The sequence below is a fragment of the Scyliorhinus canicula genome, chromosome 7 (assembly GCF_902713615.1).
Source record: "Scyliorhinus canicula chromosome 7, sScyCan1.1, whole genome shotgun sequence".
NCBI lineage: Eukaryota > Metazoa > Chordata > Chondrichthyes > Carcharhiniformes > Scyliorhinidae > Scyliorhinus > Scyliorhinus canicula.
In genome coordinates this window covers 147,280,507-147,568,864 of record NC_052152.1, presented here as the reverse complement: position 1 = coordinate 147,568,864, position 288,358 = coordinate 147,280,507, and the positions used below count along the sequence as shown (strand labels likewise).

At 48.5% G+C, this 288,358-nt stretch overlaps 2 protein-coding genes and 2 long non-coding RNA genes across 6 annotated transcripts; 3 read left to right on the top strand and 1 right to left on the bottom strand.

The window, feature by feature from the left end:
- The first annotated feature begins 2,927 nt into the window (after positions 1-2,927).
- Positions 2,928-6,963, top strand: LOC119969446. Its single transcript, XR_005461363.1, has 2 exons — positions 2,928-3,437; positions 6,750-6,963. It is a non-coding gene; the product is annotated as an uncharacterized LOC119969446 (long non-coding RNA).
- A 49,871-nt stretch (positions 6,964-56,834) lies between these two features.
- On the top strand, positions 56,835-207,189 carry LOC119969145 (protein-glutamine gamma-glutamyltransferase 2-like). The gene is made up of 4 exons (XM_038802361.1): positions 56,835-57,006; positions 58,363-58,596; positions 79,427-79,587; positions 207,056-207,189. The coding sequence occupies exons 1-4, from the start codon at positions 56,835-56,837 to the stop codon at positions 207,164-207,166; spliced, it is 678 nt and encodes a 225-aa protein (XP_038658289.1). The 3' UTR covers positions 207,167-207,189.
- LOC119969444 (protein-glutamine gamma-glutamyltransferase 2-like) lies at positions 207,151-277,615 on the top strand. Of its 3 annotated transcripts, none has more exons than XM_038803082.1 (13): positions 207,151-207,263; positions 229,427-229,606; positions 231,994-232,227; positions 249,847-249,965; positions 252,452-252,580; positions 254,669-254,846; positions 258,377-258,512; positions 259,549-259,652; positions 261,944-262,186; positions 262,621-262,893; positions 268,694-268,854; positions 270,423-270,556; positions 275,614-277,615. In XM_038803082.1, exons 2-13 carry the CDS (start codon positions 229,435-229,437, stop codon positions 275,768-275,770), a joined length of 2,040 nt encoding a protein of 679 aa, XP_038659010.1. In that variant the 5' UTR covers positions 207,151-207,263; positions 229,427-229,434; the 3' UTR covers positions 275,771-277,615. The 3 variants fall into 3 exon arrangements, with proteins under 3 accessions (XP_038659010.1, XP_038659009.1, XP_038659011.1); XM_038803081.1 differs by lacking the exon at positions 207,151-207,263 and adding an exon at positions 208,463-208,507; XM_038803083.1 differs by lacking the exon at positions 207,151-207,263 and adding an exon at positions 229,158-229,176.
- LOC119969445 lies at positions 240,825-248,807 on the bottom strand. Its single transcript, XR_005461362.1, has 3 exons — positions 248,419-248,807; positions 244,314-245,313; positions 240,825-241,212 (listed from the first exon to the last, which is right to left on the bottom strand). It is a non-coding gene; the product is annotated as an uncharacterized LOC119969445 (long non-coding RNA).
- Positions 277,616-288,358: the final 10,743 nt, after the last annotated feature.

Sequence of the window (288,358 nt, the reverse complement as noted above, 5' to 3'; positions counted from 1 at the left end):
TTTTGGTTGTGTGTAACATGATCCCACATTTCCTGGTTCTCTCCAAAGCTTCATGGGGATTGTAGTCATCTGCACCACAGTTAGGATTTTTAAAATGGTGGGGTTTCCCTTCCAGCTGCCTCAACCCATGGTGGTCAACCCATAGTTACTGGAATTGGCTGCCCCAAATTGGCTGGAAGTGGGACTTGTGCACCCTCATCTTGGAGGAAGTTGTGCCTCAGAGAGCTGCCAATCAAATTATTTGGCTGGCTGCTTTCCAGTCCCATGAGCGCCAGAGGCTGCTGGATTCAGCATGTCGGAAGATCCGGGAGTCCAGGTGGGGAGAAAGGCCGATGTATTGTCCTTTGCCTCCCTGATAGCCTGGAGACGGATCTTGTGCTGGTGGGACTTGGAACTGCTGAAGGTGGGGGTGTGGGTGAGTGACCTGGCAGAATTCCGGTGATTGGAGAAGTCAAGTTCGTCATGTGCGGGGCGGAGGAGGGGTTCACACGGATATGGAAACCATTCATTGGTTGTCTTCAAGGTGAATTGAGGAGTCAGCAGGCTGGGAAAGGTGGGGGGAGGGGGAGATAATGGGGGGCAAAAATTAGGAAGGCAGTGTGTATTGGTATTGGTAGTGGGGATGTTGGCGGGGTCTTTTTTTGTTCCTGTTGATGTTTGGTCTTCTGAGATGTTTATGTACATACGCAAAATGCCTTTAATAAAAATATTTTAAAAAAAGTTTGAATAGGTAGCTACAACAACAAATTGATCGAGTGCATTAAGGATAGTTTCCCAGAGCAATATGTCACAGAGCCAACCAGGAAACAGGCTAGCTTGCATTTGGTAATGGGTAATGAAGTTGGTTTAATAAATGATCTGAAAGTAAAAGATCCCCAAGGAAGTAGTGATCATAACTTGCTAGAATTTATTATCCTGTTTGAAAGTGAGGAACTTGGTTCATAAACAACTGTGCAACTGTGTTTAACTTAACTAAGGGGAATTTCAATGAAATGAGGATACAGTTTGCTAAAGAGGACAGGGCAGATAGATTAGCAGTAAACATGCAATAGCAGCCATTTAAGGAGGTAATTCGTGACTCTCATAAAAAATATATCCCAATAAGGATGAAAGATGGAAATATCCTAAGAGAGGGATAAACCAACCAATGCTAACCAAGGAAGTTAAGGAGTCAGTGTTAGCCCCGAAGACTGGGATAAATTCAGAATTCAGCAAAGGAGGACTAAAAAGTTAATAAAGAAAGAGAAAATAATCTACGAGGGCAAATGTGTGGGGAAAATAAAAAACTGACAATAAGTGCGTCTTTAAGTATACAAAAAGGAAGAGAGGTCAAAGTGAACATAGGCCCCTTAGAAAATGAATCTGAGGAGATAGTTATGGGGAACAAGGAAATGGCAGAGGAGTTAAATAAATATTTTGCATCAATCTTTATGGTGGAAGATACTTCTAAAACCCAATCATACTAAAGAGTACAGGGGAGGAATTAAATATCATCACCATCATTAGAGAAGTAGTAATACACAAACTAATGGGCTAAAGGCAGATAATTACCCTGACCCTGATGGCTTGCATCCTAGGATCCTAAAAGAAGTAGCTATAGAGATGGTGGATGAATATACAATGAAGAAGGAGGCTATTCGGCCCATCTAGTCTGCACCGACCCACTTAAGCCCCCACCACCACCCTATCCCTGTAACCCAATAACCCCTCCTAACCTTTTTGGTCACTAAGGGCAATTTACATTGGCCAATCCACCTAACTCACACATCTTTGGACTGTGGGAGGAAACTGGAGCACCTGGAAGAAACCCACGCAGACATGGGGAAAACATGCAGACTCCGCACAGACTCAGCAGGGAATCAAACCTGGGACCCTGGTGCTGTGAAGCCACAGTGTTATCCACTTGTGCTACCTTGCTGCCCAACTTGCTTGACAGCTGCATTGGATAGATTGGTTGTAATTTTCTAAAAGTCCTTAACTTCTGGAGAAGTACTGGAGGATTTGAAAACTACCAAATTGACACCCCTATTCAAAAAGGGAGGGAGGCAATTAAAAGCTGATTAGCCTCACGTCTATTATTGGAAAAATGTTGGAATTAACTTTGAGGAAGTAATAGCAGCATATTAAAAAACTTATAATCTAATCATGCAGAGCCAGCATGGCTTCATGAAATGGAAATCATGTTTGACTAATTTAATAGAGTCTTTCGAGGAAGTTTCAACAAGAATAAATAGAGGGGAACCGGGAGATGTGTTGTATTTGGACTTTCAGAAGGCATTTGACAAGGTACCTCACAAAAGGTACCTTTTTTTTTGTTTGAAAATCTTTTTATTGGCTTTACTCATATTTATAAGCAGTTGTTACTTATATACATTACATTTTTCTTGCCTGTGCTAATTTGCTTTATTTTACAGAAAGGTTTGTTTTGTCCTTCATTTGACTAACTGTAGGTACATTTTTCTTCCCTCTGGATCGGTCTATGATATTCCCCCTTCTTCCTCCCCCCCCCCCCCCCCCCATTGGTTTCAGCACCCTTCCTCTTCTCTTGTGGTTTCCCCATTTTTCTCCCCCTCCCACCCCCCCCGGGTTGCGCAGTCCTATGGTTCTTCATCTTTTTTTTCCCTGGCTTACTCCTCGTTGCTTGCCTCGAATAGGTTTTGGGACAGGCCGACGAACTGCCCCCAAGTATCCAGGAAACCTTCCTCTGACCCTTGGAAGGCGTACTTAATCTTCTCCAGGTGGAGAAATTCTGAGAGGTCAGTGAGCCAGTCTGCAGCTGTGGGCGGTGCTGCCGATCGCCAGCCGAGCAGGATTCTCCGGCGTGCGATTAGGGAAGTGAAAGCAAGGGCGTTGGCCCCCTTCCCCATGTGTAGCTCTGGCTGCTCTGATACCCCGTAGATTGCCATTATTGGCATGGCTTCTGTAAGGTATATTTCTGCAGCTGCTTCTAGCTCTGACTAAGGAGGGCGATGGGGGTGGCGGTTTAGATAACATTTAGGTTAGCAACAGTACTGTGAGTGGGCAGCTATGTAACCCGCCCAAGGCCATTGCGCGCGGAACAACCTTTATCAGTGTGTGTAACTTGAGGCTCGGCAGAATGCGCCTTCTCCAGCCATGACTTGATGGCTGTACGTGTTACAATCCTAGAGTAAAAAACTATTTGATTGAAGCCTTACTGTGTCGACTCACTCATTGAACTGAGATTTAGCCTAACAAATTGGTGACCCCGACGTTGGGGGGGAGTCGAACACAACTCCGTTTAAGATCGCAGAGACAATTAAAAGCCGGCTAAAAAGAAGGTACGGAGTCAAACCTGTTAAATCAAAACTCCAAAATTGAAATTTTAAATTGTGTAATAATTGTCTCAGTGATTGAAAAAGGAGACAAAAATAGAAGACGACCATAGCCGGACGTCAAACGCCTTGGGATTGTGACACGTAAGTGTTAAGTTGAACTTAAAAGTCCTTAAGGTGTAAGATTAATGATTTCCTTCGACCAAATATTAGTGATAATATTTACCTAAAGTCTTTACTTAAAAAACTGTCAGATATCAGAAGTAGAGTGAGAAGGAAATAGAATTATTACCTTCGACCAAATATTAGTGATAATATTTACTCAAAGTCTTTACTTAAAAAACTGTCAGATCTCAGAAGTAGAGTGAGAAGGAAGTAGAGGACATGTTATTACCTTCGACCAAATATTAGTGATAATATTTACTCAAAGTCTTTACTTAAAAAACTGTCAGATATCAGAAGTAGAGTGAGAAGGAAATAGAATTATTACCTTCGACCAAATATTAGTGATAATATTTACTCAAAGTCTTTACTTAAAAAACTGTCAGATCTCAGAAGTAGAGTGAGAAGGAAGTAGAGTTTTAGAATCGGAAAATTGTTTTGTTGCCTTGTGACAAGAGGACATTACCTTCGACCAAATATTAGTGATAATATTTACTCAAAGTCTTTACTTAAAAAACTGTCAGATATCAGAAGTAGAGTGAGAAGGAAATAGAATTATTACCTTCGACCAAATATTAGTGATAATATTTACTCAAAGTCTTTACTTAAAAAACTGTCAGATCTCAGAAGTAGAGTGAGAAGGAAGTAGAGTTTTAGAATCGGATAATTGTTTTGTTGCCTGAGAGATCTGTCACGTGAAGGTCGGGCATTGAAAACAAAACAGTTTTGGATCTATTATCACCGGTTCATAAGAGACTTGAAATATAAATGTCCGCATTTGAAAACAAAACAGTTTTGGATCTATTATCACCGGTTCATAAGAGACTTGAAATATAAATGTCCGGTAACATTAGCGCGCGAAAAGAGCATAAAAATTTAGAAGGAAAATGGCCACTGGGGGAAAACTAATGCATTAAAATTGGGTATAAAATTGACAGAGAAAGAAATAGTTAAAACAGCCAACGTCTTAAAAAAAAAAGAGGACGGTACATATGGGAAAAGAACCAAGTCATTAGGCTATCCGCCTTGAATCTGTATATTAATCCATGTGAGTTTAAGCTTAAGTGAGATAAGGTGCTGTCAGGGACTGCGGAGTTCCCAAATCTTATCTACCAGAATTCTGACATAGTAAACTGCTTTGTTACTGATATTCAGGCCTTTGTGTGAATATTTTCACCCCTAACATTTAGTGTAAGTCTGGAAGGATTTGCTGAGCTGGACGCCGCTCGAGCCGGTGGACAAGGCGAGTAGTCAAACCTTTGACCGCCTAAAATTAGAATCACTTGGCAAGGCGGACAGACGGTGAGGTAACATCCAATAAATCTAGTATCAAGGCCAAATGAGTAAAAAAGTCAGTTTAAAACATTTTTTTTGGTTTTTGAAGAGCAAAGTACTCTGGTAAAAAAAACAATGATAAAAGATGGGTGTGATTTCTGTGGAACAGAGAAAAATGGTGAGATACACAGAAGTAAAGATAAGACAAATAAAGTTCTAAGCACAAATGATAAATTAAACCTTCATACCATTTGGAAGACAGGCTGGTTTAAAGGAATTGAGCTCTAACTCCTTTAAGCATGTCAATAAAACGAGTAAAGATACTGCAGTAGGTTCTGCAAACTAGCATAAAGACCTCACAAAACTGCCAACAATTACGGCTAACGACTGTCCCAGAATGTCTCAAGGAGAGAAAAAAAAATCAAATTAAGTGAAGTCCAAAAGATCAGAAAGGGGCTAAAGCACTCAATTAGTTTTGTTCAGGAATGTCTGAGGATGACTAACCCCCCTCCCAAAACAAAAAAATGGGGAGGAAAATCAATACAAGGTTACGGTTAGAAACTTAAGAATGGATACATGTCGAGAATAACTTCAGATCGTTTCAAGCCGTCCAGATAAATTCAGCAGTAATTCAACTCACTTGAAATAAAAGAAAAATAAACATCCAGTAATGTCTCTTTCCAAAAACCAGTTAAATAACGAACATTGAAAATTGAAAGAAAGGATGGGTAATGTCTAAGGTCGCATAACGGATGGAGATGGCATCATGCCAAGTTCTCCACCACTTTTGATTCTGTACAAAAATTTAACCATTTCAGCAAGCAGGTCATCTGCACAAAGAAATATACATCTCTAAGAAAAGCTAATGCCTCTAAAATTAATCAGTAGAAATTGACTTAAATGGAATGACACAGATAAAGTTTTTGAAGGAGAATGAAAAATTTTGTTCAGTATTTTAATTTTGTTCCATTTTAGAGAAAGAGAGACTGATAGAGACAGCGAAAGTTGAGAGAGCGAAAAAGAGCGAGTCAGGGAGAGACAGAGAAGGGCAGGGGTAGTTAGATAAAGGTAAAGAGAAAGAGCGACAAGAGTTCCAGAGACAGACACAGAGAAAGAGAGAGAGAGAGTTTTAGGCATCTAAACTTTGTTCTGAACTATTCACAGTCTTTGTATTCAGATTTTGACTTCAGACCTTGACTTGTTACGAGCTGTGATTATTTGAAAGCTTCAAATTGTCTACGCATTGTCTTTAAAGATTATAGTTTGAGTACAGTTAACAATTTTTTTTTCTTTTCAAAGGCTATAATTTTAATCAGGGTGCAAAATCACGTATGTAAAAATAAGAAAATATTAGTTTTATGGTGTTCAGTGGAGGTTAGGATAGTTGAAATACATATGACAAATATGATCAAGCCGGTGTTTCATTAGTTCAGGGTTAAAACTTCCCTGACACAAAAAATCATCAGTAGGGTGAAACTAAACTGTCCCACAACGCAGATGTTTTAATTATGAGATTGCAGAATGACTTATAAACAACAGATGGGTAAATGAAATATGTCCATGAGTTTCAATAACATATTGTGTTCCCTGAAAAACTTGATAACGGGAATTTGGCAGCACTCCAACTTTTACTCCCAGCCATTTGAGTGAAAAATTTAAAAACAAGTTTCGAGATGCGAATGGCATCATTCCAATTTATGCACCCACTATACGCCCCTTTTTGTCTCTGCAAGACAGTCAACCCTTTCAACAAGCTTTTGTGTGTAATCCAGAAGATGTCTTGACACTCCCATGCTGGTTTGCCTGCGAGTTCTGGCCTTTTAAATTCTGATAAAGTAATGAACAGTCCACACAGCTGAAGATGCTTTTTAATTGGAACTTACAAATCTTAAGTTTTGAATTTTCACCCTCTTAACGACCCAGGACCCAAGACCAACCCGGAGTGGGTGCAAACATGGGAAGATAGGGAAATTGAAATGAGTCAATATATCAAAATGCTCGGTAACATGGTCACTTTAGTTTCGCAACAGGTGAACAACGCGGCCGGTGACGGAGAAGAAGGACAGGAGAGTCCGATAAAAGAAGGGGACCTGGTGTGTATCAGAAAACCCGGAAAAATCCCGTGGGCTGAGGGCATTCGCCAACCGGGAGGAACTACCTCCTAAATACCAGGACATGAAGATATTTTTGACCAAGAAGAGTACTTAGAAGCTGAAATGTGAAACTGGGGGGGGGAAGGGAACGAAAGAAAAACGCGCGGGTTATAAGGGGCAAGGCAAAAATTGTATATAATGTACACCGCCCCTGGGAAGGACTTGAGACTCCGGCGGGTCGAGCCAAGAGGATGGGGGGGTCCTCACCTACCAGAGACCTCAAGACCCAACCAGGCGGTATAGAACGCTTGGCAAAAAGGGTTTTTTATTTTCTTTTTGCGCGCGTTTCAAAACATAGGGGGCGCGGGAAGTAATTGTTGTCCTCATAAGAGGACAAAGGAGGGATTGTAAGGTATATTTCTGCAGCTGCTTCTAGCTCTGACTAAGGAGGGCGATGGGGGTGGCGGTTTAGATAACATTTATGTTAGCAACAGTACTGTGAGTGGGCAGCTATGTAACCCGCCCAAGGCCATTGCGCGCGGAACAACCTTTATCAGTGTGTGTAACTTGAGGCTCGGCAGAATGCGCCTTCTCCAGCCATGACTTGATGGCTGTACGTGTTACAATCCTAGAGTAAAAAACTATTTGATTGAAGCCTTACTGTGTCGACTCACTCATTGAACTGAGATTTAGCCTAGCAAATCACCCTCACCCCTACAACTTTGGACATTGCCTCGGAGAAGACTATCCAGAACCCAGCAAACTTGGGGCAAGCCCAAAACATGTGGGTGTGTTTTGCCCACACCCTCTGGCATCGCTCACATTTGTCCTCCACCTCCTGGAAGAACCTGCTCATTCGGGTGCGTTCAGTGCACCACCTTGAGCTGCATTAGGCTGAGCCTTGCGCAGGAGGAGGTGGAGCTCACCCTGCTCAGTGCTTCGCTCCAGAGTCCCCATCCTACCTCTGTCCCCAGTTCATCCTCCCATTTTTGTCTGGTCCCATCCAGTGGTGTTCGTGCTCTGTCCAGTAGCTGTCCGTATATTTCTCCACATAGACCCCCTTCTCGCTGCTTGTGCCTATCAGGTCCTTTAGTAGTGTGCTTTCTGGGGCCCCGGGGTACCCCACTATCTCTTTGCGGAGGAAGTGTTTTATTTGGAGGTGTCTCAATTTCTGTCCTCTTGCGAGTTTCCACTTCCTTTTCAGTTCGTCCAGTGTCGCCAGTCTGCGCCCTACGTAGAAGTCCCCGACTGTCAGTGTGCCCCCACCCCACCTCCATCTTTTGAAGGTGGTATCTAGCATGGCTGGGGAGAATCTGTGATTGCCGCAGATGGGGGCCATAAGGAACATTTTGGTTATCCCGAAGTGCTCTCTCAACTGGGTCCATGTTCTCAGCGTGGCTGCTACCACTGGCCTCGTTGTGTACCTTGTTGAGGAGGATGGGAGTGCTGCTCTGGGGCCTGGAGGGTTGTTCCTTTACAACTCCAGAATCTTTTTTTCTGCGCCTTCACTTCCCATTCCAGGTCTTCGTTGGTCTGCTGCATTTTGTGCGTTGTCTCCTTCATCATTGTTTGGAGCTCTGACCAGACCGCCTCCTTTATGCTGGTCGCTGCATCCTGCTCACGCTCTGCTGCTTGGTCCGCCATCGTTTTCCCTTTCAAGCTCGCCTGTACCTCTGTCTTGTCTTGTCTGCCTGCGCGCCCGTCGCTCATGCGCCTTACCCTCGCTGTTGTTGCTGCTTGCGTCTCGCTGTCCCTTCGCCTTGGTGTTCATCTTTCCTCGAGCCATCTGTCTGTCTCTCTTTCTTTCCCCGCTGCTGTTCCTTACCCTGAGGTTGCTCTCACTTCCCCCGCTCCGCTCCTCTACTCTCGCTGGGTCTGCCTCGAGCTTTGGGTTTACCTTTTTATTGTTGTGGGGGAGGGTTGTGGTTTGTTCCCTTCCTCCCTTCCTTACTTTCTCTTCCCATGTCTCTTTATTTATTTATTTATTCACTTTTATTTCTCCCCCTTCTTCTTCTCTACCCCCCCCCCCCCCCCCCCCCTCCCCCCCTTCTCACTGGGTCAGGAGGGTTTGGGAGAGAAGTTTTGTGGTGCGGACCGGAGTCCCTCTTTGTCTCGGTGCTCACCACGTGGTCGCTGCCGGCCCGTTGTGGGGGGGGGGGGCTCTCTTTTTCTCTCTCTTCTGCCCATTGGCCCCGCTCACGAACGCTTCTGTCTCTGGCTTCGTGGTCCGGGCTGCTGCTTCTCTTCAGCCGCCCATGTTCTGCTGTGCGGGGCGGGGGGGGGGGGGGGGGGGGGGGGGCGAGGGCGGGGCTCGGTCGGGCAGGCTCACAGGCTTGTGCTAGTTCTGTTTGGGGACACGACTCTCCTCGGCTGCTTCTGAGCCTCTGGCTCCGGTTCATCCCGCACCCTTTTCCTTTTCCTTCTTTTTTATATTCTCCGGCTCCTCTCACACGCTTATTTCTCCCACGGGCCTTAGCTTACCGTCGGTCCGGTCCCTTGCAGCTTTTTTTTTCCCTGTTTGTACCTTCGGGGGAGCGCTGCATGGGTTCTTTCTTTTGGAATAAAAATACCCCCGGGACTAAACAAACAAAAAAAAACCCTGAAAGTTTTGTCCGTTAGCGGGACCTGCCCTGTTTACACATGGAGGTGGCTCAGAGAAGGTTCACCAGGATGATGCCGAGTTTGGAGGGATTGTCTTATGGGCAAAGATTAAACAAGTTGGGAGTCTTTTGTACTTCTTGCCACAGAGATCTTTGGGGGAAGAGTCCTTTTGTATATTTAAGGCTGAGAAAGATTCTTGATCAGTGAGGGAATCAAGAGTTACAGGGAAAGGGCAGGAAAGTGGAAGTGTGGAATGTCGGATCGGCCATGATCCTATTGAATGGCAGAGCAGGCTTGAGAGGCTGGAAAGCCTACTCCTATTCTTATTTCTTATAGTCTTAACATGAGAGTTTGTGCTCCAGGAGAACCTAATGCTACCTTTGTGATGAACCTGAAACAACTCACTGAGTACTGCGCGTTTGGGTATGTATTGAATGATATGCTGCTGGACAGACTGGTTTGCAGGATGAACGACAACGCTATGCAGCGCCGTTTGTTTCCTGAATGAGATATTAATTTCAAACGTGCTTTGGAACTTTCTCTCGCTATAGAGAGTGCCTCAAGAGGTTGTCAGAATCTGTAGTACGTAAACAATGGAGCAGTGCACCATGGCAGGCAGAAGCCTGCCACTGAGAATAGCGGTGGCACAAACATTAACACTGCTGCTTCACAGCGCCAGGGACCTGGGGTCAATTCTGGCCTTTGGTGACTGTCTGTGTGGAGTTTACACTTTCTCCCCATGTCTGTTTGGGTTTCCTCCACGTTTTCTGGTTTCCTCAAACAGTCCAAAGATTAGCTGGATAGTTGTGGTGAAGGGGATAGGGCGGGGAAGTGGGCCAAGGTTAGGGTGCTCTTTTGCAGTGTTGGTCTGGACTCGATGGGCCGAATGGCATCCTTCTGCAGGTATTCTATGATTTCCTGTCAACCAAATGATGAGTCAGAAAAAACAAATTACAATGCATCAGCTGACAAGGTACACATTTGCTAAAGGGGTGGAGGGATCATGGAACAGACACATACAGATTTAGAGATGCTACTATTGCCACACAAGAGAGGGCAGTGCAAAACAAAACAATAAACAAATATCAGAGCAGACAATGAATCTGATGAAGTCAACTGACACTGCGGAAGCTGATCCTGCTGCATACTCTCTGATTCAGCTGACTGTTGTTTCCCACGCAACACCACGAGTCTTCAAGGCCCGCCTTACTCACTAAGTGAAAAAGTGAAAGCAGAGTTCTGTAGGTTGGAAAACCTGGCAATAATTAAACCTGTCCAGTTTTCTGAGTGGGCCACACCCATCACCCCAGCTGTCAAGCAAGACCAGACCAATATGTCTGTGCAATGACTACAAACTGATGGTCAACAAAGCAGCAAAGTTAGACAAGTAACCCATTCCCAGCATTGATGACTTTGTTCACTAAGTTAGCAGGAGGCACATCATTCACCAAGCTAGATATGGGCCATGTCTATCAGCAGTTGGAATAAGGCAGCAATCTAAGTGAATATGTGTCAATCAATACTCACAGCGGCTCTACCAATACACCCGGTTGCTTTCGGAATTTAATCCGCCTGTGCCATTTATCAGTGAACTGTAGAGAGTCTCCTGTAAGGCCTTCCATGTGCGGTTGTGAGCCTAGATGACATCCTCATCACTGGAACAAATTAAGCTGAACATTTAGCCAACCCCGAGGAAGCACTAAAAAGATTTATGGAAGCAGGATTGCATTTGAAGTGAGAGAAATGCACATTCCAGGCACCTGAGGAAACCTACCTGGGCCACAGTGTGGACACTATGGGGTTGCATCCGGTTGAAGGCAAGGTTCAAGCCACTAAAGATACACCCTTACCCTGTAACGTAACTGTGGCAGTCACCACTGTTGTATATATATCGCATATGAGGTGTATTCCAGTGAGGCTCCTGTACTACAGGTACGGGGATAGATCCCTGCCTGCTGGCTCCGCCCAGTAGGCGGAGTATAAATGTGTGTGCTCTCCGAGCTGCAGCCATTTCGGCAGCAGCTGCAGGAGGCTACACATCTCTGCGCAATAAAGCCTGGATTACACTCTACTCTCATCGTGTCGTAATTGATAGTGCATCAATTTATTACGCAGAGATTTTACAACGATGGATCTCCGCATCAAGCCTGATTGCCTGCAGCTGCACCCTCAAGCAGACAATGCCAAGTTGGCTTTCGCACATTGGCTAGCTTGCTTTGAAGCCTACATCGGATCTGCGATAGAACCCCCTCAGAGGCACAGAAGCTCCAGATCCTGTACACGCGGCTGAGCTCTGATATCTTTCCCCTCATCCGGGATGCGCCTACCTACGCTGAGGCCATGGAGCTACTGAAGGAGAACTACACTCAGCAGATCACCACTCTATGCCAGGCACCTCCTATCCACGCGACATCAACTCTCGGGTGGGTCTGTGGAAGATTTCTGCCCTGCACGCCCTGGCGAGGCACTGCGATTGCCAGGCCCTTTCGGTCATTCCATTCTGAACTTCTAATTAAAGGCGCTTTCGTTCCGGGCATAGTGTCAGCTTACATCCACCAGCGCCTCTTAGAAGGGGCTACCCGCAACCTCGCAGCGACAAAGAAACACGCGATCTCACTCACAGTCACCTCCCGCAATGTACAGGCGTACGCATCCGACAGCACTGCACCGCCACCCTCACCATCCATGGCGTAGAGTTCAGCGGCTTCCAGCACAACATCCTACCCAACCTCTGCGCTGCCTTGCTACTTGGCCTGGACTTCCTGTGCAACCTCCAGAGCCTAACCCTAAAATTTGGTGGGCCCCTACCACCCCTTACTGTCTGTGGTCTCATGACCCTTAAGGTCGACCCGCCTTCTCTGTTTGCAGACCTCACGTCGGATTGCAAACCCGTCGCCACCGGGAGCAGGCAGTACAGCGCCCAGGACAGGACCTTCATCAGGTCTGAGGTCCAGCGGCTGCTACGTGAAGGTATTATCGAACAGCCCCTGGAGAGCCCAAGTGGTAGTTGTGAAAAATGGGGAGAAAAACAGCTCATGTGAAAATGTTTTCTGGAGGCACTTTGGAATCTCGGGCTGGATTCTCCGACCCCCCCCGTCGGGTCAGAGAATCGCTGGGGGGCACGTGAAACTCTCCCCCGCCGGCTGCCGAATTCTCCGGCACCGGAGATTCGGCGGGGGCGGGAATCGTGCCGCGCCAGTCGGCGGCGCCACCCAGGCGATTCTCCGGCCCGCGATGGGCTGAAGTCCCACTGTTGTAATGCTGACCCCACCTGCGTGAATTAAACCACCTCCCTTACCGGCGGGACCAGGTGGGACCAGGCGGCGCGGGCGGGCTCCGGGGTCCTGGGGGGGCGCTAGGTGATCTGGCCCCGGGGGTGCCCCCTCGGCGGCCTGGCCCGCGATCGTGGCCCACCGATCCGTGGGCGGGCCTGTGCCGCGGGGACACTATTTCCCCTCCGCGTCGGCCGTGTCAGCCTCCGCGATGGCCGACATGGAGGTGGCCCTACCCCGCGCATGCGCGGGGATGACGTTAGCAGCCGCTGACACTCCCGCGCATGTGTGGATTTCCGCTGGCCGGTGGAGTTCCTTCGGCCCAGGCTGGCGGCGCGCCAACCACTCCGGCGCGGGCCTAGCCCCTAAAGGTGAGGGCTTGACCCGTAAAGGTGCGGAGGATTCACGCTACTCCATCCCACTTCGGAGTGGTTCACGCTACTCCATCCCACCGGGACCCCCTGCCTCGCCGGGTAGGGTAGAATCACGCCCCTCATTTTTTCAGATACCTTCTGAGTTACTGCACAGCACCACAGGTTATTACACACAGTGGTTAGCACTGTTGCTTCACAGCACCAGGGACCCGGTTTTGATTCCCACTTTGGGTCACTGTCTGTGCAGAGTCTGCACGTTCTCTCTGTGTCTGTGTGGATTTCCTCCGGATGCTCCGGTTTCCTCCCACATGTCCCGTAAGATATGGGCCGGGTTCTCCCTTCTGGGGACGAAGTACCCACGCCGGCGGGAGATCCGGCGCCAACAATTCCGGCATCAACAGCCCTCGAAAGTGCAGAATTCTCCGCACTTTCGGGGGACTAGGTGGACAGTGGAGGGCTTGTTGGCGCTGCCAACGCCGAAGGGCCGGCATGATCTCACGCAGAGCGGCTTGCGTATTGTGACGCATGCGCAGGGGTTTCTCTTCTACGCACTGGCCATGGCGGAGTCCCAAAGTGACTGGCGCGGAAGGAAGAAGTGGACCCATGGAACAGGCCCTCCCGCAGATCGGTGGGACGGACACACAGGGGACAGAGACACAGGGGACGGACACACAGGGGACAGAGACACAGGGGACGGACACACAGGGGACAGAGACACAGGGGACAGACACACAGGGGACAGAGACACAGGGGACGGACACACAGGGGACAGAGACACGGGACGGACACACAGGGGACAGAGACACAGGAGACCATGACCCAGGGGAGAGACACACGGGGGACAAACACACCGGAGACCGCAACCCAGGGGACAAACACACAGGGACAGACACACAGGGGACCACGACCCAGGGGACAGAGACACAGGTGACCACAACACAGGGGACAAACACACAGGGGACAGACACACAGGGGACAGACACACAGGGGTCAGACACACAGGGGACAGACACACAGGGGACAGACACACAGGGGACAGACACACAGGGGACGCACACACAGGGGACAGACATACAGGGGACAGACACACAGGGGTCAGACACACAGGGGACAGACACACAGGGGACAGACACACAGGGGACAGACACACAGGGGACGCACACACAGGGGACAGACATACAGGGGTCAGACACACAGTGGACAGACACACAGGGGTCAGACACAGAGGGGACAGACACACAGGGACAGACACACAGGGTACAGACACACGGGACGCACACACAGGGGTCAGACACACAGTGGACAGACACACAGGGGACAGACACACAGGGGACAGACACACAGGAGACCGCAACCCAGGGGACAAACACACAGGGACAGACACACAGGGGACCACGACCCAGGGGACAGAGACACAGGTGACCACAACACAGGGGACAAACACACAGGGGACAGACATACAGGGGACAGACACACAGTGGACAGACACATAGGGGACAAACACACAGGGGGCATACACACAGGGGACAGACACACAGGGGACAGACACACAGGGGACGCACACACAGGGGTCAGAAACACAGTGGACAGACACACAGGGGACAGACACACAGGGGTCAGACACACAGGGGACAGACACACAGGGGACGCACACACAGGGGACAGACACACAGGGGACAGACACACGGGACAGACACACAAGGGTCAGACAGACAGGGGACAGACACACAAGGGTCAGACACACAGGGGACAGGCACACAGGGGACAGGCACACAAGGGTCAGACACACAGGGGACAGACACACAGGAGACAAGCACACAGGGGACAGACACACAGGGGACAGACACACAAGAGACCAGGACCCAGGGGACAGACACACAGGGGACAGACACACAGGGGACCAACACCCAGGAGACAAGCACACAGGGGACATATACACAGGAGACAAGCACCCAGGGGACAGACACACAGGGGACAGAGACACAGGGGACAGAAACACGGGAGACAGACACACAGGAAACCACGACCCAGGGGGCAGACACACAGGGGACAGAGACACAGGAGACAAGCACCCAGGAGACAAGCACACAGGAGACCCCGGAGCTCGGGTCGGATGAGGACATTGACATTCCGTCACTGCTATCTCCAACACCCACCACCATATCAGAGACTATCACCTCGGTTGGGCAAATTCGTGAGGAGTCTTCTGAGACACTCACTGGTGCACATCACACAGTTGTTCCGGTACAACAGCTGGAGTTAGGAGCAGCCAAGGGGCCAGACTGTCGGAGGGCAACTCGGCCCCAGCAAGCAGCTGCCGCCCAGGCGGGTCCCGGGTTCCTGGAATAACCAGTCTCACCCACAGGGCAGGTGCAGGTAGAGACCCAGGGACCAGAGGAGGAGATGATAGCCAGCTTCCAGAACCTGCAGACGCAGGTAGAGGAGTCCAACCGTCTGCAGGAGCAGGGAGTGGTGCCGGTCATGCATGCTACCCAGGCCGAAACTGCACAGGTGGCGTTCGCGGTGGATGCAATGGGGGGGCGACGGTGTCAGACATGGGTCAGGTTCTGCAAGGCCTGGGGCATTCTGTGCAGGCAGGGGCTGTGGCCCAGGACAGGGCTGCCCAATCATAGGCACCAATGTGCCGGAGCCACCTGGACATTGCAACGGTGCTCCACAGTGTGGCCCAGTCACAGCAGGCCATTGCTGAGAGCATTGGCGGCATTGCCCAGGTGCTGGCTGACATTGCACAGACACAGAGGGAGATGGTCCAGTCCCAGAGGGAGGTGGCCGCTCCCTATGCTCCATGGCCGCTAACTTTCAGACCCTTGTCGATACCAGAGCGGGCATCCAGGATTGGCAGTGCCAGGTGTCAGGGAGGGCCCCGGGGTTAGCTCCATTCATGCCCCCATCCCATGGAGAGGCCTGGGGGCCATCAGGCACCCCAAGGGAGGAGGAGATGCTGGATCCCGTGCCGGTGACTACAGCAGGGGAAGTCCCGGAACACCGCAGCATCCCTCCTGTCCCTGGTGCATCTGGTGGGCAGCGGGCAAAACAGGGCAGCACAATGCCAGCCGGGGCACCCGAGGAGCAGCCGAACCCGCCCAGGCCGGGCTGCCCCAGGAGACGTGCGCCAATAGGGACCCTAATCACAGGGCAGGAGTCGCAGCAGTCCACCTCTACTCCTGCTGTACCGTCTGGGGAGCCACAAAGACGTAGTGGTAGGACCCGTAAGGCCAGAAAGTTAGACATCAGTCAAGTTGATACGAGTGCAGGGCACAGTTTAGTTATAGGGGCGAGGACACAGACTGTATATACCTCGTCACATTAAACACCTGTTAAAACCATTGAAACCTGCCTCTGTGCCCTGTCTGATGGGTGTGGGGGTGGGGTGATCAGTGACGGCCACTGGCAGTGAAGGGTAGTGGATGAGTGAGGCCCAGTGGGCGAATACAGACCCCTCCTCACCCACCCCCCCCCCCCCCCCCCCCCCCCCGAGCGTCCCCATCACTCTGTCCCCAGCTATTCGACAGGACCGTGTGATGAACTGACCAGCCCGCATGCAGGGATCACCCAGGTGGAAGGTGCTATTGTGGGCATTGTCGTGTTAGGTACACTGGTCTAAAACTGGCTGCAACTGGATGCAGCTTAGATCAGAAAGATACTCCAGACCTTGAAGTTAGTTCAATCAGGTTTATTAAACTAATAGCAGTTAGCACAGTTCTCTGTGAGTTCGATTCTCTGCTGACCTTAGAGTGGTTACTCTGTCTGCCTGAACCAGACTAGCTCTTAGCCACGTGGTGGAGGTGTGAGATTGTAACAACTCCCTTGACTGACTCTCTAGATGTTCATCAGGGGAAAGAAGCGGAGCGTGTCTTTTATAGTCAGATCCCACCCCTGAGTGTCCTGCCTACTTATTGGTCATGTCCTGTTCTCTGTGTACATTAGCTGCTTGTCTGTATATCATTATGTGTGTCTGCATATCATGACATCTCCCCTTTTTTATGTTTGGATGACATATGTGAATGTATTTACAAAAATATTAACATATATACATGCAGTGGATGTGAACATATGTACATGTGAAAACAGCTGTCTAATGCGAGAACACAGAACATAGCAAACAGAACAAATATTCATAAGTCCAGTCTCTGTGGCTTGCGTCTGATTCTGGTCAACGGCCAGAGAGGTGGTGGTGGGGATGACAGCGCCTTGATGGGCGGGATTGAAGCCTGACTGGTGGCCTTGTGAGTCAAGGTATCAGGAGGTGGCAAAACAACAGAAGGAAATGGAGAAGAATGTGGTTGCGGGCAGGCAACTTTGTGCAGTGCCCGCCTGTTTCATCGCACAACAGAACCATCAGCCAGACGCACAACGTACAAGCGGTGGGCAGCCTGTCGAACAACGACAGCTGGAGCTGACCAGCCTCCATCAGGGATCTTGACCCGAACATTGTCTGACGGGGATAACATGGGCAAATCGGTGGCTTGAGCATCATACCCTGTTTTTGCCGGTCTTGGATTTGCTGCAGCACCGGGGGGTGATCCAGGTTGGCCACGTGTCATCCGCAGGTCCCTGTTCATCAGGAGTTGAGCCGGTGACATGCCAGTGGACAGTGGGGTCGCCCTGTACGCAAGCAGCGCAAGGTGAATGTAAGACACAGAATCTGCGGCCTTGCAGATGAGCTGCTTCACTATGTGCACCCCTTTCTCAACTTTTCCGTTTGACTGCGGATAGTGTGGGCTGGAAGTGACGTGTTTGAACTGATACGACTGGGCAAACAGGGACCATTCATGGCTGCTGAAACACGGTCCATTGTCACTCATGACAGTGAGTGGGATACCATGCCTGGAGAACGTCTCCTTACAGGCCTTGATGGCGGTCCGAGATGTGAGGTCTGAGAGCTTCCCAACTTCAGGGTAATTGGAAAAGTAATCAATGATTAACATGTAATCACGACCATTTGCATGAAAGAGGTCGATGCCAACCTTGGACCATGGAGAGGTTTCGAGTTCATGCTGCTGAAGTGCCTCCTTTCTCTGCGCTGGCTGGAAGCGTTGACAGGTTGTACAGTTAAGGACCATGTTCGCGATGTCATGGCTGATCCCTGGCCAGTAGACAGCCTGCCTGGCTCTGTTTTCTGCACTTTTCCACACCCAGGTGGCCCTCATGGATTTGACGGAGCACTAAGCTCTGCAGATTGTCTAGAATTACAATACGGTCCAATTTGAGGAGGATACCATCAACCACCGTCAGGTCGTCCTTTACATTGAAAAATTGAGGGCACTGCCCTTTTTGCCAGCCATTGGTTAGGTGTTGCATAACATGCTGCAAGAGGGGGTCTTTGGCTGTCTCCTCATGGATATGAATCACCTTCTCATCAGATGCCAGGAGGATGCTAGCTCACAGCTGCACCTGTGACTCAACCTGTGACTCAATTTGCCGGATGACGTTCAGTGGTTCACTAGGCATGGTGATGGAGCGGGACAGAGTATCGGCAATGATGAGCTCCTTGCCAGACGTGTAGACCAGGTCAAAGTCATACCTTCTGAGTTTGAGGAGGATGCGCTGCAACCGAGGCGCCATGTCATGAAGGTCCTTGTGGATAATGTGGACCAGGGGCCTGGGATCCATCTCGACTGTGAATGTTGGAAGGCCATAGACATAGTTGTGAAACTTGAGAATGCCAGTGAGAAGGCCCAGGCATTCCTTCTCGATTTGCACGTCATTGCCCTTGATGCGTAGGCAACTGATGCCCAGGATGAAGTGTCATCGCGTTGCAGCATGACCGCACTGATGCCATCCTGGCTCGCATCTGTCAAGATTTTCGTTTCCCTGTCTGGGTCGAAAAATGCCAATACGTGTGCAGTGGTGAGCTTGGCTTTCAGCTCCAACCACTTTGCCTGATGGGCCACCTTCCATTCAAAGGCAGTGAACCTCTTCATTAGGCTTCGTAGGGCCGTGGTGTGTGAGGCCATGTTTGGGATGAACTTGCCCAGAAAATTGACCATGCCCAGGAAGCGCAACACCGCCTTCTTGTCTTCCGGGACCTTCATGGCTGCGATAGCCTTGACCTTGTCTGTGTCGGGGCACACGCCCTGCTGAGAGATCTGATCTCCTGGGAACTTGAGTGTCGCATGCCAAAGCAACATTTGGCCCTGTTCAGATTCAGGCCATTGGCGTGGACACGGTAGAATATCTGCTGGAGACGGGAAACATGCTCCTCAGAGGTCGTGGACCATATGATGACGTCGTCCATGTACACACGAACCCCTTCGATGCCCTCCATCATCTGCTCCATGATGCGATGAAATATCTCCGATGCACAGGCGATGCCGAGCGACATACGGTTAAAGCAGTACCTGCCAAACGGTGTGTTGAAGATGCAGAGCCTTCTGCTGGACTCATCCAGCTGCATTTGCCAGAATCCATGTGACGCATCTAACTTTGTGAAAAACTGTGCATGTGCCATCTCACTGGTGAGTTCCTCCCGCTTCGGGATGGGGTAGTGTTCTCGCATTATATTCTGGTTGAGATCTTTGGGATCAATACAGATACGCAGGTCTCCAGAGGGTTTTTAAACCACCACCATCGATTTAACCCAGTCAGTCGGTTCGGTTACCCTGGAAATGATCCCCTGCTGCTGCAGTTCCTTGAGCTGTTCCTTCAGGCGTTCCTTCAGCGGAGCTGGGACCTGGCGTGGTGCATGGACCATTGGCTTGGCAGCAGGTCGCAGTAGGATCTTGTATCGATGTGGAAAAGTGTCCATCCCGTCAAACACATCTGATTACTGAGCAAGGATGTCATCAGTGCCAGCTTGAAGATCCACGTTGGAGGATGTCATGAATAAACCCGCTGCAACAGGTTTAGCTTTTTGCAGGCATGTGTGCCCAGTCGGGATGACATTTTCAAACCTTAGCCGTTCATGGGTGCTCCGATTGGAGACGAGTAGATGGCCGTGATGGCATTACCATTATAGTCCAGGAGCTGGCAGGCTGCTGTAAGGACCATGGAAGGCTTCCTGATGGGTTTGAAGTCTGCCTGTGAGAGGAGGTTGGCAGAAGCACCTGTGTCCAGCTTGAACTGGATGGAGCAGCAGTTGACCTGCATCACCGCACGCCATTTGTCCGCAGAATCCATAACGAGGATGGACTGAATGAGAGATGAGTTAGGTGTGGCATGTTCACGTGTGGTAATGATGCCCACTCGCTAGGCGGACTCCAGGCACTTGTCCTCTGGATCCGTTGTACTGCCAGGATCAGAATCCTGTAATCGTCTTTGCACATTCTGGACACGCCGTCGTCGGAATTGGGAGCGCTGGCCTCCGACTAGTGGTGCAGACCTGCACAAGGCTGCATTGTGTCCAGGCTTCCCGCATTTTAACATCGCCTGCCTCTTGCAGGGCAGTATCCCTTTAAGTGGGCATTACCACAGTTCGAGCACGTCATGACATCGGTGTCGTGACGTGGTGTACGTCATCGCACATGTGCAGTGCAGTCGGCAGACGTCTGCACCTGTGCAGTGTGGGTGTCAGCCGCTTCGTTATCCCGTTCGCATCGCGCATGCGTGGGGCTCCGGGAAAAGTGCACAAAATGGCCGCTGTCTTCAATGCTGAGGCGCTGCATCCGGGAGATGGCCTGCACACTCACTGCCTCGTGGGAGGCAAGTTTCTCATTTTCAGCCGATTTGTATTGGGAATACCGATTTTTTGCGTTCTCATGCACTGTACATGTTTCAATCACGACTGGCAGGGTCATATGCTTGACTTTTAAGAGCTGCTCTCTCAGAGGATCAGAGTGAACTCCAAACATGATTTGCTCTCTGATCATGCAGTCAGCAATATCACCAAAGTTGCAGGACAGCGCTAGCAGGCGGAGGCTAGTTTAGAAGGCATTGCAAGATTCATCTTTACCTTGAAGACGTTGTTTGAATATGTAGCACTCGAAGATTTCATTGGTGTCCACTTCACAGTGACTATCAAACTTGTCCAGGATGGTCTGAAACTTTGTCTTGTACTGGCCTTCAGTGAAATTAAACGAGTTGAAGAGTTCGATGATTTGAGAGGAGAAGCGCAATCTTTCTTGCATCAGACGCACCCTCGCGGTCTGAGGCTTCGATGCACAGCAGAAACTTGCTTGAATATCCGCCAGTTGGCACTGAGATTGCTGGAGAGCTTGAGCTGGTGAGGAGCCTAAATCTTCTCCATGGTGCCGCGAAACATTTGCTGGTCATCACGGTACAGACTGAGGTAAGCTACCTTAAATTAGTAGTCGCCTGGTACCATGTCGTGTTAGGTATACTGGTCTAACACTGGCTGCAACTGGATGCAGCTTAGATCAGAAAGATACTCCAGACCTTGAAGTTAGTTCAATCAGGTTTATTGAACTAATAGCACAGTTAGCACAGTTCTCTGTGAGTTCGACTCTCTGCTAATTTAAGTGTGGTTACTCTGTCTGACTGAAGCAGACTATCTCTTAGCCCATGGTGGAGGTGTGAGATTGTAACAACACCCTTGACTGACTCTCTGGATGTTCTTCAGTGGAAAGAGGCGGAGTGTGAGTGCCTCGTGTCTTTTATAGTTGGATCCCACCCCTGAGTGTCCTGCCTGCTTATTGGTCATGTCCTGTTCTCTGTGTCCATTATCTGCTTGTCTGTATATCATTATGCGTGTGCCTGCATATCATGACAGGCATGAGTCAGACATTGTCTAACAATCTGGAGCACGGAGCTCATCGCAGAGTGGGTTGTCACCATCCTCCATCCCATGGACCAGACCCACTGTCATTGTCAACCCAATGCCCCCAGCTCGTTGTGCCGTAGGTATATATAATGGAGGGGGATTGTCCATGCGGGTGGTTCAGTGATGTGGGTGGTGAGGATGTTCAATGGTGTGGGAGGTGAGGGTGTTCAGTGGTGTGGGAGGTGGGGGTGCTCGGTGGTGCGGGAGGTGAGGGAGGTTCGGTGATGAAGGGGTGTAGTAATGTGGTGTCTGTGCCCCTGCCGAGCAACCCCCCCCCCCCCCCCCCCCCAGTTCATGAAACACGTGTCGACTAAAGCATCCCGTGCTCGCTGGCCCTGCCGATAGCATAGTGCAGCCTCCCGTGCCTGGCCAGCCCCCATGTCCAGCCCATTGTCCTCCTCCCCCTCATCCTCTTCTTCTGACAAGGCCTGCCCTTGCTCCTCATCCTCCTCCAGCACATCGCCCATCTGTTGGGCTATATTGTGGAGGACGCAGCAGACAATAATGATGTGGCTGATCCCCCCTTGCCTTGTACTGGAGGGTGCCCTCCAGAGGGGTCCAGGCACCTGGAGCGCATTTTCAGGACCCCAAAGCACCTCTCAACCACACCCCTGGACGCACAATGGGCATCATTGTAGCGGTTATCCGCGTAGGTCTGTGACCTCTGTATAGGCGTCATCAGCCATGACCGCAACGGGTAACCCCTGTCGCCCAACAACCAGCCCTGCAGCTGGGGAGGGCGTCCCTTGAACATGCCGGGACCATGGATAGTGCCAACACGAACGCATCATGTACACTGCCCGGGTATCGAGCGCAGACATGCAGGATCCTCATCTGGTCGTCATAGACCACCTGAACATTCATTGAATCGTACCATTTACGGTTGGTGAACAGGGGCCTGTTATTGTCCGGTGGCTATAGGGCAACGCACACCCCATCAATTACCCCCCTGGACCCGGGGCATCCCGGTGATGGCAGCGAACCCCGCTGCCCGGGCATCCTAGTGGGCGCGGTCCACAGGGAACTCGATGTAGCAGTCCATTAGGGCATACAGGGCATCCATCATGGCGCGGATGCACCTGTGCGGCGATGCCTGGGAGATGATGGAAAGTTCCCCACTCGGCGACTGGAATGACCCAGTGGCATAAAAGTTCAGGGATACCATCACCTTGACAGCCAACGGTAACAGGTTTCCTCCCCCACTCCCACACGGTGCCAGCTGTGCCATCATGTGGCAGGTATGTCATACACTCTCCCGGCTCATCCACGGTTTCCTCCTGCATGCCTGATCTGGGAGGTCCTCAAAGAACATGCGGAGCCGGTACATGCGGGGCCTCATCTGGCGTCTCCTTGGCACCATAACCACCTCCTCCTCCTCCTCGTCCTGTTCCTTCTCCTCCTCGGCCTGTTGGGCAGGCGGCCCTCCAGTCAGAGCGGCTGCCACCTGGCCCTCCGTAGCCCGCCGCAGTCTCCACCTCCTCTCTGCGCTGCTTCCGCTGACATTGCCACAGGGCTGCATGCAGGACAGCAGCCCGACCACGGCGGCCAACGTTGCTCGTTGGTGACCAAACGTGATAATCTGCAAGAGGTGAAGGGAGAAAATGTTATAATGGCACATACACCCATGCACAACCAGGTGCCATGGGCTACATGGTCACCCCGGTTGGCACCGTGCGCCCCAGCAAAGCAGGCCCTTCACCCCCCCCCCCCCCCCCCCACCCTGTCGGTGACCCACTCCTGGCGCATATCCCTCCTGTCAGGGCCATCGTTTCATGGCACTACTCTCACTGGGGGGATGTCATCGGCGTGGCCCTGGGTGTCACCGGTTGAGTGTGGGGGAGGGGGGCGGCACCCACACATACGGCCGTTAACCCTGCGTTCACCCAGGGACCGGGGTGGGTAGCCAACAATGTGGCCAGATTAATGGGCCTCGGTGCATGGGCACTGCCCTGTCATGTCGGGGGCTCCCTGACTGCTCGGCATGTTCCCCCTCCTTCCCCTCGCCTCCCCAGCCCTGGTAGGGCCCGGCCCCGCCCCCCCTCCCCACAATGGCCAGTGTCCGTTACGCGAGCCCACAGACCCCCCTCCCCCACGCCAACTCCGACCTCCTCGCGCAGCTGCACGCCGGTATCACAACTTTTTACAGGTGGTTAGAACCACGCCATCGGGAAATTGGCCCATCTGGGCCGCAGAATCGCTGAGGCCCTGGAAAATCGGTCGTTGGGGCAGATAATAAGATGCATACTGTACTTCTGAGCTGCGCGGCGGGCACCGCGATTTCGTCGAGTTCGAGGATCCAGAGAATCCAAAAATCGGGGAGAAACCGGCGTCAAACCCAATTGTGGCGTCGGAGCTGATTCTCCAGCCAATCACGTTTCGCGATTTTGGCACGATGTCTCAGAGAATCCAGCCCATGCTTATGAGGTGAATCGGACATTCTGAATTATCCCTCAGTGTACCCCAACAGATGCCAGAGTTTGGCAACTAGGGGATTTTCACAGTAACATCATTGCAGTGTTAATGTAAGCCTACTTGTGATACTAATAAAGATGATTATTATTACTTGCTCCATATCATAAGAGCTGTTGTGAAATGCCGGTTACGCACGTGTCTGTGGCTCCCTGCGTTCTGACGTTCGGTTCATACGCAAGTTCCAAATGAACGCACACTTTAAACATTGACTGAATGCGTGTGCTTCCAACACAGAAATTCATCAACTATCTAAACAAACTCTTGTTTCGAATGCTTCACCCCACCATGACAAATGGCATCCAACAATTTTAGTGCCGGGGAGTCTGGAAAAGTCAAGCTTCTTGTGAGCTTATGGGTTTGGGTATCGCAGGCTGTTAACAGTATTATCCTCTGCTTCTCCTCCCTCCATTTTGTTTGCTTTGAAGAAATATCACAAATGTTCATTGTATTGAACCCAATTCTCTGAATTAGGGTTGAATGGCTTTTAAAGTTTTTTTGTTATTCATTTGCGGGATGTGGTGTCGCTGGTTAGGCCAGCATTTCGTGCCCATTCCTAGTTGCCCTTCAGAAGGTGGTAGTAAGTTGCCTTTTCGAACTGCTGCAGTCCTTGAAGTGTAGGTACGCCTACTGTGCTGTTAGGGAGGGAGTTCAAGGATGTTGCCCCAGCAACAGTAAAGGAACGACAATATATTTCCAACTCAGGGTGGTGAGTGACTTGAGGAGAACCTCTGGATGGTTGAGTTCCCAGGTATCTGCTACTCTTGTCCGTCTAGATGGTAGTGGTCGTGGGTTTGGAAGGTATTGTCTAAGGAATCTTGGTGAGTTACTGCAGTGCATCTTGTAGATGGTACACATGGCTGCCACTGCTCATTGGTAATGGAGGGTCTGAATGTTTGTGGAAGGGGAAGCAATCAAGGGGACTGCTTTGTCTTGGATAGTGTTAAGCTTCTTGAGGGTTGTTGGAGCTGCACTCATCCAGGCAAGTGGAGAGTATTCCATTATACTCCTGATTTGTGCTTTGTAGGTGGTGGACAGGCTTTTGGGGTGGATAAGAAGGTGAGTTACTCGCCGTAGGATTCCTAGCCTTTGACCAGCCCTGGTAGTCACAGTATTAATATGGCTAGTCCAGTTCTGTTTCTGATAAATGGTAACCCTCAGGAATGTTTATTGTGGGGGATCAGTGATGGTAATGTCATTGAATGTCAAGGGGTGGTGGTTAGATCATCTCCTGTAGGAGATGGTCATTGCTTTCACTTGTGTGGCGCGAATGTAACTTGATACTTGTCAGCCCAAGCCTGGATATTGTCTAAGTCTTGCTGCATTTGGACATGGACTGCTTCATTATCTGAGGAGGAGCGAATGATGCTGAACATGTTCCCCACTTCTGACCTTATGATGGAAGGGAAGTCACTGATGAAGCAGCTGAAGGTGGTTGGGCCTAGAACACTACCCTGAGGAACTCCTGAAGTGATGCCCTGAAGTTGAGATGATTGACTCCCAACCACACAATCATCTTCCTTTCTGCCAGGTATGACTCCAACCAGAGAGAGTTTTCCACCTGATTCCCATTGACTCCATTTTAGCTAGGGCTCCTCGATGCCATGTTCGGTCAAATGCTGCCTGGATATCAAGAGCAGTCACTCTCACCTCATCTCTGACATTCAGCTCTCATGTCCATGTTTGAACCAAGGCTGTAATGAGGTCAGGAGCTGAGTTACCCTGGCTGAATCCAAACAGAACAGGTTATTACTCAGTAAATGCCACTTGATAGCACTGTTGATAACGCCATCCGTCACTTTGCTGATGATGGATTGAAGACTCAAAGGGCAGTAATTGGCGGGGTTGGATTTGTCCTGTTCTTGTGTACAGGACACACCTGTGCAATTTTCCACATTGCCGGGTAGATGCCAGTGTTGTAGCTGTACTGGAAGCTTGGCTAGAGGTGCAGCAAGTTCTGGAGCACAAGTCTTCAGTACTATTGCCAGGATATTGTCAGGGCCCATTGCCTATGCAGTATCCAGTGCCTTCAGCCATTTCTTGATATCATGTGGAGTGAATCGTATTGGCTGATGACTGACATCTGTGATGCTGTGGACCTCCGGAGGAGATCGAGATGGATCATCCGCTCAGCACTTTTGGCTGAAGATTATTGCGAATGCCTTGACTTTTGCAATGATGTGGTGGGCTCCTCCATCATTGAGGATGGGGATATTTGTGGAGCCTCCTCCTCCAGTGAGTTGTTTAATTGTCCACCATCATTAACCGCTGGATGCGGCAGGACAGCAGAGCTTAGATCTGATGCGTTCATTGTGGAATCGCTTAGTATGTCTATTACCTGCTGCTTATGACTCCCCGCCTCCCCGAACAGGCGCCGGAATGTGACGACTAGGGGCTTTTCACAGTAACTTCATTGAAGCCTACTCGTGACAATAAGCGATTTTCATTTCATTTTCATTATGCTGTTTGTCACACAGGTAGTCCTGTGTTGTAGCTTCACCAGCTTGACACCTCATTATCGGTGTCCCTGATGTTGGCCCTGGCACGCTCTCCTGCACTCTTCATTGAACCAGGTTGAGATCCTGGCTTGGTGGTAATGGTAGAGTGGGGGATATGTCGGGCCATGAGGTTGCAGATAGTGGTTGAATACAATTCTGCTGCTGCTGATGGCCCACAGTGCCTCATGGATGCCCATTGTTGAGTTGCTAAATCTGTTTGAAGTGTATCCCATTTAGCACGGAGGTCGTGCCACACAACACGATGGAGGGTATCCTCAGTGTGAAGACGGGACTTTGTCTCCTCAAGGACTGTGCGGTAGTCACTTCTACTGATACTGTCATGGACAGATGCATCTGCAGCAGGATGTGGTCAAGTTTGTTTTTTTCCCTCTTGTTGGTTCCTTACCACCTGGTTGCAGTACCAGTCTCGCAGATATTTCCTTTTACGACCCGGCCAGCTTGGCCTGTGGTGGTACTACCGAACCACTCTTGGTGATGGACATTGAAGTCCCCCACCCAGACCATATTCTGCACCTGCACCACCCTCAGTGCTTACTCCAAGTGGTTCAACATAGAGAAGAACTGACTCATCAGCTGATGATGGCTGGTACATGGTAATCAGCAGGTTGTTTCCTTGCCTGTGTTTAACCTGAAGCCGTGAGACTTCATGGGGTCCAGAGCCAATGTTGGGGACTCCCAGGGCAACTTCATCCCAATTGTATCCCAATGTGCCGCCACCTCTGCTGGGCCTGTCTTGTCGGTGAGACAGGACATACCCAGGAATGGTGATAGCGGTATCTGGGAGATTACAATGTGTCTGTAAGGAATGGTTCTGTGAGTATGGCTATATCAGGTTGTTGATTAACTAGACTGTGAGACAGCTCTCCCAACTTTGACACAAGCCCCCAGATATAAGCAGGGTCGGCAAGGGCTGTGTTTGCCGTTGTCATTTTCAGTGCCTGGTTCCATGCCAGGTGGTTCTTCCTGTTTCAACCCTTTTGTGTTTTCGCAGAGGTTGAATACAACTGAGTAGCTTGCTAGGCCGTTTCAGAGGGCATTTAGGAGTCAACCACATTGCTTTGGGTCTGGAGTCACACGTAGGCCGTGTTAGACGTTTAGCTGCTGTTGTATAAAGCATCAAAGGTTGTTCTCCATTTCACTAACACCTTTATTTCACTCTAATAGACTCTGCACAAAACTCTATCTTAGGCCACCTGAAGCCTCTTTACATATCAGTGTCAATTATTGGATACTTAACATAAATTGGGGGCAGCACGGTAGCATGGTGGTTAGCATAAATGCTTCACAGCTCCAGGGGTCCCCGGTTCGGTTCCCAGCTGGGTCACTGTCTGTGTGGAGTCTGCACTTCCTCCCCGTGTGTGCGTGGGTTTCCTCCGGGTGCTCCGGTTTCCTCCCACAGTCCAAAGATGTGCGGGTTAGGTGGATTGACCATGATAAATTGCCCGTAGTGCCCTAAAAAGTAAGGTTAAGTGGGGGGGTTGTTGGGTTACGGGTATAGGGTGGACACGTGGGTTTGAGTAGGGTGATCATTGCTCGGCACAACATCGAGGGCCGGAGGGCCTGTTCTGTGCTGTACTGTTCTATGTTCTATGTTCTAAATGAGACAACTAATTGGAATGTCTCTTAACCCATTACTTAACAGTCTCCCCATCCTTGGAGAAAAAAAATAATTAGGTGAAAACAAAATTACAAGAAACTCAAAAACACACACGTAATTTCCCTCCATTTTTTCATTTTGTGGAAGAAAAAACAGTCACAGAAACAGGGGCCCTTCATTAACAATATCCAAAAGTTTCTGTGAACTATCCCCTCTTTTTTTAAAACAGTCTGACAATTGATAACTGCTGTCAACCCATTTAATTCTTGCTCTTTCCCTTCTGTCCAACATCTGCTTCAAACTTGCGATGTCTATCCTTAACCTTTTTTCATTGACACTTTTTTGCAGAGTGCACATTTTCCCACAGGGATTTATTGTCAATGTGCAATCAATAGGTATATTACCCAAATCCCCTAATCCCCAAATATCTGTCAATATCTGAGATACATAAAAGGCCATATCCACCACCTCTACAAGGCTTAACGTCTCAGCAGCCAAAGTGCTTTTGACTACTCTCCTTATTTTCTTTGTTTCCCACACAAGAGGGTAACATTTACCATTGTTCCCCAAAAGGAAAATTATAAAACTTCCTGCGCTTGAAACCACATCACATAAATTTGCGTAGGACGCATCACTTTAAGCTATGAGTTTCAAGTGCCAAAGGTCACCTAAAACCGGGAACCTCAAAACACACTCCTGCATTTTTAGTTTGACCAACACTTTATTTGCTCTTATCATGTCTTCCACTTTGGGATCATTAATTTTTGTACTCAATTCTAAGACATCAAAACTGACGTCCGGTCTAGTCTGTCTACCTAACCAATTCAGTTGCCCAATTAAACTTTGCAGTTGCTCTTTTTCCATCTTTGAAACCATTGCGTCTTTTTGTGAAACCCAGCCACGACTAATTGCGATTGGGCTGATGCTTTCCAAGTAAGATTGCTGACATAAAGTTGCCCCTAACTTAGTCTGTCCGATTTCCAGTCCAATATATTTAAATGCACCGGAAGCCTGACTTCCAACCCTGAATTCTTTTGTCAAACCAGAGATTACAATAGCTTCGAAATTACTAGTCCCACCCCACAAAAAATCATCGACATGCATCATAAAGATGCCAGAAAGATTTCCTTTAAAGTGCCAGTAAAACATTGCTGGATCTGCTTTCAACTGGCAACGGCCTAACTTTAACAAAACTGACCTTACCGAAAAGTACCAGACTTTAGATGCATCATTCAATCCATATACACATTTGTTCAACTTCCAGAGTACCCTTCTGTGTTAGCTGCTTCTTTAGGAGGACGGAGAAAAATGTCACTCTGGAACTGATGCCCCTGCAAAAAAGCAGTTTTTATATCTATAGATTTGCATTCCCATGCCTTTGTGGCTAATAGAGCCAAGAAGATCTTTACAATCACCTTTCCCGCTGTAGGTGAATCTACCCTTAAACCCTGATCTTCTAAGTTTTCTTCAAATCCCTTTGCCACAAGCCTCACCTTTGCCTTCTAAGTTCCATCCGGAAGAACCTTTTCCATGCAAATCCATTATATAGTCTTCCATGGAGAATTCCTATATTTTATGGAACCTATCAAAATCTGACCATGCTTCATATGCACTTAACAAGTCATCCTTTTTATAAATCTTATCCATATCATGTGATAGAGTCTCCAGACCTTCTTCTGAGTCTAACTCTTCCAATTCAAGCTCAGAAAACACTTTGCTTCGGATTTTACAGTCATAAGGTAGAGAAAGAGCCAATGCCATACTTGTTTTCTCTTTCCCAAGGCAGTTACCTTAGTCCACATAACTACTGCACTTCTCTCTTGATCGTACGATCCCGTTTCAGGAAATAAGTGGTGGTGGGGGGGGGGGGGGGGGGGGGGGGGGGGGGGGGGGGGGGGGGGGGGGGTAGTCATATCTGGCCATCTTTATCCTAGGTTCAGCCATATATCGTTTTTGTTTTCTCTTCTCACTCACTCCTTGGTTTGGTCTGGAAAAGTTGTATTTTTCAACCTTTCACATTTGCACAGCAACCGTCCTCTGCTACCATTTGTTAGATGTTTAGCTGCTTTTGTATAAAGAGTCAAAGGTTCTTCTCCTTCTCATAAACACATTTATTTCACTCTAACAGACTCTGCACAAAACTATATCTTCACACCACCTGACACAAAGGCCACCTGAAGCTTCTTTACATAATCAATGTCAATTATTGGATACTTAACATAAATGTGACAACTAATTGGAATGTCTCTTAACCCATTACTTAACAAGCCAGACCAGGTAAAGATGGAAGATTTCCTTCCCTGAAGGACATTAGTGAACCAGAGGGGTTTTTATGGCAATCGACAATGGTTTCATGGTCATCATTAGACTTTTAATTCCAGATATTTTACTGAGTTTCAATTCCACCTACCATGGTGGGATTCAAATCCGGGATCCCAGATCATTGTCCTGGGTCTGTGGATTATGAGTCCAGCGCCAATACCACTATTAAAAGCATTATGATAACTCACTGACTGCTGAATGGACATGCTTCCAATGACCTGTTCACCGTGTCTGCTCTGCCGTTCTCCGTGCCAATGAAAAGCGCGCCGTTGTTCCTTCTCGTCCAATGTAGTATCTTGGAATGAGTGGTGACCACAAAGCAGAGTAACTATAGAACAATCCATTAACAGAATAACTATTTACAGAGAATGGCAATGATGCTTCGACTCCAGTGTCTGTTCTGCCCAGGAGAGCCCACACTCAGCCTCAGGATTTGCGCACTTTGCACCGATAGGCACAATTGGTCACCTAATGCTCCGAAACCTCTTCTCTTAAAGGGGCTCACTAGTACTAGTGCTTCTCAGTATTAAATTCCAGTAATGCATGTACTATCCCTCAGACCCACTTATTTATGAGCGCTTCATGCCTTGCTGGGGTCCAGCTTCCCTCCCCGTCATCTTCCCTCTGCCTTCCATTGTTTGCCCTCTTCCACCATCTCCTTCCTTCCAGGAGGGTCCAACAACATGGCATTTTTCATGAAGACCAGCTCGGCATGGAGATGGAGGGCAGGTGCCTGTCTGCCCTGGCGGAGTCATGTTCAGTACATCAGGAGTAGTGCAGCAGTATGGCAGGTAGTGCAATCACCTCAAAGTCTCTGGCGAACAGAGGGCCACCTTGTGCATGCTCTTAACCCTTTACTTAACAGGCCAGACCAGGTAAGGATGGAAGATTTCCTTCCCTAAAGGACATTAGTGAACCAGAGGGGTTCCATTCCGGCGGCATTTCAAATGAGCATTCATGACAAGCAAATGCCGTTCACACCACGGTCCAGTGGGATGACAGACCCGCCATTTAACATAGACATAGACATAGAACAGTACAGCACAGAACAGGCCCTTCGGCCCTCGATGTTGTGCCGAGCAATGATCACCCTACTTAAACCCACGTAACCCACGTAACCCGTATTCCCGTAACCCAACAATCCCCCCATTAACCTTACACTACGGGCAATTTAGCATGGCCAATCCACCTAACCCGCACATCTTTGGACTGTGGGAGGAAACCGGAGCACCCGGAGGAAACCCACGCACACACGGGGAGGACGTGCAGACTCCACACAGACAGTGACCCAGCCGGGAATCGAACCTGGGACCCTGGAGCTGTGAAGCATTGATGCTAACCACCATGCTACCGTGAGAACCCGCCGCTTGGAGAACTGCAAAGTGATTTCCTGCTGGTGTGTTTCCGACTTTTTGGCGCCTGCCAGATTCCCCACACCCTTTCACTACCAAAGGAACTGCGGGCAGGTTGGGAGAATTTCACCCATAGCCGTTTCTGTATAAAGACAAATACAACCAGACTAAAAACACATCATCAATCAACAAATGGATTCCAACAAAGGGAATAGATCACTCCCTGAAATAAAAACAGAAAGCGCTGTAAAAACTCAACTGACTTGGCAGCATCTGTGAAAGACAAACAGATTTAATGTTTTGAGTCCAATATGACTCATCGGCGGAACTGAAGAAAGACAAAGATGTGATGAGTTTATATTGTTGGAAAAGCGGGGCGGGGGCATCAGGTTCAGCAAAAGGGAAGGTGAGCATGGATTAGAGGGTGGGGGGGATTAAATGATAAAGATATCACGGAACATAAAAAAAGCGAGTGGAAATGATAGTAGTAAAAGGGAAAAGTATTGGTCCTGGGTAGGATTAATAGCATAATAAAGGTCAGTTTGAACTGAAAGCTAAAACATGGGAATACGATACAAATCAGAATGGGGGGAAATTACAACATGCATGACAAGGCTCATAGACTGAAGTTGTTAAACTTGGTGTTACATCGAGAAACATAGAAAATAGGTGCAGGAGGAGGCCATTCAGCCCTTCGAACCTGTTCTGCCATTCATTATGATCATCGCTGATCATCCAACTCAATAGCCTGATCATATCTTCTTCCCATATTCTTTGATCCCCTTCATCCCAAGAACCAAATCTGTTCTAAGTGTGGTTCGCAAACAGGAAATGCCGGGTGTTTCTCGACAGCCAACCCGAGTTAATTTGGGCATCTAGTGAGGCCCCACAGGCTTTACACCACAAATGACTTTCCTGCTAGCTGATTCACTGGGGTTGTGCCCGGCAGCTTTCCGGAAAAGAGCGGGAACAGCACTTAAACCAATTCCGCGGAGCAAATCCCGACAGCACACAGCTATTCCAGCATGCAGACCAGCTCCACGATTCAGGGATGCCAACCTGGCCAGATTGATGGTTGCGGTAGAGTCCAGTTGGGATACCCTGTTCCCCCAAAGGACTTGAAGGGTCAACCATTGATCAGCCAGTGCTGCCCAGTAGGAAGTGGCAGCAGCCATCAGCTCAGGGAGTGTCACCAGGAGAATCGCCACACAGTGCCGCAAGAAGATCAACCACCAAGCTGCATGTGTGAGTTATCATTGGCCCCCTGGCACTGGTCCAGTCACGGTGCCAACAACCCTGTATCTAACACCACCTCCCATCCTCCCTCTGCCCCTCCAGCATAATACCGCAGCGTGGCCCAGTGCACTCTGGCATCCACCAGCACACCCCACCCATGCCCAACAGTGCTGCACTCGCCTGTCTCCCTCCATACCCACCCACCACCCCTGATGCTTGAAGCATGTGGTTCACGATGCCCCCTCTGGGTCCCCGCAGGAGAGGTTGTCCCACAACTGATGGCGAAGAGCCCAGACGATGTGCTGGACCACAGGGTCCTCATTCCCTCCATGGAACGAGCGTTGGAGGTCACGTGTGTGGTTGAGGACAGATCGGTGACCGGTGTTGCCGATTGGCCTGCGCCACAGAGGTGAGTATCCACTGACCCCGACCCAGATGGGACAGTTGGGTACAGAGGGTGATGGGCCAAATGCGTGCAATTGGGACCAGCTTAGTGGATAAACTGGGCTGCATGGACAAGTTTGGCCGAAGGGCCTAATTTCATGCTGCAAACCTCTATAACTCTATGAGATGACATGTCACACATGAGTTGTTCATGCCAGCATATGATGGTGCCAATCCATCCCCTAACCCACCCCCCACCCCGCCATCCATGAGAACATCTCAGCTGAGAGCTCCGAGGAAGCCCATCTATGCATCAAGACTGTCATCCCCACACAGCACCAGTGCAGGGACACACACGGTGGGTGAAATTAGTGGACAGGCCTATGGAGCACATTCTGGTGGACACCATACAGTTGCAGATACACATCAGGTGGAGGCAGGAACATCCAGGGGATCCATAGCAATGGAGGAGTCCAAAAGACTACAGGTGCAGGGGATTGTACTGACAATGTATGAGACTGAGGCCAACATTGCTAGGGTGGTGAACGCAGTGGAAAGCCTGGAGCACAATGTCAGCACCATGAGTGGTGATGTCTAAGGCGTTGCTCAGTCAGTGACAGCCATGGCTGAGTGCCTAGACAGCATGCCTGAGTCATTAGGGAAAGTGTGCCTGACACAGGTGGACCTTTCTGAGGCGCTGCGGACATGTCCCAGTCTCAGGTGGACATTGCCGATGCGTTGAGGAGCATGTCCCAGTCGCTGGGGGACGAGTCCCAGTCTCAGGTGCACCTTACCAGAGTCTTGTAGAGCATGACACAGTCGCAGGTAGGCATCGCTGAGGCACTCAACAGCAGGCCCCAGTTGCTGAGGACCATTTCCTCGATGGAGGTGGACATTGGCGAGGCACTGCAAAGCATGGCCTGCTCACATCCACACCATGGTGCAGACATTGGGGAGTCGCCAAGGCTGACAGAGCCAGATGACACAGGGGCATCCAGAGCTGAATCCAGCTGCCCTTCATCCTGAGGAGACCCCCAGAGTCCTATGGGCACGATTGGGAGGACGGAGTACTGAAGGCCGACCCGGAACCTCTCTATGGGGTGACGATGGTGGTCACCAGCTCTCTCGAGCCCACCGCCTGACAATGGCGTGTCACGGGGTCAGCATGTGGAGTAGGGTGGCAAAGCAAGGCATGTGTCACCGCCAAGTCGGATGGGTCCGTCCGGCCCCAAGTCCTCCAGATGATGCCCGCCAGGGTCATCAAAGGCCACGGAACGTGGTAATCAGCAGGCTGCCCCCACCCCAGATATGCATTCTTGAGACACACCTAGATGTAACGGGAGAGCATGGAGGGCTAGGCAGATAGAGGGTCACTGAGAGGGCATTGGGTGACGGTGGGCGGCACCATCGTGAGCTGGGGACGGTTGGGGTCACGATTGTACACCATTAAAAAATGTTACACGCGAGACATGCAAAGCCTCTGACACATTATTCCACAATATGGGCTGGCCTACAGCCCCCTTCCCCAGTAGTCCTCTGCCCTCCCCAGGCCCCAGCCCCTGGGTTCTCAGCTACAAGACATGCATAACAACCTCCCCTGACCCCTCAAGGTTCATAGGAGATTGGTGTTAGCGTGCACTCAGCAGACTGACAGGCGATAGAGTATGGCATAGATTGAGGAGCAGCAGAACTCAGCTCACAGGGTTACGATTACTCTCCTGCCTTGAATATTGACCCGTTGACAGTGTCAACACATGCCCACCACCCTGAAGTGATGTAACACAGACCCTGGGAGGTGGAACAGGCCGATTGAGGTGTGGGGGTAGGTAATGCATGCTTGAGGGGCTTTGGAAGGGAGGGGTCATGTGAGGTATGGGGGGTGCACAGGTGGGGGGGAGCAGTGGGAAGGGGGAGGGAGCGGTGAGTGGGAAAGGGGGAGAGGGGGCATAAGTGAGTGGGAAAGGGGAGGGGGAGAGATGACGGGTGAAGTTACGTACTGTGTGAAGTGGGTGAGGAGAAAACTTCCCTGATCCTCCCGGTATGCCGGACGCTTGGTGCCTGTCCTCCACCCTCCCGCTGGTACCGCAGCTCCTCCCCAGGCACGTCTTCCAGCCCTTCCTGGTCCGACTCTTCCTCGTGCTCCTCCTCCTTGGGGCCGCATATTCCTCCTCCTCCACTTCCACTTCCAGCATGTCATGCCACTGCTGTGCCAGGTTGTGAAGGCCACAAAGCAGGCGATCCTCCACGGGTTTACTGCAGTGCACCAGCAGAGCGGTCAAGGCATCGGAACTGCATCTTCAGCAGTCCAATGCACCACTCAATGACAGCCCGGGTGGCCACATGAGCCTCATTATATCGGGTCTCCGCATTGGTCACCAGCCTCCGTACTGGCATCATTAGCCAGGTCCCAAGAGCCGGCCAGTCACCTTGGAGTGTATCGAAGTCGCACACAAGTTGAACGTTCCTTTCCTGTTAATGAAGAGTGGTCTCGGACTGCCCGGTGCGCGCAAGGCGAAATGCATGCTATCTATTACCCCACTGGCCTGGGCATCCCAGCGATGCCGGAGAATCCTGCTAGCTGGGCATGTTGATGGGCTTGGCCCAGATCAAACTTTATATAGTCGGCTGCGTGGCAAACAGAGCATCTGTGACTTCACAGATGTACTTGTGGGCTGTTTGTTGGAATATGCCGTACAAGTCCCCGTTTGTGCCCTGGAATGAACCTGGGACATGGAAGTTCAGAATTGCAGTGACTTTGAAGGTCACGGAGAGCAGGCTGCCTGGCCTGCCAACACCCGCGAGGGCAGCTTCCGCAGGGTCCAAGATATCATCCAGTTTAGCTCACTGAGCTAAATCGCTGGCTTTTTAAGCAGACCAAGCAGGACAGCAGCATGGTTCGATTCCCGTATCAGCCTCCCCGGACAGGCGCCGGAATGTGGCGACTAGGGACTTTTCACAGTAACTTCATTGAAGCCTACTCGTGACAATAAGCAATTTTCATTTCATTTTTCATAATGTAATATTTGTAAGGAATTGGAGAGGGTGTGAGGCTGACAATCAGCTATGGCGTCTACCCCAATATCCTTTGATCCCCAAGCGTCCCCAACCTCACATCTCCTGCCATCCCTCAGGGTGCCATCTGAAGTGTTGGGCAGTGTAGACTTGTGAAGCTAACAGATGACGCCAACACTGAAGACTGTTCAACTCTATTTTATTAACTTCTTATAAAATAAAAGACATACGAGAACTGTGGGTCTAAGCAATGCTAGTTTAACTAGAGACCTGTGCCTGCCTGAACCAGTTGAATCTCTCAGCACGTGGTGTGAGTCTGGACTAAACTTGATGAGCTCTTGTGCTTCTGAGAGGCAGCATCCAGAATGAGCGGGAAAAGTGATACCCTCTGCCTTTATAGTGTGTGTGTTCTAACTGGTGATTGGCTGCGGTGTTTGTTCATGTTGATTGGTCCGAGTGTATGTCCATCAGTATGTGTCTGCACCATGATATACTAGTGTGTATTATGACACCATCCAACCCGCCCTACACATGCAACCCCAGCCGTAGCAGTGGCCCCTGGACACCAGACCCCAGGCACCTGCAGGCAACATCACCTGGACCGGGCGCTGGTTCCTTCCCCAGTCCACACACACAACCAAGGTTAAGGGTTACGGGTATAGGGTGGATAGGGTATAGGGTTTGAGTAGGGAGATCATTGCTCGGCACAACATCGAGGGCCGAAGGGCCTGTTCTGTGCTGTACTGTTCTATGTTCTATGTTCTAACCTCTGGTCACGGGAATGTCCCCAGTGTTAAGGCTCAGTCTTGGGTGTTTGAATGCTGGCTGCTACCACAATGGTGTTCATGCCTCCCGAGGACCGGATAAGTGTTCAGGCCTGCTGGTGATGCTAGACAGTAACAACCACCTGCTTCATGGTATGTTTACCCACGGCGATACACTTGGGAATATTTTGTTATTTTGTAATAATAATAATCTTTATTATTGTCACAAGTAGGCTTACATTAACACTGCAATGGAGTTACAGTGAAAATCCCCTCGTCTCCATTCTGGCACCTGTTCGGTACACTGAGGGAGAACTCAGAATGTCCAATTCACCTAACAAGCACCTCTTTCAGGACTTGGGAGGAAACCGGAGCACCCGAAGGAAATGCACACAGACACGGGGAGAACGTGCAGACTCCTCACAGACAGTGACCCAAGCCCGGAATTGAACGTGGCAACAACCACTGTGCTATCGTGCGATCCCCTTGGGAGGTATGAAATGTTTGCGCATTGCCAATTCCCCATTACAAGGAGCCTTCAATTGTGTGGCCAGCGGCTGCCATAGTCCGTGGAATTTAAGTAACCATGACCTTATTACCACGGACGAGGCTCTGTCACAGGGGTGTTCATGGGACAAACAAGCAGCAGCTAGAGCTGCCCCTGTTATGGGTATACACGACCCAGGGGTGGCATGGCAGACCCATGTGTGCTGCACCCTCTTGCCCCACCGCGGAGCATTGAAGAACCCCCAATGATGGCAGTCCATACCTCCCCACTGAGCCCAACCCCCCCCCCCCCCCCCCCCCCCCCCCCCCCCCCCCCCCCCCCCCCCCGGGGCTCCCCCACTCACCCAAGTACTGGGGCAGCATCACTGGTGCCACTAGGTTGACTGCCTGATTTCCAAGATGGCTACTCACCTCTTCGGATCCCCACAGCAGCCAGTTCACGAGCTTCACATTTTTAAATAGGTGTACTAAACAGCACCGGCATTACCTATGGCTGAGGAGTTGGTTAGATCATCGGAGGCCTTTTGATAGGGGTTCTTCCCATTAACGGGATGGAGATTGGTGTTAATTGGTGATTCTTGGTTTCGCTCCATGGCGGGAGCCGAATCTCACCAAGGGGAGCAGGGAGTTTAGATCAGAAATCAATTGGTGCCCCCGATTTCGGCCTCTCCCACTCTCTAATCGGCACGCTCGTTCATGCTCGTTTTCATGCCCGGCACGACATGGCTTGTAGCTTGTGCCCACAGTGTTTTGGCCTCCATAACTTTTTGTGGTAGCGAATTCCACAGGCTGACCACGCGCTGAATGAAGAAATTTCTGCTCATCTCAGATCTAAATGGTCTACCCCATATCATGAGACTGTGACCCCTGGTTATGGACACCCGCACCATCGGGAACATCATTATTGCATCTACCCTTGTCCAGTCCTGACAGAATTTTATAGATTTCTATGAGCCCAGTCCCCCCCCCCCCTGTTCTCCAGAACTGCAGCAAATAAAATCCTAACCCAGTTGATATCTTCCATGTCCTGCCATCCCAGGAATCAGTTTGGTAAACCTTTTTCTGCATCACCTCTGTAGCAGGAACATCTTTCCTCAGATAAGGAAGCCAAAACTGCACACAATATTCAAGGTGTGACCTCAGCAAGGTGCTTTATAGTTGCAGAACTACATCCCTGCTCCTGTATTCAAATCCTGTCGCTATGAAGGCCAACGTATCATTTGCATTCTTTACTGCACACCCAGGTCTCATTACACATTCCCCTCTCAATTTATGGCCGCTCAGATAATAATCTGCCTTCTCATTTTTGCTACCAAAGTGGATCTGTTCACATTTATCCAAATTATACTGCATTGACCATTCATTTTCCGTTCACTCATATTGTCCAAATCACACCGAAGGATCTCTGCATCCTTTTCAAAGCTCACCCTCTTACCCAGAGGGTAAATCTGCAAATTTGGAGATATTCATTTCATTCCCTCATCTAAATTATTCAAATATAATGTAAATGTCTGGGGACCCAGCACTGATCCATACAGTGCCCCATTAGTCACTGTCTGGCATATGGAAAAGACCCATTTATTCCTACGTTTTGTTTTCTATCTTCCAACCAGTTTTCTATCCATCTCAATACACTACTCCCAATCCCATGCGCTTTCATTTTACATTTTACACTAATCTCTTGTGTGGGATATGACAAAACCCTTCTGAAAGTTCAAATAAACCACATTTGCTGGTTCCCCTTCATCAACTCCTCCAGTTCCATCCTCAAACAATTCCAGTAAATTTGTTGAGCATGATTTTCCCTACATAAATCCATGCTGACTGTCTGATCCTGCCACTGTTTTCCAAGTGCTCTGCTAGAAAATCTTTGACAAAGGATTCTAGAATTTTGCTCATGACTGACGTCAGGCTTACTGGACTATCAACTATATTTTAACTAGTGGGGTTGCATTGACTGCCCTCCAATCTGTAGGAAGTGCTCCAGATACTATAGAATCTTGGAAGCTGACCAATAAGGCATCTATTACTTCTAGAGCCATTTCCTTAAGTGCTCTGGGATGTAGGTTATCAGGCCCTGTGGAATTATCAGCCTTCAATCCCATCAATTTGCCTACTAATATCTCTCTACTAATACTGATCTCTTTTTAGAGATCTTTTTAGAGGGCTGTTTAGCACAGGGCTAAATCGCTGGCTTTGAAAGCAGACCAAGCAGGCCAGCAGCACGGTTCGATTCCCGTAACAGCCTCCCAGAACAGGTGCCGGAATGTGGCGACTAGGGGCTTTTCACAGTAACTTCATTTGAAGCCTACTCGTGACAATAAGCGATTTTCAATTTTTCAATTTCAATTTTTAGTTCCTCCCTCTCACTAAACCCAATTTTGGTGTGTTATTTGTGTCCTCCTTTGTGAAGACAGAACTTAAGTATATATTTAAGTGGTCAGTCATTTCTTTGTTGCCTATTATTAATTCCCCTGCTTCTGACTGTAAGGGAACTACATTTGTCTCCACCAATCTTTTTCTCTTCATTTACCTATATAGGCCGGGATTCTCCCCTACCCGGCAGGGCAGGGGGTCCCGGCGTACCGGAATGGCGAGAACCACTCCAGCGTCGGGCCTCCCCAAAGGTGCGGAATGCTAGGCCCACGCCGGAGTGGTTGGCGCCCCGCCGACCGACGCGAATGGCCTTTGGTGCCCGACCGACCGGCGCCACGGCTGGCCGAAAGGCCTTCGCCGTTCGGCGTGAGTCCACGCATGCGCCGGAGCATCAGCGGCCGCTGACGTCACACCGACGCATGCGCGGTGGAGGGGGTCTCTTCCGCCTCCACTATGATGGAGGCCGTGGCGGCGGCGGAAGAAAAAGAGTGCCCCCACAGCACAGGCCCACCGGCTGATCGGTGGTCAGATCGCCCCCGCGCCCCCCCCCCCCCCCCTAGGACCCCTGGGCCCGCTCGAGTCACCTGCTCCCACCGGCACCTGAGGTGGTTTAAACCATGTCGGCGGGAGAGGCCTTACAGCGGCGGGACTTCGGCCCATCGCGGGCTGGAGAATCGCCGTGGGGGGCCCGCTGATTCCTGGGTGGCAGAGAATTCCGGCCACGCCGGGGGCGGGATTTACGCTAGCCCCGGGCGATTCTCCGACCCTGCGGGGATCAGAGAATTCCACCCATATTCTTTAACACTGCAATTAACTTATCGTGAAAAACCCCTAGTCGCCATATTCCAGAACATGTTCGGGTACATAGAGGGAGAATTCAGAATGTCCAATCCACCTAACTGCATGTCTTTCGGGACTTGTGGGAGGAAACCTGAGCACAGGGAGACCGTGCAGACTCAGCACAGCCAGTGACCCAAGCCGGGAATCGAACCTGGGACCTTGGCGCTGTGAATCAGCAGTGTTAACCACTGTACTATCGTGCTGCCCACTTTTACAGTCAGTTTTATCTTCTCCGCATGCATATTCTCATACGCTATTTTTCCCTACTTAATTAATCTCTGGATTCACTTTTACTGAATTTTAAACTGCTCCAATTCCTTGGGTCTGTTGTTTTCCTTAGCCAATTTGTATGCTCCTTCCTTGGATCTAATACTATCTCTAATTTCCCTTGTAAGCCAAGGCCTGGCCACCTTTTCTGCTAGGCAGCAGGGTAGCATGGTGGTTAGCATAAATGATTCACAGCTCCAGGGTCCCAGGTTCGATTCCCGGCTGGGTCACTGTCTGTGTGGAGTCTGCACGTCCTCCCCCTGTGTGCGTGGGTTTCCTCCGGGTGCTCCGGTTTCCTCCCACAGTCCAAAGATGTGCGGGTTAGGTGGATTGGCCATGCTAAATTGCCCGTAGTGTCCTAAAAAAAAGTAAGGTTAAGGGGGGGGGGGTTGTTGGGTTACGGGTATAGGGTGGATACGTGGGTTTGAGTAGGGTGATCATGGCTCGGCACAACATTGAGGGCCGAAGGGCCTGTTCTGTTCTGTGCTGTACTGTTCTGTGCTGTACTGTTCTATGTTCTATTTTACTTTTGCAACAGACAGGAATAAACAAATGTTGGAGTTCACTCATGTACTCCTTGAATGTTTGCCATTGCCTATCCCCAGTCATCCCTTTAAGTAACGTTTCTCAATCCACCATAGCCAACTCACACTTCATATCATCATAGTTTCCTTTATTTACATTCAGGACCCGAGTCTCAGAATCAACTATGTCATTCTCCATCTTGATGAACAATTCTATCATAATATGGTCGCTCATCCCCAAAGGGTCTCACCCAACTAGATTGCCAATGATTCCTTTCTCATGCACCATATCCAGTATAGGATGGTCTGTTCTCCAGTTGATTCCTCAACATATTGATCCAGAAAACCAGCCTGTATATGCTCCTGGAATTCCTACCCTATGGTATTGTTCGAAATTTGATTTGGCCAATCTATATGCAGATTAAAATAGCCCACAATTACAAGTGTTCCTTTATCGCATGCATCACTAATTTCCTGTTTAATGCCATGCCCAACATCACCAATGCAGTTTGGGGATCTATGTACAACCCCCAATAAGGTTTTTTGTGTTTTCCATCTCTACCCATACAGACTTCACATTGTCGAAGCTAATATCTTTCCTCCCTGTTGCGTTAATGCCCTCTTGAACAAGCAATGCAAATCCACCACCTTTTCATTTTTGTCTGTCCTTCCAAAATACTGAATGCCCTCAAATCTTCTCCCATCCCTGGTCACCTTGCAGCCATGTCTCCATAATCCAAAGCATATAATACCCATTTACATCTATTTGCTCCCTATCCACCCTGTCCATGTCCCTCATAATCTTGTACTCCTCGATCAGTCTTCTCTGCTCCACCAAAAACAACCCAAGACTATCCAACCTCTCTTCGTAATTTAAATATTCTATCGCAGGCGTAACCCTGGTGAATCGCCTCTGCACCACCTCCAGTGCAATCACACCCTTCCTACAATTTAGCGACCAGAATTGCACACAGCACTCCAGCTGTGGCCTCTCTAAAGTTCTATACAACTCAAACATGACCTCCCTGCTTTTGTAATATATGCCTCGAATGATAATGGCAAGTGGGAATAAAGGGGTCTTTTCCAGGATGGCAGCCGGTGACTCGTGGTCTGCTTCAGGGGTCGGGGTGCTGGGGCCACAACTTTTCACAATATACATGAATGATCTGGAAGAAGGAACTGAGGGCACCGTTGCTAAGTTTGCAGATGGTACAAAGATCTGTAGAGGGACAGGTAGTATCGAGGAAGCAAGGGGGCTGCAGAAGGATTTGGACAGGCTGGGAGAGTGGGCAATGAAGTAGCAAATGGAATACAATGTGGAAAAGTGTGAGGTTATGCACTTTGGAAGGAGAAATGGAGCATAGATTATTTTCTAAATGGAGAAATGCTTAGGAAATCAGAAGCACAAAGGGACTTGGGAATCCTTGTTCACGATTCACTTAAGATTAACGTGCAGGTTCAGTTGGCAGTTAGGAAGGCAAATGCAATGTTAGCATTCATGTCGAGAGGGCTAAAATACAAGAACAGGGATGTACTTCTGAGGCTGTATAAGGCTCTGGTCAGACCCCGTTTGGAGTATTGTGAGCAGTTTTGAGCCCCCCCCCCCCCATCTAAGGAAAGATGTGTCGGCCCTGGAAAGGCTCCAGAGGAGGTTCACAAGAATAATCCCTGGAATGAAGAGCTTGTCGTATGAGGAATGGTTGAGGACTCTGGGTCTGTACTCGTTGGAGTTTAGAAAGATGAGGGGGGATCTTATTGAAACTTACAGGATACTGCGAGGCCTGGAGAGAGTGATGTGGAGAGGATGTTTCCACTTGTAGGAACAACTAGAAGCAGAGGACTCAATCTCAGACTAAATGAACAATCCTTTAAAACAGAGATGAGGAGGAACTTCTTCAGCCAGAGGGTGGTGAATCTGTAGAACTCTTTGTTTTAGAAGGCTGTGGGGCCAAATCACAGAGTATCTTTAAGGCAGTGATACATAGGTTCTTCCTTAATAAGGGGATCAGGGGTTATGGGGAGAAGGCAAGAGAATGGGGCTGAGAATAATATCAGCCATGATTGAATGGTGGAGCAGAGTCGATGGGCCAAGTGGCCTAACTCTGTTCCAATGTCTTATGGTCTTCTGGTCCCAAATGCCTTTTTCACCACCCTATTAACTTGCGATTCTGCCTTCAGAGATCTATGAACAAATGCGCTAAGGTCCCTTTGTTCCTCGGAACTTCCCAGTGTCAGGCCTTTCATTGAATACTACTTTGTTACATTACTCCTTCCAAAGGGTATCACCTTCCACTTTTCAGGGTTAAATTCCATCTGCCACTTTTCTGCCCATTTGATGATCTTGTCTATATCTTCTTGTTACCCAAAACACTCAACCTCACTGTTAATCACTCAGCCAATCTTTGTGTCATCCGCAAACTTACTAATCCTACCCTCCACATAGTCATCTATGTCATTTATATAAATCCGGTCCTGACCCACCAGAGTGACAGCGAAAAACATTCACACCGATTATCTTCTGGCAAGCTGTCAGAAGACCTGAACAAAACCTTGGTTGTGTTCCTGGGGTAAAACACACCGGTTCTCAGTCAGTACCTGACACATTGCTATTTTTTCAGAAAATTCCACCCTTTGTTTCTGGTGCCGAGGTCAATGTTGGGTTTTCTATCCAATTTCATTCCTTTTAATTGATGCTTTATCAGCTTGATGCAACTGAGTGGCTTGCTAGGCTATTTCTGAGGGCATTTGAGAGTCACCCAAATTACTGAGGATCTGGAGTGATATGTAGGCCAGACCAGGTGAGGATGACAGGTTTCCTTCCCTAAAGGACTTTAGAGAACAGATGGGTTTTTCTGACAATCACCTCATGGTCATCATTAGACTTTTAATTCCAGATGCATATAAAGTGCAGATCCAATGCCATGGATAGACTTCGAGAGACACTGCAAATTGTCTTAGCTGGTGTTTAAAAATGACTCCAGCCTGTGTAATCCCAGCATCTGTGGACACAACTTCCACCTTCTAGCTCACAACAACACATGATTCGATGGGCCACTGGCATTCACCTTTTAATTGGCCAACTGCCACATATTCACTTTCATACAGCTGCTTCTGCTCCCAATGGCATTGCCACCCACTTCTGGGTCCATCACAGGAACCTCCATATCCACCATTAAATTCTGTCCATTGTCTGTGGTAGAATACCAGTTTCATAATTACATAGAATTTTTACATAGAATTTACAGTGCAGAAGGAGGCCATTCGGCCCATCGAGTCTGCACCGGCTCCTGGAAAGAGCATCCTACCCAAGGTTAACACCACCACCCTAATCCCATAACCCAGTAACACCACCCAACAATAAGGGCAATTTTGGACACTAAGGGCAATTTTGGACACTAAGGGCAATTTATCATGGCCAATCCACCTAACCTGCACATCTTTGGACTGTGGGAGGAAACCGGAGCACCCGGAGGAAACCCACGCACACACGGGGAGGATGTGCAGATTCCGCACAGACAGTGACCCAAGCCGGAATCGAACCTGGGACCCTGGAGCTGTGAAGCGATTGTGCTATCCACAATGCTATCGTGCTGCCCCTAATGATGATGGAATGTAATCTCTTTCTGTTCTGGAAAGTAGTCAAGTTGAATACATTGAATAGCATGCTGTGCCTTCACGAAGTCTTCAATCCATATAAAACCACTTGCTTGTTGCTGGCAAGGAAGGAGTGCAACATAATGTATGTAGAGAACCTAAATATTATTGCACTTGATGTGATGGCCATTTTTCAATTTTTGTCATGATCTTTCAGATATTTGTCCAATAAAGTATATTTTTGCAAAAACAAAAGCTTAAATACTGAACTGAGGGGCTGGGAATCGTATAGAACCTCCTCTGGCTAGAAGACTCACGTAAAATGTATACAGTGAATATTAAATGTATCACAATTGTACTGAAGCACCTGAGAGCACAACTTGATTGAGATGAACAACTTAAATACCTTTGCACCATTTTGAAATGTCTGTAATGTTTCTTTGACTGTTTTGAAGAACTTCAAGAGTGTAACATGCTGTATGTAGGGAAGCTAAATCTCATTTCACTTTATGTGATGGCCATTTTGAAATGTCTGTAATGTTCTTTCAGATATTTTACAAAATAAAGTATATTTCTGCAAATTAAAAGGCAAAAGGAAATTAGATGAAGCTGTATCTTGATATAAAGCGTATCAATGTTCTCCCTTGTACAGCAGTGTATTGCAAATTGCAAGCTGTAATCCTGAAGCCTGAAGGAGCCAGCTGAATAAACATTCAGAACAACAATGACCTTGACAGTCCTTGCGCTGGTCTGAAGAAGTAATTGTGGCTGGAACAGTTTGCAGGTTTCAGTCAAGACCTTTGAGCGAAGCATGTACGTTACAAATATTGGTTCTCGCTGAAAGTCAGGGAAGAAAATTGCTCCCTAAATTCTCTGATCATGTCTACATGCTTAGAACCCTTCTCCTCACTTTTCCTCCTTCCTTTTCCAATACTTTGCCTTGCTCTGTTTGATTCCTCTTCATTCTCCTGGTTATACTCATTTTTGAGAGGAGGGCCTACCAGGATACATATGTGAAAGCAAATTAATTCAGCCCAAACTTTTAAATCACCAAAATATGCAATTCATCAAGAACCAGACAGCTTTCTGTAGACTATTGATGACATAGCCAAGTTTGAAAAAGTAGAAAATGTAAGAACCTGAAGGAATAATCCAGCAACCCAGCTGTAAGCAGTAATGGCAGACTCCTCACTGTTCAATCATGATCAAGCTGTGTATGATTTCAATGATCACACTGCTAAATCTATGCTAAGGAACTTGATTATTGTGAAGGAACAGTGCATGCAGCTGCCTCCAGTCTTTTTTCATATAATCAAGGAGCAGGGAGCATCTAAAACGCCAAGGTAGCTTGGCAGCTATATCACCATGGGGCAAGTTAAATGGGTAGCCTGGACAAATTACTTGGCAAAAAGATTGAAATTGTGCTTTTGATATTATTCTGTCCTGGTGAGTGGGAGCTTCATGTTGTTTGAAATAGTATTTGGCCGTGTGAGATTAAAGTGTCTAGGCTGCAGCGTGGAGCTCAAAAATACATGCAAATTGATGCCATGTCCCAGCTGCTCTACAGGTGGTCATCAGATGTGCACAAATACAAAATCACTTTTGGACATCCTGAGTTAATGAATAAGGATGTATAAACGTATGGCTTAATTTTAAATATTCTTACTATCTATGAACTATATAAGATATTTGGTATTATGTTTATATTTGAACTTCAAATAATTTGATGTGGAGATGCCAGCGTTGGACTGGGGTGAGCACAGTAAGAAGTCTTACAACATAATTTAGTTAAATACTGAATTACATGAATGCATGAGAGAGGGAAGGGTGTATCATTGGGATGGTGCAGATCTCATGATGTGAGTTCCTGCAGTGCATCTTGTAGATGGTACACACTATTGCCACTGTGCATCAGTGGTGGAGGGTTTGAATGTTTGTGGAAGGGGTGCCAATTAAGCGTGCTGCTTTGTCCTGGATGGTGTAAAGTTTCTTCAGTGTTGAGGGAGCTGTACTCATCCAGGAAAGTGGATAAATATTGATCACCTCCAATTGCATAATCCCAATTCAATTGCTTCCTTTCCTTGATATTGCATCTTTATATCAGTGTGTCTTTTTTTTAACTTTCCTTTGCTTTTCTAGTGATAAGGGATAGTTCTGTGTCTTTGTTGCTGAATTCCTAATTGATAATTTTACATTTTTTCTTTGTTTTATTTTCCACTTCTAAGCCTCTCCTCATCCTGTTCTTTGTCCTAGCCTCTTCCAATGAAAAAGTAGGCAAAGAGCCTCTTCCAGTGAAAAAGTAGGCAAAGAGCTACATTAACTTTTAGTTTGTGGTGGCTGCAAAGTGTAGCATTCTGCCAAGTTTCCAAGAGCCAATTTTATTTTAAATTTATGGGGCTAGAAGAGGCTCAAAAAGTAGGAATTTAGAGCTGGGTTTGGTACTTTTACTGGTGGGCTGCCATTGGTTGAGGGGGGGTTCGGAGCAGACAGGGTGGCCGTCCATTGGCTGGGCTGGGAGGGGGAGGGCAAGATGGGTGTCTCAATGCCCGTGGGTCTGCCATGCCAACTCCTGGATCATGTGGTTCTGTTCCAGCCAGTGCTCTCCAGCCCTACTGACCACCCATAACTCCCACTGACTGCAGGGGCCTCTGGTCGTGCGGCTGAAGGCTTTAGCTAATTGGGAATTGGCAATTGAAGTTAAGTGGGCACTCCCAAGTGGATTCTCATGGGTAGGCATGCCATGTAGTATGTGGGGGTGAATACCTAGCATCCCAAGCAGACCGTGTTGCTTGGATACTGTGCTTGAACACTGCGGGATGAAATACCATGGACACAGCCGGCAACATCCGAACACCCAGGGGCTGGGCCCCAGGACCAGGACATTTCCGCGACCAGAGAGTGGATGTGTGCACCAGAGAGGGAACCAGCGGCCGGTCCAGGTAACATTACGTGCAGGTGTCTGGGGAACAGGGTGTGCGATCCGGTGCGCAGGGTCCCCTGCTGTGACCATGGGTGCATGCGCAGGGCATGTTGTACAAGTACATTTTCATTCTCAAACGTAGTGATCTCAGGCCTTCATAAAGGAAGACATGAATAATGTACCTAAGGTTCTGAGAAACCTAAGTTTTAGTGTGGAGCTGAAGTAAATTGTTTGGGGGAAATTAATGGGATTGAAGGTGGACAAATCTCCAGTATTGATAACCTTCACCCTAGAGAAGTGGCCCTAGAAATAGTAGATCCATTGGTGGTCATTTTCCAAAATTCTTTTGACTCAGGAATAGTTCCTGCAGATTGGAGGATAGCTAATATTACCCCACTATTAAAAAAGGGAGGTAGAGAGAAAACTGGGAATTGTAGGCCAGTGAGCCTAATATCGGTGCTCGGGAAGTTGCCAGAGTCCATTGTCAAGGATTTCATAGCACAGCATTTGGAAAGCAGTGGTGTAATCACACAAAGTCAGCATGAATTTACGAAAAGAAAATCATGCTTTACAAATCTACTAGAATTCTTTGAAGCTGGAACTAGTAGAGGGAGAACTGGTGGCTGTGGTTTCTTTAGATTTTCAGAAGGCTTTTGACAAGGTCTCACATAGCAGATTATTATGTAAAGTTAAAGCACACGGAATTACAAGTAGCGTCTTGAGATGGATAGAAAGCTGGTTAGCAAACAGGAAGCAAAAAGCTGGAATAAATGAGTCTTTTGCTGATTGGCAGGCAGTGACTAGTGGGGCACCGCAGGGATTAATGCTAGGACCCCAACTGTTCAAATTATATATTAATGATTTGGACAAGGGAACTAAATGTGTTGGGCTGGATTTTTCCGCCCCGCCCTCTGCAAGGACGCCGCAGGCGAGTCGCCGACAATGGAGAAATCCATTGACCTCGGGCGGGATTCTCCAGTTGCTGGACAGATGTGGCTGGAGAACCCTGCCCATTATCTCTAAATTTACAGATAATATAAAAGTTGAGTGGGAGAGCAAGCTGTGAAGATGATGCAGAGATGCATAAGCAAAATTTGGCCAGGCTAAGTGAGTGGGCATAGGCATGGCAGATGCAGTATGATGTAGATAAATATATACAGTAATCTATGTATCACAGTTAATGAATTCCCCCTTAACTGTTCCAATTCAGAAACAAAATCCCATAAACCAAAAATCCCTTTTCAAGGACGTGGCCACGCACTCTGCATTCTCACTTGAATAAAACTGGCTTTTCCTGAGATTCTGACCCCATATTTTTTAAGTTTCCAAAGCAGGTAGCTATAATGAATGATTTTTTTCCTGGAACAGCTCTTTAAAATGAAAATACAAAGACAGGAACAAAACACTTATTTCTCCCTGAGTTCACAGCAGTCAAATCTGAAAATGAAACTAAGAAAAACTCACAGCCACAGCTCAGCTCCACCCACAAAATGACATCAATGAAGCCATGTGATAAGACAAAGACCTTTCTGAAAGGGACAATCCCATGACAAGAGTGAGAAGGGATCTCATAGAAACCTACAAAATTTTAACAGGATTTGACAGAGTAGGTTCAGAAGAATGTTTCCCAATGGTGTGAGAGTCCAGAACTAGGGTCATCGTTTGAGGATAAACCTTTTCGAACTGAGGTGAGGAGATATTTCTTCACACAGAGTGGTGAATCTGTGGAATTCACTACCACAGAACGTAGTTGAGGCCAAAGTATTGTGTAATTTCAAGAAGGAATTAGGTATAGCTCTGAGGGCTAAAGAGATCAATGGATTGGGTGGGGGGGGGGGGGGCAGGATCAGGGTTGAACTTGATAATCTGCCATGATCATAATGAATGGCGGTGCAGGCTTGAAGTGCCAAATGGCCTCCTCCTGCTTCTATTTTCTATGTATGTTTCTATGTAGGTCCTTGAAGGTTGGTGAGTTAAATGCTGACCTTCACCATCCCTTATGTACTTAGTAACAGTCACAGAGTCTCTCTCTGCAAATACACTTTGAATGAAGATCAGCCCTGATTATATTTAATGGTGGAGCCAGATCAACTGGCTAGATAGTCTGACTCCACTCCTATGGCTTGTGTTCTTGTTCACAGTGAAGTCCAACTTGATGCTAACTAGAACATTGTGAAAATCAATCGGCGGGATTCTCCGCCCTGGGATGGCCTGATAACATTCCCCAATGGGACGTAGAATCAGGCGCAGGACAAAATTGGGATTTACGCTGGGCGCAAAACTGAATGCGATGATCCAGTCCCCCCAGAAATGAGGTCCATGCCGCACGCGAGTGGGGCATGTAAATTAATGTAAATGGGTCTTAATGGCCCATTTGCGTCCATTTAGTGGGCCCGGTGCCCTATGCTCCAGCCCTCCGTGATTTTCCGGTCCCTGCATAGAGGGTGTCTGTCACCTCCCTAATACATTTGTATGCGGCTGACTGGGAAATGCCCCATAGATCACAGGTGCTGCACTGAAATGAGTCGTTGGCATACAGGTTCAGGGCTGTAGTGACTTTAAGGGGATGGGTGTCCATGAGGTTCCAGCTCTTGCAGGATTCGGCAAAGGTAGTTCACCGTCCCCCGGGACAGGCGCAATCTTATCTGTAGATAGGAAGATGGACTCGGAAGACCCTTGGCCGGTAGAAACAGGCTGTTCCCCTCCAGGATGCACCCTGAAGCCAAAAGTGGATGCAAACTGTTTGGAGCATTGGTGTTAATCCACCCGCTACAATTTGCAGATTGGGTGGTGCCGTTGGTATCAGTGATAAAACCTGACAGCGCTATCCGGTTATGCAGGGATTACAAAATGACTGTGAATCGCGCGTCCCGTTTGGACCATTATTCAATTCCCTGGATCGAAGATCTATACACTCAGCTCAGAGGGGCACGCACTTTTACCAAGCTCGAGATGAGCCATGCTTATTTACAACTGGTTCTAGATCCTAACTCCCGAAATTACGTGACGGTAAATACACATCGCGGCCTTTATGAGTAAACCTGATTGTTTTTTGAGTTTCGTCTGCCTGTGCCATATTTCAGAGGATAATGGAAAACATACTCCGGGAGTTGCCACAGGTTGCGGTTGACCTGGACTTTGTTTTAATCACCGGGTCATCCGAGGTTGAACACATGAAAAACCTTGGGGATGTACTTAGTCGCTTCAAGGAAGTAGGGATCCGGCTGTGCAAGGGAAAGTATGTTTTCTACGCCCCAGAAGTGATCTACCTGAGCTACAGAGTGGACCAGAATGGGTTGCACCCAGTCGATGACCAAGTACAGCCAATCCGGCAGGTCCCGGTGCCAAAGGGCCCGACAACATTCCGTTCTTTTTTGGGCCTGATCAGTTGGCATCGGGGCTGTTCTGGCACACACATGGACAATAGCATGGAGCGGCCCATCGCATTTGCCTCCCGCTACGTGGTGGCGGTACAAAACTACGCACAAACAGAAACAAAAAAAGAAGGTTTGGCGGTGTTATTCAGAATAATAATCGCTTATTGTCACAAGTAGGCTTCAATGAAGTTACTGTGAAAAGCCCCTAGTCGCCACATTCCGGCGCCTGTTCGGGGAGGCCAGTACGGGAATTGAGCCCACGCTGCTGGCTTTGTTCTGCATTACAAACCAGCTGTTAGCCCATTGTGCTAAACCAGCTTTCATGGTGAAACAGTTCCACCAGTGTACAGTTACACTTTCACGGTCCTTACGGACCACAAACTCCTGGGGTTGTTTAAAGAGGACCCGCCTGTGACATCTGCTTGGATTCAACGCTGAGCGTTACTTTTGGCGACGTACGAATATGTTTTGGAGCACTGGCCAGCGATGAAGATTTTGCATGCAGCGCCCGCAGCCGACTTCCATCGCCTACCAGACCGCCGACAACCGCCGTTTCCGATGAAGTATTTGCGGCTTCGCACTTCATGGACTTATTGCCAGTCACAGCGACTCAGATCCAGGCAGGAAGCAGACGGACCGGGTGTTGGTCAGAGTCCTTCATATTGTTCTATACAGGGCTCAGCATCGGGTACTCGCGGATGACCTAAAGGGGTTCACCATGAAGGTAGTGGTACACAGTTTGGTGGATGGTATTCTGCGATGGGAATCCCGCTTGGTTGTGCCTGAAGGAGGCTGTGGGACCATCCGACAGGGCCTACTCAACTTTGGGCCAACTTCTTCATTTTTGAGACCCCTGGTTGACTGTTACACCTGGTGGCTCAGGATCAACCTGGAAATCGAGACCCTGGCAAGACAATGTACCCGGTGCCAGGAGCACCAGACGCTTCTGCCTGCAGCACCACTGGGAGTGGCCTGACCAACCGTGGTCCCGTCTCCCTGGTGATTTGGCAGGAATTTTTCTTTTTTTATTACAAACATGCATCAAAGCAGGTTACAGCATATAAACACCCGGGAAACATAGTTCCCAGCAATAAACTATGCAATCTCTGCAGATTTTCCCCCTTTTTCACCCTCTCCCACCCCTGCGATGAACAGCTCCTCAAACACGGTCACAAACATCCCTCACCTTTCCTCAAACACCCCTGCTGATCCCCTGAACTCACACCTTATCTTCTCTAACCGCAGGAAGTCGTATAGGTCATCCAATCATGCTGCTACCCCGGTGGCAATGCCAACCGCCACTCCAGCAAAGTTTGCTGCTGTGCAATCAGGGAGACAAAGGCCACAATATCATCCTTCCTCCTCTCCATGAGCTTCTCTGAAACCCCAAGAATCGCCACCAAAGGGTCCAGGTCCACCTCTTCCTCCACTATCCTGGCTAAGACCGCGAACACTTCTGCCCAGAATCTCTCCAATTTTTTGCAACCCAAAAACAAGTACGCGTGATTTTCTGGTCCCCACCCACACCTCTCACACTTATCTGCTATGCTCTGAAAGAACCCACTCATTCTCGCCCGAGTCATTTGCACCCTGTGAACCACCTTAACTATATCAGACTCATTCTTCCACAAGAGGAGATCCCATTTGTCCTACACAGTGCCTCACTCCATACTCACCAATTGATCTTTCCTCCCAACTCTGCTTCCCATTTCTCCTTGGTCTCCACCATCCGCTTGCCTCCCTGCTCCCCCAGCCACTTATATATATCCCCAATTCTTCCCTCCCCTTCCACATCCAGAAGCAACAGTCGCTCCAGGAGGGTGTATCCCGGCAATCTCGGGAACCCCCTCCAGTCCTTTCGCGCAAAGTCCCGAACCTGCAGATACCTGAACTCACTACCCCTCGGCAGCTCTACCCTCTCCCTTAGCTCCTCCAGACTGGTGAACTCTTCCTCCAAATATAAATCCCTCACCTTGACCAGCTCCACTTCCCTCCACCTCCTGTATACACTATCCATCCCCCCGGCTCAAACGCATGATTCTCGCACAGTGGTGTTAGCACCAACATCCCTTCCACCCTAAAATGCCTCCTCAGCTGATTCCATATCTTCACCGTGGACTGCACCACTGGGCTCCCTGAATACCTACTCGGAGCTATTGGCAATGCTACCGTCACCATAGCCCTCAAACTAGACCCCTGACACAATTCCTCCTCCATCCTAACCCACTCTACCACTTCTCCTTCCCACCACCGCCGCACCTTGTCCACATTCGGCGCCCAATAATAATAAAGCAAGTTCGGCAACGCCAACCCCCTGGCCAACCCCCTGGCTGCCTCTGCCTCTGTAGCAGGGTCCTTCCCACCCTCAGAACCTTCCCCTCCATAAAAAAGTCTGAGATGATCATGTCCACTTTCCAAAAAAGCCCTTTGGTATAAACATCGGGAGAGCCTGTAAGATAAACAAGAACCTCAGCAGAATATTCATTTTCACCACTTGGACCCTCCCCGCCAATGTTAAGTGCAGTGTATCCCACCTCCTAAGATCCTCCCTTGCCTCCTCCACCAGCTTTGTTAAGTTCCACTTATGAAGGCCCGTCCATTCCCTTGCTACCTGAATCCCCAAATACCGAAACCTATCCCTCGCTGCCGTAAATGACATCCCCCCTAAATTAGTCCGCTGTGCCAGCTCATTCACTGGGAACACCTCGCTTTTCCCTCCATTCAGTTTGTACCCCGAGAACCCTCCAAACCTCCCCAACAGGCCCATAATCCTTCCCATACTTCCAACGGATTCGAAACATACAGCAAGTGGTCATCAGCATAGAGTGACACCCGATGCTCCCTCTGTCCCCTCATAAACCCCCGCCACTTCGCCGACCCCCTGAGAGCCATCGTCAACACCTCTCTGGCCAGTGCAAACAGCAATGGTGACAATGGGCACCCCTGCCTAGTACCCCTGTGTGAGTCAAAGCTTTATGAGCTCATATCATTCATCCTCACCCTCACCCTTGGTGCCACATACAGCAACCACACCCATGCCACAAATCTCAGTCCAAACCCAAACCTTCCCAAAACTTCAAACAAGTACCGCCACTCCACCTGATCAAATGCTTTCTCCGCATCCATGGACACCACCACCTCCGGTACCAGAGCCCCCGACGGATACATCACCATATTCAACAGCCGTCTTATATTACTCGCGAGCTGCCTGCCCTTAACGATCCTCTGCAACCACCCCCAGGACACAGTCCTCTATCCTTCCCGCCAAGAACTTAGCAAATACTTTCACATCCATGTTCAATAGTGATATGGGTCTATGCGACCCACATTCCACAGGATCCTTCCCTTTTTTGGGGATTAGTGTGATTGCAGCCTGCGTCATCGACTCCGACAACTCCCCCTTCTCCAGTGCTTCATTAAATGCCCCCAACAAATGTCGTGCCAGGTCCGCCGCAAATTCCTTATAAAATTCCGCTGGGTATCCATCCAGCCAAGGGGCCTTCCCCGACTTCTGCAGGACCTTTTCAAGGAGCAATGTTTCTGTTCATTGTGGACGCCCATTCTAAGTGGTTAGACATCCACCGAATGACAATGACGACATCGCCGGCCACGAGCGAGAAACTCCGCCAGACTTTCAGTATTCATAGAATCCGGAGGATTTAGAGTCGGACAATAGCACGGCTTTCAGCAGTGTGGAGTTTGGGGATTTTTTGCGACTGAACGGGGTCTTTGTCATCTGGTTCCCCATGGCCTCACCTGAGTATGACATCCCTCGATGAAGGGGCGAGGCTGAACCCTTAACCAGGGGTACCCTAGGACATAAATAACCCGGCTTGAGTGTGGGCTGGACGTGGCAGAACCTTTGGGGAGTAGTGAGTGTATTGAGTAAGTTTATTAAATCCTTTTGTTTCTTATCCATCATCGTGGTCATGGTCACTCGCCTGGACCTTACAATATGATTCTAGACTTCAACACTTCTGTTAAGTGAATATAACTCAGATGTCCAAAATTCAGAGTTGCCTGAAAACCGGATATATTTAAAATGTGTCATGCAGCAGTTTTAATTGAGTAAAAGAAAAACTTACCTGGACAATTCAGCCAGCTACTGCATTGGTCAGGATTGGTGCATGACTAGTTATCCCTACTGCTTGAGCACCGGTCTATTCCCGCTCCAAACGACCCTTGATCCCATCCCAACTGAGCATGAACTGAACCACCCATGGCTCAAACCACCAATCCCCAAAATCCAGCAAGGATTGAAATCCGACATGACCTCAGGCTCGGGCTTTCCAGTTTTCAGATACTTTGTATATAATCATTTGCTGAGCACATTTTATTAATTCTCTAAGGTGAATAAATTTGGCTGCAATTTCCTTATTCACCAAAATAATTCCAGTAAAGAATTTCATCAACTTAAAAGTAGACTCAACCACTTGTTGTCAACTGCTGCCATCTATAGAAGATCAACCTGTAATGCAGACAAACTGCAGTTGATCTGGAATGTATAGCAATATGCTTAACAAACCCTTATTCAAAATGTTGGACACACAACCATCATTTTTCTTAAAGGTTACCAGAATAGAAAGCAGTCCCATTGTTAATAATTCTCGCACCATTCTATTTAGGGAGCACCAGTCTTTTTGAAAGAAAGTGGTAAAATATTGAAGATAATTGTATTCCAGGAATATCTAAATTCATCCACCCAGGAATCTTGTTTCCAAACCTCAGTCTGGAAGTCCTTTCCCAGTGTTGATGGCTCTATGGGACACATTCTGACTTGATGCAATAGTGTAAAGCGAGTTACAGTGAAAATGCAGCCCTTTTTACCAGTCTGTAACCAATTGTGACATTGAAGACTTTTACACAGCTGGAAACTATTTTCTCTCAGCACAAAGTTAAACAGTAAAGTTAGTGGTTTTATTTTGTAATCTGAATATCTTGTGGTTTCTGTTACAGTTGCCGAAATGAATTTCACCGTTGATTTGCAATGTGAGGAGAACAACCAAAAGCACAGGACAGCTGAGATCGGCACCAAACGACTGATAATCAGGAGGGGACAGCTCTTCTACATCAAACTGCAGACCGACACAGATGAGAATATAGACCACAGCACAATTGTACTCACCGCTGAGAAAGGTAGTCTGTCATGAATGAATCTGGAAGGTCTAAATAACTTTGGAAGGTTAAACTTTTCTATAGTTACTGACTTGTTCAATTTATTAATATGTGTGTGAATAGTATAGTTTGTGTTTCTTGATAAAGAGAAGTTATACATAATGGGATGAACACATGTGATGCACTGTTAGATGGGACCAATGGTTCTTGTGGAAATTGCAATGATGACTACATATTTGAGGGCTAAAACACTCCTTTGAAAGCAATTACAATAACCAAGTGTGAAGTCAGAAAGCAATTCTTCATACAAATTAACAATAGTAATTTGATAGAAAGACATCTGAACCTTGGGGTTCTTTCCCTTTCAAGGCTGAGATGAGTAGGTAAGGATGTCAAAGTTTATGGAACATAAATGGGATTGAAATACATATCAACCATGATCGATTTGAATTGCGAACTGATTCAGGCGGCTGGATTGTCTACTTATGTTCCTATCTTTCTATATATCGTATGCTTTATACAACCAGTGATAATGTCAACTTGTGAAGCCTACATCTGTTTTCTTCTTAGATATAGTTAGAAAACAAGTTATCCCTGCTACTTAACATTTATCTTCAATATCACCGACACAGTCACCTGAAAAAAACCCCATAGATTTGTTCAGGAGAGATGACTGACGCTCTTAGGAGATACAAGTCACAGGCATTGAATTAACTCTCATTCTACATCTGGAAAATGTAACGGTTAAGTAATGGGTTGCAATGGGTGAATTTCATAAAGTTAATTCCATGGGAATTTGGCACATATTAATGTCGTAATTGTGGCAGTTGAGTGAGCAAAAGAAGTGAGAATAAAAATAATTATACAAATCATATTAGTTTGAAAGATTGTCACTACCTATCCCCGATCCCCACCATCAAAAGCTACAATGCCAAGTGGCTTAAATATGTTCAAAAGATATGAACGGATAGTACCTATGTTATCCCCTTCCTCCAGCCTGCTCTTGTCTGTTTTGTACACAAATAGACCTTGATGGTCAGCACTATCTTGGATGCTGAGGAAATTCACTTTAGTGAATGGAATAGTTCCTGAAGCAATCTTTGCAGATGTTGAGAGGTCTTAAGCTGCTTTCTGACTTCCAAACTCTTTTCTTCCTATGGGTTTCTGCACTGAGATGTGTAGCCATGTCCTGCCAGGCACCCAACACTATATTTCTGTGGTTATATGTTCCAGATATTGGAACACTGGGTAGCTTTCCAATCTCAAGACTGTGTACAAACAAATCAATGGGATGACACCCACTGTAACAACTTATTCCCTGACCGATTGCAGTCTGGTTGGATGTGAGCTTGATTACATGTTCTTTTCTTATTTTAGGGCCAAGGCCTTCAACAGCATCTGGAACCAATGTCCAGGTTGCATTGAATTCAATTAATGCAAAGCGTTGGAGCGGACATGTTTCCATCACCGGAACCAGAATGAACTTGGCCATCTCTGCATCTCCAAATGCCAAGATTGGACGATATCGTTTATCGCTTCTAACTACCGAGGACAAGATCAGAAGCTGCAATCTTGGGGAGTTCATCCTCCTCTTCAACCCATGGTGCATTGGTATGGATCCTTTTGATACATTTAGAGTCTTAGAACCAGGCCACTAATGAGAAAAGGCCGATAGTAATTGAAAACTGGCAGACTTTGTTGAATCTACTTGCAATTTGTACCATGGTCAGAAATAAATGTTACCACATGTGGGGAGCCCAAAGCTAAAGGTCCGGATCTTCCAATCAACGGTGAAGCAGAGATGTACACCCCCGGCAGCGTTTTAAAGTTGACCTATACCTTATATGTTGACTTCCTGTCCTGCAGCAGAATGACACAATCAGTGAAGGGTTTCATGAGGCCCAGTGCTGAAGTGCAGATGGGTTGAAGCCACACTCTCTAATAGTCACTGGAGAAAGGCACACCACATGTTAGAGCAGTGCTCAAATGTTCTGCTAGAATCATCATCATTATTTAAAAAACACTTTTAACTATTTCAACTTTTTCAAACACCTATTGCTTTTGTAAGTTTGCTTTTAAGCGCCTGCAAATATTTACAGCTGATTTCAAGTGACGACAGGTATTTTCTGGTGGGATCATCAGCATGGGTTCCATCTGCCCGCTGCACATGTGATGTGCCAGGATGAGGAGGTGGAAGTCACTGGCACGGGCCCCATTACCTCCTCCTCTCTCGTGGTCTCCATTAGCCCCTGTACTACTCCATGGGACGGGGGAGCGGGCGGAGCTAACCCCTGAGGCTCCCCCACCACCTGGCACTACCAGTGCTGGAGGCCCATTCTCACCTCAACTGTGGTTCAAATGCTCACAGTCACGGAGCAGAGGGAGTGGACCATCTCCCGCTGGGGCTGCGCCACATCACACTGTGACTATGCCACGACCTTCTGGGTCTGTGCCACATCAGCCAGTGACTGTGCCAACCCCCTCTGGGACTGGGCCACCTCCCTCTGTGTCTGTGCCACGTCACCCAGCACCTGCTGCTGATGCTCTCAGCCATTTCCCACTGTGTCTGGGTCATGCTCTGAACTGCCGCTGCGATGTCCAGGTGGCTCTGGTAAATGGCTGCCTGATTGTCTCAGGTCATGGACATCTTGACCCATGGCTGAAACCTTCGCCTTAAAGGCCTCGCCGGCTGATGCCATCCATGTGGTGTTGGCCATGCATGCATGGTCGGCACCACCTCCTGCTCGTGAACGCGGTTGGACTCCTCCACCCGCGCCTGTAGGTGTTGGATGCTCGCCGACAACCCCTCATGCAGTCCCTAGCTCTGTGACTGCATCTCCATGATTGATCGGACAGTCCATTCCAGAAGCCCTAAGCCCTTCTGACAGGTAGCTAGTCCCTGGGTTCAGCGTGCCATCCATACATCCGCTTTCATGCATCCTTTCTTATTCCTTTGTTCCTATTCATGTTTCATTATTTTTTTCCCGCTGTGCTTGCTTAACTCTTTCGATAACGGCATTCAAACAGAAGTAAGAAAGTCTGATGTGGAAAATGGCCACACATACCATCAAATTCACTTCTTTACTGGAGATTCTTTTTTTTTCTAAGTTTAGAGTACCCAATTATTTTTCCCAATTAAGCGGCAATTTAGCATGGCCAATCCACCTATCCTGCACATCTTTTGGGTTGTGGGGGTGAAACCCAAGCAAATACGGGGAGAATGCGCAAACTCCACACAGACAGTGACCCAGGGCCGGGATTCGAACCCGGGTCCTCAGCGCCGTAAGCAGCAATGCTAACCACTGTGCCGCCGTGCTGCCCATTTTACTGCAGATGCTGATTTAATTGCATTACTGTGTGTAACCCAATTTTTATAAAAATGAATGGAAGATTCATTCAACATAATGTAATTCAGCATCATTGTATCTTATTACAATGCTTACGGCCACTCTTTTAGAGAATATATAAAGGGGAACCAGGGAATGTGGTTTATTTAAATTTTCAGAAGACTTTCGAATAAGTCCCACACAATACGTTAGTAAATAAAGTTAGAGTACAATGGAGTGAGAGTATCAAACTCGCAAGGATACAGAATTGGATCACTGACAGGAAACATAGAATAGGAATAATCAAGTCATTCTCAGGTTGGCAGACTGTGGGAGGGATTTTCCTCTCCCACTTTTGTGGGGTGGGATCGGTGGCAGGAGAATAAAATCCGACAGGAATCCAAAATTGCGGTTTATGCCGGCAGGATCCCCCATAGCAATTGTCCCCACCCACTGACAATAATACGACTGGAATACAGACGTTCAAAGTCGGCATCCCCATTAGAATAAATTTAAATGCCATTATCAAGCCTTCACACCTGATAATTCCCCCTCCCCTGTTAAACTGTCCATTCGTGTCGGCGTGTGAATCAGGGTGTGCAGCCGGTGAGCAGATCATACCAGAGGAGTTCAGGTGAGTTTATTTTGGTTCAAAATTGCTCAGGTGGAGAGGGCCATGCCCCTAGCACTGCCCCCCCAGCACTTCCCAGGCACTACTCCCGAAACGGGGGTGGGTGTGTTCATTGGGAAGGATGGCTGTTCGGTGGGGAGGCGGGGGGGGAGGGGGGGGGGGGGGGGGGTTCCCTTTTAAAAAATTTTGCATCGGGGCGCCCTTTAAGACTCACCCAATCTTTTAAAACATATGTTGCTGGTGGGGCGGGTTCAATCAGCGCCCACCCTGTCAATGTGACGTTGTGGGACTTGCATCTTTGATTTTTTTTTATTCCAAGTTCCTAATTCTATGCCCCGGCGGTTGCCACACTCTGAACGAAAATGAGAATATTCTGCCCTGTGACTGGTGAGCTACTGCAAGGATCAGTGCTTGGACCGAGCGATTTACAATCCAGGGGTAGGATTCTCCCGCAACTGGCCGAATGGCCTGACACCGGCGCCAAGAGCGGCGCGAACCACTCCAACGTCGGGCCACCTGGAAGTTGCGGACTCCTCTGCACTTCCGGGGTCTAGGCTGGAGGGGTTGGCGCCGTGCCAACCAGCGGCGAAGGGCCACCGTGGGCTGGCCCGAGTTGGCGCATGCCGCAGAACCACCAGCGTGCGTCCTGCGTGTGCGCAGGGGGTTTCTTCTCTGCGCCGGCCATGGCAGAGTCCTGCAGAGGCCTGCGCGGAGGGAAAGAGTGCCCGCACATAACAGGCCTGCCTGCAGATCGGTGGGCCCCAATCGCAGTCCAGGCCACTGTAGCCACCCCGCCCCCCCCCCCCCCCATCCCCCCAGGGACCAGATCCTGTTGCCCCCATCGAGAACTCCGGTAGCCGCCCTCCGAGCCAGGTCCCGCCAGGGTGGGTCATGTGCAGTTCACGCCGATGGGACTGGCCGAAAAAGGGTGGCCGCTCGGCCCATCAAGGCCTGAAGAATCGGCAGGGGGTCCGCTGCCAACGGCCCCTGACCGGCGCAGCGTGATCCCCGCTCCTGCCTGAAATCCGACACCGGAGAATTCGGCAGCCGGCGTCGGAGCGGCGGGGCGGGATTCACGCTGCCCCCTGCAATTCTCCGACCCGGCGGAAGATCGGAGAATCACACCCTATGTCAATGATTTGAATTTGGGGATCAAATGTAATATTGTTTGCTGATGACACAAAACTGGGTGAGAATGTCAGTTGTGGAGAGAATCCAAAAAAGGCTTCTCGTGGTTTTATAAAGGTTAAGTGAGTGGGTAAGAAGATGACGGATGGAAGAAAATGTGGGAAAAAAATGTGAAGTTATCCACTTTGGTCTGAAATAACAGAATGCAGGGCATGTTTTAGTGAGAGGTTGAGAAGAGTTTGATGCCCTTCCTGAGTCACTGAAAGTTAGCAATTAGGGTGCAGCCAGCAATTAGGAAGTTAAATGGTACATGACCTTTGTTGCAAGAGGATTTGAGTACAGGAGTAAAGATGTCATGCTACAATTGTACAGAGCCTGGGAGAGGCCACACCTGGAATATTGTGTACAGATTTTATGAAAATATGCATTAGGAGCAAGAGTAGGCCACTCGGCCCATCGAGTCTGCTCCACCAATTCAATCAGACCATGGTTGATTTGATCGTAACTTCATCCCCACATTCTGCCCCAGTAACCTTTCACCCCCTTGCAAATCAAGAATCTATCTAGCTCAACCTTAAAAAAATTAAAAGATTCTGCTTCTACTGCCCTTGAGGAAGAGACTCACCACCCTCGGAGAGAAATAAATTCTCCTCATCTCTGTCTTAGGGGAGTGACGCCTTATTTTTAAAACTGACCCCTAGTTCTAGAATATCCCACATCCTAAACGACCTAAACGACCCTCTTATGGATGGACCCCATTAACACTGCACCCCTGTATGCTTCATCCGATGCCGGTGTTTATGTAGTTACATTGCGTACCTTGTGTTGCCCTATTACGTATTTTCTTTTCTTTTCTTTTCTTTTCATGTACTTTATGATCTGTTGAGCTGCTCGCAGAAAAATACTTTTCACTGTACCTCGGTACACATGACAATAAACAAAAATCAAAAATCAAATCAAATCATCCTCTCTAAATCTATGCTGTCAATACCCCTCACGATCTTAAAGGTTTCGATCAAGTCACCTCTTACTTTTCTAAACTCTAGTGAATATAAACCTTACCTCTCCAACCTTTCCTCATAAGACAACCCGCCCATTCCTGGTATTCGTCGAGTAAACCTTCCCTGAACAGCTTCTAATATATTTTCATCTATCCTTAAACAAGGAGACCAAAACTGTACACAATACTCCAATTCCTTGTACATAATCTCTCTATTTTTGTAATCAATTCCCCTCACAATAAACAATAACATTTTATTAGCTTTCCTAATTACTTGCTGCACCTGCATACTAGCCTTTTGTGATTCATGCACTCGGACACCCGGATCCTTCAACACCTCAGAGGTTTGCAATCTGTCACCCATTTAGATAGTAAGCTTCTTTTTTATTCGTCCTGCCAAAATGGACAATTTCACATGCACCCACATTATACTCCATTTGCCAAATTTTTGTCCATTCACTTAACTCATCTATGTCCCTTTTAAGCCACAGCTCTTCACAGTTTATTTTATGACCTATCTTCAACCATACCTTCAGCCCCTTCATCCAAGTCATTTATATTAATTGCAAAAAATTGAGGCCCCGGTACTGATTCCTGTGGCACACGATTCGTCACATCCTGTCAGGGAAGGATATATTTGCCAGAGAGGGAGTGCAATGAAGGTTCATCAGACTGGCTCCTGGAATGGCAGGATTGCCCAATAAGGGGCTGGTTTAGCTCACTGGGCTAAATCACTGGCTTTTAAAGCAGACCAAGCAGGCCAGCAGCACGGTTCGATTCCCGTACCAGCCTCCCCGGACAGGCGCCGGAATGTGGCGACTAGGGGCTTTTCACAGTAACTTCATTGAAGCCTACTCTTGACAATAAGCGATTTTCATTTTCATTTCATTTTCATAAGGTGAGACTGAGGAGATTGGGCCTGTATTCTCCAGAGTTTAGAAGAATGAGGGGTGACCTCATTGAAACAGGCGTAATTCTTGCATGGCTCAACGAGGCAGAAAGAATGTTTTCCTTGGCCAGGGGTGGTGGCAGGGGAGGGAGTGGGGTGTTCTAGAACAAGGGGACAGAGTCTCAGAATCAGGGGTTGGACACTGAGGATTGAGATGAGGATGAATTCTTTCATTCAGCGGGTGGTAGATCTTTGGAAATCTCTACCTAATCACTATTAGTACTAATCACCATAGAAAGCATCCTATCGGGCTGCATCACAGCCTGAACAAAGAACAAATAACAAAGAAAATTACAGCACAGGAACAGGCCCTTCGGCCCTCCCAGCCTGCGCCGATCCAGATCCTTTATCTAAACCTGTCTCCTATTTTCCAAGGTCTACTTCCCTCTGTTCCCGCCCATTCATATACCTGTCTAGATGCTTCTTAAATGATGCTATCGTGCCCGCCTCTACCACCTCCGCTGGTAAAGCGTTCCAGGCACCCACCACCCTCTGTGTAAAAAACTTTCCACGCACATCTCCCTTAAACTTTCCCCCTCTCACCTTGAAATCGTGACCCCTTGTAACTGACACCCCCACTCTTGGGAAAAGCTTGTTGCTATCCACCCTGTCCATACCTCTCATAATTATGTATACCTCAATCAGGTCCCCCCTCAACCTCCGTCTTTCCAACGAAAACAATCCTAATCTACTCAACCTTTCTTCATAGCTAGCACCCTCCATACCAGGCAACATCCTGGTGAACCTCCTCTGCACCCTCTCCAAGGCATCCACATCCTTCTGGTAATGTGGCGACCAGAACTGCACGCAGTATTCCAAATGTGGCCGAACCAAAGTCCTATACAACTGTAACATGACCTGCCAACTCTTGTACTCAATACCCCGTCCGATGAAGGCAAGCATGCTGTATGCCTTCTTAACCACTCTATCAACCTGCGTTGCCACCTTCAGGGTACAATGGACCTGAACTCCCAGATCTCTCTGCACATCAATTTTACCCAAGACCCTTCCATTGACCATATAGTCCGCTCTTGAATTTGATCTTCCAAAATGCATCACCTCGCATTTACCTGGATTGAACTCCATCTGCCATTTCTCTGCCCAACTCTCCAATCTATCTATATTTTGTTGTATTCTCTGACAGTACTCCTCGCTATCAGCAACTCCACCAATCTTAGTATCATCTGCAAACTTGCTAATCAGACCACCTATACCTTCCTCCAGGTCATTTATGTAGATCATAAACAACAGTGGTCCGAGCACGGATCCCTGTGGAACACCACTAGTCACCCTTCTCCATTTTGAGACACTCCCTTCCACCACTACTCTCTGTCTCCTGTTGCCCAGCCAGTTATTTATCCATCTAGCTAGTACACCCTGAACCCCATACGACTTCACTTTTTCCATCAACCTTCCATGGGAAACCTTATCATACGCATTACTAAAGTCCATGTATATGACATTTACAGCCCTTCCCTCATCAATTAACTTTGTCACTTCCTCAAAGAATTCTATTAGGTGTGTAAGACATGACCTTCCCTCCACAAAACCATGCTGCCTATCACTGATAAGTATATTTTCTTCCAGATGTGATCCCTCAGTATCTTCTCCAACAGTTTGCCTACCACTGACGTCAAGCTCACAGGTCTATAATTCCCTGGATTATCCCTGCTACCCTTCTTAAACAAAGGGACAACATTAGCAATTCTCCAGTCCTCCGGGACCTCACCCGTGCTCAAGGATGCTGCAAAGATATCTGTTAAGGCCCCAGCTATTTCGACCCTCGCTTCCCTCAGTAACCTGGGATAGATCCCATCCAGTCCTGGGGACTTGTCCACCTTAATGTCTTTTAGAATACCCAAAACTTCCCCCTTCTGTATGACAACTTGACCGAGAGTATTTAAACATCCATCCCTAGCCTCAACATCCGTCTTGTCCCTCTCCTTTGTGCATACCGATGGTATGGCAACTGCTCGGCCCAGGACCGCAAGGAACTTCAGAGAGTCGTGAATACCGCCCAGTCCATCACACGAACCTGCCTCCCATCCATGGACTCCATCTACACCTCCCGCTGCCGGGGGAAAGCGGGCAGCATAATCAAGGATCCCTCCCACCTGGCTTACTCACTTTTCCAACTTCTTCCATTGGGCAGGAGATTCAGAAATCTGAGAACACGCACGAACAGACTCAAAAACAGCTTCTTCCCCACTGCCACCAGACTCCTAAATGACCCTCTTATTGACTGACCTCATTAACACTACACCCTGTAAGCTTCAACCGATGCCAATGCTTATGTAGTTCCATTGTATATCTTGTGTTGCCCTATTATGTATTCTCATGTATTTTCTTGAATTTTGTTTAATTCCCTTTTCTTCCATGTACTGAATGATCTGTTGAGCTGCTTGCAGAAAAATACTTTTCACTGTACCTCGGTATGTAGTATTGTGTGAAGCAAATAATGGCATGATGGGAAAACTAGTCAAGTCTTCTTGGTACAAGTGAATTTAAACTGATTTTCATATAACCTAAGGCCCAGAATACAGAGACAGCCGAGGTCAGCATGTCTTGGGAACTGGGTGACTCTGAGAGTCTAGATAAGGCTTGGAGCTAGTAGTCTTAATACATAACAAGCTGAACAACTGTCTCCTTCTGTATGTAAACAACTTCTTCCCTTTCTTAAAACAAAGACAAGATAATGATATGAAACTCAAGTCCCCTAACGGTCCGCAAGGTGACGCCATTGTAACGATTATTACTTATGTTTTACTTTCGATCAAATTCCTGACCAAGCTGTATTCATGTTATCTTGATCCTATAATGTATAAGAATCGCCTTCTTTTCTGTACTATCGCAGACTTGAGACGGACTCAGCAGTTTGTACTTGACTGCTTTCCGACTCCAAGTATCAGCCATATACTGCTAGCAGTCAGTTCAAATTCGGAAATAAAGTTCAGTTTTGCTTTTCTAATGAATGCTGTTTGAATTTCTCTATCACAGTCAGGACGCGGGGAAAATATAAAATACAACATTTGGCGCTGCGAGAAAAAATCCAATATCCTGAAGTGAGCTTCCATGAGGGACTGAGAAAAAGTGATCAAAGCCATGACCGGAGTAAAGAGACGGACGCCGGCACAAGGTAAGATTGACCTTGGTCTCTCTCTCTCTCGGATCTGTGCTGCGACCCCTCATCCCTGACAGAAGTAACTAAACAGGTGACGGTTCTCGAATCTAAATTTGACTGTGAGTACATTTTTTTTGTGTAATTAGCAGCAGGTCAGGGACCTTGTTGATCTCGTTTTTCATCCGCATCAGATTTATACAGGCTGTCAATAAATTTGGGTCCGGGACCCTTTGAATAAGTTTTGGGGTCAGGGACCCTCTCAGTAATGTTTTCGGGTCAGGGACCCTGTCAGTAATTTTTTGGGGTCGGGGACCCTCCAATTTGATTTGGTACCAGAAATTTTGTTTGAGCGTTTTTTTTGCCTGGGGCACATTTTACTGACATTATGCGACAAACTTTAGACAAAACTAGCGGCAATTCCCCTCTATTTTTCATGTGTTTAGAAACCCCTTCTCAAGAACGTAATATTCGAAGATTGGCTGCAGCGCTGCTTTAAACAATAAATTAGGTAACGATATCTGGCCAGTAGGTAACACAGGGATCTTGGAACTTTGACAATAGCATTGATGCAGGAAAAAAAAAAGCAATCTGGAAAAAAAAAATGCCGGTTTCAAATTGTTTAATTTTACAGTGGAAAGAAACAGTCCACTTAACGCAACGAACAATCACAATGAGTTGGAGAGATAAAGCCCGCAAAAGAGATATTAATGAGTGTGTGAACGGTAAATTGAAAAATTGGGAGACTTTAAAATTGTAATGTGAACTTTGGGATAGAAAACAGTCAAAATGATAAAAAGCAATTCGGCAATAACAAATCTCCTGCCGGCAGAAAAGTAGGACTGGCCAATCAGATTATAGGAAAGGAGGATCCTCCCAGTTGCTCTGGCATGCCGATGTTCCCATATTCAAGCGATACGGAAGACGAGGAGAATTTGAACCCTGGACCCCACCCTCATTTTGCGCTCCCCGATTTTACAATTCCACTTTCCCAAGTCCTGACTCCCACTTCTGATCCCATTACCAATGAAACTCCTGCTAACGTATCCCCCTTAGCGACACGCACTCGGTCACAGACGCAAGCCGTAAATATCGAACAGCCTTCTCTACGGAAGACATGATAATTGACTAAAAGGTATTGATTAAAAGATCCACAATAAGGAAATTATAGAAGTGAAGTTAATAAGTTATCAATTTAGAAGCATGCTGGCAATAATGACTAAAGTTTAACATTGTTTTTGCATGAAATTTAGATGATCAGATGATGTTAACTAACTACTGCTTGGAATGTTGTACTGGCCTTATTATGATAACAAGTGGTTCTTCTAAAGGACAACAATATGCATATTCGAATTGTTTTTAAACTAATGGCAAAACATTCATATTTCCTCTTGCAAATGTTCCCAAGCTTCCCAAAATGTTTCCAAAGTTGTTCAGTTCACACTATATCAGTTTAAAAGAAAGTAACTTTACGAATAAGAGTAATTGAAATATGAATAAGTTTTTAGATTGCGTGAAAAGACGTAAATGGCATCACGCCAAGTTCTCCACCCCTTAGATTCTGCAGGAAACATTAACCATTTCAACAGACAGTTGGTATTTTTTGAATTGATAAAGAAAAAATACATCTCAAAGAATAGCTAATACCTCTAAAATTAATCAGTGCAAATTGACTTAAATGGAATAACACAGAAAGTTTTCGAAAGAGAATGAAAAATCTTTGTTCAAAATTTGTCCGCAAGGACAAGGGCTGAATCCAAGAGAGAGAAAGAGAGACAGAGGAAGAGATTGAAGGAGAGAGAGCCAGCGACAAGAGACAGGAACTGTTAGAGATAGCGAAAGAGAGCGAGCCCGGGAGAGGCAGAGATGGAGAGGTAGGCAGATAAAGAGAAAGAGCAACAAGAGTTCCAAAGACAGACAGAGTTATGTAGAGAGGGAGAGAGATAGATAAGAGAGAGAGGGAAAGAATTCATATTTCATTTTTCAGACTTTGACTTTAAAAATTATGTTTCAAGCTGTGATTATTTGAAAGAGGTAGAGATATCGATGCCAACATGGTCCTTGTTATTACTTGAAACCTTCGCGATAAAAGGTTCCCCTTAACTTTGTAAGGCGGGTGGCATAGAATCTTTACAGTGTCACCTTCGAGCTGTTAATTGGTTTGCATGGAGCGCGATTACTCCGTGATTTAAATTTTAATCTCCTGCAGATGCGGATAACTCTGCTCAACAACACATAAACAGGGCAAAAAGCGTGCGGACCCTGACATAAAACATCACACACGTAATTTCCTTTATCAATTGTTAAAATTGTAATCGGAAGGACCATCTGGCATCAGACAAAGTGTACAATGGGTAAAACTTTAGATACAACTTTTTAAAATGGCAGCGTACTGCAAACGCTGTGTAAACAACTAAAAGCCTATCAACAGTAATAGAAGCTCAACAAGTGATTTAGGAAAATAATAGGGCGTCAACTGCTAAAAAGTTAGTTGCTCTATGGAGGGAATATTGTCCAAAATTGAAGGATGCTTCCTTGTTAGCCAGCTGGCAGGATAAAGAATAAAAATTGAGTATAGAATTGACAGGTCTTGAAAACGGAATGCGCATATGGAAAAGAACCAAGTTAGGCTATCCACCTTGATTAGAAAGTTGCTGATTAGACACTGCAAATTCGGAGCGGTAATACAGTGCATTGATAATGGTATGTTTATAGAACTGTCTCAAATACGAGGTCACCAGCTGCAGAATTTAATAACTTCTGTGCCTGCGCCTGATTGCTCTGTGTTCTATGCTGGCAGCTAATGTTAACCCTGAGTACCACTGTTTAAAACACCCGATAGAGTCCAGATGAGAGAATATAGTGACCCAAGCCTTGATAACCGCATTACCATATCACCTATCCCGCAGGCCCAGCTTTGAAACTTTCCCCTATTCACTACTCCACAATGGTGGTCGATTGATTTTGATCCCTCACACTTTTCACCTCCCTTAGATATTCCCAATCCACATGTCACTCTTTGCTACGATCATACAGTAACCTCGCCCGATTTGGAGAGCATTTACCAAGACAAAAGAAGGGTCTGCCTTTCTTGTCGATTTACCCCACAGCCTATGGCATCAGTCGAGACTTGTATCACCCCACGTGACCCTTTCTGTCAACGAAGGCTACAATGCCAAGTCCTTGGGATTTCTGGCAGATGCACTACGAGGACAAGCTGATCCTTTCCTTAATGATAGTCAAACCCATTTGTCCACATTGGCACACTGCACCATCATCATTCAACCCGATCTACAACTCCTGAACTACCCGCAGATTTATGGGCAGCCTCCAAACATGAAGTTGTTCTAACTAATGTCCCTCCTGTTGTTATTAGAGTCAAACCTGATATGCCCTTACCCTCTATTTCACAGTACCCTTTGCGTCCCGAGGCTGAAGAAGGAGTCTCGGTCATGATTCAATCGTTCCTTCAACAGGGAATTCTGATACCGTGCCAATCGCCCGGTAATACCCCGATTCTTCCACTTCCTAAGATAGGAAGACCATCCGAATAGCGTTTAGTCCAAGACCTCCGGCTTATTAATCAGATAGTTGAACCCTTACATCCTATTGTCCCAAATCCAGCGACAATCCTTAGCAATGTCCCACCGGAAGCGACTATTTTTACCCTTCTTGATTTGCAACATGCCTTTTTTGCTATACCCCTCGCCCCTGAATCACAGTATTTGTTTGCCTTTACATTTAAGAAGACGCAATACACTTGGACTCGACTTCCACAGGGCTTCATTCATTCTCCAACCCTTTTCTCACAGGCATTGCACTCCCAGTTAGCGACATTAGCACCTCCTGGTGGCTCCACCATCATTCAATATGTTGATGACTTACTCCTTGCCAGCCCTGATTTCATCACTAACCAGCGTGACACCTGCTCATCCGTCTCCATTTATGGGGATATGTGATCCCGCCCGCTAAAGTTCATAAAGGCCAACGACAGGTCAAATTTTTGGATGTCCTAATTAGTACTACTGATCGCTCCCTTACTCAAGAACGCATTACTCCTATATTGCAGACCCCATTTCCTACATCGCCCAAGCAGGTGCAAGCTTTTTTAGGATTAGTGAACTTTTGCAGACAATGGATTCCTAATGTTACTGTACATACTAAAGAATTAACTCCGTACTCCTTTCAAAATGCTCCTCTTAAGTTTGATCTACCTGATTCAGCAAAGCAATCTTTTATTACCCTGAAAAACGCCCTGGCTACCGCCCCAGCACACGACCTATGTATGACAGACCTTTTCACCCAAATTCTTACTGCTGTCCATTTGTTAGTCCAGGCAGCCTCTAATCTAACCCTTCACCAGCAAGTACAAGTGCATACTTCACATTCTATCGTGGCTCTCCTAACGTCTCAGCAAACCCAGCATCTGACTCAAGCGCGATTGAGCCGCTATGATGTTTCACTATTGCAAAACCCCTACATCTCTTTTCATTATTGTTCAACCTTAAATCCAGCTGTGTTCCTTGATCAGCCCCCCGATAACCTTGAAGACCCAACACACGATTGTTTACTTCGGAATCACTTCCTTACCGCACCTCGCCCGGATTTAACAGACAGGCCTATTGATAATCCAGATCTAATTTTTTATGTTGATGGCAGTTCTTCCATTTCCCCATTTCCCGTCCCACAGTCGAAATATGCCGTGGTAACCGACACCGACGTGCAGGAAGCAGCAGCCTTCCAGACCCCTGTCTCTGCACAAAAAGCCGAACTATTCGCCCTTACTCGAGCATGTATTTTGGCCACAGACAAAAGTACTAATGTTTACACTGATTCTAGATATGCCTTTGGCATGACCCCATGATTTCGGCCGCCTCTGGCAACAGCGAGGTTTTCTCACCTCTGTGGGAACTCCCATTCAAAATGCTCTTTGGGTTAAAAATCTCCTCGATGCTATTCAGCTTCCCCGTCAATTGGCAGTTATTAAATGCGTTGCGCACACGAAGGGTGACACTCCTGTTCAATTAGGAAATGCCCGTGCTGATTCAGCTGCTACAACTGCAGCTTCATCAACCTCTTTAATTGTTCCCAGTGGGGCTAATCAGGCTCTAAACCAGGTACCTGCATTACGGACGAAGGGCATGCCAGAGATAGCTGAAGTTCAAAATTTACAGAGGGACGCCTCTGATTCTGAGTGAACACTATGGAAGTCAATGAGGTGTTCGCACTCCTTGACATGAGACCTCTGGCTGACTCCAGTTGGTCAAGTTTGTATTCCGAATTCTTTATTACCGTTACTTGTTGATTATTTGCATTCTTGTACCCATCTTGGTAAGGAGGGAGTGGTACAGCTACTCCTAAAAGCTTGGTGGCACCCAGATTTGAATACAGCAGCGCACACGCCGCTGGATCGATGCGTCATTTGCAAGAAACATAATAAGAGTAAAGGTATTAAAGGTCCTCCGGGACCACCCCCTTGCTAGATGATCCTTTTGCTTGTATACAGCTTGATTTTATCGAATTGCCAAAAGCACAGTGTTATAAATATTGTTTAGTAATAATTGATGTGTTTAGTAAATGGATTGAAGCCTTCCCCACCACTAATTGTACGGCACATACAGTAGTGAAGTTGTTGTTAACGGAAGTCATTCCTTGTTTTGGGGTACCCAAAATGGTGAGCTCAGATAATGGACCACATTTTGTAGCTCGGATCAATACTGAATTGTGCAAAGCCCTTGTAATTAAACAGCAACTGCACTGCGAGTATCACCCGCAGGCAGCAGGAATTCTGGAAAGAGCCAACGGGACTTGAAAAGAAAAATTATCTAAATTAACTGAAGAAACTGGATTAAATTGGCTAAAAGTATTACCCTTGGCACTGTTTCACATGCGAGTGACTCCCCATTCGCGGACCGGACTGTCAGCTGCAGAGATAGTCTATGGTCGGCCAATGAGGACTCCCTGGGATGCCCATGAAAAACCCCTAGAGGGAGTAGACCTCCATGTGATGGGGGAACAAATGCAGAACTATTTGAATCAATTAACACTTTCTTTGAAGTTTCTTCACTCACAGGTAAAACAGGTACATCTACCAGTAATGACAGGGACAGCCGTCCCTCGATATCCAGTGGTCAAACCCGGAGACCTCGTGTTGGTAGAAAAACTGGGACAGAAAGAAACTAGGACAACGCTGGAGCGGACCATTCCTCGTACTACTGACGACGCCAACATCGGTCAAACTTGAAGGACGTTCAAGTTGGATACATCTATCCGATTGCAAGAAGATAGTCTCCAACCCAGACGAGAACACAGGATGAAGATCTTCAGTATAATTTTTGGACTTTCTGGACTACTTAGCCTTGATGGCCACTCGGTAGTAAAAAAACGAACTAAACGAGACCTGCCTTCCAATACCTATTTACATATGTCATATCTTTACCCCGAAAAATTGAATATTAGCAAGTGTTGGGTTTGCACCCACATCCCTGTCCATTCAAGGGAAGGAATACCTCTCCAATCCCCCCCTTTCATACCGCAGAGACAGTTCAATGGATTTAACAACAAAATCAAACAGGAATCAGGGGAGATAGGGGGAATATGAAAATATGGAGATCTGTTGGCTATGACATGACTAAATTTTCAGCTTCATATCAACCTAACTATAATCATGCCTTAACTCCACCCTCCCTCACTGTCCACTCATATAATGTTCAAGGTTCCGTATGTTTTAATAAATCAGGGAAAGGAAAGTTAATGGGGCAAAGTAGGTGCAACCTACCAATACAATCCCCTGGATGACATCAGCTGATGATTTTACAGCCTATAATGGAACCTATTTCATATGCGGCACTAAAGCATATCCGTGGCTCCCCATTGATTGGACAGGATCCTGCTTTTTGGGATATGTCATACCCCAAATGCATCACCGACCCATCCTTAAGCACTCCCCCTCGCGAGCAAAAAGAACAATTTCTAAAACGGAACGGGCAAGGCATGAACGAACTGATCTACATGGCCTCAGCATTGGAACATCTGGCAAACATAACTGCAACAGAAGCCAGGGACACTGGACAGGCACTGGCCGAGGTCTCAGCTGAGCTAGTGGCTGTCCGGACCGTGGCATTACAGAATCGACTGGCTTTGGATTATCTGTTAGCCTCGCAGGGAGGAATGTGCGCTATCATAGGCCAAGACTGCTGTACTTACATTCCAGATGGCTCTGAAAATATCACTGACCTGGCCGACCATATTAAGAAACAGGCTGCTCAAATTCAGGAAATTGGCAGTGAATTTCACGACTATAACCCGCCGGGTTGGCTAGGGTGGTTGGGTCATGGATTATTTGACTGGATCTTTAAGGCCTTTTTTCTACTTCTACTAATGCTATTAGGGATAGGATTGCTTTCCTGCTTGTGTAAATGCATTTTCAAACGAATCATGGATATACCTATTTAGCTAGTTGTCATGATATGACAAAAGGGGGGAGTGTAGTATTGTGTGAAGCAAATAATGGCATGATGGGAAAACTAGTCAAGTCTTCTTGGTACAAGTGAATTTAAACTGATTTTCATATAACCTAAGGCCCAGAATACAGAGACAGCCGAGGTCAGCATGTCTTGGGAACTGGGTGACTCTGAGAGTCTAGATAAGGCTTGGAGCTAGTAGTCTTAATACATAACAAGCTGAACAACTGTCTCCTTCTGTATGTAAACAACTTCTTCCCTTTCTTAAAACAAAGACAAGATAATGATATGAAACTCAAGTCCCCTAACGGTCCGCAAGGTGACGCCATTGTAACGATTATTACTTATGTTTTACTTTCGATCAAATTCCTGACCAAGCTGTATTCATGTTATCTTGATCCTATAATGTATAAGAATCGCCTTCTTTTCTGTACTATCGCAGACTTGAGACGGACTCAGCAGTTTGTACTTGACTGCTTTCCGACTCCAAGTATCAGCCATATACTGCTAGCAGTCAGTTCAAATTCGGAAATAAAGTTCAGTTTTGCTTTTCTAATGAATGCTGTTTGAATTTCTCTATCACAGTCAAGACGCGGGGAAAATATAAAATACAACAGGTACACGTGACAATAAACAAATTCAATCCAATCCAATCCGCAGAGGGCTGTGGAGCTTCAGTCATTTAGTATGTTATGGCCAGAGATCAACAGATTTCGAGGTAATGAAGACATCAAGGGACATATGGATAATTTGAGAAAATGGCATTGAGGTAAAATATCAGAAATCATTTAATTGAATGGCAAACTCGAGGGGCCAAATGGTCTACCCCGCTCCCATTTCCTAGGGCGTCATAACAGCAGCTTTGATAAGAACCTATCAAATGAAGAAATGTGTAGTTATCCCTTCACATCAAGGTGGCAAATGAAGGAAAAACTAGAGCAATTTTAATAAAGGTTTTTGATGAAAGGTTGTATTATTTCTATTACAATGACCTTATGATTACATTGTGTAATCGATTCCTTTGATAAGAATACCAAAGGGCGGGTTTTACCGAGCAACCCGCCGCCATGTGTTTTTCGGCAGCAGAGGCAGTCAACCTTTGGTATTTTCTAGTCCCGCCATTGTCAACGGGATTTCCCGTTGATCGAACCATTCGCCATTGGTGGGACCGGAATCTCCCGGTAAATTCTGCCCAATGCAAATATACATTCACTCTTCTAACTTTTACAGGTGAATTGTGAAGATGACGGCGGGGTGCTTGAAGGCAGATGGAAGTTCCCATACAATGCAGGGGTGTTCCCTTGGTGTTGGAATAGCAGTGTTACCATCCTAAATTGTTGGAACAATTCTGGCGGTCAGCCAGTTTGCTATGGACAGTGCTGGCTGTTTTCAGGGGTGGCCTGTACAGGTACTGAGGAGAAGGGGGAAAAGGGACTTTGTTCTGAAATGGAACCTAATTTGAAACCTCGATATGTCGATGGATTGAAATTTCACATACTTATCCATAAAATATTGTTAAATCCAAAAAGTATTTGAAGTATATTAATACAGCTGACTTAGATCTTTAGACATATTTACATGTCTTGGGGTATATGTTTATTCCAAAAATATTTGTAATTCTTTTCATGAGGAGTTAATCATTAGTGGTTATTTATTGCTCTTTTGATTTTTTGATCAGTGCCATTTCAACATATGAGCCAGGATTTTGTTCCAGCAATGGGGATACTCCTGATTGGTTGGGAACCCATGTTCTTCTGCGGTGGGTGCACAATGCTATTTAAAGGCCCTCAGGCACTTAACCTGCTGGTGCTGTGCCTCCCACAGGATTGTGGACCCCAGGGGTGTAAATCCCACCCTCAAGACCAGCCGAAGGCCAGTAGCTCTCCAAAGCCGGCGGCATCACCAGGGTCGGTGGCTGCTATCAGTCATTCTTCAAGGCCAGCCCAAGGATCTCCACTGGATACCTGATCAGTTAGTTAGGATGGAGATCACATGGAGGGAGTCACTGGAGAAAGAAGGTAGGGGGTCGGAGGCAAGAGCAGGGTGTTGGCATTCAGTGTCCCCCCATTCCATGATGCTGGATCCCTTAATCAAGCACTGAGTACTTGTCAAATGTGAGGAACATGATGCCACTCTTGAAAGAGATGGGCTCATCCATTTTGAACACAAAGGTTCACACTGCCTCTGGACGTTCTGACAACCGACCACACATTTCACATTACTGCCCCAGAAGAACACACTTGTTGTGCAATCCCAACTGGTGCTAAACACCCCCCACCCCCGCTCCATTCTCTGCAGAAGTCTCTTAGGCATCCTTGCATTCTTCCCTCAGGGGAGCGAGGGTGGGGGGTTGGGGGCACCCATAAGGCCAGGGACACTCTGCAGAACCAGGGGCCAAGGTCGACAATCAGTGGGGTGCATAGCAAGATGGCTGCCCTGCAGGACCACTCTAGTCACCGACCGAGTCCCATAGGGGGTCACCCCGGCCACACAGCCTTTCCCCCACATCACCTCCCCCCCCACACCCGGCCCTGGTCGGGCTCCCCCCACGCCACCCAACCCCGTCAGGGTCAAGACCGGCAGCCCACGGTCGCTCCTCTCTGAGTCCCACCTCCTCTCTCTCGCTCATCAGCCACCATGCCGGTTTCACGATTTTTAAAAGCGCTAATTAACTGCGCCATTGAGGACTCGGCCCATTGGAGGCGGAGAATCACGGAAGCCCCAAAGAATACTGGATTGAGCCTGATAATGATATGCAAACAGTGTTTACTGTACGTGTATTCAGGAATGCATTAACACCGCTGTCAAGGTGATGGAGAATTGCGATTTGGCCTCAAATCGGTTCCTGCTGCAATTTTGGCATCTGTACCTAATCTCCACCCAATTGCGTTTCCAGATTTTGGCATCAGCCAATGAAGAATCCCACCCAACAAGGTGCAATTTCCATAGCCAACCCACCTAACCTGTATATCTTTGGACTGTGGGGGGGAAACCAGATCACCTGGAGAAAACCCACCCAGATATGGGGAGAAAGTGCAAACTCCACACAGTCACCCAAGGCCTGAATTGAACCCGAGTCCCTGGCGCTGTGATGCAGCAGTATTACCATTGAAAATTAGCACTTTGTTCTCCTTATCTTCACCAATGCAGAAATCCTTATTCATGCATTGTCATCTCCTTCAAGAATCTAGCCTGTTCCACCCAGTTCCAACCTAACCTGCCTCCAAATATTCCTCCTTACTGAAATTCCACAAATCTCTGCCAGTCATATCTTAGCCCATGGCAACCTCTACTGCTTCAGTGCATTGAATTTCTCACACATTCCTCCACAGCTTCACTCCACCTTATCTTTGCAACTTGCATCAACATTATGCATAAGCTCACATCCTATGATCTTTAGAGTGTGAATTCCCCCTTCTTGCCCTCCTCCTTGCTCTCCACCCAACCCTCCTCCTCCTCATACCACCTCTGGTGAATGCCAATCTCTTCAACCTTAGTTATCTCTTGATGCAGTGCCAGGTCCTCCTCCCCTTTGCAGAGTATTTTGGGTCTTTAAAGACATTGGGCGGGACCTAACTAAAAAAATAACAGAATCCGGTTGTGGGCATGTTTAGCGGGGTGTTTCCCGGTGTTTGCAGCGCCGAGAATGACCCTGCTATTAAAAGGGACTACTGTATTCTTTTTCTGGGCCTTAGCAAAGAAGGCCCTGCCAAAGCCAAATTTTCCTTCATTTCCTGCGCTGAGGAACTCAGCTAGCCAGTGCAGGAAGACATGATGCCCTGATCTCTGAAGCACCCAATATGACCCAGGATCTAACCCCTAACCAATGCCTCAACTTACCACTTAGGGAATCCTCAAGTCCCTCTCAACCGACCTGTGAAGGACAGGGCACCCCCAGGCCCAATCCCTGGCACAATGTCACCTGGGCACTGTCAACCTCCCTGACAGCTTGGCAATGACACCTGGGCACACTGCCAGGGCCAGGGTGGCACTCGGGTGGCACTGCCAAGGTGTCCAATGGCGTCAGCAGTGCCTGGAAAGCACCCTGACCAGAGGCCGACCACCCAGGGGTCTCTGATCGCCTGGGAGATCCCCCCATTCCACTTGGTCTATGTATAATTTGAGGTGTCAAGGGTTAACAAGATGACGTTCATGTATCTCAACACTAGATGGCATCATGGAGTAGGCTTATAAAAGGCTGACCTCTAAGCATTCTAGAAAAAGGTGAAGGAGAAGGAGAATGAGAGTTTGAGATAGAGTGTTAGTTGTACTTGAAATACATTATAGATTACTGCAGCATAGATATAATACTGTTGTTTAATTAGCTATTATTTAGTAAAGTGTGCGAATCATTTAAAGTAGTGTAAAATAAACCAGTTTTGTTTTAAATACATAGCTTGGTGTTCTTTGTCAACACTACGGCTTTTAGCTATCTTGGCGAACTATACAAGGAACATTACAGTCCATATTTGTGGAGACTGATGCTAAACGGCATCCGGCCGGGGTTTCTGAGGTGAAGGGTTTCGATCACGTGCGCTGGATACATCTTGTATAGACATATTCAAGTGAGGCTAACTACTCACGTGAATGTGCAAATCTGGATTCTGTCTATTGTGTTCTCTCGCAAAATCCCGTTGGATCTCGCGAGATGGAACAAACTGGGTAAAACTCACGAGAGAGGGTTTTACCGCCCGCCTAGCATCCTGAGTCGGCACGGTTGTTAGATTGTTAGATTGGCTGATTGTATACATATTAGAAAACACCATTCCATTGAAACCTATAGTGATTTTTTTAACTTGTTCTTTGTTCTAAAATTGTTCTTTCAGATGAAACAGTGACTCGTGAAGTGTTTTACTCAGACTATGGTGATTACCTTGGAGAACATCATTTGATCAAGCTGACTGCTTTAGCAGTTGACACTCTGACAAAAGAAAGTGCATTGGCAATGAAGGATCTTTATGTGGTCAATCCTGATATCACAATTCAGGTAATAAACTCCATCAATTCCATCTTCATTGTAGAAACCAGTAACGGAACTGCCAAACTATGGAGATGTTTCACTTTTTAGATCACATTGAGTGATCCCCCCTGTACTTACCTTCTACTAAGGGGAGAATGATTTTTCAAATATTACCATCCAGGATGCAATAAAACCTTTGAGCTATTATAATGTTGAATTGGATTATTTTCATGAATGGGCATTGAAAAGAGAATAAGACCGTAGTGCTAAATTGTGGTTTCCATTGGGGCAGGAGGAACTCCAAGGAATTTTCCAGTTCTTTGTTTCCTCCAATTTTTCCAGTTCATTCTGGCATTCTTTTCCATTGTTCCCATAAATTCAATGTGGCATTCTTCTCCGCTTCCAACATGGTTTAAGCTGACCTTCTTTAAACTTCAATCTCTCCTCTTGTCCTTAGTTAATACTAAAGTGATCCTTCCTTCACCCCAATGCAGTTCCAGCTTCTCCCCTCCTTCCGCTTATCAATGTACTGGCTAAACCTGTGACCCTTTTCTTCATTCTCTTCCTCCATTACCTTGCTTCCTCCTTCCCATCTCCCTTAGTGCCATTCATCTGCATCCAACGTCAAGTCTAGTTGCTTTCTACTGTATGTCAAAACTTCAGTTCTTGCATGAGTTCCTACCTACAGTATACAGTGATGACTAGAAGAGGAAAGCATTCACTTTTGGGACAATTTAAAGACAATTTTGTTCCACTTGAAATCAGCAAATATGGTGGCACAGTAGTTAGCATTGCTGCTTCACAGTACCAGGGCTCCGGGTTCAATTCCAATCTTGGGTGGCTCTGTGGAGTTTGCACATTCTCCCCGTGTCGGAGTTGGTTTCCTCCAAGTGCTCCAATTTCCTCCCAGACCAAATATGTGCAGGTCAGCTGGATTGGTCATGAGAAATTGCCCCTATGTGTGGTTATGGAGTTACGGAGATAGGGCGGAAGGGTGGGCCTGGGTAGCGTGTTCTTTCAGAGGGTCAGTGTAGACTTGATGGGCCAAATGGCCTCGTTATGCACTGCAGGGACTCTATGATTCTATTCAGCTCCAACCACACCGCTTTAATAAACATGAGTCTGACTGATTTTAAAAGTCTGGAGTAATAATGGTAAATTGTGGCATTCCTCAGATCCATGGTGATCCTGTTGAACACTATACACTGACAGCAGAAATCCATTATGTGAATCCTTTACCAGTGCCATTGAACCAATGTGTCTTCACCTTTGAAGCCCCAGGACTAATTCAAGGGATGCACCAAAGAGAGTACGTGGGAAGAAAAATGATTGCTAAAAATATAAAATTCAGACAACAGAGCAAACAGTATTCATTTTTGATATACATGAGTCTCCATCATTTGCATTCCGTCACACATTAGTACATTCTTTCTGTAACTTTATGAATAGGATTAGAAATACAGGTTCACTTACTGGGGGAAGAATGCAGACTGTTTTGACAATCAACAGGACCCAGTAGAGCTGTAAAATTTAACAGTGCTGGGTGTGTAAAATGGGTGGTGGAAAATCCAAACCTGGTTAGAATAGGCGGCTGATCCACCAGAGGTGGTTTCACTCATCTTCCATCGTTAAATTTTACTCCCGTTATTCCTGTGACAAATTTTAGAAGAAGTGGTCTAGTCTTCGATGTATCTCCAAGAATATTTTGTGCTATATTTGAATATATATTTGATTGGCAGTTTTATTTGAGTTTAAGAGATACCAGTAAACATTTCCTTTGTCCCGATTAAATTGTGAAAGTCAGAGTGTAAAGTCAGATATCCAGTCCAGGGAAGTCTTTGGCCTTCAGTAGTCGGAGAAGATCATGTGCGGGCACAAGACATAACAAGTATCTGAAACAGAGTGATGAGGGCCTTCCATTTACAGCAATCACTTAAAATGGAATGATCAGATCAGCAGTTAAACATTTTAACAGGGAACAGTACCCGACATTACGGTACTGTCCCAGCAATCCAGAAGTTGTAAGCTTAAATCTATTCATGGCAATTTGTGAAATGCTTCAGAGACTTTGCCAGTTTACAGCAGGCACCTCGAAGGACAATAATAATAATCTTTTTTTAGTGTCACAAGTAGGCTTACATTAACACTGCAATTAAGTTACTGTGAAAAGTCCCTAGTCGCCGCACACCGGCGCCTGTTCGGGTACACAGAGGGAGAATTCAAAATGTCCAATTCACTTGACAAGCATGCCTTTTGGGACTTTGTGGGAGGAAACCGGAGCACCAGGAGGAAACCCACGCAGACACGGGGAGAACGTGCAGACTCCACACAGACAGAGACCCAAGCCAGGAATCGAACCCGGGTCCCTGACGTTGTGAAGCAACAGCGCTAATCACTGTGCTACCGTGAAGTACCATCAGCAGTGCCTTTGTAAGAAATTCTAAATCCAGTAGTAAAAAAGGCAGGCCCAACAGTAGTATCATCTCCCAAACAAAATTGCCCAGCATCAAGATTCTAATCACTTAAAACTTACTCTACTGGGTGGGATATGTTTTTCACATGCCTGACGCCGGACTACCATGGCAACTGCTCTACCTGGAATTGGGCCATGGCAGGAGACTCCTAGGAAATGGAAACACTTTAGGAATATCATCAAAGCTAACAAGCATCCCTGACAACCTATGGAAAAGCCTGGCTTGTGACTGACCAAAACGGAGAAGATTCATTTGGGAGAGCACTGAACACATTGAGCGAATTCATCAGGAACATGCAGAGGCAATGGTGAAGCATCAAATGAAAGGCTTTGAATGAATTCTTTCTAATGCTGAGACACACTTCCCAACTTTTCACCACTTTTCAATACCTCTGTCAACATTCAGATACAAAACGTAACTCTTTGCTACTGCTTTCATGTGGAATATCCTTGTGTGCTTTTGATAAAGTTCCTTTAACAATCCGTCTCTAAACATTGGTGAAATACTGATTCTTGAATCCAATCGGAGAAAGCCCTGATCTACATTCAGTTCATTTCTATGTGAAATACTCTTGTAATTTATCATTATCGCACTCTTTAGGTCAGCCATTGCTGACATAATTGAGCATTTTACTGAGCACGGCATCTTTGAAAATTTCTTTACTCATTTCTCTGGCAAACACTGGCATACGGTTTGTGTGTGAAAAGTAATTCACAGATCACTCAGTGGCTAAAAATTAATCAGTATTCACAAAACCTTGAAATAACATCCAGTTTAGCAGGATCTGCTGACTTACAATGCTATTGAACTGATGGGCCATCAAATTTAATGCCTGCCCTGAAGCCATGCTGTTGCTAGCGATGTTACTCCCTTCTTGGAAACCAATGTAAATGTGAGACCACACCCTCCACCTGCCTATTCTTTGCAGCTTTCCAGGCCTACACCCCCCTCTCATTCCTCACCCCGACCCTCCGACTCCCCTCAACCACCCTGCCAACTGGCCCAATAGACATCCTACCTAACCAAATCATCCTACCACCCTACCCACCTTGCCATACAACCCTGTTACTCCACCCACACTGCCACCTCCCTCCCTATCCACCCCTATGACAACTGCAAGCAATGCGGTTGAGTTTTTTACAGGCTTTATATGAGCTGTCAGTGTAGATTCCTAGTTAATTTGCTGTCAGTCTAGATTCAATAAAATCTGAGATGGATTTGCAGGTATCATATAATTTAATAATAACCAACTTGCAAGGCTGACTCAATCCATAGGACCTCAGGACACACACACTGTCTTCTGAGAGCCCAGAATAAAGAGAGACAGAATACAAAGAAGCTTCTGCTGATATATTCAAAATCACAGTAAGATTCACATATAAGCTTCCCATTGGTCATTCTATACACCTCCTGACCTGGCCCTATATCCAGATTGGTCGCTTTGCATTTGTAATCCCATCATCCTTTGCACCATGCTCACCACGAGGCAAAGCTCCCCTCCCCCGAGCTATGAAACTTCTGCTTTCCTTTGTTCTGTCTGTGAACACAGTACCCTCATGGTCCTAAAGTCCACCCTGTTCGTTTGTTCACTTCCTCATTCCCTCCTTTTATCATTTCATGATAACCCATCATTCCTACCTGCAGTTATGGCCCCTCAACTAAGAAAACGTGTTGCTGCACTTCTAAATCCTACTGCAGCAACTCATCGGCCACTGTATGCTCGTAGATCCTAACAGTCAAGACTCTAGGGGCGGCTATCTGTTCCACGGCACCCTGCATTTTACCTATCATGCATTTAAGGATGATCGTGCCCACAAAGATGCAGGCGAGATAGTCAAGAGCATAACGGTTCTGCATGACAAACAACCTGAGTTGAGATAATTCCCTGGTTAGTGCCCCAAGGGCCCCTAAGGTCTCGTTTCCCAGGATGGTAAGGCCGCAAATAAAATACTTCCTATCGTTGACCGCCAAGGAACCCCCCATACCCCCCAGTGTCAAGGCGTTCAGAATTCCCCATCCGGCTGAGTGGCCCCGGTTGGGTGCTGGAACATGAGGTTTCTTCCAACCTTCGCAGAATTCGGCTGAGACTGACCGACGCGCCTGTTTATGGTGCAGTATCCACTCAGTGGGGCAGGGGACTGTGGTGGGGACTAGAGTCCCGATAGCAATTTGGCGGGGAAATGGGAGTGACTAAACATTGGTCACTGTACCATTAAAGAAAAAGTAGTATCCTTGCTCCGTGTACCGGCTAGCATCACAATCAGTGTATTGGTTGAGCAGGGAACCCCCAGTAGCCCATTTCATCCAGCTTTGGAACGCCCATTCGGGCCTCATAGCAATGCGGAACGCCCTAGACTCAACAGTGATATGAGAGACATTCGCCCAGCTACAAAGGAGCTGGATGCCTAGCGTCAACGGGACACAAGTGCCATTGTAACAGGCACATTGACCTGATGTCAGGGTTATGCAACACCTTGGATCAGTACAAGTGGAGGACAGACATGTTATATTCATTTTCATCTCTACCAGCAAACAGCCGTACCTCTCACTGCTGAAACAATTCTCATATGACCGGGAATCTCTATTGGGAGTGAAGGGGCTAGGTATATATGCCCTCCACCGTTGAAGCTTATCCTAGTGAGAGTGGGAATTATCCCCAGGAAGGGGAAGGCGAATAGCCGGTGGGCCGAACCTGGATCGTAAGGAAGAGTAACTTGCGCGGGCGGTGGCTCGGAACTCTGACAATGAACCACAGTTGGGAGAGTGCCCCAAAGCGGTGAAACAGAACATAACCTAGACACCGATGTGGGGTTTGGGTAGCAGACAACCCTCCCCTGGCCATACAAGCGGTGGTAAATCTAGAAGAGATTCATACCGTCCAGGTTTCCCTCATTCCGGATCCTAAATAAATTAAGTACATCTCCTGATAATCTACGTCTGGTTGTACCTCCCCTCTTACACAGCCCTTCCTCTGTCTAGTCCCTCTTTCTCTCTCACAACCTCTTCCTACCCCCTCCTCATAGTCTGATTTTACCTGTAAGGCATCAAGGTTAACACATCCAAAATCAAATTTACATATGCTCCAAAAACAAGGCAATGTCCATGCAGTCTTCCCTTCCCATCGTTGGGACCGGTGCAATTGCGTCATAAGTCCTGAATGGTCCGTTAACCGGATGACCTTCCATGAGTCGATACCACGTCCTCGTATATGGGGGCAGCGAAGAACTTCATCTTTGCAGAGGTGGAATGTCCGGGTACTTCGGTTGGGGTTACAGATGTAGATGATATTCCCCTGTTCCATTACCGCCGCCGATGTCACTCTAAGCGAGGCGTTGCCGAAGATCACACAGGCGGCGTGTAGCCACCCCATCATGCTTCACACCTGTAAAATAGCGCTGGGGAAGGGAGGCAGGTTAGTGACCGACCTTTTACAGTGGTGGAGGTAGACCCAAACACTCCACCCCTCCACTTTAACTGCAGTGGGGGTGGTAAGGAGAACTTGGAAAGGCCCCTCCCATCGTGGCTCTAACCCTTTCCGAGTCCAATTTTTGACCATGACATAACGACCAGGCTGCACTGAGAGCGAGCTATGTAATAGGGACGGTGATGAGTGAGCTGCGCGGACCTGGCCATGGAGGGCTAGAACATAGTTAGTCCTTTCTTTAGTCAGATGGTGAAACTGGACCAATCTGGGAACAGGCAGGTTCCCGGGAGTTCTAATGGGCCTGCCGGAAAAGACTCGGCAGGAGAGAGCCAGGCCGATCCTGCAGGTGTGACCTACAGCTGAATGAGGACACCGGAGAGCAACTTAAGCCATGTCGGCCCCGTGTCCGCTCTTAATTTAGCCAATTTAGTTTTGAGGGTCTGATTATGTCTCTCAACCAACCCGGCTGACTGCGGTCTGTCCACACAGTCTAACTGCTAACATATCCCCAACTGGGAGCAGAACTCCTTGTTAATCTGTCCAATCAAATGAGGCCCGTTAACAGAACTTAACTGAGCCGGTATTCCGTACATAAACACCTCATCACATTTTTACAGCCTTTGGCTCTCCGTCCTCTTCCGTCTGGTGTCATGGTCACCAGTGACGAGATGTCATCTTTGGTGAATAATGATGGGCCAAGCCTATCGGCAGCATCCGAGCCCTAGCCAGCGTACAACACATATTAAAGCATCCAATGATTGTGCAGTCTACAATTATAATAACAAGTATTATCAATCCATGCAGCAGGTAAATCCCCATGACCAAGCTATGAGAGATAACCCCGAACTGAATCTGACTAGATAGATAGCCATCCTCAATACTACTGTGTTTCCCTTAGGATTTAAATCCTTCTGATAGTTATACTGACTAGCAACTATCCCTCAGCCTTGTCATTCGTGTTTACATGTCAGGATTTGTAAACTGTGCAGGAAAATCAATGGTAAATGCATCCATCTTGCAGACCAGTGTCAATAGACCCTTTGTGAGGTGCTTTCCTCAAGTCCAATCACCGTGAACCATAGCTGGCGCCACTCAGGAAGGTAACACAATAGCCATTCCGGTTGTTCCACTACCTCCAAGGCATCTGACTACCTCGGGGCAGTAGCACCATAAAAGCGTCCTCATGTCCCTTAGAAGCATCCCACAACTCAGTCCATCAGCGACCAAAAGGTCCTTATCCCTCACTGGGATTTTTTGTAGGAAGTGCTTTCCGTTTCCCATAGGAATGGTAATTGCTGATATTTTGTATCATGCACTGATTATCTTGCTTTATTAATTGCAGGAGCGTCAACCAATCCTGTTTCTCTCCTTCTGACTTCCTGACTCTGACGTCAAACATTGTACTGAATCATGTAGCCCGCCAGCCCTGGCTTACTTGAGACAATAGCTCCGTTTTCTTCAACCCCCTGTTGTCTGTTATCATTTTCCTTACCGCATGGAGTGTATACTTGCCATTATTTGTTTTTTCTTAAACACCACTCATGCACTTAGTACAGGTAACTTCTTGTGGTTACAACCCAATTGAATTTATACATAACATTCCCAAACAACTTATAGGACATTTAGTCTGTAACAACTGTTATACTCTCCAATGCTATATTGGTTACAAATTTCCCCTCGCGGCAGCAAGCTGCTAATATTCTAGACCAGTGCCTCTCAAAGTGTGGTACGTGTACGCACCGGTACGTGGAGTGTTTCCAGAAAAGAAAGAGACAGTAATCCTGGATTGGCTTGTTTCGCTCACCGGTCCCTGGCACATTGGGAAAAAAACTGCCGGTACGCCACATCAGATAGTTTGAGATGCACAGTTCCAGACTACTGTCATTTAAAATACAGGGGTTCCTCGTAAGTCACTGCTGTCTGCCGAGACCCTTAATAACTCCTCCGCGTAATACGTCCCTCCTGGAGACCACAGATCACCCATCAGCTAACGTCCCGTTAGAGATGTCTGACCGGAGGTTTCAGTATTCAGTAATAATTTGATATTTTGATTTGTTGCTAACCCGTAAGGTTTTTCTTCCGGGCTCTATCATTCAATTCCCTCAAACATGTAGCCAATTGTATCATTAGATTTTTCCCATACTGTCTGAAACATTCTTCTGCAGAGTGTTGTTCAGGTTCTTCATCGGTATGATCGTTGCTTGATCTGAAACTAAAACGAACAGGTCAAAGGCGGAGAGGGCCCTATTTCTTAATTTGTATCTTCCTATCCGTGCTTGGATATTCCAGAAGTACCATCTAGCATAGCCCACGTACTGCCTCACAAATCGATACCATAAGTCTGTCACTTGTCTACAAGATTGCACAGCCTTTTAAAGTCACATTGTTGTCGGCCAAATTATCCTTGCAGTAATTGCACATTGTCATTAATCTATCCCACTTACACTGACACTTATGTAGCATGGTGGTTAGCACAAATGCTTCACAGCTCCAGGATCCCAGGCTCGACTCCCGGCTGGGTCACTGTCTGTGCGGAGTCCGTACGTCCCCCCCCCGGTGTGCGTGGGTTTCCTCCCACAGTCCAAAGATGTGCGGGGTTACGTGGATTGGCCATGCTAAATTGCCCGTAGTGTCCCAACAGCAAGGCCAAGGGGGAGGGGAAGCCGTTGGGCCACGGGTATAGGGTGGATACGTGGGTCCGAGCGGGGCGATCATTGCTTGGCACAACATCGAGGGCCGAAGGGCCTGCCCTGTGCTGCACTGCTCCATGCTCTTGGATTCAAAATCCCCTCTGTGGTCACAAACCTCAATCATTAAAGTTGCCTGATATTCCACAAAACAATCAGGACAAACCTGAATGCCCCAAATCTCCCTGGGGGCTGCAGCATCCCATCGCTGTCTTTGCAAATGCATTATCCATTCTCCTGAATACTCAGTATCTGACCGTCTCCTGGGTTTCATATGACTACTACCAGTCCAAACAATCGGGCTACAGAATGCCCCACAATCCTGACTTGTGGTTTCCTGATACTCACTGTGAACCATTTTAAACTGAGGGCCATTAATCACCGCCCTTGTGGCCTGTTAAGCCTCCTCCTTCTGATATTGCACCCCTGGGTGAGATGCGAAGAATCTCAAACTCCTCCCCTTTTGCTCACCCAGTGATCCAATCTGGTAAAAACCTTCCCTTGATACATTCCTGATAGTGCTACTGCATTTACTTTAATTACTTTATGCTGATGACGACCGGATTTGTATGAAAGTAAGATCCAAACATGACATTTGAACTTTATCAGCTGTCCAATCAATGCTGCTAACAGGTTTTAATTCACTGTCTTCTCCCCCATCGGATCATTTGTTTTAAATGTGATACAATTTCATTTGCTCCAGACACCATGCTGCCCTAATTCAATTGTATGTGTACTCAGAATCTGAACTAATCTTGTCTTCACATCTTACAGCTTCACGGATGATGTTCCCTGAAGTCTTAGTTGGTAGCTTCACCCAAACTTCCTCTAAATTAGCAATTGGTTTTAATATCTTAATTTTTCTGCATCAATTTTTTCATTAAATATTTCCCTGCAATCAGATTCTCATTTCCTGATACTGCAATTAATTCTCTTAATCTAACTTCTGGTCCAATATCTTTATTCTCCAAATCTCCTTCTTCAATGTCTATAACATGCTAAACATCATTATTTCTGCAAGTGACTTTTCATGCTCGTCGGGCACTAGGACCCTGCGGAGCCATGCAGTACAGCTTACACAAACATTGTCTGCTTGAAATCTCTTTGTCCGGAGCACATTGCTGTGCCGGCCATTTATAACTTCTAATTGATATGAAACTATTGTATTTATTTCCTTCATTTTATTTATTATTTTTTTTTAGCCAAGACTATGCCGAGTTGCAACTAATCATTTACAAATCCCAATTTATACAGTTTGATTTCACTTTTTGTTTTCTTCTTGAGAATTATGTTTAATTAACATCATTATTGCTAAGGTTCTGAAGAAATTTCAAATACTTACTCCGTTTTAACTCTCACTTTAATACCTCCTAAAACACAACATTTCACAAAACTAGGAACAGAGGTTATCACATTCTTATCAAACAGACTCATTCATTCATTGGAGATCTCCATTCAGACAAAGGAATTCACATTCGTATACGTTCATTCATCAACACACAAGTCATTTATAACCCAATTCTGTTTCATTCAAACAACCCATATCTTCGCGAAGCTATAGTTGAACGGAATTGAACTGTCCGCAAACATCCCATCAGCGGTCCTTCACTGAACTGTTTCGCGACATCACATCAACCCGGTACGGACCTTAACCAATTTTTTAATCAAATTAGAATAGAACGGAATTGAACTGTGCGCCAACATCCCATCAGCGGTCTTTTACTGAACTGTTGCGCGACATCACATCAATCCGTTAAAGACCTTAACCGAATTAAAGTATAATTTAATAGAGCCAATTTTTAATTTGCTACTCACATGCAACGGAGTAACCAGGCAACATCCCATCAGACACCAACTGAACTGTTCGCCTCATGCAACTGAGGAACCAGGCAACATCCCATCAGACACCAACTGAACTGTTCGCCTCATTCCAAAACTTAACCAAACCTGCAATGACTGAAATAAAATCTTTGAATCCATCAGACTGACCTTTGATTTCGTCGAGGCAATCGAACCTAATCAAATGCGAGTGATAAGACTGTTAGCAGAATACGAGACAGAGGAAAAGCGATATAAAGATATCGTGGGCCCATAATTCCTCTCTCGCCGTCTGAAAGCATTCCAATTCTGATTTCGCAGATGAAAGGCAAGATAGTCGAGAAATCCCGGGTTTCGGCACCAAATGTAGATTCCTAGTTAATTTGCTGTCAGTCTAGATTCAATAAAATCTGAGATGGATTTGCAGGTATCATATCATTTAATAATAACCAACTTGCAAGGCTGACTCAATCCATAGGACCTCAGGACACACACACTGTCTTCTGAGAGCCCAGAAAAAAGAGAGACAGAATACAAAGAAGCTTCTGCTGATATATTCAAAATCACAGTAAGATTCACATATAAGCTTCCCATTGGTCATTCTATACACCTCCTGACCTGGCCCTATATCCAGATTGGTCGCTTTGCATTTGTAATCCCATCATCCTTTGCACCATGCTCACCACGAGGCAAAGCTCCCCTCCCCCGAGCTATGAAACTTCTGCTTTCCTTTGTTCTGTCTGTGAACACAGTACCCTCATGGTCCTAAAGTCCACCCTGTTCGTTTGTTCACTTCCTCATCAGTAGCAGGACACTGTCTGATATGGAAAAGCACAGCCACAGTGAGAACATTCTTTGGACGTCACAACTCTGTGAGACTGCTGCAGTTAATTTGCAGGTGATTTTGTGGCATGTGAGCAATGAACAGTGTAGAACAGATGTTGAACTTGGATTATGGTAGCTACTGTTGGCAGCCTCAACTTCAATACTGCTGGACTCTGAAGTGGATAGCGGCCTTACTAATTCCAGCACCTCTGATGGTGTCCTGTCTTTCTCAAGAGCCTTTCTACGGCCATCCTATTCCCCCAACATCCTACCACCTACCACTCTGCCATTTACCACCCTGGCATCCCATCCATCCTGCCACCCAACACCCTACCCACCCTGTCACCTACCACTCTACTGCTCTACTCTTCAATCCTACCCACCCTACCATCCTGCCACTTACCATCCAACTCACAATGCTTACATAGCTGCCACCCGATAACCCTGCCACTTTACCCTCCCTACTCATTTATCACACTCACACTCATTTACTAACACAATGAAAGGCTATTTAAATGTCCCAATGTCATGAATGAAGACTGAGCAAATTGCAATAACTAGTGCCATAAAAAGAAGACATGGCATGGCTTCCCCACGATGATCTTGCACGATAAAGAAGGACTCCCAGAACAATCACTTCATGCAAGACATGGCTGTCCGTATGCCTTAGGTGGCTAATGATTTCTCACAGACCCCTGTGAGTGTAAATGTTCAGAAACCCAACCTCCTGAGAGAAATATGACCCCTTGAGCATTCATGATCAAAAGACAGTAATTGTGTCTGAAGAAATCAGTGCCTGCAGGATCTGGATAAAAAAAGAGAGACAAAGGAGCCCCCAGAATGACAACAACCATGAAGGAGCTGCATCCTGGGTCTGGGACTCAGAGTGGACATCGGACTCCACCAAGAGGGAAACTGATCACTTCACCTCTTAACAAGGCCCAAGCCTTGATACCTTTTCCAGAACAGAGTTTTGATATTTTCTGTAATAGAGCTTTTGATACCCTTAATAGTGGAGTTCTGATACTTCTGTGGTAACCTGGTAAGGTACAACAAAGGAGATTGGTGTATGATAATTTGAGAGTTTGAATGTTTTGCCCATGACATTAGTTGACCGTTCCAAGATGCAACACTGGTGTTCATAGTGTCAGAGTCATTTGTGGCACAGATCATTCAGCCCATCAGGTTTCCCAATCCAGTCAGTCCCTCTCTCAACTCAATGCTCACCTCTTTCAATTGCCCATCCAATTTCCTTCCAAAATAATTAATTGTTTCTACTCCCACCATCCTGGTGGGAAATGAGTTCCATGTTATTACCACTCACTGCGTACATCTCTTGTCTAAAGCTTTAACCCTGTGTTCAGTAGTCCCTTTGCCAGTGGTTAATGGGGACACTTTTCTCTCTATCTACCTTATCCAAACAGATCACAATCTTGTACAACCAAAAGAGAAAATGCTGGAAAATCTCAACAGGTCTGGCAGCATCTGTAGGGAGAGAAAAGAGCTAATGTTTCAAGTCCAGGTGACCCTTTCTCAAAGCTAAAAGACGTAGAAAGTGGGAGATATTTATACTGTAGGGTGGGGGAATGAAAGATGAGTCATAGCCACAGAAACCAAGGAAAACGAGTGCTACTGGCAATCTCCAGCGAGAATGAAAGGTGTGAAAGGCCAGACAGCAGAGAAACTAAGATCAGAGGGTAAACTGTGACAGATGTAGATGTGGGAAAGCAAAGGGGAGAAAAGGTAAGGAAAGGGGGGGTACGATAGGGAGAAATATGTATAAAGAAAGACAAAATAGAAATAAATGGTAAAAGACAGTTAAAATGAAATGGAATGAAAACAAAGGGGTTGAGGTGGTAAAATCTTGTACACTTCTCTCAAATCTCTCCACAGTCTATTTTTGCTACAAGGCTACCAACAGCTGCTTTTCCAACCTAACCTTGTAAGTAAAATCCCCCATCACTGGAACTATTTTAGTAAATCTCTTCTGCACCCTCTCAAGGACCCTCATATCCTTTGTAAAGTATGGTGTCCAGTACTTGGGGCCCAATCAGATCTCTGTAAAAGTTCAGCATAACTTCTGTGCTTTTGTGTTCTTTAGAACTGTATCATAATATCTATATTGCATCACACTACCCCATCTGCCAAATTGCACCAACTCACACTTCTGTCTATTAAATTTCATCTGCCACTTGCCTGCCCATTCTACTAGCCTATCAATTTCATGTTGCAGATTATCTCTATCGTCCTGGGTTTTAAATGATTCCTTGAAATGAGGAATCATCGACAAATTTTAAAATTCTGCTCTGTATTCCAAGTCGTTCATATACATCAGAAAAAGCAATAGTCCTAGAATTGACCCTTGGGGCACACGGGTATTTACCATCCTCCAGGTTGAAAGTTAACTATTTACTATGACTCACAGTTTTCTTAACCAATTTTTGAAGTCAATGCTTTTTTATCCTCCTTCAACATAAGCATCAGTTTTGTTTACCAGTATTTACTGTGTGGTACGATCCCCATAGATACCAATGACTTCTAAAAAATATGAGTTTTCCAGTGACCGATAGAAAGAATCAAAAGATAAAAAAGTTATGTATTTAAAAAAAATAAATTTAGAGTACCCAATTAATTTTTTCCAATTAAGGGGCAATTTAGCGTGGCCAATCCACCTACTCTGCACATATTTGGGTTGTGGGGGCGAAACCCACGCAGACACGGGAAGAATGTGCAAACTCCACACAACTGTGACCCAGAGCCGGGATTGAGCTAGGCATTGTGAGGCAGCCGTGCTAACCACTGTGCCACTGTGCTGCCCAAAAATTTTATGTATTAAGACTTTTACTGTAACAAACAAACTAAACTCAATCAGATCAAACTTTACTTCATCCACAAAACTGAAGAAAAGTCATTTTTATATTCACTAATATAATAATTGAAAACCTTTTGCTCTGCAATGCATGTTTAGCAGCTATGGAGCATTACAGAAACAGTTCCTATGTAACGCCAAGCCGTCCAGCAAACTCACTTCTCCCTTCAGGAGTACAACAACTACACCTCACCAGCTTGGGACGTGGTTGCATTAGAGGCCAGCTAAATGGGCAACCACCAAAGAAATGCGATCCAGTGCAGGAAGACAATGAATGACCTCATCTGCTCGCCTGAGTAAGTCAACATTGCTCAGAAAGTTAGACACCAGTTAAGTTCTGAAGTCCATCAACTTCAGGTCATGAAAAGCAGACATGTTAGTATGGTGCTTAACCCCTGTGCCCAACCAGGTCCAACAGGCTACAAGGTGTCCCGGCCTGCACTGCAGCCCTGCCCCCGCATGTCCATCTCCCTCCTCACCCACACCCTGGTCATTGCTCTGGCACTCTGCCCTCCACGCTGCACCACTGGCCCTGTCGGTGGCCGGCACCGATGGGGCCAGCATGGGTACCGGTGGTTGGCACTACCTATGCCAGCTGTATGCTCTATAGAGCCCATTCAGCGCCGTCCTGTAGGGGCTACCATGGGCTTTTCCCTTGGATGGGCCACATGATGGCCCATCAGTGGATAGCCCCCAGTTGTGGGTGGGGAGGGCGGGGGTTTGGTGGGTGGAGGTGGAGTGGCAGGAACAGTTGGTGATGGGGTGGGTGCATCCATACAGCCGGTGTCGCTCTGTGCAACCACATGCTACGGGGGACAGTCAGTGTGGTGACCAGCAAGATGGTTGCCTTGCAGGCCACGGCAATGGCGATCTGTGCCACGGACCATCCGCTGGTCACCCCCTACTACTCCCCCGGCCCTGAGAGAATAACAACCCCCTAGCCAGCCACGATAGCAGCAGGACCAGCAGCCCACAGTTCTGCCTCTGGGAACATGTCCTACAAGTGAACCTCGCCATCGGTAATTCCTCCTGGCGGAGGCAGAGCATCGTGGAGGCCCTGGAGAATACTGGGATGGGCTCGTTAATGATATACCAATGGCGTTTACTATACATGTGGCGTAGAGTGCATTTGTGCCGCTGTCAAAGCGCCAGAGTATGGAATTTCGTCGGTCACCTGTCGCCAGCCTCCATTTTCGGCTGATGCGTGATTCTCCACCCAATCGTGTTTTTCGATTCCAGCGTCTGCCGATGGAGAATCCCGCCCATAGTCTTTGGTAATTTTGTTCGTATTTATGTGTGTTGGGCATGAGCTAGCATTAAATTTAATCTAATAAGCATTATGGTGCCCCTTGAAAGTGCCCCTGAATCCAGCCATGGGCTCCTCCCACACTGCCTCAAACCCCTCCTGCTGTGATATTTTTCCACTTTTAAACAACATTATTATTGCTTTGGGGTTTCAAGATGATTGATGCTGCATGTCTACTCCCAGATGAGGTTTGAATCTCCTCTGTCATCGGTCGCATTCCTCTGACCATCCTGGAACACTACAATGCAGATAAACTTCCCTTTGCTAACTCTCCAGCACCCCCAAGTAACTCTGGAGCCAATAGTTATTATTGTGGACATTCCTGCCCTCCTCTCTGAAACCATTACTGTGGATGTCTCCATGCTCCATGTGGACCTCCCTCCTCCCTGTCTTGAGGATGTGTGCGCGGTGATATGCAGAGGTGACTCCCACGCACGCACCCCCCCAATGAATGTTTCAAATACCCCCACCCCAAACTTTAATATATTTTCGCTATTTATAGACTGTAGATTCCTTCCTTTCACAATGACTGAAAGGGAGCTGAAAGGGTTAAAAATCATATAGGTTTAAAATAGACCTGAAAGACGAACACTGGGCTGTTGTACACTGTAGCTGGTGGATTCCCACAGACAGAAACCAGTTGCCATAGCAACAGATAAGCATTCAAGGATTTTTAACACCAACAAGGACATAGACACACAACCTGAACACAAATATTCAATTATTCAATTGACCAATCAGTATGCTGCTGCCACCCGTGTGTTCCTTACAAAACACAGGACAATGGAATGGAAGCCGAGGTATGACAGCTCAGGCAGATACTGTATTTCATATATGTCTAGCAGCTTGTAGATCTGATGGTAGCCATGATGTGGAGATGCCGGTGTTGGACTGGGCTGATCACAGTAAGAAGTCTTGCAACACCAGGTTAATGTCCAACAGGTTTATTTGGAATCACGAGTTTTCGGAGTGTATCTCCTTCATCCAAGGATCCAAAAAAGGTTCTACAATGGAAAAGAAGTATGGGAATCCTGGCCATTCCAAACCTACAATTTTACCACTGAGCGACCACAGCAGAAAGAGTGAGGGGATGGGTGAAGGAACCGGGAGCAGAGTGGGTGAGGATGGAGAAGGGTTCCAAGCCCTAGTCACGACCGCACTCCTATCCATGCCAAACTCAAAAAGCCCAGTGCTAGTAGCCATGCTCTGAATGGTACTAGTTGAGGCAACACTGAAATGAAATGAAAATCGCTTATTGTCACAAGTAGGCTTCAAATGAAGTTACTGTGAAAAGCCCCTAGTCGCCACATTCCGGCGCCTGTTCGGGGAGGCTGGTACGGGAATTAAACCGTGCTGCTGGCTTGCCTTGGTCAGATTTCAAAGCCAGCGATTTAGCCCTGTGCTAAACCAGACCCTTACTTTGGCCTGACCAAAATGTCCACCATGGCAGCAATCTGTAACAACCACAGGTTCAAGCCAGCAACAATGGACACCACCTTCAAAAGGTGGGAACAGGATGAGGGGACACTGACAGCGACATGTACACAGATGATAGAATAGTGTTTTTTGAGGAACTGACAGAGAGATTCCAGCTGCCCAAAGGGAATGAATTAAGGTACATATAAATCAAAAACCTCTTCCATAGGGAAACAACGACATATCCATAGATGCCGGGACACTCACTGGTAGAGGAACTGTTGAATGCGGGCGACTAGGGGAAAGTGAATTCTACGGACAACTGTTGGAGGAGATATGTACCCCGCTGGATGAGACGAGAAAAAAAATGGAGAGAATAAATAGGCATAGATGTGGGGGGTGGGGGGTAACGTTGAATCAAAGCACTAAATAGGGTGAACTCCACTGCATCTAATGCAGCTGAGAGTGGTGCACAGAGTGCACCTAATCAGAACCCGAATGAACAGGTTCTTCCTGGAGGTGGAGGGCAAATGTAAACGGCGCCAGGGAGACCTGGCCAACCATGTCCATAAGCTCCTGGCTGCCCCAAACTTGCTGGGTTCTGTGCAATCTTTTTTGATGCAATGTCCAAGGTGGTGGGGGTGGAGCTATAACCAGAAGTGGCAGTCTTCAGGATCTCTGAACAGCCAGAACTCTTTATGGGTGGGGGGGGGGGGGGGGGGGGGGGGGCTTTGCCTCCCTAATCGGCCGCAGACGAATCCTGCTTGGCTGGCGACTGCCAAAACTGCAGACTGGCTGTTCGACCTGCTGGGATTTCTCCAACTGCAGAAAATAAGATTCACCATCCGCGGGTCAGAAGAGGGCTTCCATAAGATGTGGAAATCCTTCAACTTGTTCCAAGACCTCTTTGTGTCCAGCAACCAATAAAGCAGGGGGAAGGGAGGAGGTACAGGCGAGCTACAAAATGCGATGAGCCGCCCCTCCAAAGTGACATACTCTAGGAGTACACCGCACGCCTTTATCAAAGGCCTCAGGACGTTGCTTGAGGCAACCCCGTGATGCTCCGTCCCTGACTGGCCAATTTCCCCACGTCGTGGGTCTCTCATGCTATTACTTGTCGGGAACTCGGCGTGGCGGCTGCTGATTCAGTCCAGCGCAGCCACAGTCCGGGGAGAGCCGATCTGCGGCAGCGGAGACTTTTGGCAGGGCCTGGGGCACTGTTGAGGGGTGGCCAAAGAGGGGGCCACTATTTGTTAGGCTGGGTCCGTGCGTGGCCGGCGCCATGCACGGCCATGGACCCGACAATTCTCTGGCCCTATCAGCAGCTAGAGCCGGGTGCTCTACGTTGCCTGTCTGCTAGCCCCCCACCAAACAGAGGATCTGTGGCTATTTTGCGCTGAATATTCAGTCATTAAACGCCACCGTTCCCACGCCGGCGTTAGGACATAGCCAGAAAATCGGAGAACCCAGCCCAATGTCATTGAGGAGGTCCATCTTCGAGCCTCATACTGTTCCTGGAGATCCATCTTCATTTTCAGGGGCTCTATCTTCTTTCTTCAATAATGGTCAATGATGTTGGCGCCTTTTCAATATGGCATCCAAAAATGATGGTGGAATTCGTGCCATCATGCCTGATGCACCAGAGAATACAGTGCTAAACCCCCGGGTGCATATTTAATAAGGTTGGGGCCGGAGGATATAGCTTAGTTTCCCACTGCCCTCTGCAATGTTAAAGCATCCCGTTTCTGGCCTGGCACGGGGCTTAGGGCATAATTCATCCAAAAAATTAATAAGTGTCATTTTGGGCAAGTGTGGCAGAGTGTTTCCCATTGGCTTTTTGGGTGAGATCCAGACCTGGATTCATTCACAATTAATCATTTTTTGGGGGCCTTGGGGAGTTTCTCCCCGATCTAGCTGCCACTAAGAAATATTTTCGGTAGTGGGGAGCTGAACCCACCAGCGAGACCAGCTCCTCAGAGATCAGGGTGCCATTTTGGAAGAGTGCCCCAATCTCTAAGTGAGGTTTAAGATATCCCACAGCATCTTAGACCAAGTGCTCTCCCTTTCAAACTGAATGTAGAAATTCAATCATATAATGGTTGCTGCTACCAAGAGGTGTCTTTATTCCGAGATCAGTAATTAACCTTGTCACATGACACAATACCCAGCCTAATATAACCTGTTCCTTGGTTGGTTCCAGAATGCGCTGCTCGAATAAATTACGTCAAAAGCATTCTATGAACTTGCTGTGGTAAAAACAACCCCCTCGAATCTGTGAGCTTTTGAGTGAATAAGGGCTATATTTTACAAGCATACATTGGAGAGAGAGAACCGTAACATGCTATGGTGCCTCTCTCAGTGATGCAGGGTTAGTAACACAAATTTATAGTTTTTACCTTCCTATTTTTCCTATTGTGGTGTATCTCATTAATTTCTTAACTAACCATCAACAGATATTCCCACTGTCTCTCTGCTCAGCCTTGGGTATAGCTTTCAGTTCCGTCTTATCTCCCTCTTGTCCTTCTCAGCAATGAATGCCTTTGAAAGCTGTCTTTGTTATAATTACTGGGCTAGCTGCTTCTGGAACAATCCTTGCCAAAGTTTCCCATCATGCCTACATTATTGGTTAGATTTCCCATCATGCCTAGAAAGACCTCTCATAACTACATTTGCCTATTCTAAAATGTTGTGATGGATACTGAGGTATATCCTTTATTTGCCAACATTATCATTTACACCACTTGGGATACCAACAATCTCTGGAAGCAGTAAATATAGAGACTGATGAACAGGGCTGCAATGGATGCAATGACCACTGGTATCCACCCCATTTCCCTTCAGTTACACTGCATTCTTGCCATCCGGCCCTTTGAGCAGCAGGAGAATTAGATGGCCGAGGTGAGATGCAGAATGTAAAATGATGACTGTTGCAACCTGAGAGGCAGACCTTTTGAAATTGTTTTATCGCAACTTTCCTGCTCTGTGGAGCTGAGCTTGCCAGCGGAACCAGCTCCTCGCAGATCTCTGCAGCCCCCCCATTCCAGATCCACCGCCTTCACCTCCCCAACCTTTGTGTGGCCCCTCAAATCCCCCTCACCCCTCCTTTCATGGTCGTGGTCCTCCTCGCCCGACCCTTGGCAGTGCCAACCTGGCACCAAGGCACCTTGGTACGGACATTATGGCACCCTGATAAAGCAACTGGCACCATGGCAGTGCCAAGCAGGAACCCTGGCAATGTCAGGTTGGCACTGCCTGTGTGCCAGGTGGCACTGCCAGGCTCACAGTGCCAAGGTGCCCAGTTGCCAGAGGGAGTGCCAGTGTACTACCCTGCCCTGTTCCAGACAACCCAAGGGGCTCTAATGGCTTGCAAGATCCCCCGAGGTGCCATTACATCTGGTCCATGATTGTGGAAACCAGTGCTGAACGGCGCCCGGTTGAGACGTTGCCAACACAGCCATTGACTCACGGGCATCAGGAGAATGGAGTCTTTGGAAAATTGAAATGAGCCTAATCGCTGGGCGGGATCCTTATCACGCTGGGCACTGCATGTTGGGTGACTCATGTGAGATTTTGTGCCCGGCGCGGAGCCCGTTTTGTGGCTTCCCTGCAATTCGACCAGCATGGAGCCAGGCCCGATATGGTGGGAAAATCGCACCCCAGGTGTTGCCACCAGTACTGAATAGCGTGCGATCCGCATTTCCATTGGGAGCGCTATCCGATAAACAAGTGAGGACACGCACATGGGCCAGCACTCAACCGACACAAATTGAGAGCAATTCTCAGCCCAACAGGTGTTATAACCACTGGGCCGGAACTAGCTCCAAAGAGCCTAACGGCTGGAGCTATTTTTCAGCACTCCTTTTACCACACATTCACCGCAGCCACCAAGATGGCTCACAGAAGACCTGCCCGCGAGTTCAGGAGTCCGAGCTGGATTACCTGCTCCATGCCAATGGGGAGAGGAGGGACACCTTTTTCCCCAAGGTGGGACGCAGATTCAAGCCTCTCCTCCTGAACAGTGCCTGGGAGATGGTGGCAGAGACAGTCAGCGCTGCCAACCTCACCAGGCGGAAACAGCTGGTGATCCTGTGGAGTGGGTGATCAGCGGTGAGGTTTCTGCCATGAGGGGTTTCCAAAGGCCACGGTGCAGGTGTCCTCTGGTTGGCGTGAGCTCTGCTGATCCCCTGCTTCCTCTGCAGTGGGGCGGCGCTTCTAAGGATTGCCAACACCTGATGGGCCCCGATTGAGCTTGGCCACACCCATCTCGTTAATGTAACAGCTGGGATATGAGGGTGTCCAGAGGGGCAGCCTAGGTGGACTCCCAGATGACCAGTGGCTCTCTGTGCATTCACAGGACAAAGTGAGCAGTCAGCAGTGTGAGCAGCCAGGAGCCTGTAAGTAGCACCAGAGATGAGCACTTAAAAGCGGCAGCAATGGTGGTCTGAGCCAGGCCACTCTGATCCCAAGGGGCTGTCGGGATCAAAGGCAATAGCATCGCCAGTGGTCTCAGAGAAGCCTACCAATATCAGTTAGCTAGATCAGCTGCAGGAGAAAGTGCTGACATATTCCCTGACTGTGTAGTACCCTGGTCTATGGCCAGACCAGCTCGGTCAGAGGAAGCTGAAGTGGCACTGCAGACATGATACACTATGATCTGGTTATCTAGAATATTTTTCAAGAGTTTAGAAGACCTTAAGAAGGTAATAACTAGATCTTCTCTGGTAGTGGCTCAGCAAGCTGACCCACAGTTAAAAACAGTTTTGATTGCCCACACCGCAGTTGAGGCAGGAGCAGTCCCAGAATGTTACTACATTAAAAATAAGGTGGTCATGAGGAAATGAAGACCTCATCATGTAAATAAGGGACAGTAATCCTCCAGGTGGTGTTGTCACCAGAGTACCACAGTGAAATATTGCGGCTAGTTCAAAAAATTTCACTAGCTGGGTTTGTCAGTCTATGCGAAACCCAAGCCTGCATCAGTCAGCATTTTTACTGGCCACACCTTCACAAGAATGTAGTAAAGTTTTGCAGAACTTGCCACACTTGCCAGGCATGGGAAAACCCCAGCCTGCAAAAAAAAAATCTGCACCTATAATTCCTATGCCGGCTTTCAGGATCATGTGGGACGCCTGCCCAAAGTAAAAGGGGGCTTCAGGTATATCGTGACATCGTGGATGTGGTGTAGTACCCTCAATATCGACACAAAAGAGTAGAATGGTAAAAGAAGGCTTTAATAAGTAGAGAACTAGCCTGTTGCCGAGACGGGTGCTTACTGGGTCCCGCCTACAGGGTGGCCCCTTATATACGGCTCCCTGGAGGGCGGAGTCAGAGGCGGAGTCTCCCAGAGTTCCAAACCTGGTCTTAAAGGGTCATCACCTACATGATAATAAGGGTACAATAAACGTTCATCACATGTAGCTACTCACTTCCCAGAGGCTGTGTACCTGCAAGCTTTATCGGTCAATACAGAACTGGATTCTTTACCAGGTATGGACTGCCCACCAAAATGCCCAAGATATTTCAGGAAGTCGTGGGTAACCTGGCTGTGAGCCAACTGAAGTCTTCAGCCTATCCCTTGGAGACACAGGAGGTGAATACTCAGGGATATAAGTACCACCTTGCCCTAAAAACGATGCATATTGCCACGAGTACCCCATGACTGGGATAAAGGACCAGCTTTAAATCACTCTCTACCAGGGGCTTGCCAATGAGTCCATTGGTTTTACTCTGTTTGAATTAGTTTATGGACACCAATTGTGAGGGCCTCTGGAACTAATCAAGAAGGATTTTTTACAACCGAAGGAGGAGGTTCTCCATGTTAGACAACATTCAGAAGCACTTCACAATGTGAATGTGCCTCTAATTCACTTGTCTCTCAGTCCGGAGGAAACAGTCTCGAACACGTTCGTACTTCAGAGTATTCTTTATTGCGATCGGGGCAGCCCTCTAGGTATTCTAAAGAACCACCTCTGAGAGTGCCCAAATATTGCTCAAAACATCCTTCTTTTATAGATATCATTAGGGGGGGGAGGGGGGGGGTCCCTTACATTCACATGAGCTCACCCCCATTACAAAACATAAATTTGTTATGATTTCACAGACTTTGAGGTTATCTATTGGCACATGAGTATATCTTAATCAGCAGGTGTTAGCCATAATTGCAAGCGGCTCCCACATTTCATATTCCGTCATCCAGCCATCTTCCTTGTTTCTCAAGGTTATTCGGCTTCCAGTCATTCATGAATCGGCTCACGAATTCAGATATCAACTCCCTTATCTCAACAAGTTCATTCTCCCTTAATAGCTTCAGTAACAAACTCCTCCACTGGTGATTTTCCACTAATGTATCTCATTCATTCTGGCTCGTTCTAGCTATTAACCCTTGCTTCACATCCTCAATGAGAGCCTGTGATGTGGACTGAGAATGCGTAAACTTTGGGCTGAATTTTCAGATTTTGAGGCTATGTCCAGAGGAAGTGTCTAGTTTTATGGTGGGTTGTTAGTTCCACCCGGTGGGGGGCTAACAGCCGTGCCACATTAAACCCCGACAGAAACGTCCGGGGAATTGCCGGGTCTGTGGTTACACATGCTTACGCCGACGACTTGCAGCATTCGCGCGGACCTGGCCTGCCAGATAGTGCCCCCTGTAACCCCCTTCGACCCTACCAGTCCCCCAACCCCCTGCCGAAGCTCCCCTGGCCCGCGGAATGGATACCTCCCCCAACTGTGGTGGCGCTGGGCACAGTCCACAGCCACCACGAGAGGCTGACGCAAACTCAGAGCACAAGTGATCCATCGGGGGTGGAGCATCGGGGGAGGGTCTTCAGGTGACCCAACGGCGTGCAGCGTACTCACCAATGATGCCGTTTTGGAGAGGGCGGAGCATCCGGAAACAGGCGCCGCCCTCGATTTCGGCGTCAAAAGGGATTCTCCGCCCGATCACCAAATACGATTTGGGAGTTGGCAAGCGGAGAAGCCTGCCCTTTATCTCCCAGCTAGCTTTATCGGAACAAGCAGTCAAACATGTCAGAGACCACTTGTTAGTGCTTCAACCATTACCAGGCGAACCCCTAAAAGCCCAGACATCCATCTAAGGGGGAAGGAGCATTGCAGAGGGGTTGAACATTAAGTGTCCAAGCTGTTAATGATATTAAAATCCACGCAAATGACCATTTTGATGGTCCCCTGGCATGGTGCACAAACCTCGATATTGCTGCCAGCGAGGGACTGGAGCATAGCGTTGGAATTGGCGCCGGGTGCCAAATGGATTCTTTCTATTTCGTGCGGTTCTGCACCTGATTGTGATTTCGGTTCAGTAGCCGGAGAATCCAGCCCAAGATTGCCTGAACAGAGTGGCCCAGCATAACAAGTTGCAAAGTGTGATGTCTGCATGTATAGCAGCCAAGGGTTGAACAGCTAGCACTTCCAAGACATCAAATCAATTGGAAGATCATGCAGAACCGGCCCAGAAGAATTGTTGCTGGCCGTTCAGAGGCTGGTGGCAAAGAAGGCAGCCCTGCAACATAAACTGGGCTAACTTCCTGATGTAAGCAGAGGCCTCCTGAAAAAGTTCAAGGAACTATCGAGAATCAACTGACAACTGCAGGAACAATTCCTCAATGCCTACACACAGCCTACTTTTTTAAAACTTCCTGTTGCAGCCCAAGGACATCAGCAAACAATTGTGCGGAGATGCAGTCCCTGATGCCTCAAGCTCCAACCCCACCCAGACCTGCACAGAATGAAGTCACACCCATCCACACCCACATCCCTTTGAACAATTGGCATTCTCACTGTTCCAGATAAAAAGTGTCAGTTCACACACAAAGCATTCTGAAGAGCGATAGAAACCACAGGAATGATATCATCTGCTTTTGTGTAGAGGTCTGTATGCTAATCTGCTCATAGATCACTGATATGTTCTTTTTTGGAGCTCATTGAGTGGCAGTGGACAAACGTTAAAGGTTTAGAGGACTAATTTGCTATTTGTGAAGTCCCTGACGACAGCTGTGTGGGGCTCTGACATGCTCAGAGGCAGCTCTATATATGGACATGTCTGCCCAACATTCATCAACAGTAGCACACAGCCAACAGCTCAGTCTCCAATCTCACCCAGAAAGACGAGTGCTGTCAAAGATAGTTATGTTCACAAGCTCTGTACACTTATATTGTATTCACTGATGTCACACATATTGCTGTTTTTGTCTCACTGTGATATAATTGTTATACAGCTGACTTGCAACTTTAATGGTTTAAATGAGGCAATGTTTCCTCTCTTCTTTCCACGTGTGTAGCACGTTTCATTCATCATTTGAAAAATAAGGGCCAGAGCGAGGAAGATTTCTCAAAGGAGCAAACAAAGTCCAACAGCTAAATATCAGAGAACATTATGGACTTAAACCGAAAGGCCAAATTGACCCAAAATGCGAAAATATAACATGTGCATGGGTTCCCCTTCTGGAATTTCTAATTATCATTGTTTTTAACGGATTTTTATTGAAATTTTTAAAATGAATACAGAACAATAAAATAAAACCAAACACACCTGCAATCAAAACCACAACCTCCCAGCCCCCGTCTCCCAAATAGCTGACGGTAACTAGCTCTTTCAAAAGGAATTTTATGAAATCCCTCCAGTGCATCCCTTAACCTTTACTTCATTTTCTCAAGATTCAAAAACTCCATAAGATCCCCCAGCCATCCCGAGGCACTGGGCGGAGAAGCTGACCTCCACTCCAACAGCACGCGCCTACGAGCAATCAGCGAGGAGAAGGCTAAGGCAGCTGCCTCTGCACCCATCTGCAGCTCCAACAAGCCTAACACCCCAAATATGGCCCCCAGGGCACTAGGCTCCAATTCCATCTGTAGAATCCACGATATGGTGCTGAAGAAGGAACCCGAAAATCTCACCAGTTTGGGACATGCCCTGAACATGTGCATATGATTTGCCAGGCCCCTCCCACAGCACTCACACTTATCTTCCACCCCCTCAAACAACCAACTAATTCTAGCCCTAGTTAAGTGCGCTCGGTGTACCACCTACGACTGTATTAACCCCAGTCTCGCACACGACGAAGAAGCTTTCACCCAAGGCAAGGCCTTAGTCACCACCAAGAATGCAGTATGCTCTGCCATTATCCTCCTCTAAATTCCCGAGGTGCCCCCCTCCTCTATCCCAGCGAGTGACAAACCCTTTCCAACAATGAGACTGGCGGAACTACCAGGAACAACGGGAAGACCTTCCCTACAAAATCCCACTCCTGCAGATATCTAAAGTTCTCCGACTGTGAAAGCCCAAACTTAGCTGATAGCTCCTTTGAAGTCACAAACTACCCCGCCACAAACAAATCCCTCAAACCTTCCACTCCCTTGTCCACCCAGCCTCGAAGCCTGGCATCCAATCTTGCTGGCTCAAACATGTGGCTATCACAATCGGCACCAGCTTCGACATCCAACTTCATTTAAAATTCTGCCAGAATTGCTGCCATATTTTCAATGCCCCCCCCACCACTGGGTTACACAAAAATATCCCTGGACAGAACGGAAGCGGGGCCCTCGCCAGCACCTGCAGCCTCGACTCCCAACAAGAATCCGATTCCATCCTCACCCAAACTACCTCCTGGTCCCCACACCACCCCAACATCTTCTCCGGATTCGCCACCCAATAATAAGGTATCACCAAGTCCCCAGATTGCCGGACCCTCTGCAGGACCTTACGCTGAATCCTATCAACCTTACCCATAAAGGACAAAATCAGTCCCTCTTCCCTCACAAAAATTGCTTTTGCCAAAAAAATGGCAAGCATTTGAATAGGAACAGAAACCGTGGCATTCTTTTCACGCACCCTCCATGCCTCCAAAATTCGGCACTCCTCCACCGAGAAGGAGGCCAATGCCATCGTAGAAGCTGTGCGACATTGGAGGCATTATCTGGCCGGCAGGAGATTCACTCTCCTCACTGACCAACGGTCGGTTGCCTTCATGTTCAACAACACACAGCGGGGCAAGATCAAAAATGATAAAATCTTGAGGTGGAGGATCGTGCTCGCCACCTACAATTACGAGATTTTGTATCGCCCCGGTAAGCTCAAGGAGCCCCCCGATGCCCTATCCTGAGGTACATGTGCCAGCGCACAAGTGGACCGACTCCGGACCGGACACGACGCTCTCTGTTACCCGTGAGTCACCCGGTTCTTTCACTTCATAAAGGCCCGCAATCTGCCCTACTGCATTGAGGAGGTCAGGGCTATCACCAGAGACTGCCAGGTCTGCGCGGAGTGCAAACCTCACTTCTACCGGCCCGACCGTGCGCATCTAGTGAAGGCCTCCCGCCCCTTTGAACGCCTCAGCGTTTCCTTTATTTGGAAAGGCCGACGTGTCTGGGACAATGATAGCTAGGACCCGCCCAGCCACCGAGGTATCTACCCTTAATTGGCCAGGATCAATGAGGGTGATGGAAACCCTATCGATCCATTGGATCTAGAGTTAGGACCACCCAAAAGGGCACGAAAGAGAAGAAGGATAAGAAGCCCTGTGCAATAGGGATTGGCCTCTTTTGGACCGGCCTCTGTGCGGCAGCATATCAACCAGCCAAGTTCAAGGACACGCGATCGCTACCTGAAGGACGAGCCCAGCTGAGACGAACCTGAAGACTTCCAACCAACCCACGTGGACACAGATAAAGGCCTTATCTCCCGCACAGAGCCGGTCATACCGAAGTTCAGTAAAGATCATCTTATTTATTAGGTTTCATTTAGTGCCTAGCTGCATGAATCATTGCATATAAAACAAGTGTGTTTGTTAATAAACTGTCTTTTGAACTAATATATGGTATGGGTCAGGGTTTAAAGAATCCCAAAGTGTATCATGGAGTTCACCTGACCCACAACTTTTAATAGATTGCGATATGGGGAGCACACGGCTCACTCTACAGGTATGGTACAGCAGAAATGGACGAGTATTTTTTAAAAACAAAACAATGTTTATTCTATGAAATCAAGTTAACCTTTTTAAAACAAACAGTGAATATCTTAGCAACCATTAATTCAAATACACCCCCCAAAGGATACAACACTAAGTAATCTGTATGCTGTTCTTTTAACATCCAAAAGACTTAACAAACCTCCAAACAGAAGCACATCAGGGTTTACATTCAATACTGAAACCTTTTACAATTCTGGGTTCACCAAATGATCCATAGATAGTCTTTGGATGGCAGACTTCAGATGCAACTCACTGAAAAACACAGACACACCCAAGCTTTTTCTCAAACTGAAACTAAAAAGCAGAAGTAGAGCTCAGCTCCGTCCACACTCTGACATCACTCCAGTAACATGAGCAGAATCATTTCTTAAAGGTACATTTCCTAAACACCCATTTCTTAAAGGTACTCTCACATGACATATACTGGTTCTGTGGTCATTCGGTCAATATAAGAAACAGCTTGTGGTTCACATAGAAATAAAGAAGTCAACAGGTTGGGAGAAGTATTGTTGACTTTCAAGGCAAAAATCATTGTTGTGGCAAGTAAACGCACCTCTTGAGTAAAATCTTGGACACTATACTGTTTGTATCGAGGCATTGGTGAATCATCTGCTTGATCGCGAAAGCTGCTAGTGCAAGTAAAAGGGTTTTCAGAAAAAAAAGCTATTGCGCACTACAAGTTACTGGGGCTTACTTCAAACAGAGGATCAAAGTTTTCAGTACACTTACCATTGTAGTAGGTAGAGCTGCGGAGACTGCGCTGAACTGAAATGGGCCATGGGAACGCAAAACTGCGAGGCCGCCAACTCTGCTACTGTCCGTGAATCAATAGAAGGGCACAGAAACAGCTAGCCTGCTCATGCGCTGTGAGTTGGTGTGCTTTAAACAGAGAGAAAATAAATGGGAGGGAAGGCAGGCTGAAGTCTGTCTAGCACAGATCAGGGAGCTGCCATCCAAAAATGATGGGAAGGAAAAGCACCATGGATGAGTCTGATGAGGAGAAACTCATATGAGAAAAGGTTCCAGTCATTCCTGAAAGCCAATCAGACACCAGAAGACCTGCACAGTGAGATCTTTCTCAGCTCAGTTGGGAGGAAAGCCTTCATGTTGCTACAGAATTTATTACACCCAGCTAAACCTGGAGACAAGATATATGAAACGTTAATGACTGTCTTGCACTGACTGAATGTGCAGTAACCCTAAAAGCTGCTATAAAGATCACAACGTCCATGGAATTCGCTGCGAGGGAAGCTTTGCTGATTGGAGTTCTCCATAAGATGGAGTCTGTGAGATATAAGTCCACCAAGACCCTACCATGCCATCGCTGCAACTAAGTGGGGCATATGGATGGAGATTGTTTGAGCAAGGAGAACAAATGCAAACATTGTGGTAACGTTGTTCACATTGCCAAGGCATGTTGGTCACACCAACCTTCATCAATTCAAAAGAAGTGTACCAAGAAAAGTCTACAGGGCAAATTTACCAGTTAAGTAATCCAACTGAAGACTCAGCAAATATCAAACATCAAGTCAGTTTAAGGAATTTAAGTTTGGTATTCTAACAGTAAAAGGAGACTAACAACCATTTTGGGTCTATTCAAAATTAAATTGGAATTCTAGAAATATGGGAGTGGATATATGAATGCTGCATTATCACTTCCACCTGAATTGATAAACCATCAGAAATTGAAGTATCTACCATTGCAACCACCTGATGTGGTCTTGAAGACATATACTGAAGAGGTCATGCTGCTGAAGGAGGATGCTTCAGCACAAATATGCAGGGATTTCACAACAACTATCAACTATTATGTACCGATCGGTACCCTCTACCACTTATTGAAAATCTTTTTCAGGTCTCTCAGCTGGCTAAAATTTAGCAAAACTGATCTCTCCCAAATTTATTTGCAAATTAACATAGCTATTTAGTCCCAACCATTACTGACACTATCAAGAGGCTGTTTTGGTATCGGAGGCTTCTTTAATGGTCCAGGGTTTAGAGATCACCAAAGTATATCATGGAGTTCACCTGACCCACAACTTTTAATAGATTTTGTTTATGAGGAGCACAAGGGCCCACTTTCCAAGTGTTATGCAAAAGTATGTTTAAACAATTCAGTTAACACTTTATAACACACAGTAAACATCTTATCAACTACCAACACTTATAACTCCCACAGATATAGTACTCTATATGTAACCCTTAACATCTTTCCGAACAACATCCATAAGCCAAATACCCTTTTTAACAAAGATAGTGGCCGGATTCTCCGCTGGCAGGATTCTCCGTTATTCCGGCGCCCGGGTGTTTCTCCGTTATGATTCTCCGTTATGACGGCGTGGAGCTGCCCCACAATGGGAAACCCCATTGACCGGCTGGCGCAACGAAGAATCCCGCCGGCTGGTCGTGACAGAAATGTGGCCAGGCAGGGCGGAGAATCCCGCCCCCAAGGTTTGAATTCTCTACAGAGAACAGTTATCATTTTTAAATTATCAAGTGATCTGAACACCTTTTTAACATACAGAGAGAGACCAAAAATACACCTGCTTTGGCTGAGTGCAGCTCCCCGACTGCAAACCGAAAGTAAAACTCAGAGTCACAAACAGCTTCCAGGTCAAAACTAAAGTAAAAAGCAGACCCAGAGCCAAGCTCCACCCACATGATGACATCACTGCAGCCATTTGAGAAAACAAACATTTCTTGAGGTGACATGCTACCTGGACGACATTTTGATTATAGATCCGATCATCACACTCCTGACTTGTGTTTTGTTATCAGGTTCTGGGAGACAAGAGGTGAGGGAGATGTTGATGTGGTAATAACATCATTGGACACCCAGACTGTCACTCGAGGGACAAGTTTAAAATCCAACCACGGCAGCTGGTGGAATTTAAATTCAATCAATAAATTTGGAATTGGAAAGCTACTCTCAGTAATGATGACCATGCTTGATCATTGATTGTTATGTAAACCCATCTGGTTCACCAGAGCCATATGGGGAAAGATATATACAAAGTATAATTATACAAAGTAATAAATTAATTAACTAATCAGAGATGGCTGGGCAGGTGATGTGCTGCAGCTGTATGATGTGGGAGCTGGCTGTTCCCCTTGTGAATGGCAATGACCACATCTGCAGCAAGTGTTGGTTGCTGGAAGAACTCCGGCTCAGAGTTGATGATCTGGAATCTGAGCTTCAAACACTGCGGCACATCCGGGAGGGGGAGAGTTACCTGGACACTTTGTTTCAGGAGGCAGTCACACCTGGGAGATTAAGTAATTCACATTCAGTAAGTGATCAGGGACTTCAGAGTGTGACTGTTAGTGAGGCAGGCAGGGGGAACCTGAGTTCAGGAGTGCAGGAGCCTCAGCCCTTGACCTTGTCCAACAGGTATGAGACCCTTGCTCCCTGTATGGATGAGGAAAAGGGCTCTGGACAGGATGAGCCAGCTGACCACGGTACCATGGTGCAGAAGGCCATTCAAGAGGGGGGAGTAAAAAGACAAGTAGTTGTTATAGGGGATTCTATAATTAGGGGGACAGATAGTATCCTATGCAAGCCGGATCGGGAGTCTCTCATGGTGTGTTGCCTGCCCGGTGCCAGGGTGCGGGACATCTCTGACCGGCTTGAAAGGATATTGGAGCGGGAGGGGGAGGATCCAGTTGTTGTGGTCCACGTTGGGACTAACAACATAGGTAAAGCTAGGGTGGAGGACCTGTTCGGGGACTATCAGGCACTAGGGAGAAAATTGAAATACAGGTCCTCAAGGGTCATAATCTCTGGATTATTGCCCGAGCCACGTGCCAATTGGCATAGGGACAAGAAAATTAGGGAAGTAAACACGTGGCTAAGGGATTGGTGTGGGAAAGAGGGATTCCACTTCATGGGACATTGGCATCAGTTTTGGAACCGGGGGGATCTGTACCGTTGGGACGGTCTCCACCTGAACCGATCTGGAACCAGTGTTCTAGCGAAGAGGATAAATAGGGTGGTCAGTAGGACTTTAAACTTCTGAGTTGGGGGGAAGGGAAAGTGAAAGCGACAGGGAGCATGGAGTTAAATGGCAAGATACGCAGGAGGATAACATGTAGGCAGGTGGATTTAAGCTTGAGGCAGACTAGGAATTCAACAAAAAGGAAGGATAACTTTGGACATCTTAGGACTTCCAATATCTGTAATGATAAGAAAGTTAGCATTAAGGCACTTTACCTGAATGCTCGTAGCATTTGTAACAAAGTAGACGAACTAATGGCACAGATCATCGTGAATGATTATGATGTGGTAGGCATCACAGAGACATGGCTGCAGGGGGTTCAGGACTGGCAGTTAAACATCCAAGGATATACAACCTATCAAAAAGACAGGGAGGTGGGCCGAGGGGGTGGGGTTGCCTTGTTAGTTAAGAACAAAATTAAATCTATGGCACTAAACGACATAGGGTCGGATGATGTGAAGTCTGTGTGGGTAGAATTGAAGAACCACAAAGGCAAAAAAACCATAATGGGAGTTATGTACAGACCTCCTAACAGTGGTCAGGACCAGGGGCGCAACATGTACCGGGAAATAGAAAAGGCATGTCAGAAAGGCAAGGTCACGGTGATCATGGGGGACTTCAATATGCAGGTGGATTGGGTAAATAACGTAGCCAGTGGATCCAAAGAAAAGGAATTAATGGAATGCTTACAAGATGGCTTTTTGGAACAGCTTGTCATGGAGCCCACAAGGGAGCAGGCTATTCTGGACCTAGTGCTATGTAATGAACCAGACTTTATAAAAGATCTTAAAGTAAGGGAACACTTAGGAAGCTGCGATCATAATATGGTTGAGTTCAGTCTGCAGTTTGAAAGAGAGAAGGCAAAATCGGATGTAATGGTGTTACAGTTAAATAAAGGTAATTACGAGGGCATGAGAGAGGAACTGGCGAAAATCGACTGGAAGCAGACCCTAGTGGGGAAGACAGCAGAGCAAAAATGGCAGGAGTTTGTATGCATAATTGAGGACACTGTACAGAGGTTCATCCCCAAGAAAAGAAAGATTATTCGGGGAGGGATTAGACAGCCATGGCTGACAAAGGAGGTCAGGAAATGTATCAAAGAAAAAGAGAGATCCTATAAAGTGGCCAAAAGCACTGGGAAATCAGAAGATTGGGAAGGCTACAAAAACAAACAGAGGTTAACAAAGAGACAAATAAGGAAGGAGAGGATCAAATATGAAGGCAGGCTAGCCAGTAATATAAGAAATGATAGTAAAAGTTTCTTTCAATACATAAGAAACAAACGACAGGCCAAAGTAGACATTGGGCCAATTCAAACTGATTCCGGAAGGCTAGTGATGGGAGACAAGGAAATGGCTGGAGAACTTAATAAGTACTTTGCGTCTGTCTTCACAGTGGAAGACATGAGTAATATCCCAAAAATTATAGAGGGCCAGGGGGCTGAGTTGAGTATGGTTGCCATTACAAAAGAGATGGTGCTAAAAAAGCTAAAAGGTCTTAAAATTGACAAATCTCCTGGCCCCGATGGGCTACACCCTAGAGTTCTGAGGGAGGTGGCTGAAGAAATAGCGGAAGCGTTGGTTGAGATCTTTCAAAAATCACTGGAGTCAGGGAAAGTCCCGGACGATTGGAAGATCGCTGTTGTAACCCCCTTGTTCAAGAAAGGATCAAGACAAAAGATGGAAAATTATAGGCCAATTAACCTAACCTCGGTTGTTGGTAAAATTCTAGAATCGATCGTTAAAGATGAGATTTCTAAATTCTTGGAAGAGCAGGGTCGGATTAGAACAAGTCAACATGGATTTAGTAAGGGGAGGTCGTGGCTGACGAACCTGTTAGAATTCTTTGAGGAGGTGACAAGTAGGTTAGACCAGGGAAACCCAGTGGATGTGGTCTATCTGGATTTCCAAAAGGCCTTTGATAAGGTGCCACACAGGAGGATGCTGAGTAAGGTGAGGGCCCATGGTGTTCGAGGTGAGCTACTGGCATGGGTTGAGGATTGGCTGTCTGACAGAAGGCAGAGAGTTGGGATAAAAGGTTCTTTTTCGGAATGGCAGCCGGTGACCAGCGGTGCCCCACAGGGTTCAGTTTTGGGGCCGCAGCTGTTCACCATATATATTAATGATCTGGATGAAGGGACTGGGGGCATTCTAGCAAAGTTTGCCGATGATACGAAGTTAGGTGGTCAGGCAGGTAGTGCTGAGGAAGTGGGGAGGCTGCAGAAGGATCTAGACAGTTTGGGAGAGTGGTGCAGGAAATGGCTGATGCAATTCAACGTGAGAAAATGTGAGGTCTTGCACTTTGGAAAAAAGAATCCAAGCATAGACTACTTTCTAAATGGTGAGAAAATTCATAATGCCAAAGTACAAAGGGATCTGGGAGTGCTAGTCGAGGATTCCCTAAAGGTAAACATGCAGGTTGAATCTGTGATTAAGAAAGCGAATGCAATGTTGTCATTTATCTCAAGAGGGTTGGAATATAAAAGCAGCGAATTGCTACTGAGCCTTTATAAGGCTCTGGTTAGGCCCCATTTGGAGTACTGTGTCCAGTTTTGGGCCCCACATCTCAGGAAGGACATACTGGCACTGGAGCGTGTCCAGCGGAGATTCACACGGATGATCCCTGGAATGGCGGGTCTAACATATGATGAACGGCTGAGGATCCTGGGATTGTATTCATTGGAGTTTAGAAGGTTAAGGGGAGATCTAATAGAAACTTACAAGATAATACATGGCTTAGAAAGGGTGGACGCAAAGAAACTGTTTCCGTTAGGCGAGGAGACGAGGACCCGTGGGCACAGCCTTAGAATTAGAGGGGGTAAATTCAGAACAGAAATGCGGAGACATTTCTTCAGCCAGAGAGTGGTGGGCCTGTGGAATTCATTGCCGCGGAGTGCAGTGGAGGCCGGGACGCTAAATGGCTTCAAGGCAGATATAGATAAATTCTTGATGTCGCGAGGAATTAAGGGCTACGGGGAGAATGCTGGTAGGTGGAGTTGAAATGCCCATCAGCCAGGATTGAATGGCGGAGTGGACTCGATGGGCCAAATGGCCTTACTTTCACTCCTATGTCTTATGGTCTTATGGTCTTATATCTGCCGTCCTTACCTGGTCTGGCAGACATGTGATTCCTGACCCACAGCAATGTGGTTGACTCTTAACATACCTCTGAAATGGCCGGGCGAGCCACATACATCAAGGGAAATTAGGGGTGGGCAATAAATGCTGACCTTGCCTGAAGTATTCACACCCCCTGAAAGAATAAATTCATAAAAAGTTATTCACCACAGTATTCCCAGCCTCTGATTTGCTCATATAGTCGTAGTATTTACATGGCCTGTCTAGTTAATTTTATCACCAATAGTAACCCTCAGGATGTTGACTGTGGGAGATTCAGCAATGGTGAGTTGGATTTAATGAAGGCATTGAGAGTCTCGCGAGCTGTCGTGATCTCTGTATTGCCTCTTTTGGGGAAGGCTCAGCAAATTAAGTGCCTATCGGGCATTTGATAGACCAGTAGTGGGCTCTCTGCTGGGATCAAGGTCCGAGGGAGTAGACATCTCATCACAAGAGCTGCCGGCCAACCTGAGGCGGGGGGTTAGTGGCCACTGCTAGGACCACAAGGGCCTCTCCAGGGAACCTGCAAATAAAGACACCAGGGTTTTCTTACCATGCTCCCCACATGATAAACCTCTTCTGGTTGCTGAAACAATACCAGCAGCGACAGGATGAGGTCCTGAAGTGGGCATTAATTGGTACTTAAATGCCTCAGTTCGTGGTAAGGTGGGAAAGCCATCCACAGGCCTTTCCACTTGGAATTAATCAGGGTGGAAGCAGGATGGTGGCAGGGCGCCCATCAACCACCTTCCGAACCATTAAATGCCTCCCTACCTCCAAGTTTACCTCAGGAAAGGGCATTAAACCCAACCGATAATGCTATCGAATGTCTAGGCAGATGGTTAGATTCTCTTTTGTTGGAGATGGCCATTGCCTGGCATTTGTGTGTTGCTTACCACTCCAAGCCTGAATGTTGTCTCACTCTTTGTACGCGCAAACATGACCTACTTCGGCATCTAAGAAGCTGCATATGATATTGAGCATTGTGCAATCATGAGCAGACATCCTCACTTCTGGCTTTATATCAAAGGGCAATGATGAATCAGCTAGTTTTTTTATCAGCAATACCACGTTCCATGAACGAAGAAAATAAATATATTCCACCCAAAACTTGTCTACCAACATTCCTAATCAATCACAACACATGCCTAACATTCATTGTTTAACCTCAAGCTTGCACAGGGTCAGCACGCCTCACACTCCCTATTGACATCTCACACACATTGGGCTGGTTCCTCTGTATGGGTGATTAGGGGCGCAATTTAACGGCCTTGTGCAATTTGCATTTCCATTGAGGGCACTATCCCTTCCATGCTTCAGGACATGTGAATGGGCCAGCACTTTGCTGCCGTGAATTGGAAGCAATTCTTAGACCGGCAGGCATTGTAACCGCTGGGGCCGAGTATTTGAGAAACCCAAGAATGGGAACCTGTTCAGGCAGTGAGGAAAAATAGGAAGAGAGTAAGAATGAAGATACATCATCATTTTGCTTCACCATAAGCTGAATGAACCATCAACTCAGAGACAGACATTGCATGTATTTTAGAGATGAGCACAGTAAGAAGTCTTACGACACCAGGTTAAAGGCCAACAGGTTTGTTTCAAATCACTAGCTTTCGGAGCACTGCTCCTTCCTCAGGTGAGTGGTTGAGAATAGAGGAGGCATTTGCACATGGTGATCCATCAGGCACAAGTACAAAGGAGTCAGGGAGGGGGTAAGGTAGAACAAGTGCCAGATTGCCAGAGGTTAAGGTCACACACTAATTCTGCTGAAGAGGTTTTGCGATCTGCCAGGCTACAGAACGAGGTTGATGGGGGCACACATCCAAGTGCTTGATGCTGTGCGAATCCTGCGAGGAAACCTGTCCATCAAATTGGCAGAGGAATTTGCAGCGTGGTGCAGGTTGTCACCCACATCAGCACACCTGAGGAACCAGCCAATCTCCAACATCTGACAGTCAATATATCAGTTCCAGCTGCAGCAGAAGCCGGTTTCATCAAAAGCCTGAATGCTGCTGTGGAAACTGAGACTGCTGCTATTACGGTTCCAATTACCAAACGGTCATCAGATTATCCTCACACTCCAGCAATCTGTATTAGGTGCAAGCAAATGACAACAGTATGGCCTTTGAAAGCAAGCACATGTCAAAAGTAATGTTTAGCCACATATATGGGCAGCACGGTAGCATGGTGGTTAGCATAAATGCTTCACAGCTCCAGGGTCCCAGGTTCGGTTCCCGGCTGGGTCACTGTCTGTGCGGAGTCTGCACGTCCTCCCCGTGTGTGCGTGGGTTTCCTCCGGGTGCTCCGGTTTCTTCCCACAGTCCAAAGATGTGCGGGTTAGGTGGATTGGCCATGCTAAATTGCCCGTAGTGTCCTTAATAAGTAAGGTTAAGGGGGGAGGGGGTTGTTGGGTTACGGGTATGGGGTGGATACGTGGGTTTGAGTAGGGTGATCATTGCTCGGCACAACATGGAGGGCCGAAGGGCCTGTTCTGTGCTGTACTGTTCTATGTTCTATGTTCTATATACTGTGGCTAAAGAGCAGGTCAGAGGCTAGGAATCATGTAGCGAGTAACTCACCTCCCGATTCCCCAAAGCCTGTCCATCATTTGCAACGCACAAGTCAGCAGTGTGATGGTATGTTCCCCACTTGCCTGGATGAGTGCAGCTCCAACAACACTCAAGAAGCTCGACACCATCCAGGACAAAGCAATACACTTGATTGACACCCCTTTGACACACATTTACTCCCCTCACCACTAATACACAGTAGCAGCAGTGTATACCATCTACAAGATGCACTGTAGGAATTCACCAAGGCTCCTTAAATAGCATCTTCCAAACCCACAACCACTATCATCTAGAAGGACAAGTGCAGCAGGAACATGGGAACACCACCACCTGGAGGTTCCACTCCAAGTCACTCACCATCATGACTTGGAAATATATCACTTCATTTCACTGTTACTTGGTCAAAATCCTGGAATTCCCTCCCTAATAACCTGTGGTGTACCTGCACAACATGGACTGTAGTGGTTCAAGAAGGCAGCCCACCACCACCTTCTCAAGGGCTAACCACGGAATCCACATCCCCTAAAAATAAATAAATAAAAAAGAAGCAAGAAAATATGAAGCAAGGAGAGGAAGTCCCAAACCAGCAACTCATCCAAAACTCAATTCCATTTGCTATCCTGTCCCAGATTGTTCAGGACCTTCCAAACGCAGGTCAGTCTTAGGAATTACCTACATAACCAGTGGAAAGTTATCAAACATGCCAGATGATGATAATGATCAACTTCGCTTCGAAAGACAAACAAGAGAGAGATGTAAAGGCTACTTCTTTATAATAGCCAGTATTAAGATGTACTCCAGGAAGCTTCTATAGCTGAAAAAATGAATTTTATTTACAAGGCCACTTCACGAGCTGCGTGCTTCCAGCTATTCCACTGTAAACTCTACGACTGGGACAACTCATCCCAGATTTCCCACACTGCGTGGTGATTGGTTGTTCAGACCAATGTGACCCTCGGTAAGGCTGCTCTTGAATTGAGAATCACACCAGCCAGGTTGTACAGCATGTGGCATACCACCACAAATTGTGAGGCACATTCAGTTGAATATTCAGGCATTCTCCAGTGTGCGCAAGGCAGTACAAACATTACTTCATGATGCCAATCATATGTGCTAAAATATTCCTGTGGAAGCATGCCTGCTATGTACATGTACATGGGTTCCAGACTGGAGAAGCCGTGTCATCAGTGGCCAACATTTGACTTACTGCGCAATTTAAACCCAGCTGGTATAGGGAACTGCAGCAGAATGAAGGAATTGTGACTGTCACACAACAAATAGGCATTGATCAGCACAGCCGCACAAAAGCCAATCATTTTGGTTGCGAAATCCCTTTCAGTTGAAAAATATGCCTGGGTTGAGAGGGGGCAAATGGAAGGCAATGAGCATAAAATCAATGATACCCTGCATCATGGGAACCCAGCCCCCCCATCGGAGCAAAACCTTAAGGAATCAGATGCATAAATATTCAGAGCCATGGTCACCTTGACACCTACAGGCAATATTTTTCTCGCCCTGCTCTGAGTTTGGAGCTGTGGCTGCCGCAGTTGGCAGATTTTAGTCATGTCTGTGTGGGTTTCCTCCGGTTTCTTCCCACAGTCGAAAGACGTGCAGGTTAGGTGGATTGGCCATGCTAAATTGCCCTTAGTGTCCAAAAAGGATAGCTGGGGTTACTGGGATACGGGGATAGGTTGGAAGTGTGGGTTTAAATGGGGTGCTCTTTTCAAAGGCCGGTGCAGACTCAATGGGCCGTATGGCCTCCTTCTGCGCTGTAAATTCTATGAAAAAAATTCTATGAGTGAAGCATCCAAGTCTCAAGCTTTGGTCCTTGTTAAAATTCAGAGGAGAGAGTTGCTCCCTGAAGGCTCTGAGTGGATAGTTCACAAAGCTGTGACTTCGAGTTTGAAAACAAAAATGGAAATGAAGTCAAGCAAAGTTTTTTTTAAAAAAGAGAAAAGAAATGAGTGTACAGAGTGCTGTGTTTTGGATGGAAATGGGAAATTGCCCCAAGGTACAGCTGCGTTGTCTCCAGAAGCGAGGGATCACTAAGAGCCTGAAAATGCCTGGCTTCTGATCCGAGCAGAGACTGAGGGAGATTTGGGTACCAATCCCTGCACTGAGGGACTGCAGGCAGCCAAGTTCCAAAGTTTTAAAAAGTAGTCCTCAACCTGTTTAGAAGAGAATTTTAAGACAGTCTAGATCAGGCATTGTCAAACTCGGGGGCGCGACCCGCGGGTGGGTCGCGGGCGGGTGTCGGGAGGGTCGCGGAGCCGTCTGTCACAGCACTCCCGATCACCCAAATCCGCATGCAACAGCCGCAGCAGCCGGCTTTTAATAACGCTGGCTGCAAGTGCCTTCAAAATGGCCGCGAACATGTTCAGAAAATGTGGTTGCGCTGCTCATGCATGGCAGATCATCGGTGCGCATGCGCAAAACTATTGGGGGCGATTCTCCGCGCTGCGGACCAAGTGCCTGTGAGGAAGTGAACAAACGAATATGATAGACAGTAGGACCCTGAGGGTAATGAGTTCACAGACAGAGAACAAAGGGATGAGTACAGCATGGCTAGGAAGGGGGGGGGGGAGCTTTGCCTCGTGGAGAGAATGGTGAAAAGGATGCTGGGTAACAAGAAGCACAGGATTGGGAAATGTGAAGTGAGCCAATCAGGATATATGGCCAGGTCAGAAGGTGTATAGAATGACCAATGGGAAGCTTGTATGCGAATCTTGATGTGATTCAATCTATATGTGCTGTGATTTCTTTGTTCTCTCCCTCACTAACTTTTGGGAGCTCTAGAAGACAGCTGCGTGTTCTAAGGTCCCACAAGTGAGTCAGCCTTGCAAGCTGGTGGAAATAAAACAATAATTGATACCTGCAGATCCGTCTCAGAATTTATTGAGCCCAGACTGGCAGCAAAAGGAATCAGGGATTATCATTTGGTGCCAAAATCGGGGATTTCTCCAGATGCTCACCCCTCATCTGCGAAATCAGAATTGGGCTGCTCTCGGAAGGGGAAAAAGGAAATGGGCCCATGATATAGGTAGATAAAACTCGCCATATCGATTTTCCTCTCTCTTGTATTCTGCTAACAGTCTAATCACTCGCATTTGATCAGGTAAGATCGTCTCGACGAAATCAAAGGTCAGTCTGGTGGATTAGAAGAATCGATTTCAGTCAATGCAGGTACGACTGAGGGTTGGAATGAGGTAACAATTCAGCTGGTGACTGATGGAATGTTGCCTGGTCAGTCAGTTGCATGTGAGTAGAAAATTAAAATTGGTTATATTAAATTACACTTTAATTAAGGTTAAGGTCTTTAACGGGTTGATGGGATGTAGCAGAAACAGTTCAGTAAAAGACCGCTGATGAGATGTTTGCAGACAGTTCAATTCCGTACAATTATAATTGGCTAAGTTAAAATCTATTGTTGGAAGATATGGTTTTTTTTGAGTGAAACAAAGAATTGGGAGATGAATGGCCACTAGGGGAAACCAGAAACAAGGGGACATTTGGGGGCAGCAGGGTAGCATGGTGGTTAGCATAAATGCTTCACAGCTCCAGGGTCCCAGTTTCAATTCCCGGCTGGGTCACTGTCTGTGTGGAGTCTGCACGTCCTCCCCCTGTGTGCGTGGGTTTCCTTCGGGTGCTCCGGTTTCCTCCCACAGTCCAAAGATGTGCGGGTTAGGTGGATTGACCATGCTAAATTGCCCGTAGTGTCCTAATAAAAAGTAAGGTTAAGGGGGGGTTGTTGGGTTACGGGTATAGGGTGGATACGTGGGTTGAGTAGGGTGATCATGGCTCAGCACAACATTGAGGGCCGAAGGGCCTGTTCTGTGCTGTACTGTTCTATGTTCTATGTTCTATTTTGAATTGTGTCAGAGAGCTCTCAGCAAAATAAAAAAGAGATTCTGTTTTAATTCTTTGAACAATTCCAATTTGTATTGTTTGGTTTGTTGAGATGAATGAAAGTATAATGATTTGAATTCCTTTTGGTTGAATGGAGATCTCCAATGAATGAATGAGTCCGTTTAATAAGAATTCGTGCATTCCTAGTTTTTTTTAATGTTGTGTTTTGCAAAACGCAGTTGAACATCAATTAGGAGGTTTTAAAGTGAGATTTAAAACGGGGTAAGTATTTGAAAGTTCTTTAGAAAATCAATAATAATGATTAATATTGTGGGAGTTAATTAGAACATAATTCTCAGGGAGCAAACAAAAAGCGAAATCCAAATGTATAAATTGGGATTTGTAAATGATTAGTTGCAACTCAGCATAGTCTTGGCTGCAAAAAAATTAATTATGGAATAATAGAACAATGAAATCTAAATTGAAATGTGAAGACGAGGCACTCGGGGCGCGATTCTCCGCCCCCCACGACGGGTCGGAGAATAGCGGGAGGGCCTTCCCGACATTTTTCCCGCCCTCCCGCTATTCTCCCCCCCCACCGCCCAACTCCCGACACGAATCGCTGCCGCCGTTTTTTTACGGCCGGCAGCGATTCACAGCTGATAGATGGGCCAAAGTCCCAGCCCTTTACGCTGTTTTTACGAACGGCAAACACACCTGGTCTGGCCGTTCGTAAAAACGGCGGGAACAACTCGCTTTTTATAACCATGGCACCGATTGGCACGGCAGTACCACGGCCGTGCCAAGGGTGCCATGGGCCCACGATCGGTGGGCACTGATCGCGGGCAGCGGGCCCGCTGCCCGCGCACTATTTCTCCTTCTGCCGCCCCGCAGTATCCATTCGCGGGGCGGCTGAGGGGCATCCCGGCCCGCGCATGCGCGGGTTTCGCGCAAATACGCGATGACGTCATCCGCGCATGCGCTGGTTGGAGTCTTCCAATCCACGCATGCGCGGCTGACGTCATATGACGCGTCAGCCGGCGCTAACTCCGGCAAGCGGGCTTAACGAAATTCGTTAAGCCCATGATGCCGGAGCTTATGGCGTCGGGCTGCTAGCCCCGACCGGGGACCAGAATGGGTTCCCGGTCGGGAAGGGGCGCGCTGGCGTCAAACCCGCCCGGGTTTGACGCCAGCCTTACGATTTCTCCCGTTTTGGGAGAATCGCGCCCTCGGTGTCCACCATGTGCTCCTTTATTTGTTTGGTGTGTTCCAAATTTGTTGAGATTTCAGTATTTTCTCTGGAAACTCACTACACCTCAAATTTACTGATCGGGGATTTTCATACAGCAAAGGTTATGCATTTTTTTTTCTCTCTTTTTTCACTTGGGTCACTGTGGGAGGAAACCGGAGCACCTGGAGGAAACCCACGCACACTGAGAGGATGTGCAGACTCCGCACAGACAGTGACCCAAGCCGGAATCGAACCTGGGACCCTGGAGCTGTGAAGGCATTGTGCTATCCACAATGCTACCGTGCTGCATTTGCAAAGACAGCGATGGGGCGATGCTGCCATTGCAGAAGGCGCTTTAAGGAATAAAGATATTAGACCAGAAGTTAGAGATTGCATTATAGAGGGGGTATTAGGCAATAGAAACGTTAGACCCGAAGTTAGATTAGGAGAATTACTTGCAGTATCAGGAAATAAGAATCTGACGACAGGGAAAGATTTAATAAAATTAAGGTGATGCAGGAAAAATTAGGATATTAAAACCAATTAATAACAGAGAGGAAGTGTGGGTGAAACTGCCGAATAAAACCACAGGAAAAGTAATCAGTGAGGCTGTGACAGGTACAGACAAAATCATAAAAAATTTGGGTGAACATACAATTGAATTTGTAGCCATCTAAGATGGACACTGGGCTACAAAATGGAGAACTGCTAAGACTGCAGGGAAAAACAGTCATAGTGAGGACAAACAGCTTGCAGAAGACTGTTTTGCATTCTGCACGTACAGAAACCAGTTTCTGGCCAGGTGCAGAGTTTCAGCCAAAGGTGCAAATGGAAAACAGATCTGCATAGTAATGAGGTGATCCAGATCCAGACCCCGGACAATAGAAACATTTAAGTATCAATGGATACTTTTCCATAGATGCCCAGACAGAATGGCGCCAAAGCAACCAACACAAAGAGCCGTCCCACCCATCGAGGAATGACCCTCAGATTGGGGAGTTTGAAAGATATCGATTGGGAGAGACCCAATCGATACCTGGCAGGTGAAAGAACCCGCCCCAAGGGGCACGGACTTCTAGGACCTATAAGAGTAGGTCCCGCACATGGTTCGGTCTGTTTTGCTCCGGCCCAGATCTGCTGTTGCTTCCAGACTCCGGCCCAGACCTGTCTCCAGTTTCATCACCGGCCGTTGAGCATCAGCCATCGAACTGTAAGTGCCAACACAACGATCGCTACGTGATCCAGACCTTGCTAGATCTTGACAACTTTGCCAATCAGAAAGTTACAGACCAAGAATGGGACGAAGGCCTTGCTCCCTGACCTTGCCTGTTCCTGTCTAGATAAGTATTTAGTTGTTTAGTATTAGAAGTAAGTTAGTCTCTTTAGCGTATGCATGTGTATTTATTATATTTGTTATAATAAACACCAGTCGTTTGGACTTACTAATCGGTGTACGGATTTATTACTTTGAACCTGACCTTGATATACTTGTGACGGTGTCTCAATACGGCACCTGGCGACTCCGAGCATAATTACACATACAGAGCCATAGTAGTGTTAAGCACACGGCCTTTAAACAGAGGCGTGTTAATCACACTCCAGTAAAACGAGCAACAAATTAGAGAACCATGGCGTCTGGAGCAAAAGAAATTGTGTCAGAATTTAAAAATCTGGTCAAATTGAACAATAACATAGGAATTATGATACTCCATAGGCAGCCTATGGGCAATGAGCGTAGGAACGTAATCAGTAAAGAATTAAATGTATGGAATAATAGATCAAGGGCGGTGATTAATGGCCCTAAGTTTAAAATGATTCACAGTGAGCATGAGGAAACAACATGTCAGGGCTGTGGGGCATTCTGTAGCCCGATTGTTTGGACAGGTAGTAGTTATATGAAACTCAGGAGACTGTCAGATACTGGGTATTCAGGAGAATTGATAATCATAGATCATAGAATTTACAGTGCAGAAGGAGGCTATTTGGCCCATCGAGTCTGCACCGGCTCTTGGAAAGAGCACCCTACCCAAGGTCAACACCTCCACCCTATCCCAATAACCCAGTAACCCCACCCAACACTAAGGGCAACTTTGGACACTAAGGGCAATTTATCATGGCCAATCCACCTAACCTGCACATCTTTGGACTGTGGGAGGAAACCGGAGCACCCGGAGGAAACCCACGCACACGGGGAGGATGTGCAGACTCCGCACAGACAGTGACCCAAGCCGGAATCGAACCTGGGACCCTGGAGCTGTGAAGGCATTGTGCTATCCACAATGCTACCGTGCTGCATTTGCAAAGACAGCGATGGGGCGATGCTGCAGCCCCCAGGGAGATTTGGGGCATTCAGTTTTGCCATGATTGTTTTGTGAAATATCAGGCAACTTTAACGATTGAGGTTTGTGACCACAGGGTGGATTTTGAATCCAAGAAGTGTCAGTGTAAGTGGGATGGTAGATTAATGACAACGTGCAATTACTGCAAGGATAATTTGGCCGACAACAATGTGACTCTAAAAGGCTGTGCAAGCTTGTGGACAAGTGACATCGATTCGTGAGGAAGTACGTAGTTTATGCTGTTGAGAGACCTGGGGACGTAAAATTAGCCTAACAGTGTTAGAGACTGTATCACTGCAATGATGCCGTGCCGCAGGATAGATCATATCCCCAATTCGCTCAGACAAGGGAAAAAGGAATGTTTGGGGATGGGTGTCAGGATGCCAGTGAACTGAAACCTGTTAGCAGCATCAATAGGACAGATGATACAGTGAAAATATTATGTTCAGAACTTATCCTGTCACAATCAGAATTAAAACATTGAAGTAGATGCAGTAGCAGTATCCAAAATGTATCAGGGAAAGTTTTGACCTGATTGAATCACTGAGTTAGAAAAAGTGGAATGGTGGCAATAGAAATCCGGAGGTCCTGGAGATGGTACTTCTGGAATATCCTAGCAAGGATAGGAAGATACAAACCAAGAAATAGGGCCCTCTCCGCCTTTGACCTGTTCATTTGAGTTTCAGATGAAGCAACAATAATACAGATGAAGAACCTGAACAACACTCTGAAGAAGAATGTTTCAGACAGTATGGGGGGGGAAAACAAATGATGCAATTGGCCACATATTTGAGGGTATTAAATGATAGAGCCCAGAAGAAAAACCTTACGGGTTAGCAACAAATCAAAATATCAAATTATTACTGAATAGTGAAACCTCCGGTCAGACATCTCTGACTGGACATTAGCTGATGGGTGATCTGTGGTCTCCAGGAGGGGCGTATTACGCGGTGGAGTTATTAAGGGTCTCGGCAGACAGCAGCAACTGACGAGGAACCCCCGTATTTTAAATGACAATAGTTTAAGAATCTTGGCAGCTTGCTGCCGCGAGGGGAAATTGTAACCAATGCAGCAACCAATATAGCATTGGAGAGTATAACAGTTATTACAGATGAAATGTCCTGTAAGTTGTTAGGGACTGTTATGTATGGATTCAATTGGGTTGTAACCACAAAACGTTAACTGTAGTAAGTGTGCGAGTGGTGTTATTAAAAAAAACAAATGAATAATGGCAAGTATACACTTCATGCTGTAAGGAAAATGATAACGGATAAAAGGGGTTTGAAGAAAACTGAGCTATTGTCTTAAGTAAGCCAGGGCTGGCAAGCTACATGGTTCAGTACAATATTCGACGTTAGTGTAAGGAAGTCAGGAATAGAAACAGGATTGGTTGAAGCTCCTGCAATTAATAAAGCAAGATAATCAGTGGATGATACATGATGTCATAATTTACTATTCCCATGAGAAACGGCAAACACTTTCTACATAAAAAAAACCCAGTGAGGGATAAAAACCTTTTGGTCGCTGATGGACTGAGTTGTGTGCTGTTTCTAAGGGACATGAGGAAGCTTTTTACGGTGCTGCACGCCAAGGTAGTCAGATGCCTTGGAGGTAGTGGAACAACCGGAAATAACTATTGTGTTACCTTCCTGAGCGGCGACATCTATGGTTCACGGTGATTGGACTTGAGGAAAGCACATCACAAAGGGTCTATCGACACTGGTCTGCGAGATGGATGCATTTACCATTGATTTCCGTGCACAGTTTACAAATCATGGCATGTATACGAATGACAAGGCTGAGGGATAGTTGCTAGTCAGTACAACTATAAGAAGGATAAATCCTAAGGGCAACACGGTAGCATTGTGGATGGCTATCTATATAGTCGGATTCAGCTCAGAGTTATCTCTCATAGCTCGGTCATGGGGTTTTACCTGATGCATGGATTGATAATAATTGTTATTATAATTGTATACTGTATAATCATTGGATGCCTTAATATGTGTTGTACGCTGGCTATGGCTCGGATGATGCCGATAGGTTTGGCCCTCATTATTCACCAAAGATGACATCCCGTTTCTGGTGACTATCACACCAGACGGAAGCTGGATGGAGAGCCAGAGGCTGTAAAAATGTGATGAGGTGTTTATGTACAGAATACCAGCTCAGTTAAGTTCTGATAATGGGCCTCATTTTATTGGACAGATTAACAAGGGGTTCTGCTCCCAGTTGGGCATACGCCGGCAGTTACACTGTGCGTACTGACCGCAGGCGGCCGGGTTGGTTGAGAGACACAATCAGACCCTCAAAACTAAATTGGCTAAATTAAGAGCGGACACGGGGCTGACATGGCTAAAGTTGCTCCCCGTTGCACTCTTCCAGCTGTGGGTCACACCTGCAGGATCGGCCTGGCTCTCTCCTGCCGAGATCTTTTACGGCAGGTGATGTACCATCAATTGGACTCGAGACACGATTAAGATCCGAACTGTGGCTTTAATCAGCTAGTTGTTAGCCCGGTGGTCGACTACAGAGTAAGGCCAACCGCCGGGAACTCTGGGTACTTATACCCCACCTCAGAGGCAGGGTCTACTTGACTCTCGACCAATTGGTGAGCAGTCACATGACTAGTCCCAGCCAATCGGACGAGAGGCACATGACCAGCCAGAGCCAATGGGGAACCCATGCTCTGCACCAATGGCAGTGCTCACATTCATACCACCACATTCACCCCTTGTGGAGAAAGAAGGTGGGGGGGGGGTGTGTAAGTGGAAGAGAGAGGGGGGAAGGGGGGGGGCAAGGACTGGTGGCATGAGCAGCGAAAATCGAGAAAGGTGGGCTGCCCACTGGCTCGTGGCAAAAAACAAGAATACTACTACTACTTAAGGTGCAACAGAATAACCCATGACCGCATCAGATGGACACGATCAGCCTATCGGGTGCCCGTCGTGTTCTAGAGGACCGTCGCAGTGGAGCCGGTGAAGTCGGGCCGGTGGTCGTCCTTGACTCCGGGAGTGTCAGTGGGAGAGGGGGCATGTGCGCTGGGTCGTGGGGGCGCGGGGGGCGCTGGGGGGAATTGGGGTTGTGGGGGGTGTTGATGTAGGGGAAGAAGGCCGCACGCCGGCAGGTGCCAGGTCCCGAAGCGAGACCGTATCCTGCCGACCGTCGGGATATTCCACGTATGCATACTGCGAGTTGGCGTGGAGTAACTGGACTCGCTTAACCAACGGGTCGGACTTGTGCACCCGCACATGCTTCCTGAGCAAAATGGGCCCGGGGGTGGCCAGCCAGGTCGGGAGAGGGGATCCTGAGGATGACTTCCTGGGGAAAACAAGAAGACGTTCATGAGGTGTTTGATTAGTGGTAGTACAGAGGAGAGACTGGATTGAATGCAGGGCGTCAGGGATGACTGCTTGCCAATGGGGAATAGGGAAATCTCTGGACCGTAGGGCCAGCAGGATGGTCTTCCAAATGGTGCCATTGTCCTGCTCGACCTGACCGTTACCCAGAGGGTTATAACTGGTCATCCTGCTAGAGGCTATGCCCCTGCTGAGCAGGAACTGACGCAGTTCGTCGCTCATAAAGGAGGACCCCCGGTCGCAGTGGATGTGCGCGGGGTAACCGAACAGGGAGAAGGTGGATAAGAGGGCCTTTATGACGGTTATTGTGGTCATGTCGGGACAGGGAATGGCGAAAGGGAAGCGGGAGTATTCGTCGATAACACTCAAGAAATATGTGTTACGGTTGTTGGAGGGGAGGGGACCCTTGAAGTCTATACTGAGACGTTCAAAGGGGCGGGATGCCTTGATCAGATGCGCTCGTTCGGGACGGTAGAAGTGCGGTTTGCACTCGGCGCAGACGTGGCAGTCCCTGGTGACGGTCCTGACCTCCTCAACGGAGTAGGGCAGGTTGCGGGTCTTAATAAAATGGTAAAAACGGGTGACTCCTGGATGGCAGAGGTCCGTGTGGAGGGAGCGGAGGCGGTCAATCTGCGCGCTGGCGCAGGCACCGCGGGATATGACATCGGGAGGCTCGTTGAGCTTCCCAGGACGATACAAGATATCGTAGTTGTACGTGGATAAGTCGATCCGCCACTGCAAGATCTTGTCGTTCTTGATCTTGCCCCTCTGTGCATTGTCGAACATGAAAGCTACTGACCATTGGTCTGTGAGGAGGGTAAACCTCCTGCCGGCAAGATAGTGCCTCCAATATCGCACAGCTTCGACGATGGCCTGTGCCTCCTTTTCCACCGAGGAATGGCGGATTTTGGAAGCGTGGAGGGTTCATGAAAAGAAGGCCACGGGTCTGCCCGCTTGCTTCAGGGTGGCTGCCAAAGCTACGTCAGACACGACACTCTCGACCTGGAATGGGAGGGACTCGTCGATAGCATGCATCGTGGCCTTTGCGATATCTGCTTTGCTGTGGCTCAAGGCCTGGCGGGCCTCCATCGACAGGGGAAAGGAGGTGGACTGGATGAGGGGGCGGTCTTTGTTGGCGTAGTTGGGGACCCACTGGGCGTAGTATGAGAAGAAGCCCAGGCAGCGTTTGAGAAATTTGAGGGAGTTGTGGAGGGGGAGTTCCATCAGGGGCGCATGCGTTCGGGATCGGGGCCTATCACTCTGTTACGCACTATGTAGCCAAGGATGGCTAGATGGTCGGTGCTATACACGCACTTATCCTTATTGTAAGTTAAATTAAGGAGTTATGCGGTTCGGAGGAATTTTTGGAAGTTGATGTCATGGTCCTGCTGGTCTTGGCCGCAGATGGTGACGTTATCGAGATACGGGAAGGTGGCCCGTAAACCGTGCTTGTCGACCATTCGGTCCATCTCCCGTTGGAAGACCGAGACTCCATTTGTGACACCGAATGGAACCCTGAGGAAGTGGTGGAGGCGCCCATCTGCCTCAAACGCGGTGTACTTTCAGTCACTCGCGCGGATGGGGAGCTGGTGGTAGGCGGACGTAAGGTCCACCATGGAGAAAACTGTATTTCGCGATCCTGTTAACCAGGTCGGAAATACGGGGGAGAGGATACACGTCCAGCTGCGTAAACCTGTTGTTGGTCTGACTGTAATCGATGACCTTCCGGTTTTTCACCCCGGTCCAAACTACCAGCAATTGGGCTCGCCAGGGACTGTTGCTGGCCTCGATAAATCTTTCCTTAAAGAGCCTCTGGACCTCGGACCCGGTGAAGGTCCGGTCCTGGGCACTGTATTGTCTACCCCTAGTGGTGACAGGTTTACAATCTGGGGTGAGATTCGCAAACAAGGAAGGGGGGTCCACTTTGAGGGACGCGAGGCTGCAAACAGTAAGAGGGGGAATAGGGCCGCCGAATTGGAAAGTTAAGCTCTGCAGATTGCACTGGAAATCCAGGCCCAAGAGTGCCGGAGCACATAGGCGGGGGAGGATGAGGAGTTTGAAGTTTTTCAAGACCCTCCCCTGGACCATGAGGTCTGCTATGCAGCACCCGGTGATTTGGAGGAGTGCAAACCCGAGGCCAATTCAATCTTATGCTTAACTGGATGGATGGGGAGCGTGCAGCATCTTACCGTGTCGGGGTGGACGAAACTTTCCATGCTCCTGGAGTCCAGCAGTCTCGTTTTGTGTCTGTTGAGCTGGACCATTGTCGTAGTCTTGGCGAGCGTGCGTGGTCGCGACTGGTCGAGTTTGATGGAAGCAAGTCGTGGTGAGAGTTCCAGGTTATCCTCAGTGGCAGAGTAATCGCAGGCAGGGCCTTCCGTGTTGGCCCAAGATGGCTGCGCCCAGGACCCGCACGTGGAGTTGGGGTCCCAAGATGGCGGCGCCCATGGCCCGCACAAGGCGTCTGGGGCCCAAGATGGTGGCGCCCGTGGGAACCTCGTGGCGGCTGGAGGCAGTGTCAGCGGCGTCTGCGGGCCGGTCGGGGCGGCTGGGAGCGAGGGTCGGGAGGACCGTGGGGCCGTTGCAGGGGCCGGGAGGAGAGCTGGAGAGGTTGGTGCATGGTGTTGGGCCCTAGGGGGGCACGGGGGGATGATCTGCGGTCGCTGCGCGGAACAGCAGCGACCGACTTGGTCTGGCAGACCACCGCGTAGTGGTCCTTCTTCCCGCAGCTCTTACACAGAGCGGATCGGGCTGGGCAGCGGGGGCGTGGGTGCTTGGAGAGACCACAAAAATAGCAACGGGGCCCTGCTAGTTTGTCGGAGCGGCCCACAGCACAGGTTTGGGGGGGGTCGGAGTCCACGGAGGACGGGGGTGGCGCGTGCCATGAAGTCCAGGGGGTTGCTGCGCGGCCGGGGGTGTATGCGTGGGCGTTCAGGCCGCGAAGGTTGGCCGACGTGGGTTGCGAAGGCCGGCCGGCGTGTGTCGCAAAGTTCGGCCGGGTTGGGTCCCGAAGGTTGGCCGGTTGGGAAAAATGGGTCCCCGGAAAAAAAGTTTGAAAAACACTGGTCTATATGATAGCATAAAATTGCAAGGAGATAGAGTCATAGAAGTCATAGAAATTTACAGCATGAAAACAGGCCCTTCGGCACATTCTCCATCTATACCTGCAGGGAAAGCCGGAGGTTTTACGTGGCATGGCTGCTAGCCCACCACCAGGCCGAGCCTCGTGCGGGTCGCCACCAACATTTTGGTTATAATACTAGTCACATGCTCCGGACATAGCCTCAAAATCAGAGAATCCAGTCCATTTGCATTAATGGGGAATCAGCAATTCAGACAGAGAAATAAATTGAGATTACGTGCCAGAACAAAATAACTGAAATGGTCACAGGAATGGAAAAGCATTTTTCAAATTGTTGCAGTGGTGATGGCTCATTGATGAGATCTTGAGACTTTTGTGTTTAAACGTAAACACTTTTACTGGTGGGCTCTCACTATGGACAGTTCCAAATATCTTGCATGGAACACTTCCATGCAGGATTGCAGCTATTCCATTTGAACAATCATATCTGGCATGAAATCTTAATTTTGTCCGTTGTTTAAATTGCTGATTCTGCTGTCAATGCATTTAACCTCTTCAGTTAATTTCTCATTGCCAACTTCCTTCAGCGCTTACAGACGCCAAAACATTTCTTGCTGGCAACACTGACTGCTGGAGCGTCTCTCTACTCCTCAAGTGATCCGCATGTTAGCGAGCGATCCATCCCTCTGGCAAAGGGGGACAATGGTTAGCACTGCTGCCTCCCAGCGCCAGGTACCCAGCTTCAATTCCGGCCTGGGGTTACTGTCTGTGTGGAGTTTGCACGTTCTCCCCATATCTGTGGGTTTCCTCTCGGTGCTCCGGTTTCCTCCCACTGTTCAAAGATGTGCAGGTTAGATGGATTGGCCATGTTAAATTGCCCCATAGTGTCCAAAGGTAGGTGGTGTTGCGGAGACAGAATGGGAAAGTATGCCTGGATCGGGTGCTCTTTCAGAGGATTGGTGCAGATTCGATGGGCTTCTTCACTGTAGGGATTTATTTGATTACATTTGGGGACTGCTGCCACAGAACCCCTGCAGGCTCTCAATGCAGCAGACAATGGACACTTGTCTGAGGGCCCAATTGTGCTCCCCTGCCCTCGCCTTTCTTCATTCTCCCAGTCATGCTCAATTTCCAGAGAGAGGGCGCCCAGAGAAGCCATCTATGTCTGGAACATGTGTCAGTACAAGCAGTTAAATCCATGAACACGTACTTCAGCACCAGCAGGTGTCCCCTGTGGTCATCTCCCTCCAAAACAGGCATACCATTTTGGATACTGTTGGGGAAGATGGCTCACCAGGGGAAGCCAGCAGTAGCCATGTTAATGCCACCGTGGCTGGCTCTGCTGTACAGAAGGGCGGGAAAAAGAGTGGAAGGGCTATAGTCATAAGGGATTCAATTGTAATGGGAGTAGATAGGCAGTTCTGTGGTCGAAAATGAGACTCCCAAATGGTATGTTGCCTCCTAGGTGCACGGGTCAGGGATGTCTCAGATCGTCTGCAGAACATTCTGAAGGGGGAGGGTGAACAGCCAGTTGTCGTTGTGCATATAGGCACCAATGATATAGGTAAAAAGCGGGATGAGGTCCTACAAGCAGAATTTAGGGCATTAGGAGCCAAGTTAAAAAGTCGGACTTCAGAGGTAGTAGGATTGGTACCAGTGCCACGTGATAGTCAGAGTAGAAATGAAAGAATAGGCAGGATGAATGTGTGGCTTGAGAGATGATGCAGGAGGGAGGGGTTCAGATTTTTCGGACATTGGGACTGGTTCTGGGGGAGGTGGGACTACTACAAATTGGATGGTCTACACCTGGGCCAGACTGGAACCAATGTCCTTGGGGGTGCTTTTGCTAATGCTGTTGGGGAGGGTTTAAACTAATGTGGCAGGGGAATGGGAACAAAATGAGGAGGTTAGTGGACAGTAAGGAGGTAGTAACTAAAGCCTGTAAGGAACTAGATCATGAAGTCAGCATGACTAAGGGGAAGAGTAGGCGGGGAGCAGATGATGAACGAAAGGGACTTGTGGTCTGAGGTGCATTTGTTTTAATGCAAGAGTGTAGCAGGTAAGGCAGATGAACTTAGGGTGTGGATTAGTACCTGGGAGTATGATGTTATTGCTATTACTGAGACTTGGTTGAGGGAAGGGCATGATTGGCAACTAAATATCCCAGGATATTGATTCTTCAGTTGGGATAGAGAGGGAGGTAAAAGGGGTGGAGGAGTTGCATTACTGGTCCGAGAGGATATCACAGCTGTGCTGAAGGAGGACACGATGGAGGACTCGAGCAGTGAGGCGATATGGGCAGAGCTCAGAAATAGGAAGGGTACGATAACAGTGTTGGGCTGTACTACAGACCGCCCAACAGCGAGTGTGAGATAGAGGTACAAATATGTAAACAGATTATAGAAAGATGTAGGAGCAACAGGGTGGTGGTGATAGGAGATTTTAATTTTCCCAACATTGACTGGGATACACTTAGTGTCAGAGGTCTAGATTGAGCAGAATTTGTAAGGAGCATCCAGGAGGGTTTTCTAGAGCATTATGTAAATAGTCCAACTCGGGAAGGGGCCATACTGGACCTGGTGTTGGGGAATGAGCCCGGCCAGGTAGTTGAAGTTTCAGTCGGGGATTACTTTGGGAATAGTGATCACAATTCCATAAGTTTTAGAATATTCATGGACAAAGACGAGAATGGTCCGAAAGCAAGACTGCTAATTTGGGGGGATGCCAACTATACCAAAATTCGGCAGGAGCTGGGGAATGTGGATTGGGAGCAGCTGTTTGAAGGTAAATCCACATTGATATGTGGGAGGCTTTTAAAGAGAGGTTGATTAGAGTGCAGGACAGACATGTCCCTGTGAAAATGAGGGATAGAAATGGCAAGATTAGAGAACCATGGATGACAGGTGAAATTGTGAGACTAGCTAAGAGGAAAAAGGAAGCATACATAAGGTCTTGGCAACTGAAGACAGACGAAGCTTTGGAAGAATACCGGGAATGTAGGACCAATCTGAAACGAGGAAACAAGTGGGCTAAAAGGGGTCATGAAATATCTTTAGCAAACAGGATTAAAGAAAATCCCAAAGCCTTTTATTCATATATAAGGAGCAAGAGGATAACTAGAGAAATGGTTGGCCCACTCAAGGACAAAGGAGGAAAGTTTTGCGTGGAGTCAGAGAAAATGTGTGAGATTATTAACGAGTACTTTGCATCGGTATTCACCAAGGAGAGGGACATGACGGATGTTGAGGTTAGGGATAGATGTTTGATTACTCTAGGTCAAGTCAGCATAAGGGGGGAGGATGTGTTGGGTATTCTAAAAGGCATTAAGGTGGACAAATCCCCAGGTCCGGATGGGATCTATCCCAGGTTACTGAGGGAAGTGAGAGAGGAAATAGCTGGGAACTTAACAGATATCTTTGCAGCATCCTTGAACACGGGTGAGGTACCGGAGGACTGGAGAATTGCTAATGTTGTCCCCTTGTTTAAGTCGTGTAGCAGGGATAATCCAGCTAATTATAGACCGGTGAGCCTGACGTCAGTGGTAGGGAAGCTGCTGGAGAAGATACTGAGGGATAGGATCTATTCCCATTTGGAATTAAATGGGCTTATCAGTGATAGGCAACATGGTTTTGTGCAGGGAATTTCATATCTTACCAACTTAATAGAATTCGTTGAGGAAGTGACAAAGTTGATTGATGAGGGAAGGTTCCATAGATGTCATATACATGGACTTCAGTAAGGCGTTTGATAAGGTTCCCCATGGTAGGCTGAGGGAGAAAGTGAAGTCTCATGGGGTCCAGGGTGTACTAGCTAGATGGATAAAGAACTAGCTGGGCAGCAGGAGACAGAGTACTGTAGTAGTAGTGGAAGGGAGTTTCTCAAAATGGGGAACTGTGACCAGTGGCGTTCCACAGGGATCCGTGATGGGACCACTGTTGCTTGTGATATACATAAATGATCTGGAGGAAGGTATAGGTGGTCTGATTAGCAAGTTTGCAGATGATACTAAGATTGGTGGAGTAGCAGATAGTGAAGGGGACTGTCAGAAAATACAGCAGAATATAGATAGAGTGGAGAGTTGGGCGGAGAAATGGCAGATGGAGTTCAATCCGGGCAAATGCGAGGTGATGCATTTTGGAAGATCCAATTCAAGAGTGAACTATACAGTAAATGAAAAAGCCCTGGGGAAAATTGATGTACAGAGAGATCTGGGTGTTCAGGTCCATTGTACCCTGAAGGTTGCTGCGCAGGTCGATAGAGTAGTCAAGAAGGCATACGGCATGCTTTCCTTCATCAGAAGGGGTATTGAGTACAAGAGTTGGCAGGTAATTTACAGTTGTATAAAGCTTTGGTTCGGCCACATTTGGAATACTGCCTACAGTTCTGGTCGCCACATTACCAAAAGGATTTTGATTCTTTGGAGAAGGTGCAGAGGAGGTTCACCAGGATGTTGCCTGGTATGGAGGGTGCTAGCTATGAAGAGAGGTTGAATAGATGAGGATTATTTTCATTAGAAAGACGGAGGTTGAGGGGGACCTCATTGAGGTCTACAAAATCATGAGAGGTATAGACAGGGTGAATAGCAAGAAGCTTTTTCCCAGAGTGGGGGACTCAATTACTAGGGGTCACGAGTTCAAGGTGAGAGGGGAAAAGTTTAAGGGAGATATGCGTGGACAGTTCTTTATGCAGAGGGTGGTGGGTGCCTGGAACGCATTGCCGGAGGAGGCGGGCACGATAGCGTCATTTAAGATGTGTGTCTAGACAGATAAATGAATGGGCAGGGAGGAGAGAGATACAGATCCTTAGAAAATAGGTGACAGTTTTCGATAGAGGATCTGGATCGGCACAGGCTTGGAGGGCCGAAGAGCCTGTTCCTGTGCTGTAATTTCTTTTGTTCTTTTATACCATTTTCAAACTTCAGAATGCAGACTAACATCAAAAAACAGGCAAAAAGAAGAACAATTTCTCCCATCAGAATTTTAAATAAATATCTCAATGGGTACATGTAAATACCTTTGGGGCATCCTGAGGTCATGAACGATGACGATAATTGTAATTGTCTTAATATTTGCTAATTGCAGCTAATTTATTTCTATAAATACTGAATTACATGGATGTGTGGGAGAGGGAAGGGTGTCACATTGTGATGGCACAGATCTCATGGTATGGGCCAGGCTTGATGGACCAGTTGTTCTTTTTCTGCCATCAATTGTGATGTTCACATATTCAAAGGTTGCTTATTTACAGATATGGAGCTGGAATCTCCGTTTTGGAGACTCCGGGCCGGATTCTCTGGTTTTGAGGCTATGTCCAGAGGATGTACATAGTACATAGAACATACAGTGCAGAAGGAGTCCATTCGGCCCATCGAGTCTGCACCGACCCACTTAAGCCCTCACTTCCACCCTATCCCCGTAACCCAATAACCCCATCTAACCTTTTTGGACACTAAGGGCAATTTATCATGGCCAATCCACCTAACCTGCACGTCTTTGGACTGTTGGAGGAAACCGAAGGACCCGGAGGAAACCCACACAGACACGGGGAGAACGTGCAGACTCCGCACAGACAGTGACCCAGCAGAGAATCGAACCTGGGACCCTGGTGCTGTGAAGTCACAGTGCTATCCACTTGTGCTACCGTGCTGCCCATGTGTCTAGTCTTACGACCAAAAAGTTGTCGCCGCCCCCGCACCGTAGTTCCGCCCGGTGGGGGCTAGTAGCCGCACCATGTAAAACCCCTGGTTTTACCTGAAGATACAGACGGAGAATTGCCGGGTCCGTGGCTACGCATGCGCACGGTAGCGAACTGTGGCGGTCGCACCGTACAACATGACGCCGGCCGCGCGCGGACCTGGCCTGTCAGATCGTGCCTCCCTATAACACTCACCCTCGCCATCCCCGGACCACACCACCAGTCCCCCCAGCCCCCACCGAAGCTCCCTGGCCAGTGAAATGGCTCCCCGTCCCGACTGTGGCGGCGTTGGACAGTTCGCAGACACCAAGCGAGGTCCCCACAAACTGATAGCACACACGCCCCATGCCGTCGGGAAGTTGGCCCATTGGGGGCGGAGCATCAGGAGAGGGCCTTCAGGTGACGTGCTGAGGCCGTCCCGATGGCGTGCGGCGTACTCAGCAATGGCGCCATTTTTGAGGGGGCGGAGCATCCGAAAAAAGGCACCACTCCCGATTTTGCCGTCAAATTGGATTCTCTGGCCAATCGGCAAATGCGATTTTGCCGTCGGCAATCGGAGAATCCCGCCCTATGGGTGGGATTCTCCATATCTCCGCACCCGTTTTCTGGTGCAGCCCATCCCCGGCGGCACCGTGATCTTCTGTCCCGCCAGCCGGCCAATACCCACACCGTCAGGAAATCCGTGGGCGTGAGTGCGCTGCCGACGAAACGGAGGATTGCGCGAGGGAGAATCCAGTCCTATGTTCTCTCGCCAGAAGTCAATCACATGGAATTCATGTCCCTGCTGAGAGTGCTGAGCAGACATAATGCAGGTGATGCAAATGGGGCAGCACTCTGCCCGTGTGAAATGCAAGAAATTCCCAGTCAGCTAGCATCTGATTCTCTGGGAACGGGATACGAGATAAAGAGACTGACAAGCTGGAACTGCTTCTAAGTGCTCCACCCAGCACACACTCTCATTCCAGCCAAGAAGACAGCTGTCAGGAAGCTTACCCACCCCCCCCCCCCCCCCACCCCACCACCCTGCCCCGCCCACTAATTTTGGGAGTCCGAGGTGGACAGATAGCCGGTTCCATCGAAGGGGAGGGAGGGGGAGGGGCACCGTCTTCCCCAGTTTGGGGCGGAGTCTGAAGCCTGAGCTACTGAATAGCACCTGGGAGGAGGTGGTAGAGGCAGTCAGTGCCAGAAGGAGATGAACGACCTCCTGAGGGCAGCCCGGGTGGGTCACCACCTCTGTGCCACTTGCATCAGTCCCGTCGCTCACTCCTCACATCACTCTCCAATCCTCTAGAGGTCAACAACACCCCGCCTGCCTGCACTATCCTTACAACCATTCTCCATAAAACCCTACATATGTATTGTCTTCTTTGGCCAGGAGCCTTGCACAAGCATGCCACCAGCTACGAACCCCCTGTAGACCCCCCTCCCAGTGTCTCACTGTGCCCCCAAGGATAATGCAGCCCATAATAGGCCCAAGTGCCAGAAGTGTGGAAGGGGCATCGCTGACCCCAACTGGAAGGGAACATTCCTGCCTGGCGATTGTCACGCAATGTCATTCATTCATTGTCGCAGCGTCTGCATGGTCTCACGCCTCAGGAAATCCTTTCCTGCAGCATATGAGGTAGACAACATTGGATGAGTCACACGAGTATTTACCGCATACCTGGTGGGTGCTGTTCTCACGTGTAATGGTCGATGATCTGGCACGTCTTGCACAGATTGCCATGGCAGGGTTGTGTGGTGTCGTGGTCACTGTTCTCCTGAAGGCTGGGTAGTTTGCTGCAAACAATGGTCTGTTTGAGTTTGCGCGGTTGTTTGAAGGCAAGTAGTGCAGGTCTGGGGATGGCCTTGGCAAGATGTTCATCTTCATCGGTGACATATTGAAGGCTGCAAAGGAGATGTCATAGTTTCTCCCGTCCAGGGAAGTACTGGACGACGAAGGCTACTTGGTCGGTTGTGTCCCTTGTTTGTCTTCTTTGAGGTCGGTGTAGTTTTTTGCTGTGGCACTGATGTGACCATCACTTGAGACACAATTGGAAGTAAACTGTGGCTTTAATAGACTTGAAACTGGGCCTGCCTGAGACCAGAAGAACTGAGGGCAGACTCACAGGGCTGCAGCACTTTATGCTTCTGGTAGTGGGAGGGGCCATGGGTGGAGCCATGGGCAAAGCCAAGGGTGGAGCCCTGTACAAGCTCCTCATCTCCCCCTGTGGGCAGAGCCGCGCAACGGCTCACAGACAGAGCCCACAAGGACACAATACTATACAGTTTGAATTACACGATGTACGTTCACCACAGGCACGTTGGAACTGTCGATCGATAAGTCGAGCGCCATATCCCATTCGTACAAGGGCTTCTTTCGGTGTCTGTAGATGTCTCCTCGTCTGAGCAGATCCTGTGCATACGTATGAGGGAGGGCCTGGGTGGTTTGAGCAGTCAGCAGTGTGATCAGTAAGGAGCCTGTAATTTTCAGCTAAGGGTTTAAATGAAATACAACAGCAAATCCACGGCCAAACTCCACCCCGGTGACCTCCCTATCTTCTGGACTGCTGACCACGTCCAGGGCCTCTGTTCTGCCATGGTTAGGGGCCGCAGGTCTGGTGATCCTCCTCCTGTCTTCTCCCACTCCCGGCGATTGTGGGCGGCCTTCTTCTGGAGGGGGGAACAGAAAATGACAGTGTGAGACAGTCCGACGCATGCAGCAGTGTGGTGGGTAGCTGGTAGCCTCAATGGCCAATGCACCGGGCCATGGAGGCCGGTATGGATGTTGGCATGTGGTGCAATGTGGGGGGGGGGGTTTGGAAAACAGGTGTGTGGGACAGGGGGTTGTGCCAAGGGCACAGTGCTGCCTACTTGCTCTGGGTGTCCTGAAGTGGCCGTGCTGTTTTTTTCGGCACTGCTGGCCGGTCTGGATGGGCTCAAGGCCTCTGCCATCTGCACCCAGGCACGGTGAATGGTGTCGACTGGCAGCCTCCTACCCATGCTAGGGTACAGGCTCATCCGCCTCTCCTCTACGGCATCTAGGAGGGTCTTCAGCTCTGCATCCACGAAACGTGGTGCCGGGCATCTTACTGCCATCTTGTTGGCTGGGATGGTGTGCCTGGGGAGTGAAGTGCCTATATGCGGCTGCAGCTTGTCAACCTCCTGAGTTTCAATCGTGAATCTGGCAAATCTGGCACCGATCTTCATTGGAATCGATTGTGTTCCATGTGCCGCTGGTGCTAGCCCCTTAATAACAGCTGAATCGGTCCAGGTGTGGTGCCAGTTTTGCTGTCGTGGAACTCCATGAAATCTGCGTTGGAATCAACACTTTGGCCTGGATTCTCCGTTGTCCGACACCGCTATTGTAATCGGTGATCGGGTGGAGAATCCCTTTTTACGACCGAATCGGGAGCGGTCCCTGTTTTGGATGCTCCACCTCCTCTAAAACAGCGTCACAGGGAGTACGCTGCAGGCCGTTGGGATAGCCTCAGACGTCACCTGAAGGCCCTCGCCCGATGCTCCACCCGCGATAGGCCGGGTTCACACCAGCGCAGATCATTTGTGCTCTCAGTTTTCATCAACCTCGTGTGGCGGCTCTGGACTGCGTCCAGCGCCACCACAATCAGGGTGGGGGGAGCCGTGCCACTGGCCGGAGGGGGGGGGGGGGGTGAGGGGCTTCGGAGAGGGCTAAGGGGACTGGGGGGGTAGTCCGGGGGTGGTGAGGGTAGGTCCAAGTGGGCAATATTTGGCAGGTTGAGTCCGCGTGCTGCCGGCACATTATTTCTACGGTGCGGCTACTGCATGTCATTGCCGTGCCGATGCGCGGCTATAGACCCAGCCATTCTCCAGCCGCTTTTGGCGTGGGAGCCGGGAGTTTCCCCTGGTGCCGCTGGTAGCTCCTCGCCAGTCCCAGAATCGGTGAGGGTTCGGCACCAATTTTGGTGTCGGAAAACACTACTGTTACCACGCGAGCGTCAGCCCTTGGGTGAGATTCTCTCAGCCCAGAGCCGGGCCGGAGAATCCCAGCGATCTGTGTGAATCGTGCCACGCCGCACCGACGCCGGCGTGGAGGATCGGCATCATTGGCGCCGGCGTGGTTGGTGTGGCGGCGATCGGGGCAGTTCTATGCGAGCGATGCATCGGCATACGGAGAATCCCGCCCAAGCGGTTAGGCGGCAGAATTCTCTGTTATCGAAACCATGGGTGGTATTCTCCATCGGCCGATGTCGGATTTGATAGAGGCAATTGGGCTTTGAATTGGCCGTAAAGCCAAAATCGTGGTGGGCATGAGGAGCATGTTAGATTGCCGTGCTCCAGAGCCTCGACAGCAGCGTCAAGGCGTTCTACTCAGCACATACAGGAAATGCCATTCGCATATCATTAGCAGGCCTGACCCAGTATTCTCCGGGACTTCTGCGATGCTTCGCCTCCTCATTTCAGAGCGAAGATCGTGTTGTGGGCTTTGTTGACGGTGGCAGACGTCATATTGGGGCATGGGACGGCGAAGGGGAATCGGGAATACTTGTCGACCACATTGAGAAAATACGTGTTGCGGTCGGTGGAGGGGAGGGGCCCTTTGAAATCCCGCTGAGGCGTTCAAAGGGGCGGGAGGCCTTCACCAGGCGCGCAAGGTCTGGCCGGTAGAAGTGCGGTTTGCACTCCGCACAGACCTGGCAGTCTCTGGTGATAGTCTGACTTCCTCGATGTAGTAGGGCAGATTGTGGGCCTTAATGAAGTGGTAAAAGCAGATGAATCCTGGGTGACAGAGATCATCGTGGAGGGTCCGGAGTCGGTCCGCTTGTGCGCTGGCACATGTACCTCGGGACAGGGCATCGGGGGGGCTCGTTGAGCTTACCGGGGCAATACAAAGGCTCGCAATTAAAGGTGGAGAGCTCGATCCTCCACCGCAAGATCTTATCATTTTTGATCTTACCCCGCTGTGTGCTGTTAAACATGAAGGCAACCGACCGTTGGTCAGTGAGGAGAGTGAATTTCCTGCCGGCCAGGTAATGCCTCCAATGTTGCACAGCTTTAACCATCGCTTGGGCCTCCTTTTCGAAGGAGGAGTGCCGAATTTCAGAGGCGTGGAGAGCGCGGGAAAAGAATGCCATGGGCCTGGTTGAGGGTGGCAGCCAGAACGACATCTGATGCATTGCTCTCGACTTGGAAGGGGAGTGTTCTGTCGACCGTGTGCATCGCGGCCTTGGCGATGTCGGCCTTGATACGGTTGAAGTCCTGGTGAGCCTCGGCCATGATTGGGAAACCGGTGGAGTGGATGAGTGTGCGGGCCTTGTCCGCATAGTTTGGGACCCACTGGGCGTAGTACGAAAAGAACCCCAGGCATTGTTTGATGGCCTTGGGGCAGTGGGGAAGGGGGTGTTCCATAAGGGGCGCATGTGATCGGGGTCGGGCCCTAGAACTCCGTTCTGAACCACATAGCCGAGGATGGCTAATCGGTTCGTGCTGAGAACACACTTCTTGTTGTAAGTTAGGTTGAGGAGTTTGGCGGTGTGGAGAAATTTGGAAAGGTTAGCGTCGTGGTCCTGCTGGTCGTGGCCGCAGATGGTGACGTTATCCTGGTACGGGAAAGTGGCCCGCAGTCTGTACCGGTCAAACATTTGGTCCATCTCCCGTTGGAAGACCGAGACCCCATTGATGACGCTGAAGTGAACCCTCAGGAAATGGTAAAGGCGGCCGTCTGCTTCAAACGCAATGTATGGGTGGTCTGCCTTGCGAATAGGGAGCTGGTGGTATGCAGATTTCAGGTCCACTGTCAAGAAGACCCGGTACTGTGCAATCTGATTGACCATATGTGGAAGGGGGTACGCGTCGAGCTACGTGTACCAATTAATGGCCTGACTGTAGTCAACGACCATCCTGTTTTCCTCCCCGGTTTTCACCACTACCACTTGGGCTCTCCAGGGGCTGTTACTGGCCTCGATGGTGCCTTCCTGCAGCTTCCGCTGGACCTCGGACCTGATGAAGGTCCTGTCCTGGGCGCTGTACCATCTGCTCCTGGTGGTGACAGGTTTGCAATCCAGGGTGAGGTTTGCTAACAGGGAAGGCGAGTCGACCTTAAGGGCTGTCAGGCAACAAACAGTTAGGGGTGGTAGGGGCCCGCCGAATTTCAGGGTGAGGCTCTGGAGGTTGCACTGGAAATCCAGGTCAAGTAGCAAGGCAACGCAGAGGTTGGGGAGGACGTAGAGCCGGAAGCCGCTGAACTCTACACCCTGGATGGTGAGGGTAGCGATGCAGTACCCCCGGATCACCACGGAGTGGGATCCGGAAGCCAGGGAGATTCTTTGGTTAACGGGTGGACTGCGAGGGAGCAGCGCCTTACCGTGTCGGGGCGGATGAAGCTCTCGGTGCACCTGGAGTCCAGGAGGCAGGATATCTTGTGCCCGTCGACCTTCACCTTTGTCGACGCAGTCGCGAGGTTGTGTGGTCGAGACTGGTCGATCGTGACGGAGGCGAGACGCGGCTGGTCGTCAGCGGTTGCAGGCGATGAGCAGCCCGATGAGGTGCCCGATGGGCAAGGGTCCTGGGGCAGGCATGATGGCGACGCCCTAGGGCCGCACGTGGTCTGAGGAGAGGAAGATGGCGGCACTCACTGGCTGCATGTGGGGGTTGCAGGGGTAATAGCGGCAATTGAGCGGGCCTGGCACACTGCAGCGAAATATCCTTTCTTGCCACAGGCCTTGCAGAGCCCACTCCATGCCGGGCAGCGCTGCCGGGGGTGTTTTATTTGTCCGCAGAAGTAGCATTTGGATCCCCCGGGGTTGGTTGGCTGGCGCACGGCGCAGGCGTGGGATTGGCTGGGGGCGGTCGCTGATGTGGTCCACGATGGGGTTGCCGCTGGCGGGGTCACGATGCACAGGAAGGGTGGGCCGTGCGGTCGGGGGCATAAGCCTGTACGTTTCATGTGGCGACTGCGAGCGAGGGCGCTAGTTTCTTGGTTGCCACGAGGTCAAGCGTGGCCCCTTCTAAGAGGCGCTGGCGGATGTAGTTCCACCCTATGCCATTAACGAACGCGTCTCTCAACAGCAGGTTCGAATGTTCAGTGGCCGAAATGGCCTGGCAATCACAGGGCGAAATTCTCCGCCCCCCACGACGGGTGGGAGAATAGCGGGAGGGCCTTCCCGACATTTTTCCCGCCCTCCCGCTATTCTCCCCCCCCCCCCAGCCGAAGTCCCGACCAGAATCGCTGCCGCCGTTTTTTTACGGCCGGCAGCGATTCTCAGCTGTTAGATGGGCCGAAGTCCCAGCCCTTTCCGCCGTTTTTACGAACGGCAAACACACCTGGTCTTGCCGTTCGTAAAAACGGCGTCACAAACTCGCTATTAATAACCATGGCACCGATTGGCACGGCCGTACCACGGCCGTGCCAAGGGTGCCATGGGCCCGCGATCGGTGGGCACCGATCGCGGGCAGCGGGCCCGATGCCCGCGCACTACTTGTCCTTCCGCCGCCCCGCAGTATCCATTCGCGGGGCGGCTGAGGGGCAACCCGGCCCGCGCATGCGCGGGTTTCGCGCAAAAACGCGATGACGTCACCCGCGCATGCGCGGGTTGGAGTCTTCCAAACTGCGCATGCGCGGCTGACGTCATATGACGCGTCAGCTGGCGCTAACTCCGGCAAGCGGGCTTAACGATTTTCGTTAAGCCCGTCTTGCCGGAGCCTACGGCGTCGGGCTGCTAGCCCCGACCGGGGACCAGAATCGGTCCCCGGTCGGGAAGGGGCGCGCTGCCGTAAAACCTGCCCGGGTTTTACGGCAGCTTTACGATTTCTCCCGTTTTGGGAGAATCGCGCCCACAGTCTCTCACTAGGGCAAGCAGGGCACGTCAGAAATCTTCCACAGACTCACCGGGAAGTTGGTGCCATGTGGACAGAAGGTGCCTGGCATAGATCTTGTTGGTCTGCTGGGCGTAGTTCTCCTTCAGTAGCGCCATGGCCTCTGCATGGGTAGGCGCGTCCCGGACGAGAGGAAAGACATTGGAGCTCAGCCGCGTGTACAGAATCTGGAGCTTCTGTACTTCTGAGATTGGGTCTGGCGCAAAGCTATGCTTCAAAGTAAGCTAGCCAATGTGCCAAGTCCTTTTTGGCATTGTCTGCTTGAGGATGCAGCTGCAGGTGATCAGGCTTGATGCGATGATCCATCTTTGAAAAATCTCTGTGTAATAAATTGATGTACTATCAATTATGACGAGACAAGAGTACAATGTAATTGAGGCTTTATTACACAGAGATGTGTAGCCTCCTGCAGAAGCTGGCGAAATGGCTGCTGTTCGGAGAGCACACACAATTATACTCCGCCTAGTGGGCGGAGCCAGCAGGCAGGGATCTACCCCCGTACCTGTAGTACAGGGGCCTTACTGTAATACCAGTATACACAATATAATACAACAGTGGTGACTACCACACATGTAGAGGCTGCCAGTCCAACCGTTGGCAGGACTGGTGGGTGGGTAGAGCAAGGCTTTAATGCCAGCAAAACTAAAGAGCTGGTCATTGACTTCAGGAATCAAAGTACTGTCCACACCCCTGTCAGCATCAATGGGGCAGAGGTGGAGATGGTTCGCAGTTTCAAATTCCTAGGGGTGCACATCTCCAAAAATCTGTCCTGGTCCACCAATGTCGACGCTACCACCAAGAAAGCACAACAGGGCCTATACTTCCTCAGGAAACTAAGGAAATTTGGCATGTCCACATTAACCCTTACCAACTTTTACAGATGCATGATAGAAAGCATCCTTTTGGGCTGCATCACAGCCTGGTATGGCAACTGCTCGGCCCAGGACCACAAGAAACTTCAGAGAGTCGTGAATACTGCCCAGTCCATCACACAAACCTAACTCCCATCCATTGACTCTATCTACACCTTCCGCTGCCTGGGGAAAGCGGGCAGCATAATCAAAGATCCCTCCCACCCGGCTTACTCACTCTTCCAACTTCTTCGGGCAGGAGATACAGATGTCTGAGAACACGCATGAACAGACTCAAAAACAGCTTCTTCCCCACTGTCACCAGACTCCGAAATAACGCTCTTATGGACTGACCTCATTAACACTACACCCTGTAAGCTTCATCCGATGCCAGTGCTTATGTAGTTACATTGTATATCTTGTTTTGCCCTATTATGTATTTTCTATTATTCCCTTTTCTTCCCATGTACTTAATGATCTGTTGAGCTGCTCGCAGAAAAATACTTTCCACTGTACCTCGGTCCACGTGACAATAAACAAATCCATCCAAGTGGGGAGAACTTGGGGGCCTCCGCCAGACCTGGTGGGGCATAGAGGGGGGTGACAGGGAGGATGGGCCTGGGTTTGGGGTGACCCCACATGGGACTAGGATGTACAAACACGGACTGCCATTGCCGCAGCCTGCAAGGCAGCCATCTTGCTGCGCACATCACTAACCGCCCACCGTGGAGCTGTTCGTGCATAGTGACACTGGCCATATGGGTGCCCCCACCCCATCGCACCTCCAACCTGCTGCCACCTGCCGGCGGGTCAGCACGCAGCTCACCCAAGGACAACTCCCATGGCTGCCCATTCAGTCAGACACCAAACAGGGGGCCGCAGAGCATACCAATGACAGGCTATAGGCAAGCACCAGTACCCCTGGTAGCTTGGACTCACGCCAGTGTCAAAAGGCCCCCACTGTATGGGCCACCGACGGGGCCACGAGTGTGGTGGGCAGAGTGCCAGGTAGAACAGCCAGGGTTGAGATGCGGGAGGAGGGGACAGGTTCTGCAGTGCAGACCTGGGCCACCATGTAGCCAGGTGGACTTGAGCATGTAAGTATGCTGCATATTTTCCTATTAAGGGGCAATTTAGCGTGGCCAATCCACCTACCCTGCACATCTTTTTGGTTGTGGGGGCAAAACTCACGCAAACACGGGGAAAATGTGCAAACTCCACACGAACAGTGGGCGGGATTCTCCGACCACCCACCCCCCCCGCCAGGCCGGAGAATCACCGGGGGGCAGCGTGAATCCCGCCCCGACGCCGGCTGCCGGATTCTCCAGCGCCAGTATTTTGGTGGGGACGGGATTTGTGCCGCACCGGTTGGGGGCGGTTGGCAGCAGTCTCCCAGGCGATTCTCCGCCCCACGATGGGCCGAGTGGCCGCCCGTTTTCGGCCAGTCCCGCCGACATACCGGCGGGACCTGGCTCTGTGGGCAGCCTGCGGAGTCCTCGGGAGGGGGGGGGGGGGCGCGGGGGGGATCTGGCCCCGGGGGGGGGTCCCCACGGTGGCCTGGCCCGGGCCTGTGCCATGGGGGCACTCTTTCCCTCCGCGCCGGCTGGTGTAACAGTCCACGATGGTCGGCATGGAGAAGCACCACCCTGCGCATGCACTGGAATGACGCCAGTACACGCTGGCGCTCCTGCTCATGCGCCGGCCAGCGGAGGCACTTCGGTGCCGGTTGGCACAGTGGCAAGGCTTTCGGCGCCAGCTGTTGCGCGCCATACAAGCCGGCGCCGGCCTAGCCCCTGAAGGTGCGGAATCTTCCAGGCGGCCTGATGCCGGAGTGGTTCACGCCATTCCTCGGCACCCGCCAGTTGGGGAGAATCCCGTCCCGTGACCCAGAGCCGGGACTGAACCTGGGACCTAGGTGCCGCGAGGCAGCTCTGCTAACCACTGTGCCACCGTGCTGCCCTCAAGCATGCAACATGTTAACATGTTGCACTTTCACCCCCTGCAGGCAATGGACTTCGGAATTCAACCAGGAATGGTGGCCATCAGGCTCCAAGATCACCCACACCGATTGCAATATCATTGACCCACACATGATTAAAGCCACTGACCCCTGACAGCTGCCCTCCTCTTTCTCCTAATGCCCCCTAAACCCCCTCCCCCCGCCTGAGAAGCTCCCCAGTGGCTTCTGACCCCTTGGGACTCCTTGGTGCTCAGTGAAGACAGTGGTTCTCACCTCCTTCCTACCTCTCGGAGATCATAGAGCATAGAACATAGAACAGTACAGCACAGAACAGGCCCTTCGGCCCTCGATGTTGTGCCGAGCAATGATCACCCTACTTAAACCCACGTAACCCGTATACCCGTAACCCAACAATCCCCCCATTAACCTTACACTACGGGCAATTTAGCATGGCCAATCCACCTAACCCGCACCTCTTTGGACTGTGGGAAGAAACCGGAGCACCCGGAGGAAACCCACGCACACACGGGGAGGACGTGCAGACTCCGCACAGACAGTGACCCAGCCGGGAATCGAACCTGGGACCCTGGAGCTGTGAAGCATTGATGCTAACCATACATGGCGTATGGTTTCCGTTTTTAAAGAACAGCAGTGATGCACTCTGGAATGATGTCACAGCTTGTGGGTGGGAAAATACGTTGAGGGCAGAAGATGCAACTTTTAAGGCCACTAGTTATATTTTAATGGATTCACATTCATGCAAATCCGGTCTGCGCCCTCCCAGGGTATTAATCTGATCACATCACAGTAGGGGGACTGGGAAGATCGCAATCGGAAATCTCATGGAGCAAATTCCATTTTTAGTTGCTCGTGAGATTTAGCAGCCATTACAGGCTTTGCACCTGTGGCTAATGCGGCCATTAGATCGTGGCCATAGTGTCTACCATATTGAATTTATGCACCTGAATTAGATTATCCCTTCATCCGTTTGAATTCACAGAAATACAAGACACGTTTATGCAACCAGAACTCATAATGTAATCTTTTAAACTGCAGTATCATTTTGCCTACACAGCACACCTTCTGAATCCAATATAACTTGCTGAGATGGATTCTGATCAAGTAACCAGCATGACCTGTTCATACCGTGCTCAAGTTTCAGGCGCACGGTTGATTTTTTTGGGAGGGCATCGATGGCGATTATTTGCTGAACATGGCAAAGGGCTGTTTTTTTAAAAAAAACATCGGAATTGGGATTGAACTCTGTGCCATGATCTGATCCAACTGAGCTACCTGAGTCACTCTCTTTAGTTTCTGCTGTAATAAATTAGTGGATACACATGTATGAACCCATCTGGATGACAATCTACTCTTTCTAGAGATAATGGAAATAAGTGTGACATCAACAGAAGTGATGAAAGTGCACAGCAGTTCAGGTGGCCCCTGAAGGTGGGACCATTACAAACAGGCCTCAGTCAGTTTTGTTTAAACATGCTTTCTATTGGTCATACACCTGGTTTGAATTGTTACATTGTGGGTATACATCGAACATACAAATGTTTCTGATGTAAACGGCAAAGGGGAGTCCAAAACGTTAATAAGAAAGGCGTTTATTCAACATAACAGCAGAATTTACACAAGACCCAGTTACACATCTCAGGGTACTCGCTCCTTAAAGCAGCTGACCTGTTATACTAGTGCGGGTTAACTCACAACCCAATCAGCACTAGGGAACAATCGTCCCTAATTAGATGAGTCCCAGTCAGCGTTATACCAGTTTATTTTCAATATTGCTGCATCCAGATAGTAGTGAAATCGGCCAAGTTTATAAAGTACATTCTCCCCGTGTTTGCATGGGTTTCTCCCCCACAACCCAAAGATTTTTTTTTTAAATTTAGATTATCCAATTATTTTTTCCAATTAAGGGGCAATTTAGCGTGGCCAATCCACCTACTCTGCACATTTTTTTTTTTGGGTTGTGGGGGCGAAACCCACGCAGACACGGGGAGAATGTGCAAACTCCACACGGACAGTGACCCAGAGCTGGGATCGAACCTGGGACCTCAGCGCCGTGAGGCGGTTGTGCTAACCACTAGGCCACCGTGCTGCCCTCCCACAACCCAAAGATGTGCAGGTGCGTTAGTGGGTCACAGACGGACGTCGGCAGGGTCGCGGAGCGATCGGTCGCGCCATTCCCAGGGTGGTCCTGATCTCGGGGGGAAGCACCCAACCTGGCACCAGTTCCAAGGCGTCTGTCAGTGTGGTAAATGTGAACTGCGGTAAAGCTCCGAAGGGCTCGTAACTTGGAGAATGGTATTGTTGAATAGCACCCTTTCACTCTTGGTGAAGGTATGGTATTGAGCTGGTGTTTAGTCGGAGGCTGAGGTTAAAGAGAGCAGTCCCTTCCATCACTGCTCACCATGTCGGCAGAGAAACCCATGGCATTGTCTCCCGTTTACAGCATGTCACTGGGTCTCTGCTCGCACCAAGTTGCAGCGAGGCTTTTACCCTGTTGTGTTGCCCCACAGCTGTGCACCTCATCAAACGTTTAATGTCAACTGAGTACCAACAGAATGATGGAAGCAAGAGGAAAGTAGCAAACTCGAAACAAGAAATAACTGCTCATATGGGTGAAAAGCCAAACGGGTGACACATTGCTTCAACAGTAGCTAAAGTTACAACAACGTCAGTTCCAATAAAGCCTTTAAGAGTAGATGAGTGATTCCAGCTCCTTCCATCCTGCAAACCGACCCCCAAGAAACAAATCTTTTAGTGTCTTAATCCCCTTCTCCTCCCATTTCCGAAAATTTCCATCCCACTTCCCTGGCTCAAATCTGTGGTTCCCCCAAATCGGCATTTCCCCTGATCCTGCCCCCAACCCGAAGTGTTGGCGAAACTGCCTCCAAATTCTCAACAAAGCTATTATTACCGGACTCCCTGAGTATTTCCCCGGGGCCATCGAAAACGGCACTGTTGCTAGTGCCTTCAATCCCAACCCACTGCACAAACTCTCCTCCATTCTGACCCACTGGGAATCAACCACTCTGACCCAGCTCCGCACCTTCTCCACATTCGCTGCACAATAATAATACATCAAGTTCGGAAGACCCAAACCCCCTCCCTGCCTTCCCCTCTGTAGCAGCACCTTTCTAACTCTGGTCACCTTCCTTCCCCATTTGAACGATGTAATCATTCCTTCAATCTCTCTGAAAAATGCCTTTGGCAGGAAAATCTGCAGGCATTGGAAAATAAACAGAAATCGTGGCAACGCGTTCATTTTAACCACCTGTACCTGACCTGCCAGTGACAGAGGGAGACCATCCCAACTTGCCAAATCAGCTTTCGCTCTCCCCACCAAACTAGAAATGTTGTACCTGCGAAGCCCCCCCACTCCCTCCCCTCCCCCCCCCCCACTCCTGGGCAACCTGCACCCCCAGGTATCTAAAGTGAGTCCCTGCCCTACGGAATGGCAGCCCCTCTATCCCTGTCCCCACCCCTGGCCGAGACACCACAAAATACTCACTCTTGTCCAGATTTAGTTTGTACCCCAAGAAAGACCCAAACACCGGAAGCAGCTCCAATATTCCCCCTATTGACACACTCAGTTCCGACATGTATAACAGCAAGTCTTCGGCATATAAGGACACCCTATGCTCTATCCCCCCCACACTATTCCTTTCCATACCCCCGAACTTCTTAATGCGATGGCCAACGGCTCAATCGCGAGTGCAAACAGCAGGGGGGGACAGCGGACATCCCTACCTAGTCCCACGGTGAAGAGAAAAGTATCTCGAGCTGATGTTATTTGTGCGGACACTCGCCCTGGGGCCCTTAAAAAAAAAGGATAGACGAGTGGAAGAAATTGAAAGTAGAATGGTACGATAAAACTCATTTTGAAGTGAACATGATAGGGAAAATATTGTCTACTTGGCTAAATCACTTTTAGTTTTTGTGACAATGGAAACTGGTACTGTTGAGTATGAACTCCTGAAGTACATGGCATTGTGTATCCAAAAAGCAATATGTAATAAACTCCAATTGGCTTTATTGGTTGGCCAATTGGAGTATGAGCTCCCTCAATGATAGCTCATTGAGGGGGCCCATATAATCACCTGTGTAGGCTTTGTGAGCCAGTCTTAAGTTGACTGGAATGCTAGCAGCACTGTTTGTAGCTGCTCCTGTAATATCGTTATTGTAAATAAATATTGGTGTGGTGACGGAACTCCTGCCTCCCGTGGATTACTACAGTGGCGACGAGATAAACTACGAATTTTGCGGAGACCAGCTGCCGCACTCGGAGGGTAAGCCTTGCCATTTTAAAAATGCTGTTTTTTGGGAGGTTAGAGGCATTCGACCCGGCTATTGAGGACTGGTCCCAGTATGTGGAGACAATGTGTTACTTCTACCGGGCAAATGATATACTGACGGAGGAAAGGAGATGGCTTATCCTGCTGTCGGCGTGCGGACCCTCCGCTTTCGCCATTATACGTAGTCTGACTTATCCCGATGCGCTGGACACGAAAACTTTCCAAGAAGTAACGGAATTGGTGAAAGAGCACTACGACCCAAAAGCACCCCTCATTTTGCGTAGGTACAGATTCTACACAGCGATGCGGGAAGACAGGGAGTCAGTCACGAATTTCTTGACCCGCCTGAGAAGGCTGGCGGAAAAATGTGAGTTCGGCCCGACGCTAAATGAAATGCTTCGGGACCGGTTAGTGTGTGGTATAAACAACCTCACAATACAGAAACACCTGTTGGCGGAAACGGGGCTAGACTGCAGGCAGGTGTTACAGCTCGCACTGTCCCTAGAAAAGGCAGCAAGTGGGGCGCAGGAACTACAGGGCACGCCAATGGAGGTAGATACCTGTGAGAGGGACTACCACAACGGGTCCTGCTACCAGATAGCCGCTCTCAGGAAAAGCCTGAGGAATAGAGGGAAAAAGGAAAGCCCCAGAACTGCCCCCAAGTCTGCCAGGACTAACTGGAGACAGAGGGAAGTACCGGCTGAGGCTCCCCCAACAGAGAAGGAGCGTTTCTGGCACCAGACAGAGTGGGGTAACAACGACAGAAACCCTAGAAGGAGGTGGCAAAAGAGGAATAGCAGGTGGGGATGCAGGGAAGTACACAACCTAGATGCCCATCCTCCTCTGAAGGGAAACAATTATATAATATTACAACGAAGAAAGCAGAACCCATTAGGATTACCCCACGGGTGAACGGGCGGCCGACAATAATGGAAATAGACACGGGTGCGGCCGTATCAGTAATGGGAGTGGCAGCATTTAGAAAAATCAAAGATGGACTCCAGCCACTAACCCTAACAAAAACATTGACGAAACTACACGGGGGAACCCCTGGAAGTTCTAGGCACGACTCATGTACCTGTGGAATATGAGAAACAGTTGCTCAGATTACCGTTGACAATAGTAGAGGGATCTGGACCGAGCTTAATTGGACGGAACTGGCTGAAAGACCTAAAATTAGATTGGATGAAAATTTTCCAGAGTGGAAGCGGGCAGTTGAGTGGAGTACTCCAAAAATACCCCGAGATCTTCCAGGAGGGTTTGGGGGAAATCATAGGCGCCAAAGCAACTTTATACGTGGACCCAGAAGCCCTTCCGAAATTTTGTAAGGCCAGGCCGGTACCTTTTGCATTAAGGAAGAAAGTAGATGACGAAATAGAAAGGTTACGGCGCGACGGCATTATCAGACCAGTACAATTCTCGGAATGGGCAGCGCCGGTGGTACTAATTTTGAAGCCAGATGGCTCGATTTGTCTCTGTGGAGATTTCAAACAGACAGTAAACAAATACGCACTGCTGGACAAATACCCAATCCCGAAAATAGATGACCTATATACCAAATTGGCAGGTGGGCTTTTGTTCATGAAACTAGACATGAGCCACGCCTACCTGCAGTTAAAACTGGACAAGGGCTCCCAGAAGATCGCTACGATCAACACCCTGAAGGGCCTTTTTCGTTATACTAGGCTACCTTTTAGAGTGTCATCAGCCTGCGCTATATTCCAGTGTATATTCTGCAGGGACTATCGCAGGTGGCGATTTATTTGGACGATGTCTTAATCACGGGTAGGACAAACAGGGAATACTTAAGGAACCTGGAGGAAGTGCTCAGGCATTTCGCAAAGGCAGGCGTACGGCTAAAAAGGGAAAAATGTGTTTTTCTGACCCCACAAGTGACGTACCTGGGATTTAAAGTAGACGAGTCAGGCTTACATCCATTAGAAGACAGAGTAAGGGCAATAAAAGAAGCCCCAGCTCCCACCACGGTCCAGGAGTTACGATCATTTCTAGGGTTGGTAACCTATTATGGAAAATTTATTGAAAATAGGGCGTCCATCCTAGAACCCCTCCACCAGCTACTAAAAAAGGGGCAAGAATGGAAATGGTCCACCCGCCAAAACCGAGCATTTAGGGACATTAAGGAACAGCTGTCATCCGAAAATGTCCTAGAGCATTATGACCCAAGGAAGGAGTTAGTGGTCACTTGTGATGCATCCCCCCATGGGGTAGGAGCTGTCTTAGCCCAAAGAGGAAGGAATGGGGAAGAACGGCCAATAGCCAATGCTTCGAGGACCTTGGCGATGGCTGAGAGGAAGTACGCCCAAATCGAGAAGGAAGGACTGGCGGTGATATTCGCAGTAAAAAAAATTCACCAGTATCTGGAAATTCACCATAGTGACGGACCATAAGCCGTTATTAAGGTTATTAAAAGAAGACAAGTCAATACCCCCGATTGCATCAGCTAGAATCCAACGCTGGGCATTGCTACTGGCGGCATATAGATATGTTCTGGAGCACAGACTGGGAATGCGAGTAGCAAATGCAGATGCTTTGAGCAGACTTCCCCTCCCGGACACTCCGCCGCAAATACCAAAAGTAGAGGAGACAGTAATGACTCTAAATTTTTTGTACACCCTGCCAGTAGACGCACAACATATTTGGTTGTGGACGCAAAAAGACCCAGTTTTAGCCAAGATGAAGCATTTACTGCTAACAGGGGAACTGGAAAGATGAGTGGAGCCCCAGATGCACCCATACTGGAGCAGAAGGGACCAAATAACCGTAGAAGACGGTATCCTATTATGGGGAGCCCGGGTAATAGTCCCAGCTCAGGGCCGTCAGGCAATCTTAACTGAGTTACATCACGGACACCCAGGGGTATCTAAAATGAAGATGCTAGCTCGAAGCTACGTTTGGTGGCCAGGTTTGGATACAGACATAGCAGCCTTGGTACGTCGGTGCCAGGAGTGCCAACAGGGGCAAAGAGTGCCACCAGCTGCGCCATTGCACCCGTGGGAATGGCCAGGCAGACCGTAACCCACCTGCATATTGACCATGCCGGCCCTTTATGGGCTCAATGTTTTTGGTGATAGTGGACGCCCACTCCAAATGGTTGGACTTCCACCGGGTAAACACGGCAAGCACAGTATCGACAATTGAAAAGCTCAGGGCCTTGTTTGCAACACATGGACTGCCGGAGGTAGTGGTGTCGGACAACGGAATGGCATTCACAAGTGGGGAATTTGGAAAATTCCTGAAGGAAAAAGGAGTCCGTCACATCAAAACGGCCCCTTACCATCCAGCGACCAACGGCCTGGCAGAGAGAGCGGTCCAGACACTTAAAGCAGGACTCAAGAAGCAGCCGGCAGCGTCAATAGACACAAAGCTCTCCCGCTGGCTGTTTGATTACAGGGCCACGCTGCATTCCACAATGGGCATACCACCAGCTGAACTCTTAATGGGAAGGCGGCTGCGAACGAGGCTGAGTCTCCTTTTCCCAAATTTAACGGGGAAAGTGGAGAAACAACAGAAGGCCCAACGCAGGGGGCATGATAATAGTCGGCAGCAGAGACATTTCCAGGTGGGGGCACCGGTTTGGGTCAAGAATTATGGAAATGGACCAACGTGGGTCAAAGGCACGGTAGAGTCCCAAACAGGGCCCATATCCTATGAGGTTTCAATAGGAGGTAAGGTGCTGAATAAACACCAAGACCAAATAAGGGCAGCGGAACCACACCTGGAGGCAGGCGAAGCAGGACCTCCTCAAGCTGGGATAGCCCAGACGGAAAGGATACCCACACCCCAGCCCCGAGCAATTTCTCCAGACCCCGTTATCCAGTCATCAGAGTCGGAGATGGACACACTCGACGAGGCCGCCGCGACACCTCACCCCGAGAAGGAGGACAAACAACTTCCAAGGAGGTCGTCAAGGAAAAGACGAGCACCTATAAGGTACACTTCGGAGAATGACCCGGCGGACGACACAGAGTTGACAGACCCAGACATGAGGAGCAGGAAGAAGCTCAGAGGAATGCTAGCTGGCAGGAATTCCTCGGACCTTGGGGGGGGAGGGGTATAATGACCTCCAATTGGCTTTATTGGTTGACCAATTGGAGTATGAGCTACCTCAATGATAGCTCATTGAGGGGGCCCATATAATCACCTGTGTAGACTTTGTGAGCCAGTCTTAAGTTGACTGGACTGCTAGCAGCACTGTTTGTAGCTTCTCCTGTAATATCGTTATTGTAAATAAATATTGGTGTGGTGACGGAACTCCTGCCTCCCGTGGATTACTGCACAATATCTGAGTGAGATGCTTGATTTATATGTCATTATGCAAACTAGTTTCAAAGTATTGGGCGTTGGAGTTTCCAGCCTCTTCATCAATGGTTTTAGTCAGACCAATCATTGGAGAGAGGCTGTGGTGCTTTTAGATTCAATCAAAAAAACAATTAATCCATCGCTAAGGAATTACGAAGATATCATCATTTCTGCACTCTGGCATAAAGAAGTACAACCTGCTTGCAGGTTATTTAAAGTTATGGAAGGTATAAACTTAAAACCAAATGACAATACCTTACTAGCATTTTGTGATCGTGGCAAGTCATTTTGTGATGATCAGTATGAAAATACGATGATGTATATCCTTTCTTACCTGAGAGACAATCAGATTTATCCTGGGAACATTTAATGTACAGCATTCATTCATGATTTGCAAGGTTAATATTTAGTTACAATGCCCCTTTTCAAAGTTCTGTATGGATTCTACGATTCAATGTACAGCCACTACAAGCTTTTACATCGAGAATGGCAGCCACTGCTACCTATTAAAGTGAAATAAATGAGGGTATTTGGAGTCTTCCAACCAGAAGTGCCATCAGAGAGCAATTCACGAGCCCTGCACGTTCACTTGACGTCAAGCATTCTCCAGGTACGTGCTTTTGGCGCCAAATTACAGAGCAGTGTTGCTTCCATTTTCCAACTGCAGGCAAGCAAGCCCAGTGAACTGTGAAGATGAATGGTTTTCTTAAAAGTAAGAGATGGCCAGAGACTCAAACGAGCAGTTTACCTTTTGGACAAGATCTCGCAACAGAAACTGCTGGAGAGCACGGATCAGGAAAGTTCAGGTCAGGACAGAGAAGTGCTAGTGTTAGCTTTGTACAGAGATCCAGCACCTCAGGTTCACATCATGCAAAGAAGAAATTTAACCTGGGAACAAAGCAATGTAAAGATGATTTCTTGAGGTATGGTTTTGTCAATTGTGCCATTGTAAATAAGATTGTAAAATCCATGTGTATTATATGCAGGTAAGTACTGGCAAATGAGAAGCGAATTTTCAGATATTGAAAAAGAAATGGTGGTTTAAATATTCCTTTTGAGGATGAGACCCCAGACTCAGTTATTAACTTGAAGCTGACTCCAAGATTACCCCTCAGAAGCACTTCCCCACAGCAGTGGGAGCAGGGGAATACTGCGCTCACCCCAACTAAAGGACACAAGCACCGTGGACTTTAGAACCCTCCCGACACACCGCCCTCTCAGACTAGACACCTTACCAGTGACATTATCAATTAACCCACCCATCATGATCAGAAGATGTCTACATGCGCTGCCTGTCCAGAGCACCCTGATCCCATCCATCCTGCACCCGCCCAGGAAACCCACTCCCTGTCACACCCAGGCTTCACATCGCACTGCAGCTAAGCTCCCATAAAATACACACATCCCTTGCTCACCCCCATCTGTAGGACCTGCCCGCACACAAGCCTCTTAAGCATGGAGGTGACTGGTAGTGCACATTAACCATATCCACCACATGGTCAGTTGCCACCCTGCTGGTGGGATAACCTATGTTAGTGTTTCCAGAATCATACCTATAACCAAAAGTCACTCAGCTGAACCCAGAGAGCGGTGTGTCTTTTGTCCATAGCCATAGGTCTCTCGGCCATGTATTCGGGGTAGATGGGAATGTTGATCTTATAGATTGGCGGAGCAGACCTGAGAGGCCGAATGGCTACTTCTACTCCTACTTTGTATGTTATTATGCTAATATGTTCTTTAGCGAAAATGCCCATAACACTTGCTTATATGGTCAACTTTAAGTTTGTGAGGTGGCTATTAACCAAGATCTACAAGGTGCACTGCAGTAACTCACCAAGTTTCCTTAGACAGCACCTTTCAAACCCACGACCACTAGAATTCAGAAGGGAAAGAGCAGCAGATACCTGGGAACCCCACCACCTGGAGGTTCCCCTCCAAGTCACTCACCACCCTGAAAAGAAAATATATCGCCGTTCATTCACTGTGGCTGTGTCAAAATCCTGTAACTCCCTCCCTAACAGTACTGTGGGTGCACCTACACCTCAGCGACTTCAGTGTGTCAAAAAGGCAGCTCACCACCACCTTCTTAGGGGCAACTAGGCATGGGCAATAAATGCTGGTCTGACCAGTGAAGCCCACATCTCGTAAATGAATTTTGAAAAATACATAAATACTGGATTTTTGGCCACAATGAAGAAGCATTATTGCGTGTCTTCTTGCTGTGCTGCCTGGACCTTGCGAATCCTCTTGGGATCTTCTGCACCTTTTGGTGTTTTACCTTTTTGCAGGTTCCCGAAGTGTCATTGAAAGCATTGGGCTCAAAATGCTGGTCATTGACCACTTGTGGGGAGCTTAGTGTCACAGTGCTGGCATGGCCCCTCTATTGGTCAGTTAGGGTAATAATTCCCTTGGCCTGGAGTGTCCCTGTTTCTGTGCTGTTTACCTAACGGAACAGTTGGATTTACTTTGTACAATAGTTTGTTTTCTCGCTTTAATATAATTGCTGTAAATAGATTTGAGATTGGCTGACAATCGGGATGGCTTCTCATGCGTGAAGCTGCCTGAGAGTGCATTGTCTGCCAGCCTTACAACTGTTCCATCCCTGACTAACCCCAGGTCACTGTAATCACAACCTTCAATCATTCTGTACGGCTCAATAATGAAGGTGTCGACAGATTCTCCAGGCTGCTAGACACCTTTTTTAAATGTAGCCCTTAAAAGGGCTTTGTTACTTCTGAGGTTAAAATAGACATATTGGGCCTGATTTAATGAAACGTTTCTAAGTATGGTAGCATGCAGGAACTGCTACGAGCTCCCCAATGCATGACCTAACAAGGCCACCACCAGTACCAAATGTTAATTGTTCCAGTTAACGAGGACCCACGGGCTTGACACTGCAAATGATGGTCCTACCGGCTGATTCACCGTGATCGTGCCCGCCAGCTCTCCGCCAACAAGGGGGAGCAGCACTTAAACCGATCCTGTAGAGCAGACCCACACAGCTCACAAGCATGCCACCGAGAAGATCAGGCTCACAATTCGGGATGCCAAACAGGCCAGATTGTTGGACGCGGTCGAATGCAGACGGGTGCCCTGTTCCCCCATGGAGCTCGGAGGTTCAGCCATGTCATAATATACACCAGTATATCATGGTGCAGACACACACACTGATGGACGGTGGCGCCTATCCATGTACCAAATCTCGACCATGTTCCAATTCTTCGCAAAATGCAGATGTCTCGTGCGCATCTCTCTGCTCTCACTCCGGACGACAATGTTCGCGTCCGCCTCCCAGATGGTGGCTGGTCTGCTGTGGCCGCCTGCTCGTTCCTGGTTCGGCTACCAGATGGATCCATTCTGCGCCGCAATCGGGGTGCCCTTCGCCTTGTTCCACGATCGCCACGTCATCGCTCCCCTGCTGACCCTGCCATGGACTGTGCAGAGCTTCCGGTCACTCTGCCTCCTCCCGACTGTGATGCAGCCCACCCAGCTCCTGAACTGGCGGCTCTCGACACACCCTTGAGGCGGTCAACCAGAATTCGTCGCCCTCCTCAGAGACTGAATTTCTGAACTTTACAAATTTATGGACTCTCTGAGTTGTTTCCCTACCTTTTTTGATCGTTTTCTTGGTTTGTATATAGTATTGTTCTCGCTCATTTTGTTGCATACTAGTTCTCTGCACCAGGCACCTTCCCTTGTGCATAGCTTAGTTTTCCTGTACATAGTCCTGTCAATACGAGTTTGTACTATACATATAGTTAGGAACATTGTCCACACACACACACTATTTATTGACACATACATACAATATTTTAAAAAGGGGGGATGTCATAATATACACCGGTATATTATGGTGCAGACACACACACTGATGGACGTACAATAGGACCAATCAACATGCATTTCACCGCAGCCAATCACCAATTAGAGCACACTCACTATAAAGACAGAGGGCATCAGTTTTCCCGCTCATTCAGGATGCAGCCTTTCAGAAGCACAAGAGCTTATAGTTTACAGCACAGATTCTCACCACGTGCTGAGTGATTAGACTGGTTAGGATAGGCACAGGTCTTTAGTTAATCTAACATTGTGTTAACCCACAGTAATAGTATGTTCAACAGTTTATAGTTTAATAAAATAGTGTTGTACTATTTTAAGTGTTGGTGGCCTGTATGTGTTTCACGGATCCAGAGTACCCAACACATCAAGCCACAGGGAGGAAGTGGCAGTGGTCATCAGCTAGGAAGCGTCACCAGGAGGACTGGCACCCAGAGCCATAAGAAGATCAATGACCTCCAAAGGATGGCGCAGGTGAGTTGGCAACACCCCCCCCCCCAACAACCATACGCCTGCACCACACTGTGCCCCAGCCTACCCATGTCCAGCAGTGTTGCCCACACCTGCGCTGTCCACCTCATCCCTCCCCTCCCCACGATGAGCAAAGCGTGCAGCTCATGATGACCTGCAGGAGACTTTGGCCCACTCAGATGGGAGAGACCCCAGACGGGCGGCGGAATGCCAAGTATCAGAGTCCTCACCCCCTACAGGGAAGATCGCAGGAGTGGCTCAGGACAGATCGGTCACTAATGTTGAGGTTGGCGTACAGTGCAGAGGTAACGATCCAACAGTCGGCATCCAGATAACTTGTCACACCTGAGTTGTTAATACAATACAGTTCTTTTCCACTGACCACATGTCCATTATCCCACAGGATCTCCATCTGACAGTGCTGGTCCATCCGGGGTGCCCCCCCCACCCCCAAGAGTGGAGCTCTGAGGAGTCCACCATATTCCCGGCACAGCTGTCATCCCCACCCTCCACCATCCAGTCAGATGCTGAGCCTCTGGACCAGGTAAAACTGGAGCCGATGCGGTCAATAGGGTGAGTCGTGATATTCAGAGGGGGTAAGAGCGACACTCCAGCAGGTCCATAGCTGACTGGAGGAGTTCCAGAGGCTATGGGCACAGGATGTAGCACCAGCAATGTGTGGCACCGAGGTCAACACTGCTAAGTGGTGATCATAGTGGAGACGCTGGAGCACAACGTCAGCAGCATGAGAGGCGGCGTCCAAGGCGTGGCTCAGACAGAGAGGGCCATGGCTGAGGGCATCGGTAGTATGTCCAACTCGCTGGGGGATGTGTCCAAATCCCAGCTGGGCCTTTCTGTGGCACTGCGGTGTATGTCCCAGTTGCAGGTGGGCATCGCAGGGACACTCCAGAGCATGTCCTAGTCACGGAGGAGCATTGTCGAAGGCTTTGACACCATGGTGCATACATTGAGGAACCCCTCGCGTAGACAGACAGAGCCAGATGACGACGGAGTAGCTGAGGCTCAATCCAGCTGCACCTCCATCCCGAGAGGGCCCCCTGGGCTCTACGGACACCGATCAGGAGGAGGGGGCACTGGGTGCCAACCCAGAGCTGCACTACAGAATGGCGATGGCGGACACCAGCTCGCCCGAGTTCGCTCCCCTGACAATGATGCGTCTGCAAGTCAGCACATGGAACAGAGTGGCATGACAAGGCATGTGCCACCGACAAATGGGCTGGGGCACATCAACCCCAGGCCCCCCGAGTACGCCCACTAGGGGCATCATAAGCCACAGGACGCAGTAAGCAGCACCTCTGATGTGCAGCCTGGATGCAACGGAAGAGCACGGAGGACTAAGCAGGTCGGGGATCACTGAAAGGGCACTGGGGTGAAAGATGGGGGCGGAGGTAGGGTAGGGCGAGGGAGGAAGGGCTGGAAATGGTGGGAAAGGGGGTGTCACCATCAGGGGCTAGGAGGAGCAGGGGACACATACGTCCAGCACAAACTTTGCCCCCAAGAAATATGATGCCTCTGGCACTTTCTTCTGCAATGCGGGCTGACCCCCAACCCCCTATCCCAGTCCCCAATCTCAGGAACAGTGGTCCTGGATCCACCCCACTCTGGAACACTACGTGCAGGTGGTGGGTGTGAGCCAGCATTCAGCAGAAAGGCAGGATTCAGACTATGGCATGGATTAAGGAGCATCAACGCTCAGCTCTCAGCAGGTTATCATCACTACCCTGCCTTCGACAGAGACTCGTTGACATTGCCAGCACAGTTCCACCACCTAATAATAAGTCTTTATTGTCACAAGCAGGCTTACATTAACACTGCAATGAAGTTACTGTGAAAAGCCCCAAGTCGCCACATTCCGGCACCTGTTCGGGCACAGAGGGAGAATTCAGAATGTCCAAATTATCTAACAGAATGTCTTTTGGGACTTGTGGGAGGAAACCGGGGGAACGTGCAGACTCCGCAGACAGTGACCCAAGCTGGAATCGAACCTGGGACCCTGGTGCTGTGAAGCAACAGTGCTAATCACTGTGCTCCCATGCCACCCATCACCTTGGAGTGAAGTCACACAGTTCCTAGGAAAGTGGAACAAGGCTGGGGGAGGGCGGAAATATGTGGGTGGAAGGGGTTGGAAAGAGGGGATGGGGTGAGATGGCAAACAAAGCCACCTCCTCTGTGAAGCGGGCGAGGATGAGGGCCTGCCTGGCCCTCTGAGCTTGCTGGACATTAGCTGCTGCCGCCTGGGGTCCATCTTCCGGCTGGCCCTGTGGGTCCTCCCCAGGCTCATCCTCCAGCCCCTCCTGGTCCGATGCCTCTGTGGTAGCCACCACTGTTATATTATATTGTATATATGCGTATTACGGTAAGGGCCCTGTACTACAGGTACGGGGGTAGATCCCTGCCTGCTGGCTCCACCCAGTAGGTGGAGTATAAATGTGTGGGCTCTCCGAGCTGCAGCCATTTTGGCAGCTGGGGTAGGAGGCCACACATCTCTGTGTAATAAAGCCTCAATTACATTCTACTCTCGTCCCGTCATAATTCATAGTGCATCAATTTATTACACAGAGATTTTTCAGAGATGGACCTACGCATCAAGCCGGATCGTCTGCAGCTACATCCTCAAGCAGACAATGCCAAAAAGGGCTTCGAACATTGGCTAGCTTGCTTTGAAGCATACATCGGGTCTGCACCAGACCCAATCTCAGAAGCACAGAAGCTCCAGATTCTGTACACGTGGCTGAGCTCCAATGTCTTCCTCCTTCTCCAGGACACGCCTACCTAAGCAGAGGCAATGGCGTGACTGAAGGAGAACTACGCTCAGCAGACCAACATGATCTACGCCAGGCATCTCCTGTCCACGCGGCACCAACTTCCCAGTGAGTCTGGGGAAGGTTTCTGGCGTGCCCTGCTCGTCCTGGTGAGAGACTGTGATTGCCAGGCCGTTTCAGCCACTGAACATTCGAACTTGCCAATGAGAGACACGTTTGTTATGGGCATAGGGTCTGACTACATCCGCCAGTGCCTCTAAGAAGGGGCCACGCTTGACCTTGCGGCGAACAAGAAACTAGCGCTCTTACTCACGGTCGCCTCGCGCATCGTATAGGCTTATGCCCCCGACCGCACGGCCCACCCTCCCGTGCATTGTGGACCCCACCAGCGGCCACCCATTGTGGACTCCTTGCTTGCACCACGTGGCAGCCAACCAACCCCGGGGGACCCAAGTGCTACTTCTGCGGACAGACAAAACACTCCCGGCAGCGCTGCCCGGCGAGGAGCGCACTCTGCAAGGCCTGTGGCAAGAAGGGACATTTTGCTGCAGTGTGCCAAGCCCGCTCAATTGCCGCTTTTGTCCCGGCACACCCCACGTGCGGCCAGTGGACGCCGCCATCTTTCTCTCCTCAGACCACGTGCGGCCCGTGGGCGCCGCCATCTTGCTTGCCTCAGAACCAATGGGCGCCGCCATCTTGCCTGCCCCAGAAAACGTGCGGCCCGTGGGCGCCGCCATCTTACCCGCCTCAGGAACCCTGCCCGTCGGGCACCTCATCAGGCCGCTCATCACCTGCCACCACCGACGACCAGCCACGCCTCGCCTCGGTCACGATCGACCAGTCTCGACCGCACAACCTCGCGACCGCTTCGACAAAGGTGAAGGTCGACAGGCACGAGATCTCCAGCCTTCTGGACTCTGGGAGCACTGAGAGCTTCATCCACCCCGATACGGTAAGATGCTGCTCCCTCACAGTACACCCAGCTAACCAAAGAATCTCCCTGGCCTCCGGATCTCACTCCGTGGTGATCCAGGGATGCTGCATCACCACCCTCACCATCCAGGGCGTGGAGTTCAGCGGCTTCCGGCTCTACTTCCTCCCCAACCTCTGCGCTGCCTTGCTACTCAGCCTGGACTTCCAGTGCAACCTCCAGAGTCTGACCCTGACCTTTGGCGGGCCCCTACCACCCTTACTGTTTGCGTCCTCGCGACCCTTGAGGTTGACCCGCCTTCCCTTTTTGCAAACCTCAGCTCGGATTGCAAACCCGTCGCCACCAGGAGCAGACGGTACAGCGCCCAGGACAGGTCCTTCATCAGATCTGAGGTCCAGCGCCTGCTGCGGGAAGGCACCATCGAGGTCAGCAACAGCCCCTGGAGAGCCCAAGTGGTAGTGGTGATAACCAGGGAGAAAAACAGGATGGTCGTTGACTACAGTCAGACCATCAATCGGTACATGCAGCTTGACGCGTACCCCCTCCCACGCATATCTGACATGGTCAATCAGATTGCACAGTACCGGGTCTTCTTGACAGTGGAACTGAAATCTGCCTACCACCAGCTCCCCATCCGTAAGGGGGACCGCCTATACACTGCGTTTGAGCAGACGGCTACCTTTACCATTTCCTTAGGGTTCCCTTTGGCTTCACCAACGGGGTCTCGGTCTTCCAACGGAAGATGGACAGAATGGTTGACCGGTACAGGCTGTGGGACACTTTCCCGTACCTGGACAACGTCACCATCTGCAGCCACAATCAGCAGGACCACGATGCTAACCTTTCCAAATTCCTCCACACCGCCACACTCCTCAACCTAACTTACAACAAGGAGAAGTGTGTATTCAGCATGAGCCGATTAGCCATCCTCGGCTATGTGGTTCAGAACAGAGTTCTAGGACCCGACCCCTACCGCATGCACCCCCTCATGGAACTCCCCCACTGCCCCAAGGCCTTCAAACGCTGCCTGGGGTTCTTTTTGTACTATGCCCAGTGGGTCCCAAACTATGCGGACAAGGCCTGCCCACTCATTCAATCCACCGCTTTCCCACTGATGGCCGAGGCTCACCAGGCCTTCGACCTTATCAACTCCAACATCGCCAAGGCCACGATGCACGCGGTCGACGAGACGCTCGCCTTCCAAGTTGAGAGCGATGCATCAGATGTCGCTCTGGCCGCGACTCTCAACCAGGCAGGCAGGCCCGTGGCATTCTTTTCCCGCACTCTTCATGCCTCCGAAATTCGGCACTCCTCCTTTGAAAAGGAGGCCCAAGCGATAGTTAAAGCTGTGCAACATTGGAGGCATTACCTGGCCGGCAGGAGATTCACTCTCCTCACTGACCAACGGTCGGTTGCCTTCATGTTTAACAACACACAGTGGGGTAAGATCAAAAATGATAAAATCTTGAGGTGGAGGATCGAGCTCTCCAATTACGAGATTTTGTATTGCCCCAGTAAGCTCAACGAGCCCCCCCGATTCCCTGTCCCGAGGTACATGTGCCAGCGCACAAGTGGACCGACTCCAGACCCTGCACGACAATCTCTGTCACCCAGGAGTCACCCGCTTGTACCACTTCATTAAGGCCCTCAATGTGCCCTACTCCATTGAGGAAGTCAGGGCTATTATCAGAGACTGCCAGGTCTGCGTGGAGTGGTGAGGCCTGGTGAAGGCCTCCCGCACCTTTGCATACCTCAGCGTGGACTTCAAAGGGCCCCTCCCCTCCACCGACTGCAACACATACTTTCTTAATGTGGTCGACGAGTATTCCCGATTCCCTTTCGCCGTCCCATACCCCGATATGACATCTGCCACCGTCATCAAAGCCCTCAACACCATCTTCGCTCTGTTCGATTTCCCCGCCTATGTCCACAGCGACCGGGGATCCTCATTTATGAGCAATGAGCTGCACCAGTACCTGCTCAGCAAGGGCATTGCCTCAAGCAGGAACACCAGCTACAACCCAAGGGAAATGGGCAAGTGGAACGGGAGAATGGGATGGTCTAGAGGGCCGTCCAGCTGGCCCTACGGTCCAGAAATCTCCCGGCCTCCCGTTGGCAGGAGGTCCTCTCCGACACACTTCACTTCATTCGGTCGCTCCTGTGCACCGCGACTAATGAAACCCCCCATGAACGTCTCTTTGCCTTCCCCAGGAAGTCCACCTCCGGGGTTTTGCTCCCAGCATGGCTGGCAGTTCCAGGGCCCATTCCCCTCCGCAAGCACAAGCGGCTCCACAAGGCAGACCCGTTGGTTGAGAGGGTACAGCTACTCCACGCAAAGCCGCAGTACACCTACATAGCGTACCCCGACGGCTGCCAAGACACAGTCTCCCTAAGGGACCTGGCACCAGCTGGGTCCCCACACACCCACCCTCCTGCCCCGGCACCACCCTCCCTCCCCCCAGCGCACCCAGCTCACCAGGCCTTCAACCGTATCAAGGTCGACATCGCCAAGGCCGCGATGCACGCGGTCGACGAGACGCTCTCCTTCCAAGTTGAGAGCGATGCATCAGACATCGCTCTGGCCGCCACCCTCAACTAGGCAGGCAGGCCTGTGGCATTCTTTTCCCGCACCCTCCATGCCTCCGCTCCCCTTGCTCCCACCTGGGGATGAAGAGGATTTTGACATGCTCCCAGAGTCACCAAAGACCAAGCCAACGTCTGAGTCACCACCAGCACTGTGGCGCTCGCAACGACAGATCAAGGTGCCCAATCGTCTAAATTTGTAACCATCTCTGTAATTTTAAAACCAATCTGTATGTGTATAGTTTTTCCACCACCCCCGTTGGACTCATTTTTAACAGGGGGCGAATGTGGTAGTCACCCCTGTTGTATTATATTGTATATATGCGTATTACGGTAAGGCCCCTGTACTACAGGTACGGGGGTAGATCCCTGCCTGCTGGCTCCGACCAGTAGGCAGAGTATAAATATGTGTGCCCCCCGTCCAGCAGCCATTTCGCCAGCTGCTGCAGGAGGCCACACATCTGTGTGTAATAAAGCCTCGATTACATCCTACTCTCGCCTCGTCGTAATTGATAGTGCATCTGCCTCATCGTCGGAGGTGGCCACATGTTCCTTCCCCTCCACATCCATCATGTAGACCTGCTGCTATGCCAGGTTGTGATGGGCTTTAAATGGTGATTATTGGTTTCTTGACACGCCAAGGCGGAATCCTGATTTCACCACCATGAGTGGGCCGGTTCGATTGCAAATTGATCGGTGCCCAGCACGGCTCCCGATTTCAGTCTCTCCCGCAATCTAACAGCTGCACCGCGCTCTCGCTCAAGCGCAGTGCAGCCCTAAAATCGCTCCCCAAATGATTTTTCAGAAGATTAATTGATTCCGTGTCTAGCTATTACATCATCGTCTGTCAGGCCGACTGAATAAAGTAGTGTTTTAACATGTTCAGCTTCTGTCCCTTCATCAAAACCTGAAACAATCATTACCAAAAGAACCTCTTTCTCCAAAGTCCCCAGTTTTGTGCTTGATCTCAGCCTCAGGTAAATCCAAATTGCTCTGGAAAAGTGGATTTCTGATTCGTGGTTTAAACTTTTAAACTGCATTCTCATCTTTAAAAGCTTTCTGAAGATCCAAGATGGCTCCACCGTACGCTTCTACATAGAGGGTTTTCCTCTGCTTGCTGGTTTTGGTGGGCTCCCACAGCAATGGAGTGAATGGTCTCAGTGTTTAAATGTTTTCAACAATGGCTGTCTGTATCGACAGGTTAGACTCTTCCCTGCTTTAATGCAATGTAACCCTTGTTGCCAAATCCTCATCAGATGGAGCACCTCGAAGGTACTGGTACCCTCAGAGTGTGGCAGGATGTCAGCATTGTGCACGCTGACATGTACCCTATGCCAGGTCACACACCACTGCACATTCAGGGAGTGGAACTCCTTCCTATTGATGGACCTGTTGAACCGGTGAACATGTTGAAGGGTGACATGTATGCCATCGATCACCCCCTGGACATGGGGCATGCGAGCGAATCCTACTGCCCGGGCATCCTTCTGGGCCTGGTCCAGATTAGGGTCCGCTGCCCAGGTGGATAGGGCATCTGTCAGATTGCGGATGGACCTGTGTGCCAACGTTTGCAAAATTCCACACAGGTCCGCACTCGAGCTCTGGAATGAGCCAGGGGCATAAAGGTTCAACGCGACTGTCACCTTGATGGCCATCGGTAGCGGGTGTCCTACTCCATAACCCTGCGGTGCCAGGTGCACCACCACCTGACACATGTTGCGCACGGTCTCCTTGATGAGCTGGAGTCGTTGGCAACACATGTGGTCCAGCAGCTCCTTGGGGGACAGGCGCCAATGGTAAAAATGTGGCCTGATGCAGCACCTCCTCCTGTTGGACAGAAGGCACTTGAGGATCACTGGTTTGCCCAGGCTCTTCTTGGGCAGGCTCCTCTTGTGCAGGGTGCTCCCTGAGCTGGTGTTTTCGGCGCCATGCACCTGCAACAGTATCAGTAGTATAGCTGAAGTCTGAAATCCATGGTCTCTACTTGGAAGAGAGGGAGGAAGAATCAGAGAATGTCAGCAAGATGAGGATTCCCTTGACCATCCAAAGCCACCAGCTAACATGATCACTCTGGGTTGTACTGCTGCGCCACCCTCAACTTGCCGCTCCACCCCTGTCGACCGCCAGCAATCACCTGACCCTTTTGACATGATGTTGTCCTCACTGCACGCCTATCCCCATCAGTGAGTGCACCGGGCCTGTGATGCGGGGAACTTCTAACCTCACCACCTGTCCCTGCCAACTGGGGTACCAATGGCTGCCGCAACTGATCTCAATGATAGGCTCTGTGCCCCCTGTATATTTCTCCCTGTGTGGTCTATTGTTGGTCTCCTCAGTGGATGGGTCATGTGTTATCCCGCAATCAGGGTGGCAACTGGTTGTGTGGTGGATACAGTCAACCTGTGTTGCCAGTCGCCTCCATGCTCAGTGGCTTGTGTGCAGCAGGTGCTACAGAAGGGGATGAACGAGGTATGTGCGTTTGCTGGGAGCTTAGCTGCTGTGGGATGTGGAGCCTGGGCATGACACACAGGTTGGGACAGGGAGTTGGTCAGGTTCCTGACCAGAGGAAGAATGGATGGGATCAGGGATACTTTAGATAGGCAGCACATGGATCTCATCTCATGATCCTGAGGGGTGAGTGAGCGGATAGTGTTCCCACATAACCAGAAGCCCTCTGAGCATATGCAGGGCACCATGAGCAGTCAGCAGTGTGGTGAGCCAGGAGCCTGTAAGTTGAAGTTAAGGGTTGGGTTTAAATGAAATACAACAGCAATGGGGGTCTGAGCCAGGCCACCAAAATACTGAGGAGGACACCCTGAGTCCACGCACTTTCCATCAGGTCATTCCCTGCAACACTCTGAGGCCCAGGAAGACCTCCCCCAGCAAGGCCAAAAAGCTTTGAGAGTTTTTTCTTAACTTTTTGAGCCCCGTCAATAGCCGGGGTGCTTTGGCCCCGCTTGTAAATACTTGCACCAATTCACACCCGCAATATTCCTGCCTGAGAAACATGGTGCATTGCGGGAGGGTGGAGCACCCTGGGCGAGATTCTCTGATCCTGAGGCTAAGTGTTGACGCTGTCGTAAACGCCGTCGTGTTTCGGGAAGGGGGGGACTTGGGCAGCCCCCGACCGGCGCCGCACCAATAGTGCCGATTCTCCGGTGACCGGAGAATCAGCGAACCGGCGTCAGGGCGGTGTCACGTGAATCGCGCCCGGCCCGGCGATTCTCTAACCCGGCCCGGGGTCAGAGAATCTCGCCTCCTGTGTCCAACCATTTAATCCCAGTCAAATCCATGCAAATTAAGGATTTGCAGTGAGCTGCCGGCGCAGGTGTGAACTTCACTGCCGCTGCCAGCGGGGGAGGGAGAATCCAGCCCATCAACTTCATTGGAAGTTTCAGAGCAGAATCTAATACATCAGTTAAATTAAACGGGAGAGGGAGTGGTGGGGACATTGTGCTGAAGGGTGTTAAAATGGAAATGCTGATGTCTTGTATCAGTTACAAGTGAATCATAAAGCACGACATTGGATAAAAACAAAATCTTAAAATGGAAATTTTGGGAGGGTAGTGTTAAATCTGACATTTGGATTGTCTCTATTTCACTGCCAGCAATGTTACGTAAAATTCCTCTTAAAAGAATTTGTCATGATAGAAACGTCAGAATTGACATGCTGATTCACCTGGAAGGCAAGGCGTAGGCGGCATAATTCTCTGTTTCAGAAACCATGGGCTGGATTCTTTGTTGGCCGCAATGGAATCGGGAAAGGCGACTGGTCCGAGAATTGGTCGAGAAGCCAAATTCGTGACGATCACTTTAGATTCCTGTGCTCCAGAACTTTGACAGCTGATCAATGTGTTCTACTCCGCATGTATAGTAAATGCTGTTTGTCATAATATACACCAGTATATCATGGTGCAGACACATACTGATGGACATACACTGCGACCAATCAATATGCACAAACACCGCAGCCAATCACCAGTTAGAATACACACACTAGAAAGACAGAGGGCACCACGGTTTCCGCTCATTCTGGATGCTGCCTATCAGTAGAACAAGAGCTCATCAAGTTTAGCACAGACTCACACTACGTGCTGAGAGATTCAACTGGTTCGGACAGGCACAGGTCTCTAGTTAAACTAGCATCATTTAGACCCACAGTTCTCGTATGTCGATTAGTTCATAGTTAGTTAATAAAATAGAGTTGAACCTTCCTCAGTGTTGGTGGTATATGTTAACCACGCAAGTCTACATTATCCAACACTTCACTGTTCGCATATCATTAGTGGGCCTGACCCAGTATTCTCCGGGGCCTCCGCGATGCTCTACCTCCGCCAGGAGGAATTACCGATGGTGGGCGGGATTCTCCGTGAATCGGCACGATGGCCCGAAACCGGCGGCAAAAACGGCGCGAATCACTCCGGCGTCAGGTCCCCCGAAATGTTGCGAATTCTCCGGCCCCGAATGGGCTAGTAGCGCCATGACGTCATTCGTGACGGCGTCACCCATCACAGACGGACAAAAGACACACACACCCCCTGTAGCCACCTAAGATGGACACTGGGCTACAAAATGGAGAACTGCTAAGGCTGCAGGGAGAAAACAGTCTTAGCAAGGACAAGCAGTTTGCAGAAGGCTAATTAGCATTCTACACGTACAGAAACCAGTTTATGGCCAGGTGCAGAATCTCAGCTAAAGGTGTAAATGGCAACAACGATTTGCATAGTAATGAGGTGATCCAGATCTAGGCCCACACAATAGAAACATTTAGGTTTGAATGGATACTTTGAGTAGACGCCCAGACGAAACGGCACCATAAGTATCCATCACAAAGCACCATAGAGACCGCCCCACCCATCGAGAAGCGACCCTCAGATTGGGGGGGTTTGGAAAATATCGATTGGGAGAAGACCCAATCGATATACAGCAGGTAGAGACCGCCCCGAAGAGGCACGGACTTTGGGGGGGGACCTATAAAAGTAGACCCCGCACATGGTCCGTTCTGTTGTTTGGCTCCGGCTTCCTGTTGGCTCCGGCTCTCTGCTGTCTTCATCGCTTTGCTGATACATCGCATCCTGACTCCAGTTCCATCACCAGCCGTTGAGCCACCAGCCATCGAACTGTAAGTTTCACCACGACGCTCGCTACGTGAACCAGACTTGCTAGACCCTGATGACCTCTAACTTTCTGAGAGTTGCAGACCAAGAACGGGACGAAGGCCTCGCTCCCTGACCTTGCCTGTTCCTGTTTAGATAAGTATTTTAGTCGTTTAGTTTAGAAGTAACTTAGTCTCTTTAGCGTATGCATGTGTATTTATTATATTTGTTATAATAAATATCAATCGTTTGAACTTACTAATCGGTGTACAGATTTATTACTTTGAACCTGACCTTGATATACTTGTGAGGTGTCTAAATACGGCACCTGGCGATTCCGAGCAGAATTACATACACAGAGCTGTAGTAGTGTTAAGCACACGGCCTTTAAACGGAGGCGTGTTAATACACTCCAATAAAACGCTTTACAATCAAGTAAAACGTGCAACACCCCCCCCCCACCCCGGAGACCCGGCAAAATGGCCGGCTGCCACGCAGCACCAAGTGAGACCCCCCACTGCCTGCACCCAGTTCCCCCTTCCCCATCCCCCTTCCCACATATCCCCCCATATCCAGCCATATCCCCTCTTCCCCCCATATCCCCCCTTTCCACATATCCCACTTTCCCCCATATCCCCCTTGTCCACATATCCCCCCTTCCCCCATATCCCCCTTCCCCTATAAGCACCCCACTTAAGCCCCACACCTCAACCCTATCCCCATAACCAGTAATCCCACCCAACCCTTTTTGGAAACTAAGGGCAATTTATCATGGCCAATCCACCTAACTTGCACAGCTTTTGGACTGTGGGAGGAAACCGAGTACCCGGAGGAAACCCACGCAGACACAGGGAGAACATACAGACTCTGCACAGACATGACCATGCTGGGAATTGAACCTGGTACCCTGGCGCTGCAAAGCAACTATACTTACCACTGTGCCACCGCGCACCGACATCCCTTCCACCCTAAAATGCCGCCTCAACTGATTCCATATCTTCACCACGGACTGCACCTCCGGGCTCCCTGAATACCTACTTGGAGTCATTGGCAACGCAGCCGTCACCATAGCCCTCAAACTAGACCCTTTACAAGATTCCTCCTCCATCCTAATCCACTCTGCCCCTTCTCCTTCCCACCACCTCCACACTTTGTCCACATTCGCCACCCAATAATAAAGAAGCAAGTGCGGCAAGTTCGGCAACACCAACCCCCCCTGCTGCCTTTGCCTCTGTAGCAGACTCCTCCCTGTCATAATATCCACTTATGTATATCATGAGATGCAGACAGGCAGTGATTGACACACAGGATAACCAATGAACACACACGATACAGAACAACCAATCACCAGACAGGACACCACCACTATAAAGCCCACAGGGCATTAGGGCTCTCTCTCTCTCACAGGACATGGCTAGGGAGATAGTCACAGTGCGCAGGCCAATGAACATCATCACCATGTGGTAGACAGCTAGTGTGGTCAATCCAGTAGGAGGTTATCAGTTAGATCAACAGAGTGTCAAACCACAGCAAATTGTGTACAGCAATCAGCAGGTTCAATAAAACAGTGTTGGACCATCTCCTGTGTCGGAAGCCTGTTTCTCGTTTTACTGCATCCAGTTGCAGTCGATGTCAGACCAACACAGATAACACATCACTCCCCAGCTTCGGCATTTTCCCCGACCAGTCAAAGTCAGAAATGGTCATGTCCACTTTCTGAAATAAGGCCTTTGGTATAAAGAGCAGGAGAGCTTGGAAGATAAACATGAACCTCGGCAGAATACTCATTTTCTCCACTTGGACCCTCCCCACCTTGTTAAGTGCAGCGTATACCACCTCTTAAGATCCTCCCTTGCCTCCTCCACCAGCTTCATTAAGTCCCGTCCATTCCCTCGCTACCTGAATCCCCAAGTACCTAAACCTATCCCTCGCTACCGTAAATGGCTTCCTCCCTAAATTAGCCCGCTGTACCAGCTCGTTCACCGGGAATACCTTGCTTTTCCCTGTATTCAGCTTGTACCCTGAGAACCCTCCATACCTCCCCAGCAGGCCCATAATCCTTCCCATACTCTCCAACGGATCCAAAACATACAGCAAGAGGTCATCGGCATAGAGCGACACCCGTGCTCCCTCTGTCCTCTCATAATCCCCCGCTATTCTGCCGACCCCCTGAGACCCATCGCCAATGGCTCTATGGCCAGCGCAAAAAGCAGCGGTGACAGCGGGCACCCCTGCCTCGTACCCCTGTGAAAGTCAAAGCTTTGTGAGTTCATATCATTCATCTTCACCCTCGCCCTTGGTGCCACATACAGCAACCGTACCCATGCCACAAATCTGGGCCCAAACACAAACCTTCCCAAAACCTCGAACAAGTACCGCTGCTGCACCCAATCAAATGCCTTCTCCGTGTCCATTGTAGCCATTTAAAATGGCCACCTGCAAAGGACTATGAGAATTGTGGTCAATTTGGGACACAGACAGGTATGCAGCCTCTGTATATTGTGCAAAGAAACCAGACCTGGTAAGAAACTCCCAGTTCATTAAAGATCGATCACCATTCTCCCCAAGACAATTGCATTCACATGAAGGACCATCAACGATAGCAGACTAACCACCGCCCTTGTTTGGAAACCACCCTCATTTGGAAAGGCCTACTTGCCTGGGGCTATGATAGCTGGGAACCGCCTAGTCATCGAGGTATCTGTCCCCTAATTGGTTAAGATCAATGAGGGTGATCAAAACCCTATCGATCCATTGGACCTGGAGTAAGGGCCACCCAAAAGGGCGCAAAAGAGACGGCGGATTAAAAACCCTGTGCACTAGAGATCAGCCTCTTTTAGGACCGGCCTGTGCATGACCAACTGTAGCAGAACAACCAAGCTCAAGGACCACTGACCATTCCTGAAGGATGAGCCCAGCTGAGACGAACCCAACAACTTCCAACCGACCACGTGGACCCGGACAAAGGCCTTATCTCACACAGTGCCGGTCACTCGAAGTTAAGTAAAGGTCATCTTAGTTGTTTGGTGTAGTTTAGTACGGAGCCGCGTGTATTATTGCATAGAGATACAAGCCTTGTGTTACTAATAAACTGTGTTTTTGAGCTAACATACTGGTTGTGTGGTCATTTGGTCAATATAAGAAACAGCTTGTGGTTCACCTAAAGGGTAAAAAGGCAACACCATGGACACCACCACCTCCGGTATCAGAGTCCCCAACGGATTCATCACCAAATTCAACAGCCGTCTTATATTACTAGCGAGCTGCCTGCTCTTCACGAATCCTGTTTGATCTTCTGCCACCACCCCGGGAATACATGCCTCCATCCTCCCCACCAACAACTTAGCCAATACTTTCACATCCATGTTCAATAGTGATATAGGTCTATACGACCCACATTCCACCGGATCCTTCCCTTTTTTTGGGATTAGTGTGATTACTGCCTGCGTCATCGTCTCCGGCAACGCCCCCATCTCCAGTGCTTCATTAAACACCCCCAACAGATGCGGTGCCAGGTCCGTCACAAATTTCTTGTAAAATTCCACCAGGTACCCATCCGACCCAGGGGCCTTCCCCGACTCATACCCTTGATACTATCCAGTACCTCCCTCAGCCCCAGAGGCTCCTCCAACGCTGCTCTTTGCTTCCTCCACCTGGGGAAATTCCAGCTTGTTCAGAAACTGCCCCATGTCCCCCTCCTCTCCTTCCGTGTCTGCCTCATAAAGTCCCTGGTAGTACTCCCTGAATACCTCATTTATCATCCCTGGCTCTGACACCACATCCCCAGCCCTAGTCCGTATCTTCAATAGTTCCCTGGATGCAGCCTGCCTCCACAGTTGGTGCGCCAGCATGCGGCTCGCCTTCTCCCCGTACTCGTATTGCACCCCCCTTGCCCTAGGCAATTGCGCTACCGGCCTCCCTGTTGTCAGTCTGTCAAAGTGCCCAAACAATTTTTTCCTCCTCACCAATCCCTCCACAGTGCGCACCATCGAATATCCCCTGTCCACCTCCACTATCTCCAGGAGACGGTCATGTTCCTCTCTCCTTTCCCTATCCGCACGAGCCTTAAATGAAATAATTTCCCCCTGGACCACTGCCTTCAATGATTCCCAAAACATGGACACTGACACCTCCCTATTCTGATTCAACTCCATATACTCCTTAATCACTGCCCACATCTTATCACAAAAACCTCATCAGCCAACAACCCCGAGTCAAACTTCCACCATACCCATCCTCTCCATAAACCAACCCCCCCCCCCCCCCCCCAGCTCCTTGCCATTCGTACCCTGCCCATCGACCTGGGGCTCGAACTATCCACTCTCGGCTCCAGGACACAGTTAAAATCTCTTTGCATGGCCAAATCCAGGATTGCTGCCAGCAACCCCCTCATAAAACCCACATACACATTTACCAACACCACCGGTGCCCCTTTCAATACACCCACCCGGATCCCTCACCCCCTTTGCACTTGTGGTGAATGTATTCACCTAAATATGAACTGTCCGTATAATGCTGTGACCTATGACCAGGAAATGATAATACCCCTCTGCTCCTCAACTCAAGAAGGAAGACTCTCTTTTGACCTTACCCTCCCCCACTCAATCCAGGCAGCCTTCTCAAAAAGCAAACAAACAAATGTTAAACATAAACAGTCCCAGAACGCAGGATGGGGGGACAGGAACATCCATCCCCACATAAACTTTCCACCCCTTACAATCCCACCAGTAAACAGCAAACCACCCCCCCCCCCCCCAAAAAAAGATGAATATTCTCCAATCCCTACCTCCACTTCAAACATGCTCCCAACCTTTACAAAGTGCCATCACCCCGGTTCCCAAGCATTGTCCCCTCAGTTCTCCCCCAGTTTATGCTCCTTAATGAAGTCTTCAGCCATTTATGGGCTCTCAAAATAATACTTCCGGCCTCCAAACGTCACCTATATTTTCGTCATGTAGAGCACCCCAAACCTGACCTGCCGTCGGTACAGCACCGCCTTGGCTTTGTTGAAGCTTGCTCATCGCTTTGCCAACTCTGCTCCAATTTCCTGATAAATTTGGACCCTATCCCCCTTCCAGTCGCAGGAATGCTTCTCCCTGGCCCACTGTAGAATCTTTTCTTTCTCTTCAAATTTGTGGAGCCTCACGATCACCACCGGAGGCAGCTCCCCAGCTCTAGGCTTCTGCCTCAGGGACCTATGTGCTCGTTCCACTTCAGGCGCCTTTTCTAGCAGCCCTTCTGCCCCAGCACCGCCAGCATCTTCGAGACGTACGTCGTGGCACTCACACCTTCCACTCCTTCAGGCAGGCCCACTATTCGCAGGTTCTGCCTTATCGAGGCATTCTCCTGCCCCTCCACCTTTGCCTTCAATATTTTACAGAGGTCTCCTAGGAGGTCTCCACCTCTAGAACCACCACACGATCTCTGTGGTCCGAGAACACTCCTTCAATCTCCTGAATCTGTGACCCCTGCACCTCCAAACACTTCTCCACCCATTCCAAAGAACTCTTCAGGTGTGTCACCACTTCTTCAATGGCCTTTGCGAGATCGTCCCGCATTTGTTCACTCTGTTTCTGGAAGTCAGCTTTAATAAAGGCCATCAAGTCAAGTTGAAGCCTTGCAACTTGCATCAGCCCTTCCCCCGCCTGTATGTTTAAGGAGGCTTTTGTCGTTGCTGCAGCACAAGTCTGCTCCAATATTCCAGCCAAATCTCTCACTGTTTTCTACCGGGTCTGGTAACCAGCAGACATACCGGTCCCGGTTCCACCCCATATTGACTAAAAAGAGCTCTTTTCTGTGACCCTGAGCAGGAGCTGTCCTGTATGTGACCACTCACTCCATGACCCAGACTGGAAGTCAATACTTTTCACTGTAGCTCAGTACACGTGACAATAAACAAATCTAATCCAAACCAGGCAGCAGCGTATTCTTTTCATTCTTTGTGAGCTATTTATCAGCGGCTCTGGAGCTCTGCACAGACCTAACTCCAGCACTGCTCTGCCCTGCTCTGGACTCTCCTGTTCAGCTCTCTCCAGCAGATTCATGTGTGCGATCCTGGCCGGTATTATACTGTTTAATTGTGTCTCTGGCTATCTCTTTCTTGTCATAAAACTATTCATCCTCACAGTTCTCTTGCCTTGATTGTTAGCAGCTAGAAAATGGAAGAAGCTCTCCTCCATGGTTTGGCAACAAAAGCACATACATACAGGGTACTTGACATCAAGTGTACATGCAGGTTCCATGACCTGTTCACTGATGCTGCTTATGGTGGGAAGACTGACCAGAGCTTCATTCTGTATACAAATGGCAGTCGTGGCCATTGGGCGCTTCTCTCGTGATTGGGACCACTGCGGGAACATAGCGACCTTTTGCTCCGCGATCCTCCTGACACCCGCCCACAACCCCCCTGTGGGTCACACTTTGAAAGATCCTGAATCAAACTAAACATGTGAGATCAGAATTAAATTTGCTGACATATCATTTGCATTTTTGCTATTATTAAAAGGTATATGATTACAAAAGACATGCACGATAAATGTTCAAATCCTAAGAATTAATTGAAGAAGCTTTAAACCATCAACTTTCATTTACATCATCTTTAACATGGAAAATCCATCCAAGGTGCTTCACAGAAGTGCAGTCAGAAAAATGTGCAATGACTATGGGTATACCAAGTGCTGGGAAGTGGGATTGCTGCAGATTAGAGTCAATTTTTTTTTGTCGGGGCAGGCTCAATGGTCTCATCCCTCCATACTTCAGCCCTTTGGATTAATAATCCTTTGGTCACCCAAAGAACCCCCGTAAATACACTCCCCTCCCATCACCCCCAGAGTGGCCTCCAAATTGCTTTGTCTTATGGATTCCTATCCACCCTGCCCGGCTGCAGGGCAATCGCCACATTCCACCTCATGTGCCCCGCATGCGCCCTGTTGAAACGACCTACCACCCTGGCTCCCATGCCACAGAGAGCAAACCCACCCCCTTCCTCCCTCTCGGAGATCATGGCGTATGGTCTTCATTTTTAAAGAACAGCAGTGATTCGATCTGGAATGATGTCACAGCTGGTGGGTGGGAAAATATGTTGAGGGCAGAAGATGCAACGTTTAAGCCCACTAATTATATTTTAATGGATTCACATTCATGCAAATCAGGTCTGCCACCTTCCAGGGCATTAGTCTCCTCACATCATTGTAGGGGAGACTGGGAAGACCTCGATCAGAAATCTCATGCTGCAAATCCCGTTTTTGGCTGCTCGTGAGATTTAGCAGCCATTACAGGCTTTGCACGTGTGGCTACCGCAGCCAGTAAATCGTGACCATAGTGTCTACCATATTGAATTCCTCTATCAGTTTAAGCACCTTAAATAGATACCCCTTCATCTGTATGAATTCAGAGAAATACAAGACACTTTATGCAACTAGAACTCATCATTAAACCTTTTAACCTGCAGTATCATTCTGCCTACACAGCACGCCTTCTGAATCCAATATAACTTGCTAAGGTGGATTCTGATCAAGTAACCAGCATGACCTGTTCATACCGTGCTCAAGTTTCAGGCGCATGGTTGATTTATTTTCCTCTTTAAACTCTGCAACTTGCAATTCACACACTTAACATATTAGCATTAAAATGATTTTAGCATAACTATATCCATACTGAACACATTCAGCACGGTGCAGAATTGATTTTTAATGACACCTTCCTTTTTGGGAGGGTCTCATACCTTCAGGGTTCTATAGTTAAATCAACAGACTGCCAAGCTCTATATTTTGGGGCTGGGCCAATTTAGTGTGTGCCTCTGGCTTGCCTCTATCTTCAGCTCCCTGCCTGAACGTATGTGGTTGGCGATTATTTGCTGAACATGGCAAAGGGCTGGTGTTTTTAAAAAACGTCGGAATTGGGATTAAACTCTGTGCCTTGATCAGATCCAGCTGAGCTACCTGATCCACCCTCTTTAGTTTCTGCTGTCATAAATGACTGGATACACATGTATGAACACGTCTGGATGACTATTCTTTCCAGAGATTATGGAAATATATTTGACATCAACGGAAGTGATGAAAGTGTACAGCAGTTCAGGTAGCCCCTGAAGGTGGGCCATTACAATCAGTCCTCATAGTCAGTTTTGTTTAAACATGTTTTCTGTTGGTTGTAAACCTAGTTTGAACTGTTACATTGTGGGGAAATATAGAACATACAAATGTTTCCGTTCAATAATGCTACATCCGTATATGAGTGAAATGGGTCACATTTATAAAGTACAAACATACTCTCATCTATGCTACACTGAAGCTAAACATTTCCCTGTCCCAACAATGTAAATTATTGTATGAAAATGTAAAACGATCTGATACAATGGAACGAGAGCTTGATATCAGGAACATAATTGTTGCAAGGTGTTGAGTGTAGTTCAGTAGGCCTTATTAAGGTATTCCTAGTCTTAGGTAGTTCAACAGTATATTTATTAACAAGTAGAAACTATACACATAGATGCAGTAAAGGTTCAAGTTGGGGTCTGTCTCCAAGCTTGCTTCTACACATGGCTCTGTCCAATACTACACTCACCCTTCGGTTGGCTCATGTGTTCTCTTACATCATTATGTACCCCTCAGAAGCACTACCCCACAGCAGATGAAGGTTGGGAACAGATGATCTCACCCCAACCAAACGACAGGACACAAGCACTTTAGCCTCTAGAACCCGCACTGGCACACCACCCCTCTCAAAATAGAAGCCTCACCGGTGACATTATCAGCTGGCCCACCCCTCAGGATCACAAGATGTCTCCATGCGTTGCCTGTCCATAGCACCACATATTCCATCCATCCTGACCCGCCCAGGAAACCTGACCCGCTCCCTGTCACACCCAGGCTCCACATCACACTGCAGCTAAGCTCCCACAAAACACACTCATCCCTTGCTCACCCCCATCTGTAGGACCTGCCCCAACACAAGCCTCTTAAGCATGGAGGTGACTGGTAGTGCACGTTGACCGCATCCACCACAAGATCAGTTGCCACCCTGCCTAGAGAACGGTGTGTCTTTTGTTCATAGCCATAGGTCTCTCAGCCATGTATTCGGGGTAGATGGGAATGTAAATCTTATCAAATGGAGGAGCAGTCCCGAAAGGCCAAATGGCCTACTTCTTCTCCTACTTTGTATGTTATTATATTTATATGTTCTTTATCTAAAAGGACTATAACACTTGCTTCCGTGTTCAACTTATAGTTTGTGAAATTCAGGCAAGGAGCCGAAGATAAAGAGGCAAGACAGAGGCACATACTAAATTGGCCCAGCCCCAAAATATAGAGCTTGGCAGTCTGGTGATATAAGTATAGAATCCTGACAGTATGAGACACTCCCAAAAAGGAAGTTGGCATTAAAAATCAATTCTGCACAGTGCTCATCTCAAATGTTATCAAATCGCATAAATCCTAGATTTTTCACCTTACCGAAGAAGCATTATTGTGTGTCTTCTTGCTATGCTGTGTGGACCTTGTGAACCCTCTTGGGATCTTCTGCACTTTTTAGTGTTTTATCTTTGTGTAGGTTCCCGAAGTGTCATTGAAAATATTGGGTTCAAAATGCTGGTCATTGACCACTTGTGGGGAGCTTAGTGTCACAGTGCTGGCATGGCCCGTTTATTGGTCCGTTAGAGTATTAATTCCTTGGCCTGGAGTGTCCCTGTTTCTGTGCTGTTTACCTAACGGAACAGTTGGATTTACTTTGTACAATAGTTTGTTTTCTTGCCTTTAATATAGTTCTGTTCTGTAAATAGATTTGAAATTGGCTGACAATCAGGATGGCTTCCTGCCAGCCTTACAACTGTTCCATCCCTGACTAACCCCAGGTCACTGTAATCACAACCTTCAATCATTCTCTACAGCTCAATAATGAAGATGTCGACAGATTCTCACTCATTCAGAAATATTTTTATTATGACACTTGTATAAACATTAAACATAAACCAACACAAGAGTAAGAACAAACAGAAATCTCACAATAAATAAATAACTACCCGAACCTCCCTACCGTTCCCTTCCTCCCGCCCTGCCTTCCTCATTTTAAACCTTTTATCTCCACACAATCCCCCCCCCCCCCCCCCGTCGACATCTCAATTTTCCTTGAAAAAGTCGATGAACGGCTTCCGACTCCGGCCAAACCCATCAACTGACCCTCTCAAGGCAAACTTTATTTTCTCCAGCGTTATGAAATCCGCCAGGTCACTCACTCACAACCCCGGCCATTGTGGCTCCGAGTCCCTCCACTCCAGCAAAAACCGTCTCCTGGCTACCAGGGAGGCAAATGCCAAAATAGCGGCCTCTCTCGCCCTCTAGGCTCCCAGGTCTTTCGACACACCAAATATCTGGACTCGGGGCCATCTTCACCTTCAGCAGCTCGAACATTTGGGGCAGCACGGTAGCATTGTGGATAGCACAATTGCTTCACAGCTCCAGGGTCCCAGGTTCGATTCCGGCTTGGGTCACTGTCTGTGCGGAGTCTGAACATCCTCCTCATGTGTGCGTGGGTTTCCTCCGGGTGCTCCGGTTTCCTCCCACAGTCCAAAGATGTGCAGGTTAGGTGGATTGGCCATGATAAATTGCCTTTAGTGTCCAAAATTGCCCTTAGTGTTGGATGGGGTTACTGGGTTATGGGGATAGGGTAGAGGTGTTGACCTCTCCTTCAACAATCCCACCTTCCCCCTGTCCACCCGCAGAATCTCGTCCACTAACATTGTCACCTCTGCTCCTTCCACCTTTTCCCTCTGCACCGGGATCTATATGAACTCCCCCCGAATCATTGCCTTGAGTGCCTCCCATAGCTTGGCGGCCAACACCTCACCCATACTGGGGGTTCCTTGTACCCCCAAATGACAGCTCTCACCTGCTCGCACATCTCCTCATCCACTAACAGCCACATGTCCAGTCTCCGCTGCGGGTGTTCCCCCCCCCCCCCCCCCCCCGCCGGTCCACTTGCAAGTCCATCCAGTGCGACACATAGTCCAAAACTACAATTGCCGAGTCGACAACCCCTGCCAGCTTCATCTTGCGCACCGCAAAATATCAATCCAAGAGTACACCGTGTGCACATGGGAAAAGTCCAACACTCCCTCGCCCTCAGCCTCCAAAACCTCTACGGATCCACCCCCCCATGAGCTCCATGAACCCTTTCAGATCCTTCGCCACTGCCGACTCCCTTCCCGAACCTCGGGCTCGACCGGTGCAAACCTGGTTCAATGACCATGTTAAAATCCCCTCCCTTGATCAACCATTGCGAGTTCAGGACCGGGATCTTCCCTAACACTCGCCTCATGAACTCCACATTGTCCTAGTTTGAGGCATAGATATTCACCAAAACGACTGGCATCCCCTCCAGCTTCCCACTCACCATCACAAACCTCTCTCCCGAATCTACCACAATATTCTCCACCTCAAACATCACCCGTTTGTTTATCGGCACCACCACCCCCTGCGTCTTCATACCTAATCCCCAATGAAAGACTTGCCCTACCTATCCTTACCTTAGCCTAGCCTTTTTTTTTTTTATAAATGTTTTTATTCAGTTTTCATATTTTATATTGAACAAATTACAAATTGTTAGGAGAGAAAAAGAACAAAAAAAAAAACAAACAAACACGCAAAAATTAACATACATATTTACAGGTAAGCATCTTCGTAGTAGTAACTGCGCCCGCCCCCCCCCCCCCCCCCCCCCTCAACATGTTTATTTAGTTTGGTTTTGGGCCTTAGCTAGCCATCGAACCCCCGTACCGAACCTGTAGCCCCCCCCCCCCTCCCGCTACCTTCCCCCGACTATTCTTCCTCTTGTACATTGGCCACAAATAGGTCCCGGAACAGTTGCATGAATGGCTCCCACGTTCTGTGGAAGCCGTCGTCCGACCCTCGGATGGCAAATTTGATTTTCTCCATTTGGAGAGATTCCGAGAGGTCGGACAGCCAGTCCGCAGCTCTGGGCGGTGCTGCTGACCGCCAGCCAAACAGGATTCTACGGCGGGCGATCAGGGAGGCAAAGGCAAGGGCGTCCGCCCTCCTCCCCAGGAATAGATCTGGCTGTTCTGAAACCCCGAAGACCGCCACTATCGGGCATGGCTCCACCCTCACTCCCACCACTTTGGACATAACCTCGAAGAAGGCTGTCCAGTACTCCACGAGTCTGGGGCAAGACCAGAACATGTGGGCGTGGTTGGCCGGGCCTCTTTGGCACCGTTCACATCTGTCTTCCACCTCCGGGAAGAACCTACTCATACGGGTTCTTGTTAAGTGGGCTCTATGTACCACTTTTAGTTGCGTCAGGCTGAGCCTTGCGCACGTGGAGGTGGAGTTGACCCTATGCAGTGCTTCGCTCCAGAGTCCCCACCCTATCTCCATCCCCAGGTCGTCCTCCCATTTCCTTCTTGTTGCGTCCAGTACGGTGTCGTCCCTATCTACCAGTCGGTCATACATGTCACTACAGTTCCCTTTCTCTAGGATACTTGCGTCCAGTAGGTCTTCCAGTAGTGTCTGTCGTGGCGGTTGTGGGTACGTCCTTGTCTCCTTTCGTAGGAAGTTTTTGAGCTGCAGGTACCGTAGCTCGTTCCCCCCAGCTAGCTGAAATTTCTCTGTCAGTTCGTCCAGTGTTGCGATCCTGTCGTCCGTGTATAGGTCCCTGACTGTCAGTGTCCCCCCGTCCTGCCTCCACCTTTTGAAGGTGGCGTCAGTCAGTGCTGGTGTGAACCTATGGTTGTTGCAGATGGGAGCCCTGTTCGACATTTTGGTCAGGCCAAGTTGCTGCCGCAGTTGGTTCCAGGATTGGAGGGTGGCTGTCACCACTGGGCTGCTGGACTGTTTTTTGGGTGGGGATGGGAGTGCTGCCGTGGCGAGGGCCCGGAGGGAGGTTCCCATGCAGGAGGCCTCCTCCGCACGCACCCACTCAGCCTCTGGCTCCTGGATCCATCCCCTTACTCGCTCGGCTGTTGCTGCCCAGTGGTAGAATTGTAGATTCGGGAGGGCTAGCCCTCCCCTGGTTTTTGTTTTTTGTAAGACCTTCTTTGGGATCCTAGCATTTTTACCCCCCCATACGAACGCCATGATGAGTTTGTCCAGCGCTTTGAAAAAGGCCTTGGGGATGTAGATCGGAATGGATCTAAACAGGAAGAGGAACCTGGGCAGTACGTTCATTTTGATCGTCTGAACTCTCCCCGCGAGGGAGAGCGGGAGTGTGTTCCATCTTTGCAGGTCCTTTTTAACTTCCTCCGTCAGGCTGGTGAGGTTCCATTTGTGGATCCCTTTCCAGTCATGGGCTATTTGGATCCCCAGGTAGCGGAATTATGTCGGGCTTGATTGAACGGCAGCCCCTTTAGTGCTGCCCCCCCCCCCCCCCCCCCCCCCCCCCCCCCCCTTGCGGGTGTACTGGGAAGATCTCACTTTTGCTCATGTTGAGTTTGTAGCCCGAGAAGGCTCCAAACTCTTTCAGGAGCGCGATGATTCCGTCCATGCTGCTTTGTGGGTCCGAGATATAGAGGAGCAGATCATCCGCATAGAGTGAGACTCTGTGCTCTCTACCTCCCCTTCGGATCCCCCTCCAATTTTGTGCTGCCCTGAGCGCGATTGCTAGCGGTTCAATTGCTAGTGCGAACAGCAGCGGGGACAGTGGGCATCCTTGTCTGGTGCCCCTGTGCAGCTGGAAGTATTGGGAGTTGGTATTGTTGGTCTGTACACTCGCCATGGGAGCGTTGTACAGGAGCTTTACCCAAGCGGTGAACCCTGTTCCAAGCCCGAACCGCTCCAGTACCTCTATGAGGTATTTCCACTCGACTCTGTCGAAGGCCTTTTCTGCGTCCAGGGAGACGATCACCTCTTGTGTTCTCTCCCCGGAGGGGGTCATTATCACGTTCAGCAGGCGCCTGATGTTTGCGGTAAGCTGTCTACCTTTGACAAAGCCCGTCTGGTCCTCTGTGACCACCTCAGGTACACAGTCTTCTAGCCTCTTGGCTAGGATTTTGGCCAGTATTTTGGCGTCTGCATTCAGCAGAGATATGGGTCTGTATGACCCACATTCCGTTGGGTCTTTGTCTTTCTTAGGTATCAGCGAGATTGAGGCCTGTGCTAACGTGGGTGGCAATGTGCCCCTAGCTAGCGAGTCTGTGAACATCTCCCGCAGGTGCGGGGCCAGCGCTGTCGCAAATTTTTTGTAGAAGTCCGCCGGGAATCCGTCCGGTCCCGGCGCCTTCCCCGCCTGCATGGAGCTAATGCTCTCCATGATCTCTCCCAGTGCTAGTGGTGCTTCCAGATCCCGTTTTCTGCCCTCTCCCACAACTGGTATGTCCAGTCCGTCAAGAAACCGGTTCATCCCAGCCTTCCCCGTTGGGGGCTCTGAGGTGTACAGCTCTTGGTAGAAGGCCTTGAAGGTTTTGTTAATCCTCTCTGGTTCTGTTTCCAACGTGCCTCTGGTATCTCTGATTTGCGCAATTTCTCTGCTGGCTGCCTGCTTTCTCAGCTGGTGGGCCAACAGGCGGCTGGCTTTGTCTCCGTGTTCGTATAGGGCCCCGCGTGCCTGGCGGAGTTGGTGTACTGCTTTCCTGGTGGAGAGCAGGTCAAAGTTCCTTTGTAATTCTTTCCTCTCCGCCAGGAGTTCTACGGTCGGGGCCTCGGAGTATTTATGGTCTACCTCCAGTATGGAGTCGACCAGCTTCTGCCTAGCCACCCTTTCCTCCCTATCTCTTTGCGCTTTGTAGGCTATGATTTCCCCTCTTAGTACGGCCTTAAGCGCTTCCCAGAACGTGGAGGGTGAGACCTCCCCGTTTTGGTTGATCTCAGTGTACTCCGCTATGGCCCGCGCTATCCTTTCGCTGAAGGCCTTGTCAGCTAGTAAGGCACCGTCCAACCTCCATTTGGGGCGCTGGGCCCTTCCCGTCTCTAGCCGCACATCCATGTAGTGTGGAGCATGGTCTGATATCACAATTGCGGAGTATTCCACCTTGTCTATCTCTGGAAGCACCGTTTTCCCCACCACAAAGAAGTCAATTCTGGTGTACACGTTGTGTACTGGGGAGAAGAAAGAGAATGCTTTCTCCCCCGGGTGGGCGAATCTCCAGGGGTCTACTGCTCCCATCTGCTCCATATAGTGACTGAGTTCCCTTGCCATGTTTGAGGTTTTCCCCGTTCTGGGGTTTGATCTGTCCGTCGTTGGGTCCTGTACACAGTTGAAGTCCCCCCCCATGATTAGTCGGTGCGTCGCTATGTCCGGGATTTCTGCCATGGTCTTTTGGATGAAGCTCGTGTCGTCCCAGTTGGGCGCATACACGTTAACTAGGACTACCGGCGCCCCATCCAGGGCCCCGCTGACCATGACATACCGTCCCCCTGGGTCCGTAACCGTCTTTGTCGCCCTAAACATTGTCCTCTTGCCAATCAGGATCGCCACCCCCCTGGCCCTTGCCCCATAACAGGAATGATAGGTTTGTCCCACCCAGCCCTTTCTTACCCGCAGTTGGTCCTGCTCCCTCAAGTGCGTCTCTTGGAGGAAGACTATGTCGGCCCTCATGTTTCTAAGGTGGGTGAGGACTCTAGATCTCTTCACTGGGCCATTAAGTCCCCTTACGTTCCAGGTGACTATTCTGGTGGGGGGCTTCTGCCCCCTTGCTCCTGTGGGGTTAACCATATTTGTCCGGTGGACGCGCCCCTGCCCTCTGGGGTTTCCCTTTGTTAGGGGGCCGTCCAGGATGTCCACTATCACTGCTCTCCCCATGCGGTCGGGTCCCTGCGCTCCGGGGTTCCCCCTTGTCCCGGGGACACCCGCCATGGCCGTCCACTGTGTGTCCGCCACGCGGGTAGTCCCCTGCACTCCGGGGGGCCCCTTCACCCACAGACCGTACTGGGTGGGTGTTTGCAGCAGTTCCCTGTTTCGAGCCCTTGTCTGTGGCACTTTGTGGCCCTATTCCCTTTCTGGCCTCTTTTGTCCCTTCGTCCCTGCATTTCCCCTCCCTGGTCTCTCGCCCCCCGAGTGCCCCCCCCCCCCCCCCGCTCTATCCCTTTCGGGGATACCTCTGTGTACCCCTCCATTGCCCCTCTCTCCCCCATTCCTGTCCCCATTTGCTCTCCCACCTTTGATGGGTGATCCCCCCCTCCCCTGCCTGGCGCCTTCCCCCCTGTTGGGGGTGCGCTGCGGCCCTGCTCTGTTGCGCGCCCCCTTCGCTAGCTTTCCCGCTAGCACGGTGGCTCCCCGCTCGGAGGTTGCTGTCCCCCTTCCCCTCTCCCCTCTCCAGTACTCCCGTTCCCTCGTGCCGGGGCCTGGCCTCCCACCTGGAGCGGGCCCTTGGGCATTGGGTTGTTTTTCCTGGGTGTTCCTGCCAGGGGGGAGGGGGCTGGCTTTGCCTCGCCCCTCCCCACCCCCCCGTCGGCATGACGTATCTCCTTGCCATGGGCCCCTCGTCCCTACTTCCCATGGCGTTTTTCCAGCCCGTGCTCCTCAACGAATCTATTCGCCTCGGCAGGGGCTGTAAAGAAATATTCCTTGTGTTGGTATGTGACCCAGAGTTTTGCTGGGTACAGCATACCAAAACGTACTTTGTTCTTATAGAGAGCTGCTTTCGCTCTGTTGAACTCCGCCCGTCTCTTAGCTATGTCCGCTCCAAAATCCTCGTAGATTCGGATGGCGTGCCCGTCCCAATTGCAGGCTCTATTCTCCTTGGCCCAGCGCAGGATTGTCTCCCTATCCCGGTACCGGTGCAGTCTGGCTATAACTGCTCTCGGTTTTTCCCCTTCCTTGGGCTTCGGGCGCAGTGACCGATGAGCTCTGTCCATTTCCGGTGGGGTGGGAAAAGTTTCCCGCCCCACTAAGGAGCCCAGCATCGCAGCCACGAATGTTGTGGGATTTCTACCCTCTATCCCCTCTGGCAGGCCCACTATCTTAATGTTTTGCCTTCTCGAGCTGATCTCCTGGTCGTCTACCCTGCCCTTCAGGCTCCCCTGTGTTGCACTCAGTTTCGCCATTTCCCTCTCCAGGGACATGACCCGGTCGCTCACGTCAGTCGCTGCCTTCTCCAGCTCTTTAATGGTTGCCCCTTGGGCTTCCAGTATCTTCCCTTGGGCATCCACTTTCTCCTCCATTCTGGTCAGAGCCTGCTGCACCCCTGACATGGCCCTGGTCACTGCTGCCTGTGCTGCGGCCTCTGTGTCTGCTTTTAACTCTGCCTTGATTGCCTGCAGCTGCTCCCTCACCACCTCGGCAATGGCTTCCTTCCAATTCACGCCCCCCTCTAACCCCAGGGGAGAGGTTGCCCGCCCGTCCAGCTCTTTTGGATGCGGCGATACATTCTTCCCGCTGCTTCGCGTGTTGACTCGTTCGCCCAAGCTGGTTTGCCCTTTGCCCCGTCTACCTCCGGTGCCCCCTTTCTCTTGGGTCCCTTCTAGCATTTTTTTCTCCCCCTTCCCCTTCATCGTTTCTTCTCTCCTTGTTCTTCTTTTCCCCCTTTTCCGCACCCTATTTTAATTTTATTTATTAATATATATATATATATATATATATATATATAAAAATATATGTATATATTTTTTTTTTTTAAATGAAAAATTTATTTCCCCCCTTCTTTCCTTTACCCCTTTATTTCACCCCTTTTCTCTTTACCAGTTTTCTTTTGGGTTATTATTTTAAAAAAAGAACAGAAATATAAGTCTCTTTTTTCTTTTGTTTTCTCTCTCCACTCGCCCAGGAGAGAGAGAGAGAGTCCCTTTGTCCTTGCCACGTGGTGGTCACTGCAGTTGGGGGGAGGGGGAGGGGCGAGTGGGCCGGGGCCCGCTGCTGGTTGGGGGGGGGGAGGGGTGGTGTCCCCGCTGCTGGTTGGGGGGGGGGGGTGGTGTCCCCGCTGCTGGTTGGGGGGGGGGGTTGGTGTCCCCGCTGCTGGTTGGGGGGGGGGGGTTGGTGTCCCCGCTGCTGGTTGGGGGGGGGGGGGGGGTTGGTGTCCCCGCTGCTGGTTGGGGGGGGGGGGGGGGTGTCCCCGCTGCTGGTTGGGGGGGGGGGGGGGGTCCCCGCTGCTGGTTGGGGGGGGGGGGGGGTGTCCCCGCTGCTGGTTGGGGGGGGGGGGGGGGTTGGTGTCCCCGCTGCTGGTTGGGGGGGGGGGGTTGGTGTCCCCGCTGCTGGTTGGGGGGGGGGTTGGTGTCCCCGCTGCTGGTTGGGGGGGGGGGGGTTGGTGTCCCCGCTGCTGGTTGGGGGGGGGGGGGGGGGTGTCCCCGCTGCTGGTTGGGGGGGGGGTGGTGTCCCGCTGCTGGTTGGGGGGTGGGTCCCCGCTGCTGGTTTGGGGGGGGGGGGGGGGGGAAAGAGGGCCCGCCGCTGCCGCACCGTTCCCGGCCCGCGTGGGAGGGGGGGGGGGAGAGGGGTTGGACCTGCCGCTGCTGGGCCTCCCTGTCGCCGTTGCTCCTCGCCTCCGCCTTCCGCCGCCGCCCGCTCCTCCTCAGCTGCCGCCCGCTCCTCCTCCGCTTCTCCTCCGCTGCCGCCCGCCGCTGCCGCCCGCTCCTCCTCCGTTGTCGCCCGCTCCTCCGCCGTTGCCGCCCGCTCCTCCTCCGCCGTTGCCGCCCGCTCCTCCTCCGCCGTCCGGCCTGTCGGGGGGGGTTCCTTCCTGGCGCTTGCGGGAGCCCCTCTCCTTGCGACCTCCTCGCTCGCCGCCCGGAAGTCGAGTGTCCTTAGCCTAGCCTGATCTCTAATCTTCAAGTGTCATTCTTGAAAAAAGTCCATGTCCGCCTTTCAGCTCCTCAAGTGCGCAAACACACGCAACCGTTTGACTGGCCCATTCAGCCCTCTCAAGTTCCATTTGACCAACCTGGTCAGGAGGCACCCCGCCCTCTCCTCTGCCGATCAACCATTTCCTTTCTTGGGCCAGCCCCTGGCCCATGTCACACGACCCTCCAGGGCCACTCTCGGACGCCCACATTCACCATTTCCTTTCTTGCTGCACCACGGCAACCACACTTTTGTCAGCAGCCCCCCTCCCCTAAACAAAACAACAATCCCATCTCCCTCTATTACACTAACCACCTGATCACCCTCCACTGAGCTCCCATTACCTAGCCCGTTCAGCTGGCCTGGCAGCCCCCGCCCATGGCACCTAAACCTCCTATCCACCAATGATTCCCCTCCCACCCCCGACTCGCACACCTCCAAAGCACAAACAACAATGAAATGAGAAAAAGGTGCAGTCAGCCTCCACGTTCCCCAAACATTTTGCCACAGAATCCAACAAAACATCTCAAAGAAGAGAAGTTCACCCATAACCAACAAACAAAAAGGAGTAAAAATAACAAAGGCAAAGGAAACCAACATCTCCTCACTCCTTCTCCACAACTCAATGTTTACTTTCTCCTGTCAGTTCATTGTCTCTTAAAAACTCCATTGCCTCCTCTGGTGTCCCAAATACTGTTCTCGGCTGTTGTGAGTCACCCACAGGCGGGCCGGGTACAACATCCCAAACTTCATTTGATTAAACCCAGCTCTCCTCTTGGCCAGATCCGCACCCAGGTCCTGGTACACCCGCAGTTCATTGCCTTCCCAGGTAGCCCTCTTCGTCTGCCTTGCCCACCGCAATATCTCCTCCTTATCCAGAAATTGGTGGACTCGCACCACCATCAGCCTCAGCAGCTCGTTCACCTGCAGCATCCTCATCAGCACTCTATGCGTCCAGTCAACCTCCAGAGGCCAGTCGAAGGGCCCTTCCCCCATCAACTTGTCCAGCATCCTGGCTCCATATTAGCCAGCGTCCGCTCCCTCGATGCCTTCAGGCATCCCCACAATTCATAAGTTTTGTCTCTGGGAGCAGTTCTCCAGATCCTCCTTTAGCCACTTCTGGGTCTCCCGCTTCATCCCGATCTCAGCTGCAAACAAGGTAAGCTGCTACTTGTGCTCCCCCACCACCTCCTCCACTTTCTGGATAGCCTGGCCCTGGGATGCCAGCCTCTGTTCCACCCGATCAGTTCCAGCTTTTAGTGGTTCCACCGCCTTGGCTCGGTCTTCTTGGGCTTCCCTCCCCTGTCGGCTAAACTACTCATTTCAGCTGCTCCGTTGACCACTGGGCAGGCAGGGCTGACCCTTTACCTTCCACCATCTTCACCTGTGGCGCACAAAGAATTTCTTGCTCCAACAGCTCCCTTCTTTTTGACCCAATTCTGGTCCATGGATCATGAACTTTCCTCAATCACCACATTTTCCACCAAAACATCCGCCCAGCAAACAGAGAAAAGGAATCAAGTGGGAGCTGCCATATGTGTGATCACTCACTCCATAGCTTTCGGAGCGCAGCTGCTTACTCAGGGATCTATGGGCACTGACCAGGAGGAGAGGCACTGGGTGCCAACACAGCGCCACCCTATGGAGTGGTAACGGAAGCCACCATCTCCCCTTTCTCGGGGGAAGGGGTGGAATGAATGGGGGAAAGGGCGGAAGGGGGAGATAATGCACGAAGCCACATCCTGTGTGAAGGGCCTCACTGGCCCTCTGGGCTTGCCAGACATTTGCTGCTGTCGCCTGCAGTCCATCCTCCAGCTGGTCCTGAGGGTCCTTCCCTGGCTCATCCTCCAGCCCCTCCTGGTCCCACACCTCCTCATCGGAGGTGGCCACATGTTCCTTCCCCTCCACATCCATCACATCACCCCGCTGCTATGCCAGGTTGTGAAGGGTTTTAAGTGGTGATTATTGATTTCTCGCCATGCCACAGCGGGTTCCTGATTTTGCTAAAGCGAGTGGGACAGTTATATCGCAAGCCAATCGGTACCCGGCTTGGTTCCCAATTTTGGTCTCTCCCGCAATCTAACGGACACATCTCGCTCAAGCGTCACGCGGCAGTAAAATCGTGCCCCAAATGATTTTTCAGAAGATTAGTTGATTCCGTGGCTAGCTCTTACATCATTGCCTATCAGGCCGACTGAATAAAACAGTGTATCAACATGTTTAGCTTCTGTCCTTTTATCAAAACCTGAAACAATCATCTATATAAGCAACCTCTTTCTCCAAAGTCCCCAATCTTGTGCTTGATCTCAGCCTCAGATACACCCTAATTGCTCTGGAAAAATGGATTTCTGATTCGTGATTTAAACTTTTAAATTGCATGCTCATCTTTAAAAGTTTGCTGATGCCGGAAACAAAGATGGGACCTCCAGCCACGCAACGCCACCAGCAATTTTTTTGCCACTTACCTCTTCTGGCCCAATTCAGGCTGCGGCAACACTGCCAGGGAGGCTGAGCAGAATATTGGGCTCATGCAGAGGGAAGCAAATGTGATTCTGTTTATGGTTAGGCCAGAGTTGCGCAACCAGATATCAGATCGCTGGCAGACATCAATAAAAAAATACTGCCAAAAAAAAAATGCTGAGCAGTCCACATGCTGACACAAATACACCTCACTGAAATGGCCTGCGACAGCAATAACTGATATCAGCAAATATATCACAATGCTGACACTCCTATTTTCCAGTGTTTTACTGCAACTGATCTTTAATGATAATTTTTTATTCAGCTGATGCAGCTGAATTGCATGTTCAGTCACTTCAAATGCAAGTTATTTGAAGAATCATGGAATCTCAAATTATAAAGCGCAAAGGAGACAATAGAGGACCGAGTGGGAATAATTACGGGTGGGACAGAAGGTTTGACGGATCAAACCAAAGGTCCATTGACTTTGCACCTGAAAATCCCAACCTATTTTTCCTCATGTGCCAGGTCTTTGAAAACAGCAGTCAATTAGCTCATTCCTCACGCACCCCCCCCCCCCCCAATCCAATTATATATTCAGTTCCCTTTTCAAAGTCTCCCCATCCCTTCTCTGTTTCCTTTAGCAATAATCTTAAACTTGTTCTCATCTGGTTATCGACTATCTTACAGTGCGAATGCATCCCCTCTGCACTCTAATCCAGCCATCACCATTTTAAACACCTACATCCCACCTTCTCTGCCCTGCGGATAATCTCACCGCCTCCCCGCTTGATGAACGAAAAAACACTTTTCCCAAATACAAATGAACCAAGAAGCATAAAAACAGCTTGGATTTGCTTCACCTCTCGTTAAAGAAGTACTATCAGCAAACACTCTGCCCCAAATTCAAACTGCTGATTACACGGAAAATTCCCACTTTATTCTTCCTTCCCTACTTCCCTCCCTCTTGTTTCTGCTTGCTGTTTACTTTTCAAATGCTCTGATACATATCTCTGGGTGTAATGATCTAGCTAAGAATTTTTCTATTGTTCTTTATATCCTTCTCATTAAAAGTTAATCATATGTTCCTAATTCCCAGTAAAGAATCTCTAAGATGTTTGGCCCGTCAGTCTTCATCAAAGCAAATTGTTGATGCATGTGGTCAGAAACTATTAAATAAGATTTGCGAGTCTCATGTGAAATACTAAGGAGCGATGCAAGACCTTAAAGAAAGGTTTTGAGGGCGTTATACAAATTTATCTTGGATACACAATATACTTGAGCAATGTAATGGATATAGAGGTTGTGGGCATTAACCACAGTGGTTTCCTTCATAGGACTCGTTTGCCAAGTGACTCCACCTTCAAAACAAAGCAGCAAGTCAGCATAAAATCCAATCCTGAATCATAAAAACTCAATCGCAGAAAGAGATCATACACCCACCATGCCTGGCTCAAATATTCCAGTGGAGCTCAGTGGTCGATTTTGAACTTGAGGTGGGTTTTGGGCAGCTGGGTTTTTGGGAGAGGGAAAATCTGTGAAATTATGCTGAACAGGAAACAGGAAACCTGCACATTTATTTTTGGTGGGGGGGGGGGGGGGGGGTCCTAAACAGAGGCCTACTGAAAGCATAAATGCATCATTTTAAAGAGAGGTTGTATCCTCTGTTGCTGAGAAATGTCTGCAAAGAGGATCGATAAAAATGAGCTGGTGGCCTTTGCAGGACCTGTGCAGCAGGTTGACACTTCAGAAATTTTCTCTCCAGTCAACTCCTTCCTATCCAGCTTCAGTTGTGTTTCCTCTTCCTCTCAGCATTATCAATGCAATCAGAGACCCCCACACAAGCGCACTCTCTATTTTAGGGGCAAATCACTAACTTGGACCAACTCCCTCTGCAGGAGAAAGCAGCACACAACACTTTGGAGATGAGTTACATTTGGATCAGAAACAATACAAACACCTGATCCTCTCCGAGTCAGAGCAACAAACTCTTGAAGTAAGTAGTTTTGAAGGAGTTGCGCACTTTAGGGATTTGGATGATCTGACCGGAACAGGATTTCTGACCATTACTTCCACTCTTTGTGAGCTTACGAAAAGTATAGATTCTGCCACCTGTATCACTGCCCTGCCTGAATTATACTAACCTATTGCCTTACTTCTCTTTACTCTAGATGCTTCTTGACAGCCTCAGAAACCTGAGAAGGGGACAATCATTCAGAGGAGGCGCCCTGATGCACTGCACCACTCCCAAGCATCAGCACTTTTCCTTTAAGGCACCATACAAGAGTTTAATTTGTTCCCATAATTTTGATTTTATTGGATTGGCTTTGATAATCCACCTTCTGAAAGGGTTCTGTATCATTGCCAAAATTACTGTCTCATAACACGCAGTAGGAAACACAATTAGTAGACTGAATTAGAACTCCCTGCTAAAACCTCCCCTCAACTGTATATTGTAAGAACTTTGTTCCTGTAAGTTTGAAAAAGTTTTTCCAAGCAGCAAGTAGTTTGGGCGCGATTCTCCCAAAACGGGAGAAATCGTAAGGCTGGCGTCAAACCCGGGCGGGTTTGACGCCAGCGCGCCCCTTCCCGACCGGGAACCGATTCTGGTCCCCGGTCGGGGCTAGCAGCCCGACGCCGCAAGCTCCGGCATCACGGGCATAACGAATTTCGTTAAGCCCTCTTGCCGGAGTTAGCGCCGGCTGACGTGTCATATGACGTCAGCCGCACATGCGCGGATTGGAAGACTCCAACCCGCGCATGCGCGGATGACGTCATCGCGTATTTGCGCGAAACCCGCGCATGCGCGGGCCGGGATGCCCCTCAGCCGCCCCGCGAATGGATACTGCGGGGCGGCGGAAGGACAAATAGTGCATCGGGCCCGCTGCCCGCGATCGGTGCCCACCAATCGCGGGCCCATGGCACCCTTGGCACGGCCGTGGTACTGCCGTGCCAATCGGTGCCATGGTTATAAAAAGCGAGTTGTTCCCGCCGTTTTTACGAACGGCCAGACCAGGTGTGTTTGCCGTTCGTAAAAACAGCGTAAAGGGCTGGGACTTCGGCCCATCGAACAGCTGTGAATCGCTGCCGGCCGTAAAAAAACGGCGGCAGCGATTCGTGTCGGGAGTTGGGCGGGGGGGGGGGGGGAGAATAGCGGGAGGGCGGGAAAAATGTCGGGAAGGCCCTCCCGCTATTCTCCGACCCATCGTGGGGGTCGGAGAATTTCGCCCTTTGGGTCTGTAATGCACTTCCTGGAATTGTGGTGGTGGAAAGTTCAATAGAGGGATCAGATGATTATTTGAATAGAAACAAGTTGCAGGAGTATGGGAAAAAGGCACTAAGTCATGATGCTCATTTGGAGAGCCAATACAGACAAGATGGACTTAATGCCCTCCAGACCCTCAACAATTCTGTTGTTCTGTAACTCCAACATATGAAATCTTGGCCAAGAAAATGTTGTCGTTGGTCTGGCTTGACTTTAACTCATGGGCACTGAATGTTTTAACACATCTACTCGAATCACAGAAATTGCAACACGGGAGCAGGGCATACAGGTCTCGGCAGCTGTACCAACTCTAGCTCCATAAGTGGAGCTATCTATTTTAAATCTTTCATTTCCTTTCTTGAATAAGAACATTTGTTAGCTCCTGTCATCATTTCTATTAGCAGGCTTGACGTGCAATATACAAAGAATAAAGCTATCCATGTGGGACCGTGGCACTGACAAGTAATTTTTTTGTTTGCAAAAATATACTGTCATATGAGAGTACCTTTATGAAATGGGTGTTTAAGAAATGTACCTTTAAGAAATGACTGTTTATCAGTGATGTCAGAGTGTGGGTGGAGCTGGGCGAGTCTGTCAGCCTTTTACTTTTGTTTTAGGCTGTTTGCTGCAGGGTGTGTTTTAGTTTCGTTTTCAGAGGTGGATGGCTGCAGTCACAGCCAGAAGGGGTACTAGTCTCTCTCTCTCTGTAATCTAAAGACTGTAAATTGATCCTTTGGGGATTTAAAACTAATAACTGCTCTCAGTAGTGACTTTAACCTGTTGTGCTTCTGTTAAAAGTTCTTTTTTAAGTCTTATGGAAGTTAAAAGGACAGCTTAAGGATTACTTAGTGTCATATTCTTTGGGGGTTGTATTTGAATTAATGGTTGCGAAGATGTTCACTGTATGTTTTAAAAAGGTTAACTTGAGTTCATAGAATAAACATTATTTTGCTTTAAAAAAAAACTTTTTCCATTTCTGCTGTACCTGTAGAGTGGGCTGCGTGCTCCCCATACCACAATCTATTAAAAGTTGTGGGTGTGGTCAACTCCATGATACACTTTGGGGTTCTCTAAAACCTGGCCCATAACAATACTTCATTCATAAAATATCGGAAAGAAACATTACAAAATATTTCAAATTGTCATAACAGGAAAGTGCAATGATATAGGGCTGGCTTCTCCATTTGAGAGACTAAGTGCCGAAGCCGGGACTGAATGGCAGGTGTTCCATGTTCCCAATTGTGGTGTTGGTCCCAGAGCAATTCAGGTCTTCTAATTCACGAGCACTCACAGCATGTGGAACTCTTGCAATTCCAAAAGATGCCGGCGTTGATTTCGCTGCGGTCGGGATTGGCAATGGAGAGCCTGACAAGCTGGCGCTGCATATAAGCACTCCACTCCCCACACACTCTCATTCTAACCAAGGAGATGCCACCCTGGAGCTGTAGCCACCGAAGTTGGCCATTCCCTCAATACAAAATGGAGGAAGGCAAAGCTTGCAGGGTAAAATGGACAAAGTTTGCAGCACAAGCAGGCTGCAACAAGCCACTGTGTATTCGGTCTGCTAAGAGAGCAGACAGCTCCGAAACAAACATTCCGCATACTAATGAAGCAATCTCCGGGACAGTTAGCATAGTAATGGAACGATCCCAGGGACAAAGGACACAAATAGGGAAGTGATTGCAACATTGTATGGGAAGCCAGACACCCCGGCACCAGCGGGGTTCGAAGACAAAGCACCTGAAGGCCCGCCCAGTAGTCGAGGGACAGCCTCAGTATTGGGGGGATTCAAACAAATCGATTGGGAAGCGACCCAATCAATCCCCAGCAGATAGAGGGCCCGCCCAAAAGGGCGCGAAGCCCTGGGGCCTATAAAAGACAGGTCCCAAACTCAGTTCGTTCTTCTTGACCAGTCCTCCTCTCTTGACCAGCCCTCTCAACCAGCCTTTACCGAAGAAGACCTTGACCGAGAGAGAGGAGAGGTTCGGATAGCAGCCGCCAGCAAGTAAGTGTCTCACAACGATTGCTACCAGAGAGAGACACTCCTGACCCCTTTTAACCCATACCAACCTGAAGTCTGCAGACCAAGTGCAGAGCAAGAGGCCATTGTCTCCCTGATCCGGCAGTTCCTTATTCAGGTAAATATTGGTCTATTTAGTGGCAGGAATAGTTTAGTCATCTTAGCGTGTGCATGAGTAGTTTATAATTGTATTATAATGAACTCATTTGTTTGAACTTACTAATTGGTGTATGGTTTTATTGCTTTGAACTTGACCTTGAAACTTGTGGCGGTATCTTAACGATACCTGGCGACTCCAAAGCTAAGTAACGAAACAGAGCCAAATTGAGTGTTAAGCACACTCACCCAGAACGAGCAACATTTAGTGGCGACATCCGACGGGACTCGATTAGAAGTGCCCGCCCCCCCTCCCACTCCGAGAGAACCCAGAAATTTGAATCTGAAATCCAATTGGGAAAAGGAAAAACCACGAGTGTGCAAGTAGTTCAAAACAATACTCCTAATTCGGAAGTGTGTTTTTGCATGCGTAACTAACAGGGTTGTAAAGTAAAACTGAGAGATTTTTGTTGTGACAAACTGTCGGAGTTTTATAAGTCGGAACATAGCGAAAGCCGTACCCGTATTTTAAAAGCATTGCCTTATTATCCCTCGTTCCAAATTAAAAGACAGCATAGGAGAAAAAGAAATGGCCATGCAGGCAATGGAATGCCTCATGAACCCAGAGCAGTTTGTGGTCGCAGCGACCAACAGCAGCATTCTAGGTCAGTGTCCCGTCTGGGAGCTGGAACTCAGGAAGTACCTCAAAGGGAAAGGATGGCCCCTTTAGAGTGAGTTTTATGTGAATGAGGAGACAGGTGCCGGGAGTATAGGACATACTTGGTGGGAGAACCTATCTCAAATTCATAAAAAGAGTTTAGGTAAAGCACGTAGGCCGATGGCAATTGTGTCCTGCTTGGCACAATTGCGAGGCACAGAGGAGGTCGTCAGGACGCTCCGAGCAGAGTTAGAGGAGAAGAACCGAATGAGCAAAGTGGATGTCAGGGACATCGAAAAGGAGAATCTAGGTTTAAGGCATCGACTGGTAGATAAGGATAGAGAGGTGGATGATGCCAAGAGGGCACATCAGTCTTGTCTAGCCCATCTGAGCAGTTCTCAGGTTCAATATGAAAAGGCCTATCAAGATGGGCAGCGTGCAGTCTTGGTAAGAGAAGAAGCAGAAAAGCAGGTAGAAACACTAAAGAAGCAGTGTAGCGACCTAAAGGCAGCTTTAAGAGCTCTCCATGCTGCCACCACTGAGCAAAGGCAAAGCACCGTAGACCACGCGAAATGTAGGAAGCAGATTGCACAGCTGCAATCTCTGCTTTCTGTGCAGAATGGGTTCCAAGAGACATTTGGGACACAGTTAGATGAAGAAAATGCCCCAGATTGGCAGGAATTAAGCGAATAGTGCTATGTTCAGGGGACATGTGCGCCAGCAGCCCAACAGAAAAGGACAGCGCCCCAACCCCCCACAGATCAGATCGCACCCGCACCTATGAACCCAGTCACCACCCAAAGAAAAGCAACCGCAGAAGGCGCACCCGAGATCACATACACCACCCCCTTAACTGGAACACATCTAAGGGACGCGTGTGAGAAAATCACCCCGTTTTTCCCCGCTGCAGACCCCCACCAATTATTTGCGAAAGTTAAATAGCAGGCGACCATGTACGGCCTGGATGAGCGAGAGCAGGTGAAGCTCACAGTTTTGAGTTTAGACTCATCAGTAGTAGCAGAACTCCCCGACCCACAGAACGTTGGAGGAGGCACCCTCGAAGAGATGCATACAGCTATTTTAGACGCGATAGGGTACAACAGAGGAGACCCAGTCGAAGGCCTAAATAAGTGTAGGCAGAAAAGGACCGAGCACCCCACAGCATTCGCAGGAAGGCTGTGGATTTATTTCACTGCTGTTTCTGGTGATTTAGACCGCGCACATTTATCCCATGATAATATGGTTAAATGGACCCGCACAATCATCTCCCACGCCACAGATGCAGGACAGAAAGTCTGCAGCAATTATGACCCCTCAGAAGAGGCCCATAATGAAAAATGGGTATTGAAAAGATTGTCCCGCGCTTGGGAGCAATCTGTCCAAGGCAAGATAAAAGTAAAGAACCCCGAAGAAGCTCAGGCTGCAGCAGATATTCAGACAGTGAGAGCACACCAAAACCCCGCATGGGTAAATGAGGGAAAGAACAGCCCCCCACAGAAATCACAAGAATGTTATAACTGTGGACAGTTAGGGCATTTTGCTAGGGAATGCAATGGCCCACAGAAATCTCAGAGAGGCCAGCAGACAGGCACTCTGACCAGGAACAAAGCAAAGCCAATCCATAGTATAGGGACGCAGTCAGGACAGACCAATGTGGACTGAACGGACTGACGGTGTTCGGGCTCCCCCACTTGGGTCTGTGACACCCTCTGGGACACATCCGGAAGACCGGTGGTCACAGCGAAAATTCGGGGAAAGCCCATAGAATTACTTTGGGATACAGGAGGGTCCCGCACTACCATTAATTCCTCCACTACACCACAGGCAGACACGTGGCCCACTACAACTTCAATAACACTCAGCGGCTTTACAGGTCACTCGCAGCAGGGACACATTACAGCCCCTGTATCAATCCAACTAGGGAATATCTCCACCAGACACCCCGTTGTTTTAGTTAATCTGCCCCGCACAGCAGAACACGTACTGGGCATTGACTTCATGAATGCCCACAGCCTGTCATTCGATCCAGTAAATCAGTGTGCCTGGCGAATGGCGAAATCAGACAGAGAACCCGCAACTCTCACAGTAGGAGAGTATGCGAATAGGATTAGCGCAGTAGGTGACTATTGCTTTGACCCGACCACACTTAGCATGGACAAACAGGTTAGGGCAGTACTGAACAAACACAGGACAGCATTTGCCAGTCACCGGCACGACTGCGACAGAATGACTGGAGACCATGCTCAAGCAGGGACTTAACTCCAAATATTTCACGGTATTGGACATTAGCAATGGCTTTTGGTCAATCCCATTGGGGAAGGCGTACCAGTACAAATTTGCCTTCACTTTCAAAGGACAGCAGTACATGTGGACATGCCTCCCACAAGGATTCCACAATTCCCCCTCCATTTTCACCGACAGCTGGCAAATGGACTAGCAAAGTTTTCGAGACCCGAATGTTTGGTACAGTATGCGGACGACCTATTACTGCAGACAGACACCAAGGCAGAGCACATCACGCTTCTGGCCGAGCTCCTGGGACTACTGCAAGACAGTGGATGTAAGGTTAACCCCAGAAAGGCCCAAATATTGGAGAATCAAGTGATGTATTTGGGTACAGTCATCACGCACATCAAACGCGAGATCGAGTTCAAAAGAATTGACTCGATCGTCAAATTGCCCCTTCCCTAAAATGTTTCAGCCCTCCGGTCGTTTTTAGGACTGGTTGGGTATTGTCGGAACCATATCGATGGTTTTGCGACCAAGGCAGCCCCACTATCAGACCTCATTAAGAAAGAAGCCCCTTGGGAATGGCTTCCACAGCATACAGAGGCTATGGAAGAGTTAAAGAAAGCCCTTAGCGCAGCACCCATGCTACAAGTTCCAGACCCGCTCTCCCCCTATGCAATAGAGATAGCTAGCACTGATCTGACCCTCTCGGCCGTGCTCCTTCAGGAACGGCACGAGCAGCTACGACCAGTGGCTCATGCCTCACGACTGTTAGATCCCATGGAGCAAGGTTTCTCAGCCTGCGAAAGGCACCTGCTCTCGGTATTCTGGGCAGTACAACATACCTGCACACAGTTACTTTTAGACTGACGACTGAAGGACGGTTCAGTGAGCCAGATAAGAGCAGCTTGATGGACACTTCTGTTACAAGGACGGGACATAACAGTTAAATGAACCAAGACACACACATTTTTAGCGGACAACCTACAGTATCCAGGACAACCACATGAATGCAAAATAGTAGCACCCCTCCACAACACAGGACCCTTCATTGCTAAGACGCCCCCCAGGAAGATAGGGAATTCATGCTAGAGCCCCCAGTACACAGACACGTGTGCCCCCTTGAAAATCTTATGGACGGTTCATCCAGTGTTAGATGGTGAACGCATTACAGGATGCGGTATTTATGTAGAAGATGCGCAGGGACGCGCACTTGAGGAGATAGCACTAAAGTTACCTGGTCACTTAGGCGCGCAGGCAGCAGAGCTCGCGGCCATAGCATACATAGTGGACCACCCAGATTCGTTCCCCAGCCCAGCAGATATATATTCGGACAGTTTATATGTCTGTAATGGCCTCACAGACTTTCTACCCCTGTGGAGGACAAGAGGTTTTGTCTCCGCGGACGGGAAGCCCCTTCCATCAGCCCCATTACTCCGCCATATCCTAGAGAAGGCAAAGGATAGGACGTATGGCATAGTTAAAGTTAGAAGCCACCTCGATCATCCCCCCCGGTAATGTGAAAGCCGACACACTGGCTAAAGCAGGTTCCAGGCGAGGTCACGTTTGGATACCCCCAGCTAGCGCACCAGCTAGCGCCCCTGTGAGTTAAGTTCAGGTCTCACAGACAGACATAGAAGATTTAGTACAGGCACAGAAGCAGGACGCAAATCTCCGGGAGATTTTAAAAGGAAACTTTGTGGCCCAGTACGACAAATTCAAACACGCTTTGACCACACATGAGGGTGTAATTATCAAAGACAAATTGTATGTGGTTCCTGAGAAAGACAGGAATCAAATGATTGCCGAGAAATGTTGCTCGTTCTGGGTGAGTGTGCTTAACGCTCAATTTGGCTCTGTTTCGTTATTTAGCTTTGGAGTCGCCAGGTATCGTTAAGATACCGCCACAAGTTTCAAGGTCAAGTTCAAAGCAATAAAACCATACACCAATTAGTAAGTTCAAACAAATGAGTTTATTATAATACAATTATAAACTACTCATGCACACACTAAGATGACTAAACTATTCCTGCCACTAAATAGACCAATACTTACCTGAATAAGGAACTGCCGGATCAGGGAGACAATGGCCTCTTGCTCTGCACTGGGTCCGCAGACTTCAGGTTGGTATGGGTTAAAAGGGGTCAGGAGTGTCTCTCTCTGGTAGCGATCGTTGTGAGACACTTACTTGCTGGCAGCTGCTGTCCGAACCTCTCCTCTCTCTCGGTCAAGGTCTTCTTCGGTAAAGGCTGGTTGAGAGGGCTGGTCAAGAGAGGAGAGCTGGTCAAGAAGAATGAACTGAGTTTGGGACCTGTCTTTTATAGGTCCCAGGGCTTCACACCCTTTGGGGCGGACCCTCTATCTGCTGGGGATCGATTTGGTCTCTTCCCAATCGATTTGTTTGAATCCCCTCAATACTGAGGCTGTCCCTCGACTACTGGGCGGGCCTTCAAGTGCTTTGTCTTCGAACGCCGCTGGTGCCGGGGTTTCTGGCTTCCCATACAATGTTGCAATCACTTCCCTATTTGTGTCCTTTGTCCCTGGGATCGTTTCATTGCTATGCTAACTGTCCCGGAGATTCCTTCATTAGTAGGCGGAATGTTCGTTTCGGTGCTGTCTGCTCTCTTAGCAGACAGAATGCACAGTGGCTTGTTGCAGCCTGCTTGTGCTGCAAACTTTGTCCATTTTACCCTGCAAGCTTTGCGTTCCTCCATTTTGTATTGACGGAATGGCCAACTTCGGTGGCTACAGAGCGCAGCCCCGAGATTGGCAGATGCAGAGCTGGAGATATTGCTGGATGCCATGGAGGATAGCTGGGACACCCTGTTCTCTGGGGTAGAAAGGCAGCTGCCACCCGCCGACGTCAACCAGGCCTGGGCACAGGTGTGAGAGACCATAAGCCCGGTGGGCCCCACTGCAAGGTCCAGCAGCAGTGCCAGTAAAAGCTGCAAACCCTATCCCACGCCCCCCCCCCCCCCCAGAGTGTGGCTGCACCCCACCCACTGGCAGTCCCCTCACACCCCATCCTGCACCAAATGTAACAGCGGTACCTCCCATCATGGCTGGGTGCCCCGCACACAAAGGTCACTAGCTACGGACCCCTTGCATTGTACGCATCCGAGTGTCACACTGTACATTATCTGAAGGTGGCCCACAACTGCTGAGGAAAAAGAAAAGAGCGGAGGGGGCATGCTGGACCTGTGGCCCCTCACCATCGCAGAACAGAGGGCATTTGACCTGGTCAGCGGGTGGGAGAGCAGGCAGGTGCCAAGGAGGAGGTCGGTATGGGACACCCAAGTGAGCCCAAATGCGCTGTAATATCCCAATGGCACTTGAGTAACGCCTCCACTCGCACCACACCGTCCCTTGCTCTAGCCATACGTCTTGTATTGTGTCTTGCAGGGTCACCGTCAGACAATGAGGAACCGGCCAGTTTCCTACCATTCACCAGGCGACGAGGCAGTCCGACGCCCCCAGCCATAACCCCGCGGCACCCCAGAGCACATGGCCGGGGACAATATCAACCTCTCGTCACTGCTGTCACCCTCCACCATCCCAGAGACGCTCACCTCGGTTGGGCACTTTAGTGAAGAGGCTCCTGGGGCACTATCTGGTTCACAACACACACATACAGCGGTGCATCAGGGGGGTGGATGGCCAGAGGACGGCCCGACCCCAGGGACTAGCTACCGTCCAGACGGGTCCAACGCTTCTGGAAAGGGTACTCAATGATGGAGATATGGGCATTGGGGGCCAGCACAAACCTCGATTTTCAGCTCACACACAATACTCCGCATTATTAGAGAATCCCGCCCATTATATTTTCTCCAGAGTTCAAGATGCACCCTGAAGTGCTTCAATTCAGCAATGGGTAGGTCAGCACGGTGGCGCAGTGGTTAGTGCTGCTGCCTCACGGCACCGAGGTCCCAGGTTCAATCCCAGCTCTTGGTCACTGTCTGTGTGGAGTTTGCACATTCTCCCTGTGTTTGCATGGGTTTTGCCCCCACAACTGAAAGATGTGCAGGGTAGGGGAATTGGCAATGTTAAATTGCCCCTTAATTGGAAAAAATTAATTGGGTACTCTAAATGTTTTTAAAAATTCAGTAATGAGAACATTACAAACATTTCAATATTTTCATTACAGAGAGTAGAATTCGGTTCAAACTCGATACACCAATCATGTTGCACTCTGCGGTGCTTCAATACAGTTAATCAGGTTAGGATTAAACACAGTCTGAAGGGTTTTACCCAGTTACCAGCCCCTCAGTCGACATTAGCTGAAAAGTCTTAGACAGTGGTCTTTCCTCATTGTGCCTTGGCAGCAGCAGCCCCAAGCTTGAGTGCATCCCTCAGTATGTAATCCTGGATCTTGGAATGTGCCAGTCTGCAACACTTGGTCAAGGCCAATTCTTTGCACTGGACGATCATCAAGTTTCAGGCAGACCAAAGAGTGCCTTTCACTGAGTTGATGATGCTCCAGCAGCGGCTAATGTTTGTGCACTCTGAAGGGATCAAGGTTTTGAGGATACAGCAGTATATAGATCGGTAGGAGACTTGGGAGGGGAAATGGCAGACGGTGTTTAATCCGGACAAATGTGAGGTAATGCATTTTGGAAGGCCTTAAACAGGTGGGAAATGTACAGTAAATGGAAGTACCCTGAAGAGTATTGATAGGCAGAGGGATCTGGCTGTACCGGTACACAGATCACTGAAAGTGGCAACGCAGGTGGAAAAGGTCGTCAAGAAGGCATATGGCATGCTTGCCTTCATCGGCCAGGGCACTGAATTTAAAAAATGGCAAGTCTTGTTGCAGCTTTATTGAACCTTAGTTAAGCTGCTCTTGGAATATAGTGTTTAATTCTTGTCGTCACACTACCAGAAGGATGTGGAGGATTTGGAGAGGGTACAAAAAAGATTTACCAGGATGTTGCCTAGTGTGGAGGTGATGCGACCATAAATTCACACGAGACAGAGAGTTGAAGTGAACAGAGGATTTAATCAACTAGAACAGTGCCTGCCTGCGACTGCTCTGCAATGAGAGCCACCTACAGGGCAGCTGCTCTTTATACCTCCCCTCAAGGGGGCGGAGCCCACAAGGGCACCAACATGATACAATCAGTGTAGTACAGTACAATGGTCCATAGGTGGAGCCCACCTGGGCAACAGCGTGATACAATGTAGTACAGTGGCGAATGGTTACTATGATACGTTCATTAGCTATAAGGAGAGGTTGGAGAAACTTGGTTTGTTCTCACTGGAATGCCGGAGGTTGAGGGACAGTCTGATAGACATCTACAAGATTATGAGGGGCATGGACAGAGTGGAGAGTCAGAAGCTTTTTCCCAGGGTGGAAGAGTCAATTACTAGTGGGCATAGGTTTAAGGTGCGAGGGGCAAGGTTTAAAGGAGATGTACGAGGCAAGGTTTTTGCACAGAGGGTAGTGGGAGCCTGTATCCTGCTGCCAGGGCAAGTAGTGGAATACGAGAGTGACTTTGAAGGGGCATCTTAACAAATACATGAATCGGATGGGAATAGAGGAATATGGTCCCCGGAAGGACATGGAGTTTTAGTTCAGACAGGCAGCATGGTCAGTGCAGCCTTGGAGGGCTGAATAATCTGTTCCTGTGCTGTAATTTTCTTTGTTCTTGGTTTTGCCTTCAGTGTGACTGAACTCTTTACGTCAGTTGCTTTAATGAAAATGAAATGAAATGAAAATCGCTTATTGTCATGAGTAGGCTTCAATGAAGTTACTGTGAAAAGCCCCTAGTCGCCACATTCCGGCGCCTGTCCGGGGAGCGAACCGTGCTGCTGGCCTGCTTGGTCTGCTTTTTAAAACCCAGTGATTTAGCCCAGTGAGCTAAATCAACCCCTCTGCAAGTGGAACTCTGCAAGTGTGATTTGGCCAAGTGCCTTGAGGAGGCGTCTATTCCACATTCCCAATTGCAAATTGTGTCTACTCTGCAACTGGAGGAGAATCAAAGGCAAAGGTTTTAAAAATTATACATCAACATACCTCTAGGGCTAACTTGATTCATTATGTTCTCACAGGCAGCAGCTCGCATATTTGAAAGTAGGTTTAACAGGTTGGGCAACTTTGATGCTTGGCCGTCCTACTTAACAAGAGAAGACAATTTTCGACATGCTGCAGCCAATTATTAACAAGCTGATGGTATAAATGTTGATCGATTCCAACAAGTACAGAGGAACACAGAAGAGAAGAGAAGAGATCACTTCACCAAAAGAAACTTGGCGACACGTGAGTTGAGTAGAATCCTTCTACTTTGAGACATGGTGGGGAGGTGGGAGGCACAGGGAGAAGGAAGATTTATAAAAAACATTAAGGAAAGTTAACAAATTTATGAAAAAAGATGCATCGGAAACATCTTTTTTGAAGTGTTATAGTAAAAGGAATGAGATGTAAAACCAGACAAGAAAATAGAAATTGTAGGATGTGGAACACCCATTGCCTAATATGTCGAAGGACCTGTGCAAGCATCTCTTATAATCGATAACAGCAGCAGATAAAATATAATGTTGCCAAAGTCCCAGAGGCAGCTCTGCCCTTTGAACTGACTGATGGTGAACTAACCTGACGATCACCTCACCTCAGGCGAAGGACGAAGTTAAGAAGGCAGGGCCTTCACAAGTGGCCTCAGCCATTGTGTGAATTGAACCCATGCTGCTGGCATCGCTTTGCATCGCTGACCAGCCAATTGAGCAACAATTAGGGTCACTGCATTTGTAAATTTAAACACAATGGGCTGGATTCTCTGCCGTCAGGATGCTCCACAATTGACCAGCCGGCAAAATGGAGCATTCTGCCGGCGTGCTGAACTAGGGGTGGGAATCAGCGGGGCGGGCAACTCCGGCTCGAAGGAGTGGCGTGAACCACTCCGGCATCGGTCTGCCCTGAAGGTACAGAATCCTCTGCACCTTCAGGGGCTCGGCCGGCGCCGGAGTGGTTTGCGCCGTGCCAACCGGCGCGGAAAGGGGCTTGGCGCCACGCCAACCAGCGCTGAAGAACCTCTGGGGGCTGGCGTCATCCCAGCGTATGCACAGGGTGATTCATCCACGCGTCGGCCATTGCGGAGGTCCACAGCAGCCGACGCGGAGGAATAGAGTGTCCCCCATGGCACAGGCCTGCCCACGGATCAGTGGGCTCTGATCACGGGCCAGGCCACCGCGGGGGATCCCCGCAGGGCCAGATCCCCCCGCGCCCTCCCGAGGACCCCGAAGGCCATCCGCGCAGCCAGGTCCCACCAGGACCCGGCGGGGGGTTGGAGAATCCCGCCCCAGAAATCTGCCGCAGCGGGACGGAGAATCCAACCCAATTATTATTGATTTATAACAAGAACAATAATGAAATATGCAGCATACAATTGGTTAACAATTATCTAATTCCTAATCCCATGCTTTAACTTGCCCCCAACCTCTATATGCACACACATACACAAGACAGGCAAACACAGAGTGGAGGAGAGCGGCGTAACAAAATGATAGGTAAGAGTGAAAGATTGTGTGAGGGGGAGAATGTATGTGTGTGTGGGGGGGGAGGGGGGGGGCGGTCAGATCGTGAAGGGGAGAGAGAGTGTGAGGAGGAGAGAGGCTGCTAGGGAGGGAGAGTGTAAGAGGTGGGCTGAAAAAATGTGAGGGAGGGAGAGAGAGTGTGGGGAAGGGAGAGTGTGAAGGAGGGAGAGAGTGTGAAGGAGGGAGAGAGTGTGAAGGAGGGAGTGAGTGTGAAGGGGAAATAGAGTGTGACGGTGGGAATGAGTGGGTGAGGAGGAGAGAGTGTGTGAGGGGGAGAGACAGTGAGTGGGGAGACTGTGGAGGGGGAGAGAGAGTGTGAAGGGGTAAGAGCGTGTGAGGAGGAGAATGGGGGAGGTAAGGTGGAGAGAGTGTGTGAGGGGTAGAGAGTGTGAGGGGGCGGAGAGGGGGCGAAAGTGTGTTAGGGGGAGTGAGAGTGTGGGAGGAAGCGAGAGTGCAAGGGGGAGAGAGGGAAGGAGAGTGTGTGGGGGAAAGAACAGGAGAGGAAGAGTGTGAGAGGGAAGTGGAGAGAGAATGTGAGCGGGAGACGGAGAGTATACGCGGGGAAAGAATTTGTGTAAAGGGCAGAGCATGTTTATGTGTGCGTGTGGGCAGAGTCTGTGCATGATCCTAGCTCACTCCCAGTCTTAGGGATCTGATTTACTCTAATTCCCACACGCCAACATGCACTCACATCCATTCTCACAGTGGGTGAGGGTGAATGAGTAAAAATTCTGAGGCTGGAAGTGAACTGGACACACACACACTAACCCTTTCACACCCTAATGGTCATCTTTATTGATTACTCATTGTGGTTTTGCTCAGTGAGTTGTTTGTTTGATACTTCTGTCTTTTTTTAAATCACATTTAATGTTGTGTCAAACATTATCCTTCTGAAACTTGCTGATTGGCTCTTTGAGTGAGAATGATTTTGTAGTGTGACTCACTCCCCATATGAAAAGGTTGGACAAGCCACACTCCAATACTACATGTTGCCACCTTTTAATTGTTCTCTTACTGATGCAGTCTAGTTTGTCATCGATGCTATTTGCAACATTAATTCGCAATGCAACAGCATATCAAAGAAATCACTGACACTCTGTTCCATCAAGCAGCAAATACAGGAACTATCCGTTGCAGTGGAGGACCATAAAACCATAAAATATGGGAGCAGAATTAGGCCACTCAGCCCATCGAGTCTGCTCCGCCATTCGATCATGGCTGATATCTTCGTCACCCGATTCTCCTGCCTTTTAATAATAATAATCTTTATTGTCACAAGTAGGCTTCAATGAATTTCTGTGAAAAGCCCCTAACCCCATAACCCCGATACCCTTATTAATCAAGAAGTCCCCTTATTACTCAAGAACACCAGATTTGTGCTTGAGGTGGTGTTATCGAAAGAGCTACAAAGAGTTTGAAATAGAATTAGACAGAATAGTTCTTTCTTAAAACTTAAGAATGGGGAGCAGGAGTAGGCAATTTAGCATCTCAAGTCTAATCCACCATTCCACGTGATCATTTTTTAAAAAACTTACAGTGCCCAATTTTTTTTCTAATTAAGGGGCAATTTAGCCGGCCAATCCACCTACCATATCTTTGGGTTGTAGGGGTGAGACCCATGCAGACATGGGGAGAATGTGCAAACTCCACATGGAGAGTGACCCGGGGCCGAGATCGAACCTGGGACCTCGGTGTTGTGAGGCAGCAGTGCTAAGATTAATTCAACACGATCATGGCTGATTTCACCATGGTCTCATCTTCACTTTCCTGCCCGGTCTCCGTAACTCTTCAACCTACAGTATTACTAATTAAAAGTCTGTCTAACTCCTCCTTATCGACTGTCCCTTCATCCACCACACTCTGGGTAGCAAATTCCCATAGATTCATGATCCTTTGGGAGAAGTAGTTTGTCCTCGAGCTGGATCTCAATTTGGGAGACCATGGGCGGTTTTCTCCGTTGCCCGACGCCGATATCGTAATCGGCGTCAGGTGGAGAATCCCTTCCGACACCCAAATCGGGGACGGTGCCGGTTTTTTATTCTCCGCCCCCCGAGATTGGCATCATTGTGTTGCACGCCGCACGCCATTGGAAAGGGGTTGGTGCGTCATCAGAAGCCCCTCCCCCAATGCTCCACCCCCGATGGGCTGAGTTCCGAACGGCGCAGAACACTTATGCTATTATTTATTTTCGTCAACCCCGCGTGGCGGCTGCAGACCGTGTCCAGCATCGCCACATGCCAGGGGAGCTTCGGCGAGGGCTTGGGGGCTGGTGGGGTGTGGTCCGGGAGTGATTATTTAGCAGGCCGGATCCGTGCGCGGCCAGCGCCATTTTGCACGGCACGGCCAGCGCCATGGCCGTGCATAGAAGCCAGGAGCTATACCTGGGATGGCTGCTAGTACCCCAACGGTCCCGGAATCAGTGCAGGTGTTGCACCATTTTTTCTGGCAAAAAACGCCACTGTTCCCACACTGGCACTCAGTCTGGAAATCGGAGAATCCAGCCCCGCGCCGCTACAGTTTTCAGGTGCGACACGTCCCCGCCGGCAGCGGGATTCTCCATCCCGCAAGCCAGCCATTGTGGGCAGTCCCACGCCGTTGGGAAATTCTCGGGTGTGGATATTGTTGCACGTTTTGCTATGAGTGCAAAACGCGTTTATTGGGGTGTATTAACTTCCAAGTGCTTAACACCACTAGGCTCTGTTCTATGTATTTATTCAGCTTAGGAGTCGCCAGGTGCCGTATAGACACCGTCACGAGTATTCCAAGGTCAAGTTCAAAGTAATAAAGACGATACACCGATTAGTAAGGTCCAAACGATAATATTTATTATACAGTTATAATAAATACTCATGCACACACTAAGAGACTAAGCTATGACTAAACTAAAGTAATCAGAATACTTATCTAACAGGAACAGGCAAGGTCAGGGAGCGAGGCCTTCGTCCTGGTCTTGGGCTGCAACCTTCAGCAAGCGTTCTGGTCACTGGGGGTTCTAGCGGGCTTAGTTCGCGTAGCGAGCGTCATACTGGCACTTACGGTTCGGCGGCTGGTGCTCGACGGCTGGAGTCAGAGTGTATCTTCAAGGTCTTGGTCAGAGCCGGAGCACGGAAAAACAGACCGGACAACACGAGGTCCCTGTCTTTTATAGGGATTCCATTGTCCTTCCCTCTTCTTGGGCGGGCTTTACCTATTGGGTCAATTCCTCATCGATACTGTTTTAATTCCCCAATGCGAGGGGGTCTCCGTGATGGGGGGGGGGGGGCGTTTCTTATGCCTTTTTGTTTGGAGGTTTCTGGTGCCTCGATGTCTGGGCCTTGATTAAAATGTGTCCATTCAGAATCAAATGTATCTATTGTGTGGGTGTTCAGGTCTGATTGCCTCATTAGCATGCAAAGCGTTTTGCCATTTGCACCTAGCTAAGGTCTTCTCACCTGAGCCCAAACTGGTTTCTGCTGCTGCAGAATACAAAATGCTCTCTTTGCAGACTGCTGTTCTGGCTAAACTGTCTGTTTCCCAGCAGTCTTAGCGCTTGGCTTAATTTGTAGCTCAGCGTCCATTTTAGGTGGCTACATTCCCTCCTTGTGATCCTCACAATCAAAATATTGTGAAGGATCACAATGTACGTCGCCTTGAGTGCATCTGGGTTGCCTTCCTTGTGTCCCCTGACCTCTTGCCAGTTCCTGGGCTACTCTATCTTAAACTATGGGAAGAAAAATTTTTTACCTAACATTCTACTTGGCGCTATGTCAAAGGGGACATGCATTACCATAAACTGGGAACCTCTACCTATCACAATTATCCTTAACTTAACTTAAACATTTCCTCACACTCTAAAACCTTAACCATTCACACCACAACATCACATTTCCTAACTCGGCAGTCGAGTATAGGACAATACAATACAGGGTCGAATTTTTTATTCATTACACAGTTCTTTATTCATCATGGGGCAGAGGGGATTGATGAAATCGGAAAATCGGAGATCGAACTCCATAGACGGAAGGGCAAGAACGGGAGGCTCTCCTCTTCCACTTCCTCAACCTGAGGGTCTGTACAAGGATAACGAGGATCGCAATCACCAGTAGTGATTCGATTACGTATGACATGGAGTACCATGTCATAAATTTAGTGCACCAGGTCTGAACCTCACTGATCAGAGCTGAGCACTGGGGAGTGGTTGTAAGGGAAACATTTACGGTGGGGGTTGTGGGGGAAACGTGTCTTGTTTCCACACAAACAGATATAACAGTTAACAACAATAGGTGAGCTTCCATCATCTTTATCTTGGTTTCCTTCTTTCTTCCTCCTGTATGGACAATCCTTGCTTCGATCCCTGTCTCGTCCTTCGAAAGCTATGGGATCAAGCACAGTATCTGTCAATACACAGTTTAAGATCTTTACCTGTTAGTGCATCTGTCTTTTATATTCCGATTGACCCTTTAAAAATGACTGGCCAAGTCACACCCTGTGACTCCCCTCATTTTTTTTTTTCAAAAGCGAATTTGAAGACCAGAATACACCTAACAATCCTTCTCCTGCGAGCCGTCTCGCAGGCTTTGATAGTTTACCATCCGAATGTTCCTGGATGTAAATAGCATGTGGGATGGCGGCCTAAGGGCTGCCTAACGAAAAAGGAAAACAAAATTTTGAAAGAAACGTCCGAATGAGTTGCGTATGGGCCGCTACGGGTACGAGTTGGATGGGATCCCCGGGTAGGGCGTGCTGTGCCATACCCGAGCTTGGCTGACCAAAGTGGGTTCTCAGACAGGGCGGGTCCTCAGTGCCGTTTGTCCACTGCCTGAGTAACCTGGATTAAAATGGGTACGAATGTGTTAACCGTGACTTGCAGCCTCTATTCACCGAATAGAGGGGCACCTAAAAACAAGGGAGCCAAGATGCTCCTTCATCTGAAAGCATGAGCTGGGCTTCAGACAATTTGGCTGATACGGTGAGCTGCTCACCATAGAAGTTCTCAGAGGTTTCGGCAGAGAAACTATTGGGTGTGTAAGGTGGTTACAAGCCTTACAACTTTGAAAAGATATCCAATCAAACTGGTTTCTTTGGAACCGAAGTTCTCAAAGGTATCGGCGGACAAGCTAACGTGTATGTGAGGTGGTCACAATCTTTTCAGCTGAAAAGAAGATGTCCACCCTCCAGCTGAACCATTTATATTCCTGAAAGACAAACAAACATAAAACGATAGACAAACATACGTGCAGGTTCCATCAGAAAGGACATTGTTTCCCTCAAACGATTCCTATTTTACATCATCTGGACACCTCACTTTTCCTCTGTCTCTGTGAACAGGGTCACAAAGGGGTTGCCGTGTCGGGATTCAGACACCGTGTCGTCCTGCTCTCCCGGATCCCACACCCTTGTGTGGATCAGGCATGCTATTTTCGAATTGTGTGACCGGGGGTCACTCTCGTCATTGCGGACAAGTCTGTATGAATTGTCCCTGTGCCATAGTGTTGTGTCAAGTGTGTTGTCGGGGTAGTCGGGGTCGGGTGGTGGTTCTGGGTTTTTAAGGTAAGTGACTTCCATGGGGTCACTGGAGTCGGGGTCGTAGTTGGTGCAGTGTGGGCTGTATGGCTGTGTGCTGTCGCTGTCCTCAGAGTCAGTGTCTGTCCTGCTGTCTCTGCTGTGGCAGCTTGTAGGCGTGTCGGGGCGTGGTCTGTTGTGGTCTGTGGGCGGAGTCGTGGGCGAGTCCGTTGATGAACTGGTCTGTGAGGGGGATGGGGGAAAGGTGTCTCTAGTGGGCGGGGTGAAGTGTTCTGCTGCGTCTAGCAGTACATGATGAGCATGGTTAGACTGTGTCCCATATGCCTTTAACTGGTTGATATGGAACCACGCGGTCTTCCCATTAGGATATTTTACCCTGTAGACTGAGGGGCTAATTTTATCCGAAATTGATTAGGGGCCGGAATATTTTGGAGCCAAAAAACTGCTGGGGTTGTAAACAGATAACATTACCTGTTGCCCAACCTGGAATTCTGTGGGGTGTACGGTCTTATTAAAACAAGCTGTGCGTTGTTGGCGGCGTTTGCCTAGCTGAACTGCGGCTGCAATCTGTGCAGACCTCACAGTCTCAACCAAGTCTTTAACCGTCTTTTCGTGTGTGAGGGCTGTCACCTCGGGGCTGGTCATGTCCAGTCCTAAAAGGAATTCTGTCCCTTTCATAGGGCGTCCGGTCATGAGTGTGTGTGGTGTGTAGCCTGTGGAAGTGGAAACAGTGTTCCTTATGAACATGAGTGCAAATGGGAGCACTGAATCCCATGTGGAGTTATTCTCCTGAACCATTTTTCTAAGGGTATTTTTTAGAGTCCGATTCATGCGCTCCACAATCCCGCTGGACTGTGGATGATACGCAATATGAAAATTTTGTTTTATTCCAAATATTGTCAGGACGTTCCTCATGACCCGTCCTGTGAAGTGAGATCCCTGGTCCGAATCGATACTTCGGGGTAAACCCCATCTCGTGAAGATGTGGTGGGTCAGGATCTTTGCAGCTGTCTTGGCTGTATTTGTTCTAGAGGGGAATGCCTCTACCCATTTGGTAAAGGTGTCGATGACCACCAGAACGTATTTGTAGCCATTCCTACAAGGGGGCAATGGTCCTATAAAATCGATCTGGAGGTTTGTCCAGGGGCCGTTAACTGGGCGAGTATGTCGAAGTTGTGCCTTCTTAGAATACCGCTCCGGGTTATTCTGTGCACAAATAAGGCAATTCTCTATGTAATGCGTGACATCAGTCCTGAGATTAGGCCACCAACAGAGTTGCCTGAGGTGCCTCGTTGTTGCATCAATTCCCTGATGCCCGTGGTTATCATGGAATAAAGCAATCATTGCATTCCTGTCCTGCTGCGGGACCACATAAAGTTGTTCCTTAATGATCACACCCTCATGTGTGGTCAGTGCGTGTTTAAATCTCTCGTACTCTGGCACAAAGTTGCCTTTAAAAACCTCCCTGAGGTCCTTATCCTGCTTTTGTGCTGCTACAAGATCTTTAATATCTGTCTGTGAGATTTGGACTGCGCTCACAGGGGCGCTAGCTGGTGCGCTAGCTGGGGGGGTCCATAAGTGTCCTCGCCTGGAACCTGCCTTAGCCAGTGCGTCGGCTTTTACATTCCCAGAGGGGGATGACCTATGGTGACTTCTTACTTTTATTATTCCGAAGGTCCTGTCCTTCGCTTTTTCTAAAATATGCTGGAGTAGAGGGGCTGATGGAAGGGGTTTCCCGTCTGCGGAGACAAAACCTCGTGTCCTCCACAGGGGCAGAAAATCTGTCAAACTGTTACAGACATATAAGCTGTCTGAATATATGTCTGCTGGGCTGGGGAAAGAAGCGGGGTGGTCCACTATATACGCTATGGCCGCGAGCTCTGCTGCCTGCGCGCCTAAGTGACCTGGTAGTTTTAGAGCGATTTCTTCGAGAGCGCGCCCCTGCGCGTCCTCTACATAGATGCCGCATCCTGTGATACGCTCACCATTTAAAACTGTGGAGGAACCGTCTACATAAATCCTCAGTGGTCCACACGTGTCTGTGGGCTGGGGGCTTTGTTTTGGGTTCCCTATCTTCCTGGGGGGTGTCTTTGCTATAAAGGGTCCTGTGTTATGCAGGGGAGCTACAATTTCACAGTCATGGGGCTGTCCGGGGTATTGGAGGTTGTCTGCTAAATATGTGTGGGTGCGGGTCCGTTTTACTGTAATGTCCCGTCCTTGTAAAAGTAGTGTCCACCTAGCTGCCCTAATCTGGCTAACTGAACCGTCCTTCAGTCGACCGTCTAGGAGTAGCTGTGTGGGTGTGTGTTCGGTCAGAATAGTAATGGGGTTGAGTCCGGTAATGTATGAGAAGTATTGTACTGCCCAGAAGACAGCAAGGAGGTGCCTCTCACAGGCAGAGAATCCTTGTTCTACCGGGTCTAACAGTCGGGAGGCATAAGCCACTGGTCTTAGCTGCTCGTGCCGTTCCTGAAGCAACACGGCCGAGAGGGTCAGATTGGTGCTCGCTACCTCTATTGCGTAGGGTGAAAGTTGGTCTGGGACTAGCAGCGCGGGTGCTGCGCTAAGGGCTCGTTTTAACTCCTCCACAGCCTCTGTATGCTGCGGAAGCCATTCCCAGGGGGCTCCTTTCTTAAGAAGGTCTGAGAGTGGGGCGGCTTTTGTCGCGAATCCGTCGATGTGGTTCCGACAATAGCCAACCAGTCCTAAAAACAACCGGAGGGCTGATACATTTTGGGGAAGGGGCAATTTGACAATCGAATCAATTCTTTTGAATTCGATCTCGCGTTTGCCGTGTGTGATGACTGTTCCCAAATACATCACTTTACTTTCCAAAATCTGGGCCTTTCTTGGGTTAACTTTACATCCAATTGAAGTCAACAGTTCCAGGAGTTCGGCCAGAAGTGTAATGTGCTCTGCCTTTGTGTCTGTCTGCAGTAGTAGGTCGTCTACATACTGTACCAGACATTCGGGGCGGGAAAATTTCTCTAAACCACTTGCCAACTGTCGGTGGAAAATGGAGGGGGAATTGTGGAATCCTTGTGGAAGGCATGTCCACGTATACTGCTGCGATTTGAAAGTGAAGGCAAATTTGTACTGGCACGCTTTTGCCAATGGTATTGACCAGAATCCGTTACTGATGTCCAATACCGTGAAGTATTTGGAGTTGAGTCCCTGCTTGAGCATGGTCTCGGGACTAGTAGCTACCGTTGGGGCCACTGCGGGGGTGACTTTGTTGAGTTCCCGATAATCGATGGTCAGACGCCATGATCCATCGGGCTTCCTCACTGGCCAAATAGGGGCATTATTGGTCGAGGCTACCGTTCTGAGCACACCTTGCTCCAATAAGCTTCCTATCACCTTTTCTATTTCCACCTCTGCTTCCAGGGGAAATCTATACTGTTTCTGTGGTCGGGGGTCCTGTCCGGTAACGTGAACTGGTCCAGTCATTCTGCCACAGTCATGACGGTGACTTGCAAATGCTGTCCTGTGTTTGTTCAGTAGGGCTTTTATTTGTCTGTCGGTGTGGAGTGTAGTCAGGTCGAATGAGTACTCTCCCACTGCGCTAATCCGATTAGCGTAGTCTCCTACTGTGAGGGTGGCTGGTGCTCTGTCTGATCTAGCCATTCGCCAGACACACTGGTTCACTGGGTCGAACGACAAGCCATGAGCGTTCATAAAATCTATCCCCAGGATGTGTTCTGCTGTCCGGGGAAGATTTACTAATACAACGGGGTGTTTGGTTGAGATGTTCCCTAGCTGGATCGCTACGGGTGCTGTGATATGTCCCTGCTGCGAGTGTCCGGTGAACCCGCTAAGTGTAATGGTGGAGGTGGTTGGCCACGTGCCGGCGTGTGCCGTGGTCGTAGAGTTAATGGTGGTGCGGGAGCCTCCTGTGTCCCACAGTAACTCTATGGGCTTCCCTTTTACTCTTGCTGTGACTACGGGTCTCCCTGATGAGTCCCATAGTGTGTCACAGACCCAAGTGGGGGAGCCCGAACACCGTCAGTTCGTCTCGTCCACATTGGTGGGTCCTGACTGTACTGCTATATTGTGGATGGGTTTTGCCTTACTGCGGTTCAGAGTGCCTGTCTGCTGGCCTCTCTGAGATCGCTGGGGTGCATTGCATTCTTTTGCCCAATGCCCTAACTGTCCACAGTTATAGCATTCCTGGCCTTTCTGTTGTGGGCTGCTCTTCCCTTCATTTACCCATGCGGGTTTCTGATGCTCTCTCACTGCCTGAATATCTGCGGCAGCCTGAGCCTCTTCTGGGGATTGCTTTGCCTGAATTGATTGCTCCCAAGCGCGGGACAACCTTTTCAGGACCCATTTCTCATTATGGGCCTCTTCTGAGGGGTCATAACTGTTGCAAGCGCTCTGTCCTGCCTCTGTCGCGTGTGAGATTATGGTGCGCGTCCATTTGACCATATTTTCCCGGTTCAAATGCGCTCTATTTAACTCACCGAAAACTGCGTTGAAATTAATCCACAGCCTTCCTGCGAATGCTGTGGGGTGTTCGGATCTTTTCTGCCGGCACTTATTAAGACCTTCTACGGGGTCACCTCGATTATACCCGATGGCATCTAAAATGGAGGTGTGCATCTCTTCTAGGGTGCCTCCGGCAACGTTCTGTGGGTCGGGGAGGGCTGCTACTACTGACTGGTCTAAGCTCAGCACGGTGAGCTTAACCTGCTCTCTCTCATCCAGGCCGTACATGGTAGCCTGCTGTTTCACTTTAGCGAAAAACTGGTGGGGGTCTGCGGTGGGGAGGAACGGAGTGATCTTCTCACATGCGTCCCTGAGCTGGGTTACAGTTAAGGGGGTGGTGTAGGTTATATCTGGTGCGCCTTCTGTTATGGCTTTTCTCTGCGTGGTTACGGGATTCATGGGTGCGGTTATGATCTGATCTGTAGGGGGTTGGGGTGCTTGCCTTTTCTGCTGCGCTGTTGGCGCACATGTTCCCTGAACATATCGCTGCGCTGTTTCACTTAATTCTTGCCAATCTGGGGCATTTTCTCCATCTAACTGGGTTCCAAAGGTTTGGAACCCATTTTGCACCGAAAGCAGCGATTGCAGCTCTGCAATCTGTTTCCTGCATTTCGCGTGATCCACAGTACTTTGCCTTTGCTCTGTGGTTGCAGCATGGAGTGCTCTCAAAGCTGCTTTGAGATCAGAGCATTGCCTCTGCAATGCCTCCACCTGCTTGTCTGATTCCTCTCTTATCAGAACGGCACGTTGCACGTCCTGATAAGCCTTTTCGTACTGGGTCTGGGAACTGCTGAGATGGGCTAGACAAGACTGATGTGCCCTCTTGGCATCTTCCACCTCTCTACCTTTCTCTACCAACTTCCCTCTTAGATCCAGATTTTCCTTCTCAATGTCCCTGACATCGACCTTACTCATTCGGTTCCTTTCTTCTAATTCTGCCCGGAGCGTCCTGACGACCTCCTCTGTGCCTCGCAATTGTGCCAAACAGGACACAATCGCCATCGGCTTACGTGCTTTACTAAGGTTCTTTTTGTGAATTTGAGAGAGGTTCTCCCACCAAGTATGTCCTATACTTCCGGGACCTGTCTCCTCATTCAAACAAAACTCTTTCCAAAGGGGCCATCCCTTTCCTTGTAAATATTTGCGGAGTTCCAGCTCCCACGTGGGACACTGGCCTACCCTGCTACTGTTGCTGGTCGCTGCGACCACAAACTTTTCTGGATCCATCAGACGTTCCATTGCCTGCATGGCCATTTTCTCTGACTCTCTTTTAGTTAATTTGGAACAGGGGGTTGCTGGGGTTGTGTTTCAAGAAACGGGTACGGCTTACACTATGTTCCGTTCAGAAACTGCCGAAAGTTTGTCGCAACAAAAATGCTTTCAGTTTTACTTTACAGCCCTGTTAGTACGCATGCACTAAAACACACTTCCGAATTACGCTTATTAGTTTGAACACCTTGAATACTCGTGATTTTCTTTACTTTCTTACTTTCTCTGTAATTTGGAGTTCCAATTCAAATTTCAGGGTCCTGGACGGTGTGGGGTTTCCACTTACAACCGTGTCCCGGCGGAGTCGCCACTAAATGTTGCACGTTTTGCTATGAGTGCAAAACGCGTTTATTGGGGTGTATTAACTTCCAAGTGCTTAACACCACTAGGCTCTGTTCTATGTATTTATTCAGCTTAGGAGTCGCCAGGTGCCGTATAGACACCGTCACGAGTATTCCAAGGTCAAGTTCAAAGTAATAAAGACGATACACCGATTAGTAAGGTCCAAACGATAATATTTATTATACAGTTATAATAAATACTCATGCACACACTAAGAGACTAAGCTATGACTAAACTAAAGTAATCAGAATACTTATCTAACAGGAACAGGCAAGGTCAGGGAGCGAGGCCTTCGTCCTGGTCTTGGGCTGCAACCTTCAGCAAGCGTTCTGGTCACTGGGGGTTCTAGCGGGCTTAGTTCGCGTAGCGAGCGTCATACTGGCACTTACGGTTCGGCGGCTGGTGCTCGACGGCTGGAGTCAGAGTGTATCTTCAAGGTCTTGGTCAGAGCCGGAGCACGGAAAAACAGACCGGACAACACGAGGTCCCTGTCTTTTATAGGGATTCCATTGTCCTTCCCTCTTCTTGGGCGGGCTTTACCTATTGGGTCAATTCCTCATCGATACTGTTTTAATTCCCCAATGCGAGGGGGTCTCCGTGATGGGGGGGGGCGTTTCTTATGCCCTTTTGTTTGGAGGTTTCTGGTGCCTCGATGTCTGGGCCTTGATTAAAATGTGTCCATTCAGAATCAAATGTATCTATTGTGTGGGTGTTCAGGTCTGATTGCCTCATTAGCATGCAAAGCGTTTTGCCATTTGCACCTAGCTAAGGTCTTCTCACCTGAGCCCAAACTGGTTTCTGCTGCTGCAGAATGCAAAATGCTCTCTTTGCAGACTGCTGTTCTGGCTAAACTGTCTGTTTCCCAGAAGTCTTAGCGCTTGGCTTAATTTGTAGCTCAGCGTCCATTTTAGGTGGCTACAATATGCTGTCGGCGCAACGGAGAATCCCGCCAATGGAGAATCCAGTCCTATGTTCTGCCACCGGATTTCATCAGTTTTGCAATCCCCTAGTGGTCGTAAATGGGATGCAATTCAGGGTTCCACGCCATGCAAATGTAGCTCTTTCTGTTACTTTTTTAGTAACCCTCTGTTTCTGTTCGAATGTTTCCCAATTTTCCAGCCTGCCACTGGCCTTTGCAACACGGTAGGCTGGATTCTCCATTTTGGAAACCAAGTCCCCGCGCCAGTGTGAAAACGGTGGTCTTTTAGGCCAAGAAAACTGGCGCAAAACGGCCACCGATTCATTGTATTTGCGGGGGGCTAGCAGGGAGGCAGCATAGAGCTGGCAGCTCCAGCTGCCGATACGGCCCTGAGCATTCCGGTTTCGTGGCCGTGTATGCGCATGGCAGCGGCCTGCGGCGGCCGCGCCGTGCTCCACGGCAGAGCCAACCCGCAGACCCGGATCGCAAAAGTAGTGCCCCTCCTCGGCCGCTCGCAGGCACTGGACCGCCCAGCCATAGTACCCCCAGCACCGAATGAAGTCCCCCCTGCCTGTGGATGGTCACTGCCCCGACTGTGGCAGCGTTGGACTGAGTCTGCAGCTACCCACTGAGTTCATGAACGGTGTGAGCACACGTAACCCCTGCCGTCGGGAACTCGGCCAGTCAGGGACGGAGCATCGCGGGGCAGGCCTCAGGCATAGAGTAAGCTGCTTTTCAGGTGGCGGAGAATACAAAAACCGGCGCTGCTCCCGATATTGGCTTCAAAACGGATTTTCCGCCCCGTCGCTGATTGCGATTTCGGCATCAGTGTGCGGAGAATCCAGCCCTGTATACGTTAGTTTTTGTTCTTATATTATTCTTAACCTCCTTGCTTAGCCAGGGATATTTTTTACCCTTCTTACCATGTTTCTTCCTCTCTGGAATATATTTTAGTTGTGAGAAATTGAGCGTCTTCTTAAACAACTGCCACTGCTTGTCAGCTGTCCTAGCTTTTGGTCACCTTGCGCACTCTACTCGGGCCAAATCTGTCCTCATTCCTATGTAATTACCTTTGTTTAATTCCAGAGCGATAGTGTGGGACTCCACAGGTGGGATTCTCCGACCCCCCCGCTGGGTCGGAGAATCCCGGGGGGGGGGGGGGGGGACGGCGTGAAATCCGTCCCGCCGCTCCGACGCCGGCTGCAGTATTCTCCGGCACCGGTTTTCGGGGGGAGGGCGGGGATCATGCCACGCTGGTCGGGGGCCGTTGGCAGCGGACCCTCCAGCAATTCTCCAGGCCCCAATGGGCCAAGCGGCCGCCCGTTTTTGGCCAGTCCCCCCGGCATGGATTGGACATGCTCTCACACGGCAGGACCTGGCAGGTAAGTTAGCTGGTGGGGTCCTCGGGGGGATCCAACCCTGGGGGGAGGGGGGGGGGGGCCACGGTGGCCTAGCCCGCAATCGGGGCCCACCGATCTGCGGGCAGGCCTGTGTCGTGGGGACAGCCCCCTGCGCATGCGCCAGAATAAAGCGGCCGGTGTGCGTGGAACCACGCCAGCAGTTCTGCGCATGCGCTAACTCGCCCAGTCCCTTCACCGCCGGCTGGCCTGTTGACGACACCTCCGGCACCGGCCGAGCCCCCGGAAGTGCGAAGAATTCCACTACTTCCAGTCGGCCTGATGCCGGAATGGTTCGAGCCATTTTTGACGCCGCCGTCGGGCCATCATGCCAGTCATGGAGAATCCCGCCCCACTTTCTCACTCCCAAATTGAATTTTGAATTTGTAATACTATGGTCACTATTCCCTAGAGGATCCTTAATGATAAAGTAATCAATTAATCCCTTCTCATTATACAATACCAAATCTAGAGTGGCCTGCTCCCTGGTTGGTTCAACAACATATTGTTCCAAGAAACAGTGTCTAATACATTCAATGAACTTTCCCTCGAGGCTACCTGTGCCAATTTGACTCATTTCTCATGGCAGCACTTTCTTCGCCATCAAAGCCACACCACCTCCTTTTCCTTTCAGTCTAACTTTCCAAAATACTGAGTACCCTGGGATATTCAATTCCCAGATCTGGTCTCCTTGTAACAATGGGGGGCGATACTCCGAACCCTGCGCCGGGCCGGAGAATCGGAGCAACCGCGCCACGACGCCCCAACGCCAGCGCACGATTCTCCGTGGTGCAGAGAATCGGCGCCATTTGCGCCGGCGCGTTTGGCAAGGCGCCAGCCACGGGCCTCTGGAATCGACGGGGCCGCCGATTCTCCGGCCCGGATGGGTCGAGCGGCCGCTCCGATATGACAGAGTCCCGCCGGTGTCGTTCAACCCTGGTGACTGCCGGCGGGAACTCTGCGGAAACGCTCAGGGGGGTGGCCTTTGGTGGGGGGGTAGGGCTTCTTCACCGGGGGGAGCCTCCAAAGGGGTCTGGCCCGCGATCGGGGCCCACCGATTGGCGGGCTGGCCTCTCCCCCCCCCCCCGGGCCTACATTCCGCCGTGGCCGGCCTCTGAACACCGATCCCATGTTTGGTGGGGGCTGTCGCGCGTATGCACTTCCCCGTGCATGCGCAGGATGGCGCAGCCGAACTGCAATGCGCAGGATTGAGCTGAGCCACCTGCGCATGCGCGGGTTGGCGCGGCAGTACGGAGGCTGGAGTGGTGTGAACCTCTCCAGTGCTGTGCTGGCCCCCTGTGCAAATTATCTCGTGGCTTAACTAGTGATCCAGAGATTATTACCTTTTTGTTTCTGCTTTTTAATTTAGCCCCTAGCTGTTCATATTCCCTTAGCAGAACCTCTGTTCTACCTATGTCATTGGTACTTTTGTGGACCATGACAAACTGGATTATTAATATTCCTCTCCAGTTTCCTCTGCAGCCTAGATGAGATAACCTGAACCCTGGCACCAGGTAGGCAATACAACCTTTGGGACTCTTGATCCTAGTCACGGAGACCAATGTCTCTGCCTCTAACTATTCTAGCATCGATTACAACTACATTTCTCTTTTCTCCTCCCACTTGAATGGCACCCTGTACTGCAGTGCTGTGCTCAGTTTGCTCATCCTTCCAGCAGTCCCCTTTCCCGTCCACACAGGGAGCAAGAATTTCAAACCTGTTGGACAAAGGCAAGGGCTGAGGCTCCTGCAACCCTAGTTCCTGGATCCCTCTACCTACCTCACTTATAGTCACACCCTCCTGCCCCCTCGCCAAATTCAAGGTTAGTCTAAGGGGTGGGACTGTCTCCTGAAACATTGGGCGCGATTCTCCGCAAAGGCGGAGAGTCATGAAGGCTGCCACGAAACCGGCCGTGTTTCACGGCAGCCTCCATGCCCCCTCCCGGGACCCGATTCTGCTCCCCGGTCGGGGCTAGCATCGCGGCCCCGTGAACTCCGGCATCGCGGGCTTAACGAATTTCGCTAAGCCCGCGTGCCAAAGTTGGCGACGGCTGACGCATATGATGACGTCAGCCGCGCATGCGCGGATGACATCATCCGCGCATATGCGTCAGACCCGCGCATGCGCGGTCCGTAATGCCCCTCAGCCACCCCGCGGACTTATCCTGTGGGGCGGCGGAGGGAGAGAGAGTGCGCGGGAATCGGACCCGCTGCCCACGATCGGTGCCCACCGATCGCGGGCCCATGCCACCCTCGGTGGCATGGTTGTGCAGAACGGCACTTTGCGGCAGTTTTCACGAACTGGTATAGCAGGTGTATTAAAAATCATGAAAACAGCCATAAAGGCCTTGGAAATCGGTCCATCGGCCAGGGGAGAATCGCTGCTCGCCGTAAAAAAACGCGAGCAGTGATTCGTGTCGGGGGGCGGGGCGTGGGGGGGAAGAATAGCGGGAGGGCATCGGACCAGCGTCGCCGTAAAAATTTGCGCTGCCCGCTATTCTCCCCCCCGTCGTGAGTGCGGAGAATCGTGCCCATTGGCTTTTGCTACCTAAGTGATTTTATAAAGTGTAGGAAGTTAGGAACAGGTGAAGGCCATTTAGTCATTGAGCCTGTTCCATCATTCAATTAGATCATGTCTGATCTGTCACCTAACTCCATATTCCCGTCTTTGCCCCATGTCCCTTAAGACTTCAGGTTAGCAAAACCTGATCAATCACAGTTTTAAAATTAACTATCGATCGAGCATCAATTGCCATTTGCAAGAAATTACTCCAAACTTCTACCAAGCTTTGAATGTCTAAGCATTTCGCTTTGGAAATAGTGGGCTGTAATTTTTAGATTATGTCCTCTAATCCTAGACATCCGACCCAGCAGAAGTAGTTTACTTCTAACTATGCTGGCTTTTCCCCTGAATATCTTGAAAAGTTTTGATCAAATCACCATTTGAACTTTAAAATTCCAGGGAATGCCACCCTAGCTTGTGCAGTTTGTCTTTGTAATTTACTCCTTGAAGACTGGGCGTCATTCTGGTAAATCACTGCTGCAAATCTGTACTGCAAATAATCAATTACATCAAGCTAAGCCAATTCAGAGGCTTATTTCAGCTACGTGAGGTCCTATTCACTGATCAGAGATATTAAGGATAACTTTGCAAGGGGTCAAGCAGTGTAAAACACTGCTCGGCGATAGTGAGTGTTGCAGAATCAGCCCGACAATATTAAAATTCTGTCTCTGACCGACAATCCCATCTATTTAAACTCCACACTGGAAATTGAGCTTTAGAAAATTTATTCACACTGGGCGGGATTCTCCGGTCACCGACGCCGAAATCGGGTTCGGCCGGAGAATCAAAATTTCCAACCAAATCGGGGGCGGCGCCACTTTTGCGATGCTTTGCCCCTCCAAAGCGGCGTAGTCTAGGAGTATGCCACACGACGTATCGGCGGCCTCAGGGCATTGCCTGAGGCATGCTCCCTGATGCTCCGCCCCCATCCGGCTGAGTTCCTGGCGGCGTGGGTCGCTCATGGACACATTCATCAGGAATTCGGCATGGCGGCTGTGGACTCAGTGCAGCGCTGCCACAGTCGGGGGAGAGCCGATCCGTGGGCAGGGGGGACTTTGCCAGGGGCTGGGGGCACCGTGGGGGGTTATCCGGGGCGCCCGAGCCAACCAAAGGGGGGACTATTTTGCAGGCCGGGTCCGCGAGCGCAGGCGCCATGTTGGACTTTGCCGCCGCCGCAGGCTGCCGCCGTGCACATGCGCGGCCACGGACCCGGCAATTCTTAGGGCCCTATCAGCAGCTAGAGCTGGGTGCTCTATGCTGCCTTGATGTCAGCCCCCAGCCAAACGGAGGATCGGTGGCCGTTTTACACCATTTTGTCTGTTGTGAAACACCACCGTTCCCACGTCGGCATGGGGGCATTGCCTTAAAATTGGAGAATCCAGCCCACTATCTGTCAATGTCTGCTGACTTAGCATTTTACAAGAAGCCATCTGTTTAAGGAATACAGCTTGCCCCTTTTCTTAAAAAATAGCAACATAGATAGGTGGCTTCTTGGAGACTAAAACTGTGCTCCTGTAACTTCACCTCTACCGAGGATCCCCACAATTAACAGGTTGAAGTGGTGGTAGCAAATTTGCAAAGAAGGTCTGGAGAGGAGGTGGTTTGTGTCGAGGTTCATCACGATCAGCTCCATGACACAGGACTCTGTGCTCTACAAGTGATTTCCAGGAGCTCACACTGAGACAAACATCAGCTATTGCTGAATGATCATCAACTCGGTGAAAGGCACTCTTTGGTCTCCCTGAAACTTGTTGGTCTTCCAGCACAGGGTTGTACCTGATCAAGTGTTGCAGACTGGCACATTCCAAAGCCCAAGGCTATGTGCTGAGGGATGCACTAAGTTTTGGGCAGTCACTGCTGTGGGGGAAGGTCTCCCAGCGAGGACGTGAACCAGATTACATCTGCTGGGAGGGTCCGGGAACATTGTGAGCTGTGTGACGCCCAGCACAAATCCCGTTTCAAGGCTCTCCTGGTATTTCCTTGACATAGCGGGATTTGCACTTGGTGCAACATGACCGGAAAATCGTCTCCTCTATATGTAATTATGTATATATAGTTGCACTGAATGATGTAAGGAATGCAAAACTTGCTGATGTGAGATTGTTTCCTCCATTCTTAAAATTAAAATGATGTGAGTAGTTTCTCATTGGCATCACTCTGATGTCTTGTGATTCAAGCTCCATCCCACGGGCTCTTGAGAATATAACACAGCTGACATCCCGTACTGTTTTGAATGAGCTTTGCACTGTCTGAGGCCATCTTTCAGAGGATGCGTCCCAACAACTTGTATTTATCCATCAACTTCAAAGGCATCAAGGGTTATGGGGGGGGAAGGTGGATCAGGGTATTGTACATAATGAATGACGGAGCAGTCTAGATGGGCTGAATGGCCTCCTCCTACTTTTATTTTCCCTGCATCTTTCTATGGACGGGATTCTCCATCCCAGAACACAGGAATGCATTCCCCGATGAGACGGAGATTTCGAGCTTCCGGGGAAAATCGAGATTGACGTCAACATACTGCTCTGGTCCTTTGCCAAAACCCTGTCATAATATACATCCAGGTATATGATGGAGTGCAGACAGGCAGTGATTGACACACAGGATGACCAGTGAACATACAGAACACAGCAGCCAATCACCAGACAGGACACGACCACTATACAGGCAGAGGGCACCAATTTTCCCGCTCTCTCGGGATCCAGCCTCTGAGACAGTCAGAGCTCTTGAGCAGCAACTAGTAAAAACACCATGTGGTAGTCAGTTAGTCTGGTCAGGTTAGCCTCAGGTCTCCAGTCAAGTCAGCATAGTGTCAACCCACAGTTAAGCATGTATTATAGTTAGTTGATCAATAAAATCGTGTTGCATTTCTTCAAGTGTTGGAAGCCTGTCTCTCTCTACACTGCATCAAACGCAGTCCACATAGACCCAGCTTACCCAACACGTCAAACCCATTTGCATCTATTTACTGGACCCAGCACTCTATGCTCTGGCCTCCTGTGATTCTCCTGCCCCTGCAGCCAGTGGTCTCTTCCAGTGTGGCCCTGGCATGGTGGATCACTGCCACACGAGTAGAGACCATCTGTGCCCATTGCAGGGCCATTCCCACTTCCATCAATGCACTGCCTACCCATGCCTCCTCTACCAGATCCCTCCCATGCCTCCCCTAGTGACCCCTGTAATAGGAAGACCCCCCCAAGGGACCCCTGTAACAGGGGGACAACCAAGGGTCCCGTGTAATAGGGAGACTCTCCATTGACCCCTGTATTAACGGACCCCCCCCCCCCCCCCAGGTTCTTCTGTAGTAGGGAGATCCCCCACAGAGACTCCTATAAAACTCTGATTTGCAGTGCATGGGAGTGGTTTGGGACTAATTTGCAATGCTAGTGGGGATGGCCGGTCCCGGGGCCTCACTAACCGGCCGCTGACTCAAGATGACAGACCTATAGCGATATTCCCTTGGAACCTCTCATATTCCACACCATGCTTAAATTTGAAGATAAAATGTTGCAAGTGATTCATTGGCTATGACTGTATAGATAAGAATGAATAAGAGTGGGTGGAGACCTATCTAACATAAAGAGAAGCATTGAAGGAGGTTTAAGTGAAGGAAAGGCATGTCAAGAAAGGTGGGAGGTGGCTCGCTGATAACACATCACATTTTATCACTCCAATTCTGCTTTGGGCTGTATATGATTCTAGGCTTAAATGCTTCTGCCAAGTGAATGTATATAAAGATGTTTATTCTATTCCTATTCTCAAATGAATAAATTCAGCTGAAATTAGGTGGAATAACTCCAGTAAATTCAAGCCATAAATTTTATCAAGTTACCATCTCAGACTGTACACACCCACTTGCTGTCAATCGGTGCCATCAACAGAAGATCTCAGCCTGTAATGCAGACAAATTGGAATGCATACTGGAAGAAATCTGCTTAACACACCCTTATTCAAAATGTTGACAACAGAACTTTTTTTAACTTTGGGGTAATTTGAGAGTAACAGTAAGCAGTACTTATATTTCCAACACGCCACGATTTAGGGAGTGCCACCCCTTTTAAAAGAAGTGCTAAGAGAGCACAAGGTGATTGAAGTCAACGAACACATTCGCCCCATTTTAATACATCCAAGAAGAAAGAATCAAACGTCCTGCCGAGTCACACGTATGATTGTTTCTGAATGAATTCCAGGGTCCTTGGTTCTAGAACTCAATCTGGAAGTTTATGTTAATCTGCAGATTTTGTTCAATGTGACAGCGTGAAGTGGTTGGTAATGAATCGGCAGCCTTTTAACCAGTCTATAACTAATGTCGACGTTGAAGATTCTTAGAGAGCAAACTAACTTCAGCACAAAATAAAACAGTAGTTAGTGGTTTTATTTTATAATCTGAATATCCTGTGGTTTCTGTTACAGTTGCTGAAATGAATTTCTCCGTTGACTTTCAATGCGAGGTGAACAACCAAAATCACAAGACGGCTGAGATCGGCACCAACCGACTGATCATCAGGAGGGGACAGCTCTTCTACATCATACTGCAGTCCTACACTGATGAATATATCGACCACAACACAATTGTACTCACTGCCAAGACAGGTAGGCCGTCATGAATTGAAGAGGTTTAATGACTTATCTCTATAGTTACTCATACTCTATTTATTTATAATATGTGTGAATAGTACAGTTTCTGTTTCTTGATGACAGCAAGTAATGAACATTATGATCACTACATATCACAATGCAGTGCAAGATGGTCTTGTTGGCTCGTGTAGAGGCTTGCAATAATAGCTAAAATGTGAAGGCATTCAAACTCCTCAATGCAATTGTTATACACAAGAGTGAAATCAAGAAGCACATTTGCACACAAAAGAATTGCTTATTCCTGTTTCTATCTGTCTATATTCCTATGCTTTATGCAGCCAATGACGTGGCTGGAATCTCCACCCCGCCGTGCCACTTTTCTGCCTCGACCTGCCGGCGGGATTCTCCATTACGCCGGCTGGTCAATGGGGTTTCCCATTGTGGGGCAGCCCCACGCCTTAGGGAAACCCCCGGGCGCCGGCATAATGGAGAATCCCGCCGGTGGAGAATCCCATGAGGTCTAATCGCTTGGCCTCTCAATCTAGTCCTTCAGTCCTACTTTTTCTTTACCTCCAACACCACCTATCCAGTTCACTTGAAGAAACTCCTTAGATTTGATCAGGAGAGATGACTGATCCTGTGAGGCTTTTGGGAGATATGAGACACAGAATCACAGAATCGTCACGGCACACAAGGAGTCCATCCAGCCCATCGTGTTTGCACCGGCTCTCCAAAGGAGCATTATGACTTAGTGATATTCTTCTGCCTTTTCCCAATGTACTTGCTCATTGTTTATATTCAAATAAACATCAAATGCCCTCTTGAATGCATCGATTGAACCTGCCTCCACCACATTTTCAGACAGTGAGTGCATTGCAAACCCAAACTACTCGCTGTATGAAAAAAGATTTTCTCGCATCACATTTGCTACTTTTGCAAACAACCTTAAATCTGTGCCCTCTAGTTCTCAATCCTTTTGTGAGTGGGAATAATGTTTCCCAACTACTTGTTCAGTCCCCACATGATTTTAAACATCTCTAACAAATCTCCTCTGAGTATTCTCTCCAAGGTGGACAGTCCCAACCTCGCCAACCCATCCTTATAACTAATGGAACCATTCTTGTAAACCACTCTGTCCATTGTGAGTCACAGGTATTTGAATTAACTCTGGAAATAGTAAAGATGAAGAAATGGGTTGCAATGGATGAATCTCATTACTTCCATGGGAAATTGTCACATATTAATGTCAGTGTTTTGTGCACCAATAGACCTCGATAGTCAGCACTATCTTGCTATCTTGGATAACGTGTGGCATCAGGTAATGTGCCAAAACACTTCAGTGAATGAAGTAGTTCTTGAAGCAATCTTTGCAGATCTTGTGAGGTCTTAAGCTTCTTTCTGACTTCCCAAAATCTATTCTCCCTTTCAGTCTCTGCATTGAGATGTGTAACCAAGCCCTTCCAGTCACCGAAGACTATACATCTGCGATCTCATGTTTGAGATGTTGCAGGTGTCCGACCAGAATCTGGTTGAGTCACACCTCAAGACTAAAAACTAAAAGTTGTTTAGCTATTATTTCCTTGACTTGCCTTCCTGTGATGTAGAGGTTAAGTCACCTCCCAGCTAAAATATTCTTTAAAACATAATTCATAGAATCATGGAATCTACAGTGCATAAGGTGGCTATTCAGCACATCGAGTCTGCAACGGTGCTCCGCACGGACAGTGCCCCAAGCCGGGAATCAAACCTGGGGCCCTGGAGCTGGGAAGCTACTGTGCTAACCCACTGTGCTACCGTGCTGCCCCATATATCATAGTATCATAGAATTTACACTGCATTTGGCCCATCAAGTCTGCACCGGCCCTTGGAAAGAGCACTCTACTTAAGCCCATGCCTCCACCCTATCCCCGTAACCCAGTAACCCCACCTAACATTTTGGACACTAAGGAGCAATTTCGCATGGCCAATCCACCTAACCTGCACATCTTTGGACTGCGGGAGGAAACCGGAGCACCCGGAGGAAACCCACACAAACATGGGGAGGAAGTGCAAGCACCACAGAGACAATCACCACAGATCTGTAAGATCTAATATCATTGTTACACATATCGGAAGATTGATATGAAAGAAATAGACCATGGCGATCTGAAGATTATGTGTCTGTTATGCTGATACTGTAATCAAAATTATATCATGATAATGAAAATGGCAGATTTATGCAGATATCACTCTAATTATCTTGCTACTAAAAATGAACACAAAATATATTTTAAACAACTCTTTGAAATATATTTCTGTAATTTATTTTGTTAAAATTGAAATAGATGGTGATTCTTTAGGAAGTAGAGCTGTCTGATTTGTTATAGCCTGGGTTTAGTTTCATTTAATTTTTCTTACTTTAGGGGTAAAACCTTCAACGTCATCTGGAACCGAAGTCATGTTTTCAGTAAATTCATTAAGTGCGAATGGTTGGAAAGCATTTGTTTCTTCCAGCACTGGAACCAGATTGACCTTGGCCATATCTTCCTCTCCAAATGCCAAAATCGGACGGTACAGCTTACATCTTCTAACTACAAAAGAATTTAAAAGCTCCAAAATTGGGGAGTTCATCCTGCTCTTCAATCCATGGTGCACTGGTAGGAATCCTTATAATATAGTTTCTGAGCGATTTAGAATTGGGTTGTAACTGAGAAAGGGCCTAAATTAATTGAAATACTGGCCAACATCCCCACCTCCCCATTTCCTAAGTCATCTCGTATTTCATTGGGACTAAGCATCCGAGGGGCATTTAAATAAGCAGAGCTGAATGATGTGGTGATGATGAGAAGGCGAATAGGGTCAGGGAAGGGAAGCATGGGAAAGGGAAGTCGGGGTGATAGCAATGCTGATGAATCCTTCATTTTGAAATTTTCAGCGTATCACAACAACAGATAATTGTTCATAATTCCATACTTCCCAAATTATTGTCTCCCGGGTCACAAATAGAGCTGGCGATGGCCGATAAACCGACGGAATTTCCAGCCGGGTAACTCAATGCGAATATTTAATTATAAACACTACTTCCCAAATACACCATCATTTATAGTAGTCATTATTCACATAAGGTTAATAAAACTAGTTCTGATGAAAGTTCATTGAACCGATACTTTGGGTGGGATTTTCTGGCCCCGTTCGCCACCAGGATCATCCAATTCAACCGAATGTCAATGGAGTTGCAGAATCCTGGTGCAACGCGTGCTGTGGGTGCCTAAGGAGGTAAATTGAACCTCTGGCCATGGATGAGACCATCAATTCACTCGGAACATGATTGGAAGTAAACTGTGGTTTTAATAGTCTTACAACTGAGCCTGCTGCGACCAGAAGAACTGAGGGCAGGCTCACACGGCAGTAGCACTTTATACTTCCAGTAGTGGGAGGGGCCATGGGCGGAGCCATGGGCGGAGCCAAGGGTGGAGCCCTGTACAAGCTCCTCATCTCCCCCTATGGGCAGAGCCGCGCAACGGCTCACAGACAGAGCCCACAAGGACATAATACTATACAATACAATACAGTGTGAATTACAATACAGTATGAATTCACCACATTCACCCCCTGTAAAAAATCAAGTCCGGCGGGGGTGACGGGTCTACAGGTTGAGCTGGTCCGGTGGCCGAGTAGTCCTTTGGGATCGGCGGAGCACCGGGGTTGCAACCTCTTCGGGTGGCTGGGTGGTGACGATCGGTGTGGGTATGAGGGTGGACACCGGGGGTGTTTCGGTCCGAGCTTCATTCCTGACCAGTGTGACGGGCGAAGGGAGGCGCAGGAAACCTATAGGTGTGGAAGCGCAGAGCGTGGGCAGGGAACCTATAGGCGCGAGGGTGCAGGGTGTGGGGGGTTGGGTGGGGAGTAGTGTGAGGGGTACCTCAGCGGTGGTGGTGGTAGTGGTGGATCCTGCAGACGCCAGGTCCCGGAGGGAAACGGTGTCCTGATGGCCGTCGGGGTATTCAATAAAGGCGTAGTGGGGGTTCGAGTGAAGCAGTAGCACTCTCTCTACTAGCGGGTTTGTTTTGTGCGTCCGGACGTGCTTCCAGAGGAGAACCGGGCCCGGTGTCCTCAACCAGGATGGGAGCGAAGCCCCCGTGGTAGTGCCGCTAGGGAAAACAAATAATCGTTCGTGACGGGTCTGGTTGGTGGCGGTGCATAGGAGGGACCTAATTGCATGGAGCGCGTCGGGGAGGACCTCCTGCCAGTGTGAGGTAGGGCGATTCCTGGACCGGAGGGTTAGTAGGAAGGTCTTCCAGACCGTCGCGGTCTCCCTCGCCACCTGCCCGTTCCCCCTGAGGTTGTAGCTGGTAGTCCTGCTCGAGGCAATGCCCTTGTCGAGCAGGTACTGACGCAGCTCGTCGCTCATGAAGGACGAACCACTGTAGCTGTGTACGTAGCTGGGGAAACCGAACAGGGTGAAGACACTGTGCAGGGCTCTGATGACTGTGTGGGACGTCATATCGGGGCATGGGATAGCAAAGGGGGAGCAGGAGAATTCATCGATGACGTTGAGAAAGTACACATTTCGATTGGTCTAGGGGAGTGGCCCTTTGAAATTGATGCTCAGGCGTTCAAAGGGACGGGAAGCCTTTACCAGGTGGGCCTTGTCTGGCCTATAGAAGTGCGGTTTTCACTCCGCGCAGATCAGGCAATCCCTGGTGATGGCATTTACCTCCTCGGTGGAGAAAGGCAGATTCCGGGCTGTGATGTAGTGGGCGAGCCGGGTGACCCCCGGGTGGCAGAGGTCATTGTGGATAGCCTTCAGGCAATCGTCTTGCGCGCTGGCGCATGTGCCGCGGGACAGGGCATCTGGGGGCTCGCTGAGCTTCCCCGGTCGATATATAATGTTGTAATTATAGGTGGAGAGTTCGATCCTCTGCCTCAAGATTTTGTCGTTTTAAATTTTGCCCCTTTGCGAGTTGTCGAACATGAAGGCAACCGATCTTTGGTCGGTGATGAGGGTAAACCTCCTACCTGCGAGGTAGTGCTTCCAGTGCCGTACGGCTTCCACAATGGCTTGAGCTTCTTTTTCGACTGAGGAGTGTCGAAGTTCCGAAGCGGAGAGGGTTTGGGAGAAGAAGGCGACTGGTCTCCCTGCCTGATTCAGAGTGGCAGTGAGAGCAACCTCTGAGGCGTCGCTCTCCACCTAAAAGGGGACGGATTCATCCACCACCCGCATGGCGGCTTGGGCGATGTCTCCTTGATGCAGTTGAAGGCCTGGCAGGCCTCAACTGACAGTGGGAATAGTGGGGTCTTAAATAGTGAGCGGGCTTTGTCCACATACTGGGGGACCCACTGGGCGTAATAAGAGAAGAATCCCAGGCACCTCTTGAGGGCCTGGGACAATGAGGGAGAGGGAGTTGTAAGAGGGGGCGCATACAGTCCGGGTCGGGGCCCAGGACTCCATGACATAGCCGAGGATGGCTAGTCTGGTAGTGCGGAAAACGCATTTCTCCGTATTTTAGGTGAGATTGAGTTTCTGGGCGGTTTGGAGAAATCGGTGGAGGTTGGTGTCGTGGTCCTGCTGATCATGGCCGCTGATGGTGACATTGTCCAAATACGGAAACATGGCCCGCAGCCCGTACTGGTCCACCATTCGGTCCATTGCTCGTTGGAACACCGAGACCCCATTCGTGATGCCAAAGGGGACCTGCAGGAAATGGAAGAGGCGGCCATCTGCCTAGAATGCCGTGTAGTGGCGGTCCTCCGGGCGGATTGGGAGCTGGTGGTAAACAGACTTCAGATCCACCATGGAGAATATGCCGTACTGGCTGATCTGGTTGACCATGTCTGCAATCCTGGGGAGGGGGTACGCATCGAGGTGCGTGAACCGGTTAATGGTCTGGCTATAATCAACCAATATCCGGAACTTTTCCCCGGTCTTGACGACTACCACCTGAGCTCTCCAGGGGCTGTTACTGGCCTCTATGACTCCCTCGCGTAGGAGCTGCTGGACTTCGGCTCTGATGAATAATCTATCCTGCAGGCTGTACCTCCTGCTGTGAGTGGCTACTGGTTTACAGTTAGCCGTTAGATTAACGAAGAGTGGAGGGGGGTCGATTTTGAGAGTTGCTAAACTGCAGATAGTGAGTGGAGGTAGGGTTCCGCCGAAGCTGAGTGTGAGGCACTTGAGATTACATTGGAAATCGAGCCCGAGTAAGAGTGGGGCGCAGAGGTTGGGGAGTATGTACAGCTGGAAATTAGAGTAGCTGGCGCCCTGAATCATTAGGGTCGCGACGGTGCGCCCTTGTATGTGGACCGAGTGCGAGCCCGAGGCGAGGGAGATAGTTTGCCGTGCAGGGAAGATAGGGAGCGAACAGCTTCTTACCAGGTCAGTATGTACAAAACTCTCGGTGCTCCCGGAGTCGAAGAGGCACGGTGTTCTGTACCCATTGATTTTAACGGACATCATCGAGCTCTGGAGGTGTTTCGGAGGCGATTGGTTCAACGTGACTGCATAAGTTGCGGGTAGTCGGCGGCTCGATCAGCAGTGCTGGAGTGGCCCCGTGATGACTGTCCGCTGAAGTCGTAGTCGTCGAGGTGAACTTCGGTTGATGGCCAAGATGGCGGCACCCGTTGATCGCACGTGACGGGTGATGAAGACGATGGCATCTAAGATGGCCGCCCCGTGGATCGCACGTGGCGGCTGGTGAGGAATATGGCATCCAAGATGGCGACCCCATGACTCGCACGTGGCCGGCTGCGTGGAGGAGGATTGCCAAGATGGCAGACCCCATGAGTCGCACATGTCGGGTGGAGGCGGAGCCGGCAAACACGCTGCAGCATAGCGGGGTCTGCGGGCCTGCGAGTTGGGGGGTCGAGTGCTCTGGATTGTGGGGGAGTTAGAGTTAGAGGGTTCCGATTTCTGGCATAGTTTCCTTTGCGACCGCAGCTGCGGCAGGTCGCGTTGCGGGCCGGGCAGTGCTGCCGTGGGTATTGGGCCTGGCCACAAAAATGGCACGCTGGCACTCCATAGTGAATGGGTGGCTGTGCGGCGCAGGCCTGGGGCAGTAGCTGGTCGGGGGTCCCACTCCCCAGGATTGCAGACATGGTGAATCAGATCGGCCAGTACCGCATATTCTCCACGGTGGATCTGAAGTCTGCTTAACACCAGCTTCCAATCCGCCCGGAGGATCGCCACCACACGGCGTTCGAGGCAGATAGCCGCCTCGTCCATTTCCTTCAGGTCCCCTTTGGCAACACGAATGGGGTCTCGGTGTTCCAACAAGCGATGGACCGAATGGTGGACCAGTATGGGCTGCGGGCCACGTTTCCATATTTGGATAACGTCACCATCTGCGGCCATGACCATGATGCCAACCTCCACCGATTTCTCCAAACTGCCCAGAAACACGGAGAAATGTGTTTTCCGCACAACCAGGCTAGCCATCCTCGGCTATGTCGTGGAAAACGCAGTCCTGGGCCCCGACCCGGACTGTATGCGCCCCCTCTTACAACTCCCTCTCCCTTATTGTCCCAGCGCCCTCAAGAGGTGCCTGGGATTCTTCTCTTATTATGCCCAGTGGGTCCCTCAGTATGCGGACAAAGCCCGCCCACTATTTAAGGCCACACTCTTTCCACTGTTAGCTGAGGCCCGCCAGGTCTTCAACTGCATGAAGGAGGACATCGCCAAAGCGGCCATGCGGGCGGTGGATAAATCCGTCCCCTTCCAGGTGGAAAGCGACGCCTCAGCTGTCGCTCTCGCAGCCACTCTGAATCAGGCAGGGAGACCAGTCGCCTTCTTCTCCCGAACCCTCTCCGCTTCGGAACTTCGACACTCCTCAGTTGAAAAAGAAGCCCAAGCCATCGTGGAAGCCGTACGGCACTGGAGGCACTACCTCGCAGGTAGGAGGTTCACCCTCATCACCGACCAAAGATCGGTTGCCTTCATGTTTGGCAACTCGCAAAGGGGCAAAATTAAAAATGATAAAATCCTGTGGTGGAGGATCGAACTCTCCACCTACAATTACAATATTATGTATCGACCGGGAAATCTCAACGAGCCCCCAGATGCCCTGTCCCGCAGAACGTGCGCCAGCGCGCAAGATGACCGCCTGAAAGCTATCCACAATGACCTCTGCCACTCGGGGGTCACCCGGCTTGCCCACTACATCAAAGCCCGAAATCTGCCTTTCTCCACCGAGGAGGTAAAAGCCATCACCAGGGATTGCCTGATCTGCGCGGAGTGCAAACCACACTTCTGTAGACCAGACAAGGCCCACCTGGTAAAGGCATCCCGGCCCTTTGAACACCTGAGCATCGATTTCAAAGGGCCACTCCCCTCGACCAATCGAAATGTGTACTTTTGAACATCATCGATGAGTTCTCCCTCATGCCCCTTTGCCATCCCGTGCCCCGATATGATCACCCACACAGTCATCAGAGCCCTGCACAGTATCTTCACCCTGTTCGGTTTCCCCAGCTAAGTACACAGCGACAGGAGTTCATCCTTTATGTGCGACGAGCTGCATCAGTACCTGCTCGAAAAGAGCATCGCCTCAAGCAGGACTATCAGCTACGTCCGGGCACACAAAACTGATCCGCTCATAGAAAGAGTGCTCCAACTCCATTCGAACCCACAATATGCTTTCATTGAATACCCCGATGGCCGTCAGGAACTGTTTCCCTCCGGGACCTGGCACCTGCAGGATCCAACTCCACCACCATTACCACCGAGGTACCCCCCACGCCACACCACACCCAACCCTCCGCCCCCTACGCCCCCATACCTATAACTTCACTGCCCATCCTCCGCACTCGTGCCTATAGCTTTCCTGCGCTCCCCATCACCTGCCGCACCGGTCAGGTACGAAGCTCGGACCGAGTCACCCCCGGAGTCCACATTCGCCACGCCAGATTCTCGACCGCTGAGACCACGCATATCCCACGCTGTCTGAAATTCGGCCCATCAGCCGGCATCAGGGGGAGCATTACGGGAGGGTCTTCTGATTACGCTCTAATGCCGTTGCAATGGCGTGCAACCTCATGACATTTTGGAGGGGGCGGACCATGGATAACCAGCATCAAACCGGGACCTGAAACCATTTAAGCATTTCCAATTAGTCTAACTCTAGTTTCAGGAACACACCTTTGACTGCTACAGAACAGCCCTATCAGTAGACAGGCAGACTAGAATGGGCACACATACCCATTGCAGAATGGACACACACATACCCATTGCAGAATGGGCACACACACCCAGTGCAGAATGGGCACACACACCCAGTGCAGAATGGGCACACACACACCCAGTGCAGAATGGGCACACACACACCCAGTGCAGAATGGGCACACACACCCAATGCAGAATGGGCACACGCCTTTGACTGCTACGGAACAGCCCTATCAGCAGACATGCAGACCAGAATGGGCACACATACCCAGTGCAGAATGGGCACACACACACCCAGTGCAGAATGGACACACACACCCAGTGCAGAATGGGCACACACACACCCAGTGCAGAATGGGCACACACACCCAGTGCAGAATGGGCACACAAACACCCAATGCAGAATGGGCACACAAACACCCAATGCAGAATGAGCATTCACACACAGTGCAGAATGGGCACACATACCCAGTGCAGAATGGGCACACACACCCAGTGCAGAATGGGCACACACATCCAGTGCAGAATGGGCACACAAACACCCAATGCAGAATGGGCACACACACACCCAATGCAGAATGAGCACTCACAGTGCAGAATGAGCACACACAAACCAGTGCAGAATGAGCACTCATACCCAGTGCAGAATGGGCACACAAACCAGTGCAGAATGGGCACACACACACAGTGCAGAATGGGCACACACACATACCCAGTGCATAATGGGCACACACACATACCCAGTGCAGAATGGGCACACACACCCAGTGCAGAATGGGCACACACACCCAGTGCAGAATGGGCACACACCCAATGCAGAATGGGCACACACCTTTGACTGCTACGGAACAGCGCTATCAGCAGGCATGCAGACCAGAATGGGCACGCATACCCAGTGTAGAATGGGCGCACATACCCAGTGCAGAATGGGCACACAGACACCCAGTTCAGAATGGACACACACACACCCAGTGCAGAATGGGCACCCACACCCAGTGCAGACTGGGCACAAACACCCAGTGCAGAATGGGCACACACACCCAGTGCAGACTGGGCACAAACATCCAGTGCAGAATGGGCACACACACACCCAATGCAGAATGTGCACTCACACACAGTGCAGAATGAGCACTCACACACAGTGCAGAATGAGCACACACAAACCAGTGCAGAATGAGCACACACACCCAGTGTAGAATGGGCACACACAGACAGTGCAGAATGGCACACACACCCAGTGCAGAATGGGCACACACACACCCAATGCAGAATGAGCACACACACCCAGTGCAGAATGAGCACACACACCCAGTGCAGAATGAGCACACACACCCTGTGCAGAATGAGCACACACACCCAGTGCAGAATGGGCACACACACCCAGTGCAAAATGAGCACACACACACACAGTGCAGAATGGGTACACAAACCAGTGCAGAATGAGCACACACAAAGAGTGCAGAATGGGCACACACGAGTGCAGAATGGGCACACACAACGAGTGCAGAATGGGCACACACACGCAGTGCCGAATGGGCACACACACGCAGTGCCGAATGGGCACACACACACCCAGTGCAGAATGGGCACACACCCAATGCAGAATGGGCACAAACACACAGTGAAGAATGGGCTCACACATGCCCAGTGCAGAATGGGCACAGTGCAGAATGGGCACACACACTCAATGCAGAATGAGCACTCACAAACTGTTAGGCTAAATCTCAGTTCAATGAGTGAGTCGACACAGTAAGGCTTCAATCAAGTAGATAGTTTTTACTTAGGATTGTAACACGTACAGCCATCTGAGTTATGGCTGGAGAAGGCGCATTCTGCCGAGCCTCAAGTTACACACACTGATAAAGGTTGTTCCGCGCGCAATGGCCTTGGGCGGGTTACATAGCTGCCCACTCACAGTACTGTTGCTAACATAAATGTTATCTAAACCGCCACCCCCATCGCCCTCCTTAGTCAGAGCTAGAAGCAGCTGCACAAATATACCTTACAATCCCTCCTTTGTCCTCTTATGAGGACAACAATTACTTCCCGCGCCCCCTATGTTTTGAAACGCGCGCGAAAAGAAAATAAAAAACCCTTTTTGCCAAGCGTTCTATACCGCCTGGTTGGGTCTTGAGGTCTCAGGAAGGTGAGGACCCCCCAATCCTCTTGGCTCGACCCGCCGGAGTCTCAAGTCCTTCCCAGGGGCGGTGTACATTATATACAATTTTTGCCTTGCCCCTTATAACCCGCGCGTTTTTCTTTCGTTCCCTTCCCCCCCCAGTTTCACATTTCAGCTTCTAAGTACTCTTCTTGGTCAAAAATATCTTCATGTCCTGGTATTTAGGAGGTAGTTCCTCCCGGTTGGCGAATGCCCTCAGCCCACGGGATTTTTCCGGGTTTTCTGATACACACCAGGTCCCCTTCTTTATCGGACTCTCCTGTCCTTCTTCTCCGTCACCGGCCGCGTTGTTCACCTGTTGCGAAACTAAAGTGACCATGTTACCGAGCATTTTGATATATTGACTCATTTCAATTTCCCTATCTTCCCATGTTTGCACCCACTCCGGGTTGGTCTTGGGTCCTGGGTCGTTAAGAGGGTGAAAATTCAAAACTTAAGATTTGTAAGTTCCAATTAAAAAGCATCTTCAGCTGTGTGGACTGTTCATTACTTTATCAGAATTTAAAAGGCCAGAACTCGCAGGCAAACCAGCATGGGAGTGTCAAGACATCTTCTGGATTACACACAAAAGCTTGTTGAAAGGGTTGACTGTCTTGCAGAGACAAAAAGGGGCGTATAGTGGGTGCATAAATTGGAATGATGCCATTCGCATCTCGAAACTTGTTTTTAAATTTTTCACTCAAATGGCTGGGAGTAAAAGTTGGAGTGCTGCCAAATTCCCGTTATCAAGTTTTTCAGGGAACACAATATGTTATTGAAACTCATGGACATATTTCATTTACCCATCTGTTGTTTATAAGTCATTCTGCAATCTCATAATTAAAACATCTGCGTTGTGGGACAGTTTAGTTTCACCCTACTGATGATTTTTTGTGTCAGGGAAGTTTTAACCCTGAACTAATGAAACACCGGCTTGATCATATTTGTCATATGTATTTCAACTATCCTAACCTCCACTGAACACCATAAAACTAATATTTCTTATTTTTACATACGTGATTTTGCACCCTGATTAAAATTATAGCCTTTGAAAAGAAAAAAATTGTTAACTGTACTCAAACTATAATCTTTAAAGACAATGCGTAGACAATTTGAAGCTTTCAAATAATCACAGCTCGTAACAAGTCAAGGTCTGAAGTCAAAGTCTGAATACAAAGACTGTGAATAGTTCAGAACAAAGTTTAGATGCCTAAAACTCTCTCTCTCTCTCTCTCTCTCTGGAACTCTTGTCGCTCTTTCTCTTTATCTAACTACCCCTCCCCTTCTCTGTCTCTCCCTGACGTTCTCTTTCGCTCTCTCAACTTTCGCTGTCTCTATCAGTCTCTCTCTCTCTACGTAACTCTCTCTACGTAACTCTCTCTACGTAACTCTCTGTCTGTCTCTCTTTCTCTAAAATGGAACAAAATTAAAATACTGAACAAAATTTTTCATTCTCCTTCAAAAACTTTATCTGTGTCATTCCATTTAAGTCAATTTCTACTGATTAATTTTAGAGGCATTAGCTTTTCTTAGAGATATATATTTCTTTGTGCAGATGACCTGCTTGCTGAAATGGTTACATTTTTGTACAGAATCAAAAGTGGTGGAGAACTTGGCATGATGCCATCTCCATCCGTTATGTGACCTTAGACATTACCCATCCTTTCTTTCAATTTTCAATGTTCGTTATTTAACTGGTTTTTGGAAAGAGACATTACTGGATGTTTATTTTTCTTTTATTTCAAGTGAGTTGAATTACTGCTGAATTTATCTGGACGGCTTGAAACGATCTGAAGTTATTCTCGACATGTATCCATTCTTAAGTTTCTAACCGTAACCTTGTATTGATTTCCTCCCCATTTTTTTGTTTTGGGAGGGGGGGGTTAGTCATCCTCAGATATTCCTGAACAAAAGTAATTGAGTGTTTTAGCCCCTTTCTGATCTTTTGGACTTCACTTAATTTGATTTTTTTTTTTCTCTCCTTGAGACATTCCGGGACAGTCGTTAGCCGTAATTGTTGGCAGTTTTGTGAGGTCTTTACGCTATCTTTACCCACTTGATTGCTTTGCTTAAAGGAGTTAGAGCTCAATTCCTCTAAACCAGCCTGTCTTCCAAATGGTATGAAGGTTTAATTTATATCATTTGTGCTTAGAACTTTATTTGTCTTATCTTTACTTCTGTGTATCTCACCATTTTTCTCTGTTCCACAGAAATCACACCCATCTTTGATCATTGTTTTTTTTTACCAGAGTATTTTGCTCTTCAAAAACCAAAAAAAATGTTTTAAACTGACTTTTTTACTCATTTGGCCTTGATACTAGATTTATTGGATGTTACCTCACCGTCTGTCCGCCTTGCCAAGTGATTCTAATTTTAGGCGGTCAAAGGTTTGACTACTCGCCTTGTCCACCGGCTCGAGCGACGTCCAGCTCAGCAAATCCTTCCAGACTTACACTAAATGTTAGGGGTGAAAATATTCACACAAAGGCCTGAATATAGCTTAAACTCACATGGATTAATATACAGATTCAAGGCGGATAGCCTAATGACTTGGTTATTTTCCCATATGTGCCGTCCTCTTTTTTTTTTAAGACGTTGGCTGTTTTAACTATTTCTTTCTCTGTCAATTTTATACCCAATTTTAATGCATTAGTTTTCCCCCAGTGGCCATTTTTCTTCTAAATTTTTATGCTCTTTTCGCGCGCTAATGTTACCGGACATTTATATTTCAAGGACATTTATATTTCAAGTCTCTTATGAACCGGTGATAATAGATCCAAAACTGTTTTGTTTTCAATGCCCGACCTTCACGTGACAGATCTCTGTTCTTAATAACCAGTCTAAGGCAACAAAACAATTTTCCGATTCTAAGACTCTACTTCCTTCTCACTCTACTTCTGAGATCTGACAGTTTTTTAAGTAATATTTGGTCGAAGGTAATAGACTCTATTTCCTTCTCACTCTACTTCTGATATCTGACAGTTTTTTAAGTAAAGACTTTAAGTAAATATTATCACTAATATTTGGTCGAAGGTAATAACATGTCCTCTACTTCCTTCTCACTCTACTTCTGAGATCTGACAGTTTTTTAAGTAAAGACTTTGAGTAAATATTATCACTAATATTTGGTCGAAGGTAATAATTCTATTTCCTTCTCACTCTACTTCTGATATCTGACAGTTTTTTAAGTAAAGACTTTAAGTAAATATTATCACTAATATTTGGTCGAAGGTAATAACATGCCCTCTACTTCCTTCTCACTCTACTTCTGAGATCTGACAGTTTTTTAAGTAAAGACTCACTCTACTTCTGATATCTGACAGTTTTTTAAGTAAAGACTTTAAGTAAATATTATCACTAATATTTGGTCGAAGGTAATGACATTAATCTTACACCTTAAGGACTTTTAAGTTTAACTTAACACTTACGTGTCACAATCCCAAGGCGTTTGACGTCCGGCTATGGTCGTCTTCTAATTTTGTCTCCTTTTTCAATCACTGAGACAATTATTACACAATTTAAAATTTCAATTTTGGAGTTTTGATTTAACAGGTTTGACTCCGTACCTTCTTTTTAGCCGGCTTTTAATTGTCTCTGCGATCTTAAATGGAGTTGTGTTCGACTCCCCCCCCAACGTCGGGGTCACCAATTTGTTAGGCTAAATCTCAGTTCAATGAGTGAGTCGACACAGTAAGGCTTCAATCAAGTAGATAGTTTTTACTTAGGATTGTAACACATACAGCCATCTGAGTTATGGCTGGAGAAGGCGCATTCTGCCGAGCCTCAAGTTACACACACTGATAAAGGTTGTTCCGCGTGCAATGGCCTTGGGCGGGTTACATAGCTGCCCACTCACAGTACTGTTGCTAACATAAATGTTATCTAAACCGCCACCCCCCATCGCCCTCCTTAGTCAGAGCTAGAAGCAGCTGCACAAATATACCTTACAATCCCTCCTTTGTCCTCTTATGAGGACAACAATTACTTCCCGCGCCCCCTATGTTTTGAAACGCGCGCGAAAAGAAAATAAAAAACCCTTTTTGCCAAGCGTTCTATACCGCCTGGTTGGGTCTTGAGGTCTCAGGAAGGTGAGGACCCCCCAATCCTCTTGGCTCGACCCGCCGGAGTCTCAAGTCCTTCCCAGGGGCGGTGTACATTATATACAATTTTTGCCTTGCCCCTTATAACCCGCGCGTTTTTCTTTCGTTCCCTTCCCCCCCCAGTTTCACATTTCAGCTTCTAAGTACTCTTCTTGGTCAAAAATATCTTCATGTCCTGGTATTTAGGAGGTAGTTCCTCCCGGTTGGCGAATGCCCTCAGCCCACGGGATTTTTCCGGGTTTTCTGATACACACCAGGTCCCCTTCTTTTATCGGACTCTCCTGTCCTTCTTCTCCGTCACCGGCCGCGTTGTTCACCTGTTGCGAAACTAAAGTGACCATGTTACCGAGCATTTTGATATATTGACTCATTTCAATTTCCCTATCTTCCCATGTTTGCACCCACTCCGGGTTGGTCTTGGGTCCTGGGTCGTTAAGAGGGTGAAAATTCAAAACTTAAGATTTGTAAGTTCCAATTAAAAAGCATCTTCAGCTGTGTGGACTGTTCATTACTTTATCAGAATTTAAAAGGCCAGAACTCGCAGGCAAACCAGCATGGGAGTGTCAAGACATCTTCTGGATTACACACAAAAGCTTGTTGAAAGGGTTGACTGTCTTGCAGAGACAAAAAGGGGCGTATAGTGGGTGCATAAATTGGAATGATGCCATTCGCATCTCGAAACTTGTTTTTAAATTTTTCACTCAAATGGCTGGGAGTAAAAGTTGGAGTGCTGCCAAATTCCCGTTATCAAGTTTTTCAGGGAACACAATATGTTATTGAAACTCATGGACATATTTCATTTACCCATCTGTTGTTTATAAGTCATTCTGCAATCTCATAATTAAAACATCTGCGTTGTGGGACAGTTTAGTTTCACCCTACTGATGATTTTTTGTGTCAGGGAAGTTTTAACCCTGAACTAATGAAACACCGGCTTGATCATATTTGTCATATGTATTTCAACTATCCTAACCTCCACTGAACACCATAAAACTAATATTTTCTTATTTTTACATACGTGATTTTGCACCCTGATTAAAATTATAGCCTTTGAAAAGAAAAAAATTGTTAACTGTACTCAAACTATAATCTTTAAAGACAATGCGTAGACAATTTGAAGCTTTCAAATAATCACAGCTCGTAACAAGTCAAGGTCTGAAGTCAAAGTCTGAATACAAAGACTGTGAATAGTTCAGAACAAAGTTTAGATGCCTAAAACTCTCTCTCTCTCTCTCTCTCTGGAACTCTTGTCGCTCTTTCTCTTTATCTAACTACCCCTCCCCTTCTCTGTCTCTCCCTGACGTTCTCTTTCGCTCTCTCAACTTTCGCTGTCTCTATCAGTCTCTCTCTCTCTACGTAACTCTCTCTACGTAACTCTCTCTACGTAACTCTCTGTCTGTCTCTCTTTCTTTAAAATGGAACAAAATTAAAATACTGAACAAAATTTTTCATTCTCCTTCAAAAACTTTATCTGTGTCATTCCATTTAAGTCAATTTCTACTGATTAATTTTAGAGGCATTAGCTTTTCTTAGAGATGTATATTTCTTTGTGCAGATGACCTGCTTGCTGAAATGGTTAAATTTTTGTACAGAATCAAAAGTGGTGGAGAACTTGGCATGATGCCATCTCCATCCGTTATGTGACCTTAGACATTACCCATCCTTTCTTTCAATTTTCAATGTTCGTTATTTAACTGGTTTTTGGAAAGAGACATCCAATAAACTGGATGTTTATTTTTCTTTTATTTCAAGTGAGTTGAATTACTGCTGAATTTATCTGGACGGCTTGAAACGATCGGAAGTTATTCTCGACATGTATCCATTCTTAAGTTTCTAACTGTAACCTTGTATTGATTTCCTCCCCATTTTTTTGTTTTGGGAGGGGGGGGTTAGTCATCCTCAGATATTCCTGAACAAAAGTAATTGAGTGTTTTAGCCCCTTTCTGATCTTTTGGACTTCACTTAATTTGATTTTTTTTTTCTCTCCTTGAGACATTCCGGGACAGTCGTTAGCCGTAATTGTTGGCAGTTTTGTGAGGTCTTTACGCTATCTTTACCCACTTGATTGCTTTGCTTAAAGGAGTTAGAGCTCAATTCCTTTAAACCAGCCTGTCTTCCAAATGGTATGAAGGTTTAATTTATATCATTTGTGCTTAGAACTTTATTTGTCTTATCTTTACTTCTGTGTATCTCACCATTTTTCTCTGTTCCACAGAAATCACACCCATCTTTGATCATTGTTTTTTTTTACCAGAGTATTTTGCTCTTCAAAAACCAAAAAAAAATGTTTTAAACTGACTTTTTTACTCATTTGACCTTGATACTAGATTTATTGGATGTTACCTCACCGTCTGTCCGCCTTGCCAAGTGATTCTAATTTTAGGCGGTCAAAGATTTGACCAATCGCCTTGTCCACCGGCTCGAGCGACGTCCAGCTCAGCAAATCCTTCCAGACTTACACTAAATGTTAGGGGTGAAAATATTCACACAAAGGCCTGAATATAGCTTAAACTCACATGGATTAATATACAGATTCAAGGCGGATAGCCTAATGACTTGGTTATTTTCCCATATGTGCCGTCCTCTTTTTTTTTAAGACGTTGGCTGTTTTAACTATTTCTTTCTCTGTCAATTTTATACCCAATTTTAATGCATTAGTTTTCCCCCAGTGGCCATTTTTCTTCTAAATTTTTATGCTCTTTTCGCGCGCTAATGTTACCGGACATTTATATTTCAAGGACATTTATATTTCAAGTCTCTTATGAACCGGTGATAATAGATCCAAAACTGTTTTGTTTTCAATGCCCGACCTTCACGTGACAGATCTCTGTTCTTAATAACCAGTCTAAGGCAACAAAACAATTTTCCGATTCTAAGACTCTACTTCCTTCTCACTCTACTTCTGAGATCTGACAGTTTTTTAAGTAATATTTGGTCGAAGGTAATAGACTCTATTTCCTTCTCACTCTACTTCTGATATCTGACAGTTTTTTAAGTAAAGACTTTAAGTAAATATTATTACTAATATTTGGTCGAAGGTAATAACATGTCCTCTACTTCCTTCTCACTCTACTTCTGAGATCTGACAGTTTTTTAAGTAAAGACTTTGAGTAAATATTATCACTAATATTTGGTCGAAGGTAATAATTCTATTTCCTTCTCACTCTACTTCTGATATCTGACAGTTTTTTAAGTAAAGACTTTAAGTAAATATTATCACTAATATTTGGTCGAAGGTAATAACATGCCCTCTACTTCCTTCTCACTCTACTTCTGAGATCTGACAGTTTTTTAAGTAAAGACTCACTCTACTTCTGATATCTGACAGTTTTTTAAGTAAAGACTTTAAGTAAATATTATCACTAATATTTGGTCGAAGGTAATAACATTAATCTTACACCTTAAGGACTTTTAAGTTTAACTTAACACTTACGTGTCACAATCCCAAGGCGTTTGACGTCCGGCTATGGTCGTCTTCTAATTTTGTCTCCTTTTTCAATCACTGAGACAATTATTACACAATTTAAAATTTCAATTTTGGAGTTTTGATTTAACAGGTTTGACTCCGTACCTTCTTTTTAGCCGGTTTTTAATTGTCTCTGCGATCTTAAACGGAGTTGTGTTCGACTCCCCCCCCAACGTCGGGGTCACCAATTTGTTAGGCTAAATCTCAGTTCAATGAGTGAGTCGACACAGTAAGGCTTCAATCAAGTAGATAGTTTTTACTTAGGATTGTAACACGTACAGCCATCTGAGTTATGGCTGGAGAAGGCGCATTCTGCCGAGCCTCAAGTTACACACACTGATAAAGGTTGTTCCGCGCGCAATGGCCTTGGGCGGGTTACATAGCTGCCCACTCACAGTACTGTTGCTAACATAAATGTTATCTAAACCGCCACCCCCATCGCCCTCCTTAGTCAGAACTAGAAGCAGCTGCACAAATATACCTTACAAAACCCAGTGCAGAATGAGCACACACACATTCGATGCAGAATGAGCACTCACACACACAATGCAGGATGGGCACACAAACCAGTGCAGAATGAGCACACACACCCAGTAGAATAAGTACACACAAACCAGTGCAGAAGGAGCACTCACACACTCAGTGCAGGATGGGCACACACATACCCAGTGCAGAATGAGGACACACAAACCTGTGAAGAATGAGCACACACACACTCAATGGAGAATGAGCATGCACAAACCTGTGAAGAATGAGCACACACACACCCAATGGAGAATGAGCATGCACAAACCTGTGAAGAATGAGCACACACACACCCAACGGAGAATGAGCATGTACACAACCAGTGCAGAATGAGCACACACAAACTTGTGAAAAATGAGCGCACACACACCCAATGGAGAATGAGCACACACAAACCTGTGAGGAATGAGCACACACACACACCCAGTGAAGAATGACCACACACATATCCAGTGCAGAATGAGCATGTACACAACCAGTGCAGAATGAGCACACACACACCCAGTGTGAATGAGCGCAACATCTTGAGCTCTTGGGCATTTGTTTTTTGACTCTAAAATAACTAAAGCATAATCCTCTCTCTGGACCCTAGGTGTTTGATGAATAAACATGGGTCTGTGTGAATATGTCAATATGCTGTCCATAAATCCTAATAATAATAATTTTTATTAGTGTCAAAAGAAGGCATATATTAACACAGCAATTAAGTTACAGTGAAAATCCCTCAGTTACCACAGTATGATTTTATTCCTGCTATTAAAAGTTCTTATGCTGACATAGTCCTGAAGTCATATTGGTTAGCTCTTTTATTTCGTGTACACCAATTATAAATAATTATTGTGTTATTAAATCTGTGCTTTGTCCTGTCAGAGGATGATGTTTTTCTGGATAGTGATGAACAACGAGAGGAATATGTGCTGAATGAAGATGGGGTAATCTTCGTTGGTACTAATCAATCCATTCAAAGTCGCTCATGGTACTTTGGACAGGTATTTAAAATCCTTGAACAATTTACTGTTGAGTTCTGTTTAAAAATGAGCTGCATTGTCTGTCAGTTTTCAAACTTGCACCAATTCCTGTTCACTCATAATCCTCACGGTTTCTAATTAACATTGGCTCCATGTCCAAAAATGCTCAAATTTCCAAAATGGTTAGTCAGTACTGAGTCCAAACTGTAGCCTCTGACATCCTTGTGAGCTATATTCATCTCTGTGGATGAATGCATGAGCCTTAAATCACCTGCATACTCAGAGCAGTCCACCTTTGAATGTGTGCAATTCAAATTGCGAACACACACAAGATTCCTACCGATGATTAGCAGCATGCATTGAAGGTGAATGTAAATATGGCAGGTGATATAGTGAATAGAATTTTGCTTCCCTCTAGTATAACATTGCATTCTAACACATGATGGGGGGATATTAACCTAGCACTGTCATATTACATTCTTTTGTCTGTTTTTTTAACAAGGGTCAATAAGCTATTTAAAATAAATCAGTTAATGCCTACATTAAAATAGTGAACAAAAGAATGCAATCCCAATACATTTTGATCATTAATATCACCAACAAGCATTGACTTTTCCCCCGAATTCTGCAACCAAAAGTTCAATAACAGAAAGGTTAACATTTTACAGGGTACAGGAATCCTTGTATCTATATTAACTATTAGATCTATAACAGTTCTGGTTGAGAATCCAGTGTTATAACAGATCAAGTCCGGACTATGAACCCCAAAATTCCTGAGGTAATCCAAAACTGGTTTGCATTGCATTGCCATTTGAAGTGGATTTAGACAGACCCCCACATCCATCAGCGTTCCACTCCTTTTCATTCCCCTCGGAGATCGCGGCATTTCATAATTTATTCCATTAGAAGCCCTAGGTCTCAAGGACATGCCTAGCATTGAGGGTTGGGGTAGGCTTGGCAGGAATTGGGAGTTTCAACATTCAACGGTTGACTTTGCAAAGATCAATTGCATTGTGAATCAGGCATTGCAAACAAATAGACGATTAGGCTATTGTCAAGAGCCCCATGGGTTGATTAACATGGCAGCAGGTGTTCAGGCAGGTTCCCAAGTTATGCTAGAAATTCCTGTCCAAGAATTAATTTTAGCCGGCAATGTTGCCTGTGCTAAAAGAATGTCTTTATAGTATTCCTTCAGGAACAAATGAAAAATTTTTTACAGAGAAAATATGTTTAGTGAAGCAAAGAAACTGGATTCATACTCAAAAGTTGAATGGTTTTGTACTGTCAATGTTCGTCACTTCAGCCAAGTTTTCCTCAGTTTAACAGCTGTGCTGGTAATTAATCTACAGGCTCCACACCTCATTGATTTCTGATTACCGTCTCTTGTTTTAGATCCTTCAGTAATTTCCACCTTGTGTTTGTACATAAGAAGGTATAGTTTTCAAAATTTGTCTTTTGGTTTCTTAAGTACTGAAGCAAGTGTTGAAACAAAACCGCAATCATCCAAAACAGACAGCTTGGCTGTGTTTCCAGCCTCTGATACTTCAAACCTAATTTCTAACTTCTAACTGTCACAAGTCATGAGCATGCACTGTTTTGAGGAAAGCTTTTGTTGTGTACTGTGCAATAGACATATCAATATGTCCCGCTGAGTGGGCTATTTGGCACATAGCAAATTCTGACAAAAAAACAACCAAAATTCATTTAAAAGAGCAGACTGTAGAAAGTCTCCTGGCATTAGTTCATGGCTAAAGGGAGAGTAGAATACCTGCCTCATAACGCTTCCAGCAGTGTAGGCACCTCAGTGGAACCACTTGGCGAAGCTAGGCCAGTCCTGGAAGGAGAACCTCAGAGCCACATTGCTGAATGTCGTAGCAACTGAAAATCAGCATAACATTGAAAGTAGCCATATCTTCATATCTCTGCTACTGTGATAATTGAATCTAACAATAGTAGTTGTAAAATATATAATTGGAAGGAATTTTCCATCCATTCCCTCTGGCGGGATCGTCCGATCCTGCCGACGGCGAACCTTGCCATGGGTTTATAAGAACATAAGAACTAGGAGCAGGAGTAGGCCATCTGGCCCCTCGAGCCTGCTCCGCCATTCAATGTGATCATGGCTGATCTTTTGTGGATTCAGCTCCACTTTCCGGCCCGAACACCATAACCCTTAATCCCTTTATTCTTCAAAAAAACCAGTGGAGGGGGGTCCACACAATGGGAAATCCCATTGATAACAGTGGGACCAAAAGATTACACCACCGGCAAGTGGTGGACCACCTTCCTGGCTGCGAAACACGTCGTGGTTGGTGCATAAAATCAAACCCACTGGGTAGAATTTACGGCCCCTCCCACCAGTGGGATCTTCCACTCCGACCGGAGACAATGGCGTTTTAACCGGCTCGCCGCCTTTTACACACCCGCCCCAATTCCACCCACTATTATCACTAAACAATTCTTCAACGGTATTCGTGGAGTTAAAGGTCATGATCTTTCTGTTTCAGTTTGAGGATAAAATCATAGATATCTGTCTTACGTTATTGGACAAGAATCTCAAATGCCAGGAATGCCCAAGGAAGGACTATATACGCAGAAATGACCCCGCATACATCAGCAGAGTGGTGACAGCTATGGTGAGCACTGTTAACATTACAGTTGATCGTGATGAGAGTAATAATTCGTAGATAACAATGTGATGTACTTCACTCCGGTTTATGTTAGGTTTTCTCGTGCTCCCTGGCTTAATAACAACAAGCATTGTGCGATTGATACATCCTTTCGTATTTCTTTGTTCCTATTTATTTTTTATGATTTTAGTTCTTTTGTGCTTGCTCAAGCCTTTCAACAGATACGTATTTATGGGCGGCACAGTAGCACGGTGGTTAGCACTGTTGCTTCAGAGCGCCAGGTTCCCAGGTTCGATTCCCATGCTTGGGTCACCGTCGGTGCAGAGTCTGCATGTTCTGCCTGTGTCTGCGTGGGTTTCCTCCTGGTGCTCCGGTTTCCTCCCACAAGTCATGAAAGACATGCTGGACGCGATTCTCCGCAAATGCGGAGAGTCGTGAAGGCTGGCGTTAAACTGGCCGTGTTTCACGGCAGCCTCCGCGCCCCCCCCCCGGGACCCGATTCTGCAGCGGGGCCCCGTAAACCACGGCATTGCAGGCTTAGCGAACTTCGCTAAGCCTGCAACCCAAGGGTAACGGCGGCTGATGCGCACGATGACGTCAGCCGCGCATGCACGGATTGGACGGCTCCAACCCGCGCATGCACGGATGACGTCATCACGTAGACGCGTCAAACCCGCGCATTCGCGGGCCGTCATGCCCCTCAGCCGCCCCGCGGACTGATCCAGCGGGGCGGCGGAGGAACAAAGAGTGCGCGGGGTTCGGACCCGCTGCCCGCGATCGGTGCCCACCGATCGGGGGCCCATGCCACCCTTGGCACGGCCGTGGTGCGGCCGTGCCAATCGGTGCCATGGTTCTCCAGAACGGCACTTTGCGGCCGTTTTCATGAACGGTGAGAGCAGGTGTGTTTGCGTTCGTGAAAACGGCCGTAAAAGCCTGGGAACTCGGCCCATCGGATAGGGGAGAATCGCTGTTCGGCGTAAAAAAACGGCGAGCAGCGATTCGTGTCGTGGGGCGGCCGTGGGGGGGGGGGGGGGGGGTGGAGAATAGCGGGAGGGCGGGAAAAATGTCGGGAAGGCCCTCCCACTATTCTCCAACCCGTCGTGGGGGGCGGAGAATCGCGCCCGCTGTTAGGTGAATTGGACATTCTGAATTCTCCCTGTGTGTACCCAAAAAAGTGCGGTGATTAGGGGATTTTCACAGTAACTTCATTGCAGTGTTAATATAAGCCTACTTGTAACACTGATAAAGAATATTATTATTATTAAAAAGAAGAGAAAATCTGAAGTGGAACTGGTGGCTCAGCCAATTAAGCTCGCTTTACTAAGTGAGCCTGTAAGGTTACAGCAACCTGGCATGTTGTGTGACTGCGTGTAACCTACGTTTTATTAAAAAAATGAAACAGTCATTCAACAGTAATTCAGCACCATTAAATCTTATCATAGAATCATAGAATTTATAGTGCAGAAGGAGGCCATTCAGCCCATCAAGTCTGCACTGGCCCTTGGAAAGCGCACCCTACCCAAGCCCATACTTCCACAATATCCCCATAACCCAGTAACCCCACCCGACCTTTTTGGACACGAAGGGCAATCTAGCTCGGCCAATCCACCTAACCTGCGCACCTTCGGACTGTGGGAGGAAACCGGAGCACCCGGAGGAAACCCACGCAGATATGGGGAGAACTAACAGACTCTGTACAGACAGTGACCCAAGCCGGGAATTGAACCTGGGACCCTGGAGCTGTGAAGCAACTGTGCTAACCACTGTGCTTCCGTGCTGCCAATAACAAGGTTCACTGTCACTCTTTCAGATAAAAGCAAGCCTCGATCCTTCGCTTGAGTCAGGGTGGAGTAATTGATGGCCTTACAAGGGAGCCATAAACCTATCAAGTGAAGAAGTGTGTGCTTTTCCCTTCAGCCCTCGGGGCGAAAACAAAGGAAAAACTAGTCACTTTAATAAAAGTGTAATGAAAGGCGGTATTCTTTCTATTGCAATAACTTTATGACCACATCGTGCAATGGATTGTACTGTTAGTCTCAGGAATATAACCTACGCCACAATGTTAACATTGATTCACTGTTCTAACTTTTACAGGTGAATTGTTGTGATGACAGTGGGGTACTTCAAGGTAAATGGCAGAGCCCATATACTGGAGGGACATGCCCATGGCATTGGAATGGAAGCGTTGCCATCCTTCACCAGTGGGACAAGTCTGGCAGCCAGCGGGTTCAGTTCGGACAGTGCTGGGTGTTTGCAGCAGTGGCCTGCACAGGTACAAAGGGGAAGAGGGAAAAGTGATTTTATTCTGAAATGGGGCCTAATTTAAAATTTGTGCATGTTGCTGCAGTGTGCAGTGACGTATTCCCTAAAGTGTTGAAATTTATTTATATGACAGATTCAGACACTTCGGCTAGGATCCTTCAGTCCCTTCCGTGGTAGGAATAATTGTAGGTGGGAACAGACAATTCTGGGAGAGCGGCCAAAAATTCTGTTGACGTTGGGTGGGAATTTCCACTCCCACTATTGTAAAATCCTGCCTTAGACTCACTTGCATGTTATTGAATATATGTTAATTGCAGAGTGAGGGATTCACTGACATTTTGATTGTGAAATGAAATGAAATGAAAATCACTTATAGGCTTCAAATGAAGTTACTGTGAAAAGCCCCTAGTCGCCACATTCCAGCACCTGTTCAGGGAGGCTGTTACGGGAATCGAACCGTGCTGCTGGCCTGCTTGGTCTGCTTTCAAAGCCGGCGATTTAGCTGTGTGCTAAACAGCCCCTTGTTAGATTAGATTTACAATTTATAACCAGTATCATGAACTGGTTCTAGAAACACAAATTTGATTTAATAGGTGAAAATTTCTGGGTTCCGCCTGCTACCAGGATTGTCCAGGTCAGCCGAATGTCAATGGACCAAGGGTCATGTCCCTATAGCCAACGAGTGATTGACTGTGGGGGCGAAGGGTTAGTTTCACTCCAGGCATCATATCCTCACTTATTCACTTGGCAGTGCTATTCCAGTGTCCAGGATCACAGAAGGACTCAGGAAACCTGCCCCACTACCACAATCCCTGCACAATAGGCCAAACCTGCAATGGCAGTGCTTTGGGCAGGTGCTTGGATGCGCAAAAGTTCTGCCACGCAATGGAAGACTTATGGAGTGCACTCTAGGACTACATCCTCTGGATTTGGCAGCAGGGCAAATGTACAGTGAGAGAATGGAGGTTTTGAGAGTTAATTGGGTGGGGGTGGGGGGGGGGGGGGGGGGGGGGGGGGCGGGTGCAGTCCCATCTCTGAAACTGCCAGCTGCAAAGTTTGGAGGTGCTGCTGTCAATAGGTGTCTACAGTATACCCCATTGCCCACATGTCAGAGCAAGTGCAGCCTGATAGAAGTTAAGTACCTTGAAGTCTCGAGTGATAGGCGGCACAGTGGTGCAGTGGTTAGCACTGCTGCCTCACGGCGCCAAAGACCTGGGTTCAATCCCAGCCCCGGGTGACTTTCCGTGTGGAGTTTGCACATTCTCCCCATGTCTGCATGGGTCTCACCCCCACAACCCAAAGATGTGCAGGGTAGGTGGATTGGCCATGCTAAATTGTCCCTTAATGGGAAAATTGTTTTAAAAAACAGGTCACGAGTGAATGCAGTTCACAAGGTGTATGTCACTTATACCCAATCGTGCCAGCGGCGGGGAGGGGGGGAACATTTCACAGCGCTGGAAAACACGCCGTTATGTCGTTTAGGCATATTTAAATGAATGCAAATTGATGCAAATCAGGTCACGCCCTCATTTGCCATGAACCTGGTTACATCAGCAGCAGAGGGTGCGAAATATTTCATTCTGGGATATCCCCGGCGCAAATTCCATTGTGGCCCTTTCACGAGAGTTAGTAGCCATAACAGGATTTGTGCCTGTGGTGAACCAGCCCAGAAAATCCCCCCTCCTGGATGTTTCAAAGCCCTTTACAGTCATTGAAGTATTTTTGAAGTGTTGTCATGTGGGAATGGCAGCATCCAATTTTACACACCGTTAGCTCCCACCAATATCACTTCTATAATAACCAAATCATTTGTTTTTATGATGCTGGTTAAGGGTAAATATTGCCTTGGACACTGGGGAGAATTCCACTGTTCTCCCTCAAAATAGTGCCATGGTGCTTTCACATTCACCAGAAAATTAGATCGTGGGCCTCACTTTAATGTCTCATACAAAAGACAGCACGTTCATAAGTGTACAACCGTCCTCTGCATCGCAATGCGCCCGCTCACTTTTTCTAAGTTTGGCGAGGCCAACAGACATCCTCCTGCCATTCTCTGGAAAGAGCATTCTCCTCCTTTGCCCAACTTCAAGCATTCCCTTCAGTACTGCTCCACAAATTATTGAACGGCCTTTCCTCTTCTATCATCCAGCTTCCACTCTTGTCTCCACCAATTTGCTGTTCAAAATGTTTTATGCAGCCCCTGCGCTTGCAGCTAGTTTGTCTTTAAATGCAGTGTCCTCAATCAGGATTCTGACTGCCCCTCGTGTCCACTACTCCTAATTGAGTGTTCAAAATGGCTCATTACTTACAGGTCCAAATTTGATCAGTGTGTAAGATTCTGCCTATCGTCTCCCTACGCCAGTCTATACAATCTGCTAAAATTTCCTCTGTAATTTATCTGCACTAGATCACAGAATTGTTCTGTGGCTCCTTGAATCTGCACTGGCTCTCCAAATGAGATTTCCCCTGCCTTTTCCCTATAAACATTGGGCAGGATTTTCCGACCCCCTGCCGGTTCGGAGAATCGGCCGAAGTCCCGCCGCTGTCATGCTTCCCCCGCCGGCGTGGATCAAACCACCTACCTTACCGGCGGGATCAGGCGGCACGGGTGGGCTCCGGGTCCTGGAGGGGCCCCCACGGTGGCCTGGCCCGCAATTGAGGCCCACCGATCGGTGGGCGGGCCTCTGCCATGGGGGCACTCTTTTCCTTCCACCTTCACCATAGTCTTCACCATGGCGGAAGCGGAAGTGAACCCCTCCCCTACGCATGCGCAGGGATGATGTCAGCAGGCGCTGACGCTCCAGCGCATGCACGAACTTCCGCCGGCTGGCGAAGTCCCTTTCACCCCTGCTGGCGTGGCGCCAAAGGCTTTCCACGCCAGACGGCGGAACGCCAGCCACTCCGGCGCGGGCCTAGCCCCTCAATGTTAGGGCTTGGCATCAATGGTTCTTTAGAAAGATAATGCAGAACATCAGTTCTCCTGATATCCTGACTACCACACTGGTTTAGCTCACTTGGCTAAATTGCTGGCTTTTAAAGCAGACCAAGCAGGCCAGCAGCACGGTTCGATTCCCGTACCAGCCTCCCCGAACAGGCGCCGGAATCTGGCGACTAGGGGCTTTTCACAGTAACTTCATTGAAGCCTACTCGTGACAATAAGCGATTTTCATTTTTCATTTCCCTCAACCAAGAGTATAAAAGAATTTTCTGTTCCCGTCACTCATTTCTAGTTGTATGAGGCTGCAGATAGGTTCCTTTGGAGCCCGACATTAAACATTAAAACTACAATGCATGAACACTTAATTAGCTGTGAGTCTCACTGAGATTGTGAATAGCATTGTATAAACAAAAGTTATTTCTTGTATTGATTCGAGATTCATCGAATAAAAAATATTTTACAGAAAGTAATATTTTTTTTTCTGGAAAAAATCCTAAATCACATATACTGTATTAAGATCCTGGCAGTTTGCTCACATATCACATTCTGCCACAGTTGTTAAGTTATTATGAATTCATTGTTTTCTTTTATTAATCCTTTAGTTTTGAGATGCTTAGGAATTCCTACTCGTGTTGTCACCAACTTTAATTCTGCTCATGACAGCAATGGGAATTTAACGATTGATGAATTCTTTGATGAACGCGGGAGAAAATGTGGCGGAGGAGGCGACAGCGTTTGGTGAGTCAAATCAGTTTAAAAATAAAAGTTTAAGAGTGCAGCACATAGATGAGAAAGAGGAGAAGGCCAGGAATAAACCCTTGCGGAATTGTCAAGGTGCACATCTGGGAAGAGAAGCCATTGCTGGAGGTACTCTGGCAACCATCAGCAAAGTCAGAGGATGAAATGAGCACAGAGTAACTGAGCAGGTCAATGGAGAAGGGACATTAGGACCATGTCACAGATTCCAGAGGGATTGGGGTGAACCAGCAGTAATAATGAAGCATAATTACAATTACAGGGAAAGTAATAATAATAACAATAATCTTTATTGTCACAAGTCGGCTTACATCACTGCAATTAAGTTACTGTGAAAAGCTCCAAGTCACCACATTCCAGCACCTGTTTGGTTACACGGAGGAAGAATTCAGAATGACCAATTCACCTAACAGCACGTCTTTCGGGACTTGTGGGAGGAAACCGAAGCACCCGGTGGAAACACAGGGAGAACGTGCAGCCTCTGCACAGACAGTGACCCAAGCGGGAATCAAACCTGGGACCCTGGCACTGTGAAGCAACAGTGCTACCCACTGTGCTACCGTGCCATCCATGTAATCTGTGACTTTGATTTGGTCTTTTTTTGAACTGTTATTTCTTTCTGCATTTTGTTTAGAGGGTGCTTGAAAGGAGAACAGTTTTAAAATAATCTTTGATTTTTCCTCCCCTTTTTCAATTCTTACATCAAACCTAATTATATTATTTTCTAATAGTTGGAATATATATTGGATTATTTAATTAAATGTCAAAATATAACAGTAAAAGCTTTTTAATAGTAATTACTCATATGTATTGAGATCATGTGCAGATAAACCATAACTGATCTTATGAAACTAAATGTTCACTTAATCATTAATACTGATGTTATGACTGATGGTCACTATCAATCAGTCAAGTGTTCATCTGTTTTTGTTTCCCTGATTAAGCACATAAATGTAACAAAATAATTTCTGTGAGAATTTGAGTAACCTGCAGAATTTTCATTGTTGCTGCATCTTAGGAACTTCCACGTCTGGATAGAGAGTTGGATGGCACGAAATGATCTGAAGCCCGGTTATGGTGGTTGGCAGGTACTGGACCCAACCCCACAGGAGAAAAGCGAAGGTACAGAGAACAATTCCGAAACCGCGATTGGGAATAGTGCACCTCAACCAGTTCACACCTTTTCTCATAGTCATGACTTATCGCTGCTGTATTGATTCTAAATAGTGCTGTGTCATGGACTGATGTCCTACTGGGCCAACATAGGTCAAGCAGTTGGGCAGCATCTGTATCTCAGGGGGAAATGTCTTCTGATCAATAGAGATAGTGGAATAAATTATTAAGCATTGCAAAGGTCCTTCCTGTTTATTTCCTTTGTTCCCATTTATTTTATTATTTTTGGTCCATGGACCCATAATTGGAATGTGCCTTGTAGCAGAAGAGTGCAGGCCAGGACAGTGTGTTCTTAGGTTTTGTATTTTGACGAGGAGAAACCAGACTTGTAGTCACCGAGTGAAACTTAGGAATCGGTTTTGGAGAAAGTCGGTTTGATTGAATAACTGGTAACTGGTAGGTTGGCCAGGGACAATGTTCTGCCTGACAACAGTCAGTGATTGGTTCCTGCCAGGTGGTTTTTCCAAAGAGAACCTGCCAGAAGCATCTAGGCCTTCAAAAGAAGAGGAGTTGTATTTTCTCCCTATTTCTCCTGCCTGTTGCCTACCATCTCCGTGAGTCTGCAGTGAAGATCATCGTAAGCTGAAGGAAAAGAAAGTACCCAACTGAAGGCCTAACCTTGAGAATCAAAGATTCTTATCCTTTTATTTTACCTCCCCATGCCTGCATGGGTCTCACCCCACAACCCAAAGATGCGTAGGGTAGCGACATGTTGCAGGAAAATATTTCCTTTACCTCTCAACCACCCTTTTCCCTCTGTGCGGTTTGTGTGTATGTGTAGAGAAAGTTAGGGTAGTTAGACAGTGGGGAGGGGGAGGGGTTGGGAATCAGATAGCAGATAGCCAGTTGTATTTTCTGCCTATTTAATTACAATTACGCTGAATAATAAAAGGTTACTTGTGTGTAAATTTGAAAACCTTGTGACCGTAGTCAATGTAACTCAACCAAAGCTACGGGTATAAAATCTAATTTCACCTGCGTTGCCACTCAGGGTCAAGTGGAGTTGGAGTTGACTGCGTACTAGTCAAGGGCAGCACGGTAGCATTGTGGATAGCACAATCGCTTCACAGCTCCAGGGTCCCAGGTTCGATTCCGGCTTGGGTCACTGTCTGTGCGGAGTCTGCACATCCTCCCTGTGTTTCCTTGGTTTTCCTCCGGGTGCTCCGGTTTCCTCCCGCAGTCCAAGGATGTGCAGGTTAGGTGGACTGGCCATGATAAATTGCCCTTAATGTCCAAAATTTCCCTTAGTGTTGGGTGGGGTTACTGGGTTATGAGGATAGGGTGGAGGTGTTAACCTTGGGTAGGGTGCTCTTTCCAGGAGCCGGTGCAGACTCGATGGGCCGAATGGCCTCCTTCTGCACTGTAAATTCTATGTAATTCTATGTAACAGCATTGTTAATCACACTACATTCAGTGCTTCCTCCCATGAGGTAATCTATCTAAAGTGACACCATTTTAACAAGATTGTATGGCAGAAGCAAATCGTTAAAAAAATAAAACAAACAATTATATTTTAATATAGGAGGTCTTGTGGCGCAGTGGGTAGCATCCCTGCCTGTGAGCTAGAGCTCCGGGTTTGTGTCCCACCTCAGGATTTTATGGCCAAGGAAGGTGCATTCATAATGCAGTCGAACAGGTTGAGTATCACCCTACAAATCCTCCCAAACATGCCAATGGATGGCGGTAAGACCTGGAGTGAGAGTTGCACGGTGGTGCAGTGGTCAGCACTGCTGCCTCACGGTGCCGAGGACCCAGGTTCGTTCCCAGCCTCGGGTCACAGTCCGTATGGAGCTTGTGCATTCTCCCTATGTCTGAGTGGGTCTCACCCCCACAACCCAAAGATGTGCAGGGTAGGTGGCTTGGCCACGCTAAATTGCCCCTTAATTGGAAATTTTTTTTTTAATGTTTTGAGTTGGAGTGACTTCTGGTCAATCACACTTGATGCCGAGTGGCACCCTTCAAACTATAAGCCTTTGGAAACAGGCTAGCGACATTTTGCAGGAATAACTAGTCAATTTCCATATAATTATGGAAATAGATGAAAGTTTGCCTCAGTGCAACTCTTGATGCAGGAAGAGAATTGGAATTGGAATATTTTAATAAAGGTGTTTAATGTTTGAATAGACTGATGTGAGATGGCTGTAAGGGCTTCTGAAAGCTTTTGTTACACTTGAATCATGGTATGGATCCTTTAAGTTCATTCAAGTTTATTCTCAATTATTTCTTCATTTTCTTTTTAGGAGTTTATTGCTGTGGACCAGCTCCAGTCACTGCAATCAAAGACGGATCAGTGGATATGAAGTATGACGTTCCCTTTGTCTTTGCTGAGGTCAATGCAGATCAAGTATGCTGGCTCTTGCATAGAGATGGCACAAAAGAAAAATTAAGCATCGAAACACAGCATGTGGGTCAGAACATCAGCACCAAGTGTTGTGGGAGAAATGATCGTGATGACATCACACAAAATTACAAATATCCTGAGGGTAAGGAAAAGAAGCAGACATTTAGGAATGTGATATTTTAAAAAACTTTAATATTGGTCTTGCTTACATCTTGATTCCAGTTTTATCAATCCAGTTTAATAGCAACGAATTCACCACCCATATCCCATTTTATAACTCTAGTGAACTGCTGGTATAGTGCCTGTTTATAGCTACATGGAAGACCAGAAGACACAGGAGCAGAGTGAGACCATTCAGCACATCAAGTCTGCTCCACCATTCAATCGTGGCTGATATGTTTCTCATCCCCATTCTCCTGCCTTCTCCCCATAACCCTTGATTCCCTTAATAATCAAAAACCTAACTATCTATATGTGGATTAAGAAACCATTCATAGAATTTATCCAAGTAAAGAGAGCAGAAAAGTAAATATACCACTGTTATTTTAATGCAATCCTATTTTTCAACCTATTTAGGCTCCGATAAAGAAAGAGCAATTGTTTCTGAAGCTGATCTCATAAATAGACTGGGTCGTGTGCCAGAAAAGAAACTCCAGCTCCACATGAAGGCCGAGAAATCAATAAACAATGGGTCTGATGCCCAAGTTCATGTAACCATCTCCAACCTCAGTTCGTCGAACATGGTCTGCAATCTTAACTTTAGTGCTCATGTAAAGAGCTACAACGGAAATCTAGTGAACCAAATTACAGAAAAGGATCTGGAACGAATTGCTGTCCGAGCCAATGGAGGTAATGGAACAGTTATTGATCTTCTATTTTTCTTGTCTCCATTTTCTTTTGCAACAGACAGCCTGTTATGATTTGGTCACAAAACGTCCACAGGGAACCTCCACGGCAGCCATGGAGTGAGCGGCCAGATATTTGATAGCATCTGCTCAGGGGCTGGTTTAGCACAGGGCTAAAGAGCTGGCTTTTAAAGCAGACCAGGGCAGGCCAGCAGCACGGTTCAATTCCCGTACCAGCCTCCCCGAACAGGCGCCAGAATGTGGCGACTAGGGGCTTTTCACAGTAACTTAATTTGAAGCCTATTTGTGACAATAAGCGATTTTCATTTCATTTAATTTTCATTTACCCGTCTGAGGGAAGAGGTTTTGGATGGAAAGAGGTCTAGGAGTACCAAGAGAAGGTGTAACTCCTCTGGTGTGGCGGGTAGATGGATCCACAAACTAGGAGTGGGTTGAGAAGACAGGAATTGTTGGAGCAGCAGAGTCTTTGTGGTGCACCCAGGCTAAGATGGCGGAGGGCAAAGGGGCCGTTCTGCCTGTCCAGTGGTCAACGGAGCAGCTGGTAGGATTTCTAAATGCCAAGTTCAGCCCGCAGAGGAAGGAGGCCCTGGAAGACCTGGCTAGGGTGATGGAGCCGGTTAAAGCAGGTATTGAGAAAGTGGAATAGAGGCTGGAGTCCCAGGACTGGTCGATCCAGAAAACGGAGGAGGGTGGTGGGGGAGCACGAGGAAGAGTTTGCCTCGTTGGTGGCCGAGGTGAGGGTGAGGTGGGAGACCCAGAAGAGGCTGAAGGAGAAGGCGGAAACCTGGAGAATCACTCCAGAAAGCAAAATTTGAGGATTGTGGGGATGCCCTAGGCAGATGGGGAGGACGGTACGTATGTGGCCAAAATGTTGGAGCATTATGGGGGGTGGGGGGCTTTGACCAGCCCATGGAGGTCAACAGAGCGCACAGAATGCTGATGAGGCCGAAAGCGGGCGAACCGCCAAGGGCGATCGTGGGGCGGTTGCACCGCTTTCTGGATAAAAAGAAGATTCTTCGGTGGGCGAGACAGACAAGGAAGTACACCTGGGAAGGGAAGGAGCTGCGGGTGTATCAAGACCTCGGTGCAGAACTGGCGAAGAGGAGGTCCAGGTTCAATCGGGTCATGGCTGCCTTCTTCAAGAAGGGGGTGACGTTTGGAGTGCTGTACCTGGCCCACCTCTGGGTGACTTTCCAGAATGGAGTTTCTTAGAGATGAGGGACGATGGACTGGCAGGAGGAGGAGGACATTGAACTTTGGAGAAGTTTGTAAGGAGATTTCTTTGTTCTTGGGAAACTTTTCGCCTTGAAGTGTTCCTTTGGTTTTGATGGCAGGGTGTTTGGAGGGCCAGTGCATATTTTCTGTCTTTTGGGGGGGGGGAGGGGGGGGGGGGGGGGCGTCTGGGAGGGGTAGGGGGTTTAGAGGCCTTGGACGGGGGCTGCCATGCTCCTTGGGCGGGCTAGTTAATAGAGATGGCAAGGCTGGTGGAAAAGATTCTGAGGCATCATAATCACATTAAGCAACCTCCTCACATTTGCTGACAACTGTCTCCCTTTCACAAACCCCATTAGGTCCTCGCCTATCACCCCCTTAATTCACAAAGCCAATACCTTTGCCAACTACTTGTCGTCCACATTCAACAGCGATATCAGACAGTGCGATCCACACTGCTCCGGATCCTTGTCCTTTTTCAATATCAAACAAATGGATGCCTCTGACAGTCCAGGGTGGTGTTCCCCCCTTTCCCTAGCCTCATTGTATGCCCTCACCAGCAGGGGCCCCAGCTCCCCCCCATACGTTTTATAAAATTCCACTGGAAAGCCGTACAGGCCATCCGGGCCTGGGGCCTTCACTACCTTCTCCCTGTACTCTCCATTACCTCCCTCAACCTGATAGGGTCCCCCAATCTCTGTACCAACTCCTCGTCCACCCTGGGAAACTCCATCCAGGAGCTACTCTATCCCTCCCGCCCTCTCCAGCCGCGGGCTCTGACTCATACAATCTCCTGTAAAAAGTCTCAAACACCCCATTTACCCCCATCGGGTGCAACATCACCTTTCCCATCTCGTCCTTTACTCTGCCAATCTCCCTCACCGCCTACTGCTTCCTCAGCCTGTGGGCTAGCATCCTACTTGCCTTCTCCCCATACTCATATACTGACCCTCTGGACCTCCGCAGCTACCCTATCACCTTTCCCGTGGACACTAATCCAAACTTCATCTGGAGCCTTCAGGACCCCTGCTTCCTTATTCAGTTTGAAGTACTTCACAGGGCACATATGAAGGCTGCGCGGATGAGAAGGTTTTTTGAGGGAGTAGAGGATAGGTGTGGGTGGTGCGCGGGGAGGTCCACGAATCATGCCCACATGTTTTGGGCATGTCCGAAACTAAAGGGGCTCTGGCAGGGGTTTGCGGATGTCCAGCGGGATTCTCCCTTCTGGGGACTAAGTCCCCACGCCGGCGGGTGAACCGGCGCCAGAGGTAGCAATCCAGAGGTAGCGATATTTGGGGTGTCGGAAGATCCGGGGGTTCCAGGGGCCGAAAGGGGCCGACGTTTTGGCCTTTCCCTTCCTGAAAGCCCGGTGACGGATCTTACTTGGATGGAGGGACTCAGAGCCGCCGAAAGCAGGGGTGTGGGTGAGCAGCCTGACAGAATTTCTGAGGCTGGAGAAGGTCAAGTTCCTCCTGAGCAGGTGGGTTGATGGTTTCGCTTGGAGGTGGAAGCAGCACTTCGACTTCTTTAAGGAGGATTGAGGAGTCAACAAAACGGGAGGGGGGTTAAGGGGGTTAATGTGGGGAAGGCAGGATGGGAGGAGGGGGCATGATTAAGAAGCGGGGGGGGGGGAGCCGGTCTTGATTATTTATAATGTTGTAAAGTTTTACATCTGCTTCAGTTTCTTTTTTATGAATATGCTGAATAAAATATTCCAAAAGAAAAAAAAACCCACAGAAAATGTTGGAAATATGCAGGTCAGGTAGCATCTGAGGAGAAACAAACCAAGTAGACATTTTTCCTCCCTGGCCCTCCATCATGATCTGGCCATACCTGCCATGATGACGGAAACCTGGACTAGATTTACTGCCCCCTCCGCAGCATGTTTGAGGAGGCAGCCCACCATTGGCCTGCGGTGTGAGATTGTCCGGTCCCACCACGGTCAACGGGTTTTCCCATTGTTTGCCACCAGGGAACCCGCTGAGGGCATCACCATCAGCGTGTCTGGAAGATCCTGCCAGCAGGAACAGCCAGAAACTTTCATGTTTATATGTGATCTGCTGGCATTGTCAGACTTAATAAACTATATAACTTAGAAACTAAGAGCAGCTTGACTTAAGTGTCCTGAATTCATACCTCTCTGTGTACTTTTGTCAGATAGCCAGATAGGCATCCATCATTCTCCCAAATATTACACTAACTTGTATGTAAATCTCCCGAGAGGTTAAAATCTCATATTTGAACTGTCTTGTTCAACTGACATCCATAATATTCAGCATTATCTCCACTCACCACCACCCTGAACACACCCACCCCAATCGTGCGTGGAAAATCCTGTCCTTTATATTTGTAAGCAGTAACAATAATTTTTTTTATAAATTTAGAGTGCCCAATTCATTTTTTCCCAATTAAGGGGCAATTTAGTGTTGCCAATCCACCTAGCCTGCACATCTTTGGGTTGTGGGGTCAAAACCCACGCAAACACGTGGAGAACGTGCAAACTCCACACAGACAGTGACCCAGAGCCGGGATCGAACCTGGGACCTCGGCGCCGTGAGGCTGCAGGGTTAACCCACTGCACCACCGTGCTGCCCCAGCAGTAACAATCATGGCTGAGATTCTCCAGAAGACCATTTCTAAGACAGTCAAAGAAACTAGAATTTGTTTTATTTGTGCAAATCATCATTCTTCTCTTTACCTTACCTCCGCCTTTGCTGCAGCATTTATGTATTTGGATTTGGATTGGTTTATTGTCAAATGTACCGAAGTACAGTGAAAAATACTGGGCTTGATTCTCTGGTCGCCGACGCTGGAATCGCGTTCGGTGATCGGCCGGAGAATTAGAGTTCCCGACCAAATCAGGGGTGGTGACGATTTTGCCACGCTCCGCCCCTCCAAAAAGGTGTACTCAGAGAGGGTGCCACATATCAACGGCCTGAGGACATTGCCTGAGGCCCGTCCCCCGATGATACGTCCCCAACTGGCCGAGTTCCCGACGGCATTGATCGGGTGTGGTCTCATCAGTTAGGAACTCAGCGTGGTAACTGCGGACTAAGTGCAGCTCTGCCACAGTCCGGGAATATTGATCCACTGGCAAGGGGCTTTGCCAGGGGCTGGGGGTACTGCTGGGGTGGTCCAGGCAAAGGGGGGGGGGGCACTATTTCACGGACCGGGTCCGCAAGCGGCCTCCGCCGTGTAGCACGGCGCGGCCGCTGCAGGCTGCCGCTGTGCGCATGCGTGGCCACGGACCCATCAATTCTCCGGGGTGTATCGGCAGCTAGACCCGGGTGCTGTAAGCTGCCGGCACGCTAGCCCCCAGCAAAATGGGGAATCGGTGGCCCTTTGACATCATTTCTTCTGGTGTAAAACGCCACCGTTCCCAGGCTCGCATGGGGACATAGCCCCAGAATCGGAGAATCCAGCCCATTGTTCTGCATACAGTCCAGACAGATCATTCCATACAAAAAAACCATAGGGCATACATAAATACACAATGTAGATACATAGGCACAGGCATCGGTTGAAGCATACAGGAGTGCAGTACCTCCCAGTAGAGTAGGGGAGGCGGTGGTGTACTGGTATTTTCCCTGCACTAGTTACCCAGAGATCCAGAGTAATGCACTGGGACCCAGGTTCAAATCCCACCACTGCAGATTATTTGAATTCAATAAAAATCTGGAATTAAAAGTCTAATGATGACCATGAAACTGTTGTCCATCATCATGAAAACCCATCTGGTTCACTAATGTCCTTTCGGTAATGAAATCTGTCATCCTTACCTGGTCTGGCCCATATGTGACTCCAGACCCACAGCAATCTGGTTGACTCTTAAATGCCCCCTTAAGACATAGCCTGCGATGACATGTACCATGAGCGAATAAAAGAAACGTAAAGAAGATGCGTGAAGAGATCAGTTCAGTCCATAAGAGGGTCATTCAGGAGTCTGGTAAAAGCAGAGAAGAAGCTGTTTTTGTACCTGTTAGTGCTTGTTCTCAGACTTTTGTATCTCCTGCTCGATGGAAGAAGTTGGAAGAGTGAATAAGCTAGGTGGGAGGGGTCTTCATGCCTTTAAACTAGGTTTTATAGCCAATTCCATATTATTTTCCTCTAGATGTCCACTTTACAGAAATTACTCATCCAGATATCTAACATCTTATCCCATTGTAAGTCAATTTTGTACATCAGGCAGATCTACTGCTGTAGTGCATTGAATTCAAAATCCTTGCTACACATTCTTTCATAGCTTGACTCCACCTTATCTTTGCAACTTACTTCACCTTATGTCCTACGCTTTTTAGAACATGAATTCTCCCTACTCACACTCATGCCCATCCCCCACCCAACCATCCTCCTCATACCATATCTTGAGACAATGCTTTTAGCCATCACTGGCCTTTCAATCAATCCCCACCAATCCTTTCAACCTTGCCCTAGTTACCACCCCATCCAACTCCAGGCCTTTCTCCCTTTACAGACTGCTCCGGGACAAGACATTATATAAGAAATCAGTACCGTATTGAGATTTATGGTGATTTTTGAAACATGTTTTTTCCTTGCTCTTGTCTTTTCAGATGAGACCATGACTCTCGTCGTGCCTTACTCGGACTATGGCAATTACCTTGGACACCATCACTTGATCAAGCTGACTGCTTCAGTAGTTGATATAGTGACAAAAAAAATGGCATTGGCAGTGAATGATCTTTCTGTGATTAATCCTGAAATCACAATTCAGGTAATAAACTGCAGCAACTCCATCAATTGCATCTCACTATTGAAACCATTAATTGAACTGCCAATCTCTGGAGAGGTTTTACTTTTTGATACATTCAGTGATCCCATGCACCTACCCTCTATTAGTAGCCAGAATGATTTTCAATGTTCCCTTCCAACACAATATAAAATTTGGGGTGCAATGTGGTGGCATGTCATGGCTGGTAGATGCCGGGAGAAGTCTTTTCTGCGATCTACCCTGCTCTTCACGCCTTGTGAGATCTAACGGGATCGTGCAAGATGACACGATCTCAATCCAGGTGTAAATCAAGAGCGAGGCAGCTCACTCTGATATGTGCGCGCCTGATCTACCAAGGCCCTAAGATCTAACCCCTTTCGCCATAGAGACCTCAGATGAGCACTGTTCAGTGCTGGTCTCCACAAAAGGGGACCAGGCGGAACGGCATTCAGGGGGGCGGGTGCGGTGCTGTCTCCCAGGGGATAGGAGGCACCCAGGTGGTTGCCCTCTGGACAGGGCAACACCCTGGCCCAGCTGGAGTTCCCCGCTGAGGCCCCGGGTTTCAACAAAGTTCTGTTAGATAGTGTGGTGTTTGTTGGTGCTGTGAGCACTGGAAAACACCAACTAAATGCACTTGACACAAGACTTCTTTGCAATTTGGTTAGATCATGCCCTAGAACTATTACAATGTTAAATTGAATTATTTTAATTAATAACTAAATGGAACCAGAATAAGGCGGTATTAGAAAACCCTCAGCACTTGGAAACAAACTGAACTTAAACAGGATTCCAGTGGTGCAGGAGGAGCTCCAAGTAATTTGCAGTGATTTATTTCCTCCAATTTTTCAGTTTGCATTGACACTCTTTTCCATTGTTCCCATAATTCAATGTAGCATTCTTCTCTACTTCCAACATGGTTCAAGCTGACCTTTAAGCTTCAATCTCTCCTCTCACCCTTAGTTAATATTAAAGTGATCCTTCCTTCATCCTAATGTTCTTCCAGCTTCTCCCCTTCTTCCTCTCTTCAATGTACTGGCTAAACTTGTGACCCCCTTCTTTGTACTCTTCCTCCATTTCCCTTTCCTCCTCTTTTCTATCTCCCCTTAGTGCCATTCCTACCAGAATCCAATCTTAAATCTGGGTTACTTTCTACTAAATGTAGAAGTTTCAGTTCTTGCACGAATACCTAACTACAATATAAAATGGTGTCCAGAATCACTTCAAGTTAGCAGTGTGTCTCAGACATGAACAGGTGAGAAGGATAGCAATGATGTTCGTTATAAAACACTGAAATGAGCCCCAAACTATGGCTGCCAACCTGAAAGGCCAATTATTGACATCAAGGAGCCTTGAGCTCTCAAATTAATGACAGGACAATAGTCAAGACTCCTCGAAAGGGAGAAGTAGAACAGAAAGGTTTTCACCTTAGGGGAAGTTTCAATGGGATTTTGTACAACATGAAATCAGCAAATGTTGAGCTACAACCCTTTAATAAACATAAGTCTGGCTGATTTCAACAGTCAGGGATAATAAGGGTGAATTAGAGCATTAAAACTGATTTATTTCCTCAGATCCGTGGTGATCCTGTCATACACCTTCCATTGATGGCAGAAATCCAGTATACGAACACTTTGCGAGTGCCACTGAACCATTGTGTCTTCACTGTGGAAGGAACATATCTAATTTGTGGGATGAAAACATTCAAGTAAGTACAAAGACATGGGGCTGGATTCTCCGCACCCCGACACCTAAATCGCGGCAGATGCCGGGGCAGAGAATCCAGTTTTACGCAGAAATCGGGACCAGCGCCGGTTCGCCGATTCTCCGGGCTCCGAAAAGCGCCGTACTCAGCGAGTACACCGCGCCGCCTGGGGCCATTGCCAGAGGCCCACTCCGACATCCTCCACCACTGACCGGCCAAAGTCCCGACGGCATGGAACTAATATGCTCCAGCCGGGATACTCGCGTGGCGGCTGCGGACTCAGTCCATGGCCGCCCTGGTCGGGGGCAGGCCGCTCGGAGGCCAGGGGGGACCTTATAGGCAGCCAGGGAATGTTCCTGCGGTGATTGAGGGTCGGGAGTGCAGCTGGTCGGGGGTCTTTTTCTTGGCTCTGGCTCCGCGGTCCGAGTCCACCATGGAGCACGGCGCGGCCGCTGACCCGGAAGTGCGGGGGCCCGTAACTCCAGCAAAAGCTGCAAGATTTATTCTGGGTCCTTGCTAGCTCCCTGCAGGGCTGGGAATTTGTATCCCTTTGATCCAGGATTTTCAGGAGTTTTGACGCTGGCGTGGGGATATAGTCCCAATAATGGCGAATCCAGCCCAAGTTTGTTAAAAATATAAAATTCACACAACAGGACAAACAAATTATTCATTTTTAGCATACATAAATCTCCATTACTTGAATTCCATCACACATTAATACCTGTTCCTTTCTACAACTACACATATAGAATTAAGAAAACAGATTTGCCTACAAGAAAAACCCTGACTGTTTTGAAGGCAATTATTTTGTGCTTTATTTGAATATATGTTTGATTGGCAGTTATACTTGTGTTTAGGAGATATTAATAAACATTTCCTTTGCCTAGATTAAATTGTTAAAGCATGGCGATTTAAAGCCAGAGATCCAGTCCATTGAAATAGTCACTCTTCTGCCCTCAGCAGTCAGGGAAACAAATATAGTCAGGTTAAGTGAGTGGGCAACAAGGTAACAAATGGAGTGTAATGTGGAAATGTTATGGCATTTAGAATAGAAAAGCAGAACATTTTTGAAAAGGTGTAGAACTTGAAGACATTGATGGTCAGAAGGACTTAGATGTATTTGTGTAAGGAACTCTGAAAGTTAGCATGCAAATACAGTAAACAATTAGGAAAGCAAGTAGCATGTTGGCCTTTATCAGACAGAATCACAGAATTGTTATGGTGCAGAAGGAGGCCATTTGGCACATCGTGTGTGTACTGGCTCTCCAAACGAGCATTATGGCTCAGTGTCATTCTCCTGCCTTCCCCATTCAAGTAATCATCTTCTGCCCTCTTGAATGCTTCCATTAAACCTGCCTGCACCACACTTCCAGGCAGTGCTCCAGACCTGAACCACTCATTGTGTGAGAAAGATTTTTCATCGCTCACATCTGCTTCTTTTGCAAATCACCTTAAATCTGTGCCCTTTCATTCTTGATCCTTTTTCTGTTTTTTAAAATAATTTTTATTGAAATTTTTACAAAATAAAATACAAAATATAAACATCTTAGCTCTATTAACATACAACCGCGGTAACACCCCATGAACAATACCCCCCCAACTTCAATAGCAACTTCAAACAAAAAGAAAAAACAACAACAAAGTAAAAAAAACAAACAAGAGGGAGATAGCACCCTCCACAAACCCAAGTGCACAGTTCTCCCTCCTCCCAATCCTCCCCCCCCCCTCCCCCCCCCCCCCCCCCCCCCCCCCCCCCCCCCGGGCTGCTGCTGCTGTCGGCCTATTTCCCTACCGTTCCGCCAGGAAGTCCAGAAACGGCTGCCACCGCCTGAAAAACCCTTGTACTGATCCCCTCAGGGCAAATTTCACCCTCTCCAATTTAATGAACCTCGCCAAATCCGAGATCCAGGCCTCCACGCTTGGGGGCCTCGCATCCTTCCATTGGAGCAAGATCCTCCGCCGGGCTACTAGGGACGCAAAGGCCAGGACCCCGGCCTCTATCGCCTCCTGCACTCCCGGCTCCACTGCCACCCCAAAAATTGCGAGTCCCCAGCCTGGCTCGACCCTGGATCCCACCACCCTCGACACCGTCTTTGCTACCCCCTTCCAAAACTCCCCCAACGCTGGGCACGCCCAAAACATATGGGCGTGGTTCGCTGGGCCCCCCCCCGAGCACCTAGCACACCTGTCCTCGCCCCTGAAGAACCTACTCATCCTTGTCCCCGTCATGTGGGCCCTATACAGCACCTTGAACTGTATGAGGCTAAGCCTCGCACAGGAAGAGGAGGAATTCACTCTCTCCAGGGCATCCGCCCATGTCCCCTCCTCAATCTCCTCACCCAGCTCCTCTTCCCATTTACCCTTCAGTTCCTCCACCGAGGCCTCGTCTACCTCCTGCATCACCCGGTATATGTCCGAGATCCCCCCTCCTCCGACCCACACCCCCGAGAGCACCCTATCCCGCACCCCCCGTGGGGGCAGCAAGGGGAACCCCTCCACCTGCTGCCCGGCAAACGCCCTCACCTGCATGTACCTAAACATGCTCCCCAGGGGGAGCCCAAACTTACCCTCTAACTCCCCCAAGCTCGCGAACCTCCCCTCCACAAACAGGTCCCTCAACCTCCTAACCCCTGCCCTGTGCCAGCTCAGAAATCCACCATCAATGCTCCCTGGGACGAACCGATGGTTCCCCCGTATCGGGGCCTCCATCGAGCCCCCCCATTTCTCCTCTGTGCCGTCTCCATTGCCCCCAAATTTTGAGGGTAGCCGCCACCACCGGGCTCGTGGTATACCTTGTTGGAGGGAGCGGCAACGGCGCCGTTACCAGCGCCTCCAGGCTCGTGCCCACACATGACGCCGCCTCTATCCTCTTCCATGCTGCCCCTTCCTCGTCCATTACCCACTTACGCACCATCGCTGCGTTGGCTGCCCAGTAGTACCCACATAGGTTGGGCAACGCCAGCCCCCCCCTATCCCTGCCTCGTTCCAGGAACACTCTTCGAACCCTTGGAGTCCCATGCGCCCACACAAATCCCGTAATACTGCTGTTGACCCTCCTGAAAAAGGCCTTTGGGATAAAGATGGGGAGGCACTGGAACAAGAACAAAAACCTCAGGAGCACCGTCATCTTGACGGACTGCACCCTCCCCGCCAGTGACAGCGGTAATATATCCCACCTCTTAAACTCCTCCTCCATCTGCTCCACCAACCTTGTGAGGTTGAGCTTGTGCAGTGCCCCCCAACTCCCAGCCACCTGGACCCCTAGGTACCTGAAGCTCTTCCCTGCCTGCTTCAGTGGGAGCCTACCAATCCCCTCCTCTTGATCCCCCGGGTGCACCACAAACACCTCGCTCTTGCCCAGGTTCAACTTATACCCCGAGAAACCCCCGAATTCCCCAAGGATCCTCATCACCTCCGGCATCCCCCCCACCGGGTCCGCCACATACAGCAGCAGGTCGTCCGGGTACAGTGATACTCGATGCTCCTCCCCACCCCCCCGCACCATGCCCCTCCAGTTCCCTGACTCCCTCAATGCCATGGCCAGGGGCTCAATTGCCAACGCGAAGAGCAAGGGGACAGGGGGCACCCCTGTCTCGTCCCCCGATGCAGTCGAAAGTATTCCGACCTCCTCCTATTCGTGGCTACACTTGCCATCGGGGCCTCGTAGAGCAGCCTCACCCACCGAATAAACCCCACCCCAAACCCGAAGCTCTCCAACACCTCCCACAAGTACTCCCACTCCACCCTATCGAAGGCCTTCTCCGCGTCCAACGCCACCACTATCTCCGCCTCCCCTTCCACCGCCGGCATCATAATGACATTGAGGAGTCTTCGCACATTTGTGTTCAGCTGCCTTCCCTTCACAAACCCCGTCTGGTCCTCATGTATGACCCCCGGCACACAATCCTCTATTCTAGTGGCCAGGATCTTTGCCAGCAGCTTAGCGTCGGCGTTCAGCAACGAAATCGGCCTATATGATCCACACTGCAGAGGGTCCTTGTCCCGCTTCAGGATCAAGGAAATCAGTGCCCGTGACATAGTTGGTGGCAAAGCCCCCCCCCCTCCCATGCCTCGTTAAAGGTCCGGACCAACAGGGGGCCCAACAGGTCCAAATACTTTTTATAGAATTCCGCCGGAAACCCGTCAGGCCCCGGCGCCTTCCCCGACTGCATGCTCCCTATCCCTTTGACAACCTCCTCCAACTCGATCGGCGCCCCTAGTCCCTCCACCCGCTCCTCTTCCACCCTCGGGAAACGTAACCTGTCCAGGAAGCGCCCCATTCCACCCTCCTCCACCGGGGGCTCAGACCGGTACAGTTCCCCATAAAAGTCCCTGAAGACCCCATTGACCTCTACCCCCCTCCGCACCACCTTCCCAGCTCTATCCATCACTCCCCCAATCTCCCTGGCTGCAGGTGACTTCACTGAGGAAGGAGCAGTGCTCCGAAAGCTAGTGATTCAAAACAACCCTGTTCGGCTTTAACCTGGTGTTGTAAGACTTCTTACTATTACAGGTTGACCAAGTTACAACAATTTAATGTGAGATAATAATGTGAGATCTGAGGAAGCATGGATCTCACATTAACTGGCCGTAGCTTCCTTATGCCTACGTCAGTGAACTGAGTGGGCACAACAGAAAGGAAAACCCCTGTCCTTCCTTTTCAGATGATTTCTTTATTTTCAACAGTTACCAATGACCTAAACATGTGCCTCTGTGCAATGTGCATGTGGGTTTCCCTACATGAGCTCCCCTTTGAAGGATAAAGCAGAAGCAAGGGAAAGATAGCTCTGTTCATTAGACATGACAGATAAATAAAGCTAATGCTCTCTTGGATTAATAAATTCAGAATTGGCCAACAGAACCAAATGAGCACACACAGAGGACCTGAAACAAGAAGAGTAAAATACAAGCTGACATTATCAAATCAGCCATTAGGGAAGCTGGGGATGATTTTGGTTTGCTTCTTGTATTCATGCTCATTTTCTTTTCTTTGAAGATCTCTAAAATCTACTGAAAGATTGTTTTCTATGTACATTGACGTTTCTCTCACATTGTTTCAGGATCAACAGGATAGATGCAAACCAAACTATAAAAATGCCTGTTGAATTCATTCCCAGCAAAGCAGGCCCACGGAAGTTAATGGTGGATTTTGACTGCAAGGAAATGACAGATGTGAAAGGATTCAAGAACATCACTGTCCAGTGTTTTAAACTCTGATTTACCCCTTACCTACTGCATCTCATACTTATGCCATTACATAATATAACCGTGCTTTATATTCTGCGCACTTGAAAATACTTTTTAATCAAAGTTACTCAGGCTGTGGAAATAGTATACGTGCCTAGGTCTGTTATAATCATTGTGATTGTACTTTATTAAGATGGCTAATCTATGAGGTACTTGGGAAGAATTTGACGCCATCCTAGCAGATATCTGGGCGAAAGCCTTTTATATTCAGGGTAGCCCATTTCCAAGAAGGCAGCCAGTGATTTTAGAATGTTTTGGTCTTAAGCAGGCATGAGACCTCTTGAATATTCTGATCAGTGGTCCAATGTTTGCAAACTGATATCAAAGTAGGCAAAAACTGAATTTTGCATTCTTATCTCAATGGTTTACAGCAGCTTAATCAGCAATCCTTAAAGAGGACTGTTGGAGGCAAGCAACTGAATGAAAGTGTACATTTTTGTTTTCAAACGTATCTTGCTGAGGAGCCAGAGGAGAATGAGTTCTCCTGCTCCCTCCACATCAGTCCTGTGGACCAATGCCGGCTAGGATTCTTCCCATCTCTGTTTGTCATCCTGTTCAGGCTTTATCTGCAGTTGCCTGAGCCAGTCAATTTGAGCAGGCCTAGCTGGTGAGTTGGCATCTGCAGCTCACCAATATCCTATCTTAAAAATGGTGACCAACACCCAATTTCTGGGAAGCTTTGGACCTTCATTTTCAGGCGCACTTTTTATGTTGTCTTATATTTACTGTCTTTTGAACGAGGGAGCAATTTCTTGGCTACATTTTTAAAACCTACTTGCACAGAACATTTTACAGAAACCTTATGATTCACTCCGAGTTTAAATTGTTGTGTTTCTCTGATGGGGGGGGGGGGGGGTGACTTATGCAAAGGGGTGACTGTATGATTATATAAATAGAACATGAAATGGAAATAGGAAATCATTTTTCGGAAATTCAACATGATTCTTAAGGCAGGTTCTTAAAATGGAAGGCATTGCGCTGTAGCCTTGTCCATGATAGATAATAATCATAATTTGAGATACTCCCCTTTTTAAACTAAAATTTTAAACTCTTTGATGCTGAAGTTGACATTTTTCCAAGTTATCCAGCATGACCAACATTAACATCCCCATATTATTACAATAAATAGAAATCTGGACTACTTAATTTTAACTTGCTGATGTGCACACCTTTGATGTTAGGGACAACAAGCAAAATGCAGCAGAATCTGCAAATCTGAAAGAAAAGCATAAGATGCTGAGAAATGTTCAGCAGGTCAGAGAGACCCATGGAAAGAATAATAACCAAGTAATTTTGACTAACATCTACCTGGGGAACTGGAACCTATGTTTATTGACAAACACATTCTGTTGAACATTTTGCATGGATGCGTCAGCATAAGTTCCGGTTTTCTGCATTTGAAAGGGTTTCCGATCATTAAGGGATGATAGTACCATACTATCTCTGAACTGATAACTAATCCATTCAAAGATCAGGGTGACTTTGCAGGGATAAATCTCATTTTGACTGCTACACTCTTTTAAACTTGGGGGCAGGGACTAAAAGGAAAGAAGCCAAATGTGGAGGGAGAGGACAATATTTACCATGAGCCATGTTAACCTACTATGTGCTGTTTGTTTTACAGCCTCTTATTTTAGCCTATTCGCTACATTCTTTATGAAATTATATATCACCTATTTTACCAACAAAATGACTAATTTTCATGTAATCGTGCATCTTTATGCTCCTGATATATGTACTACTTATTGATGTCTGGGTACTGGGCATTGTATGGATCAATTGGTGAAGAAAATAAAGCGGATGTTCATGAATGAATTCTGGATTAATTGCATTAATCAGGTTCAATTTCTTGCATTAATTATATAATTGAACTGGAGAACAATCCGCGAATCAACAACCATTTGCATTTAGATAACATCTGCAATATGGAAAGAATACCTCAAGTTGTAAGGAGCCCCTTTTGGAGTCTCACTTAGGTACAGAACTGCACTCTGGATGTAACCGGAATGAGTGCCTTTGAGAAGTAATGTGTCAAAACAACAATTTTATTGAACATTGACAAATGATTATACTACAGTAGTCCCCCGTTATACCGCGCCCCGCAATACCGCGGTTCGCGATATACGGCGGGGGTGCTTATGGACCCCAACTTTTTTCACTCTTTTTGAAACAACACCTTTTTAAGCCGGTGAACTTGTTTGTCATTCCGATTAGCCGCGATGATTAGCCCGATTAGCCGCGATAAATAGCCGCGATGATTTGTAATTAAAGCGTATAAATACAAAATGCCTAAGCGCAAGTCTTACACAGTAAAGGAAAAGATAAATTTGATAGACCGTATTAGAAACGGCGAAACAAAGGCAAAATTATCCAGAGAGACTGGTGTGCCAGAGTCAACCCTCCGTGGGTGGGAGAAAGATGAGGACAGTTTGAGAACTTATGTTGAGACAGTTTCTGAGAGTGAAGGGCTTGCCAGGAAAAAGGCAAGGACCACTAGTGAACACACAAGCTGAAGCCATTGATTGTGGGCAAATTCAAGTCTCCTAGATGCTTTCACCACATCAACATGGAGAACTTACCCATCACCTACCGGAACTCTGGCAAAGCCTGGATGACAGCTACCCTATTTGAGGAGTGGTTCTTCAAGTACTTTGTACCCAGTGTCAGGGACCACCTTAGAAGAAGAAGAACCCCAGCCCACAGTTGCAGCAAAGAGCCACTTGGATGCCATCACCCACCTGAAGTGGCTCATAGAATACACAGAGCTACAGGACTTCGACCCCATATACATACTACATCTGAAGAACCTCCAGAGGCAAGCACAAGTCAAGATGTATTAAAAAAATGTATAATTGATAATATTAAAAAAAGAGGGGCAGCATGGTGGTGCCGTGGTTAGCACTGCTGCCTCAGGGCACCAATGTCCTGGGTTCGATCCTGGCCACTGTCCATGTGGAGTTTGCACATTCTCCCCAGGTTCACCCCCACAACCCAAAAAGATGTGCAGGGTAGGTAAATTTCTTACATTCATCACAAGGGTCACTTAATGCAAGAAAACCCTGACCTGCTAAACAAAAGACAATGTATTTTAGTATTCTAGCTTGAGGAATGGCGAACAAAGATGTAGGGAGCGATTTTAAGCCTATGGGCGCCATCCATGAGAAACTTGGCGCGGGCTCCAAATCCAGAGAGAATCGGAAAAAAAAACGAGAAATAAGTAAAAAGAGTTAGGATCTCAGATGAGAACGCAACTATTTGCAATTTGTATAATTGTGAGGAGAAGTGACTGCACCACAGGAGTGATAACACTGACCAATTGCTATCATTTATGTTAAAACAAACTTTATTTTAAACACAGACTTAACTTCATTTGCAACACAAAATAGCTGTACACGCAACAGTTACGTTAGTACTTCAGTAAAATGGAAAACTTTAACTTACTCCCTACACCTGCCACATGCCAATTAAGCAAACCAATGTAGTTCAGATACCACTTATAAATAATTTAACAGTCAGGTTTACTTGCTTTTCTCTGTGCAGAGCTCTTGGAGAAAACCTTTCAGGAGCAAACTGAAAGACACTACTTGGCAGACTAAAATCCCACGGCAAACTGAAACTACACTGAGACCTGACTCCTCCCCTTAATTGCATAATATGTACCCAAAACATAAGGCATTCTTCTGTCTCCTCCCACAAGAAGCCCCTGGACCTGGTTAACCTGGTTACAATAGGTCTCATTAGTTATCAAGGACCTCCAAACCAAAACAATATTCCATTAGTCAACTATCTCTAAACAAATAAATGCTTCTCAAATCTATCAGCAGAACATTCCCCCTGCAAAATCAAAGATTCTCTCACTTTTATGACTCCTTAATCACAGTTTTAGCAGGCATACTGATTGTCTGCGTCTTAAACCCAGGTTGTTTAATAACATTACTGCAACAAATATAAAATATAACAATTCCTTACGGTTATCACAAGGATCATTCAATGCAAGAAAAAAAATGACCTGCTGAACAAAAGACAACTAATTTTAGTGTTTTAGCTTGATAAGTGGAGAACAAAAGGGGGTGATTTTGAGTCCACACTTGCCGTTCATGAGAAACGTGTCATGGGCTCCAAATCCAGAGAGAATCGAAAAATATGACTCTCTCCGATGTTCATAAGTTCATAAGATATAGGAGCAGAATTAGGCCATTTGGCCCATCAATTCTGCTCTACCGTTCGATCATGGCTGATTTCATCCTGGCCTTAACCCCATCATTCTGCCTGTTCACTATAACCCTTCAACCCATTACCCATTAAAAATCTGTCTAACCTCCTTTTTTTACTCACTGTCCCAGCATGCACTGCACTCTGGGATAGTGAATTCCACAAATTCACAACCCTTTGAGAGAAGTAGTTCCTCCTCAACTCTGTTTTAAATTTGCTACCTCTTATTCTAAGGCTATGAATCTTGTTCTAGAATGCCCCACAAGAGGAAGCATCAGCTCCAAATCTACTTTATTCATACCGTTTATCATCTTGTATACCTCAATTTGATCTCCCCTCGTTCTTCAAAACTCTAGAGAGTACAGGCCTAACCTGTGCAATCTCTATTCATACCACAAACCTAAGAAACCTCCTCAGAACTGTCTCCAAATGCCACTACATCTTTCCTCAAATAAGGGGACGGAAACTGCACAATACACCAGGTGTGATCTCACCAATGCCTTGTACAGTTGCAACAAGGCTTCCATACGTTTTTACTCTATTCCTTTAGCTATAAATGCCAACATTCCAGGTGATTGGGCTTTGCAATTTCAGCCCCTTCTCCAGTGGAGTAGTGCGAATCATGCCGCGGGAATTCAGGATCTAATTTTAATGCATTAGCATGCCATCTGCGAGCACTCTTTCCAGACCTTCCCCCGCACGGAATATTTACCTGGCGCCGGCATGATGTCACACTGACTTTATTTGCAACAGGTCTACATAAGCGTTAAACTAGCAGCCTCACCTCCGAGGCGGATATCAGAATGAGCACGCAGTCAGCCATGATTTTCTAGGGTCTTTACGCTCAGAGTGCAGCAGAGAGGATGTTAGGGACATAGAGAAATTCAACTTGGGGCCAACGCTAGGGGTCAGTCAGTAATCTTGGAGGGGGGAGGGGTGCTAGAAGCCCTTACCTTCCATTCATCTTGGGGCGTTCCTTGATTTAAGAGGGTCTGGAGGCTGGCATTTAGGCATCGCTTCCTGTGTCCTCCTTGCTGGGCTTATGCTCAACTCACAGCTGAAAGAGCACCCGTCAATAGTGGGAGCTGGAAAATGGATGGGAAGATGTGAATACTGAGGGCCAGCACTGGGGCGACTGTGAAGTTCCTGGGAGGGTCACATTAGAGGCCAGACTGCAAGGGCAGAGTGGAGTTTGCAGCACTGGGTTGCAACACTGCCTAATGAGGAATGAAGCCCCTCACACTTGGGGAAGCACAACTGAGCAGTGAGTGGAACCCCACACTCAGGCAGCACTCTGAGGACCAAGGGGTTAAGATGTATTCAATTTCTTTTTGCTTGAGAGGCTCAAAATGCCGTGAGAAATCCCACCGATGGCTCGCAATGCTTTTCTCACCAGATCTGGCAATTTGCCATTTTTGTTTCCACACCTGCAGGCTAAATACCAGCTGTGCATGACAACTATGAAAAAAAAACAAGGTCTGAAAATATAGGTCACGCCTGATTATTATGGATTAATTAATCAAAGCACAATCATACCTGTGTGGTGATATGAGTGGGAGCACTGCCATTGGTGCAGAGCATTGGTTTCACATTGGCTCTGGCTGGTCATGTGCCTCTCGGCTGATTGGCTGGGACTAGTCATGTGACTGCTCACCAATTGGTCGAGAGGCAAGTAGACCCCGCCTCCGAGGCGGGGTATAAGTACCCAGGTTTCCCGGCCGTCAGCCTTTCTCTGTAGTCGACCACGGGCTAACAACTAGCTGATTAAAGCCACAGTTTGGATCTTCATCGTGTCTCGCGTCCAATTGATGATACATCAATTTAATCAGCTAGAATTTTGGAATGGAGCTACGCATCAAGCCTGACTGACTCCGCACCAGCCCGCATGCATCAAATGCGCCTGCAATCTTTAAACACTGGCAGGCGTGCTTCAACAGTTACCAGCAAAGCCAACAATGAACAGAAACTCCACATCCTCCACTCGTGCGTGGGCACGGCGGTATATTCAATGATTGAGGATGAAAGCGATTATGATGCGGCCATGGATATCCTGAAAGGACACTTTCTCCGGCCAGTCAATGAAGTATAAGCAACGGCATCTCCTGATGACTAGACAGCAGTTCCCTGGTGAGTCACTCGACGAATTCTACCAGGCCCTCACAGCTCTAGGGAGAATGTGCGCCTGCCCCCAAGTTTCGGCGACCGTGCACATGGAACTTTTAATTAGAGACGCTTATGTTACCGGTATGCAATCCTCCTCTATCCGCCAACGATTGCTGGAGAAGAACGCCCTCAGCCAGCGCATACGCCCCCGGCCGCACAGCAACCCCCTGGACATCGTGGCACGCGCCACCCCTGTCCTCCGCAGATTAACTAAAACGACGGGGTGTCTGGTGGAGATATTCCCTAGCTGAATTGATACAGGGGCTGTAATGTGTCCCTGCTGCGAGTGACCTGTAAATCAGCTGAGTGTAATTGTGGATGTGGTGGGCCACATGTCTGCCTGTGCTGTAGTGGAGGAATTAATGGTAGTGCGGGACACTCCTGTGTCCCAAAGTAATTCTATGGGCTTCCCTCTAACTTTTGCTGTGACCACCGGCCTTCCCGATCGGTCCCAGAGGGTGTCACAGACCCAAGTGGGGGAGCCCGAACACCGTCAGTCCGTTCCGTCCACATTGGTCTGTCCTGACTGCGTCTCTATACTGTGGATTGGCTTTGCTTTGTTCCTGTTCAGAGTGCCTGTCTGCTGGTCTCTCTGAGATTTCGGTGGGCCGTTGCATTCCCTAGCAAAATGCCCTAACTGTCCGCAGTTGTAACATTCCTGCGACTTCTGTGGGGGGCTGTTCTTTCCTTCATTTACCCATGCGGGGTTTTGGTGCACTCTTACTGCATGTATATCTGCTGCAGCCTGAGCTTCTTCTGGGATCTTTACTTTAATCTTGTCTTGGATGGATTGTTCCCAAGCGCGGGACAATCTTTTCAAAACCCATTTTTCATTGTGGGCCTCTTCTGAGGGGCCATAACTGCTGCAGACATTCTGTCCTGCATCTGTGGCGTGCGAGATTATAGTGCGGGTCCATTTAACCATATTGTCGTGGGTTAAATGAGCACGGTCTAAATCGCCAAAAACGGCAGTGAAATGGATCCACAGCCTTTCTGCCTACACTTATTTAGGCCTTCGACTGGGTCTCCTCTATTGTACCCTATCGCGTCTAAAATAGATCTATGCATTTCCTCTAGTGTGCATCCTCCAACGTTCTGTGGGTCGGGAGGGCTGCTACTACTGATGTGTCTAAACTCAAAACTGTGAGCTTCACTTGCTCTCGCTCATCCAGGCCGTACATGGTAGCCTGTTGCTTCACTCTTGCGAAAAATTGGTGGGGGTCTGCAGTGGGGAGGAACGGGGTGATTTTCTCACACGCGTCCCTGAGTTGCGTTACAGTTAAGGGGGTGGTGTAGGTGATGTCGGGTGCGACTTCTGTGGTTGCCTTTCTTTGGGTGGTAACTGGGTTCATAGGTGTGGGTGCTATCCGATCTGTGGGGGGTTGGGGCGCTTTCCTTTTCTGTTGCGCTGCTGGCGCACATGGTCCCTGAACATAGCGCTGCGCGGTTTCGCTTAATTCCTGCCAAACTGGGGCATTTTCCTCATCTAATTAGGTTCCAAATGTCTCTTGGAACCCATTCTGCACAGAAAGCAGAGATTGCAGCTGCGCAATCTGCTTTCTACATTTAGCGTGATCCACTGTGCTTTGCCTTTGCTCAGTGTTGGCAGCATGGAGTGCTCTTAAAGCTGCCTTTAGGTCAGAGCATTGCCTTTGCAGTGCCTCTACCTGCTTCTCTGAATCTTCCCTTATCAGAACTGCTCGCTGCACATCCTGATAGGCTTTCTCATACTGGGTTTGGGAACTGCTCAGATGGGCTAGACAAGACTGATGTGCCCTCTTGGCATCATCCACCTCTCTATCCTTCTCTGCCAGTCGTTGCCTTAAACTTTGATTCTTCTTTTCGATGTCCCTGACATCCACTTTGCTCATCCTATTCCTCTCTTCTAATTCTTTGCGGAGCGTCCGAACGACCTCCTCTGTGCCTCGTAATTGTGCCAAGCAGGACACAATTGCCATCGGCTTGCGTGCTTTACTTAAACTCTTTTTATGAATTTGAGATAGGTTCTCCCACCAAGTATGTCCTATACTCCCGGGACCTGTCTCCTCATTCAAACACAACTCACTCCAAAGGGGCCATCCTTTCCCTTTGAGGTACTTCCTGAGTTCCAGCTCCCACACGGGACACTGACCTACTCTGCTGCTGTTGGTCACTGCGACCACGAACTGCTCTGGGTTCATGAGGCGTTCCATTGCCTGCATGGCCATTTCCTCTTTCTCTATGCTCTCTTTAATTTGGAACGGGGATAATAAGGTAATGCTTTTAAATACGGGTACGGCTTTCGCTATGTTCCGATTATAAAACTCCTGACAGTTTGACGCAACAAAAATCTCTCAGTTTAACCTTACAACCCTGTTAGTTACGCATGCAAAAACACACTTCCGAATTATGTCTATTGATTTGAACTCCTTGAACACTTGTGGTTTTTCCATTTCCCAATTGGATTTCAGATTCAAATTTCTGGGTTCTCTCTGAGTGGGGGGGCCACTTCTAATCGAGTCCCGTCTGGATGTCGCCACTAAATGTTGCTTGTTCTGGGTGAGTGTGCTTAACACTCAATTTGGCTCTGCTCTGGTCTGCAGACTTCAGATTGGTATAAGTTAAAAGGGGTCAGGAGTGTCTATCTCTGGTAGCGATCGTTGTGAGACACTTACTTGCTGGTGGCTGCTGTCCCAAACCTCCCCTCTCTCTCTCCTTCAACGTCTTCTTGGCAAAAGCTGGTGGAGGTGCTGGTCCACAGGGGAGGGTTGGTCAAGGAGAGAGGACGGCTGGACAAGAAGAATGAACCATGTGTGGGACCTGTCTTTTATAGGTCCCAGGGATCTGCGCCCCTTTGGGCGGACTCCCTTACCTGCTCGGAATCGATTGGGTCTCTTCCCAGTCAATATGTTTGAATCCCCCCAATACTGAGACTGTTCCTTAGCTACTGGGCGGGCTTTCAGGCTCTTTGATTTCGAACCCTGCTGGTGCCTGGGTGTCTGGTATCCTTTACAATGTTGCAGTTACTTCCCCATTTGTGTCCATTGTCTCTGTAATCGTTGCATTAACATGCAAAGTATCCCGGAGATTGCCTCATTAGTATGCGGAATGTTCGTTTCGGTGCTGTCTGCTTTCTTAGCAGACAGAATCCACACCTGCTAGGTGCAGCCTGCTGGTGCTGCAAACATTGTCCATTTTATCCTGTATGCTTTGCGTTCCTCCATTTTGTATTTAGGGAATGGCCAACTCCGGTGGCTACACCCTTTAGCTCTGGAGTCGCCAGGTATCGTTAAGATACCGCCACAAGTTCAAGGTGAAGTTCAAAGCAATAAAACCATGCACCAATTAGTAAGTTCAAACAACTGAGTTTATTATAATACAATTATAATAATTACCCATGCACACGCTAAAAGGATTAAACTATTCCTACCGCTAAATAAACTAATACTTATCTCGAAGGAACTGCCGGGTCAGGGAACAAGGCCTCTTGCTCTGCTCTGGTCTGCAGACTTCAGGTTGGTATAAGTTAAAAAGGGGTCAGGAGTGTCTATCTCTGGTAGCGATCGTTGTGAGACTTACTTGCTGGCGGCTGCTGTCCCAAACCTCTCTCTCTCCTTCAAGGTCTTCTTGGCAAAAGCTGGTCGAGGTGCTGGTCCACAAGGGAGGGCTGGTCAAGAAGAGAGGACGGCTGGACAAGAAGAATGAACCATGTGTGGGACCTGTCTTTTATAGGTCCCAGGGATCCGTGCCCCTTTGGGCGGACTCCCTTACCTGCTCTGAATCGACTGGGTCTCTTCCCAATCGATATGTTTGAATCCCCCCAATACTGAGGCTGTTCCTTAGCTACTGGGCGGGCTTTCAGGCTCTTTGTTTTCGAACCCTGCTGGTGCCTTGGTGTCTGGTTTCCTTTACAATGTTGCAGTTGCTTCCCCATTTGTGTCCATTGTCTCTGGAATCGTTCCATTAACATGCAAACTATCCCAGAGATTGCCTCATTAGTATGCGGAATGTTCGTTTCGGTGCTGTCTGCTTTCTTGGCAGACAGAATCTACACCTGCTAGGTGCAGCCTGCTGGTGCTGCAAACATTGTCCATTTTATCCTATATGCTTTGCGTTCCTCCATTTTGTATTTAGGGAATGGCCAACTCCGGTGGCTATACCCCTGGTCACTTTCTGCGTCCAACGGGCAGTTAACAATGCATCCTCCTCACCGGTGCGTAGTGGCCTGTGCCCATCAGCCACAGGGCAACCAGCGGCCGTGTCCTCATCACCGTCCTGCCAAAGCAGGGTGGCTGAGATGTTGCAGGCGGGGGTGGACGCCCCACTCCAGTCACTCCCTCTCCCCCCTCCACTCACTCACTCTCCCCCTCCCACTTCTCCCTCTTCCTCCCTCACACTTCTCCCCCCCCACTTCTCCCTCTCCCCCTCCCACTTCTCCCTCTCCGCCCTCCACTTCTCCCTCTCCCCCCTCCCACTTCTCCCTCTCCCCCTCCCACTTCCCCCTCTCCCCCTCCCACTTCTCCCTCTCCCCCTCCTTCCCACATCTCCTTCTCCCCCCTCCCATTTCGCCCTCTCCCCCCTCCCACTTCTCCCTCTCCTCCCTCCCACTTCTCCCTCTCCCCGTCCCGCTTCTCCCTCTCCCCCCTCCCACTTCTCCCTCTCCCCCCCATTCTCCCTCTCCCCCTCCCACTTTGCCCTCTCCCCCCCTCCCACTTCTCCCTCTCCCCCTCCCACTTCTCCCTCTCTTCTCTCTCCCACTTCTCGTCTCCCCCCACTTCTCCCTCTCCCCCCCACTTCTCCCTCTCCCCCTCACTTCTCCCTCTCCTCCCTCCCACTTCTCCCTCTCCCCGTCCCGCTTCTCCCTCTCCCCCTCCCACTTCGCCCTCTCCCCCTCCCACTTCTCCCTCTCCCCCCTCTCCCTCTTATCGTCTCCCCCCACTTCTCCCTCTCCCCCTCCCACTTCTCCCTCTCCCCCTCCCACTTCTCCCTCTCCCCCCTCTCCCTCTTATCGTCTCCCCCACTTCTCTCTCTCCCCCCACTTCTCCCTCTCCCCCCTCCCACTTCTCCCTCTCCCCCCCCACTTCTCCCTCTCCCCCTCCCCCACTTCTCCCTCTCCCCTCCTCCCACTTCTCCCTCTCTCCTCCCCCTCCCCCTTCTCCTTCTCCCCCCCCCCCCCCTCCCACTGGCCGCTGCGTTCTCGGGGATGCCTTCCCCAGTTTGCGGAGACTCTGGGACGGTCCGCTCACCTCCTCACTGCTTTAAAAAGCAGGTGTCGATGGCGACGGCGTGACCTGGCGTCACGACGTCGGGACTTCGGCCCATCCGGGCCGGAGAATAGCGGGGGTGCCGGAGAATCGCCATTTTAGGTGCATCAGGAGATTCTCCGTGGTTTTGCGCGCGAAACACGACGGAACACATTTGGCTGTTTGGGAGAATAGCGGGAGCGCGTTGGACCGGCGTCGCGTGAAAAACTGGCGTGGCCCGCTATTCTCCCAACCGGCGTGACATCGGAGAATCGCGCCCATGATGTCTCAATTTGTGAACCCGTTTTTGTATTAATTAGAACTGAAAAAGGCAGAAGAGTGCAATCCAAAGATCTCAATGTCAGTTACTCACATTACAATTATGCTGTAGTAACCATGAAAAAGGAAGTACAAATTGCTCAGGTAACACATTTACAATGATATGCACTTTTCTTTATTCTAAGACACAATGGGGTAGTGTCAGTGAAGCAAGCCATTTTGCACAAACAAATTTTACACAAGAGGTATTCAAGTCATCCAACCAGTCTCTCCAGTATAGGACAGAAAATAGATCACAGAGGAGAAAAGAAATGAAGACTATAATCAAAGCAGAATAAATTACAAAATAGAGATACAGGAATGCTTTTGTTGTATCTTATCCAAATAGTCACATATTGTATCACATTTGATCTGGAGGTGTATTCTGTTGCTCGTTATGCTCTCCTTAATTTGCTCTGTTTTAATTATGTTTGCTCAAGAGTCGCCAGGTATCTTTTCAAAACCGCCACAAGGTTCAAAACAGAATACAGATCAAAGACTCGCTACACCAGTTAGTAAGTTTGAAATCAATGCACATTTATTTACACACACTGTCAATTATACTTATGCACAAACTCTACTCACTAAACTATCACTACTACTAAAAGCCTATACCAGTGGCGTGCAGAGGGGGGGGGGGGGG

Excerpts from the sequence above, each read along its gene's own strand:
- LOC119969145 (XM_038802361.1), top strand. The coding sequence starts at position 56,835 with ATGAATTTCACCGTTGATTTGCAATGTGAGGAGAACAACCAAAAGCAC. Across the intron at positions 58,597-79,426 it reads CTTCAACCCATGGTGCATTG|ATGAAACAGTGACTCGTGAA; the intron begins GTATGGATCCTT and ends TTGTTCTTTCAG. Across the intron at positions 79,588-207,055 it reads ATCCTGATATCACAATTCAG|GCAGCAGCTCGCATATTTGA; the intron begins GTAATAAACTCC and ends ATGTTCTCACAG.
- LOC119969444 (XM_038803081.1), top strand. Across the intron at positions 259,653-261,943 it reads CCCACAGGAGAAAAGCGAAG|GAGTTTATTGCTGTGGACCA; the intron begins GTACAGAGAACA and ends TTTTCTTTTTAG. Across the intron at positions 270,557-275,613 it reads TGTGGGATGAAAACATTCAA|GATCAACAGGATAGATGCAA; the intron begins GTAAGTACAAAG and ends ACATTGTTTCAG.